General features: G+C 41.4%; 3 protein-coding genes, 1 long non-coding RNA gene and 2 pseudogenes across 9 annotated transcripts; 3 read left to right on the top strand and 3 right to left on the bottom strand.

The window, feature by feature from the left end:
* Positions 1–14733: 14733 nt before the first annotated feature.
* WIF1 (WNT inhibitory factor 1) lies at positions 14734–77350 on the bottom strand. Its single transcript, XM_061637821.1, has 10 exons — positions 77014–77350; positions 75222–75361; positions 36955–37063; positions 29675–29815; positions 28159–28254; positions 23437–23532; positions 21052–21147; positions 18603–18698; positions 18403–18498; positions 14734–15451 (listed from the first exon to the last, which is right to left on the bottom strand). Exons 1-10 carry the CDS (start codon positions 77150–77152, stop codon positions 15330–15332), a joined length of 1131 nt encoding a protein of 376 aa, XP_061493805.1. The 5' UTR covers positions 77153–77350; the 3' UTR covers positions 14734–15329.
* On the bottom strand, positions 72005–72117 carry LOC133363502 (5S ribosomal RNA; annotated as a pseudogene).
* Positions 77351–107361: 30011 nt separating the features above from the next.
* On the bottom strand, positions 107362–111574 carry LOC133390706 (uncharacterized). The gene is made up of 3 exons (XR_009764459.1): positions 110265–111574; positions 109444–109599; positions 107362–108091 (listed from the first exon to the last, which is right to left on the bottom strand). It is a non-coding gene; the product is annotated as an uncharacterized LOC133390706 (long non-coding RNA).
* Positions 110323–136760, top strand: LEMD3 (LEM domain containing 3). Its single transcript, XM_061639824.1, has 13 exons — positions 110323–111929; positions 122059–122093; positions 123752–123815; positions 125359–125426; positions 128870–128949; positions 129352–129500; positions 130172–130273; positions 131281–131383; positions 131548–131726; positions 132182–132263; positions 134233–134338; positions 134420–134498; positions 134671–136760. Exons 1-13 carry the CDS (start codon positions 110408–110410, stop codon positions 134832–134834), a joined length of 2733 nt encoding a protein of 910 aa, XP_061495808.1. The 5' UTR covers positions 110323–110407; the 3' UTR covers positions 134835–136760.
* Positions 136761–138790: 2030 nt separating this feature from the next.
* MSRB3 (methionine sulfoxide reductase B3) lies at positions 138791–263153 on the top strand. 6 transcript variants are annotated; one of them, XM_061639818.1, is made up of 8 exons: positions 139004–139065; positions 139795–139917; positions 178931–179074; positions 197680–197788; positions 199475–199552; positions 214835–214863; positions 251106–251203; positions 260786–263153. In XM_061639818.1, exons 3-8 carry the CDS (start codon positions 178963–178965, stop codon positions 260948–260950), a joined length of 591 nt encoding a protein of 196 aa, XP_061495802.1. In that variant the 5' UTR covers positions 139004–139065; positions 139795–139917; positions 178931–178962; the 3' UTR covers positions 260951–263153. The 6 variants fall into 6 exon arrangements, with proteins under 6 accessions (XP_061495801.1, XP_061495804.1, XP_061495807.1 ...); XM_061639817.1 differs by lacking the exon at positions 139795–139917 and having other exon boundaries at positions 138791–139065; XM_061639820.1 differs by lacking the exons at positions 139795–139917; positions 178931–179074 and adding an exon at positions 181362–181488 and having other exon boundaries at positions 138792–139065.
* On the top strand, positions 140746–140864 carry LOC133363570 (5S ribosomal RNA; annotated as a pseudogene).
* Positions 263154–288358: the final 25205 nt, after the last annotated feature.

The following is a 288358-nucleotide window of genomic DNA, read 5'->3' as shown; positions in this document are numbered from 1 at the left end:
CACAATCCAGGAGCCAGGTGAGACTAAAAACCAGGGGAGCAAATACAGTACCAGCCCAAGAAACGTTGATGCCTGATGTGGAGCCCAAATGACACCTTCCCCCTGCTAGAGCCAACACTGTGGCCCTCCAGATATCAATGGACTCCAAAGCATCCGGTGGTCACCTTGCATGGCCAGCACGGCAAATGTTCTGGGGTAATAGTAGTTGGTGGAGCGGGGTGGCGTTGCTCACCAGGTTTCCCAGTGTGGAGGGTATTGCTGCTAACCAAGAGGGGGTGGGTCAAGGAGATGGGAAGGCTGGCACAGTGTGGTCACAGCAGTGGAGCCAATCTAACTCTCCCACTGCTCTCCTCACATGACACCAACCTCTCTTCCCCTACCAGTTATTGGCAAGAATATATTACTAATTGTAAAGCAAGATAATAAATCTGAGTTTATAAAAATAATTGATGACATCAGTGACACTAAAAATATAATGCTATAGCCACAACTTACCTGGGAGTAAGCTACATTGAGCTCAGCAGGACTTACTTCTGAGTAGACATACATAGGTGTGCACTGTAAACCAGTTTATTATTTGTGTAGGTGAGGGGTCCAGATGGTATTGGAGTTCGCTGATTCATAGGGTCACCATAAGTCGAAATCAACTTGAAGGTACATAACAACAAAGGTGAGGGCACAATAATATGGTGGCCCACAGTAAGGCAGAAAAAGGCTTAGTGGCTGGAGAAAATCCAAAGGTGGAAACAGGAAGATGTCTTATACCAGGTTGGATCATTGGTATTGTCTGCATGGCCCAGCAGAGGCTCTCCACTGGTTAGACAGGAGCATTTTCCAGCCCTACTTGGAGATGCAAGGACTGAACATGAAACTTTTTGCATTCAAGCATGTGCTCTACCACTGAGCTATATGGGCCTTCGTATAAAGAGGTGTTCCTCCTACTTAAGTCTTAGCAAGGTTTGGTGGTAGGCATTCTAGTAGAGTGGCTAATATTTTTTACTAGCTGTGGTCCTGCGCTTTCAACAGCAACTGGGCTCACAAATGTTGGCTGGTGATACTTTCTCTGACACTATGTTTCCCATGACAGTCAAAGCTTCACCTGCTAATTTCAGTCATAGTTGGCTCCTATTTAAAAGGCACAGAAGCAGAGTCAAGTTTTAAATAGTGGCAACCCTAGATTCAAACCTTTGGGCAGCAGAAGCAAAAGTTATGCATGTAGCATCCATTGGGAAGATCCACACTATTAAACCCAAAGATGTCTGGTTTGGTAACCGATATGCTACAGTACAATAAGCTTTCTATCATAAGCAAAATAATTCTGGGTTTATGGGAAACGCTGCATTATCTAAAAACGTCAGAATAACTAAAAGCATTTTTCTCTCCTGATTAGCAAGAGGTTTTTCTGAGTATATGTGCTGCCAATTCTTATGTTTCGTATAATTCAGGCAGTTCAGAACATAATTGTTTTTCAGTAAAATTCTCCATCCAAAACATTCTTAATGGATAGATCACAAAAGGGGCTGGAGAAAACTTTGTTCTGTTCTCCTTCTTGCACACACACACACACACACCACACACCCCTGCCATAACATTCCTCCCCAGGCAGAATAAATCCTTCAGCAGCATTCTTTATCCATATCTGTTTGATGTAGTTCCAGGAACTTCAAACACAAGAACCATCCAGACTGCTTAAAGTCAAAATGGCTGAGATTCCACTGTCAAGGGAACCAGCAGTTGTGACAATGCACCCTGCCTGACTGTCATGAGTAAGGCCGGAAAGGAAATGCTTCCAGCACAAACTGGCTATACAGCCTCCTTCCTTGGCCCTTCTGCTTTTCAGTGGGACTTGATTCATCTTTTGTAAATCTGTTACCAACTAAACAAGAGAGAGAGAGAGAGAGCCTTGAATAGCCTTACTGCTGTGTGAAAAGCAACGTAATAAGGAGCTCGATGCAAGACCCACAAGGAACCTTCAGGGAGGGTCTGAATGGGTGGCTGAAAGCAACAGTACAGATATATGGAGGGGGGTTGGCTATGCGTAAGGATTTCACAGCCCTCATTTTCAGTGCTGGAACTGCCTTGCAGTTTCCATATCTCTGAAGGTCCAGCTAATTCCTGAAGAAAACTTAAAGACTGATTGCTTAGGCAATTTAGAGGCAGATCACATTGTAAAGGCTCCGTAGGCCCGACTGCAAGATGAGCAGCATTCATCTCTACATTGCCTGCCTCCTGCAACAACCAGAGGGTGGTATTCCATACTAGTCCTACTCAGAGTAGACCCATTGAAGTTAAGAGACATGACTAACTTAGGTCCATCAGTTTCAATGGGTCTACTCTGAGTAGTAGGGTTACCAGGTCAGAAGCATCCCAAACCCTTAGATTTCATGGGTGGGCCCTAGTGATGTCATTAAGCATGTAAGCATCAACCACTCTTGGAGCACATCACTCAAAACAAAAATCTCTGACTGGAAATTAAGACAAAAATTTTAGCTAAATGAAGGTGTTCCCAGGTCCAGCTGAAGTGATGGGATCATTCCTTCTCACCTGCTTAGGGAGTCTGGGTAGGGAACATTTAATCTAGCCTACCTGCTTCTGGCAAGAAAGGTTTAAGTGCCCTCAGGCCAGCCCAGTCACTAGAAGGCCATGGCAGGAAGAAGGGAGCCTATTGTTGTGGAGATGTTAGATGGGAGCCCTCGAGTAAAGATGGATGCCCCAGGTTGCAGTTCTAAACACACTTACTAAGGGATTAATCCCCATAGGACTCAACAGGAACTTCACATGAATCACACCACAGAATCATGGGAACTGTAATTTGTTAAGGGTAGTGGGAGTCTGGAGAGATCAAGGACTGAACTTGGGGTCTTTTCATCCTCAACTCCACATCTGTACATAGGATACTAATACTGGCATACCTTATGCCAGAAGTAGGGAACCTCAGGTCCAGGGGAGGCAGTATGGCTGTCTAGGCCTCTCTCTCTGATCCTAAGGTCACACCCCCTCTCCCCAGACCACATCTCTAACCAATTAAGGGGAATTCCTTCCCCTTAAATATTAGGCAGGCGCCATCTCTGTTATCTTTTCCAAAACCTAAAATGGCTGAAAGTTCTATTGCTTTACACTGGGAGGAAAAGAGTAGGAGAAGAAGACAGAATCTTTTAGGCAAGATGGGTGGCAAGAATTGTGCACATGCCTGGAGTAGCACATGCATCTGACACCAAATCCTCACCACCACCTCCTCCTTTTCCTCCTCCTCCTAGAATGGCCATCTAGTAGCAGCCCATGATAGTGCAAACATCCTAAAAGACATATCTTCCTAACAAAACCGTGTGAGGTCTAGAGTTATCAACATTATGATAGAAAATAAAATTAGTGATGTGCTTCATGGAATATTTTGCTGGTCCAACTCAAACAATTGTGAAATGTGGTAATTGTGCATAGGATGCTCAAGGATCCTATGCATTGTAGTTGCAAGGTCCATAAGATTTATCGTTACAGGTAATTCACAACTCATGATTATTGCACAGTTCTATTTATGTAACTGTTATGATATATTAATGGTATAATATGTTTTATGTTTTAAAAACAGTGTGGCCAGTTAGACCCCACATGCCATAGGTATCATATACTTTACATTGTGAGGCATTATTTCCTCAATGACCTCTTTGCAATTAGATTGTTTTGCTGAAAAATGAAAGATCTTCATCAAATCATTATTTTTTGAAACTTGCAAATGGTGTCATGCTTAATACCATTTCCCAGGTGTTTCATTTTTATGACTTTCTTGGAGTACATTTGACCCCCAAACCAAAGGTTTGGTACAGTAAATTTTTCTATTGACAAAGACTAAGGTGCTACAAAACATCTGATGTTACCAGGCAGTTATCAGGCTACCAGAGCTGGATCAGAACTCCTTCAATGGAAGTAGCACTAATGGCACTGATGGGCAATGATGGGGAATTGTAATTCCTGTTACTCTGCACCTTTTATGGTCTGTACTTAATCTCAGACAAGAGAGTCAAGCTATTCTATCTAGGACAGGGCAAACCTCTTTAAGGTCACTGGCCAATCTGACCTGAGGAAAATAATTTCTGAGCATTCAGTAAGGTTACCAGTTAGGCCAGAGATGAGGAACCGGTGGCCCTTCAGATTTTTTTTTTGGACTCCAACTCCCATCAGCCCCAGTCAGCATGGCCAACTGTGAGGGATGATGGGAGTTGTAGTCAGACAGCAACTGGAGGGCCACAGGGGCTCCCCATCTTTGAGTTAGACCTTACACATAGGCAGAGTAAATCCCATCTACTGAGTTTCCTCAGTGACATTTCATTTGACAGTCTGGTCTTGAATGCTTTCCCCTGATATGCTCACTGATAGCATATACCCTAGGGGCAGGTACAGAAATTACACACTTAACGGGGCTTAGATAATAGGTGAGGTAATTCAAACAGCACATGATCTTTAGAGAGAAGAACAGCAGGTTAGTGGTGATGTAGGTTTAGGAGAACTAATGAGACTGCTCCTCTCCTCGTGTCCCAATTCATTTCTATATGGCATTCTGCTGTTGCCTAGAATTGGGCAACAAGATGCTCACAGCATCTCTTTTTGGTTACATCCATGTCTTTGACTTTAATTATTTACCTCTGTCTTCACTAATTAAAAAGAACCCCAGAGGGCCACATAAGGAACAAATAACATTTTGTTACAAAAGCAAGGGTAATCAAAAACAAATGGCATGATGAGCTCTGATTAAAGTTTCCAATAGGATAGTGTGCCTTCCATTTGCTTTTCTATTTTCAAATATTCCTGTAAAAAACAACCAACTTTTTGAAATAAGTAGGCAGAATTCAGAGCTAAAATTTCAGTATCTTCCTTGTGTTAAATGAGGATGTTTTGTAGCCATTTATCAAGTGAACATTTGTCTAAATATCTAATAAGTCACATGCTCTGTCCTTTATTGTCTCTGCTTAATGCACATCCTTTGATTTAGCTGTTTGTTTTTTCATTTGCTGCCAGAGGAAATTGATTGGTCCTTCTCAAGCAAAACAGAGCTGTTTTGAGTGATCAAAAGGAGTTTCAGTCTAAATACAAGGAAATAAACTTTTTCTTATTGTTCCTCAAATCCTCAAGATACTGTACAGGCTTAGCATAACTCATCTCTTTTGGACTGTGGGTGGTCTCAGAATGCTTTAACAGGTTTTGGTGGAAAGGAAAGACATAATCAGGGGAAGCACAGAGCAAAAGAATTTGTTACTCCAGTATTGAATGCTTTGCCTCACTGAGCTGCCAACTCTTGGACTGACTCCCTCCCACTCCAATAGACAGAAAAGCATCCTCCGTGTCTGTTATTTAAGCTGTTCATGCACCGACCTATGCTATCAGCAACTTGTCATTTCCATAAGATTTTTATTATATTAACAGTAGATTGTATGATATATAATACACATACTTTAAAAAGCAAACAAAACTGAACATTTATTCCAAAGTGTCCAATCTCTGAAGTAAAGAAGTAACATTCAACCACCATCATTTTAAAGTGTGTTTTTTAACATTGTTTTGTTTTAATGTATTTTAAGGTCTTTTTATGATGTTTTAAAGTGTTTTTAGTGTTTCTGTTTGCTGCCCTGGGCTGCTGCTGGAAGGAAGGGCGGGGTATAAATTAGATAGATAGATAGATAGATAGATAGATAGATAGATAGATAGATAGATAGATAGATAGATAGATAGATAGATAGATAGATAGATAGATAGATAGATAGATAGATCATTATATGTCATGCACTTTACTTTACAATACGGATGGAGAACTCCTGTAGCCCTCCACATGTCGGACTACAGCTCCCTTCATTCCTGACAATTGGCCATGCTGGCTGGAGTTGATGGGAGTTGGAGTCCAGCAACATCTGGAGGGACTCTTCCTGTTTTAAAATGTGACTGCAGCTGCTATTCTGTACACATTTACCTGGGAGTAAGTCTCGTTGAACTTAATAGGATTTACTTCAGAGTAGGCATGGACAGAATTGTGCTGTTACGTAATCATATACTCACTGCCCTGAGAGTAGGTCCCATTGAACTCAGTGATGCTTACTTCTGGGTAGGCATTTAGAATTTGCACTTGTAGTATCCAGCACGACAGTATTCAGATTGGAGGCTGAACTGCAAACTATTGACATGCCTAGTGACAGAGCATATATACTGTGTATACATATTATCGCCAAATATGGTTGGAAAAGATGAACCAGGGATGGAGAACCTCAGGCCTGAATGTGGTGTGGCCTCCAGGTCTCTCTCTTGGCCCCTTGGGACTCTCCTCAGGCCACATCCCCCTTCCCCTGGCAGCACCCTCTACTGGTCCTGCTTTGCACCCTCCTTGAGTGTTTTTCCCTGGCTAAAATGTAACCTTGAACCCTGATGATGCTTCTTACTTGCTTGGATGGAGGTTAGAGAGGAATGTGCCAATGTGTGTAGAAACAAGCCACCTGTACAAAGGTAAAATGAACATCCATTGCTCCACCCACTTTTGCTTCTGCCCCCCCATCACTGTGACCCCCTCCATGCTGGAAAAGTTAAACTAAGGCTGTAATACTATACTATATTTCCTCTTCTTTCTAGATCTTAAGGGAATGATACATGAGGATCAAGATATACTGTATATGATAAATCTTTCCCCACTCCCCATCTGAGAGTGAGAGGGGTGGTGGTGGCGATGATGATGATGATGGGGTGTGTGTGTGTGTGTGTGTGAGAGAGAGAGAGAGAGACTTCTATGTACCTGCATGTGTGGTGGGTGTTGCATGTGTGGTCTGTATGTATGCATGCTGCATGTGTAGTGAGTGTGTGGTCTGTATGTATGGTGTATCTGTGCATGTATGCATGTGCATAAGTGTGCCTGAGCCACACCTACCACTGACATGCAGCTCTCTGAGGAATGGCTGACTGGCAGTGTGGCTCTTGGTTCAAAAAAGTTTAGCCAGCCCTGCTATACACACTTAACAGAGTCTCACTGAACTCAGTGGGGCTTACTTCTGGGAAGACATGTATAGGAACGTGCTGTTCATAACTCTTTTATGTGTGGGACTCATTCCAATGTATGGCTGCATTGAATTGCAACTTTGTGTCTTTCCTTTGTAAATATAGGGTGATATTGAATGCTGCCATTCTACTTGCAGAATGGCTTGTGATCTAGCAGAGGTATCCACTAATGTAAGACAGGGAGGTGGGTTTTGCCAATCCCCTGATCCTGCTGTAGCCCCTGCACCTTCCCCCAAATCTGTTCCATAGGTTTGGGGGACCTGCCAGAAAAGTGTAGACAGGGGCACAAGGGGCTGCAGTGGGAAGGGGGAATTGGCATGCATAAAATCAGATGTTTCATATGATTTGACAGATTTTGAGAAACTTGCAAATCATAACGTAAGAATTTAAATATGTGTAATTAAATTCTTTGTGTTGTGCAAAGCCTCTCCATAGTCTGCTACACTTCCACTACTGTGGACATAGATTTTTTTGAAAGGTTTGATGACTACACCTGGTTCAACAATAATTCCCCACCAGTGGTTAAGATCCCAGCAATGACTCATGGGAGCTTTATGGGTAGATTACTCAACTGCCAGTGTTAGGTGGTGTGCATAATGGCTCATAGGAATGAGGAAGCTTTTAGATTAAAATGATAGGACTGACTCATTGCCTCAAAGAACCTAACAATTTGAGTGCTCATAGTAAAACAGTTTGAAAACCATTGACATCATCCATCAACAATGTTTATTCCAAAGTATTCTGCTGAAGTGCTGTCAGAACAGATTGTGGCTGGCTGCAGAATTCACTTTAATGGTTGAATTTTCTGGTAGTGCAAGTTAACATATTGAGCTTGATAATATGTTTTAGTGTGAAGTCATATACTGCACGGTCTTTCAACAATGGACCATGGGGCACTCCCCCCTCCACTATTCTATGATGTATTTTTTGCTGCATGAGTAGCCATTCTTATTTGTGTCCTCAGTTACTGTAACTACTGACACATGGTCTCAGCTATTGACAAATAGAGCAAACTATCTAGAACAGGGATGGTGAACCTTCCCCCGCCCAAGAAAACAATATTGGACTCCAGCTCCCATCAGCTCTACCCTAGGTGCTGGTCCTGATTACCCAGCATGACCGATGGTCAGACATGATGAGAGCTTTTGCACTGGGTGCTTGAGTAGCAATTATCCAGCATGGCCACTCCCATTAGAGAAATAATCAGAGATCATGAGATATTGGACTACAACTCCCAACAACTGAAGGGCCACAGGTTCCCAATCCCTGCTGTAGGGGTCTATAGAATGGTTGTCCTTGAAGATTTCCATTTGCTACTGGGCCAAGTTCAATGTTCTAGTTTTGGTATACAAAGCCCTATACAGCTTGGGACCAGGATACCTGAAAGACCATTTTATCCCTTATATACCAAGTTGATCACTGTGCTCTGCAGGTGACGGCCTCCTGCATATACCATCTTATCAGGAGGTCCGTTCTGCACAACATAGGAAATGGACCTTTAGTGTGGTGGCACCTACCCTGTGGAGCTCCCCACCCTTAAATATTGGACAGGCGCCATCTCTGTTATCTTTTTGGCGCCTATTGAAGACCTTCTTCTTTCAACAAGCCTTTTAAGTTGAGACCTTATCCCAGTCTGCTTCTGTTTTGGAATTGCTTTTTAATATGCCTTTAACCCTTTTTTTAAAAAGCAATATGTTTTTTAACCTTTTTTTTACATAAAATGTCTTCAAAGTTTTTAAAAAAATGTTTTTAAAGTTTTGTTTTAATGTATTTTAATGTCTGTTTTTATGATGTTTTAAAGTGTTTTTAGTGCTTTTGTTTGATGCCCTGTGCTCCTGCTGGGAGGAAGGGCAGGATATAAATCAAATAATAAATAAATAAATAAATTTCCAAAGAAAATTAGGACAGTTAGGAAAATTAGGACAAGTCTAGTGTGACTGCTTTAGGCATAGGATGTTCTGCTTCAAGGCTGAAGATGGAACAAGGTCCTCCATGGTGTTTTTTCTAACTTTACAGTTTTATGATCCTGTTAATTATATATTTGAGAAATGTTTTGGGTTAGATTCAGTTTAAAGTGGACATACACATCCAGGTGGCAATAGCGGCTGATGGATATAGATATACATGGAAAAGGAGCTGTCTGGGAAACACACGATGAATGCGAACAAGACACATAGACACAAGCACTCAAACCATGTGCAGGGGCACACACACAAGCCCCACCCTCAATGTCTTTGCACTTGTTGCCCCACACAGCTGTCTCCAGCCATCCTCATGAGCCGGAAAAGTTTGCAAGCGGCTTCTGTTCATGACTGCTTGAACTGTACACAGCTAGAACCTCCATACAGTTGAGGACCCTGATAAATCAGAGTCCCCATTTGTGCAAAGCATTCTACCTGCATTTAAGAAAATGTGAACAGAACTCCGCTGCAGGCTTCCTTACACAGTATGGGGAAGACTGGGGACTAAGTATGCATGTAATGAGCATACCCTGCTCTGCTCCTGTATACAGTTTGAATGTTCACATGCTCAGGTAAATGCCTGAACATGCCTTAGGAGAGTTGAAAAGTAGGGGTTCTATTGTAATAATACTCTGGCCCGTCATTCGTGACTAACTTGTTCCATTGGTTTCAGTAGGCTATGTGACCCTATGCTGTGCATGTGTACTTGGAAATATGTCCTAGTGAGTTCAATGGGACTTTTTTCCTTGTAAGGCTGGAAACCTGTGCATAGGATTGTAGCCTTACTCAATGCTCACTGGTAGCAGGAACCACCAACTGAACATATAGAAACAGGAGACATGTTTTCATTGCACAGGTGTAAATACCGTTAACATAATTTTAAAAACATAAGCCTTAACAAGGAAAATTTTCCCTTATGGGATCTGTTAGATGCTAAGCCTGGCAGCTCATCAGTTACAAAAGAGAACAAGACATTAAAATAAACAGAAAAAGAACTGCTGGAATCATGACTTGGAACAAACCAGAGCACAAAATCACTCATACAGTAGCCAAGATTGCTCCATAAAATGTGGCAGCCAACTCTCTGGGAATGCGAAGAAACACCAAGTTTAAGCTTCTTCAGTGCCAAGTGTTAAGTAGGCATGTAAGAACCACCATGTCAGAATGTATAACACCAGATGCAAAGCAGTTAAGTCTGTGGTAAAAGCAATGCTCACCCACTTAGTCTTGGTTCAAATATATACAGACAGGTCTAGCACCAGATTTGAGGATTCCTCAGCAAAGTACCTTCGGTTTGGCCTTCTCCTAGTTCAGTGGGCAGCCCTGGTGAGTCTTATTGAAATGATAGATCATTCAGAGACCCAATGCAAAAAAAAAAATTGACAGGAGCCTAGGTGTGTATCAGTGATAGGGCCAAGGCACTAGCTAGGACCCTACCTGTTGTGCAACGATGCTGTCTGCTGATGCCAGGCCTGTATACATATTCACAGTCCAACCCTCTATTTCTTTGAAATCCATTCAGCATCTCACCATAGTCATGAGTTCACAAGGTGGTCTTAGGGGAGTCATTGTCTCTCAAGTCCTTTCTTCCAATACTGTCTGTTACAGATGAATAAAAATGCTAACTGGTCTTGACAACAACAAAATCATGCATGTGAAGTTCTTTCAATGCTCTTATGTAAGCTTCTCTCTCTCTCTGCATGAATATATATGTAAAACCTGCTCACTATGAAGTTGTTCCACATTACCCATTTCTGATCAAAATGAAAAGCAGCACACCTGTGAATCTTCATATATTTATAACATGTGCTATCTTCACAGGCTTTCTTCTTACAAAACTCTACATTTTAGAGCTTTACAGTGTAAAGCTTCCATACTTCCAAAAACGAAATAGCATTTTTTGTGGATGAATATATTCAATTCACAGCAATTCAGAGCAGAGCTTTCAGTGTGGCTTTGTTTTGTGGAGCAGCATCCCTGCTGAGATACAAAAGGTGCCCACTATCTGTACTTTCTGGAAACAATTGAAGACCTTTTTGTTTCGACAAGCTGTTCAAGCTAGCTTGGGAAAAAATTAGGCCTCTGCCTTGTGTTTTTATTTGTATTGTTTTTAAACCTACCTTAGGTGCTTTTTGTATTTTTTTAAAATATTAGTTGTTTTTATTGTAAATTGTAAATTGCCTTGAAATTTATATGAAAGGCAATCCATATGTGATGATGATGATAATATTATCAATGGGTCTTAAATTGAATGGTCTTCTTGACTAACTGTTCATATTAATTTCAGTGTGGCCTAAGGGCAGCTAACCACATCTAGATTAGACATTGTTAGTTTAGTGGTAGAGCGTTTGCTTTGCATGCAGAAGGTTCCAGTTTCAATCCCCGGCATCTCCCAGCAGCGGTGGGAGAAACCCCTGTTGGAAACCACAGAGAGCTCTGCCAGTCAGTGAAGTCAATACTGAACTGGATGGATCAATGAGTCGGAGTCAGTATAAGGTAGCTTCCTATGTTCTCAGAAGTAAGCCCTGCTGAATTCAATACATTGCAGCCTAAATCTGGATCCAAACCAATATTTTCATCATGTTTATCTAAAGTTTATGTAAATAAACTACAAAATACACCATCATGGGGTTCAAACATGACTTGAAATTAATAAATGCAATAAAGTACCGTAATTCTTTAAATATTAGGACGCACTATCAAGTGAATAGTCAAAGAATTAGAGAAGACCCAGGGAGGCTAAATGTGACCACATTTGAAGCTTCTGGCCCAGATTATATTCATATACAGCAACTATAGCCAAAGGCTGCTAGAATGAGTGGAACACATAATATGCCTCCAAACTGCTAACATAATCACAGATTGCAGAAGATTTTGTGTGTATCTGCAAATATGGCAAGCACACTACTGAAGTGTTATGCCTGCACAGTAAGATTTGTGCATTTGTCTGATGATTTGTTCCTGTTAAGAACTATCTGGGCAAGGATTAAAATAATCCTTGTAACAGGCCATAGTTTATGGATGGGCACAAGTAATAGCCTATAAAGAAATGTACTTTAAACTTTAATGTCTTGTTTTTAGAGGAGGAGAGTTACACCTGTCTGAAAGTTACCAGGGTATGTAATAAATCAGTTCAAGACCTCTGATAAAACACATGCACAACCATCTATGCTTCTAAAAACACACACAACAAAACCATTTACTGTGCAATCCTGTACACATCGATTTGGAAGTAGCTCTTCCATGGGACTTCCTTCCAACTAGTTTTGCAGCCTTATTCATTGCCAAATAAAACAGCTTCAAACAGAGTGTTTACGGTTTTATCTAAAATGGCACCCAAACTTCAGACAGATTCATCTTACAAATTGGTGATAAGGGTGAATAAAAATGGGCAAATTGGTAATGAACCTGGAAGCCTACAGACTGAGGTACAATACAGAGCAACAATACTTTCACCATTTTGTGGGCATTATGCTAGTTATATTGTTTATTTATTTATTTATTGTACTTATATACCGCCCCATAGCTGAAGCTCTCTGGGCAGTTTACAGTAACTCTATATTTATAAATCTAACCAACAATTTGCAGGCGACACACATATATATTACTTTTTAGGGTCTGCAGGGATTTGCATTAGAAAGTTGCAACACCTCAGGATCATATTTGTTTCACAGATGTATTGAATTTTCATATATCATCAAGGGTTACTATAGATTTTGATTATCAAGGTTAACTGCTATGTTGTCACAGAGGCCAGGAGACCAGAAAAAACAGTTCTTTCTCTATTGGCTGAGATCTCATAGGATAAGTTTGTGTGGGGGGGTACATGTTACTGAATAGAATATGTGAATGATAGTGGATGCAGGGAAGGTGTTATAAACAAAAAACACTTTAAAAAAAACCATTCATACCACTGTAATCATACTGACTGACCTGAAATAAGGATTTTATTTAATTCAGAATAGGGGCCTTATGGTAAATATAAAATATGTTGGCTATTCATTTCAAAGGTTTAGATAGATAGACAGATAGACAGACAGATAGAGAGATTTGATGAGTATTCCATTGTGCTATGTGATTATATTATTTTCCTTGGTATATGGAGACATGTTATATGGAGAGTTCTCATTTGTTTCTAATTAAATATAAATCTGCTTCTCCATGTATGGCAGATAAATAGTACTTCCCAACAAATGAATTGTAATTAAATTTTGTATGAGAAATTTTGTGTGCTTTTGTTTCTAAAACGTCTCTTGGCAAATTGGCAGTATGGTACTATAATATAGAAGAAAACACATTTTTGAGACATTCCATTAAATTACATGGAAATGTAATTTTTAAAAAGAAAATAACCACTTTTATTTATATAATTGATCTATTATGATCATTCTGCTATGCCTATCAGTAAATATGAGATAATAGTTTATATGTGATTGCTTTGGCAAAGAACCACACTGGGGAAACAGATCCTTCTTATTACTCTTTAGAACTAAAAATCATACAAAGGGCTTTATCAATCTTCCTGGGTTTGCTCATCCAAAGCCAGTTAGTTACCCTGAGATCCCATTAAAATTAATGGGGTTTACTTTAGCCCTGGCTAATTTGCTGGTACATCCTTGCACTAGACCCAAGCAATCAAAACTGATCAAATGACCCTTTCTATGCCACTGAGGGATGGGTTAGTCCTCCAACTTCTTTTATGTCAATAAAGACTCTTGATGATGTACTTCTAGTCTTGCAGGTACAAAGAAGGAGCAAGCAAATGAATGGTTAATAGTATTGTTCAGGACATGGATCAGCAGATGGCCAGGTTAGGCACTGACTGAGGGCCATAAGGGGCTGAGAAAGGGGCTGCCATCACCACCGTTCCTGCTGGCCCTTGGTGCTATTCAGTGCTGGTTGGGCAGATCCGTTGCTTTTGAATGGATACCAAGCTCATCTCTCATCTGATGCTGCCCACCATGTTTAATTACAAAAAAGGACTCCCGTGGCCTAATCCTACTGGGACTGTAAATCTATAAAATCTACAAAGCAAGATATACACTTTATAGCCTTTAGGGCTGCTGGGACCTTACCTCTATAAAATCTATAGGATGTTTTTTTAGATGTATAGGTCAGGGCAGTGCATTTTGGTTAATTAAAAATGGCAGGTGGCCACCACAGATGGGACCTGAGCTTGGCTCTCTTTCAAAAGCAGCAGCACTGCCTGCCCAGTGCTGGAATGGTGGGGAAGGTAGGAAGGGACAGCCTGGGAGAAGTGGAAGTGGTAGTGTTGCTTTCCCTGTGCACAACAGTGAGCGGGACAGGTGTCCTATGCTAGTTGGGAGGGGGGATTGGGAGTGGAGCAGCCAGGGAGAGGGGGGATGTTGCAACCCTCATGTGTGATGGCAGGCAGGGGACCTGCCCTATTTGGGTGGGGATTCCATCAGTGGCACTAGGCTGTGGGCCTCCTGAAGTTTGGCTCCAACCTTGATATTGTTGTCCCAACATATGAGGTGGTGTTGAATCCCTCCACTGGGACAAGATGTCCCCTTGCAGCATGCCTCAAGCTCAGCACAGGGAAGCATAATGTCATAGAATCATAGAATGAGAAGAGCCTTCTGGGCCATCTAATCCAAGTCCCTTCTTGATGCAGGAAATCCAGAGCCAGAGCTTCCCCAACAGATGGCTGCTGAGCCATAAAATCACGCCATCTGCTTCTTCAGATACCGTGTCATGCGTCGTCACCACATCTCTACACACAAAAGCTAAAGCAGCATCTTTATTTCATACATCACAATCAGTATAAAAATGTTTATTACATAAGAGCTGTTTTGTGTACAATATATTATATTGCTATAAGCCAACTGCTATGCACCAATAAGCCATTTTGTTTCCAATATATTATATTGTTTCAGTGCCACAACTACATTGTATTTAATACAGAGCATCCTGCAGAAATGGGAATTGGTTTTAAACTGTACCATGCCAAAAAAAAAAAAGTTTATGTACACAATCCAGGAAAAACTGGGTTGCAGGCCAGCATTTTCAAAATCTTCCCTTTCTAGATTGTCAATTAGTTCTAAGGAATTTCTTACAGGAAAAAAAATTAAGTCAATAAAGAATTGAAACAGAGTACAAAAGAAACCAGCCCAAAGCACTGAAAACAAGACTACATAACTGTGCTAGAGAAGTAAAACTTAAAAGGAATAGTAAATATCAGCTCAGTGGTTTATAACGAAGCTAGTAAAATGTAGGCCAATAATCCTAAAATGTAATGAACAGCATTTTAACATTCAACACATGAAAGGTTAATGAAGGCTATGAACTTTGTGTAACATAAAACGTTTCAGATGTTGGAGTTCACCAGATATAATTAGATTCAGGGGGCACTTGCCTCTCCTCGGCCCTTTTAGGCGAAGGTGTGTGCTGCCTGTGCTTGGTGCCTGTTGGCCTCAGGGCATTCATAAGGTTGGCTCCGTACCCTGAAAAATGATCCAGTTCAAGAGTAAAGAAACTACAAATGCAGGCTTGCTGTTTTCACTGTTAAAATTTCACGTGGAAGCTTCTTGCATTTGAAAGCAGCAAGGTTCAATATGTACCACACAGGGCTTCACGCCAACAAATGCAGTGCCAGGTGACAAACATTTAATTCTGAAAGATCATTTTCTCATCATATTTATGGTTCTACCTTGCCATGTGTTTTCTGCAGTACTCAATCACGAATCTACAGACATGGAGTCAAGAGCCAATTCACATGATCACTCTCTATAAGGGACAGCCAATGCAGTGCCCTTCAGATGTTGTTGGACACAACCCTCATCATCCATGATGACTGGCCTTGCTGGGCAAGGGCTGATGGGAAATGGAGTCCAACAACAATATCCCTGCTCTGTATGATACCAATGCAAGCTGACTTTCTGGATGGATTCAGGTAAAGCAAATAACGAACCTATCCTAAAGTTGGCTTTGGTTGGCCAAGGTCACACCCTTGAGGCTCTTTAGCATGCCACAGTTATTGTTGACTTCCAACATGTAAAAAACCACAATAAAACACCAATGAATTGCTCTTAATGGTTGATCTCATGAGACTAATGCTTAAACGGTAATTTATTTATTAATTATGTGTTTATCTTGTCACATTTTATCCTCAAAACAACCTATGAGATAGGTTAGGCTGAGAGAGAAAGAGAGATACCCCCTAAACGTCATGGATAAAGTGGGATTTGAACCACAATCTCCCCAGTCTAAGTCCAACACTATGAAGATGTTAGTCTGCCCCATTCCAAAGGCTTTTGTTGTGTGGCAATAAATTAGGCTGCGTACAGCAATGACATTTCATAAACGTTTGGGGACATACTGACGAGCCATCATAGTCTGTGCTACATATCAGTTTTGAGGATCCTACCCATAATGCCTGGTCAAGCTGGTTTTGCAGGTGCTTTTTTGTTGTCGTAGTGCTTTATATTGAACCCAAAAAGCTGAAACTCATCCCAGCAACTGGAACCACTGAGTACAAGAGGTTATATCCAGTGTTGTTTTGACTTTGTAGAAAGTGTTTCCATTTGTGCAAGCCAATCCCTCCTTCCCATTTAAGCCTTTTGTCCACCCTGAAAAGCTGCTCTTGAGAGTTGGGGGACTCTCTGGAACAGAATGGGATATGACACAAAGGGATGTAGGAGTCAGGAAGAATGGGCAAAAATCATGTGCCCTGATTTGTACGGAGGGATGGACAAATCTGTCATTTTATGTTTGTTTCAGTTTCTCGTTTTTCCAATCTTAAATTCAGCTCTCCACATTTCTGCAGCAATTCACTATTTGAAAATTTATCAGCATTTTAGTGTGAATTTCTCATAATAAACACATTTTATGTTATTTTCCAGTAATGCACTGCATTTTTGTATGTTATTTTCATGAATATATGCATTTTTGTACACATTATTTGGAGAGCTGCATCATAAAATTCAGATAAGTGTGAATTGTGAAGGATAGTGATGTTTCGGTTTACAAAGTGCGAATTAGATAGTTTTACATTAGATGCAAACAAAATTGTATTTCTCCACCATCCTTACTTGTGTGAGCAGAATAACTTTCTATTAAATCAAAGCCATGATCGGATATAGCCCACACTCACCCCACCCAAGCCTGGAAAATTTGGGGGGGTTAGTTTTAAACTTTTAAAAAATATTTTATGTGAAAGGATGGATGCTTAACTGCATATATATGTGAATACTTATGAGATCGTAAAAATAGTTGAAAGTTATCCCCGCAGAGAGAGTGAGAGAGAGTGAGAGAGAGAGAGAGTCAGTGAGTGAGAGAGAGAGAGAGAGAGACAGACAGACAGACAGACAGAGTGAGCAGGTTCTGTTCCTCATATCAGACTCTTTTCCTTCACTACATTTCTAAGTTTGGAAGTTTAAAAAGCTACTGAAATAGCAATATGGCTAGATCCACCATAGCAGAAAAGTCAAAATCAGTCCCATTGCTCTGCAGAAGCAATCATCTGTTCAGAGCGTCTTTAGGTACATTTCAGTCCCATTGAAATTACTGCTTAATTTTTGTTGACTTGTTGGACCAGGTTATCAACAAAACTGTGGAATGTTACTAGCACTATAATTTGAATTGGGGCACCTATATTGCACATCTCCGATGGTCCATGTTGCCATAGCAGCAGCAGCAGTCACTGTTTCCTTATGCAGCATAGTCCCATTGCTCAAAAGCATTGCTTGCTGCATAACTGGTTGGAGAGGGAGACTAAAGCTGCAATCCCAACCCCACTTACCTGGGAGGAGTTCTCATGAAATCAATACTATTTACTTCTGAGTAGACATGATTAGGATTATGCTATGAGTAGTGGTGTGGTGTAGTGGTTACGGTGTTGGACTATGACCTGGGAGACCAGGGTTTGAATCCCCACACAGCCATGAAGTTCACTGGGTGACCTTGGGCCAGTCATTGCCTCTCAGCCTCATAGGAAGGCAGTGGTAAACCCCCTCTGAATACCGCTTACCATGAAAACCCTATTCATAGGGTTGCCATAAGTCGGAATCAACTTGAAGGCAGTCCATGGATGAGTAGTGGAGACTGATGACTCCAAGGTCAGTGGGGCAGTGAATCTGCTCCAGGTTATAGTCTGAACTTTCAAGGAGCTGTCCTAGGTGCTGCAAGACCAGACTAATACCTGGAGTGGATTCACTGCTCCACTGACATGGGACCCATCAGTCTCCACTGGCTGTGAGTGAGGGCCTCTTCTAAGTAGGAGTATTCTCAATGGAATCTGCTAAATAATCTTGGACCTGTGTGCCAAATGCTTACAAGTAACCCTTTATGATGGGTCTGGTGGGAAAGAACGTCTATGAACCTATATCACCTCAAGCCATCACAGCAATTTCATATTTATACAGTAGAAGAGTCAGATGTTGTCAGTACCACTTACTTTTATTGCAATGCCTTCCATGCCAGCCTTCTTGACACTGGCATGTGTTAGGTTCAATGCAGATCCCATATAATCCACAACCAGGTTCACAGACAGCTGTAATAAGAGACCAAGTGGTTTTCCATTGAAGGGTCTTCCGCATTTGAACATTAAAGCATATCCACTACTTGGACTCCACAATTTTGGCATGAATAACTTACGCTTTGAACAGAGATCTCCCTGGTAGCCTTTGGAGCACTTGCATTTATTTTTACCAGTACATTTACCTCCATTTCGGCATGGCTGATGGCATTTGCCTAGAAATAAAAAAAATGACAGCACTGCTTTTAATGCCTTAAGTTAAATCCAGTTCAGTATCACTACAGTTGGAGTTGTTACAGATTCAACAGCAGTCATTACAACCTATGAGACACAAATGGGGCCACTGCTATGATAAAAACCCCTGACTTCCCACATTCAGTAGAATGCGTACCTAGATACAGGCCTGGTTTACATGTCACGCTAGGTCAAATCATGGCTTTGCTGAAAATAAAGCACCAATGCATGTAGCAAGCAACCCGGACCAGTGGGTGGTGATAGATAGTAAGGCAATCTATTCTTTCTTCTCCTGATTCCTCCTCTAAAGTGTTTGTTGTCTTTTCAGGCTTTGCTCTTCCCCTTCCTCCCTTCTCTTCCTGTCCCTGTTCTCAGTTAGTAATGGCTCCCTGACTGCAGGTCCACACGGCTGCTTCAGCATGTATGACTTTACCTCTTTGTAGTAATAAATCCCATGTTTCTTTGTTCTTTCAACTACCGGTCTTAGCAGACCAGTTATTTCTGCACTCTGTTACAATATATATACTAACCATGAGCAGTAGCCCAGGTTTCTTCTATGGGTCACGGCTCCTAGTTTGTGTGGGAGAGCTAATCTATGAGCCCAGGTTCCGATGATACACTAAGTGCAGCAGCAGAATGACCGGGGTGGGTGGAGAGGAAAGTCTCTTCTCTGGGAGCCTGGTTTGGCTTTGCATGACATGTGGACCATAGTCAGCTGGCCTGGGGCAGGCAATTTAGTACGAAATCCAACTGAGCAGCGTTCCAGACTGCATGGAATGGCACCTACAGGAAAGGCTGCTACTGAAAGAGATACAGTACACTTTCAAACCCCACTGGACACATAAAAGCCTTTGCGGCATTCCTAGAATAGCAGTTTGGATCACAGCCAAAGACTCTTGGGAACTAACTACACATATTATAGGCAACATAGACATGTGCAAAAACCCCTCTGGTGCTAGATGTTTGTTTTTAAAGAAAAGGTGCTTTAGGATGGGGGAATCCTTTCCCCGCTCATCACTTCTCCAAAAGTAGTTTTCTTTAGGTAAAAAAGGGACACTTTTATGTGTTTGCTTTATAATACATAGTTAGCTTCCAAGGATGCTATCCTATACCCACTAAACTCTTTACTTCTGAGGAAAACTGTATAGGGTTGCACGGTTAGAGAACTACATCTTTTTGCTTCTATGGAGTAGGATGGCTATTTTTCTCAAAATGGTTGACTCAATTATTTCTTGCCTAACTGACACCTACAGAATAGTGTGCCTTCATTCCCCTTTGCATATATGTTAAGGGGGATGTAAGTTGAGTGGTTAATGTGCACGTTCATCAGGCCTCATGGAGAATTTGCATATTGCCCTTCAGTGAAGAGGGTATTGTGCATATTTCCTGGTCAATATGCATCGTCCCCAACAATTGTGGGAGGGAAAGGGAAGGTTCAAAACTCTCCCTGCAACCCCTTTGCACTGCTCAGCTGACTGAGAAACAGGTGTGAATGGCAAAAAGAGCACTGAACTACAGGGGAAACAAAGTTAAATATTTTTCTGGAGCCCCACACCTTCTTTCCACTGATCAGTGGGAGGGTATGTTGTAGGCCATGCAAATTAGGCAGAGGGCCAAAAGCAGCCCACAGGATGCAGATTGCACACTTCTGAGCAAGAGACAGAAAAAAAGGCCTGTTTCTTGGCGACTATGCATACTGACTGGAGAATGTGCATATTGCCCAGAGAATGTACAAAATGCAGTTGAGATATGTACCTTCCCAAAGTTTGTTGGAGATTATGCATAATGGCTAAAGAATGTACACAATTCAGTCAATATATGTACATTCCCCAAATCCTGTTGGGGATTTTGTATTATGGCCAGAGAATCTACAAAATTCTACTGAGATATGCACATTTCCCAAATCCTGTTGGAGATTATGTCTATTGACCAGGAAATGTGCACAAATCCCTCTTCATGGAAGGTTAATGTGCACATTCTCCATGAGGCCCGGTGAATGTGCGCAATGGCCAGTTATTATGCACATTAACTGCTCAACTTACATTTCTTTTTATATATATACCCGATAATCTAAATCAAATGGGCAAATTACAAATGCTTGCCTAGACAGGATTCCTCACAGATGGCATCTGTTTGCCCTCTTGCCCCATGACTTCTGTATCATTAGTGAATACACACGCACAGATACGCATAGACACATGAACAAATATCAGCCTCTTGTCAGCCCTGTGCTGTGATACCTAAGGATCATTTTGGCTACCTGCTTTGGGGGATTTTAAGAATCTTAAGTGGAATATTTTGATTTAGTGAAAATGACATAAAATTAGGACTTACTAATTTCACACTGATCACCCTCAAGTCCTGCAGGACAAATACATTTTCCTGGATAAAAACATGTTTCTCCATTGAAGCAGGTGGCTGTGCAGTTTACTGGGGGAGATAAAGCAAAAGTATGAGACTGAATATGTAGCTTTTTAATAACAACAACAACAACAACAACAATAATAATGTATAGCTTTAGTAAGGGGCAACAAAGTTTGGAGTCTTTTCAAAAGCCTATTAAGCCAAAGATCTGACTAAGGGTAATATTCTGATCTAATGTTCCCTCCAGACTCAAATGTATATTTAGAGGTTCAGCGTCTGTTTTGCATGCAACAAAACTGCCATTTACACCACTGAAAGAACAGAGAACAGCTGAACTTTTATTGTTTCCAAATCTAAAAATGAAAACATTGCTCTGTTTGATGAGTGGGGAGGGGCCTGAAAGGTGGTCTTGTTTAGAGAGTAAAAGGGGACTCCGGATTGGAGGGAAGGGGCAGTGCCATTGAACATACTTTGTGTGTTCATCAGGGCCATAGCAGTGAAAACAGGTAAAAATAATTCTTGGGGTTGACTTATGTATTGCTTGGGAATGCTGTTGAGCCTTTGCTAATGGCTCTCTTCCTAAAGGGCAAACTCAAAGCAAACTGGAACTGCCCCAGAATCCGTGGGACACATTCTAATTAAAATGTTGCTGAGACTCAGGTAGGATGGGCGAATCTGTCCATTTTGGTTTCTCTCCTTTTCTCATTTTCCCAGTCTTCATTCACTTCTCCACATTAGTTTGTGATTTTTTTTAAAGTCCTCATGAAAATTCATTGGCATTTTATTGTGAATGTCTCCTAATATACACACTGTGTCCAGTTTTACCAAATATACACATTTTTGAAAGCGTATTTTTCATAATATTTATATTTTTCCTAATATAACACATTTTTGGATGTTATTTTCACAAATGCATGCATTTTTGTGCACACTTTACCTTAGTATATGCATTTTTCTACACATTATTTGGCTGGAGAGCTGCATTGCAAAATTTGGAAAAGTGCAAATGTTGAAAGATGGATGTGTTTCAGTTCACATATTCTTTTGGAAAGTGCAAAGTAAGTAGATTTGACCTTAAATGTGAATGGAATAAATTTTTCCATCTCTACTCAGCTAGACTGCCTGTCTTTATTTCACTTTCCCTGCACAACAGATTGCTCAAAAGATTGCATACAGAGGGTGCAGGATTGCAACGTACAATCCCATTCAAATTCTGGGCTAAAGTAGATGTGATGAGAAACAAACACACCTTTATTTCCATGTGTCCACTCTGTATAAAGCAGGGCAAATAATAAACAGAACATATGGACAGGGCTGGCACCAAAGGGTGGCCAGGTTGGGCCCTGGCTGAGGGCCCCTGCGGCCCAGAGAGGCCCCTGAAGGGCCCCTCCTTAGGGTATGGGGGTAGCACTCCCCTCACACGATCCTTAGCAGGGTCAACTCCCAACCCTGCCACAGATCGTAGAGACGAAACTATGCGCCCGCCCACTGCACCGACCTCTCCTCCCTTTCAGTGAATGCTCTGCGCGCACAGCTGCCATCAACCAAGATGGCAGCAGAGGATTCCTTAAGGGGCTAATGCCCCTAGCACCATCTTGATTGATGGTAGGCATGTGAGGACACTTTTCTCCCCTTTTCTCCCTACAGGGCTAACACAGGTTAGGCCGGAGCAGAAGGCAAAATGCTGAGGCACAAGAACTAGGTCCTAGAGTCAGGCTCTGGGGTCATATGGGAGGTGGTGTGGAAAGGAAGAGAGCAAACCCACGTGTGTGTGTGCGTGCAGAGCAACCTGATAGATGTTTCCCTTCAGTGTTTGATGAGGGTATAACTAGGTCAATATGTACTGTAAATGTTACCTGCTCATTGTTAGCAGGGAAGGCCGCCTTTAGCATTTTGTTGTTTCATCAGTTTGTATACCTAGAATATCTATTCTTCATCACAGTAACATGCCACAGTTAAAATGACTTCGAAAATGTACACATCCACTCAGTGCTGTAGAAGGAAGATCAGGTTTCCTAAGGACGTTTTACTATTTCAGCTGCTGTGGTTGCTTTTGGTAGAAAGAAAACCATAGCAGTTTTGTGCTCAAAATGCAACGTATTTGTTAGCTGTGGGTAGAAACTGGAAGGAACTAGCAAGTTTCTTTTTCATCAAATCTGATAAGAGGCCGATCTGTGCTGCCTGCACAATGCTGAGGCTTTCGAGGGCCTTTAGATTTGGCTTCTTCCCAGTTCTCCCAATTAACTGGAGGAGCTATTATTAATTTATTTATCTGCAATTAAAGCTTTTGTGGCTTAGCCTACTGAGTGAATGCGTTAAAGCTCTCAGGTCTCATCGTAACCCTTTTCAGCATACCTTTATCACAGCTGATGCCATAGAAACCAGGTGGACAAATACACAATCCAGGCATGACACAGAGCCCACCGTTCATGCAGTGCGGGGTACACAGAGCTGAGTGAAGGGGAATCAACATGAAAGTGAGTAGTTGGTACTAATGCAGATGAGAGGGAAAGCCTTAAAAGCATAAAGCACATCTTATCTCACAACTCATATGACTCCTCAAGACAAGTCTTAACTGTCCCTTCTGCAAGCAAAATGGTTGATTCAGTGGTAGACAGTGCCCCAAAATCTAATGGTATGAACAAGCCCTCAAGCCTTGATTTTCACACAAGTCTCTCTGGAAATAGTGTTTTAGGTATCATACTGAAGCAGAAGGAAACTATAAGTTTGCTCCTCCTTGTGTCTAAACAGAACCACACCCAGGCATTCACAACATGCATGAGAGTGGAGGGGGATTGCATGGCCCTAATGTTAATGCACCCTCTGGCCATGCTCTCTGGCAGCCATGTGTAAAGTATTGCTGAGACCACATCCACACCATATATTTAAAGCAGTATTATGCCATTGTTAACAGTCAGGGCTTCTCCCAAAGAATCCTGGGAACTGTAGTTTGTTAAGAGTGCAGAGAGTTATTAGGAAACCCTTCTTCCCCTCACAGAGCTACAATTCCCCAAGTTCCTTGGGAAGAAGGATTGATTGTTAAACCACTCTGGGAATTGTAGCTCTGTAACAATCCACCCCATAATTGGGAACCCCTGTGAAATCAGGTTTCCCAACCAAAAAGTCCATCTGTGTTAAGTGTGAAAAGTTAGGAAAGGAAGGGGCAGCGAGCACAGGGACCCTGGAAGAGGGGGTTACAGGCATGACCCCCTACCCAGTTTGAGTCCTCATGCATGTCTTGGAATGCTCGGAGAGGACATATAAACTGTATGGATAGATAGCAACCCATGGCATGGTATACAAAATAAGGAACTGGAAGAGTCCTGCAGTTCCTGTTCCTTAGGATGCACGCATATTATTTATTTATTTATTTATTATAATAATTATACTTGTATACCACCCCATAGCCAAAACTCTCTGGGCGGTTTACAGTAACTAAAAACATTAAAACAAATACAATTTAAAACAGATCTTATAAAAACAATTTAAAAACACAATTAAAAAATTTCAACAGTATAAAACACATGCTAAGATGTGCTTGTAACATCTCTATTCTCATACCAAGAACCAGCCTGTCCAGCCCCCACAGAAGCCTCTTATCCTCCTGCTGCATTTATTTTTTACATGGCCATACCCTGCAGCATGTAAAATGGCAGGCTCTGCACTACGTTGTAGCTTAGGACCAAACTAGGCATGATGCATGGAATCCATGATCAGGATTCTTCCTTCTGCTTTTTTAAATAAACAAATAAATGAAGCAGCTTCCTGTGGGGGATCGCAGTGCTGGAGGATTTAACCATTTCTCCAATTTAAAACAGCCCTCCACTGCAAAAAGAAAGACAGAAAAGAAAAGATGCAAGACACACACATGGTTATTCACCTAGTGGGGAAAAGCATACAGGTATCCATAAGTTGGGGAAATGGTGCAGAGGGAAAGGGTTGACCCAGCCCTCCTCCATTGCCATGCCCCTAAAATATGATTTCCCCCTTCCTCACTGGATTGTTTAGCTTTTACAGAAACCACAAGAGATCCTGATCATGGGCCTCAGCAGCACATTGTGGGCATTCACATACGTACACTCAAGACCAAATTAGTTAACTGGATGTATGTTTTTGTTATGCTGACATCAGCTGTTGGGAAGTCTGAGCACCTGAATTCTCTTTGAAGTTGCTATTTCTATTTTAAGGGAAGCTCCTATTGCATTTCCATTTGTATTTCCAGGAAAGCTGGGGGCTGGGGATGGTCAGGGAAAGAGATGATCGTTGTCAGGAGGACTATGGCAGGGATATTGCTCTCCCCAACATCCAAGGTCCAGATGCTCATGCAGTTTGGCCTTTACATGCATGTGCACTGTTAATCATTTTTTATTTATATTATTTCATTTAAATATTTATACACCACTTTTTGAGGAACGTCTGCAACAAAGCAGCTTATAGTCTCAAATAAAAATCAGTTCCGTTTCCAGTAATGACTAAAGAATAATTCTAGTGCGGACTTCCGGGAAGGGTGACTTAGCCTGTGCCTGCTTTTGAGACGGGCTCCTGCCTCAAAAGAAGCTTATTCAGATATATCAGTCAGTTTTTTCTTTTTTTTTTGACTGATTAAACTTCTCCCGGGTAGGGAGAAACGAAGAGATTAACCTCAAAGCCTATTTTTGTTGGGACGACCAGATCTCATTAATTTATGGGACGAGGTCCAGCCGACGAAGGTGGGACGGATTTTCAACAGCAAGCTCTATCTGTTAAAGCGAACGTTCACCTTATCTTCTAAGAGAGAACGCACTAACAGGCAAGCACCCTTCTTTCTATATTTTTCTTTTACTTGACTTAAATTGTTGCTGTTTAAAAGAGATTTGCCAGATTGATCGGTTTTTGACATCTCACTGGGGAGCCGTAACTTCTCTCTGCTACGCACTAATTAATAGCTTATCTCTGTTTTTGTTGCAAAAAGCTGTCCTGGATTTGCATTCTAAAGATACACACAGAAGAGGGATTTCTATTCCAGATTTTTATTTTGAAAAATATTATACTGTTTTGAGACTACTCTCTTTTTGGTCTATTTTATTTTGACGAATCTGTTTCTTGACGATTGCCATTAATTGCTTCGATCCTGGGAACTGCATTTTGTTTACTTAACTATTGGAGAGATAAGGCTGTCTGCTCTGTTTATACTGTGATGTCACCAAGTTTGGAGTATTAACCCAATTGTTGCTGAAATAAGAAGTGGTTTTCCTATATTTTTCTTTTAAAATGGCAATTAAGAAAGTGGCTGAGAATCTGGAAATAACTATGTTTCAGAGAATAATGAATGAGATTGAGATAACGAAAATTGAATTGAGTAAAATGAAGCAGGAGATTAAAGATATAAGGGTCCCTGTGAGAGAGGTGACCCTGGAAGGGGTCCCTGTGAGAGAGGAGACCCCGGAGATTGGAATAGGGGTCCCTGTGAGAGAGGAGACCCTGGAGACTGGAATAGGGGTCCCTGTGAGAGAGGAGATCCCGGAGATTGGAACAAACGTGGAACAGGAACAAGATTTGGAGTCTATGGACTTTAGAAATAAAATCTATTGTTTGGAACTCAATGTTATCTCTGAAGAAATTAATGAAGATTCTAGAGATAAAGTTATCAATGGCATGGATTATCTTCTGGACTGGAATGATGTGATGGAGCCCAATATAGAGAAAATCTATGGAATTAACTGCAGCCATGTGACAATGGAAAAACTTTTAAGAGATGACCCAGTGTATTTTGAAAAAAAGAACAGAGATATGATTTTACAGCAGTATTTCAGCAACTTATTCAGAATGGATGGCAAGAAAATATTTGGGATAGAGGTAATTCCCATCAGACTCTTATTATATGACTATGGCTTTGACAGCAAGATTATTATGGAATACTGATAATGGAAGATTGGATATTGAAATTACTGGACTTAACAAGACTACTAAAGATGGAAGATGGAAAATGGAACTAATAGAGATAATAGAACAATGGCTACTGAAATTACTGAACCTAACAGATTCTGATGTGATGGATTAATTGAAATGTTTATTTTGACTATGGTTATGACAATAAGATTATCATAATTAGTAATGAGATGGATTAATCGATATGCTTATCTGGAAAAAAAAATTGATAGATATATTTCTTAAAGAATTGAAACCTCTCTTTGACTTTTTGTGGAAAGAATAAAGTAATGTTTATGAGATTTGATGATTAAGTAAGATAACTACTGGAGGAAAGTGATTTTATAATATGACTTAAGAGACAGGATTGCTATATATTATAGACTTATAACTGATTTGATCTTTGACAAATGGGAAGTCAATATTTTACTCTTTATTTTTTATTTTTGTTTTTTTTTTTTCTTCTTTTCTTTTTTTCTTTTTGTTTAACTATTTTTGATTTTGTTTTTTGTCTTTGAATGTTTTATGATTTTGTCTTGTATGTTTTATGAAAATCTGAATAAAAATTATTGAAAAAAAAAAAATAAAGAATAATTCTAGTGCATGAGTGCATCACCTAATAACATTTTAAAAAGAGATTCCCTAAAAGACTTGCCTAAAGCAAAATAGGCACAAATTATAGGCAGTGATTTAGAAGTGATCCTGGTAAATAGGGCCCACTGGAGTGAATGCAATGATATCGTTCATTTTCTCCTATGCAGACTGTGCCTCTGCACAGATGCAGACTTGCTTTTATGATCAAAATGCAATATTCTCTTCAGAAACAATAGCTGAGTAAAATCACTGTGGTACGTTTGCAACTAGTGTTCATTAGCAACAGCCTTTTACTTAATGTTTTGCCAGATGGACTCTCATTCAGTTGTTGGTCAGTTCTGTTCCATCTTTTAAACCCTTCAGTGGAGACTTCTTTATCTTTTGTATAAACAATCTATGTTTTCTTAGAACCCACAGCTCATAAAATATTTTTCTTATGTGTTTAGATTTAATTTTTGGAAACAGCCTAGCCACATCTGAAAACCTTTGCAAAACAATATTTTGAAAAGCAGCGACTGCTTGGCTGTGCTTGCAGTGCAAATAAAGTGCAGAAAATAATTGAAACCTTTTGATTACCTTTTTCACAGTGAGGACCATAAAATCCATCTGGACATTCGCAGACATGCCTTTCATTGCAAATCCCCCAATTTCTGCATCCTCCAGGACATTCAGCTTCAAAGAAGATAATAATACAGACTGAATTAATTGCATGTGTTGTGGATAATTTGGTTATTGTTTGAAGAACAGCATCATATTCTACTGATGATACAACAGTGATGAGATCCTCAGGAATCTAATTCCAGTGTCCTAATGCTTGACATTTTGGGTGTATGCTGATGGAGATGTTCAAATAAAATGTATAAGAAAACTAGATATTCACTGACTTCAATCATAAAATAAATTAGCTTAGACTGCAATCCTAAAGGTAGGGGAGAGAACCAAAGGCAGATGAACTGCCACATCCAAACCCTGCTGGGCTCTTTGGCAAGGTGGAAGTAAAAGTAGAATGGTGCACTCCTCTACCCCTTTGCCAAGGTTTTTATTTTTCTCTTAACGCTTTCCCTTCCGCTGGGATGCCCCAATCCACCCCCTTTTTATTTCTACAGATGTTGGAGCTCAGACAATGGTGAAGCTACAACTGGAAAAGTTTCCATGGCAGTGGGGACAGGACCTATAAAATCAGGTGAGCCTTGGAGAGGGAGATCTGCTCTGCCCTTTGGGTCCTGAGATGCCCTCCCAGGGACCACAAGACTGCAGAGTTAAGGACATTCACTGAAGGAAAGTTTCTCATGACCTCCTCCCCCCAAGCCACCTACAACTCCCCAAAAGCCTCTCCTCATCCTCTGCCTTCATAGTAGCTTTTAGAAAAGCTACTATGCACACCATACATTTAAAACACACCCAACTCACACTTAAAGCACATGACTTCCCCGAAGGAATCCTGGGAATTGTAATTTTCCCCTCAAAATCCCAGTATCTTTAATGAATGACAGTTCCCATGATTCTTCGGAGGAAGTCATGTGCTTTAAATGTGCATTGGATGTATTAAATGTATGGTGTGGAGATGTCTAAACTTGTTTCTGATCTGGCAAATACAATCTGCTGCTGATATTCCCCAGATGTCTGAGGACTAGGGATGGGTGAGAAATTTGATCAGTTCACATTTAAACTTGAATTTATCAAATCCACACTTTCCAAAACAATATGAGAACCAAAACACAGCCATCCTTTGAAATTTGCACTTACTTTGTAGTGCAGTTCTCCAACTAAGCAATATTTTTTTAAAAATGCACATATTGGGGAAAGGTGTGCATAAATATATCTCGTGAAAATAACATACAAAGATGCATTATACTGGGAGAAGTTGCTTACAAAATGTTCATGTTAGTGTAAAATGTGTTTATTAGGAGAAATTCACACTAAAATGCTGAAGAATTTCATGAGGTTTTCTTTAAAAAAAATTGCAAATTGCTGTGAAACTGAATTTAAGATTGGAAGAATGAGAAACTGAGAGACCCAAAACTGACAGATCTTTCCATCCCTAGAGAGTACTATGACAAGACAAACCTCCCTTCAGGTTGCTTCTAGTTACCTTGTTGACATGTTTTAAAGAAAATGGCATTCTGCGGTGTTTGGAGTATTATATTTCCTTCTGAATTCAAGATAATTACTGTCACTTCGAATGCTGCCACTCCATCTTGTTTCCCAAGGCAAGGAAATCCAACCTGAACAACTAACAAAAGGGGGGGGGCTATTAGAAAGTCAAAGGCATCTTACTAATTATCTGCAAAACCTAGAAACGAAAAAAGAGAGTCCACACCAATTATAAACTACTGATAATCTACTGATGAGTGTATTGGAATTGTTTTGTATTTTTATTTATGATTATCGATTACCTTAAGTTTGTTCCTCTTTATTCTTTCTGTATTGTGAAAAATTTAAATGAAAATTTCTTTTTTTAAAAAATACCATGTATAAACAGCTGATTATATGACAAAGTGCTACATTTGTTCACATAGGTAATGCCTCATTTTTTAAAAACTAAACTGTAATGATTAAATAATCTTGTCCAATGCTGTGCTACCGTGGTGGTTTTAAGGTCAAAGAAAATGGGACACTATTTCTGCATCTACACAGAGCTCTGCACAGGAATAAAACCATCTGGAAGAGCCCTTCCTAAGGCTTATTCCAGTGTGAAGTTTGTGTGACTTTCTTTTTTTGGTTGGGATTGTGGTTGTGGGTTAACCTTCTCCCAATGAAAACCTTTTGTCATACATCCACGCAGGGCCAGCTCCAGGCATGCCGGGGCCCTTGGGCATCAGCCTACCCCGGGCCCCTGCACTCCTCTTCCGCAATCCACAGCAGGAGCCGCGCCACGGATCGCAGGACAGGAGCTTCTGAGATACCCGCCAGCCCCCTGCTTCACCTATCTTTCTCTGCTGTTTTTTGCAGCTGTCCACACTGCGTGCGCAGGGTTGCCATAAATCAAGATGGCGGCCGAGGTTTCTGTAAGGGGCTGAAGCCTCTGCCACCATCTTGGTTGATGGCACGCAGCACGCGCATTGCTGCCATCAACCAAGATGGTGGCAGAGGCTTCAGCCCCTTACAAAAACCTCAGCCGCCATCTTGATTTATGGCAACCCTGTGCTCACTGCAATAAACAGCAGAGAGAAAAGTAGGTAAAGCGGTGGAGATGGTGGGCGGCTTGGAAGCTCCTCCTGTCTTACAACCTGCGGCTCCATGTGAAATGGAAATGGACTGCCTTCAAGTCAATTCCGGCTTATGGAGACCCTATGAAAAGGGTTTTCATGGTACGCAGTATTCAGAGGGGGTTTAACCATTGTCTTCCTCTGAGGCTGAGAGGCCCAAGGTCACCCAGTGAGTTTCATGGCTATGCGGGGATTCGAACCCTGGTCTTCCACGTCGTAGTCCAACACTTTAACTACTACACCACACTGGCTCTCTTGGCATATATATATATAAACTTTTTATTTTTTACTGAAAAAGAAAGATGTACATTGACTCCAGAAAAATATAGAGCAATCACAACAACAAAAGGAGATATTCCACAGGATATACTACTTATGCGTAATGGAGTATAGCTGGCATATATTTTGTTGACATGAAAATTCCTCCCATTTTTTTTAAAAAAAAACATGCAGTTGCTGCATTTAGTGTCACATGGAGTTGGCCCTAAATGCTATTGGCACTAGTGCACAAGACATTCTTAAGACTAAGGGAACATGCTGGATCACATCCAAGGTCTATCTGGCCCAGCAGCCTGTTTCCAACAGAGGCCAGCCAGGAAGTGGTCAAGCAGAACATGAAGGCAATAGCAACCCTCCTCCTATTGTTTGTTCCCAGCATCTGCGATTCAGCAATACACTACCTCTAAACATGGAGGTTATCAAACCTAAGACTATGGACAGACCTAGCATCTATTAATTTTCCTAATACATGGCCAAACTAGATGAGATGCTGGGAGGGCCATGGTCTTGTGTGTGTGCATGTGTGTGGTGTTGTTTTTTTAAAAAAGTTAAAAGCAGCTATGCAGAGGCGGGGCCATTGACAGGGGGGGTACAAGGGATACCAGGCCCTGAGAGATTATTTTTTTTAATAAAAGCAAATTGATCAGATGTTTCTAAAGAAAGTTAGAAAGCAAAAAGTAGAGTCTTCAGCACTTGGCAGGTAGCACCATTGCTAAGGATGCTTAATCACTGGCTCTAAGCGATCACAGGAAAGAATGCTTAACAACCCCACCTGGGACTCAGGAGAGGGGCCTTCCAGAGCAGAAGAAAAACCAGGAGAAGCTCCTTGTTGTTGCTGGCAGCCTGATGTTGGATGGAGGAGGATATTGGGATATGTTTAAGTACTCCCTAGTGTCCAAATTATTTCATTAACTCCCCCAGTGTGCTGCTGTTACAGAGTAAAACACAATTGGCTGGCTTTGGTATATTTTACTTGGAACGCTCTTGAAATATATGATGTTTCCTTCCTATTGAAAAAAAATGGTGATATTATAGTCTCCTCTCCCCCATTTTCCACATCCCCCCCACAACCACTACTGGTCTGTTTACCATCAGTGAGCTCTTATTTATTAATATACAGTAACCATAATCTTCTGAAACCTCATCTAGCTGTGCCCACAGATGTCAATTACAAAAAAGGGATGGAGGGAGGAGGGCTATTGCCTTTGTGCGCTGCTTGTGTACTGCTTATGCATTTCTCCAGGCATGTGCCTGACCACTGTTGGAAACAGGATTCTGCACTCAGTGGAACATCATTCTGATCAAGGGGAGCTTTTCTTTTGTTCTTATGACTGTCATGTGCTCCAATATCACCACACCCTGTAAAATAAAATCAATAGGTTAACACTACATAGATTGGATTGTTGTAATCAATCATGAAATTCTGAGTGCATATTCCCATTCTTAAAATAAAGAATGGGACCAGTCAAGTTCCCTTTTTTTAAAAAAAACATTCTTGATGTCACTGACAAAAATGCTTCAAACTCAGCATTCACTGAGCGAATGATCTTTCCGTGCCAGGACATCTCCACCTTGTCTGCAGCAGGGAGGTGTTGTTGCTTATTTTGGGGTGGAATTGACAGATAATTTCCCTTCATTGTAAGGGACGCTAACAATTGCCAGGGCTGCAACATAGATTCCTCTTGTATTCCTAGACAATCAGACTGGTCTATCACATATGGATATGGATACTCTTTTAATGCATAGTCCTATACATATCTAGTACCAGCAGCATACAGGTATTTTTACTTGAACTCATAGCTTTTCGCAAAAACTGACTATGGTAAGCGATAGCACTATCACAAGTCACAAGTTTAGCTAAATGTGTTAAGTGTTCTAAGTGCCACAAATAGATAGCTATTTTAAATACAAACTTTCTTTTAACTACAAAGAGGCTGTGGACGGCAGTAGATCAGGAGTATTTTAATGAGGAGAAAGGCTTGGTAACCCTGCATCTTTGGAATGCTGTTCTGTGGTTATTTCATTTGAACACTGTTTGAGGTTAACAGTGACGTTTATCTGCTTTCTTTATGACCAGCTTCTCACTGATGCTTTTTAGAACAGCATCTATTGTTTTTTTCCTCTGATTGCACATTTTGAGATCTTACTGCAAAATACTCTGTTAATAATGATACTCTGCAAATAAGCACCAAGGGAGGTTGAATCCATTTCTGCAAACAAATACATAATCATAAACATACACAATAATATCATTGGAGAAAATATAACCATTCTTCATTACAGATGCCTTTTTGTATCAATTCTATAGCATAGTTTTCTTGGGCTCAAGTTGGCAAGGGGCAAAGTGATCATAACTGTCAAATTCTTGTTTTTCTCTCTCACTTCTGTTCCTACTCACAGGCAAGAGAAACTGCTATTCACTTAGCTGCATTATTTCAGAATAGCCAATTCCACTGAGACTTAAATTACTAATGTGTAAATATGTTTATTGACCCAGGGACCATTACAAAATTACTGGTATGTCATTTTGCTGCACAGACATACATTTCAAACTAGCTTACTGAATACTACTGCATCTCATATGTATTAACTTAGTGTGTGCTTATTATACACTGTATGTCTGCACATGCTCACCATATGGAAACAAAGTCTACATCTCTGTCATGGCCCCGTCAGAGGACTCATCAGACGAGGATGACTCGGGAGTAACAGCAGCAGACCCAGAAGGAGAAATGGAGGAAACTCCTGAGAACCCAGCTCCTTCTCCCCCTCAGCTGCAGAGCACCCCAGACACAGCTGAAGCCCTTCAGCCAGACGCAGCCAGTGAACAGGATACTCCCCCCTCACCTGCAGAACGTAGACAACAGAAGGTCAGGCAGAAGAGGGGCAGGCCTGGCCACTTAAGGCCAAAACACTGATGGCTCACACCTGCTGACAAACCTGCTCCTTAAAAGTCAAACCTTGGGTTCAGCTTGTTGCTGACTACAATGTCAAGCATGACCACTGTGTGTCTTCCTATCCCCTGAACCTTGACTTGGACTGATCTCTCGGCAAACTAGACCCGGACCTTCACTGATGTCTCTTCTGGATTTCTGGCTTGGCACGTAAGCTTTGAACGGCCTCTGCCCTTATCTTGCTTCCTCCTTGCTAGCCTGGCAGATTTATAGACAAGCTGCTGTCTGTGGATTTACGGCCTGGCAATTACCAAGGAATCTCCAGCCCTGCCTGCACCCCCACCGACACTGCTGTCTCAGTGAAGAGCTGACAATCTCCATAGCAGTCTTGGAATTGAGTCACCAGAGCTACAATTACAGTGAGCCTACCCTTATTCCACTCAGACCTCCCAAAAAGGATAGTTAGCAGAGTTCTTTGAAACAAGAAGCCTCCTCCTGGGGTCTGGATCAGGAAGGTAGTTGAGACTGAGCACTGGGCTTCAGCATTCCAAAATGGCCAGTTGTTGAAGCACCTTCAGATTGCTGACTGACTTCAGAATGCACAAATCTTTCCACAAGTCTTGCCTGATTTGTACGGGAAATTGTGTTTCACAGCACAGTAATTTTGCTGATGCAGTACCGAAGTTTGCTTTTTCTCCTTTCATTCTTTTCAGATGCGGAATATAAGATAACTTGGACAATGAAAGTTCAAAAGCTTTCGCGGTTCCTGAGTTATCAGATAATCTGACACAAATAAGCTTGCCAGGCAGCCATAGCAACAACAAATGCAAATGACCTTTTCTGTGCATCTTTCGGACTTACGATTTGAAAAACATGCAGTTTACAAAAGTTATTTATTTATTTAATTTATTATTTGATTTATATCCCGCCTTTCCTCCCAGCAGGTGCCCAGGGCGGCAAACAGAAGTGCTGAAAACACTTTTAAACATCATAAAAACAGATATTAAAATACATTAAAACAAAACTTTTTTTTTTTAAAAAGCTTTAAAAACATATTTTAAAAAGGGTTAAAAACACTTTTTATCTGGACAGAGAGAACCTCGCTTCAGTTGTTCATGCTCTGGTAACCTCTAAATTAGATTACTGCAATGCGCTCTACGTGGGGCTGCCTTTGAAGACGGTTCGGAAACTGCAGCTCATGCAAAATGCAGCGGCCAGATTGATAACAGGGACCCGGCGGTCCGAATATATAACACCGATTCTGGCCCGCTTGCATTGGCTGCCTATATGTTTCCGGGCCCGGTTCAAAGTGCTGGTGTTAACCTATAAAGCCTTATACGGCTCGGGACCACAATACCTGATGGAACGCCTCTCCCGATATGAACCTACCCGTACACTACGCTCAACATCGAAGACCCTCCTCCGGGTGCCCACTCATAGGGAAGCTCGGAGGGTATCAACAAGAAAAAGGGCCTTTTCAGTGGTGGCCCCCGAATTATGGAACAATCTTCCTGATGAGGTACGCCTGGCACCAACATTATTATCTTTTCGGCACCAGGTTAAAACTCTCCTCTTCTCCCAGGCATTTTAGTATGTGTTAAAAATTGTTTTTTACCTTTTTTAAGAATTTAAAATTTTTTAAAGTTGTTTTAAATTGTCTATAGATGTGGTTTATTGTATTTGATGTATGACTGTTGTGAACCGCCCAGAGAGCTTCGGCTATGGGGCGGTATATAAATTTAATTAAATCAATCAATCAATACATAAATTATTAAAAAACATTAACAAGCAATTCTAACACAGACGCAGACTGGGATAAGTCTCAACTTAAAAGGCTTGTTGAAAGAGGAAAGTCTTCAAAAGATGCCAAAAAGATAGCAGAGATGGTGCCTTCCTAATATTCAAGGGGAGGGAGTTCCACAGGGTAGGTGCCGCCACACTAAAGGTCCGTTTCCTATAATGCAGAACAAACTTCCTGATAAGATGGTATCTGCAGGAGGCCCTTACATGCAGAGCGCAGTGATCGACTGGGTATATAAGGGGTAAGACGGTGTTTCAGGTATCCTGGTCCCAAGTTGTATAGGGCTTTGTACACCAAAACTAGAACCTTGAACTTGGCCCGGTAGCAAATGGACAGCCAGTGCAATTCTTTCAGCAGCGGGGAGACATGTTGGCGTTATCCTGCTCCAGTGAGCAGTCTCACCACTGCATTTTGCATCAGCTGCAGCTTCCGGACCAATCTCAAGGACAGCCCCACATAGAGCGCATTACAGTAATCCAGCCTGGAGGTTACCAGTGCGTGGACAACAGTGGTCAGGCTATCCCAGTCCAGAAACGGCCACAGGTGTCTTACCAGCCGAAGCTAGTAAAATGCACTCCTAGCCACGGAGGTCACCTGGAGCTCTAGCGACAAAGATGGATCCAGGAGCACCCCAGACTACGGACCTGCTCTTTCAGAGGGGGTATGACCCCATCCAAAGCAGGCAACTGACCAATTATCTGAACTTGGGAACCACCAACCCACAGTGCCTCCATCTTGCTAGGATTCAGACTCAGTTTATTGGCCCTTATCCAGCCCACCACCGACTCCAGGCAGCAGTTCAGGGCTTGCACAGCCTCTCCCGATTCAGATGTTACGGAGAAGTAGAGCTGGGTATCAACAGCACACTGCTGACACCTTGTCCCAAAGCTCCTGATGACCACTCCCAAGGGCTTCATATAGATGTTAAACAGCATGGGGGACAAGATGGTACCCTGCGGCACCCCACAGCACAACTGCCAGGGGGCCAAAAGACAATCACCCAATGCTATTCTCTGAAAATGATACTGGAGATAGGTTTGGAACCATTGTGAAACAGTGCCTCCAATACCCATCTCACCAAGTCGGCCCAGAAGGATACCATGGTCAATGGTATCAAAAGCCACTGAGAGGTCAAGTGAGAATAACTGGGTCGCAAAATACATATTTAAACACATACAGATCCACAAACCTGATGCTTGATGAGGTACTGTTCCAAGCAGAGGGATGTTTACAGTTGGGTCAGCCATAATACTTTTATCCAATGAGCGCAAAGACAGGAATTCATAGAAGTATTCAGCCTATAAGAAAATTAGAAAGAAAAGATATGTTTATTTTAATTTTAATCACATTGGGCTATCTGTTCTTCATGTTCATCCAATGAGAACACTATAACTAAGGCTGCAATCCACTGCGTTTAGGAGTAAGCTGCTCTGAATATAAGATGACTTGAAGTTGTTTCTGAGTAAATACGCAAAGAACTGGGCTGCGCGAAAGAGAATAACACATTATTTTTAGATTTCTGACTATTTACAGGCATTGTAAATTATTTTCATTTCTATTGTGTTCTTTGCAGAAATGAAACATATTTGAGAAAAATATCTGCCCAAATCCCCAGTGTTGCCATTCATATCTTGAATATAACACTTTGCAATTACCTTCCTCAAAATTCACCTTTTAATTTATACTTATTAGCATCTCTTCGTTGTTGTGACTGTGGCAGGGGTCAAGTAAGAAATCTTAGAAGCTTTCAACTGCCAAAGACTAAGGCTGCAATCTAAACCTCCTTTGTGCTGGGCTGGGGGGATTGGATCTGCCCTGCCGACCTCCACTCGTCAAGTGACACAGAGCTTCCTATTCCATCTGTCAAATGTTTGGCAATTGGAAGTGCTGCCGGTGGGATTCCTACCACTGGAGGTCTGTGGAAAGCACTGAAATGTGGAATTCTGAGGGTGGAAATTAGCCCAGGATCTTCTGGATCCCAGGTTGGCCCCACTGCTGTCACTTGATGGCATCGGGCCCAGCTCTAGGCTGGTGCAGTGGTGAACCTGTCCCCGCCTTTTGCCGCAGCTGGTGTAAGTGACAGGGCTACAGATGGGGTGGTGGCCCCACCACCCTGTTAAACCCTACAGCTGCCTGGCTGGGGTTCAGATTGCGCCATAAATACCATTACATGCAAACAATTACTGTCACATTTTAACTGGTAGATATTAAATATTAGGCGATATCTAACTCAGGCATGCTCATAATTATTGAAGTCCACTGATTTTAATGAGTCTATTCTGAGTATGACTAACGTTGGATATCACTCATTGAGATTCTGCATATCTGGATGTCAAATACTAGATATTCAATATTTGATGAATATTTGGCAAACAAGCTACAGAGAAATTTGAAATACCACACAGAATAAATGACATATATCAAATGGAAAAAGAAAAAGAAAAAATAAAACCTGAAGGGAGCATTCCTCTCAGCTGTCCCTCACTACAGCTATCATAGGAATTTAGGAAGATGCCTTATACTGACTCAGACCATTGGTCCATTTAGCTCAGTATTGCCTACACTGACTGGCAGTGGCTCTCCCAGCTCTCTTGGAGATGCCAGGGATTGAATCTGGGATTTTCTGATAGATGCTCTTCCACTGAGCTACAACCCTTTCCCTTTTTCCACCTATCTGTAGCTCTAAAGTCCTTCAACCTGTCAATATTTTGTAAGGACACGAAATTTTGCCCAATGGAGATAGAATGTTCCTCTCTGTAAAGGATATTTTAAAGAAATAGAATGCCAAAGAGGAAGGCAGCAAAATAAGAGATAAGAGGTGAAGACTATAGCTCTGTCTAAAGGTTTTGTTGTTGTTGTATGCCATCAAGTCGATTACGACTTATGGCGCCAGTATTTTTCTATGCAATATAGAATAAGCAATGTATCAAAATGGTCCATACAGCTTCATTTATGAACCCTTCTTTTGAAAAAAAATAAGAAAAGTAATTGTTTTGCTTCCTGTAGATCCCTACCAAGCCATGGCATCAGAGCTACTACTATACTGTCTATTTCTTATTCTTTAGCTTTGATGTTTTAATTATATCCAAAACCAGGTTATAACAGGTTTTGTGGTTAAAACAATGTGTTCTTTGTAGAATGAAAACAACAACTGGTGAGTCAATCAAACAGCTCTGCACTTGTCTTTCCATCATAGTGGTGCAGTCCACTGTGTAATTCTACCTTAGCACTTTGGACGGTAGCTGGAATTCCTAACAAAGAATGTGTGAGGATCCAGGCTTAGTCACTCTTTGGGTAGCAGCATAGAAATCAACAGGAGTTATGTTAAGTCATCCAGTTAATTTTCATAACAACCCAGTGAGGTAGGTTAGACTGAGAGACAGGGACTGGCTAACTGACTGGGTGATGAGCATCAGGGCTGAATGGGGATTTGAACTCAGTTCTCACCAATCCTAGTAGAGCAGAGGTGGGCAACCTGCAGCCCTAGGGTTGCATATGGCCCCTTGGCCTAATTTCATCTGATTGTCAAAGAAGGGGGAAGGGATTGGTAGAAAAAGATGAGGAGAGCGAGAGAGAGCGAGAGAGAGAGAGAGAGAGAGAGAGAGAGAGAGCGAGAGCGAGAGAGCGAGAGAGAGAGAGCGAGAGAGAGAGAGAGAGAGAGAGAGAGCTCTGGCCCTATCTATTTTTGGCTCTGACACACACGCCCTCTCTGTTTTTGGTTCTGACACTCCCTCTACCATTATGCAGTCCCAATAGATTACCCTCAAGGGAATGCAGCCCTCAGAGGATAAAAGATTGTCCATGTTGTTTGGTTCAGGATGCATCTCAGCAGTTGCTTAATCCCTAGCTTGTAGCTGGTGCCTCTCAGCCATAAGATGTATGGCACAAGGAAGGGGTGAGTCATCTTCCTACTCCAGAGTATGGGCAATGGATGCTTTCAATCTGAGAAACACATACTGCAAATCTGGGAAGATAGCTTTCTGATATTCTCACTGTCACTTGTGGGTCCTTGAAGGCCGATTAGGACTTCACACACTATTGTTGTTGTTGTGTTAAGTGCCTTCAAGTCAATGATGACTTATGGCGACCCTATGAATCAGCGACTTTCAATAGCATCTTTTGTAAACCACCCTGTTCAGATCTTGTAAGGTCAGGTCTGTGGCTTCCTTTATGGAATCAATCCATCTCATTTGGTCTTCCTTTTTTTCTACTCCCTTCTGTTTTTCCCAGCATTATTGTCTTTTCTAGTGAATCATGTCTTCTCATGATGTGTCCAAAGTATGATAACCTCATCATTTTAGCTTCTAATAATAGTTCTGGTTTAATTGGTTCGAACACCCAATTATTTGTCTTTTTTGCAGTACATGGTATCTGCAAAGCTTTCCTCCAACACCACATTTCAAATGAGTTTATTTTTCTCTTATCCGCCTTTTTCACTGTCCAACTTTCACATCCATACAGAGATCGGGAATACCATGGTCTGAATGATCCTGACTTTAGTGTTCAGTGATACATCTTTGCATTTGAGGACCTTTTCTAGTTCTCTCATAGCTGCCCTCCCCAGTCCTAGCCTTCTTCTGATTTCTTGACTATTGTCTCCAGTTTGGTTAATGACTGTGCCCAGGTATTGATAATTCCTGACAAGTTCAATGTCCTTATTGTCACCTTTAAAGTTACATAAATCTTCTGTTGTCATTACTTTAGTCTTCTTAACGTTCAGCTGTAGTCCTGCTTTTGTGCTTTCCTCTTTAACTTTCATCAGCATTTGTTTCAAACAATTACTGGTTTCTCCCTTCAATTTTTCACACCTCCTTCATTTTGGTCCAGTTCCGCTTTCCATATATAGATGTATACAAAGAGGTTTGAGATGTCATTGGGAATTAGTGTAATGATGGCTACTGATATTACACAAGCATTGAAGGCTTCCTGCTCAGACTGCCTTGCAGAATTTTCCTCATACACAATTTTTAAGGTGGAGGAGCATTTGAGGAACAGAGGAAGCTGCATCATACCAAGTTAACTTGGTATTGTCTTCACTGGCAGGCAGCATCTCTCCAAGGTTTTCAGCAGGGACTTTCTCCAGTCCTACCTGGAGTTGTTGGGCCTTGATTCTGAGACCTTCTGCTTGCCAAGCATGTGCTCTGCCACTGAACTATGGCCCTTTTGCATAAAGGAGATGTGAAGTGCTGTTTCCTATGTGAAAGTTTGCAGGTTTCTCACACACAATTCAACTAGTTCTTCTTTTGCACCTGCAAAGTAGTACAAGAGGAAAAGGACAGAAAGACTCATAGAGAGGGATGTAAGAAGGCATCATTTTCCATTCTGCCCTGCATTCATCGCATGCAGTACTGTTTCTGTTCTGCTACAGTTTGTCTTCCACCCAAAATGACGTTATTCATCTCGCTTTCCCCTGTGGCAAAATTATGTAATTAATTCTAATAACTAATTATATTTTTATTATGTACATTACATAAGTTCCATTGTCACTATGTTATTTCACCTCATTCATGTCAATGCAAAGGAAACACAACAGTGAATACTGATCGTATTTGTTGGAGTGATTTCCATCCTGGATGTGAGATAAATAAGTGAACACCAGCAATTTCCACTCCCATTTTTTACCTCGAACATCCCTACAAACAGATGTGTAGAACATTTTTCTGGTAGGATACAAAACTGCAATTTTATTTTGGAGGAGAAAATATACACAGAGAAAAAGATGTTACTTTGAATGTGGTGGGAGAGGATATTTGGGGATTATAGCCATGAGGAAATAAATTACTGAGCAATCACATACATGCCTACTCAGATGTAATCCCCATTGAGTTCCACAGGGTTTACTCCCAGGAAAATATGTATAAGACTGTGGCCTTAAGGTAGCAATGTTACTTTAAGAAGATTATATACACCATCCAAAATATGGATTTTTACCTATTTATTTATATTTTTTCTCCACTGGAGAAAAACAAATTATGTTGACCCTGCCTCAATTTTCCTTCCATTTGCAAGATTAAAGGAAATGGACCTTGGGGCAAAAATAAATAAATTCATCTTTAGAACTGTGGATTAAATACATGTTCCCAAGTGGCATCCCTGTAAATTAAAAAGATATATATTTAAAGATTTTCATCTGTCAGTGATAGAAGTTTACTTGATGTGATGAGAAGAGTTCACAGGCGAGGGATAGGAGAACCGACCTCTTTGGATAGTAGGAAGCATGAAAAGAACATGCAAGGTCACTCTGGCCATGCTTCAAACTAGCAAGCCTTTGTTCTTAAAGCGCAGAAGACAGCTTTGAAGTCTGGGATAAAACTCCTCTAACACACCATTACCAAAGAACAACCTTTTGATTATGATCTCATGAAAGTATAATCAATAACTTACATAAGTGAAAAGTGTGGCTAGAAGCAAAGGTTTTGTAATTGGACCTTTATTGGTTCCACATGTTTCTCTACTGGCTTCAGCTTGGGTCTTGTATAATAAATTATATTTTCCATTAAATTTAAGCTCTCTTTAAAACGATGGAACTTCACCAACTACTGTCATCCAAGAACAGTATTCAGGCCACAAAAGAGGTATGCATGGCATCTTTTAGACATGAAGTACACTTGTTTAACCTAGAATCAACCATTAACAGAAAACTTAGCAATACACACACATGCGCACACACAGGGTGTGTGTGGGAGTACAGCAGCTAATCCTTAAGAAACAAAAAGTAGGAGAATGAATGTTTTGCCACCTACAGTTTGTAAAGTTAATGTTGCTATTAGCAGCATATAAAAATACTTAAGCGAAAAGTCCACACTTAAGTTGTTCTAATTTTGTAGTAAATAACAAAATGTGGGCATTTCTTTCTAAACATTGACCATGTATTATGCAATTTAAGTGGTTGCCCTTGCTAAAGATATAAGAGCCTTATTTAAAAAAAAAAACACCAAAAGGAATTTTATGATAGATATTTTGACCATGATCCAATGTGGGTACAGCACCCATGCACAGAGAATTCCACACCGTCCCTTCCACTCCCCCACCTACAGGCATATATAGGATGCACACAGACAGTATGAAGGGACATTAGTGTGATGGGAGGTCTGTGTGTTCCTACCATCTCCCCATCCAAGCTTTCCCTTACATTCTATGCAAGGTGCTCATACATTGGAGTGGCCTACTACCTCCTCATGCTGCTTGTACATGTGCCTATGAGTGGGTACGGTGGGCAAAGGGAGTGGGAAAGTCTTTTATTGAACTTTTGGGTATTCTCTCTGCATGGACACTGTGCTCACCGTGGACTGGATTATGCCATATGTGAGAAGATTGTGAAGTCTCTAAATCTGATTGGCTGAGCTCATGAGATAGCTGTTGGTGTGTGTGGAATTGCGTGTCCGGCACTGTACAGGTGAACAGCGAGACGTTCAAGAAATCCAAGCGCAGACAGAGAACTTGTTTAAGAGTCCTTTACTTTGGACATTAAGGCAGCAAAACAGCATACACGATTACGACACCTTCCTAGCAAGAACTTCTTGGCTGGCAGAGCTGTCCAGCCTTTATCTCCCTTGGTTGCCTTGGCAGCACCAGGTGCTGGCCTTGACAGCCTCGCCAAGGCTCTGCAAGGCTCTGCAAGCAGCTTAACCCCTGCTCTGCTCTTCTTTGCTTTAGTCTTAATGGAAACACAGGGCAGTCATGCCTATGGGTCAACAATAGCATGGAATGTTCATGAACATTTTAACTTCTCAAGGAACAAAGCTGACTGTGAGGGATGGGAAGCTGTTATGTGGGATGAAGTTGTGGGGCAGATCTCTGGGGAAAGCCCCAGGAACTAAGGAAGAAATGACAGGTAGTTCAGAGGAAAAGTGGTGGAAAGAGAACTGCAATGTACAAAATGGACTCAGAAACAAGACCAGGGGTGAAGGGCAGGTGAAGGAGGGTTAAAGAAAAGAACACAGAAAACAGGGAACTGAAGTAAGATGGACTGGGGAGGGGAGGGGAGGGGGGGCTGAAGAAACCAAAACTTGAAGTCCAGTGGGCTGCATGCTATTGTGCAGCTCAATTTCCAACCTGTATCTAAATCAAGGAGACTGCATATTAGAATATTGGAGCAGTTAAGCAGCTGTAGCTCTCACTGTTTGGGGGAGTTAATTTCTTTCTGTTTTGATGCCTTTTCTTGTTTGTGCTCTCTTGAATGTTCTTTTTCTTACAATTGCCATCACTGACTTGGACAGCACTGATTCATAGATACTAAACCAAAACCAACAGATGTGTGGAGATACAAGCTTTGCACCCATCCATATTCACATGTCTAAGGGACAAGTCACACAGTCAGTTAAGGTGAGAGCTACTTTTGCTTTACTTGTGGAGGTCACTGATTCATAGGGTCACCATAAGTTGTAATCGACTTGAAGGCACATAACAACAACAACAAAACAGTGATAACCATCTCACTTGATAAGTTTGATGTACTCCATTAAAATTTAGTACACTGAAAACTAATAAGAACTAACCATTTCACATCCAAGCAACACCCTGAACTCACCCCGCAATATTGTGAATCTATCGAGTCACATCCTGAGCCAGGTAGAACAGTCCTTTCTTTCACCAATTCTGGGGTGACGTAGTGGATTTTCCCCATTGTCTATGACACATGGAATATTTTTAGCATGATATTGACCAATGCATCAGCACACAATCACTGTCTTCCCAGCATACCATTGTAGATTGCATGGATACACAACAAACATCTCAGTGCCACAGAAAAAAAAAATTCTGGACTCCTTCAGATTGTTGGGATTAAATGTTTACATAGAGAGCTTTGCTTCTGCCCCCACACCAAAGTTTATGTAATCAGCAAACAGCATCATTTACCACATAATCTCAGCCATGCTGAACATGATGCCGTCTATAGCCTCAGAAACAACACTGACAGCATAATTAAAGAGGCCAGCAAAGAGCTGTCATCATCAGGAACAAATCAGACTACATATACAGGAGGGGCAACTCTTCAACACCACATTTTACAGGGTCATATCCTCAGATCCCACTGAAGAATAACAGAAGGAACTACACAACCCGATGAAAGAATTTCCTAATGATGAACAGGGCCAAATTAATATCAGGACCAGACTGATTAGGTATCTTCCATTTGCTACCCAAAATATACAAAGCATGTTGACCTGGGTGATCCACAGTTCAGGACATTGGTACTATCACATTTGGGGTGTCTGGATATATGGACTCCACTTCAGACCATATACCACAAGTACTGCAAGGATACAGAATACTACTGACTTTCTGAGGAAACTACAATCAACTGATTATTTATCAGAGAACAGAATATTAGTGTTATGTCTACTCTTGAGCTGGTGCCAGACACTCTCGGAGTGGACCAGACACTCCACAGTCCAAGGACCCTGGGGAGCAGGCAGGATGTCCTGCAACCAGTGCTGAGGATCCGCTTGAGGGCCCCTCTATTGGGAAACCTGCTGAAGAACCCTTGGAGCTGTCAGAGGAGGAGGCAGAGCCACCCCTCAGTACTTGAGAACACCAGCACAAAAAGTCTCAGACTGAAAAGCAACATGTGTCTATGCAGCTCATGAGTAAGGGGTGCATTTATTTATTATTTATTTTCATTATTTGGTTTATATCCTGCCCTTCCTCCCAGCAGGAGCCCAGGGCGGCAATGAGTAAGCAAACCCTGGAACTCATTTAGTACCAGCAGCTGGGGTCTAGAAGGCCACAGTATATAAGATCTTGAGCCTACCAAATGGTAGAGGAAACAGTACAGGTCTCTGGCTCCTTGTATTGGGGGCCAGGTCCACTGGCTTACTGAACTACCTGTGATATTGACCTTGGACTCTTTCCTGACTTGCTTCTGGATTATGTTTTGGACCTAGGCTGATTCTCAGTGCTAGACCTTGGCTTGTTGAGGCTATGCTGCACCTTGAAGCCTGCACTCTTGGATAAGTGTTTTGGTAAAAGCCATTTACATCCTTGGACTGAGAACCTAGTCCCTGAGGGCACTGGGAGGGCACTCCTTTGGAACATGACAATTAGCTGCCATAGATGTTGAGGCCCTTAACACCAACTGCCCCCCAAAGATGGGCTCTAAGCTATCAAGAATATCATCTGTATTAGGACTACAACACATCTAGCCACTAAAACCTGGTACTTTGTCTTTGACCACGATTACTTCAGTTTGGGGAGAACATGCAATTTCAAATCAATGGTGCAGCCATGAGCACTTGCATGGCTCCAACATATGCCGACATCTTCATGACTGACTTAACACATGTTTTCTCAACTCCTGCCACCAAAAGCCTCCCCTCTATCTGTGATACATTGATAGCATCTTTGTTGTCTGGCCTCATGAATAGAAGGCTAGGGCAGTTTCCCTGCTGTCAACCTGAGACTAGATCAGTCCATGCAAGAGGTTCACTTTCTGTACTCTACTGTGTGACTACTTAATAAACATATAAGCACAACCTTATATAGGAAACTGATTGCTACACATACTTGTGTGCTTCCAGCTTTCATACGGGACACACCACATAATCCACTGCCTACAACCAAGCCCTGTGATACAACCACATCTGTTCAGACTCACTGGACAGAGAGCTGTATCTGAAGAATTGGCACCAGGCATTGCTTAAACTACAGTTCCAGCCCAATGAAATGAAAACACAGATCAACAAGATCAGATTGGTACCCAGAAGCAATCTACTACAAGACAGACCAAGAACAGTAAACAACAGAATGCCACATAGTTCCTAGCTGAAACCACTCAAACATATCCTCAATGATCTACAGCCTGTCCTGGGCAATGCTACTTCCCTCTCACATGCCTCTGTTTCATTGCAGACAGCCCCTGACCAGCCTGAAACAGCTACTCACCAGCAACAACAGGCTGCATAACAGACATACAGATAAAGGGACCGGCCTCTGTGACAGACCCAGATGCTGAGTCTGTCCTCAAAGTCTGCTCTGGCAACACTATTGTATCCTCTAGCATTGTTATCCACAACATCATTCATGTACCTGTTTATCTTCCAGCGTGATGTATGCCATCAATGTCCTTTTGCATTCTACATAGGACAAATATAGGTCACTCTATGCAAAAGAATAAATGAACACAAAAATGTCACCAGAAATGACAATATTTGAAAGTCAGCAGGGGGAGGGACATTTCAACCTCCCAGAATACTCTGTAAGTGGCCTCCCCGGAGCCATAGACTTTCAAAGGGAGGCTGCAAGATGAAACCACTGAATTACAATACATCAAGAGGTGCAATGCTACCTCTAGTGGACAGAACTGAGACAATGGATGTTTAGCACATTATATATGTTAACTGACTTATCAGTGACAGGATGGCTGTGTCATCAAGAACTGTTTTGTAAACTACCACTGTTAAGTTTGTAATTATCACTGTCTATACTTTTTTGTACTATGGAATTTCCCTCTGACTCATTACTCACCCTTATCACTCACCCTTCACCCAAAGATCCCAGGGAGGGTTACATCATTTTAAAATGCATCATTAAAAACAATTAAAAACAACCTAAAATCACAACATCACAAGAAGTAAGGTGGGTCCTAAAAATATACGTCTCAAGTGTCAAAGGCCAGGGTAAAGAGATATACATTTAGCATTTGCCGAAAACTGTACAGTGAAGTTGCCAGACACACTTCTTTTGGAGAGGGAGTTCCACAACTTAGGAGCTGCCACAGAGAGTGCCTTCTCCCAGTTCACCCCCTGAACTTCTGAGGGTGGTGGAACTACCAAAAGGGCCCCCTCTGCTGATCTCAACAGAAGGAGGCAGTCTTTCAGTTGTTTGGGACCTAAGTCATTTATGGCTTTAAATACTAGCACGAGCGCTTTGAATTGGGACTGGAAACAAACTGGCAACCAATGCAGATGTTTGAAAACAGGGGTTATACAAGTTCTAAAGGTAACTTCAGCCAGTAATCTGGTTGCTGTATTTTGGACCAGTTGAAGTTTCTGAATCATCTTCAAGGGCAGCCCCATTTAAAGCACATTGCATGAAATGGCTCAACAACAGGGATGGGGGACCTGTGGCCCTCCAGATGTTGTTGGATTTCAACTCCAATCAGCTTCAGAAAAGTTTGGCTAACAATCAGGAATTAGGGCCATTGTAATCCACTAACATCTGGAAGGCCACATGTGCCCCATTCCTGGAAATGATCGCATAAGTCAGCCTTCCCTCACAGGCTAAAGTTAAAAGTTAAATCAAGCAACAAGCTGTGCTTCAGCAAATGATCTCAAAGATGGAAAAAGCCTGCCTCAAGGTGAAAGCTCCAGACATGGAGGAATGAATGTGCATTTGGAAGGAAGACCATTTATTTGGTGCCAAAAATTAACTTTTTAAATATGCCAACTAGTACGGATACTGCATGTTCCTGTCTGCTTGTGAGGAGAAGAACACTGAGGAACTGTTGCAGTGATGCAAAGTTATTGAAGTTCTTCAACGTTTGTGAGACTTTAGACAGCTTCTGACATTGCTAGAAGACTGAGACGATCTGGGACGGAATATGCATTGAGGAGAGCTCCTTTTCAAGGCTGGGTAGCTGGAACCTTACCTGTTTCCAGGATGCTCCATTACATTCTCCTCCTCCTTGGTTTTATGTTATTCCCAACATTCTTTCAGCATTCCATGACCACTGGGCATGCTCAGTCCTTACTGAGGTTTGGGGCTTCCATCCCTAAGGCTTTTTTTCTTTTTTAAAAGAAATACTTTTGCAGTTTTCGGGGTTCTTCCAAGCCGGTTGATGCCTCCTCTCTCTTGTGTATTGATGGTGCCATTTACCACAGAAGAACTGTTAGTATATATTAGGGTTAGACAACATGGTTACCTCTGAATGTTGTTGGACTGCAACTCCCATCAGCCACAAGCCAGCATAGTGAATCATCAGGGTTGATGATGGTTGTAGTCCAACAACTCCTGGAGAGGGCACATTGGCTACCCCTGTATGTATGGTATTCATTCACAACCACATGATATAAGTATTTTCCAAGTGGTAGCCATGTTAGTGTGTTGCAGCAAAAACAAAAAGTCTTCTGACACCTTAAATACTAAATTTATTTTGGAATAAGCTTCTGTGGACTAGAAGCCACTTCATCAGATGCAGCAAGTGTTATCTTTAACTGGCAGCTCTCTCTCTCTCTCTCTCTCGTGTGTGTGTAAATGAAATATGGTTTTATTGCATTTTAATGTTGTTCCTCACTCTAGAATTCTGAGAATGAAAATAGAAATGGACTGCCTTCAAGTCGATCCTGACTTATGGCTACCCTATGAATAGGGTTTTCTTGGTAAGCGGTATTCAGAGGGGGTTTATCATTGCCTCCCTCTGAGGCTAGTCCTCCCCACCTGGCTAGGGCCTGCTCAGCTTGCCACAGCTGTACAAGCCAGCTGCTTCCTTGTCCGCAACTGCCAGCTAGGGGGCAACTGGGCTCCTTGGGACTATGCAGCTTGCCCACGGCTGCACAGGTGGCAGGGCACATAACCCCTGAGCCACTCATTGTGGGGGTGATCTTTAGCTGGTCCTTTACACCCAGGAGAGGAGACACAGGTGGGGATTTGAACTCACAGACTCTGGACTCCCAGCCAGGCTCTCCTGCCCACTGTGCTATACCAGCTGTTGCCTCTGAGAATGAAGACTGCTATAATATGTGTGTGTAACCAGTAGGTGTTCCAATTATTGCTGTTGTGAATGCTCTCTGTACTTGGCTTGTATGCATTTATGCTTTGCATAGAATTGCCACTGATAGTACTTTTTGCATTTCATGACCATTTGGCACCTATGTGTATATTTTCAATCAGCCCTAAATCATGAGTCGTGGTAGTTTAATATTTTATATATATAATGTATAATTAACTATTCCACAGCATTGAATTGAGACTGGAAGCAAACTGGTAACCAGTAAAGCTGAAAGAGGATCAGTGTAGGGTGGTCAATAATTTTATTATGAAAATTGGGGACTTTTTAGTTTAGAGAAAAGGCGGGTCAGAGGAGACATGATAGAAGTGTATAAAATTATGAATGGCATTGAGAAAGTGAATAGAGAAAAGTTCTTCTCCCTCTCTCATAATGCTAGAACTCATGAACATTCAAAGAAGCTGAATGTTGGAAGATTCAGGACAGGCAAAAGGAAGTACTTCTTTACTCAGCGCATAGTTAAACTATGGAATTTGCTTCCACAAGACGCAGTAATGGTCACCAGCTTGGATGGCTTTAAAAGAAGATTAGACAAATTCATGGAGGACAGGGCTATCAATGGCTACTAGCCATGATGGCTGTGCTCTGCCACCCTAGTCAGAGGCAGCATGCTTCTGAAAACCAGTTGCCGGAAGCCTCAGGAGGGGAGACTGTTCTTGCACTCAGGTCCTGCTTGCGGGCTTCCCCCAGGCACCTGGTTGGCCACTGTGAGAACAGGATGCTGGACTAGATGGGCCACTGGCCTGATCCAGCAGGCTCTTCTTATGTTCTTATGTTTATGTTCTTATGGCATATGATGTAGAGATGTCCCTAGGAAAGTAACTTTTAAAATTTCAGAGGGATAGATGTAGGGCAGGGGTGAGATGCCTTTTTGGCCTGGTGGGCCATATCTTTCTCTTCTCTCATCATGTTCACAAGGGCCAGATTTGACAGGTGGATTGTTCCCACAGATCTGGGAGATCACAGAGCTGAGAGAATACCTAATCCTTGATGTCTACAGATGCTAGCAAGGAAACATTTTTGAGAGCAAGGGATAGAGGAAGCCCGCTTTCTTGTCAGCCATGTGCCCCCATCAGCAGTCTGGCCTCTGTATTCTGCACCAGCTGGAGCATCAGAACCAGGCCTAACATAGAGCGTGTTGCAGTAATCTAGCCTCGAGGTTACCAGCACATGGACTACAAAGGTCAGGCTATCCCTGCCCTGGAATGGCTGTACCTGGTGAACCAGAGCTGGTAAAAGGCACTCCGAGCCACAGAGGACTCTTCGGCCTCTAGTGGCAGAGATGTATCCAGGAGTACCCACATACTACACACCTGCTCCTTCAGAGGTAGTGGAGCCCCAGCTAGAACCAGTAATTTACCTATCTGCAATACACTAGAACCACTCACTCAAAGAGCCCTGTTTTCCCAGGATTTAAGCATAGTTTATGGTCCCTCATCCAGTCCACCACTACATGCAAACACTGATCCAGAGCTTTCACAGCTCTCCTGATTCAGATGTTATGGAGAGATAGAGCTGTGTGTCATTTTCATACTGATGACACCTTGCTCCAGACGTCCTAATGGCTGCTCACAAAGGCTTCATACAGATGTTAAATAGCACTGGGGAAAGGATAGTACCCTGTGGAATCCCATAGCACAAGTGCCAGGGAGCCAAGGAGTACTGACCCAGTGCTACACTCTGAACATGGCCCTGAAGGTAAGAATGGCACCATCGTAATATGATTGTTGTTTTGTTGTCACCTTAGTAGCAGCGGCCTCTCTCCTCCTGACTTACATTTTTTTGTTTTGCGGTTACTTTAGCAGCGACAGCAGCAATGAAGTCCTCTCTCTGCCTACCTCCCACCCTTGATGTAGGAGGGAAGACATGGAGAGCCTCTCCAGGTGGGCAGGAGATGGCAGGGCCAGCCAGGCAACTGGGTTGCCAATTGTGGCTGGTGGTGCCAGATGTAGTCCCCCTCAAAATGTGAGGCCCATGGTAGCAGCTGCTATACCACCCCCCAGGATGGCCCTGCCAAGAAAGGAAGCTGTAATTATGGAGAGCTTTATTTTTTTTTTAAATAAAATCACATAATAACTATGCCATGGGAAAATAACAAAAGCATTGAAGACAGTCTTAAAAGCTACTTTATTGTTGTTATCTAAACTATAGATATTTGAACAGAAAAAGCTCTTGTGGGGTTCTCATTCTTGTAAACATCTAAATAGCTAGCAACCTATATCAAAAACCACAAGTATGTGTTTTTTAAAACAACTAATTATCTTATCTGGACAGAAACTATAAACATAAATAGTGGTGGTTGTCTGGTGGTGACTCCGGCTTGGAATTTTTGATGAACTTACTTTAATCCAGGTGGAATAAATTATGTTGATGAAATGTAAAAGAGATCAAACTCCATGATCGCAGCCCATGACTAGGAGAAGGCAGGGGATGAATTGTCAAGAATATTGAACAATAAACTGTAAATTATCCCCATACTGAACCCATAGCTCGATTCAAGGTGCTGGTATTGACCTATAAAGCCTTACATGGCTTGGGACCACAATACCTGATGGAACGCCTCTCCCGATATGAACCCAACCGTACACTATGTTCAAGATCAAAGGCCCTCCTCTGGGTGCCTACTCCAAGGGAAGCCCCCAAATTATGGAATGATGTTTGTGACGAGGTGCGCCTGGCGCCAACACTGTTATCTTTTTGATGCCAGGTCAAGACTTTCCTCTTCTCCCAGGCATTTTAGCATGTGTTCTATATTGTTTTAAATTTTTAAATTGTGTTTTAAATTGTTTTTAAAAGATGTATTTTAAATTGTATTTTTTTTTTTGTTATTGTAAACCGCCCAGAGAGCTTCAGCTATGGGGCAGTATACAAGTTTAATAAATAGATAGATAGATAGATAGATAGATAGATAGATAGATAGATAGATAGATAGATAGATAGATAGATAGATAGATAGATAGATAGATAGATAGATAGATAGATAGATAGACAGACAGACAGACAGACAGACAGACAGACAGACAGACAGACAGACAGACAGACAGACAGACAGACAGACAGACAGACAGACAGACAGACAGACAGACAGATAGATAGATAGATAGATAGATAGATAGATAGATAGATAGATAGATAGATAGATAGATAGATAGATAGATAGATAGATAGATAGATAGCATAGGGACTGGATTTTGAAATGACAACAAAACTGGCCCTCCATCAGTTTTAGTATCGAAGCTTCAGAACGCTTTTGATGAAACTAAGACAGTGATCCTTAGTACATATTTGGAAGGAAATTCAGCAGAGACTTATTTCCAAGTAAATATGTTTAGGATTAATGTGCTGGTCTGCAAATTATAGCATGCATTTTATGTGGTTCACACTGTTTTTTTCTGATTAGTTTTTGCACTAAGTGCTCATCTACACTGTGGTTTACTCTGTGTTTGGTGCTACTCACATCTCCTTTTAATTCACATGGTTCACATGACATTACCAATGAAGCTATCATGCAGTTTTCCCCCTGTAAATCCGTACTAACCCAATCTGCTGATAATACAAAAAGTGAAGAAAAAACCATCTCCACTGCACTGTGTTCCTCCTTGCAGATGTTTTGCTCCGATGCTTTTAGGTGGGTGTGTCAATCGTTCCCCTTTCCACACCCACTATCTCCTTCTCCCTTCTTTCATTTCATTTCCTGTGGACTGCTTTCCTCCATTCTGCTGGCCTTTTTTATGTTGCTGTAAATGGCGCCATTATTATTCTTTTCCCTTCAACTTGTGTGCAAAAGCATAACACTGCTCAAACAAAGATTTGTGATTCAGCTGTATCGTACCAGTGAAAATTCAAATAATAGCACTTATGATTTTTTTAAAAATGGAACCTACTGCAGCTGGTAGAACAAACTGAGCATGCTTAGTTGCCAAGCAACCAGAGGGAGTGGAAATGTTAAATTAGAGGGTGTGGTCATTAGGAAACTGCATAATTGATCCTTCCCCTCAGTGTGAATAGAAAACAATATGTTTGCAGATGGCATCAAGCCCTTTCTGGGGATGGTACAAATAGAAAACAGAGGTAAAAACAGCTTATTTAGTATGAAGTAATGCTCCCATGTGGATAAGCACTAAATGTGTGGGGTTGACTATCAGCTTTCATTGTCCTACCCATACCATTCATTTTCCACTGCATTAACATCCACACACCTGCTATCAAATGAAGTGCTGTTACAGCAAAGTACAAATCTACAGAATGCAATCTACTTAGTTATACACTGCCAAAAAAAATCATTTTAATACTGAATGGATTTTTAAAAAAACTTTATTTTCAGCTTTTGACCAATGGGGGGGCACAGAGAAAAGCTACAAAAACCCCCACTTCTCAGTGAAAAACAAACAAGCCACCAAGTCCACGAGAAACAAAGAAAATGCAACACAGGGCACCAGACAGATGCATGCCAGTTGCTGATTACTAAGGAGGACAATTAATACTTTCCTAACTTGGGCCTGATATGGTTATTAACTATAGAAGGTTTATAACTCTTTAGGCTAAAAAAACTGAACTTCTTTGCAAGTAGGTATCCATAATCAAAATTAATTTGCCATGAGAAATCTCCTGGAAGAATAGGTAATTTAACACAACCATCTTGAGATAAGCAGACTATAAGCTACTCTAGGGAGCAGATTCATTGCTGAAGTGGGTATCCTCAAGACAACGAGTTCTCCAATTTCCACAGTTCTGCATGTTAGGCTTACCTTGAGATAGTTGCTTGTCATTACAATATATACTGGATTACCAGTAGCTGGCATTACGTGGCCTTCCCTCTTCCCCAACTATCCAGGAGTATTATTAATTATTAGATTTATTCATTAGATTTATATACTGCTCATTAATAAAGTTCTCCAGGCAGCCTACAGTCTGAGAAATAGCTACATAAAAAGAAAGATGAAACCACAACATCTAAATACAAGATAAAAATGAGCTTCAAAACATATATAACAAACACAAAGCAGCATCAAAAGTTACAGAACTTAACTCCAAGAATGTCAACAGATCTGTAGATCATTACAAAGATGATAAAGAGATGTTTTAAAGTCTGGGAAATTAAAAACCAGATGCTGAACAAGAAAAAGCAAAAGAGGTGCCAGGCAAGCCTCTTTGGGGATTGTGTTCCTTAACTGTAATGTCACCATTGAAAAGATCAGCCCCCTAACAGCTACCCACGGCACCTCTAATTGCAGGGGAACCCAGAGAAGAGACTCCAAAGAAGATCTTACAGTCTAGGTTGCTACATGTGGAAGGAGGCAATGCTCTTAGGTAAGCTGGCCTCAAGCTGTTTGGTGCTTTAAGGTTCAAAATCAGTCTTTTCTAATTTCTTTTGTTCCATTATAATAATCATTAGGTGCTACACTGGCATATCCCATTTTAAAGGAGGGTGTAATGCCACCGGCCCTCAAGGAGGCAATTATAAAATCCATTCTAAAAAAGTCCTCCTTGGATCCCCAAGTTTTGAACAACTTTCGCCCCATTTCAAATTTGCCATTTTTGGGCAAGGTCATTGAGCGAGTGGTGGCTAACCAGTTGTCAGCACACTTGGATGATCCATACCAATCGGGTTTCAGGACTGGACATGGTACTGAAACAGCCTTGGTCGCTCTGGTAGATGATATGAGGAGGGCACTAGACAGGGGAGAATTCACCTTTCTTGTCCTCCTGGATCTCTCAGCGGCTTTTGATACCATCGACCATGGTATCCTGTTAGATCGCCTGGAGGGATTGGGAATAGGAGGCACTGTTTTACAGTGGTTCTGTTCCTTTCTCTCTGACAGGCATCAACAGGTAGCATTGGGAGATGAGGTTTCAGACCCTTGGCCCCTCACTTGTGGAGTGCCACAGCGTTCTATCCTCTCTCCCATGCTATTTAACATCTATGTAAAACCGCTGGGAGTTATCATCAGGAGTTTTGGGCTGCGGTGTCACCAATATGCTGATGACATGCAGCTCTATCTCTCCTTTAAATCTTCACCAGAGTTGGCTGCAGAGTCCTTGTCCAAGTGCCTGGAATCCATGAGTGGGTGGATGGGAAGAAACAGGCTGAAGCTCAATCCTGATAAGACCGAGGTGCTACTTGTGGGTGACAGGGGAAAGTTGGGTGTTGCTGACCTGATTCTTAATGGGGTAAGATTACCCCTGAGGGATCAGGTCCGCAGCGTCGGGGTTGTTCTTGATTCCAAGCTGTCCATGGAGGCTCAGATTTCGGCAGTGAGCCGGGCAGCTTGGTATCAACTACACCTCATACGGAGGTTGCAACCCTACCTCCCTATTCATCAGCTCCCACTGGTGGTACATGCCCTGGTCACCTCTCGATTAGACTACTGCAATGCGCTCTACGTGGGGTTACCCTTGAAAACGGTCCGGAAACTACAACTGGTGCAGAATGTGGCGGCACGCCTGCTTACAAACAGCCGCCGCCGTGATCACATCACGCCGGTGTTAATTCATCTACATTGGCTTCCAGTTGTTTTCCGGGCCCAATTCAAGGTGCTGGTCTTAACCTTTAAATCCCTATACGGTCTCGGCCCAGTTTACCTGAAGGAGCACCTCCAGTACCACCAACTAAGCCGCCCGACCAGATCAGCCACACAGGGCCTTCTCTCCGTCCCACCAACGAAAACAGCTAGGTTGGTGGGGACTAGAGAGAGGGCATTCTCAGTGGCGGCCCCCACTCTCTGGAACTCCCTCCCGTTCGATCTTCGCCATGCCCCTTCCCTAGATACATTTCGCCGAGCCTTGAAAACATGGCTCTTTGGACAGGCCTTTGGGATCCCTGGGGTGGGCTAATTTCTTTATATTGTTTTAAAACTGTCTATTGATGGCCCTAAACTGTTCTGTACTGCTGCTTTTAAAATGATTATTGTTGACTGCACTGTATTTTATTATGTATTTATATTGTATTTGAACTTTAATGTTGTACGTCGCCTAGAGTGGTTTCGGCCAGATAGGCGACACAAAAATTAAATTAATTATTTATTATTATTATTAAGTTCTACAAAGTAAGCATAATCCTTGGCAAACAACCTGCCATCTGGTTAAAAGGAAGCCTGAACAATTAACCTGAGTATATGGGTGATGCCAACGATACACCATGCCATTATTTTGTCAAAAAGTAGTGAAGTTTGCTAGCATTGATTTATTCACAAACTGAACCATTCCAGTTTAAGTCATTTTACCTGAATTGTGGGCCATTACTATAGGCTGTTGCATGGGTAAAGTCAGGCACAGATTTGGCACCAGGCCTCTGGAATGGTGCAATTTGTACAGGTGTTGAGATCTGACACCTGCAGTGCTAGGACTAGGGATGACTCCAAGGGGTAGTGGCCCTTTACCTAAAAATTTCCCTGCTACCCCATTCACTCCCCCAGCTTTCACTCATAATGCAACACAGCCCTACTGAGCACAGATTAAATCCTTGCTCACCTAATGACTATTTAACTGGATTAGTTTTTCTGGAATCTAGGGATAGAGAAGATTGTTTGGTCTGCTTTTTTAAGTGAACTAACTTAATTTGCACCTCCCAGACTAATACACAGATTGGAATGTTGTGATACATTTTCTCAGCTCAAAAATATACCAAAATGCAGAGCTTGGAAAAGTTACTTTTTTGAACTACAACTCCCATCAGGCCAATCCAGTGGCCATGCTGGGTGTGGCTGATGGGAGTTGTAGTTCAAAAAAGTAACTTTTCCAAGCTCTGCCAAAATGCTTTTTAAAGCATATTTTAGGATAAGATAGATTTAAAAATAAGTCAATTGAGGTAAAATGAAATACCATTTAAACACATATTTTAGGATAAAAGACAAAAAAATGGATTATTTTTTTTAAAATCACAGGTTAGTTAGAAATGAGTCAGAATGGATTTATGAATCACCACATATGAAACTGACACAGATCAGAAATAGACTGATCTATCCATCCCTACTGGAGCCACTCCTGGTTGGCCTGGCAGCTGCCAGGAGCTGCCCTCCAGAAGGTCACACAATACAAGCAATCACCTGAGCTGCACACAGGACCAGAGCTTGGAAAAGTTACTTTTTAAACTACAACTCCCATCAGCCCCAGCCAGCATGGCCACTGGATTGGGCTGATGGGAGTTGTAGTTCAAAAAAGTAACTTTTCCAAGCTCTGCACAGGACCACCTGTTACTGTTGAACAGGAAGAGTATAAGTCAGTCTCTCAAAAAGGTATCCTAATGGCCTTTTGTATTTTGGGGAGCTACACATACTAATGCAATGGTGCACCTTGCTCTGCAATTGGTAAGTATTAAGAGAGTCTGAGAGAGTTGCACGTGCAAGGATTACACTCTTGCAAGGCACAGGATTCTGTGGTCAGCGTGGCAGCCACCACACAACCTATCACTTCCATTGGTGTGGCTACGGTGCCTCATTCCATTCCATTCACTCCCATGGCTGTAAGTCCTGAAAGCCAAATGTTTCCAAAATAGGACAAGCAACTTTAACTATGATTATTTGTATTATTATAGCACTTTCCCCCTTTGGAAATGTGCCTACAGAAAAGCCTAAATCCCACTGAAGCCTTTATCTGCCAAATGTTTATGCTGCTGTGAAGAAAAGGGGAATTGCGTAGTTTACATATATTCCATGTAAATGACTGTGCAAACCAGATGTAGCTTGCAAGGTACCTTATAACTCATCTCTGCTGAGCAATAAAGCTGTTCTGGCAAAAGTATGAGAAATTTACCACTGTTTTCTGTCAGTGGCTACAACAGATGGCTGGCACATGCCTGCCTTGCTAAATGAAGTGGGATCTCTGCAGCATGATTCTTTGATCTCTGGTGGCAGGTCCACAACACCAAGATGCAAAATACTACAGCAGAAGCAGAATCTAAATATTAGACGTTCAGAGCTTTGCTTTTGATACAAAGATCCCCGTTTCTTTCCTTTCCTTTTCCATTCTGCCCATAAGCATGTTCACATTACACATTGCAACTGAAGTATGGAAGTCAGAAAAGGTATTTATCCTGTTCGGTGATAGAAATGCACACTAAATGTACCGTTCAGGGTACTGGGTCAGGCACAACTGCCTCTGCCATAACCAGCTATGTATCTATGGCTATGTAAAGTCATCTACTGCAGCTATTGGCTAAATGGTGGGATAAAAAGATAAGACGTAAGAGGTATTGATGAAAAGGTGAATCGCTGTAAGTGTTATGAAAGGCGGCTTCAAAAAGAAGAGCACCATGTCAAATACATCCAAATAGGAGGGTGGCTTATGTACACTCACAAGTTGACAACTAGGGTCCTCCACTATGCTTTTGTTTAAATGTTAACAGCACCTTTGGATAAAATAACAAAAGGAGGGGAACAACAGTCTCTTAAGCCATTGGTGTACTGTAACAAATAATGTATTTACCTCTGAAAGGGAGTCTAGGATAACAGTGGTCAACCGTAGCACAGTCAAAATTCCCTTCTCCCCAAACCAATTTCTGGACTACATAATGCCTGTGTCAATCCAAAGGAGCTCAAGTCATGTTGTTGGAAGACCTGGGTATGTTTAGCCTGGATAAAAGAAAATGAAGGGCCCTCATGCAGAAGATGGTGCAGACGTCTTCTCTGTTGCTCCAGAGGGCAGAACTAGAACCACTGGGTGGAAACTGTGGGGAAGCAGATTTCAGCCAACCATTAGAAGAATGTCCTACTGGTAAGAGGTGTGGAACAATGGAATCAGCTGCATCGGGAGGTGGTGGACTCTCCTTTGGAAGAGATATTTACACAGAGGCTGGACAGCCATCTGTCAAGGATGTTGCAGTTGCATTCTGTATGAGCAGGAGGCTGGACTACATGGCCCTTAAGAGACCTTCCAACTATGATCCTATAGTAAACTATCTGCCACTCTGCTCTGTGTTTGTCACTCTTTGAATTAGGGTTTGCCAGGTTCTTGGCCTGAGACTAATCCTGTATCTTTAGGAGAAGAGAAAGTCAGCCAAGTGCAGGTGTTCTTGCAACCCTGTAATGAGAAATACCACAAGGCAGAATTGTTCCTTCCCCCTGCACAACTTTTATTTATTTATTTATTTTATTATCATTATTTTTACCCCGCCCTTTTTCCAAAACTGGAACTCACGGCGGCTTCCAGATAAAAGCACACATATAATTAAAAACATACAAAGTCTAGATTAAAATCGAATTAAACTATTTACAGTATTAAAACCATTCATACATACAGTTAAAATAATTCAAACTCAGTTTAAAATAATACAATTAGACAATAGCAATGCAGCACCCTTCAAATCCTGTCCTTAACAGCTTTCAGTTCCAAAGGCTTGTTGAAATAAAAAAGTCTTTGCTTGCCGACGGAAGGACTGCAAGGAGGGGGCCATTCTTACTTCCCTAGGAAGGGAGTTCCAAAGCCTTGGGGCAGCCACCAAAAAGGCCCTATCTCGCGTCCCCACTAGTCGTGCTTGTGAGGACGTAGGTATTGAGAGAAGGGCCTCTCCTGAGGATCTCAGGGCCCGGGCAGGCTCATATAGGGAGATACGGTCTGACAGATAGCCTGGGCCTAAGCCATATAGGGCTTTATAGGTCATCACCAGCACTTTGAATTGTGTCCGGAAACAGAGTGGCAACCAGTGGAGCTTTTGTAACATGGGAGTCGTATGGTCCCTGTAACCAGAACCAGTTAACATTCTGGCTGCAGCACGTTGCACCAACGGAAGTTTCCGAACAGTCTTCAGAGGCAGCCCCACGTAGAGTGCGTTACAGTAATCTAAATGGGATGTAACTTAGGCATGTGTCACCGTGGCCAGATCAGACAGCTCAAGGAACAGGCGCAGTTGGCGCACTAATCTTAATTGTGCGAAAGCACTCCTGGCCACTGCAGAAACCTGGGCCTCCAAATTTAAAGCTGAGTCCAGGAGCACACCCAAACTGTGAACCTGCGTCTTCAGGGGGAGTGTAACCCCATCCAGCACAGGCTGAATCCCTATTCCCTGATTTTCCTTTCGACTGACCAGGAGCACCTCTGTCTTGTCTGGATTAAGCTTCAATTTGTTCGCCCTCATCCAGTCCACCATTGATGACAGACACCGGTTTAAAACCAAGACAGCTTCCTTGGAGTTAGGTGGAAAGGAGAAGTAGAGTTGGGTGTCATCAGCATACTGATGGCACCGAACCCCAAACCCCTGGACAACCTCTCCCAGTGATTTCATGTAGATGTTAAATAGCATGGGGGACAAAATTGAGCCCTGAGGGCCCCCACAGGCCAAAGGCCAAGAAGTCGAACAGGAATCCCCCAGCACCACTTTCTGGGTTCGTCCCTCCAGGAAGGAACGGAGCCACTGTAAAACAGTGCCCCCAAGTCCCATCCCAGCAAGGCGGCCCAGAAGGATACCATGGTCAATGGTATCGAAAGCCGCTGAGAGGTCCAGCAGAACCAACAGGGACACACTCCCCCTGTCCAGTTCTCTGCGTAGGTTGTCTACCAAGGCGACCAAAGCTGTCTCCATCCCATAACCAGGCCTGAAACCAGACTGAAATGGATCTAGATACTCTGTTTCATCCAGGAATCCCTGGAGCTGGGCAGCCACCACATGCTCTATTACCTTGCCCAAAAATGGGATATTGGACACTGGCCAATAGTTATCCATTATGGACGGATCCAGGGAGGGCTTTTTCAACAAAGGCCTTACAACTGCCTCATTTAGGCACACTGGAACTCTGCCTTGTTGTAAGGAGGCATTGATCACTCCCTTCACCCACTCAGCCAGTCCCTCTCTGGCGCTTTTAATGAGCCAGGAAGGGCAGGGGTCTAGAAGACATGTGGTGGCTCTCACCTCTCCAAGGATCCTGTCCACATCCTTGGGCTGTACAAATTGAAAAGAATCCATTATTATTGGACAGGCAGGAGCCAAAGTTACATCCACTGAGACTGTATCAACTATAGCATCCAAGTCGGAACGAATCTGGGTGATTTTATCTGCAAAGTGCCATGCAAATTCTTGGCAGCAGTCTGTTGAATGGTCTATATTATCCCTACGGGGGCCAAGATGTAAAAGACCTCTGACCACTCAAAACAGCTCCGCTGGACGACTCCCTGCAGAAACAATAGTGGCAGAAAAGAATGCTTTCTTTGCTGCCCATACTGCCATGGAGTAGGCCTTCAAATAGGCTCTAGCCCGTGTTCGATCAGACTCGCTCCGAGTCTTCCACCAATGTCGCTCTAGTCTCCGTCTCATTCGTTTCATCACCGCCAGCTCCTTGGTAAACCGGGGGCTAGGCTGGCTCCACTTCGTGAGAGGGGACGCTCAGGAGTAGGGTTGCCAGGTCGGAGCCATTCAAAAACTGGAGAAAATGGGGGCGGGCCCTAGTGACGTCACAGGGCGGGCTCTAGTGACGTCATGAAACAGGGCAGGAACAGTTCAATTACTGTGCACCCTCCAGTTCCAAAATAGAAACCCCAAACACTCCCTCAACTAGGAACAGGGGCAGAAGAGTGTGGGGCTGCAAGGTCTGGCCAGAGCAACAATTCACTCCTTTTCCTGCATGGAGCTCTAGGTTTGCTAGGTATGGCACAAAAGGGTGCTAAGGGGAAGGTGACAACTCCAAAAGGGTTATATGGGTCTCAGTGATGCTAGTTCATAGAGCTATATGATGGAGGCTATGTAAACCCATCAGGCTTTTAACAATTGCACAACCAGCAGCCATTCAACAGATACACTTTTCCCCATCTTCATGCTGGAGGGGGAACTGCACCTACTGAATTTTTGCCTGTAAAGCAATGTTCTGCCTGCACCTAATTCAAGATGTATAGAAGCCTTCACAAGAAGAAAAAGGTGGCAACCTTACTTGCTTGTCCTTTCTCAGAGCCTCTAGTACAGATATAACCCATCTCCCAGTCCCAGCAGGGCTCCTGTGAGCATTTCAATGGCAGAGCTGCCACTTTTCCAGCATTGCTTCTCCTGTGTCTTTGGGTGCTTCCAGGTGTCTTTATTTATACAAAAGTATTTACATACTACCCTTTTGCAAAACTTCAGGGTGGAATACAGCACCATAAAAACGTTAAAAAACAATCATTAAAATGGCTGGCTTCTCAAAAAACATTCTATATTTAGGTAAATACAGGGGATCAGTACTCCTCATGCGTGCATGCTTTTTACAGTGTCTGTACAATGCTATTGGCATCAAAAACGCTAGCCTACATTCCCCTCCACTTTAATCCAGATTTACCTTTCTGTGGAAAAATCTGTTAAGTTTCTTTTAAAAACATCAGTTGCCAATGACCCATGTGCAATATTAGCTCAGAACTGCCTACACTGACTGGCAGTCGCTCTCCAGGGTTTCAGGTGGGAGTCTCTCCCAGTCCTACCGGGAATTGCCATGAATTAAACCTAGGGCCTCCGCCATGCCAAGCTGGTGCTCTACTACTGAGCAAAGGCCCTTCCCTAGCACAGAAAGAAAGCTCTAGGGAAAGCTTCACTGCCTGAACTTCGGCCTGCCAGGTTGTTCTTAACTGCCACAGAAGCATGGGCTGCAAAATTATAATAACAACGATGATTCCCCAGGCAGAAATTCAACCAGTGTAGCTTCTTCTCTCCTCCCTATTTCCCCCCCCCCGTTGGTACCAAGTTGCCCCTGTTGCTTTTCTGCCTTGCAAGTGGGCAGGCACCATCTGGAGGCCCCCAGATAACCTCGGGGGTGCATTTTTTTATGGGGCGCTAAACCCTCGGAGGCCCTCCTGGCGGCGGATGGGAATCAAGAGGGAGGATCCCCTCCGACTCCGAGGCTCTTTCGAGCAGGGCTCCGCCGGCCTCGGGGGTCAACGCCGCGGTCTTCCCGGCCTTCCCCTGAGCTGACGAGGCCGGCTGAGAGGATAGCTGGGGAGGGGGACGGCAGCCCCGCACAACCCTCACCTCTTCTGGCGGCGGCGGCTGCTGAGAGGCCGGGCAGCGAGAACACGAGCCTCGGGGTAGCAGTGATGCCGCCGCCACCAGGCGCGGCCCCCGGCCCAGATCCAGAGTGGCAGCATGTCGGTCTCTGAGGGCAGCAAGCGCGGCAGCCGCGGCTCCTCCTTCCCCTGCTCTTTCTCCGCCCTCTAGAGGCCCAAAAGCCACCAGCGGCGCCCAGCCACAGCATGAGGAGGAGTGAAGCGGGCGTCCTTTCCGGAGGAGGGGAACCGGCTCCGGGGCTAAGAAGGAGCCGGCCCAGTCCGGCCTCCACTGCCACCGCCTCTTCACGCCTGCTGCTGAGGCTGCTAGGCCGCTCGGATGCGGTTGCTAGAAGATGGCGTCTGTGAGCAGCCTGAAGAGGCGGTGGCAGTGGAGGCCAGGCCAGGCCGGGCCGGCTCCTTCTTGGCCCCGGAGCCTGTTCCCCTGCTCCGGAAAGGATGCCTGCTTCACCCCTCATGCTGTGGGTGCTGCTGGGCGGGAGCGGCCGCGATGGGGCTCAGCAGTGGCGGTGGCAGCCGCAGCGTCTCTGCCTGGGGGGCCTCTGTCTTCTTGAGGCAACTTCCTCCTCCTGCGCCTGCGCCTCTCTGGGAAAAGGCAGGCGGGTGGGCGGGAAGACGCTGCTTCCTCCTCCTGCACCTGCACCTGCCTGGGAAAAGGCGGGTGGCCAGAAAGAGCCTTCAGCAGCATACGCATGCATGAATCACGCATGCGTGACTGAGGGGGCCACTGAAAAGCCGGAGATCCACCAGTTTAAATAAAGTCTAGCCGGAGGCCGGAGACGGCCCCCTTTTGCCAGAGACTCCGGCAGAAAACCGGAGACCTGGCAATCCTACTCAGGAGCGATCGTGTCCACCGACCTGGCCATTTCCCCATTCCAGAGGTCAACCAGAGCTTCGACAGAATCGCCTGCCGAGGTGACAGGAAAATCCCCAAGACCCCTCAGGAAACCATCCTGGTTGCCAGGCCCAGCCTCCAAGAGGTCTTCTGTATCTTAAAAGTTGTTCAGGGGGAAGGGAGAATTCCACCTTGTGTTTTTTTCTCATTACAGGGTTGCAAGAACACCTGCACTTGGCTGACCTTCTCTTCTCCTAAAGATACAGGATGAGTCTCAGGCCAGGAACCTGGCAAACCCTACTTTGGATTTATTTATTTATTTATTTGTTTGTTTGTTTGTTTGTTTGTTTGTTTGTTTGTTTGTTTGTTTATTTATTTATTTATTTAATTATTTGATTTATATCCTGCCCTTCCTCCCAGCAGGAGCCCAGGGCGGCAAACAGAAATGCTAAAAACACTTTAAAACATCATAAAATCAGAACTTAAAATACATTAAAACAAAACGACATTAAAAACTTTTTTTAAAAGCTTTAAAAACATCTTTTAAAAAAGGGTTAAACTTATTATTTAAAAACATATTAACAAGCAAAAAACACATATTAGCAAGCAATTCTAACACAGAATTAAAATGTTCATCATAGAGTTGGATGGCAAATGTCAAAAGCTACAGCAATGCATATTCTACAAGCATTCTTATAGAGAGGCATCTCTTCTGTATCCCTTATAATTCCCTATATATTTACTTTCCACCAATTAATGGAGATAGCCAGCCTTTTTATATGACCTTGCTGCTATCAACACACATTTCTTATTCCTACTACTTTAAATATGCCTGGACTGAAAGCTGTCACTCTGTGCTTCATTATCTTGCTTGGATGAGAAAGAGACAGGTGCACTGCAACAAAAAGTACCCTGTCCCCATGCTCTTAACCCAAGGACAGGGAGCTCCCCAGTGCTGGGGGGGGGTCTTCTGTAAATATGATGGTGGGTGTAGAAACCATCTAGCAGACCTGGATGGCTGCTGGGTCTGGGATTTGCTCTTCTCCTATCAGTTTGGCTAGGCACAAGGCTTCAAGATTGCTCAAGCCTGAGTCATGGCACCCAAGAGACAATTGTGGCTGGATACTCAGACCAGCTCCTCATGTATAGTCACGAGAGAGGGGAGATATCCTACTCACCCCTCACACATACTTATCTCACTTGATCAGTTAATGCACAGATGGGGAACTTCAGGCCTGGAGACCTCACTAGTAACTCTCTCTAGGCCATGCCCCCTCAGCTGGTGACTCTCCTTGCTGGTCCATATCTTCATCCTCTTCAGCCCACCCAACAAGAACACCTCAAGTACTAGAACCCAGTGACTGGGAGGGAAGCTAGAGACCACTTAGGCACACATCAGGGAGGTAACATCATTGCCTCTACAATGAGAACTTAATATCATATTTCCAAAGATATTTAATAGAATTCTTTGAAATAAATGTCATCCCTGAAGTAACTTGTTTGAATATCTGACACTAGGGCCTCTGCTAACGCCTCCCCCAGGTCACCAAGGCACCTCCCCCTCCCCTTCTCCCAGCTCACCAAGGTATCCCCTCCCCCAATTGCCAAGGCACCTCCCAACCTCACTCTACTCTCCACCTGGTGTCGCTTGTACTCCTTCCTTCCCCCCACTACACTGCCTGAAGGAAAGACCTCATGGCCTCCTATGAAATGGCTCTGTGGGTCACTCAGGCCACCAGCCACCACCTCTCATTCATTTGTCTTCCTTCTCCCCTGGCCTTAAGCCCAGCATGGCTGGACCACCACTCACCACCACCCACTCACTCTCCTTCCTTCCCCCAGTCTTGAGTCTAGTGTGGGTGGGCTGCCACCTGCTCACCTTCCTTCCCCCCCCACCTTGAGCCTCGTGCGGCTGGGTGACACTGCAGTTTGCAGCACCAACTTCTGTGACCAAGCAAACTCAGTGTGATGTGTTAAGGGCTTACAAAAATATTATATAGTTAGTTAGATAGATAAGCATATATGAAAGAAATTATAATCAAAAAGCTTCAGAACTCTAAGAAAAAGCAAGCGGAATTACAGCTAGTAAAAATATAACAGAACTTAAGTGCCTCCACAAATGGGATCAAACAGTATATGGCCATCTTATGCTACTAAGAAGCCAATATGAATACTAGTAAAGTTGTAAGCCTGAAAACCATACAAATGCTATCAAACATCAAAAGATGGCCTGAACATGTAACAGACGTCTAAACTTTTATCTAAGATCTTAAAGGAGGAACAAAAGAAGAAACAAAACACACAATATCATCAAAAACAGCACAAGAAATAGAACAACAGTATCAGTGATGCTGATTTTCTCATCATTAAATCATTCTGAAGCAGTAATGAGTCTTTTGCTACAGTGTAGCTACTAAAATTTAACATCACCAGATTAACAATTGTAGAAGCTCCATTTACAGAACAAAATGTAATTACAACTATTAAAAGCAAAGCACCAAGACCTGATCACTGCAGGATATTTTTAAAAAAATACATAGCAGAAAGATAACAACTAGAATAAATGAATCACTTAAACTTAAAATCTTGCCAAAATCCTGGACAGAAGCACAGGTGGTAGTACCTAACCCTGTCAGACTTGGCATTGCCACAGTCTAATATCACTTCTCAACTAGGACTTTAAAATATGGATGACAATAATCACTTAAAGACTTAACAACTTAATAATCTCACATGGACTAAAAACAAACATGCTTTATTAAAAACAGAAAGATAGAAAACCAATATCAAGAGACTTATGAACCATACAGAGATATTCCATTTGCCTTATGAGCAACCAACATTTATCTTTTTGGGTGTCAAAAAAAGCCTTTGATTGAGTCAAATGGAGTTTTCTGTACAGAACCTTGGAAGAATTTAATCTGGGTGGCAGGCACTTCAAAACATGGGTCTCACTAATGTATGAAAACTCTATAGCAAGTGACTATGTTAGTAACTCCATGCCCTCTCAGCTTGTATTGCAAAGAGGGATAGCAAGAAAGTTCATTCTCCCATCTTTTATTGCCCTTTCTCTGAAACCACTTGCAATATCAATCAGAAGCAATAAAGGAATATTTTGAATTCATTCTGAACAGTAGTGTAGTGGCAAATTCAGAAATGCAGAATCCCTTCATGAGTCACAGCCATGCCACGCCCTCCATCTTTGCTGCTGAGTTGAGAATGCAATCCTTGTTAATGCCTTCACCCACAACAACAGACGTCCCTAGGAGCCAATAAGCATGAAAGGGAATAGTGTTAGCTACTGAAAAGAGTCTTCTCAGTGGCTGACTCATCCCCTTTCACTCTGATTGGCTCCAATCATCAGGAAAGGATAAGGAAGCATGTTAGAAGACACTTTTAAATGGCTAACATACTCCCCTTTCATGCTGATTGGCTCATAGGATGCTGGAGATGTAGCGACCCTGCTAAGACTCTGCTCTCAAAAGGTATGTGGTCTAAGACACCCCCCCCAAGACCCTGGACAACTACACCCCTGATTCTGAACATGCACATTTAAAATGTCTATGCATGCAGATGATATGATGTAACATGGACCAAACTGATAAGCGTTTAACAAAACACTTTTATCTTTATTCAATGAAGCATCCAGTAAACCTAGAAAAGTCTGGTGGGAATCATTTACACAGTTAACATGCCATTTGAAACAGGAAAGCAATTGACTATGCTCAATGATTTATACTGGAAGACAAACCATTTAGGTATCTGGATAAGCCATGAGCTCCAATCACTTCCAGAATATAATCATAATAAATTAATCACCAACGTTGAAAAAAAATAAAAAAGTTGCCAACATATAATCTATCATGGCTCAGTACAATAGCTACAGTTAAAATGAACATTGTACCACAAATATTGTTCTTATTCATTAATATTCCACTAAGGCTCAATCACTCAATTACATAATACTATACAGTTGGCAAAAGATGGTAACAAAATTTATATAGCAGAACAGCCCTTCTAGGGTAGCCAATAAGGTATTCTTTAGGGGTGGCATCAAAGAGGGGGCAAGGGAGACAAGCCCCCCAAACAAAGACCTTGCCTCCCACCTAATATATTTTGCCCACCTTGAAATATACTTTGCCCCTTCTGTGCCCCCCCATTTTTTTTCTGGTGTTTGCCCCCCTTTTTTTTCCTGGTGCCATTTCTGGTATTCTATCAGAGTATCAATAAAGGAGGTGTTGGAATACCAAATATTATACTTTATTACTATGCTGTAAACCAAACTTTATGAAGGATTGGTATCTACCAGGTAACATACTTATAGTGGGGGGGAAATATTTTTTACTTATTTTTTAATTTATTTAATTACAATAGAATAATGATCAAAAACACTTTCATATCACACAAAGAAAAGAGAAACAGAAGACAAATGTTTGCTGCATATCTTAATTATAAAACTATATAAATCACATTAATCAGTTAATTAATTATTTAATTCCAATTAGGGTTTAGGCCCAGTTTTGACATGAAAACAGCTTTGATCGCCCTACATGACGCCAACAGAGTGGCAGAGGGAGTGTGTCCCTGTTAATTCTTAATCTCTCAGCGGCTTTGAATACTATCAACCATGGCATTCTTCTGGAGTGGTTGTCTGATTTGGGAGTGGGTGGCACCGCTCTGAGGTGGTTCCAATCCTACTTGGATGATCATTTTCAGAAGATGGTGCCTGGGAAGTATTGTTTAGTCCCATGGAATCTTCAGTGTGGGGTTCCATAGGTTTGATTTTATCCCCCATGCTTAACATCTACATTAAACCACTGAGTGGGATCACCTTGAGCTTTGGAATGTGTTATTATCAATATGCTGATGACACACCACTCTCCTCTATGATATGCCCCTTACCCACGGGTATGGGACAGAGCCAACAAACTGAAGTTTAATCCAGATATTGGATTCATCTAGATATTGAGGAGTGTTTGATTTCCTGCTTTTGTAATAATTGATAATTAAATCTTAATAATGAAAGATAATTTGCCCTTCATAAGGTATTCATTTGATCTATTTTTTTGGTTATGTTGATATTAAAATTCTCTCCCCCTCCCCCAATACCATAAAAAGTTCATTACCGATGTTTTAGCCATTTCCTGCTTCCATCTTGTTATTTTATCTGGTAGAATCCAGTTTTGAAGCACAACAGTATCAAGTTACATCTCGCAAGGCCACTTCTTTCTGAGATTTGGTCCTCATTCAAGCTTTTTTTTTGAGAGCCAGTGTAGCATAGTGGTTAGAGTGTTGGACTACAACCTGGGAGACCAGGGTTCAAATCCCCACACAGCCATGAAGCTCACTGGGTGACCTTGGGCCAGTCACTGCCTCTCAGCCTCAGAGGAAGGCAATGGTAAACCACCTCTGAATACCGCTTACCATGAAAACCCTATTCATAGGGGTGCCGAAAGTCAGAGTTGACTTGAAGGCAGTCCATTTTCAATACCTTTTTAGCTACCTGGGGTGGGGGTGTTGGCATCCCAGACAAACTTCATAATAATCTGCTGCCATTTTGAAAATATACAAATGCCATGCTTTAAAGGTGATTTCCAAAAAGGAAAGAAATCAAAGTCTGGTTAAAACCTGCATTTTGAGCATGGCTATTTTCCCCGAACATGACAAAGAGGGCAAAGACCATTTTTCCAAGCCTTTAACCACTTCCCTCAGCAGTCTTTCATGATTATCTTGAACTCTTGATGAAAGATTAGTTTGTAGATATTCCCAGTTGTCTAAAACAAATGTGTTTATGTTTAATTCCATATTTGTTATGATAAGAAATGACTGTAAATTGAAACTCAACCAATCTGATTTATAAAGATTTTATAGATTTATTTTAAAGATGCTTAAAGTTTCATTTTAAACTAGAAATTGAAGTAAAGTTAGTTAGGATTTGAAACAGCTTAGAAATTGATTCTTAAGGATGTATTAGTGGCAAAATTGAAACTCCTGTGTGCATAGTCTAGCCCCTTTAATTTTGTTACCTATCCTGATTGCAATTGTGGATTCTACTCTGATTGCAAGGAGTATTGACAGAGATAATAATTCTGGCATTTTCCCATTAACTATAGTCTTTGTTGAAAGGTCACTATAAATCGTATGAATCCAATTCAAAAACTGGCTCTCTATTCTGCATGCCTCCAAAGTTTTCCATACATAGGACCACTCAACCCTGCTGAATGATTGTAAGAACAATAATGCCCCTTGTTTAAAATATTTCAAATATTCGTTAATAATTACCAGACATCTTACATTAGTATGGATTGTACACCCTGGAATAAATCCCGTTTGACATTTGAAAGGTAAATATAGATATAGGTATATAATTTTACCTATATTGATCAATATAACAGACCAAAATTTAAAGTCTTGATTGAACAACAATATTTGTCTGTAAGATGTTGCTAACATGGTATCTTTACCTGATTTGGCTATTAATATAGTTAGTACTGTATATGCTTCTTCCCAAGACTTAGGTGTTTTCCTGAACTCATGCAGTTATTCATAGTCCTCAATAGTGGTTTAAGGAATTGGTCTTGAAGTGGTGTATAATATACTAAAATAACCTATACTATATTGTAATGTTCTATACTAAAAAACTGGTCAAGAAAATATATGATTTTCTCTCTGACAAACAAGAACTGGACCACAATCAATTTTGCTTAAGGGAAAAGGGGGGACCCAAGGAGCTTAAATTTATCTGTGCAAGAACAAGAATGGGATTGATGGCTCAAGAATGTCCATTCAGCATTAATGAATACCAACCAAAAGAAAGTTTTAAAATCAGTGGCACCTTGCCCTATATAAACTGAACAAAATATATCACTTTGAGATTTATGCTGGCAATGTCGATCATCAATGGCAGATCACATGCATATTTTTTGGATGTGCCCACATATGCATATTTTTGGACTGAATTTTTTTACTGTTATACAACAGATTACAGGTTACCATCCTACCCCAGAATCTCAAAGTGGTTCTTCTGTGCTATTTAAAATCCAAAATTTGTACAATTAGCGTCAAGTTTATTATTAACAGCCAGACTGTGTATTGGACAATATTGGAAAGTATCACAGAACTGTTAAGGAAAGTTTGGGAAATTGCTTTATTAACAAAACTTACATACTTCTCCATAGCTAAGCTAAACATACAAAATTCACAAGACAAGAAGTTTACTGAGAAATGGTCTTTATTGTAAATTACTGGAATAACAAATTGCAGGGCAATATACAGTTATTTCTCTTTTTTTCCTATTCTTTGAAGACCCTATCCCTGTTCATATTTCTATAGGCTAGGATCAGTCTTAATAATAGCAAATTTACATACTCTTGACTTTTTCACGTTATTTTCTATTGATTATTATTACCAAACTCTTACTTTATAAGTTACTGTATTCACATATATGAATACATTTTCTGTTTCTACTGCTTACACTCTGAAATCCTGCACTAGAGAGAGAGGGGGAGAGAGAGAAGTAGGAGTCCCTCCCAAAAGACTCCTAAGGGTCCTCAGCAGACTGAGGAAATAAGCAGAAAAATACTCATTAATAGAAACTTTAGAATAATTGTTATATGCCTTCAAGTTGATTATGACTTATGGGGACCTTAGGAAACTTTTGGGATATATTCATAGGGTTTTCATGGTAAGAGGTATTCAGAGGTGGTTTACCATTGCCTTCCTCTAAGCCTACGGCACCCGGAAGGTGGTCTCCCATCCAAGTACTAACCAGGCCTGACCCTGCTTAGCTTTCGAGATCAGACGAGATTGGGCGTGTTCAGGGTAGTATGGCCATAGGCCCTTTTAGAATAAGAACCACAAAATTACATAATCCTGAAAAAGCAAGTTTATACAAAGATGAGGGGAGGGGCCATAACTCAGTGGTAGAGCCTCTATTTTGTATGGAGACGGTCCAAATTCAATTCTTGGCATCTCCAGATAGGCTAGGAGAGACTCCTGCCTGAAACCCTGGAGAGCTTCTGCTGGTCAGTGTGGACACTCCTAAGCTAGATAGACCAATGCTCTGACTCAGTCTAAGGCAGCTTTCTTATGACAGATGCTGAATGGAATCAAAAGTGAAGCAAAGACTCAATGAAAGAATTGAGAATTATTTATTTGTTTATTTTGTTAGTTGCCTCATACCTAGTAGTCTCTAGGCGACTTACAACACATTTTAAAACATACAAAATGATGATGATGTTTAGATTAATGGTGTGCTGAATTTTGCTGCTGTGTTCATGGGTGGCAAAACTGGGGGCAATTTCAGTGATTTGGCCAATTCAGTGGGAAGCAAATTTGGGGGTGGAGAGGCAAAGCAGTTCTGGTGACCAGGAGCCACCATTCAACACACATGCCTCAAAGGGATGCTGCATGATGACTTTCCCATGTTGCACTTCTGGGGGAAAACTGCAGCCACCAGTGGAAGGCTGCCCTTTTCTCCCAGGGGCTCCAGTCACTGTGATGCTTCCTCTTCATGTAATGTTGCTCCCAAGGCTTTGGAGGCAGAAAATGGCAACTGACAGTCAGCAACAGTAGTCATCAGTTTTGGTGACCTGCAAGTTCCTCTCCCATCTTCAGAATCTGCTGGGAAATTTTGGCCCTCTCCACCCCACTGCAGCCCAAATTCAAGCCATAGAGATTCTCCTCTATGGAGAACTTTTGGCTCATCATTAGTTATAGACAGATAGTTGATAATAAAAGTGAATGGTTTTTCGGTAGAATAATGGAAACAATGGGAGTTTGATTAGGATCAAAATGAGAAAAAAAATATAAAAAGTGTGCAAGCATAGCCTACTCCAAGCGGCAGGCTGTGAGGTGACTGGGTGAGCAGGCGAGGAAGAGAAAGATCAGAGGACTTTCTCAAGAGAGGAGTAACCACAGTCTACTCAATCTAAGAGGAAAACCGACATGAAAGAAAGATTAAGGCTCCACTGAACTTTCACATTGTTTCAGTGCTGTTCAGTGGCCTTTGGTTCTTCTGGCTGTTTCTTCAACTCAGCACCATTTCCCTTCTTCTCCTTTTCCCTCAGCATAGTCCAGCTACTTTTCTCACTGCCATGGAACACATAAACATAGGAAGCTGCTTCATACTGAGTCAGGCCATTGGTCCATCTACCTCAGTATCGTCTACACCGACTGGCGGCAGCTCACCAGGATGTCAGATGAGGGTCGTTTTTCCAATCCCTACCTAGAGATGTCAGGGGCTGAACCTGGGACCTTCTCTAATGAAAAGCAGATGCTCTGCTACTGAGCTATGGGCCTTTCCCATCATTTTGTCATATTGGCTCAGCTGACCTACATGATTTTGTTTACATGTGTTTGGGACATCATCATATCCGATTACCGTGGTGACATCACAGGGATTGCCATTGTCTGTTAGATGGAATAGCACTGTGGGTAAAAGACAGTACTCCAATTTGCGCATTCTGGCTCTCATGAGAAGCAGCATGGAGGTGAGGCTGTGCTAAATACCCTGACACTATATATGGCTGGGGACCCTCTCCTGACATCTCTAGGGAAGCAGCCCTTGCATGTACAGCTACGCATGCATAGGCCCCTTTCCTGCAGACGTTCATGCTGTGTGTGTGGATGCCAGGAGACTGGCTCCTCAGAATACCACTCAACCCAGTACTGCTCCCATGCGGCTCCAGTGGGAGAGGGTGAGTGAAAGCAAAGAAAAACGAAGATGGTGCCCAGAAGAACAAACTTGGTTGCAATGAGCATCTAAAATTGCTAGAAATGAGAAGTGCTTTTCAACACTCACAAAAATGAACAAGAAATGAAGCAGCCCCAAAACAAATGTGCTTTTCCTCAACCTAGCTAGTCTTTATCTAACATTCTTGTGTCAAAGCTCATTGACTTGTGAATCCACTGAATTAACTTGATGGGCATGGAGTTCACATGAGAAAGTGGCCTGAGATCAGAACTCTCTAAAAGAGCTATGAAAATTCTGGCAAACCCTACCAAAAGGGAATGCAATATCAGAATGCATAAATGATGTCTAGCGAGAGTTGTATATTTGCTTCATACAAGTCGCAAAAGGAAGGAAATCAATGCATTTCTTCACAAAGAAGAAAAAGTTCAGACAATCTTACATGGGTTGCTTTTAAATAACTTCCTACTTATTGAAGCTCACTTTCCTGTGAGCAATCCCCATGAACACAATGGGACTTGCTTTTGAGAAATATGCATAGGTAGGTTTGGGCAGTAAAAGATCGACCGACGAAACAGGAAAGGCTTCAAAGCTTCTCTCTGTCACTAGGTAGCCTTTAAGCCAGCCACTCTTCCTCAGCTCCAAGCCCAGATCTGTAACAGGGATAGTAACAGGCTTCATCAGAAGCGGCCTGATCCCAAATCAGATCATTTTTCCATCTAGCACAATACTGTCTACACTACCTGGCGCTGGCTCTTCAGGGTTTCATACAAGAGTCTTTCCCATGCATACCTGGAAATGCTAAAGACTGAACATAGGACCTTCTGCATGCAAACCATGTGTTGTACCACTGAGCTATGACCCTTCCCCATACTGACTTACCTTACAGGGTTGTAATTTACTTTTCTTCTTCCTGTGTGTATATTGTATTTTCAGCACCTTTCTATATACACCTGATGATGATTTCTGAACGAGATTGTGAACTATTTGCCATTTTATGAACAGTGTTTCATTGAAGATTGAGAGGCAGAACCTTGTATACTTTTGCCTGCCATAGACTTGATTTATTAGTATTTCTTATGACAGGCGCTTCAAGGAGCCACTTTGTTGTGACTTTTTGGCACACCTTTGAAATACTTTCCACAAATATTTTCATAAACTAAATATTTGCTCCAGTTAAACATATTGCTTTTCTCTCATCTGCTGCCCCACGTTGTGCCAATCTTTTCCAATCTGAGACTCTCTACCTACCCTTCCTGTTGCTTGCCAGGTGAAATTCATAGAGTGAATATTGACTGGGATCGCTGGCATCCTTTGCTGGGCTTTTCTGAAATCGTGAGTGAATGGGGCCATTTTCCCCTCCGAAACAATCAGAATATCCTCTTCAAAGCCTGCAAAACAAAATGCATTCACTCAAAACAGGTGGGAGGTTAATCCTAACGCAGGATGAAAAGCAAACATCTCTACGCTGAAGAGTTTTCCAAGCAGACAAACATGCAGAGCTTCCCTCAGGGAGCTGCTTAAGCTTCCTAAACAGAAGACTTCTGTGGAGGCGAAAGTGTGCAACCCACGTGTAGATCATCATATGTGACAACTGTGCATGCACATCTTCATCTTTGTGTACCACTGGCAAGGAAGCTGCAAAGCAATTGGCTGCAGTGCACGGACACTTGGTAACAGACCTATGTGAGTGGATCATCACTCACGACAATGCTGACATGTGGCTTTGATCGCAAAAGCATGGGAATGCTTTCAGTACAGGAAGAAAGAACCACTTGTGGAATCACCACATTTGATCTACTTGCATGTTTCTTCTTGAGCTGCACAGTAGCGTTGGTTGTGTATTAAATGTGGCACTTATAAAGATGCCCTGAGATTTCTTCCTCTTGCTCTCCCTCTCCTTCATTTTCTCCAAGTCACATGTAAGAATCCCAACATGAAAAGAACTCAGCACAAGTTCACATGCTTCTTTCTGCAAGTGCTTATACACAACAAATGCTAACCCATTCAGCCTGAAGGGCACAATCCTATGCACATCTATGGAGGAAGCAAATCCCAATGAATACAGTGGGGCAGAATCAGTGCTAGAATTAAAGGAGAGATGGGGGACTTAGCCCCTTTACCTATTGTGATGGCAGCCTTTGGTATGTTTCCAAAATTTTGTGCAGAAAAGCCAGATTTCGCTAAAATTGGGAGTAGTTATGCGGGGTTTCAAATCCCCACATAGCCATGAAGCTCACTGGGTGACCTTGGGCCAGTCACTGCCTCTCTGCCTCAGAGGGAGGCAATGGTAAACCCCCTCTGAATATCGCTCACCATGAAAACCCTATTCATAGGGTCTCCGTAAGTCGGGATGGACTTGAAGACAGTTCATTTCCATTTTCATGTGGAGGATTGTGGATTTCATTAAGCCCCCCTTTCCAAGTAAACGTGCATAGGATTGCTCTGTAAGTATACTTGAAAGATAAGGTTTACTGGATAGAGCTCTGTCTAGTTTTAGTGTTAATTTGAATGAAGTGATATTGACGAAATTTGAATGAAGTGACATCTGATGAAATGGCCCTGGGCCTTTCTAAGGGTGCTTCCAGACCGGCGTTTACTGCAGGATCGACGCTCCTCGTGAATGCAACTTTTTCACACTTTCCACATCAGGCCCTTGGCATCATAATGCCAGCCCGTATCCCCCTCCCCCTGCTCATGCTTTAATCCGGATCTACCCTTTCCAATGAAAATCTTGGGAGTTAACAACAACAACAAACCCTGTTGCCAATGTCCCGCGTGCGAGACTTGAACGACCCGTTTCCAGACTGAAGCCCCGGCCTGAAAGCACCCGACAGTCTTTCAGGTGCCACAATACCCTTCTGGAAAAAGTGGGATCAAGTATCCCGAGAGGGAGGATCCGCCGGGGAAGTCCTACGGGAGAGCGGGCTGCCCGGCAAGAGAATAGGCGCTGACGAAGCGCTCGCTCGCCGCCTGCCTGCTCCGCTCCGTCCCCCCCTCCACCCCGCTCTCCCGCAAGCAGCCGCGCCGGCGAGCGTCTTACCTATCAACACGCGGGCTTGGTGAGCGTCAATCCACATGTAGAGGGTGTCCTCTTGCTGCTGCGCCGCGCTGCCAAGGCACAGGACGCCGCAGAGCCAGAGCGCGGAGCACAAGGCGCTGCTGCTGCTTCCACCGGCCATGCCGCTCTCTTGGACTTCTTCTCCGGCTTCTTCCCACAGGAGGTGGGGTGGAAAAGGTCTTCCCTCGGCTGAGGGCCGGCGTCCCAACTCTGGACGCTCCGGGCAGGCGGGGGAGCCGGGTTGGTTGCTTCGCCTGCCGCCTCCGGTGCGTTTGCCTCTTGGCAGCTCCAGCCAGTTGTGAGCGGGATTACGAGAGGGGGACGTGCCCTTAGAGAGGGACGGGAGCAAGCGCTCCCGCTTAGCTCCGCGAGGTGGCGCAGCGGCACCTAGGACTTAGGCAGGGCTCCGTCGGAAGTGGGGAAGCGAGTCTGGCGGCGGCGCCCGTGAACGTTGTGCGCGCGAGGTTGCGGTGGGGTGAGGAATCTCCACATGATTTTATGGGGCTGTTCTACATAAATGAATTCTTCCCCCCCCATGCGCTTTTAATTTTAATTACACTATGAGTTTACTATTCCTTAATCTCTGTTATCATTTGTGAGTTTTCTTATCTCCTCAAACTACAACATAAAGAGAGACACAATGTTTCACCCTCCTCCCCAATAGTGTACAAATATTTGTGCTTTAAATTGGATTCCTGCACTGAGCAGGGGACAGGACTCGACGGCCTTATAGGCCCCTTCCAACTCTATTCTATGATTCTATGATATCCATACATGTGTATATATTTATCCAACTAAGTCATTCTCAGATTAGACCTATGGAAATCAAAGAACTTCAGTTAAATCTGAGTATGACTAACATTCCATATCACTCATAATCTTTCACCCCAACACAAGCTTTATGTAAAATATCAAGACAGTCAGTGGTGGTTGGTGCCCATTGGGACCAGTGGGGTGGAATACAGGGAGCCCCAATAGTAGGTGGGGCCACAGCCAATGACAGGCAGAGCCAACTAATTCTAGTTAATTCCTGTCCTTGTCCCTGCTGAGTTCTACAAAGGCAACACTGAGGCTCAGGATGAGGGCAAAGCTGACAGGCAGTGCCACGCCCTGGACTGGCTGTAAGGAAGAAGGCAAGCAAGTGAGGCTGGGTGAGGGCAGAAAGAGGTTGGTGGGGCAGTGCCCCACCAGCCCCAATGGACCATCCTCCACTGAAGGCATCATATAACAATATATACAGATACAATGAAACAAAACAAAAAATCAAAATAATCATTAACATGACAGGCTAGTCTTAAGAAAATGTAACCAAAATAGGCCTGTCAACATAAAAAGGTCTTCAAGAGACACCTGAAAGTTTACAGCAATGATTACATTGTGTGATTTTGTACTTTTCTACTTTTTTAAAAAATTAAAAGATGGGAGGAGAAAAATTCTCACAGAAATAGTTTGTACTTGATAGTGCAGGTGACTTTTCAACTGCCAATAGATCAAACTCAGATCTCTATGCTGTTTCATGAAATGGTTTTATGTGTGAAGAATGATTGCTAGCAAAATTATGCGTGTGTGTATATTTCATCAGGTTGGTGTACATTTCAAATGGTGCTGAAATATTTTGGAGTGCTTTTGTTCTTGGGTTTTTTTTGGTGTGTGTGGGGGTGAAGATAAGCATTTAAGTCAAAATTAATAAAAATGTTTCCAGTGTTTGGAAAGTCTTGAAGATAGGAATGCATAACATTGACAGCTCAAGGTGTATCTGGGATCATCAGTGCAAGGGGACTTCAAAGAGACAAAGGCCATGAATTATTTATACTGGTGCCTGCTGATCTTGTGAGAGTTCACATATTTGTGTGTTTGCTTCACAAATTTATGTGCCACCTTTCAGGGCAAAGCCCTCCGAAAGTGGCTTATAAGCATATGAGTTGAATCCAATGAAGTCATTATGCTCACATAATGGAACTTCTCCCCCTGTGCTCCCCTGCACCCCATCTACTCTGGAGGGTTGGGAGCACGCAGGGGGTGGAAAGGGAGTGTAAGTTCGGCTTCATTGGATACAACCCATAATTAAAATGATACAAAACAAAATTTAAAATACATACAGAAAACACATACAAAACTAAAACCATCAGCAGTTGGCAATCCCAGCCCAACACGTTTAGTAAAATGCAGGCTGAAACAAAATATTTGTTAAGCTGTCAAAGACAAGGCCATCTTCCAGGAAAGAGTTCAAGAGATATGGGCTACCACCAAAAAGGCCTTGACTTTACTTGGCAGTCTGATGGACCTTGATGGAAGGCCTGTGAGTGAGGCCACTGAGGCCAATGATAAGACCCAGGCAAGTTCATATAATACGGTGCAGATGGCTGTTCAACTAACCTGGTCCCCAAGTGTTTAGGACTTCAAACATAAATATAATAATTGTGATCTTATACATGTCTATTCAGAAGTAAGTTCGACTGAGTTCAATGGGACTTACTTCCAAGCACGTAGGTATAGGAATGCAGCCTAAAATGAGTGTTTCTGGCTCCATACAAACTAGCAGCAATGGAGCACTTGCATGTGCTGAAATAAGTTTGCAAGCCAAATCCTTTATGTGGCAGCAAGTGCACATAATGACTACTCACCATGGGCTGAAAGCCAACATGTACAGTCTATTGAAGCATTTCCCTTGTTTCCATGGTCTGGTGGACATGTTAAATGCCCCCAAGACTTCTTTATTTGGGCTGGCTTTTGAGAGCTGGAGGGTTTTAATATCTCTTTTTACTATTTAAAATGGATTTCAACTGGATTTGGGGAAATATTTTATCCTTGCTTCTTAATTTGTTGCTATCCTTGAGTGACTGCTGTGCGCACAGTTACTAGATTTGGAAATAAGTTAATAATTAACCTAAAACATTGTGATATTACCGGCACTGCAATGTTTATTTGTTTTGAAAAGCCATTATTTTTGGGGGGAAAAGAATTTGTTTTAAAAACTAGCACAGAAGATAATATTACACTGTCATTTTAAGTCAATTTTAATGTAAATTGATTTCATTAATTTCATTAAAATTAACTGTGACATTTGTTCTTTTATTACTGCTGTTGTATTATTTTATTATGAAATTGTTTTTGTAATTGTTGTTTGCTTTTGTTGTAAGCCACTTCGAGCACAATTTTGTTTTGTAAGTCGCTTTGAGTTCCATTTTGGAAAAAAAGCGACTGATAAATATAATAAATAAATAAATAAATAAAATAATTAAAAATTGAAATAAACAGAAATGTCAGCTCAAATCATAAAAACTTGAAAAAGTGTCTAGAGTAAGAAAACAAAACAAATGCAAGATAAGGCATACTCAATGTGTCACACTCAGCTCCTGTTCTTTTAGAGCACTTGCAGCAGAGTTGTATGCATGTTTACTTGGAAGTAAATCCCTTTTGAGGCCAAGTAAGTGTTAAGGGAATCAAAACCTTAGAATAATTGCCAGTGAGCTCGAATGTCACTTAATCTAGACATCATAACTAGTGGCAAATTTGTCCATTGGACAGTATCATTCATATCATTAATCAGTCATTTTGTATTTACCTGGTGCTGAGATCAGCAGATGGGGCTCTTTTGGTAGTCCTGCCACCCTCAGAAGCTCTGTGGGGGCAGGAGATGGCATTCTCTGTGGCAGTCCCTAAGTTGTGGAACTCCCTCCTCACAGAGGTCCATCTAGCACCATCACTATACAATTTTTGGTGAATGATGAAGACACTTTTTTACCCTGGCCTTTGATACCTGGGGTGTATATTTTTAGGACCCACTCTATTTTTTTGTAATGTGATTTTGGTGTTTTTTCCCCCATTGTTCTTAATTATGTATTTTAAAAATGATTGTGATCCTTGGGACCTTTGGGCGAAGGATGGGCAACTAATAATAATAATAATAATAATAATAATAATAATAATAATAATAATAATAATAATAAAATATCTGTTGATGCTGTTAGTTTAACAGATGCATGTGTAATCCCTTTTAGTGTAATGTTGCCCTCTAGTGGCTGATCTTCTTAATACCACATTGTGAACAATTATTTTTTGATAATCTTAGAGGCACCTTGAATCTCAAATCACAATAAAATAAACCTGTTTCATTATGATGTTATTCATCAGGAGAGATTTTGTATGCTTCTTTCTCCCCTTAAGAATGCTGCAAACGTTTAAACATCTAACCATGGGTATTCTTTTTTTGCATATAATGCTGGTCTAGATTAAAAATCACTCCCATTTTTTGTTTTAGCTGTTTAAAAACCTTTTTATTCTGGTTTAGAAGAGTGCATTTATGTGTCCCCCAAGCCTAGTGCAAATTTAATTATTTGAAGTGTGGAATTGTTCACAAACTCTCAATTACTGGGATCCATGTCACATAGTAAGCATTACAAACAGATTTAGGGTGGTATATGATTAAAGCTGCAAGCCCATTTACTTGGGAGAAAGCCCCACTGATTCATTAGGACTCGTTTCTGAGTAGACATGATTAAGATTGCACTGTTAATCCTATTCAGAGAAGACTATACTAACTTGTCCACTGACGGTCCCTCAGATAACCTGGTCAGTCATACTCACTTGTTTGTATTGGACTGGTTAGAAATGGACTAGTTGCCATGCCAGTGAAGGTAACATGGGGATACAGCCTGCAAAGGAAGAAACCTGCTCCGCTAGTCAGACTAGTCTCCTTTGTTAATCTAATAGAGTGGCTAATATGTCTGTCAAGTCCCCCATTAACAAGTGTAAAAATCTGCCAGAGAGGCAATGTGGGTCATTTATAATTCTTTCAGGAAAGAGGCCCTCCTCCCCTCATCACATGGCTGGAGCCCCCCCTTCCTGGAGCCAAGGAGAAGTTTGTGTGTTTTTAGTCTAGTCTGAAGAAGTGTGATACTAGGGAGACACAGAGAGGCTTGCTCTCTGCACCATGGCTTTGGGGTGCCTCCCTACAAGCCTGATGAAAAAGCAAGATCTATTGAACTGCTAATGCTGTGAACCCCACCATTTTAAGCTCAGGTTGTGAATATGTGTAAATAAAAACACATATCCTATAAGACACCATAGTTTCTGCTGACCTTTCTACAGAAACCAAACCTGGGTAAGCGCAGGAACCCCTGGAAGTCTCACACTGTTCAGAGATTGTGGTGGTGTGCAACACTGGTGTCAGAGTGGGATTGAGTTTCCTGGCGGAAGTACTGGGAGCAAGCTGTGCCTGAGTCAAAATGGAGGAAGAACTAACAGCACTCCTGGACCAGATGAAACTGTGGCACCAGGAAGACCAGCAGCAAAGGCAGTGAGACCGCCAGGAGGACCAGTAGCAAAAGAGGAATACCAGGAGCACCGGCAACAAATGGGGAAGCACCTTTGAAGAGAAAAAGGAGACCCCATGCGAGGAGGTGAGAGCCCTGCCTGATCAGCTGCTTCAAGGAGTTGAGAATGACCTGGGAGCCCAGAGTACCCAGACAGGGGTAGCTAAAGACATCCTGGGCAGCTGAAGGGCTTGGCCTGTGTGGAGTTGCAGTCAATGGTGGGGGAAGAAGAGGCCTTGATTGTCCAGGAGCCTGCCAGCGGGGAAGATGCCAGAAAGATGGAGGTGAAGCCCCAAGAACTGGAGGAGGACAGGCTGGAAAAGGAAGGGGAAGGTGCCTCAGATGAAAATGGAGTACAGGTTGGAGAAGAGATGCTGCTGTTCATAGATTTCTTCGCTCCATGCGTGCCTGCTGTTGAAGAAGTGGTACAGGAGGAGTCATGTGTGCATGTGGAGAAGCTGCCAGTGCCTGGAGAAATGGCTGTGCAAGAGAAAATGCAGAAGGAAAAGTTGGAGGTATGTCAAAGAGGAGCTGCCAGCACCTGGAGGAATGGGTGATCTAAAATCCTCAAGTGACTTTGCCCCTTGTGTGCCCTGAGATGCCTAACAGGGTAGGATCTGGCTCCTATGGTGGGTGCAGCCCTTAATCAAGCTCCAGGAAGAAGAGTTACTAAGGGTCCTGTGAGCTTTGAGGGCAAGAAATACTGGGAGGGTTGCCTATCTTTGTTTGGGACCATGATTTTCTCTGGAGATGGCAAAGGTGAACAAAGAGGAAGATTTCTTTCTGCCAGCCTAGGTGGATTAGGCCAGCTGGTTCTGAAGAAGAAGCCCCCAGATAAAGACCTATGGCAGGACTTTGATCTGGAGTCCTGGGCAGGGGATGAAGTGGACTGGGCCAAGGACATTTTTCAGGCCAGCGAGTGGAAGATGGATGCAGCATGCAGTATGCCAGTGAGAGAGCAGATGTGTTCCTGGAGAGGTGTCCCAAGATCCTTCATGCAGCCACAGGGATCAGCTTGGCCTGGGAGCTTCATGGAGCCCCCAGGCAAAGGGCTATACAGCCAACTGCACGGTTTGGGGATTGGGAGTTGTGCCTATGGGACTGTATACTGGTTTGCTGTAGGAATTCTTCCTGAGAGTTTTGGTACAGTAGGGCCCCATTCACACGATGGGTTACATTCCAGACCCCCACCTAAAAGCGAAACCTGCCAAAAAGCAGAACTCCGTCAATAAAATGGTGCCCGATGCCTGAAAAATGCTGTAAAAGCGGAACAAGCACCACATGAGTGGGGCCTTACTCTAATTGAAAGCCGCCGTATTAGCGGTTGAAAAGCAGGCTGCCGAAAAGCAGGGCCTTACTGTATTACCTTTTGAAATGCTTTTGATGTGCTCTTTGCATGTTAGTGGTTATAGGAAATGTTTAATGACTTTTTAGGAATTATGCTGATCGCTTTTTGCAGTAAGGGTTTGATGTTTAAGATTTGCTGTAGCATGTTAGACTTTTTGTGTGTGCGCACCTGTTTAGGAGAGCAAAGGAAAAATGTGGTGTTTTAGGGCTGCTTTGCTGCTGTGGCACAAGGCAAGACACAGGAGCTCTTTGAAGAGGATCTGAGGCTGTAATCTGGCTTAAACATGTCGGGAACTCACTATTTTGGACATGCAAAGTATGAGGACTGTGTAAGCTGCATGGGTACATGGATACAGAACTGTGGTGCCCATGCATTTTTACCCCATATGACAGTCGAAAAGGCTTCCGGAGCACCTTACAATGGGGTTGTCAATGTTTTGGGTCCTGTGGTCACATTTGGAAGTTTGAAAGTGTACCATGGACATCATTCCTCTGGTTGTTGCTCTCTCCCCTCCTCTGAGCCAGTGATCCTTTCCCCAGATAAGCATAAAGAAAGCACATACACACCTTACTTTTCCATGGGGTGGGATCTGAGTAAAAGTTGGATCCAGTAGAATTAAAATCAATCCTCTTGAATTTGCATAATTTTACATAGGGTCCCCCAAAAGTCACAATCAAATTAAAGTTTACACTGGGGGACTACACAGTAAAAATCAGAGAACTGGTGCTTACCAGCACTACTAGAACACTGAACCAAAGAATGGATCTTCTTGGATCTTCATGTTTTTTTCCATAGGATGTCAACAAAACCACCAACAAATCACAATATATCTGTGGACAGTGGACGCAGAAGTGACTTCAGATTTGATGGTGGTTTTTAGGCAGAGCTTGGAAAAGTTACTTTTTTGAACTACAACTCCCATCAGCCCTAGGCAACATGGCCACTGGATTAGGCTGATGGGAGCTGTAGTTCAAAAAAGTAACTTTTCCAAGCTCTGTTTTTAGGGGTGCCATGTAAAGACTGTAAGAATCCCTTAGGATGCATGACTAGATTCCATGTTTATGCACTAAGCACTAGAAAGCACCAGATCCATGATTTCTACAGTTTCGTCAATGGAGAAGAGACGTGATATTTCATGATCAGCTCAGGTGTCCATCTGAGCTGTGAAAAACACATAGAGCTGAAAGTCCTGTATGGGGAAAAAATCACTTTTCCACCGTTTATTCCTTTAGCTATATGTACTTCTGAATGTGGGGTGGTGGTGGTGGTGGAGGCAATAGCTACCCTTACTATCTCAAGATAAATGGGGCAGCTTGGGTGAGATCAGAGGCTTTGCAGGCACCAAGGGAAGTCCTTGAGGGTGTCACTGCAGCTACAGGCACCACCTTGGTGACACTCTCTTCTATTCACTCACCTAGTTACTTCTTCAAAGTCTTTTTGATGCCATCTACAGATAAAACAATTTGTTCATGCTTTGAACAGGGCTTAATTCTACTTGATTATATTTCATAGAATCATAGAGTTGGAAGGGGCCTTGTAGGCCATCGAGTCCAACCCCCTGCTCACAGCAGGAAATCCACAGCTAGAGCATCTCCCGCAGATAACTGTCCAGCCTCTGCTTGAAGACATCCAGCGAAGGGGATCCCACCACCTCCCTAGGCAGTCGGTTCCATTGCCGAACTGCCCTTACTGTCAAGAAGTTCCTTTTAATGTCCAATCTGAATCTACGCTCCTGCAACTTAAAACCATTAGACCTAGTCCTACCCTCTGGGGCAGCAGTGAAGAAATCTGTACCCTCCTCTATGTGACAGCCCTTCAGGTACTTAAAGAGTGCAATCATGTCGCCCCTCAGCCTTCTCTTCACCAGACTGAACATGCCAAGTTCCTTCAACCTTTCCTCATAAGACTTGTTCTCCATACCGGCTATCATCCTCGTCGCCCTCTTCTGAACCCACTCTAACTTGTCTATATCTTTCTTAAAATGAGGCGCCCAGAACTGAATGCAGTATTCCAGATGAGGCCTGACCAATGCAGAATATAGTGGGACTATTACTTCCCTCGACCTGGAAACTATAGCTCTGTTTTTGCAGCCCAAAACCGTGTTTGCCTTTTTTGCCGCAGCATCACACTGCTGGGTCATGTTCAACTTGCGATCCACTACAATTCCAAGGTCCTTCTCACACGCACTACTGCTAAGCCGGGTATTTCCCATCCTGTACCCGTGCATTTTGTTTTTGTGGCCTAAATGCAGAATCTTGCATTTGTCTTTATTGAATTTCATTTTATTAATTTCAGCCCAATTTTGTAGTCTATCCAGGTCCCTTTGGATTTTATTCCTGTCTTCCATTGTGTTAGCTATCCCTCCCAGTTTCGTATCATCCGCAAACTTCATAAGGCTTCCCTCCACCCCATCATTTAAGTAATTGATAAAAATGTTGAAGAGTATTGGCCCCAGGACAGAACCCTGTAGCACTCCACTTGAAACCTCCTTCCAGTCTGAAGCAGAGCCACCGACGACCACTCTTTGAGTACGGTTTTCCAACCAGTTGTGAATCCACCTGACAGTATTTCCCTCTAGTCCACATTTGACCAGTTTGCTAATCAAAAGGTCGTGGGGGACTTTGTCAAACGCTTTGCTGAAATCTAGATAGATGACATTTCTTGCTGCTGCCTTTTAAAGCTCGTTTTAAATGAAATTTTAAACCTGTTTCAGTCTGTATTTTTGCTTCTCAAAACCAAACAGCAGAAGCAACCAAAGGGGGGGGAGGAAAGAAAAGTGTGTTTGTGTGTTGCTTTAATTATGTTGCCAGCCACTTGGAAATGGAGACTGAGAGTCGGGGTATGCCATCGTTACAGTAAAATAAAAATATCCTCTCCATTTCACTTGTAACAAATGCTCATAGGTTGCTACTGCACTTGCGCTTTCTGTGCATATGACTCAGTTTCTATAAGCAGCTGCCTGTGAGGATCACAGCTGCAGTCCAGATGTGGGTGTCACTTTAGTGTTTCCCCCATCGGTAGTTGCCAGTGTCATCCAGTGGACTCTCTTGCACAGAGAAGGCTTGGGCTTAAATCCCTGCTGAGCCATGAAGCTCACTTTGGGGGGGGGGGGCTTGAGCCAGCCAAATAGGAGAAGCCTACATAGTTTACCCAGAACCCTTTAGTGAAAGAGTTAGATGCAAATCTGATAAAAAAAATATTTTCCCTATCCCTGCCCCAACTGTTACTAAATCAGCTGCTTCTTCCCCTGCGTTGTCCTCCTAACCCTGCTTTGCCTCTTAGCTGGCTTCTGTTTGTTGTGTGACTAACTCTGCCATGATTTACATCTCATCATAAAGGAGCCTCTGGAAAACATATCTTAAGGCAATATCCAGCTTACTCAGAGTACACCCACTGAAACCAATGGACTACTCTTGAGTGTAACTCAGTTGGATATCACGCTTAGAGCACAACTTTCTATCCCTGCAGTTTGCAGAGATAGGAGCACTGTGAAAATATAAGCCTTTCTCTGGAGCCGTAGATCAGTGGGAGTAGAGCACATGTGGAACGCCTCTCCCGCTATGAACCTACCCATTCACTTCATTCAGTATCTAAGGCCCTCCTCCGGGTACCATCTCACCAGGATGCCCAGAGGATTGTTACCAGATCTAGGGCCTTTTCTGTAGTGGCCCCCGAATTGTGGAACAGCTTACCTGAAGAGATACGCCTGGCGCCTACGGTGCTTTCTTTTAGGCGCCAGGTTAAGACCTGGCTGTACTCCCAGGCTTTTTAATGTTTTAGTTAATGTTTATGTTTACGCTTTATTTTAATATTGTTGTTGATATATGTGATTGATTTTATTATAATATTGTATTTTTAATCTGTTTTGTACACCGCCCAGAGAGCTACTAGCTATGGGCGGTCTAAAAATGAAACAAATAAAATAAATAAAAAATAAATGCTCAGCCTTCAAAAGGTCCCTGTTCAATCCCTAACAGCTCCAGTAAGGGCTGGGAAATACTTCTTCCTCAAACTCTGGAAAGCTGCTGCCAGCCACTTAGACACTAACAGGAACAGATGGGCCATTGGTCTGCTTTGGTGAAAGGCAGGTGTTCCATACATTGCTAGGAGTCCCCGCTTATGTAAAGTATCTTATCAAAACAGGGCGCACCTCATGCCTCCACAAGGCGTCCAGATTTGTTGGCGTTCCAGTGTGCCAAGACCATTACAGTAAACCTATCCACATGCAGAACTCCCGGTTTTTAACTCTGGAAGTTCCACTTTCTTGCCCATGTAGGGATCTTTCCAGATGAGTTGCTCCATCCAAATGTTGAGATGTGTTTGATAAAGCCAGGGAAGTCAAGGTGTATCTTAACAAACCTCTAGGGGGAATTCGGCCGGCTGTGCTCCAGGTTACCAGACCTCCTCTCTAAGTGGCATTTCATATGCTTGGCCCCAAGTGGCCCTTGGCTTAGATTAAGAAAAGAAGGAGCTCTTGTGGAATTAGACCAAAGGTTCATCTGATCCAGCATCCTGTTTCCTACAGTGATTCCAACCAGATGTCTCCAGGAAAGCAATAACAATCTCCTATTGCTGTTGCTCTCCAGCAGTTGGTATCTAATGCCACGCTCTCTGAACATTTAGCCATCATACCTAATAGCCATTGACAAATAATCTCCTCCATGAATTTGTCTAATCCCCTTTTAAAGCCTTCTAACTTTGTGGCCATCACTGCATCTTGTGGCAGCAAGAGTGATAAAATGATGTGTTTGTTGCATGAAGAAGGATTTCCTTTGGCCTGTCCTAAATTCTGCTTCTGACCCTAGTGCTATTAATGCATTCAAAGAACGCACAGAGTTATAAGTATGGAAGGGGATGTGGGCACAAGTGTGCCAACCCCACTGCCATTCTTATCCCTACCTGCTCCATCTCTGATGTGGGAAGGGCTGAAGGAGAATTGTGTGTTCGGCTGAACATGCTCAGAATCCTCCCTGCAACTGGGAACTATAGGCAGGGAGCTGAATGTACAAAGACCTCTCTTCTTCAGACCTCCTTGTTCAATGTGAGGTCAGGGGTAGAGTTGGCAGGGACACTGGAGGTGAAGTTGGCACTTACAACTAGGTGGCTCCTTTGACTTGTGTGGGCATAATATGCAGGACCACATGAATATGGCTCCTGAGGAGGGACAGGCAAAACTTTCAGTTTTGGTTTCTCTGTTTCTCCCTTATCCATTCTTATGTTCAGTTCTCCACATTTCCACTTCACTTTGCAATTTGTTTTTTAAAAAGTCCTCATGAAATTCCAGCTTTCTAGTGCAAATTACTCCTAATATACACATTTATATATGCATTTTTGCCAAACATAAATAATGTTTCCAAAACAATTTCCCCTAACATAATGCATTTCTTTCTGTTCTGTTCACTAATTTTGCATTTTAGGCACCGTTTATCCTAGTATATGATTTTTTGTATATACTACTTGGCTGGAAAGCTGCATGGCAAAATTTGGAGAAGTGGAAATTTCGAAGGATGGCTGTGTTTCAATTCGTATTGTTGCAGAAAGTCTGGATTTTGTAGGTTTGCCTTTACATGTAAACTGAACTGAATTTTTCCTCCACCCCTACAACTGACTCAGTCCCATTAATATCTGTAAGGAAGAAAAAAGTGTCATTTTCTCACCCCCTGCATTATATTTTGCTCTTCCTGACTCTTCTTCTTGCAAGCCAGGAAAACATTCTTGGTGCCAACCCCACATCTGCAAACAGGATTGTTCAACACGATCATCCCTCTCCCTGGAGCAGGGATGGGGAACTTGATCCAGCTGGTGATTGGGGCTCTGGAAGCACAGATAATTAGCAGGTTGTTGGGGCTTCCAAAGAGTCGTGCACGGCACTATGCCCAGGGCTCTGCAGGTGCTGCTGACTGCAAACCCCTTTTTGGCCCAGCTATGTCTTTACTTGCCCAACCTGTAGGGCAGATGGGTATGGCTTAACCAAAATGGCTTCACAGGCCAAATTGGGGAGGGGATGGTCGGCCTAATTGGGCCAGAGGTCCCCACCACTTCCCTGGAGCAACCAAAGAGGACCGGAGGAAATATGCCACCTCTCAAGTAAGAACAGGAAAAAAGTGTGGGAGGGAGAGTGAATTTGGTTTCTTGGCTCAATGGTTTTTATTGTCCTTTAAAACCTTTTTTTAGACTTTGCCTATGTCTCTAAGACCAATTAGAAGAGGGTGGAGAAATGATTGACATTGTTGTGGGCATTTCTTAGATTGGGCCAGATATTTCTGTTTGCTTACTATGTTGATTTTTATGGGTACATGCAAACAACGAAGGATTTCTAAGGGTAGAGACACACTCAAGTGTTCTGCCAGTTCCAGTGCGTCTCCACCTCTTTCCTGAATCTGGGGGTACACAATGCTAGTAAAATACTCTTTTCATTTTAAAACCCGGTGGGATCAGCTTGAGTGCATTTCTTTTTAATATCTTCAAAAAGATTTCTCAACTTATTGGCTGATCAACACATTGCCCCTCCAGGTGTGGCCAATTGAAATGCTTTGCTGTAGGCGACTAGTATCCTCACAGCCTAGATTCAGAGCCAAATTAACAGCACCAATTGTGACATGGGCTTGCACTCCTTGTATACAATAAGGTGGTACTCTGGCGCCCTCTAGTGATGCAATGGCTAAACTGACTAAATGTGATGGACAATCTACATTAATCTGCTGCAGCAGTAACAGCAAAGAATGTCATGGCATATTGAAAGTGGAAATGGACTGCCTTCAAGTCGATCCCGACTTATGGTGACCCTATGAATAGGGTTTTCATGGTAAGCAATATTCAGAGGGGTTTTACCATTGCCTCCCTCTGAGGCTGAGAGGCAGTCACTGGCCCAAGGTCACCCAGTGAGCTTCATGGCTATGTGGGGATTGAACCCTGGTCTCCCAGGTCATAGTCCACCACCTTAACCACTACACCACACTGACTCTCCCCATGGCATATTAAAGACTCACAAATTTAGCATGTGGCATAAGCTTTGTGGGCTACTTGTCCACTTCATCAATACACACAGTGTTATCTTCAGATGGCAGATGGCATGCTAACAAAAGTCTGTGACAAATACATGCAAACTCAAATGTATGCACAATCACCATCCACAAAAGCAGACACTGATGGTAATGCAACACCCTAGCATAGGTAAGTTAATGAATGGGACAAGAAACCATGATCATGATTCCAGCCACAAATGTTAGAACTGAACTGGATAACTGAGTTTCAATTTCAGATTTTGATGCTAGAGTTTCCATTTGAAGGTCTTTTGTTCGGGTACAGCCTTCTGTTTCTGAAGTAGGGTTTGGGATCGGATTATCATTCAGTCGAAAGTCCCAAAATCCTAGAATCACAGAATCATAGACTAGTAGAGTTGGATGGGGGCTATAAGGCCGAGTCCAATCGTCTTGGAATCTCCAAATAACAACATGGCAGGCTGCTGTGAAGACAACAGAGCTGGCTGTGGTGGATCTAGGAGGCTTCTCTCAATAGATTTGGGGGTGAGGGGGATTTCTGGAGTGTATTTTGTAATACCTGATACTTTTCTTTTCAGGGTGTCAGGAATTACAGTTACCTGTAGGACTAGATTCAAAGGAACAAGTAGACCTGGCTGAGGTAGGATTTGTGGCTGTTTCTAAGAAAAGTACATGGAGAAAAGCATATACAGTAAGCAGAAACTTAAAGGCTACTTTCACACATGGGGCTTATAGTGCTAGTTTAACAGGTTAAAAATCTAGTGCTTCGTTCCGGATTTCAAAAATCCCTTTCACACTGCAGTACCAATTTACCGGCATTTTGTGCAATGGTCTTTCACATAGCACTCTCACCTACCATGGCCATTAGAAGACTGCTTCTTTTCCCGCCTTTTCTGTTCAAAAGCTCTGCTTGTTCCTTCTGCGTGGGGGGGTTGAAAGAGGCGCGATTGCGATCAGCTGAGAGGCGCGGTAGCGCAGCAGCAGAGGCTCTGGTTGAGCACAAGCAGCAGCAGCACAGGCTGCTCTCAGGAGCAGCTGGGATCGGCTGGGAGGCGCGGCGGTGGCAGCGCAGCAGTGCGCAAAGGCTGCATGCTGGGACGGCTGTTGGTAAGGGCAGGAATGCACTGCATGCTGGGATGGCTGTCACATGAGCAGTGGCAGCTAGTTCAAAACTCCTGCAATCTTCCGGGTTCCCAGCCTGCTATCGGAATTTTTGTGGTACCATTTATTGCGGAAATTAGCACTAAACTTCCACTACATTCCACCAGAATTCCAGAGCTACCCGTTATGTCGTGTGAAAGCTCAAATTTTATGCACAATTTAACATAAAATAAATCGTCAGAATAACGGAATAAAGTGCAGTGTGAAAGCACCCAAGGTTAGGGTCATATTCTAGATAGGGTTATCAACAGACACTATGATGGCTAAATGGAATGGGGCTTCCACATTTAGGAGCTGTGTATCTGACATAATATCAGTTGCAGGACAGCAAACAATGAAGGAGGGCTGTTGCTTGCTTGTGGGCTTCCCAGACATATCTGGCTGGCTACTGCGGGATGCAATATTCTTCACTACAGCAGATTCTTAACTTGTCCATTCAGGAGGTCTGTGAACCAGATACACACACACACACAAATCAATTTTCAATGCAATAAAGTAAATTGTATTTATTTATGTGGGTCCAGAGCTTTCCTCAGATATGATGAAAGGAGTTCATGACCCAAACTAAACGTTTAGGAACACTGGGCTACAGGGGCATTTGGTCTGATCCATCAAGGCTCTTCTGATATTTTTATCCTCTGCCACAGCCTCTTTTGTGGTGCCTCTCTCACTGCCTCCCAAAAGGGACCTTCCCCTTCACTCACTCACCCTACACATCCCCATCAGTGATGCACCAGCAAACAGGAGGGAAGCAAATGATTGTGAGAATGTTCCTGATGGGGAAGGGTCCTCGAGGCATTGCATCTCAGATTGCCCGTACTACTGTTGCAGTGTCCCTGCTTCATAGGGATGTTTCAACTGCTGCAAGAGGATGAGTGAGTGCCCCACAGATTTTCCCCCACATGGATGCTGTGCTAATGATTTGTAGGGGTGGGTTCTGGGGCCTCAGACATTGTCAGACTACAACTCCCATCAACTCCAGCCAACTCAGCTAATGGTCAGGGCTGATGGAAGATGTAATCTAACATCTAGAGACCGAGGGTTGGAGAAGACCACTCTGTGCAATAACTGCTGGATTGGTACCCAGTAGTGGGTTGCCCTCTGACCTAGGGTGGGTTAGAACAGCAGCATGATAACCACTATAGAAGTATATTATAAACAGAAGAAGAAAAGGGTCCCCAAATGTATGTTTGGGCTAAAGGTGGGTCACAGCAGGTATGAAAAGGCTGGAGACTATTGCTTTAGCCATTGTCTTTGCGTGGTGGTGACTCATGACAAGGATTGCCTACCAACCACCAACCAGGCAAGGAGGAAAAAGACATACATATATGCGCACACACGTGCGTGTGGCTAGTTCCAAAAATGCTTTTGTGTAAAGCCAAAGTTTATTCTGAATAAAAGTCAGCAGCTGCATTTTCTCATAATGTGAACCACATCATCAAAAAACCCCTGGTAAATTGTTTTTAGAAATGGAACCTGCAACAAAATGCCAGTGTGCTGTGCTTCTGTTCAGGCCATTTCGTTCTATTCCTCTCTCCTGATTTTCTATTTTCCTTCCAACAGTGACTCAGCATTCCATGCCTGCTGAGCCTGATCAGTCCTCATTAGGCTGTTTTGGAGATCCCCCCCCAAGTTTATTTATTTATTTATTTATTTATTTTTGCATTGCAGCAAACCTTGCAGTTTCCTGGAGCCTACTGATACCACTCTCTTGTGTATGGGGGTCATGTCATTTTGGCTACATAAGCCAAACTCCTACAACTGAGATCATGATTGGTCTATACAATGCAAGAACTTTCCAGAATTGTAGGTGACAGCCCCCCCACCCAAGAAAAGGCATTTCTCCTCTCTCACACATACACAAACACTCAAGGAAATTCTTCTATGTGACATATGACTACATCATCTAAAAACAAATACGCTTTCTTTCCTTCAGATGCATTGCTTTATTCATATGCAAACCTGTGGATTGAACTGATGGATGCATCAATTAATGAACAAAAGATCCTATGATGACTTAAGATTTCTGCAATCATAAGGCTGCCCCAAACTGTATTATTAGCATTTTCTTGCATTATATTTTTATCCTACATTTCTTCTGTCATGAAACCCAAAGTGACATACAGGTGGTCACCCTTCCAGGCACTGACCAAACCCAGACCTGCTTTGCTTCAGCCTCATGTACCTGCAGACCAGGGAGCTAGTAGCTAATGTAGATGTATATGCAGTGCATCCCTGTGGTCATTCCTTCTTGGGGATGCTCACTTTTTCACTGTAGACTGACAGATCAGGAAAGCAGAAGGCTTTGCAGACATGGGCTGCATACACACCATACATTTAAAGCACATTTAAAGTACATGACTTTCCCCCAAAGAATGCTGTAAACTGTAGTTTACCTCTCACAGACCTACAGTTCCCAGCACCCTAACAAACTACAGTTCCCACCATTCTTTGGGGGAAGTCATGGGGTTTAAATGTATGGTGTGTATGACAGCCTTCCCTCATTGCATAAGAGAGGACTGTTCATGACTGCCAGGTAGCAATAGCAGTGTGGACCTGGATGACTTGCTTCCTGAGAGGGTGAGGATTCCTGGGTGCTGTGCATAATCTGAGCTAGGAAATAAATTTAAAAATTGGATTGGGGGGGATTTGGTGATTCCTCCATGTGATCTAAAATAAATGCTTAGCATAATTAAATTCTTCTCCAGCTAATCATGGGTAGAGGCAAAGAGCCAAATTTAGCCCCCAACCTTTTATTTATTTATTATTTGATTTACATCCTGCCCTTCCTCCCAGCAGGCACCCAGGGTGGCAAACAGAAGCGCTAAAAACACTTTAAAACATCTTAAAAACAGACCTTAAAATACATTAAAATAAAACAATGTTAAAAACATTTTTTTAAAGCTTTAAAAACATCTTTTAAAAAAGGGTTAAAAACATTATTAAAAAAACATATTAAGCAATTCTAACACAGATGCAGACTGGGATAGGTCTCAACTTAAAAGGCTTGTTGAAAGAGGAAAGTCTTCAAAAGGTGCCGAAAAGATAGCAGAGATGGAGCCTGCCTAATATTCAAGGCCCTTCTCCTCTTGTTCTCAAGCCTGGAAATGCTGTTTTCCCAAATGCAACAACCTCATTGAAAACTAAAAAGATTTAGAAGCAGGATCAGCTATGGAAGCAAAAACGACGACAGATTGTGAGCCTTCAGGACGAGGCATTTAAACTAAATTGCAAGATTTGCTCTGAGTGCAGTATTTCTCTTCACTGGATGAAAACATCAACTTTTTGTTGTTAAAAAAGGATCTTGGGGTCTGCATCATTCTACTAAGCTTGGTCTCTATGGTTACAACCACACAATACATGGCTTTTCCCAAAGAAACCTGGGAACTGCAGTTTGTTAAGGGTGCTGGGAACTGTAGCTCTGCAGGAGTAAACTACAGTTTCCAGTATTCTTTGCAGGAAGCCACATGCTTTAAATGCCCTTTATATGTATCATGTCAATGTGACCTATGTTGGAGCTAGTGTGTTGGACTAGGACTGGAGTGACCCAGGTTAAAATCTCCACTCATCCGTGAAGTTCAGTGGGTGACTTGGATCGGTTACTGTCTCTCAGACTAGCCTACATTGCAGGATTGTTATGAGGATAAAACGTGAGGGAAGAGAAACAAATAAAACACAGCTCTGGTTGGTCTTCTGCAATCTTGTCATATTCAGTGTGTATGAGGAGAATGTGGCTTGCAAACAGTAATCCAGAAGATCATCACTCTGCCATATTCTATTTTTTTAAAAATGCTCAGCTTCACTGATGGGAAGAGTGACTAACACGGGTAATTTGATCCACAGTAGTTTTATCTTGGCAGCAATTTTTCTCAGCAAAGGAAACCTTTTGTGAATGAATCAGATTCCAAAAATTGCCATGATTTGCATTTGATTTGAAAACTAAAATATCCTGAATGTCCACAATCTCCAGCAACATTTCTTCTATTCAAGCCTGAAGTAGTTCCCTGATTAATGCTATAGTTTCTGTGAAGTCAGCTGGGCCAAATGGGATAACAATAAATGACACTGCTTGTTCAATGTCTGCAAACTATTAAAATCAGGAATTGAATCCCCACCCCAGTGTTGCAAGGTGGCCTACAAATGGTGTGCTGTTGAAATCACTCTCACCAACAACTTGCTTCACTGAAGGGAAGTGAAAAGGTGATTTCCTCTGTAAATGTGACTTTTTCAACCTTAGTTAGCCTTTGAAGGAAATGACTGAGAAGTGATCATCCCAGAAATGTCCATATCTTTCCCCTGAAGCTTAAGGTTCAAGCTGCTTCGTTTTTTTACATCAAGTCAGAAAGAAAAGCTACATCCACCTACCAAAGCCTACCTTCAAGTTGTTCAACATGTTGTTGGTTGTTTTTTTACTTTAAGATATTCTTGATTTCTTCATGTAGGTTTAAAAATCTTGCCAGAACCTTTCCTTTACTCAGCCATCTCACTTCTAAGTGCAAAATGAGATATCTGTACTCCGCATCAACACCCTCCAGAAGTGCCTTAAAAAGCCTTTGTTGTAAAGGAGATAGCCTGGGCAGAGTTTATTATTTTTGTAACTACATTCTTGTTGTGTTTAAAGTACAGTACTTCAGCCCACAGTGTTTCTTGGTGGATGATGCAGAGATTAAGACAGAAAAATTCTAAAAGCTTCATCTTTAATGCAGAGGGCAACAAACCCATTAATGCAGTCCACCACTGGTGGTACCCCATAAGTGGTCACGGATAATAGTTTGTGAAGAGGCATAGTTTGTTTCTGTGGTATAGCCCTTGAAAGCCTGAAATACATTCTCACCTCTTCTTTCTTTCATTCAGTGGCAGTAGTTTCAGGAGCTCTTCTTTCACAGAAAAATCACTAAAAACCATGCACACAATAACTGCTAGTTGTGAGGTAAATGCTATGTCTATAGATTCATTGAACTAAAGGGCAAAAAGCAGACGGTGTGGTACATCATATTTCAACTGATGTTCCAGGTCAGCTGAAATGGCTTCAATTCATCTGGCCACTGTGGGTCCAGACATTTAAAACATTTGCATTGATATAATTAGATCCTTTCAAAAGAGAAACTATCAAAAAGTATCTTAACCACGGCTGGCAACAGCTAGGGGCCAGGTGGGGCACTGAGTCAGGAGTCCACAGTGCCTTGAATCTCAGCACTGAATCTCAGCTTCCTGAAAAAAAAGTAAGCTTTGAAAGTCAGCTATGATTGGACCTCAGGAAATAAGGGTCCTAAAGAGCTGCTGCTTCCAGCTTTCTATCCTGCCTCTTGTCTTTTACCTCCCTTTCCCCATAACAACTAGAATGCATCTGAGACACTCTTCCCTAGAATTTATTTTGTGCAAATACTACTACAGAGTGTGTAGGTGGATATTAAAGCCACCCCCCCACCCCCATGGCAAAAGCAGAGCTCAGGTAAAGTCAAAGCACTCATTAAAAAGTGCTGTATAGTTAAAGTACAATGTATACATGTCTACTCAGAAGTAAGTCTATATTTAATAGGGCTTACTCCCAGGTAAATCAAATTTGGTATAAGATTGCAGTAATCAGGCTAAATTAAAAATGGCTGAAGCCTTGAAGCTATCCTCATTTGCAGGGTGGGGGGCATGGTCCTTTAGTTTCCTTTGCTATCTCCCCCCCCCTCGCTCTATCACCGCTATTGTGCCTTCAGTAGAAATCCATCAGGTGAACCTTCCCCAATGCTATGTCTGTTTACTCAGGTCTTACTGTATTCAATGAATAACATGTATAGGATTGGTGGAGGGGGTTCACCTGCTAAGTTTCTGTTTGTTATGTAACCATTTATGTAAGCTTTTAGCTGTGTAGTGCTGCTGTTGTATTACGATTAAATTTGGTTTCATTCTTGGCTTCTTCTTATTATTATTTATATAGCAACCAGTTCTGTATTTACATAGCATTAGGGGTGGATGGCAACAGACGTGTAGTGGCAAATTCAGAAATGCAGGGTCCGTTCATGATACTCACACAATGCCCCCTCACAGCCATGCCCATTTTCCACTTTCTTTCATCTCCCTTGGTCTGTGTCATCTGAATCCACACTCCACTACAACAGATGTTCCTAGGAGCCAATCAGCACAAAAGGGGAGGCTCTGTGTTAGCTACTGAGAAGAGTCTTCTCAATGGCTAGCTCACTTCCTTTCACTCTGATTGGCTCCAATCAGCATGAAAGGGCAAAGACTCTTCTCAGTTGCTAACATGCTCCCCTTTCACACTGATTGGCTCATACATAAGGACCTGGCTGGGACCCTGCTCCCAAAAAACAGGTCTATGACCCCTCACAAACATGGATGACTACACCCCTGGATTTCAGTTTTGAACAATGGCTGTCAACTGCAAAAGGATATAATAGGACATTTGTTATTGCATAAAATAATTTTGAAAACAGTGGGGAGGAGTGGGAGGGGAGAATGTGGCTCCTCACCAGTGGATCCGGCAAGGGGAGATTCAAAGGTGACTTTAAAAAAACATACAAGGATTAAAATAATTTTCTCCCTGCCTATTAAAGTCCTACTGGTGTGGCTTTTAAGTAGCAAGATCGTGGTATTATAAGGTCAATCTTCTTCCCTTTTTTTTTTATTTTCCAGTCCATTGAAATTATTTTGCAAAACTACCTTAAGCATAGTGTCTCTTCCCCTGCCCCCTCCTGTCACCTTCCCTTTGCACAGTTCGAAACCACGTCCAGGCTTTTAGTCTGGCAATCTCTTTCCCTTTGCACATTTTCCTTTCCGATTCCAAACGCAGCCTCCTACACTATGAAGACAGATCTTCTGAAGTTCAAAATTGGGGGCAGGCAGGCTCAAGATAGACTACTTTTTAAAAAAAATGCCATTTATACCCACGTTTCCTCCAAGGAGCTCAGGGTGGCAATCTTGGTTCTCTTCTTCCCCATTTTATCGCCACAACAATTCTGTGAGGTACCTTAAGCTGAGAGACAGGGACTGGCCCAAGGTCACCCTGCAAGCTTCGCAGCTGACTCGAAGTGGGGATTTGAACCCTGGTCTCCCAGGTCCACTTCATATCCTTCCATCCTACTCCACATTCTTGAAACGATGTAGAAGTGGACAAACTGGGGTGGGTGGGTGAGGAGATATACTCTTTCCCCCTAGGGTTGGAAGCTTATTCGACCCCTTGTGACCTGTCAGTGTAGCAACTTTAAGACTAAACAATTTAGGCTGCAATCCTATACATGCTTACCAGAGTCATAGACTAAGCCCCAAGGAATTGAGTGGTAGTTACTTCTGAGTAGACTCTATGTGGGAGTATACAGTTATTGTGGCATAAACCCAGTATAGTAGTATGGAGTGCCTTCAAGTCAATCCCTGACTTATGACAACCCTATGAATAGGGTTTTCATGGTAAGTGGTATTCAGAGGGGATTTATCATTGCCTTCCTCTGAGGCTGAGAGGCAGTCACTGGCCCAAGGTCACCCAGTAAGCTTCATGGCTGTGTGGGGATTCGAACCCTGGTCTCCCAGGTCGTAGTCCAGCACCTTAACCACTGCATCACAGTGGCTCTCTGGCATAAACCCACTCCTGCCCATATAAGGTTATGTCACCCTAAATATGTTCGTTAGTTGTTAGTGTAGCCTTAATGGACAGGAGTGCATCCCCTGAAATATATTCTGCAGGAATGCAATACTATACAAATCTACTCAGAATTAAGCCTCATTGAGTTAAATGGGCGAGTGCATAGGATTGCAGATTAAGGTCTACCTCTGACAGGAATGCACTGCCAGACATAAAACTTAAGAGACATAGACCATTCTGGACATGTTGAAACAATGGAGGAGGTGAGGGAATTATATATTAATATATCTTTTTTGTTGCAACTTGCAACACATTTCCACCTACAGACATTTCCAGTTATAGGAGATGGGGACTAAAATTTATTCTGGTTTATTTTTGATACGTGCATTTTCTGTTTTCCTCCAAATTATATGTCTCTTAAGTTCTGCCTCTGACAGTGCAATCCCATATGCATGTATAGGCTACTCAGAAGTAAGCCCCAATGAGTTCAGTGGGACTTGCAGGTATGTATAGACTATAAAAACAAAGAGGCATCCAGTGAAATACTGATGCTTGCATTTTTCTTTAACAATAGGGGGTTGCCATATTGGTCAGATTTTGTTTTAAAGGGATGAGGCCAAGAGAGAGGGGTGTGAAAGGAAAGGGAAGAAACCTGGAGTTTGCCCTGATCTTAACAGTAATTAACAATGCCTCATTTACCAGATCCCTGTCTTCAAAAGTCCCCCCCTCTTGGCAATTAAGCTAGTGATTTCATAGGGTAGCCATAAGTCGGGATCAACTTGAAGGCAGTCCATTTCCATTTTTTAAAAAGAGGTAACCATAGTACTCTTCCTCTGAACCACAGGTCTGGTGAACTGTGACTGTTGTGTTGCTGGTTTAGATTTGAGCTTGTTGACCTTATTCCAAAGCTGAAAATCAAGTGGAAAGTTCTTGGTAAAAGTGCTGTACAATGCCTCAAAATATCTCTTAATGTTTCTTCTTTGTGATTGCAAGGGTTGCAGAGCAGATTTAGCGCACACATTTACCTTTCAAATCCATGAAATAATACTTATGTTCCCAGTCTTCACTGAAAATGTAGATCTTTGGTCTTTAACAGGCTGGCTCACTCATTTTGATTCTTCAGACCACTCAGCAACAAAACTTCAATTCAACTTCTACTCACAAGTATTGCCAAACTATCTACAAATCCACGCAAAGCCCAACGTCTACTTCTATAAGCAAAAACCAAATACATGCCCAGATGGCAAAATCTGACACCATTTTTACTTTATTAATCTTTCTTTAATACATAACAACCAAAACCAAAACTCATACAAAAAGTACAGATTCCAAGCTACATGTATGCAAAAAAATCAAGAGTACAAACATTAAAGAGAGATGTCCAAAAATATCAGTGAAATCCTGACACCAAATTAATTGCTGAGGGGTATGTGTGTGTGGGAGGAAGACCCCACTTAGTTCTGGAGTGAACTGGGGACTAGAACCTTGGCCCAGTCACACACACACACATTTCTCCTAAATCACACTTAACTTCTCAGAAATGATATGCATTTAACACTCAACAACAGGAATCAGCAGTCAGTCACCAGTGCCAAAACACCACTACATAAAAATGCCACCACCAAATTAACTGCAGTCTAGGGGAAGAAAAGTTCAAGCTCATATTTAACCATGGATTTTATTTGGCATCTTCACCTAGTCACTCTTGCTATCCCATCTCCCTCTCTCTCACACACGGATCCTTTTGAACTGGTGTAAAATGGCGATCGTGATGGACGTTAAACTGTCGAGCTCTCCTGACCTTTTCTGCTAATTGGTAAAATTTTATAATTATATCCTTTTCTGCTGTGAGTTACGGCCTTTCCCTTGGCACTATACAGTGCTGGTTGCCTTGGATTAAAAGAAAAAAGAAATATTACTCCACTCTGATAAAATTCTACTTTACGCTTTGTCAGAAGAAGTCGAGCGGCGGAGCTTCAGCTGCTTCATAATTAATGGCCCATTAACAGCTTTAATGCTGAGTAGCTGAGGCTTCAAGGTTGAGAAGCAAAACAGAACTTGCACTTGCCTTACTACATATTTATCAGTTCTTATCTAAGGAAAATAACTTTAAACATATTCTAGTAAAGTAAATAGTTATGGTGCTTACGAGGAACGCCTGTAAGACGCTGGGCATTTTTCTTCCGTCTCAATTGCCGACAGCTGACACTCGGAAGTTACGATGTAAACACAAACAGTTGGAAATTACCCAATTCTACAAAGCAGAGTTTAAAAGGAGTGAAGGAAAGAAATTCAACGACTCACTAACTAGTTCTACACCCTCCCTGGAACATGTTAAAATTGATCTTGATGTCTCTTTAACAAGCCTAGAAAGGAGGGAGGACTTACATGGCCCAAGCCTAGAAGGAAAACCAATGATTCCTGACCAGCAGGAGGTTCCCATCTCCCCTATTTTGCAATCTCCTTATACGGATTTGGGGGCTTCTAAGATTAATCCTTCTATCTCAACACCTTTGACTGATGATATCGAAAAGGCTGATCCTATCCACGGTAATACCTCACCACCTCTTGACGATTCGTCTGAGCCTTTAAAATCGGAAACAGATTCAAAAGACTTACTCCAAAAGCTGATAACTAAAAATCTCATGGAGCTACCATCTAACCTGCTAACTGACTGCGATTTACATAAACTATTTCACTCAGTAAGGAACAGCTTCGATTCTATAAAGGGGGTTCCGCTTCCCGATTTGATGGATAAAATCGATGATACTACTAACAAGCTGAATGACCCTTCCTTCTCATCAGAAATCAGTCCAATGGTCTTGGGCTGGTTATTTATGCTGGTGAATGATCTTGTCTCTATCAAGTCGTCAATGATTGAACTTAATAGCATATTAGCTAAACTAGTCAACATATCTTTTGGCAAAGACCCCAATCAACCTCATTCACAACCTTTCCAAGGAATACAATGAAATCCTAGACCCGGTGTAAAAACAGTTCCAAAAATAAAAACAAAAAAAACAAAATCAACTACAAACGTAATATCATACAACTTTCCAGAGGGAAGAAGACATCCTCCCAGGAAAATTTTAAGCAACCTATTAAGGGAAGAAGGAACTTTAAGAAACCTTTTGCGCTTATGGATCAAGCTGGCTCAACAGTAAAATCGTCTGAGCCACCTAGTCCTCCTAAGCCGCCAGTCAGTGATAACAAAGATAAGTGGAACTCTACACACAGTCTTGTAAACAATTTACCTCTAAGTCAAGAAAACAATCCCCGATCTGCTCATCAACTTCATTCTCAGCTGGAGACCTACCATTTGCCATCCAACTTTCTACCAATTTCGCTTCCTGGCAGTTCTAAGGCATATCTGCACACAGTCCCTTTACAAGATCCTTGGGAGGAAGTCTTACAAAGACCAGCTATTCCCCCCCCCACTGGCCTCTAAGCAATGGAATTTAGTCTTGGATCCTCTACAACTTATTTTTGCAAACTTCCCGAAACCTTCGGGTCTTTTATCCCAGACTGAACGTATCAATCACTTTTGCACTCTTTTTAATTGTGAACTAGCGCCTCTTCCATCAGAAGTATCCCAAGTCCAATACTTTTATTTTAATGGATACACAGCTCGGGCCCTGGTCCGATTTCATTCTTTATCTACAGTACGCAATATACTATCTGATAGGTCAAATATAGTTAAACAAGGAATGTCTATTCATAGACACTTTGTCAATAGAGCTCCCCCTAAACCCCTTTTAACTACTGATATCCATGCTAAAGCAATTTCTCAATTACAGCCGATTTTAACATTGCCAGATGAAACTTTAATTGACCTGTCCTTAACTACTCCGTGTCCAGGGACGACTGTTAAAACTGATGTTCCGCTCAAAACAGTCCCGCAAATACAAGTTCCCTCTAATCCTTTTACTTCAGAAGAACTTTCACTTATTGGTACTTTTTGCTCTCTACCTGAGGTAAATCAGAATGAGATTTTGGACAGATTAGATCGCCTAAAAACTCACCTCATTTCTCTTATAACACGAAATCTCCCTCATCTTCCAAAAGAATGTTCTGAACATCATGTCTCTTTAGAGCCAATAATACAGATTTTAAAACCAAATCTGACAGTTAATCAAAGGAGTTATTGGGATAATGACAAGGATCCCATAGATAAAGTTCTCCCTTCCTCTTTGGTGGAAGATTCCACCTCGGATAAAACTTCTACATATGAGCTTGCAAAAAAAGCAAAAATCACTTCTCCAGGTTATTGGCATAAGATGCGTCACTTGTCATCGGAGGAAAGGGGTCCCGTTAAGGCTCCTCATGTAACTAACCATTGCCCTCAATCGAATCTTAAGGCCTTCCAGTCCATCACAAATATAGCAGATCCTCCAATAGTAACCTCTTCAATAACTCCATCTTGAAATGGGTGCATTGCCCCCTCTCGTCTTTTTGATGAGATTCATTATACATGACCACTTACCATCTTATCCTGGAACATTAATGGCTGGGTGAATAAAAGTCAGGACAAAGACTTTATTGAATTTCTAAATTCCTTTACAATTGTTTGCTTGCAGGAAACATGGGTGTTGTTTCCGTTAACTACGAATTTGCAGGGCTATTTGTCCTTTTGCACCCCGGCAAAAAAATCCTCGGTAAAGGGTCGTCCTAGTGGGGGCCTCATAACCTTCATCTCAAAGTCATGGAACCTACTGATTGATACACTTCCTTCACCTCTCCCTAATAATATTTTAGTGCTTAGGATAAAGGGTCTATGGAATGAGCCTTTGATATGTATTAATGCTTATTTCCCACCTAGCTCTAACTCTGCTGTTGATGTTTCTAATCTGTGGGATAAGATGGAAGAAGCCTTATCTCATTTGGAGACTACGTTTCCAAATGATAGAATTCTCCTGTGTGGGGACCTGAATGCCAGAATAGGTAACCTCTGGCCTTATAACTCAATTTCTTCCAATCACGATCCATTAACACGGGACATTTACCAGTATAAAGGCATGCAAGATATAAAGTCAAATACCCAGGGATTACAGCTAATTGAATTAGCTGCGTTACATTCTTTAGAAATCCTAAATGGTTCCCAATTTGACTCCTCTATTGGCTCTTTTACCTATTGGACAGTTCACGGAGCTAGCCTTATTGATTATATATTAGTGTCCCATAAGATTTTAGAAGATATTATCGACTTTACAGTAGAACCTCGAATCGAGAGTGACCATTTCCCTCTCCTTCTAAGATTGAAGTCCCGTACTAACCAAAATACGCTTTCCCTCTCCCCACACGTTACTCAAATAGTTGAGAAAAGAGTTCCATGGACAGAGCAGACCAGTACTATCTGTGACTCTCTGTTCAAGTGTAATATATTCCAAACATTACGCCAGTCAGTTATTGACGATACCCAAGACCCTATAACAGCCTTCCAATCCATTCTCTTTAATCTTAGATCTCACTTAATTTGACAGAATAAGGGCCCGTTCAGTAAGACCAATACACACTCGTGGTTCGACCAGGACTGTAGAGCTGCGAAAAGGAACCTTAAATCCTCATTTTCGCTCTTTTTGAAGTTTTCCTCACAACAAACTTATTTCGCCTATAAAACAAACAAGACATCCTATAGAAGCCTTAAAAAAAAAAAAAGCAGAGTATATAGAACATTCATGGCAGCGCTTACTTAAAGCACTTTCCGAAAACCAAGACCGCCTATTTTGGCAGCTAGTTAAATCGGGATCCTCCTCCTTCAACCATTCCCATGCAACGCAGATTCTGCTAACCGTTTGGCATTCACATTTTACTAAACTCTACTCCTCAACTGCAATTTATAATACCACCCCTTATAATCTGATTAATAAGAACCTATTACCTTGGCCTCCAGTCACAGTGAAAGAAGTAAAAACTTTAATTGACTCGTTAAAAAACGGAAAAGCTCCAGGGGAAGACTTTCTTCCGCCAGAAATTTTTAAACATTATTCTGGTTGGTGGGCCCCAATCCTGGCACGTCTTTTCACCAAAATTAACGATTCTGGGGTAATTCCAGAAGGGTGGGTGAACAACATTATTATACCCATATACAAGAAAGGTGATCCCTGTGTTCCATCCAATTATAGACCAATCAGTCTATTGAATGTAGCTTCTAAGTTATATAGTAAATTTCTCCTTAACAAGTTAAATGATTGGGTTGAATCTCGACAGATACTCTACCCTGAACAAATTGGCTTTCGAAAAGGGTCTTCACCAATAACCACTGTCTGACTCTTAATTTCTTAGCGAGACAGAGCATTGTCGGCCCTACAAAACATTTATATGCGGCTTTTGTAGACCTAGCCGCAGCTTTTGACTCGGTCAATAGGAACCTTCTATGGTCTAAGCTGAATGAATGGAACATCGACCCATGCCTACTTCACCTCATTAGAGCTCTCCACACTAACACCCATGCCTATGTGAGAGATGGCCGCTCAGGAGCTCTATCAGATTCAATAACGATAGAGAAGGGAGTTAAGCAAGGCTGTCTATTAGCCCCCCTTCTCTTTAATCTATTTTTGAATAATGCCATTCCTGCTCTATCCGGTCCGCAATTCTATCCACCATCAATTGGACGTAGAAAAGTATCAATTCTACTCTATGCAGATGATATGGTTCTTCTCTCCCTAGTCCCTCTCGGCCTTCGGAGGTTTTTAAGTAGCTTACAATCATACTGCTTGAAAGAAAATTTAAAAATAAACTATGAGAAAACAAACATCCTGGTTTTCGGTAAGAAATACAAAGGCCATCGTTGGCAGATGGCAGGTTCTCAGCTCGTTCAGACCCGCGCCTATAAATATCTGGGAATTTACTTCTCAGATACCTTGTCATGGAATCGTCATCTACAATATATTAAATCCTTAGTTGCTAAAACAGTTGTAGCGATTTTAAAATTCTATCGCACCTCTGGTGGTAATCAGATTTTGCCAGTCCTGAAAATCTTTAAAGCCAAAGTGGTCCCGCAGATTTCATTCGGTGCAATGTTATGGGGATGGGATAATAAGAACATAAAGCTTTTAGAAACCATACAAAATGACTTTCTCAGGCGTATACTGTGCCTGCCTAAAGGAACATCAGCAGCTATGCTACGATCTGAGACTGGTTTCCCTCCGCTGTCTGCTCGCATTCATATGAAGTTTTTGAAATCTTTAGAGGATCCCCATGATAAAATACTTTTAAAACTCTGTAGCGAACTTCCTTTGGCCACTAAATTATGGAAATGCAATCTAGCAGATCTGATTCACAATTACCATATTTCGCAAGGGGACTTCAAACTACTTGCTAGTAATAACCGCCTTCGAGAAGTAATAGTTCTCCTTTCTCTTAAAGTTGATAGATTATCTTTCATCAATTCAAAGGTTGCTCCTTGGTACTGGAGATTTAAGTTAGATTACCATTGTTCATTCTACCTTACATCCCCCCTTCCACTGGCCCTGAGACATGCCTTCACTGCATTGCGCTTTTTTTCTTTGCCTAACGCCGACAGAGAGGGTCGGCTCTCCGGCGTTCCCAAAGATCAAAGGCAATGCATCTGTGGCTCCCTTGTGCAGGAAGACCTTCCCCATATATTGTTTTATTGTCCAATTTATAATCATCCTCGTCATAGATTTCTTAGGAACTGGCTCGATAATTATCGGCTGAATTCAACTGAGGATAAAATAAAAATTTTAATGTCTGATTCTATTCCTGACGTAACCTACAACGTTTCGCTGTTTACCATAGCTGCTCGTAACTTAAGAGTTAATTTCAAAAGAGTTCAATCGCCCGATATATTTTTAGACAGTAATTGAGTTATTTTATAATTAATTTTAACTTATTTTCTCCTGGATCTTAATGATTTAAATGATCTAAATGATTGTAATAATCTGATTATGCAGTTGTAAATATTTTTTGTATGTCTCCTGTTTTATTTTTAATGCTGATGGCCTTCGGCCCTGCAATTTAATAAATACAAATACAATACAATACACTACATTCCCAACAAACCACGGATCACATGTTTCAATGGGCTTAACTGTTAATAATCACAGATCTGTCATATCCTGTGCTGGGAAAACATGGGTTTCAGGCACAGATTGATTATTATTTTACAGGGATCTGCCCCAAACGACAATCAAATCACAATCGTTTTTTAATGGATTTAAATGCTTTCATGTGATGTTACAAAGAACATTAGAAATATATTTCTAGGGATGCATGTAGATAAGCCACTTGCTTGCTCTTGAAGAAGTATACAATCTCCTTTCCTCTTGTCCTGCACAGATGGGGACGCTGGCATCAAATCAAAACTGAATAGTGATGAAAGGGGGCATACTCTGCCTAGGAGGGGCCCAGCAAGAACAGATTTTGTGTATGCATTAGCTCAATAAATACAATAACAAGTAAGAAAGTCTCTCCATGCCTACAGACTAACAATATAAAAACTTGGCAAAAAAGGAAATAGGAAGACATAAACAAGCAAACTCAGGCACTGGTTCTTAAAGTTACAATGCACTTACAATGACAAGCTTTAATAGAAACAGTACAAGGAGAGGAAGAGCCAATAGAGCTGGTCCCTCAAGTAGGGTCTGCTGTCTCAATCAATTCATGCTGGCATCTGCTTCCCAGAAATATCCTTGAAAAAAACATAAACACATAACAAAACAAACACAACAGAAAAAAGCATAAAACTTATCAATTTCAAACATTTAAAGATAATCCCAACATAATAAAACCCCACTTAAATCATAAAACTGCAGAATGTATTTTGCAACTTTTGAATGAAGAAAGCCTTCCTAGAGAGGGCAGTTTTTATTCACTTTTAAAAAGAAAACAGCGCAGTGGCCTCCATTTGCAAGAAGTTCTGTAATGGCCAGTCCTCATTGGACTGTTTTGGGTGAACTAGGGCAGCTTGATTATATCATTTTGCCAAGCCCCAAGGAATATTTTATCACACATAAGAAACATATGTGTGGTGATGGGCATCAGGATGGGCTCAGTAAGCTTACCAAGTAGTTAGAGGCACATTATAGCAATCTGCTGTTCTGTAAATGGCTGGCAGTATCAGAAATTGATTGCTACATTTGTGATGGTGAGATTAACTGCTAAATTCAATCCCGCAACAGAACTAAATTCATGACATCTAAACAGGCAAAATCCCCTGGTCACAAACGTCTTCAAACAAAATAATTTGAAGAGAAGTTTTGGAGCTAGCTGGATTGTATACAGGAGCATTATAGTAATATTCAAAAAGTTTTGTGTTGAACAGTCAACGCAAAAGCTATACAATGATATAAAGTTACTAAACGCGTTTATGCCTGTTCCTTCATAAAACACAGTGAGAACTCTAGTTCAGAACATTAAAATTCTCTAGACTTGTAGGGTAGCCCCAACTCAGCTTCACAGCACCTCTTCGTTTGAACTTACGATAAATAAAAAGTTTGTGCTGCCCTTTCTGTAGGGCGGGGAGTGTTCGTCTATAAGGCTACTACTCCACCCATATTAAAATGTCCAAAATAAAGAAGATCGAAACTGATCCGTGCCCTTCACCGATCTGCCTTGTCTTTAATATATATACAATTAAAGGCGTCCCTTATTTTTGTACTTTTGGGTTATGATGGGAGCTTGCAATATTTTTCAGAAACACAGAGCAACCTGACGTGTGCGAACTCGATTTTAGCTAACCCACTCAACCCTCCCTCCCCAGCGGGCGGAGCGTCGCTGTTAGGGCGACGGGCGGGTCTAGACCATAGTCTAGTGCGCACGCGTCAGTTCCGGCAGGAGGGAACCAAAGAGATAAAATAAAAACTCTGAAGTTCATGCAGCCATCACTTTCTGTTCTGATTAGGCTCCCCCTCCCTAAGCGAGGCAAGTGTGGACTGGAGTCTATGTGAGCAGAGCCTTTAAAAGACTTCCATTGCAGTCCTGTACCATATATGTCTACTGGTGCAATATCCAATACCAGGTACTAAGCTTAACGGGACTTACTTTTAAGGATGCACAGGATTTCGCTCCCAGGATCCATGTTTGCTTTTGCAGTCCATCAGAACTTGTAGCAATGCTTTTATACGAGGGTGAAACTAAAAGGCCCAGTGAGAGTTCATTGGTTGACGTCCACACTGATTATACAAATATAATGTTGGGCTACAGAAGGGAGCAGAAAAAGAGGAAAGCCAAACAAGAGATGGATTGATTCCAAAAGGAAGCCACAGACCTGAATTTACAAGATCTGAACAGGGTGTTCATGACAGATGCTATTGGAGGTCGCTGATTCATAGGTTGGCCAAAAGTCGTAATCGACTTGAAGGCACATAACAACAACAAAAAACCAGAAAGCCTCCCATGCCTTTCATAGTTGAGCATCAGGCAGAAATTCAACAGGTGCGGTCTTTCCCGCCACTGTACTTCCATAAACATTGCAGCTGTTGAATTTCTGTCATACTCACATCCTTTAAACTTTAAAGTAAAGGGACCAGATAGGATTTCTTTTTTTAAAAAAGAAAACTTTCCTGCTGGGGGGAGGGGCAGAAAAGGACCACACTTGGGAGGTCCTCTAAGCTTAGATGTCAAGCAGAAATTCTGCAAATGAAGCATTTCTTATCACTACATCTATTGAATTTCTGCTTGGTTGGGAGATATTTAAAGCACAAGTGTCCTCTATAAAGGGATCAAAAAAGTGTGAATCCTGTCAGCAATAAAAATATCACCCTGGTCTAGGTTTGTTTTTGGGGGAGCGATTGTAAAAGAAACACGGGTAATGGTTACTTCCAAGCCCTGCATTTCTATGTATTTGCAGCCGTTACTCTTACCACGCACATGGGAGGATTCGACCAACTGCAATCAGGGAACCGGAACTCTCGTCAGAGAATCAAATAAGACTGTAACCCCTGGGCGGGGACCGGAGCTCGGTGCGTGGGTAGGAAGCGGCCGCGGCAGCTGTTGAGGGAGGAAAATGGCGGCCGCCGCCGCCGCCGCCGCCGCCGCCGCGCAGCTCACTGATGAGGAGCTTTTCTCCGAGCTGAGGCGACTCGGCTTCTCCCCGGGACCGGTGACGGAGAGCACCCGACCAGTCTACCTGAAGAAGCTCAAGAAGCTCCGAGAGGAAGAACGGGTTGGCGGGGCCCGCGCCGCCAACAAGACCCGGAACAGTAACAACAATAACCCGGGGGCAGGCGGCGGCGGCGGGACTAGGCTGGCCAACGCCGACCTTTCCTCCCTGTCTGGGGCGGCTGGCGGCGGGAGCGGACGGGTTCGCGGAGCTCCCCTCAGTGGCGGCGGCGGCGGCGGCGGCAAAGTCCTACTAGGCTTTAGCTCTGACGAATCGGATGTGGAGGCCAGTCCCAGGGGTCAGGCTGGCGCCGCTGGCAACCGGAGGGAACGGGGTTCAGCCTCACGCCGGGACGCGAGGCCTGCAGCCGTTTTGGACGCTTCCTGCCTCAATAACAGCACCTTGGTGGAGGTGCCGGCTCGGAGGAAGCCCAATGCCTGGTGGGGAGCAACTGCTAGACGGGCGACGGTCGCGGCTGGGACTGAGGAGCAGACTGAGGGAGGAAGAGAGTTCGGGGACGGTGGTGAAGAGAACGACGAGGAGGAGGAGGAGGAGGAGGCCGAAGAAGAGCCGCAGCAGGAACGCTGTAAGAACCGGGCAGTGAACGGGAACAGGTTCGTTTCCTACAGCGGCGCCAGTAGGAGGGACAAGTATTCGGACTCGGAAGAGGAAGAGCCGGCGGCGGCAGAGACAGGGGATAGGCGGCCGGTATTGAGAGAGGAGTCGCATGCCCGTCACTACCTGGCCAGAAGGAGCCTTAGTAAGTTCGTTCCCCCATTCTTGGCTCATGCATGTCCTGCAGCCGGTGATGGCTTGATTGAGACTGGCCCCGGTGGCCTTTCAGTGAATGTCAGGGTGGTGGCCCCTACTGCTGGGAACAGTGACAGGGGGAGAAGTCGGGAGGAGGAGGAAGCAGCTGTGACAAAAAGTGGTGAATACTTTGACTCAAGTCCACTCATCCCCAGATACCGCAGCAGCTCTGCTAAAAAAGCCCACCAGCTGTTTCTTCCCCCACTGCTCACTGACTTGGACAGTAGCAAAATGACTGATTCTTTGGGTGGTAACAGGAAACCAGCCAACAATCATATCCTCAGTGGTGGCTACAATGCTGAACCTAGGATATATACTGCTACCAACAGCCTCTCTCCAGGTGCTACCACTTCCTCCTCCACTAGAATTAATCACTCCAACCACACAGGTTCAAACCATACTTATCCAAAGAACACCTACAAACAAAAGCTTTCAGAGCCTGAGGAGGATCTTCTGCAGCAGTTTAAGAGAGAAGAAATATCCGCTACTGGAGGTTTCAGTGCTCATTACCTGTCTATGTTCCTCTTAACTGCTGCATGCTTGTTCTTTCTGATACTGGGGCTCACGTACCTAAGAATGAGAGGTTCGGAAATAACTGAGGATGTAGGAGTTGACAGTAAGTATTAGGAAATGGGGCAGAAGTCTTTTGCCATGATTTATGACATATAAGTAAATGAGTGAAGCATGCCAAGGTGGTAAAAGAACCTGGAAGTCATGAGTTGCTGCTTCATGGACCTCTCTGTTCCCTAACTTAATAGCTTTTATATCAGCTTTGTTTTCAATAATTCCTAACCATTAATTTCATTAGAACACTTCAGTTTTTTTATTGTATATCTTTAAACACTGATGAGGGTTTTGGCCAGGATTTAGTGCAATTGATTATACTGCAGGAAGTTGTGTGTCTTGTTTCTCAGAATGGTTACTGTTGTGCCAGATTTAAAAATGGAACCTTGATTTAAAGCTTGTGATCTTTAGGTCTAGTGATGCTCTGGTGGGGTAAATCAAATTGTAAATTATGTTTGAAGCACTCAAATGCTCATCCCAACTAATATTTGTTTTATAGGAGACAGCCCTGTGCATTACAAAATGACCACATGGCAGATACTTCTCTTTAAGAATGAAGGAATTGTATAGTGTAAACTTATTATAACAGCTTCGTTCTGATGTACACATTGCATGTTAATTCCTTAATGGAAATCACATGTAGGTATTTGTAACATGTGAAGTGACCTAAAAACTATTTTTAAATTGTGAATTTACTCTTCTGAGGATTCTGGTATTGAAATGACAATGAAAAAAACCACATTAACTTTAATTGCCAGTGACTCAAAGTTGGCTTAATTGTAGGAAGTTCTGACAGTTGGAGGGAATAGTGGCAGGAAGAAGCATGTGCTTGAGTTCATTTGAGGGGGAGTTTGGTAGCAGGAGTTTTTGAGAAGGAAAAAATAATCATTAGTCAAAAATAGTTCGAGCAAGATGGTGTGTCTTGTTTAAGGTGTCATCACCTTGGATTTCAGTATGCTCTACCTAAAAAGGGGGAACATTAGGGTTCCCTGAAACTCTGACATACACACACCCATTGCTAGGTAAGGAGGCACTATTAATTGATCTCTTGCCACTTGCAGTTCAGTGACACTTATGGTCTCAGCAGGCCTAGATTTTGAAAATCTCTCCATTTGATGGGTGGTTTTTTCTTGATTGTTATTATTTTCACAATAACTTGGTTCACCATCACACTAAGCCAAGCCAGGACAGAGGCTTGTGGCCATTTTGATCTTCCCTGGTCGTTCTGCTGCTGCTGCGCTAAACCATGGCTTGGCATATTCTCTAAACCTGAGTTTGTGGCTTAGCTCTTTCCAGACTAACCACAATCTGTAACCAAGGTTTATGGCTCATGGAAGAGCTAACCCATGAGCCTGGATTTGGACTGTACACTAAGCCAAGCTGTAGCTTAGCACAACACAGCAGCAGAATGACCAGGGAGGAGCAGTGTGGCCATGCTCTTCTCTCTGGGAGGCTGCACATTCATGCATTCGCACCATGCTATGGTTTAGCTTGGGATGACATGGAAACCAGGCCAGTCTCTTCCTACTGGTGAAGAGAGAAAAATAGAACATGGTGGTACCTCTGCTGTTGCATATAGTTAATATTTTTGTAACTTATGATAACATCCTTATTACTAGGAAAGCATAGTTGAAAGACTATTTGGAATCCGCAGCCTTATATGCCTTGCAAGTCTAATGTTTACCCAGGAGTGGTTCTTAGATGCATCAGAATATATAGCTGTCCTTTTAGCTAATGTGTATTTGCTTTTTTATTAATCCATAATTGCCTGAATAAATAATTTTGGGGTCTAAAAATTTTGATAGATTTTAAAAATTGGATTTTTAAAAATAAACATATCCACATCTGCCATCAAAATCTTGAAATTGTGCTTTGATGTATGATGAGATTCAAAAGCAAAAAGTGTGTGCTATCATTCTTGCAGGCCTGACTTAGAATTGCTTCACTCACTATGTAGATAACATGTGAAGCAGCACTCAAGACTTGGAATGCTTAGAACTGGCATCCATATAAAGAGGAGGAAATTAGTGCCAAATCATAACATTTCCACAGAATTCTTGTGGTTGTCCTTGAGCTATATTCTTTGTAGTTTGGTATGTGTATTAGCATCTGATTCTTATAATACATTTGGTTTTTGAATTTTAAACCTCCAAATTGCACTCGTATACCTTGTAGTTTTAGCAAACGGGGGAAGTAGCCTTTTTCCTTACCAACATGATATATATCTGCTAATTATAATTTTGCTTCTTATATAAATTTGTCTCTGGGTGTTAAGGTCTCGTAAGAGTGACCCAAGTATATGATAGATCGCATTGATGTCAAAGAAGGAAATTTGAAGGGGGGTGGCCTGATATTGGTGCCTTCCTCTCTACTGCTGGCTTCAATGCCCTGGATGAACTAATGTCAGAGCTCTGTCATCAATAGGCCCCAAAGCTTGTGTGTCTGGGGTGTTCTGTGAAGCAGCTTGGATCTGGAGGATACAAAGCTGCCCCAATCCCCCAACACATACCCCACACCAGCGAGAAATTTAGACATGCATCTGAGCATGTCTAGTAAAGTGAAATATTTTTAAAAGAGAAGCTGAAATTTCTGTAATTCCAGAAAGTCTCTGGGGGAGCAAAGAAATGAGTCTCGTCACCAGTTTCAAAACGTGTTTCGATTGAGAGGTTTATATGTGGTAGCATCTGACTGTATGGTCATTGAGTATTGAAATTTGTCTCAAAAATGCACCCTCTTCAAGTGGACAGGTATGTTTAGTCTATTTCTAGAACTGGGGAGTAATCAACAGAATTGGAAGGGGCTGCAGCTCAGTGGTTGAGCACATCCTTTTGTGTGCAGAAGGTCCCAGGTTCAATCCTTGGTATCTCCAGTTAAGGTTGGGAAAGGCCTATGTAAAATCCTGGATACGTGCTGCAGATGGACCAAGGGTTTGACCCAGTCAAAGCAGCTTCTTGGACTCCTCTCATCCCTGGATATGCTGACTGGAACTGTTAGGAACAGGAGTCCAGCAGCATCTGGAGCACCTTGAGTTAGCCACTGCTACACTACAACTTTGGCTATTAAGAGGGGAAAATGCTCAGCATAGTGTCAGGATGTGGGGTAAACCTACCCTGCATATTACAGCACACTCATTCTCTGTGAGAATCTACACAGGGCTAATGTTCTGGGAAATATCGTGGGGTCTTAACAATGGCTATATTGAGATACACTAGTTCCAATCACAGATAGGCAATGTGGGGTCCTCCAGATGTTGTTGGACTACAACTCCCATCAGCCCCAGCCAGCATAACTAATGGTCAGGGATGATAGGAGTTGTAATCCAGCACCATTATCTGGAGGCCATCATGTTGGCTACTCCTGCTCCTAATCATGATTTTCTGTTATGTCAGTTGATCCTGACTTGCAGTTCTGGTTTGGAGGACTCATTCAAAACATAGTTTGTCATTATATCCGAACTAGCAAACTATGATTTGACTAAACCAGGAAGTTATCCATTAATACTACATGCAAGAAGGATCTTGGAATTGTTGATCACAAGCTCAGTATGAGCCAACAGTGAAATGTGGCTACAAAAAAGGCAAATGCTATTTTAGGCTATGTTAACAGAAGTATAATTTCCAATCATGTGAAGTACTAGTTCCCCTCTATTCAGCACTGGTTAGTTCTCAACTTGAATACTGCACCCAGTTCTAGACACCACACTTTAAGAATGATACAAACAAACTGGAACAGATTCAGAGGAGAGCAACAAGAACGTTCAGGGGACTGGAAACCCAGCCCTATGAGGAGAGACTGAAGGCACTGGGCAGGCTTGAGAAGAGAAGACTGAGGGGAGATATGATAGCACTCTTCAACGACTTGAAAGTTTGTCACACAGAGGAGGGCCAGGATCTCTTCTCGATCATCCCAGAGTGCAGGACATGGAATATTGGGCTTAAGCTTGAATCTATTGAGGTACCTAGATCACGGTCTTGTCCTCAATTATTGGATGAGTTTCAGTCGGTGCAGCTTGAGGAAGTTGACAAGATGCTTGGACTAGTGTGTGCAACCACGTTGGTACTGGACCCTTGCCCCTCTTGGCTAGTTAAAGCTAGCCGGGCTGGAACTGCCGGCTGGGCCAAGGAAGTGATCAATGCCTCCTTGAGAGAGGGAGTTGTCCCTAGTTGTCTCAAGGAGGCTGTAGTGAGACCTCTCTTGAAGAGGTCGTCCTTGGACCCAGATAATTTGAACAACTATCGACCGGTAGCGAATGTTCCATTTCTGGGCAAGGTCTTGGAACGGGTGGTTGCCAGCCAGCTCCAGGCGCTCTTGGATGAAACCGATTATCTAGATCCGTTTCAATCCGGTTTTAGGCCCGGTTTTGGCACAGAAACATCCTTGGTCGCCCTGTACGATGACCTTTGTCGGGAGAGGGACAGGGGGAGTGTAACTCTGTTGATTCTCCTAGCTGCTTTTGATACCATCGACCATGGTATCCTTCTGGAGGGACTCGCGGAGTTGGGAGTTGGGGGTACTGCTTGGCAGTGGCTTCGCTCCTACTTGGCAGATCGTCGCCAGAAGGTAGTGCTTGGGGAGCATTGCTCGACACCCTGGACTCTCCATTGTGGAGTCCCTCAGGGATCGGTTCTGTCCCCCATGCTTTTTAACATCTACATGAAGCCTCTGGGTGCGGTCATTCGGAGTTTTGGAGTGCGTTGCCATCAATATGCTGATGACACGCAGCTCTATTACTCCTTTTCATCTTCTTCAGCTGAGGCTGTTGATGTGCTGAACTGTTGCCTGACCACGATAATGGACTGGATGGGAGCTAATAAACTGAAACTCAATCCAGACAAAACTGAGACGCTGTTGGTGAGTGCCTTTTCCGCACAGATGGAGGATGTTCACCCTGTTCTGGATGGGGTTACACTCCCCCTGAAGGAACAGGTTCATAGTTTGGGGGTTCTTTTCGATCCTTCCTTGTCACTCGAGGCTCAGGTAGCCTCGGTGGCTCGGAATGCGTCCTACCATCTTCGTTTGGTATTCCAACTACGCCCCTATCTTGGCAGTGATGACCTCGCCTCAGTTGTTCATGCTCTAGTGACCTCTAGATTGGATTACTGTAATGCACTCTATGTGGGGCTGCCCTTGAAGACGGTTCGGAAGCTGCAGCTAGTGCAAAACGCAGCAGCCAGACTATTAACGAGGACCCATCGGTCCTCACATATTACACCTGTTCTGGCCCGTTTGCACTGGTTGCCGATTTGTTTCCGGGCCAGATTCAAGGTGCTGGTATTGACCTATAAAGCCTTACATGGTGTGGGCCCGCAATACCTGTTGGAACGCCTCTCCCGCTATGAACCTACCCGTACACTTCGTTCGACATCTAAGGCCCTCCTCCGAGTACAGAGTCATCGAGAAGCTCGGAGGGTAATGACAAGATCCAGGGCCTTTTCTGTGGTGGCCCCCGAATTGTGGAACAGTCTCCCCGAGAAGGTACGCCTGGCGCCTACGTTGTTATCTTTTTGGCGCCAGGCTAAAACCTTCCTATTCTCCCAGGCATTTTAAACCCATTTTAATACATTTTAATATACTGTTATGTATTTTAATGTCTTAATGCTTTAGTTATCTTAAATATTGTTGTGTTATTATGTATCTGTATTCTATATTTGTTGATCTTTGTTGACTTATTGTATTATAATGTATGTTGTACACCGCCCAGGGAGCCATTGGCTATGGGCGGTTTATAAATGAAATCAAATAAATAAATAAATAAATAAGCTATAGGAAACCAGATTTCAGTTGTACATCAGAAAAAACTTCCTAACTTAGAGCAGTACAACAATGGAAACAATTGGGCTCTCCAACACTGGAGGCATTCAAGAGGCAGGTGGACAGCCACCTGTTGAGTATCCTTTAATTTTGATTTCTGCATTGAGCAGGGGATTGGACTCGATAGCTTTGTAGGCCTCTTCCAACTCTACTATTCTATGATTCTAAGCCGAAATGCCTAACGGGAAGGAGGAGCCGAGAGCACAAGCACAGGACCTGTTTCTCTTCCATAGTTAAGAGGTTTGGAAATGCTGCTCTTGACTGCGCCCAGTATGTGGTCCTGCCTTAAATCCTATTGTCATCAATGGGTTTAATACGTACCATGTTTATCCCAGAGTATGTATTTGGCAGAGTATTGCTCCTTTTTGCATTAGATATATATCTTGCACTTATTCTTTATTAGATTTTTCATCTGTCCTTCCCCAAAGAATTTGCCTACAGTTAGGAGATGATCTGATTAATTATTTCCCCCAACCCTCTGAAAGTCAAATGATTTTCGTTTCCTTCCTATGAATATCCCTGAAGTCGCATCCCTTCAAAAAGCTGGGGCAAAAAGTCTAACAAAGGTAGTAGTGGGGAATAGAGTCTTTTGTTCAGCTTTACTTAAAACCTGGGCAGGCTTGTATGGGATAATGAGGGCTTTCAGATAACCTGGTCATATAACAGTAGGTCATAATCAGTAGTTTAAGTTGTGTCCAGAAATGGACTGGTAGCCAGTAAAGTTAATATACTGGCTCAAAAGCTCCCTCTAACAGGGTTGATTTTGATTTAAAATTGATTTAAATCATGATTTAAATTGCTTTTCTGAAGGAATCAATTTTAATGATTTAAATCAGTTTAAATCACTAGTGAGGAAGATTGTATTTAATCATCATTTTCTAGAAAAGTACATTATTGTTTAATGTACCTTAATATTCAGAGATGTAGGTTTTGTTAGAAGGTAGGTACACACTAAGTAATTATTCTGAATTGTTTCAAGATTAATTTTCATCAAAAAACAGGATGATAATTTGGTCATTTTAGTACTAAAGCAGAATGAACTTGTGAAGTCATTCGGGAGATGAACCAGCTCCAGCTCTTCAATTAATCATGATATTTTTGTCATGATGTGCCAGAATCACCACTGCCAAAAAGGCTTTTAAATTGTACTAATAAGATTGTTTATTATTCCGGAGAATATACGGAAAATATATTCTGGAGAGTATATGGAGAAACTGGTTCCCATTTGGAAAGGGTGTGAGATGGAGGTATATTTTCTCACCCTGTTTGTTTAATCTACATGCAGAACATATCATACGGAAAGTGGGATAGGACCAAGATGAAGGAGGTGTGAAAATTGGAGGGAGAAATATCAATTTAAGATATACAGATGATACCATACTGCTAGCAGAAACCAGTAATAGATACCACGATAGCAGAAACTAGCAGTAATGATTTGAAACGAATGCTGTTGAAAGGAAAGCACAAAAGCAGGACTACAGCTGAACATTAAGAAGACTAAAGTAATGACAACAGAATATTTACGTAACTTTAAAGTTGACAGTGAGGACATTGAACTTGTCAAAGATTATCAATACCTTAGCACAGTCATTAACCAAAATGGAGACAATAGTCAAGAAATTAGAAGGCGGCTAGGGCTGGGGAGGGCAGCTAGGAGAGAACTAGAAAAGATCCTCAAATGCAAAGATATATCACTGAACACTAAAGTCAGGATCATTCAGACCATGGTATTTCTGATCTCTATGTATGGATGTGAAAGTTGGACAGTGAAAAAAGAGGATAAGAGAAAAATCAACTCATTTGAAATGTGTTGGCGAGCTTTGCAGATACCATGGACTGCGAAAAAGACAAATAATTGGGTCTTCAAGCAAATTAAACCACAACTATCATTAGAAACTAAAACAATGAAACTGAGGTTATCATACTTTGGACACATAATGAGAAGATAGGATTCATTAGAAAAGACAGTAATGCTGGGAAAAAATAGAAGGGAGTAGAAACAGAGGAAGGCCAAACAAGAGATGGATTGATTCCATAATCAACTGAAGCCATAGACCTGAACTTGCAAGATCTGAACAGGGTGGTTTATAACAGATGCTACTGGAGGCCACTGATTCTTAGGGTCGCCATAAGTCATAATCAGTTTGAAGGCACATAACAACAACAGACAATTCTTCTGGTTAGTTTTCTTCTTCAACAAACAACGATGTTAAAGCATGCACATGGATTTTTGAATGATGAACTGTTTCATTTAAGATAAACATAAACTTAGGCAATTTCGACTAAGAAAATGAGAAACTTAAAATATTGGGTGGTACAGTTAACTCAGTCTTCTTTATCTTTGTCTTACTTTGTCTGGAAAAGAAATACAAGCTTTCCTGCTTTTTCAGTTCCTAACTTATTTCTCAATTTAGAATGAATTAGTTCAAAGGAAGAAAAACTGCACTTTACACCTGCAGAAGAGGCTACTGCTGTTACGAGCTGGATCACTGCAGTGGTCTCCTTGTTCAGATCTACTCCATCTCCCCAAATTCTCTATTCATTGACCTCTTTGCACTTAAAGAGAGGACAGAGAGAGAGAGAGCATGTACTTTATGTTCACCATCTGCAGAATAGGACTGATCAGGTTACCTCCCATCTCCATGAACTTCTGTTAACATATTCATAGAATATTATTAGAAGTTGTATAGTATTCATGATGACATCTTTTACCTAGGCTCTTTTGTACCAATTGTTTTAAGAAAATTTTGAAATCTGATTTAAATTTTTAAAATTTGGTTTTTTTACTTTTTTTTTTTTTAAAAAAGATGATTTTTATCAACCCTGCCCTCTAACTGACATGAGTCAATAGCCTGGTTGTCACATTCTGCTCCAGCTGAAGCTCATGTACATGGATTCTTCATCTCCTATTTTATCCTCAACAATCTTGTGAAATAGGTTAGGTGAGAAGAATGACTAGCCCAGTGAGCTTGTGGGGATTTTAACCTGGAGTGGGGTTTTTAACCTGGATCTCCAAGGTCCTAGATTGACACTAAAACCAGTCCATGGCACACTTAAAACATCTTATATGTATACCTAAAAATAATGTTGGAAAAGACTTTCTGTACATGCTGAACTTTGTGAGCACTATGGGTGTAGTTAATAAGAACAGTGTCAAGTTCTTCTTTTGACAAAACTTGGATATCTTCAATTACTGGTTGAGGATGTCAGACAAATTTGGTTAGACATTTGAGTTGTGCTTAGTATATTTCCATGCCTTGGAATGGGGATGGCAAGATATTTTTGTCAATTCCTCATTTTCCCTGCAGCTACCTATGCATTCTGAAAATCTGCTCCAGCAGGTTGGGGAGCCCTTTGGAACAGCATGAGAGGTGGCTGTGTGTGTGGGGGGGTTATCAGTGAATATTGCCTCCTTACTCCTTTCCCTCAGCAGTAAGCCTCTGCTGGATCTCAGTGCTTTCCACAAACAGATGTATTGCTTCCATTCACAGAACAGCCACTCTGTATCCAAATCATGTTTCAAATTTAGTAAGTTAGTAATAGCCTCATCAAACTTCATGATGTTTGGGAGTAAGCTTTTGCTTTTATCGCTAGTGCAACAGTGACATGCTGTGCAAGGCAAGCAAGTTAAGGTGGCCAGCTCTGTCCCACTTGCTTCTAAATGTAATAGTACACTAATATACAAAACAATATAGTACATGACTTGCATGAGATTGTGCTTAATGCTAGTTGTGAGATTTAGGATTACACTGTAACATGTTACTGAATTTCTTTGGAATATCTTCTGTATATCTAAATACAAATGTCAGTGTCATGCTGCATTTTGCAGTGCCACAGATAGGGGGCACTGTGAACTGTAGCATGAACACTTTCCCTGCCTCCACCTGTACAGCACTTGCAGCAACCACCACTGCCTGCCTCAGCAAGTAGGCAAGGCGGAAACCTGGCTGGGTGGGGGTGGCTGGCTGTGCTGCACAGTGACAGTGTTTGTCTAAGGGAGGCAGGGCAGTTGCAGCCGTGTGGGTGATCTGCAGCCTCGCTGCCCTGCAGTACTGTTTGTCTGGGTAGGTGGCAGTAGACGAACAGGTGAGGCAAGCAGGTTGGCAAGGGGAGTGGGGGGGGCTAACGGAGTAGGGATTTGCAAGAGGAGTGGAGTGGGGTTGCCTGAGGGGTGGCAGGAGGAGTTGGGGTAGGGGGTCGGTGAGTGGAATGAGCAGAGGAGCAGAGCCTGCCCAGTCTTATAAAATATGTATAGTAATGCAAACCATAAACTCTATACTTAACCTAGTAGTTTGATTTTTATAACATTTTATTTGAATTAATCTTGGCATTGAAATACTGTTAATTGAATTTCTTGTTTTCTTTAATAGATAAAAATCTGTTCACTGGGAAGCTTAATATAAACGTGAGTATATTCTTAGTATCAATGTTAAAGGTCTGTCTCTTGGCCTCTGACTATCATACCTTGATATTTTGTTTAAATGAGTTCTTGGGCAGTCTTAATCTTATATGATCTTAATGTAAGTTTTGCATTTGCCTGCTGGATATCAATTACATTAAGAATTTATAACCTCCGTAAATTGTTGCTGGCTTGGAGACATCCTGTTTGTAGGCCTCTTGATTATATTATAAGGCTGAGTTTGAATCACTTATACACAAACCTAGCATGATACACTGTGGAAGAAAATAGGTTAATTAGGGAAAATCCTGTTTTGCTACCCTAAGCAAACCATTTACTCACGAGGCCTTACCAGTTTCAACCGCTGACCTAGAAGTAGCCAGGGATACTCAATTCCTTGTGCTGCTTGACTTTCAATATCAAGTAGTGTCAGTTTTGGCATTCCATCTACAAGTTTCCATTAGTGAAGCATCACAATCTTTGGCAAGGTAGATTAGGCTCTATATGATGGACACTCCATCATCCAAATATAATTCAATATTTCACATACTTTATGACTACTGTAATCTTCTTTGAGCCTGTCTTGGAACAGTGGCAGCTGAGAGAGACTCATGCAAAAGCAAGTAATCTATTCCTTTTAATTAGAATAGAGCATTGTGTGCCTCTCTCCCCCTTCCCTCCCATGTCTCCTTGCCATTGTATGGTGCTTCTGAAAAGTTAAGATGCTATACTTTTAAATCTGGGGCACTAAAGATGTGAAAGCCCAGGGGGGAAAAACCTGTTTTTCTCCCATCTTTTTTCTGAAGTCTGTCTTCAATTTTTGCAAACAGTGAAGAAAACACATCATCTGTGAAATATTTTCTCTTTTAGAATTAGTAAAAACTTTCTCAGTCAAAATGTATAATGTCAATATAATGTCAATGTATAATGTTTTCCTCATGTATATGCTTTACTCACTCAAAATATGTAGTGTGAAGATTTCTATGTAAGGCATTCTTCAGCTTTAGAAAGCGATAATTCCTGTGTATGAGAACATAGAATACAACATTCTGATCCAAGATGCATTTGTGACCTTTAGCAGGCTGTCATCTTCATGAGGAAAAGCATAGATTTCTTTTGTTTCCTACAAAATTTGTGGCTTCTGTTCTCAACTTTTTAATTTTTTCTTACTTTCAGAGGCAAAAACTAAGAAAATGTGTTTAGGTTGCACAGGATGAAACAGTTTGCAGCACTCTTGCTAGTGTTGGGTATAATTACCATTTTGCTTGTACAAAATGATGACATTTTACTTTTGAGGCTGCAATCATATGTGTGCTTCCCTGGGAAGTAAGTTTACTAAACAGAAAGAGTCTGTCTTCTGAATAATCATGTGTACGATTGCTCTATAAATTTCATGAGTATGCCAACTAGTAGCATTTTATATACTAAGCTATACAATATGTTTATTTTTTAAAAGCAGTAAACTAAGTTTTGGTATGATAACACTGTATATATTGCATATATTTCCATTTTCCCCAAAATGGAAAAAAACTTTCCCCATAACTTCAAAAATGTTTTGGAAACTGTACATGTCTGTGTGGTGCAAACTAGGGCATATGTTAAATCATACATTGTGAACATTTTCAATATTTCAGATTTTGTAATAGTGCTTCTTAAATTTCTAGGCAAATGAAACAACTCTAATGAGTAGCTTATATAAACTTCATGATAAACTGGCACAAATAGCAGGTGAGCCTTTAAAGCTTCAAAAGTATGCATGTGTAACAATGAGAATTTTATAGCAATAGACAAATTCTTAAGGTTCTTTCTCATTACAGGAATAAGGACAATTATTTCGTTTGTATTGATATATTTATTTTATTGAAGTAATAAAACAGCTTTAATACTGCCATATTAAGTAGTTATTCTGCTGAATATGTCAAAAAAGCATATGCAGCTGTGTTGGTCCATTAGGACAAAATAATGGGTAGCACCTTTTTTGGGCCAACTAATAAAATAGTGAGCTAGCTTTCAAGTTCTCCAGAACTCTTCATGAGGTAGGATGTTAAAACACAATTTGGAGGGGAGGGGCAAGACAAACTAGGGAGTGGTGTACTTCCTGAAATCAGCAATTTATAACAAACTTGAGCTGGAATGCAGGAGTTTCAGATTAGCCTCTTAAGGTGTAAGACAGATGATGTATTATGCATTCAGCATTATTGGGACCAAAAAGACAATATTAAGGTTTCCCTTGTTTTTGAAAACAAAAAAACACCTAGCAGTTACCCAGTTCTGTATCGAGCTCTAGTTGGAACACACAATTCCCTTATAAGGCAGAGAACAGAAAAAATGAAGCAATATGGTAGTCTTTATATCAGCACACCCTGAGATTAACGATTAGGTTGTACACAAGGTAAAAAGTTAATAGGAGCCAAATTGGATAGCATTATCTAATAGTTGGAGGGCATGTCACTCCCCAAAGTGAAGCGCATTCTTCAGGTGGTAGAAAATTAGCTTTGAGAGGCTACTTCATTTAAATCTGGCTTGCATACTGTTTTGAGTTCTCATAAATATAAATTAAGTTAATGTATTTATTGTTATTGGATTTTTTATTTACCCTTCATCATGAGGTCCCAGGGTGACTTAAAACAATTTAAAAATACACTTTGTAAATGTTTTTAATATTGTATTAAATGTAAAGTTTAAAAAACATGTTCTGAATCATTAAGCTCAATGATAATAGATAGATAGATAGTTTATTACGACCATATGGTCAGCAAATCAATGATAATAGATTTTATTCAATACCTGAATAAAGTTTATGACACTAATGTTGTAGTCCAGTATACACTTACCTGGGAGTAAGCCTCATTAAATCCAATGGAGTTTAGTCCTGAGTAGACCATGTATTTGATTGCAGTCTAAAACTAATTCTATACTCATCTGTAAATAAGCTGCAGTGAACAAAATGGGTATTTTTGTGCAGACATGTGCACTGTCAACTGATGATAGCGGCACTGATGATAGCGGCACTGATGATAGCGGCACTGATGATAGCGGCACTGATGATAGCGGCACTGATGATAGGAGTGCACTGTCAACTGATGATAGCGGGATCCAGGGATTTACATAATATTTTCCTTAAAATATTTATAGGATACTTTTCTGTTAAAACAATGTTCAAAATAGCTTACAGATTTTTTTCTTCTGTAATAATATAGCCAAAGTTTATATTCTCTAGTTGCTTGAAAGTCTGATAAATCCATAAAAATAATAAATTTAATTATACTAGGTGATCATGAATGCGGCAACTCTATCAAGAAAGGTCTTTCTCTTCAGGAGGCGGCTATATATTTGAAAGTAAGTAAACAGTTATAATTTTAAGATTGGAATTAAGTTTGTGTAAATGTTACATTGACTACTTATGTTTTAAGTTACTCTTAAAACATAATTATGTTAGCAAAACAAAAGTTTGATAGTATATTAAGATACATATAATATTGAAAGAACCAATGGTGTTTTTTTTAGTATGTCAAATTCAATAGCAAAACTTGAGTGGAAAAAATGTGGGTATCTTTTTTTTTAAATGATTATTCTGTTGGTCAGATTACTTGTTGGTGGTTTTTTATATTTTACAAAAGTTATATACCTCTTGATTGTAGTAAAACCTCAAAGAAGTTTACAATAAATGTATAACCTATATTGTGTTAAATTAATAGGCCAGCCTAATTCTACAATATTTATTAATATATTTCCTTACCTGTTCCTCTAGGATCAGCTCTGTAAGAGTAGGAGAACTCACTAGAAGGGTCATAGGAGAACATAAGTGTCAAATCAAACTGTCTACAATGTCTCAGAGTAGGCTATGTGCTTGTTTTTAATTGCAAAGCATGTGATCAAACTATGTGATTCTTTAGGGCCATAGGAAAAGAGGAACCGTGAGTCCAAAGCACCATGGTTTCTTTGTAAACCCTGGTTAGATGATGAATACACTTTTTAACAGGCTGTTGTATCTCTGCCTTGGGTGGGGTGTGGGGGGGATGGAAGTATAGTGGTTCAACTGACACATGTGAACCTTAACTGAGTGTGATACAAGATGTGTGGCCAGAAGAAAGTCTGCTCAGTTGTTACTGATTAGTCCAAGATCTTGAGCATCAAACTCTGCCTTTCTGGGGAAAGGCTGATGTAGGTAGAACACTTGAATATAGGATTTTATAGGCTACTGGAGGGTAGTGATGAGTTTCATATGGAGCTCACAGACTTCTAAATATGAAGTAGGTCTTTTGTGGTGGGGATTCTTCAATCTCGCTTCCTCCGTCTACTTACTCTGTTTATCATATCCTTTTTTCTTTTTGCCCATCTATACCTTCCTCCATCCTGAGGAAAGCCCCTTAAGAGTTTGCCAATCTAAATATCATACAAAGGATATTTTTTGTAGTTGAAAAGCATGATATTTTGTCTTTTTAAATTCTTGACAGTTTGAAGGCTTCAGACCTAATCTGATACATATGTATGCGGCATTGCTTCTATTGGAAATGTACATGTTGAATTTTATTGCCATGTTCATAAGTATTTGAATACCTTATTCTGTAATATAAATATTTGGCCCTTGTATTCAGTAGGCTGAGAGGAATGTTGCTGTTGTATAGGGAGACTGACAACCATCCATGTCCCCCCCCCAATTAACTTCATAAAAACTGGTTCTGGAAGATTTTCATCCAAATTCCTGCATAGCTACTTATTAACGAAATGTTTCTGCTCTTCAGTACAGGGATTTGCACTGTTGATTATCAGTTTATTGCAATAACATAGCAATATCTCAGTTCTGGGTTGCCTTATTAGAATTTATTAGCAAACAAGAATTGTTTTAAGCTGCGTTCTTTGGCCCTGCAAGGGTGATATGATACATTTTCCATTTAAATATGCTCAGTGACAGTATTGGTTGGTGTATTATATGAACAGCATAATGCAAGTCTGAATTATGTAATCTTTAGGAGAACTCCAGCTTTAGGGAACATTAAGTCTCTTCTGTTCAAAACAACATGCTTCTGTGTGAATCAAGAAAGCCCTGGCCAGGGAGCACATACCACCAGCTCCATCAGTGGCCTGAGAGAACTGTTGGGCCAGCCCCTCCTCCATCTTCCCTGCGGCTGTTTAAGACCTGTGTGTGCTGAGGGAAGGCAGAAGCAAGGAAGCCCAGCCCAGGCAGCTTGTGCCATCAGCTGCTGAAGAGACCATCAGTTGTCCTGAGAAGTCTCTGTTGCTCTATATTTTATTCTACTTACTTGTTTTAGTATCTTAAAATTGTAAACTGCCTTGGGTGCCATGGCAAAAATACAGTATATTAGTGTAGGTGAATGAATAAATAAAAAATGACATGGCTTTACTGACAAAGCTATACATTCTATGTAGTAGTCCCACTTTTTACAGGAAAGGGGCAATACTGATTTCCATTCATGGAAGTATAAGGGGTGTAAGCAATTAAACCAGGACAGAGATAGGGAGTAGGCTGGAGAAAATTGACAAAGTACGGCCAATTTCTTTTGAACAGTTAAAGCACAGAATTTGAAGTTTGTGTTCTAACATGCTTAAAAATGTGTTTAAAACTTTGAAGATTAAAAGTATGTAAATGCACAGTCATTCCAGTATACTGCATTACTTTCAATGGGATGTACATATGGATACGCACTCAGCACATCCCAGTCCAAATAGCCCGATTGCTTTGGGAACCAGGATAAGTTCCCTGTTTTCTCCTCAAGCAGCAGCAGATTGGGGAAACACTGGCTGCAGCCAGGCACAATTAAGTGTGCAAAAGAGTGAAGGGTTTTTAAAGAGTATTTTGCATTCACCAGAAAATAACTTTTATAGCAAAAAAAACAAAAAACAACACCACAAACTTAGCACTAGTATTCCTTTCAAAATGCATATATTAGTGAAAAATGACTGAGGACTAATCTGTTACTGTTACTGACACAGGCTGTTACTGACTATTGCATTTTATTATGCTATTAGTTTTCTTTTTCTGTGATACACATAGCTGCTGTCATTTATGTTTGCTGTGTTGATTCATTTAAATAGTTTGATGGAAAGTTTGGGATGTGGTTGCATTTAATTGTGAAGCAATTTGTTAGCATTAAAAATGTTACTAGGTGCTGAACACAGAATCAAAATAGACAGCCTCCTGTCAGAATGGCTTACAGTTGAATTGATATGACCCAGGGGAATAGGAGGAGGAGGAAAACAAGCATGTTCAGAGTTAAAGTATAATCATTTGACAAATGTCTAGGTAGAATAGCTACCTACAGAAGCTGTTCAAAAGTGAGGAGTTCAGACGACAGAGGGCATGGTTGTGTTTCCAGCCCTATCAGGTAGTTTCCAGAAGAAATGATTATACAAACAATTGCATTGAATGCTCTTGCTAGAGTTTGAAAGTCTTGTAAATCAATATTTTGTTTAATTTCCCTGCATTTAATAGAGAAATCCTGACTGTAATCAGCAGAATTTGGTATTGAATAAACAAAGCTGATCTTCTTAAATGTGGTTGGTTTTGTTTGTTCCTATATGTTGAGGGAGGAATTGGTGGTTGAGGAAGAATTTATATAAAAATGTAAATTAAATAAATTAATAAAAATGTGGTGCGTGGGAGCATTGACTTTTTGTTATATTAAAAGTTTTGGATGACATTGTCTCATTTTATAGCATTTATTTTGGAATTTCGCTTATTACAACTCCCACTGAACCATTGGGAAATCATAGGGAGAACTGTCAGTCACTTTCACTTAGTTTACTTCATTTCTCTTTAGAGTTTAGGTCCAGAATACGAAAATGTATTTAACGAATCCCTGCAATGGATTCTAAATAGTGGAGAAGACGTTGGCATTAAGTAAGTTATTTTATTTTATAGTCCGTTTTCACACATAAGCTCAGTTCACATAATCTTTCAAATAATGATTTAGAGGATTGTGCAGGATCCATACTATCTCTCCACTCCTCCTTCCTCATGGCTTTCCTTTCAATTTCTTGTAGTTTGCTGCAACATCAAAATTGGTGCTCTTGCTCTCCAAACCAGAATTAGAAACCTACTTCAAAATAGGTTTTCTGATTGGTTTGGAAGGAGAATGATAAGCATAGGTTGTTTTGGTTGTCACACCAAAGTATAGTTAATGTTAAACAGGAAATAGATGGGAAGCCACAGAAGAGGGGGCAAATGAATGTGTGAGTCTGCAGCTCATTCATGTCTTAGCCACAGCTGTCATAACATCAGTTGGAATATCTTTTTAAATAGGTTTGTTGACAAGAGTTCAGATGAGGATTCCATAACCAACACAGCTGATCTAAAATACCTGGTATCAACTAGGCCACAGATGTCTTTTACATGTCGTTTTCGTCGTGCATTTATTACTGTAACATGTAAATCATTAATTCTGCTTTTAGGTGAGTGTTTCTTCCAGTCAAAGTTTATTTTAATACTTGTATGTCTCTAGAGAAACTGTGATGTTGACAGACGTGCTTAAGACTTCATAATCAACTCCAGGGTAGATTCCTCTATGTGAAAGAGGAGGAAATATGCAACTCCTAAAAAGTGGGATAGGCAGGACATGCAATGATGTCATCAAAATTCTATAGTGCAAGAAACAGTCTTTATCTTTCCTTCACTTACAAGGAGATCTCAGCGAAGTCTCCATCCAGTGCTCAATAAAAAGATGCTGAAAACTCCGCAGACATTCTCAGCTTGTTTAAGTAATTGTTACTGCCTCCATAGTTCAGTAAAAATAATTCATCAACATTTGGTATGAAATAGGGGAGGGGAACCTGCAGCTCTCTGGATGTTGCTTTACTACAAGTTCCACCATTGTTGGCTGGGGGTGATGGGAGGTGTACTCCAGCAACATCTGGAGAGTTACACGTTCTCCACCTCAGTATAAAATATTCTTCCCTAAAGGTATGAAGTAAGAGATGTATTCAAATGAGAGATTTTCCTCCTGAAATATGTTTAGCACATGTTTGTTTTTGGACAGAAAATATATTTACTGCCTAAGGACAGCCAGTGATCTTCATAAAAGTTGGATTGTTCCGCTAACTAAATCTCTTTCTGTTTGGCACAGGCGTGGGAATGGCTTGGGGAGTTTTAAGGTATATGAAATATCGGTGGTCTAAGGAAGAGGAGGAGACTAGACAGATGTATGATATGGTTGTAAAAATTATAGGTAAGTTTTAGCTAAATGCTAAAATGGGCTGACTCAGACAAAATGATAAAGTATGGTTCACTGTTATGTGTGTGAGCCTTGGACTCCCCCCTCGTCTCCCCTTTTCCAGTGCACCTTCAAGCAGATTAGAAGCTTTTGCTTTCATTTTCAATAAACTGCAGTTATTTTTTTAATTCTGAACCCTAAACAGTAGTTAGCTTTACTATGATTTTGAGAGACAAGCCACCTTCATTAAAAATGGCTTGAAGCTGGCTTTTTTCAGTAGACCATAGTGAAGCTAACTAAGCTAATAATTTGTCTGGGTACAGACATACTGGTAAAGTGCAGTTAGTTAAAAATAGAAGTGAACACTTCTGAACTTCTCCTTGAGGTGGAGGAGAGGGAAGGGGGAGCTGATGACCCTCAGGCTTGTGTACATAATGCTGGTGTTACATGTGAACAAGGCCACTGTCTTGTCAACATGACCCAATCAAGCGAATTTACATAGTTTTGTGTGCTGAGAAAATAAGTACTATTCAAGCATAGAAAATTGAGACTATTTCCTACTGTAGGCAGATATTTGAATAGCTTATTCTGCAGACTTCTGAAATAGCTTAAATATAAGTGGGGGACTATCCTAAAACTGCAATAGGGCTATGATGGCGCTCATGGGACTGGGGAGGAAGACAAGCCTTCTCAAAACTGCCTGGCCTGTGCAGCTGCTTTTAGCTTGGATCAAGGGAAGCTGCATGTATGCAGTTGATTGGTCCTGAGGATCCTTGGCTCTTAGCTGCTATTCCAGTTCCTTTTTCTCCTGGGTGACAGTCTCCTCTTCATCTCCTACATAGAACAACTGTGCCCTCCAGTACCTTGGGTTATCAGGAGCGTATTTTCTCCACTCCTTGACTTAAAGTCACAGGAAATGTTATTAGCGTTGCATTTTTCTTGGAAGTATTTAAATTAAATTCCTACATGTGATTGATTCCTGTTTGATTTACAGTGTCATTAACTCATTGCAATGATTTCAGATGTTTTAAGAAGCCACAATGAAGCATGCCAGGAAAACAGAGACTTGCAGCCATACATGCCTATTCCACATGTACGAGATTCTTTGATTCCACCTCAGAACAGGTACATACAAATAGTTGCATATAGTTGTTACATGAGTTTATGCTGATGACCTCAAAGATGCAGCTTTTGATTTCCTGCCTTCTATACAGGAAGTGCAACACTTACCCCATTCAGCTAATTAATTTTGCTTTAATAAATTTGAAAAATGTTTTTTTTTAAATTAGGAGAAAAATGAAGCAAGTGTGGGATAGAGCTGTTGATTTCCTTGCTGCTAATGAATCTAGAGTTCGCACAGAAACACGAAGAATAGGTGGCACTGACTTCCTGGTTTGGAGGTGGATACAGCCATCAGCATCATGTGATAAAATGTTAGTCATACCATCTAAAGTATGGCAGGGGCAAGGTATGCAAATGTTTGTTTAGAGTTTGTGAAACTCTTTCCCACAATCTGCATTTAACATTAACTGAGGTGTATGTGTCATTTTAAGACTAAGTTTAATAAAACTTTATTATAGTTGGAAAACTGTTACTCAAATAACGTGTTTATAATTCCCTGTCAATGTTTCTTGAAATATATAGAGTTATATTGTTTTCTGTAACAACAATTTCTTCTACAGTTATAAAAAGTGAACTCTTTTCCATCTTATTAGGTGGCCAGGGCATATTCCTTGACTTTTGAAGCCTGCCTGTTTCAGTGTTCTCTAATACCTACTGGCTGGCTCCACCCTTGTGCACACATATGCATGTTTCTATAGTTTGTGTCACCTACAGGAAGCAGAGTAATATTTATTTAAAATATTTTGACAAATATCCAATCCTATTTGGTAATTGAACATTCTGGTATTTTTTTCTTGGTAGCATTTCATTTAGATAGAAGAAATTCACCACCGAATAGTTTGACACCATGCTTAAAGATTCGCAATATGTTTGATCCAGTTATGTAAGTCCTTTTTCTTCACTGAAGTAGAAAACATTGGGTTATATATTGTCTTGATGCTATAGAAGCAAAGGAATTACAAATTTATGTTCTATTTTTCAGCATAACATTGGGAGCTAGGGAATGAGGGATGGAACAGAATTGCCTCAATACTTTGTCTTCATTTTTAATTTCATGTGACTGCCCATGTCACTAGGGGTTGGAACCCAGATTTTACTCTGATTCTTCCACCTCTAGTGTTTGCCAGAAACCAGACCACTGCAGTCGAAGCATAAGGGATGGAGCAGGGGCTTGAATGGAATAAACACTGCAGGCTGACTTCCTGATATGTGTCTTCTTGCCTGAGAAAGAAACAGGCTCCTCCATGGTGTTAAGGGAGAAGCCTGAAAGGCATATCTGTGTTTGGGTTGAGAAACAGGTGGGCCTTTGCTATACATCTTGTAGGCAGATAGCCCAGTGGTGCTTGTCCCTGCAAACCTTGCCTAGTTCTCAGTCTACCCTGTTTGGTTTTGTATTCCAAAGCTTGACAGTGGAGAGGTGTGTGCTGTGCATCTGCCTATCCTGAATGTCAGTGACGTGAAACAATGGAATTTTGCTAGTGGTATAATCTCTCTTCAAATGCTTATGGTCTCTTGAAGCTCCTCTGTACTAAGTGAGACCATTGATCCCTCTTGCCCGGTATTATCTGCTTTGACTGGCAGTGGCTTTCCATTGTCACAGAGCTCTTTCCCAGTGCTGCTGTTTGAATTCCTGTTCACTGGAGGTGGCATGGATTAAACCTGAGACCTCTGGTATGCATGTGATCTACATCCCTTTCCCAGCCTTTAGTGTATTATTATTATTATTATTATTATTATTATTATTATTATTATTATTATTATTATTAAATTTGTATACCGCCCCATAGCTGAAGCTCTCTGGGCAGTTTACAACAATTAAAAACATTAGAAACAAATATACAAATTTAAAAACACATTTTTAAAAACAGTTTGAAAACACATGCTAAAATTCCTGGTGTAAGGGGACCTACTTTTCAGCCATAAATATCACTCCACTTTAGAGTCACTGCCCAAACCAAGAGAGAAGCTGCTTAATGCAGGGATAAAACTTTCTTTGTTAGAAAGCAGAAGAAACCCTTCCATGTAAGGAAATGCAGAGGTCAGTTTTGTGATGTCTGAAGGATTTGCCTCTGTAGTGAAGAAAAATAGTGACCACTGGAAATTGATAGCTTTTGGTATGTAATGTCAAAGAAAACTGATATTCTGTTGGTCTAACTGCTGAGCTGTTCAAGTTACCAACTTAGGCTGCAGTCCAATACACACTTTCCTGGGAATAAGTCCTATTGAACCCAATGGAGCTTATGTCTGAGTAGACATGTATTGGATTGCAGCTTTAGTTTAAGTGAACATTGTAATTTAGGATGTAGCTTTTTTGTAAGTTAGAATGCGTGTAGATTTGTAGTGTTCCTGGGAGATGGTATTCTGCAGTATAAGACATAAAAAGCCCCCTTTTGAGACCCTTAAGAGTTGCAGATTTTTCACTGGCTTGACACAGATTGAACTCTATAATTATCCTCAAATATGTTAATGCATACTCATTTTAGAGAAGTTGTGTTGCAAGGAGGTTAGTACTTGTAGTCTCATAGACCATGTTTATATAATGCTTAACCAGAACCTTTTGGCTCTCCAGATGATGTTGGACTACACCGTCCATAATCCCTGAACATCGGCAATACTGGCTAGGGCTGGTGGGAGCTGGAGTCCAACAACATCTGAAGAGCCACAGGTTGGCTCCCACCCTGATCTAGAGAAATTGCTCATTTTTGTGGTGTTTCCTAACATACTACTTTAACATGTTTTTTTATTGTAATACTTTGTTTTACAAAGAAAAAAATAAATATTTATTTGTAATACTACTTTAACATTTTTAACAAATGATGATATGCAAGTTTTGTTTTATGTGTGTATTTTAGGGAAATAGGTGATCATTGGCATTTGGCAATTCAAGAAGCAATTTTGGAAAAATGCAGCGATAATGAGGGAATTGTTCACATAGCAGTGGACAAAAATTCACGTGAGGTAAAAATTGATTTACAATAGATAATTCATATACTCAGTTTCTCTATTTGATATGAATCAGAGCTTTATTTCTCTCCTCAGGGTTGTGTGTATGTCAAGTGTTTGTCTCCAGAATATGCTGGAAAAGCTTTTAAAGCATTACATGGATCTTGGTTTGATGGTAAGAAGTTCTGATTTACAACTAATTCATGAGCTTGGCACAGTATCAGTGTGGTTAACTTCTAGACAAAAATAATGCATCTCAAAAGTGTTTTAATTTTGATTATATGTATAAATCTATGCATAGGGTAGTGGTTTTTTTTAATCTTACCATTGGATTTTCTTTACTGTAGGAAAACTGGTAACTGTAAAATATTTACGGCTAGATCGATATCATCATCGTTTTCCCCAGGCTATTACTTGCAATGCTCCATTGAAGCCATCAAATACACGCATGAACTCAATGTCACATCTTCGCCTCCGGACAGGCGCAACTAACTCTCAGGGAAACTCCTGAGACACCTTACTGCTACTAGAACTGTTGACTTGCAGCAGGAAGCAATCCTGTCTGGTCCTGTCTTCCACTTTTAGTACTTTTTGTATGTAACATTTTCATTCATCAATGTTCCAGACGTCTCATTTTTCAGGATGTCTGAGCCATGAGGCAGTAATATTGAATTATAAGAACTATTGTTCAATTAAGTGTTTTGGAGCTCAAGCGAATGAACACATTATGTTTTGCATGACAAATGTTGAATTTATTAAACATTCTCAGATGTGGCTGTATTTTTGCACCAACAAGTGTTTGATGACAGTCTAAAAGCATGGAGATGTACTGTATTTCCATAGTTCCTGTGAAATAATCTTGTGGGTATTTTGTAACACAACCACCTACAGTTTCTGATGGCAAGTAAGTAGAAGTGTTAGTTTTTGTCTGGTTTTTTGTTTCTGTTGCTGTAAAAGCTTCATCTTTGTCAGCCTAGGAATGGGAAATAAATCTTGTCTTGGTCAATGCAGAGGAAAAACCAACTGAATGCAGGTGTACTGATTTTGTATATAAATATAGATGCTGGTGGTGGCGGCAGCAAAAGTAATCTTGTTTTGTGAGGATGTTTGCATTAAAGCAGTGAATAAGCTTCCTATTTTATTCATAATCTAATGTTTTATACGTTTTGGCTGTACCATTACATAAAGGCCAAACACCTCAAAGTATTAGATACAAGTTAAATATCTTTTATAGGTTTTATATTAAAATATACGGTTATGATTTTTGTGTGAATGGTCTGATGTTGTAACTGTGATAATGGATTCAAAATTATGTGAGCAATAAAGATGCAATTGGCAGGTACTCAAATGCTTTGTGAAAAGCTGTTATTTATTATCTGGCAACGTACCACTGGGGAATATACTTTCCTATATGGTTTTGCTACCTAGACATGTGTAAAACTAAAAAAGATGCACATGGGAAGCAAAATCTTGATTGACAGAGCTTAGAAGTGCAGTACATTTACAGGAAGAGTTTATGTTCAGTATTAAATGTGTGCATTGTTTACACCTAAAACTGCAAAATTGTTGATGTTTAGTTGAAAATAGAAAATAATTGGATATAGCAATTCCTGTAGAAGCTGCATAATTTGTCTGTCCACCTAGATATTGCATAGGTGAAGAGATGGGAAACCAGCCAGTTTAAAATACATTTATTAAAGCCCAGTTTTTATTGTAGATACAGGTCTGCAGCATGAACTTGCACAAATGCACGTTTTCTTATGGTTAAGTGAACATGATGCACACTTCTGTAACAAAAAATCCTATTGTGCCTTACCTTTGTGCTTTTTTGTGGGCAACAAGTTTAATAATGAACGGTTTCTTATCTTGGGGGGGGGGGCTTGTTTTATGTCCTAGATGCTAATGAACAAGTGTATGTAATATAATGAGCCATGCAAAATTCTACTCACCAAGAACAAGTACATATTTTTGACCAGCGAGTAGATTTTGTCAGGTCTGGTAGATTTCTCATATTTACTATATACATATACAAATATGTACAATATATATGTATATGTATTATATGTATATAATCAGATTTTGCTGTATTTGTGCATCATAGTGATTTATTGAGCTGAGTAACCATCTTGTGACCTGTTGCAAGTGTGAATGTAAAATTTAGTTGTGGCCGTTTAAAAGGTTGCCTTTTGATGCAGATGCATCTTTCTTGCTTCTAAACTATTTGTAAACACACTGTACATTTATTATAGTAATCTGTATTATTATGCAGCTTATTTTACCTTTAAAATGTTGACCAATATTCCTCCCTGCAAGACAGATGGGAATGTGTATAATACCTTGGACATTTGAGAAAAACCAGAAGTTTGTAATTTGTCATTTGTCCTGTAAAAACACAAAAGCAAAACAAAACTAATTAAAAATTTATTAGGGCTTTTTACACATGTGTCAGTTTATTAGATCTATGACAATGTAGGTGTTATGGCACTTCTTGTATATGTCTTTTTTTGGGAGGGAGGTGGAAGAAAGTATGGAAGAGGGTTTAATGAAGACTGCAGCACAAAAAGCTACACTATAGCAGAATTCACAAATATGTGTTTTTCATGTTGTCAGCTTCTCAGGCTCTGTACTTTGCCATTAAACAGCTCTGAAAAATGGCTTGACACCAAACTCCATGCAGATACCATTTGTACACCAACAATGGCTTGCCATCAGGTTTCAGTAAAGATGTGCATTTACAGAAAGTGGCTATAACACTAACATATGCAAAAGGATAATTGCAATAGAGCCCACAGCCATTCATTTCCTTAAACTTTCTTTGTACAGAATAGTGGAAAAGACATCTTTACAAGATTCTCTATTCCCCAGAGTTGGTTAAGTGTACAATACCACAAAGGCCACTCACTTCCAAACCATCTTCATGTGATTACCCAAAGCTACCTGCTTCTATAATTGTTTTGTTTTTGTTTACTGGCATGGGCTCCTTTGGGAGGACAGGTGTGATGTAAATTTAATGAATAACCAATCTCAGAAAGTTGGTGTTAGGTGAACTGAGGAAACAGTACTGCCTACAGCTATTCAGAGAACTTTACGTACTACTATGGCTGTTCATAAGGAACTGATGTACTAATGGCCTCTTGGTGTCTTAAGTTAAAAAGTAGTAGTTTTAAGTCATCTTTTCTTTTTAAGAGTATGAGCTTTTGTAGGATACAGTTTACTTTGCAAGATGCTGGAAAGACTTGAACAGTAGCAAGCATTCTGATTTTAAAAAAAACATTTTAAAGTAGTACTGTTTTATTTCTTCCATCAATGTTTTATAATGAGAAGGGGGAAAGCATAGGGTTGTATTCAACTAAGCCTTACTCAGAGTGAAATGGACTGCCTTCAAGTCGATCCTGACTTATGGCGACCCTATGAATAGGGTTTTCATGGTAAGTGGTATTCAGAGGTGGTTTACCATTGCCTTCCTCTGAGGCTGAGAGGTAGCGACTGGCCCATGGTCACCCAGTGAGCTTCATGGCTGTGTGGGGATTCGGACCCTTGTCTCCCAGCTCATAGTCCAACACTAACCACTAAACCACACTGGCTCCATACTCAGAGTAGACCCATTGGAATTAATGGGCCTAATTTAGTAATGTCTATGAACTTCAATGGGACTACTCTGAGTAGTGGTAGTATTGAAAACCACCCATTGGTTTGGATCAGTGTTTAGGTATTGCTGTTTAAGGTTGCAATCCATGTCTACTCAGAAGTAAGTTCCACTGAGTTCGATGGGACTTGCTCCTAGGTCATTGTGTATTGGGCTGCAGCTGTAGTCATTTCAGCATCTGTTGAAGTGCACTTAGTCTACAGAATCATGTTCCTCAAGGAAGATGGCCAAGGACCCAGTGTTTCCTAATTTAATAAACAGCCATCAACTAATCCGTTATGCCCTTACAACATTTTCTTCTTAGGAATTTTTCCTCAAAGGGACAGGGGCTGAACTTTTGTTGTAGAGCACATGCTTTGCATGCAAAAGGTTCCAAGTGTGTCGAGGTAGACACTGCCAAACCCTTGTTTAAAACTCTGGAGAGCCACTGCCTGGCAGTGTAGACAATATAAGGGGGACCAATCATCTAAATTGCTGTAAGGCAACCTCCTGTGTACCTAAATACTTATGATTATTCCTACTCCCTCTGTGTGTATACACACGTTTGAATTTAAGGGCAGGGTAGAACAGAACATCAGTCAGTGGAGGTAGATTAGAATTTGTCCCCTGACCTACATGGACCACGGCTTCATAGAGCAAGGAATTGGGAGTTTGTCTCTCCGGGGGGGGGGGGAGACAAAGCGTACGTTTCTCCAGAGTTGCCTTTCTAGAAAGTCTAGTAAGCACGAGCCAGAACCCGTACCCCTCCGGCCCTGTTTTGGGAATGGTTTCGTCTACGCAGGCAAGCTGCCTATAAGCAGGGCTGGAGAGGAGGTGGTTGACCCGACTTTCGCTGCTGTTCGCTCCCTATGCTCATATTTGGAGTTGCCTGGGCAGCTAGTGCCCAGGAATTTCCCGTCATGCCTCTTTGAGAGGCTGCTAGGCCTGTCATTGCGCTGGGCCGTGGGGGCGGCCGGGGAAGCTGACGGGGGAGTTGGCGCTTTCTGCCAGAGGCGGCTTCTTCGCTCTCCTGCTTTACTTGCCGCCTTCATGCTCGCTGAGCTTCCCGCGCTGCTGAACTTCTCTCGGTTTGTGGCGGCTGCGGCGCTGGTGGCAGGTAAGGGAGCCGGTCCCCGGCATGCAGACCAGGTAACGGGCTGCTTGTCTCCGTTAGCGTTTCTAGAGCTTTCTTTCCGGCCCACCTTTCTCCCCCCCCCTTCGAATCAAAAGGGAGGTGCGGAGGAGGAGGTGCCGTTGTATGAAAAGAGCAGGGTTGGAGCTTGGAGGAGTTGCTTCTGTTAGGGAGTGACTCCAGATTCTAGTTACAGACTGTTTAGTCCCTTAACAATCTCAAGTGTGTGCAAGATTGCAGCTCAAAGCACTTTGTCATACTCCTAAATTGTAGCCCATTTGTTTGGAAGCGAGTGCCATAGAAATCAATGGGACTTGCTTCTGAGTAAACAGGTAACTACAACGTCTGAGCCATTTTGTTGTCTGTCAGTGGAAACCTTGAGAAGCCTGACTTTATGGGGATTGGAATGTAATCAAAGTAATTGTGGCTATTAAACCAGATGTTAGTAATTATTTCTGAGCTGAAAATGGAGCAGGAATATATAGTTGTTTTGCTGGAGGATCACACTGAGGTCTTTCCAGTATTATGTTTCCAATGGTAGCTAGACAGATCATGCTTCTGGAAGCTCATAAGAAACAGCATGACATACAAATGTTTGTTGCATATGTGCTGTTCGGTAATTTTAGACTCTGGGCTTAATAGGCTTATGGCGGGGCCCTCTTTAGATGGTATTGTGCATTACAAAATGTGGTACACCTGCTCTGCTCCACTTAGGGGCTCTCCTGCTCATTTTGTTGAATGAGGCCCTGCACTTCTGCCCTTTCAAAGGCCTGCTCTGACTGCCTCTCTGCATATGTGGCAACAACATCCAAAGTACTTGCTTTTGGCATCTTCGGGGTAAGGCAAAATAAAAACCCTTGACTGTGTCTACAGACTTTCCTCTATATTCTCTTTTTCTGTACTGGAGGTATTTGCATTTGTTTTCTCCTTTGGGTGGGCAGGGGGATGATGTAACCATTTCTAAAGCAAATAGTATTATAAAGGGTAATTATTTAATGGTACAAAGTGTGAGTAGAAATAAGGCAGTTGACAACTTGTCAGAGTTTTGAGAATGTTGATGGTAGATCTAACTGGCCATGGAATGTTGGGATGCTAAATCTAAATAATCCTATTGTGGATTTGCAGAATAATTACTGTTTATTTTTATGCTCTGGAACCATGATGCGGAAGTGAAAGTTTTCTTGTTTACTTTTGCAACTTTTTGTTCTCTGTACATAAGATGTAAAATATATACAGGGGAGTAAAAATAACTCTTTTTTTAGATTTCATAAATGAGTATATGTCCACCAAGAGATTTTCTGTTAAAACTTTACACCCTGAACTGTGAAGATAAACAGGGAAGCGAATCCCTGCAACAAACTTTTATAAGCTAATTATGTTGAAGGTTGTGAGTCTTCAAGCTGTAAAAACTATTATAACCTTGTCCTCTTCCCATTCAATTCCCATTCTAGTTATGTGCTGATATTGAATCCTCATATTGATAGCATGCTATAGAACAAAAAGAGGAAGATTAAGATGCATTATAGACATTTTTCTAATGTTTATTATAAGATAGAAGCAAAGATGTAAATTAGTGTTATATTGCAAGAAATTGTTCTGTTTTGGAATACAATAAGAAAGATGCTTCATTCTACATTCAGATATAAATAGCTGTAAGGTAGTCCAGCCTATGGCCATACTACCCTGAACATGCCCGATCGTGTCTGATCTTGGAAGCTAAGCAGGGTCAGGCCTGGTTAGTACTTGGATGGGAGACGGCGTGGGAATACTCGGTGCCGTAGGCTTAGAGGAAGGCAATGGCAAACCACTTCTGAACACATCTTACCATGAAAACCCTATGAATATATCCAAAAAGATTCATAGGGTCGCCATAAGTCGTAGTCAACTTGAAGGCATATAACAAGGTAGCCGATATTGCCTCCTAGTGTCCTGCCTTCATCTTTGCCTACCTAGTTAGTTGGAATTCAGGGACAGGACTGTTCTTTCTGGGTAGCATTGATACTTCAGGGATTCCCTCATGCCTATCAGCTAAGCTATGTCAAGGAAACCCAATTCCTGCTCCACGTGCTAGAGGGAGCCCCAGCTGACAAAGCGTCAAGGCGAGTTAAGCAGCAGAGCGAAAAGAGGGTAAGTAGCTCCAATTTATTCCATTATTTAATTGAAGTAAAACAGCTCAGAGCAATAAGTAATAAGGGCAGCCCAAGGTCACCCTGAGCTAGGAGCCAAATCCTGAAAGAACCTATATCTTAGGAGACAGATCCTAGGAGAAGGAAGCCTATAGAAAGCTAGTTTTCAACACCACCCTAGCAGGAGAGCTTCAGGGGACACTGTAAACAAGGCTAAATTCCAGTCGGAGAGAAGGGGAAAAAGGAAACCACCGATACATACAGGGAGAGAGTCAGCTCAGTCCTTGCTAAAAAGGGCAGCTTTAGCCTTCCTGAAACACAACCACAAACTCTGTTTCCCTAGGTTAAAGAAAGGTCAGGCTGTTCTAGGTGGGAAAACAACAAACAAAAAAGACTTGCCTGGAAGTCGCAGCCCCTTGCTTAGATTAAAAGCAGCCAAAAGCTTAAACAGCCCCGCCCCTCGCTCAGGAAGGAAGCCTGCCTTCCTGCCTTCAAAGGAATACAACAATGCTAATATGAAATCAAGATGGCGACGGAGGTGGATGCTTAGCAGGGAGCTCCGCGTTTTCATCTTAAAATTATCTTAATACTTGATATTCACGCCATCAAATACCATCATTACCATCTGCCTGCCTGCCTGATTGCCTATGGACTGGTTGCTGCTGCATACCTGGACCGTGAGATTGTCACCCGCTGTTGTTTGTTGTTGTGTGGGTTGTTGCGCTGCTGCTGCTTCCGCCGGTTTGCCTCTGGTGCTTGTGCTGCTGGTGCCGCCGCTGGAGTTCTGGCAGCCGAGCCTGTTGCTTTTTTGCTGCTGTTGCCGGGGGCCTCGTAGGTGAGTGTCGGCTGCCGTCAGTGGTGGGAGCGCTGGCGGGGCGCGCAGAGCTTGGGATGTCGTGGCGAGCCTGGACTCTGTGATGGTGGGAGCATCCTGGAGGGGACCGGGCTCACGACGTTGGAGGACGCTGTGTGGAGTGGCACGGGAGGCGAGGAGAGACTCGGCTTGGGGCGTGGAGGACGCCGTGTGGAGTGACTCAGAGAACAACGCCCAGGGGCCGTGTAGCAGCCCGCCAGTGGTGAGAGCACTGACAAGGCTGGTTAGGCTCTGGGCGTGGCCCGAGGCGGCTTGGCGTGGAGTGGCGGCGGCGAGAAAGCGCCGCACGAAGCGGCTGAGTGTGGGGTCCTGCCGGAGACATCCTGGCCTGGCAGTGGTGAGAGCACCGCTGGAGGAAACATCTTGGCCTGGTCTGGCGGTGGTGAGAGCATCGCTGGAGGAGACCAGGCTGTCATTGCGGCCTGGCTGGCAGCGACGGCGGCTGCAGGAGAACGTTGTGAACGACGGCACCTTCTGCAGACGAGGCTTGCTATGGAGGAGGGTTTTTAATGTTGGTTGTTATTGTTGTTGTGTGATTGCATTTTAAATTGTTGTTGTCTGTTTGCTTGTTGTTTGCTTGTTGTTGCCTGTTGTTGCCTGTTGTTGTTTGAATGAGATTGAGTGGATGTGTGTGTGTATTTTTGTGTTTTGTGTTGTTTAGGTTTGTTGTGTTGATTTATTTTAAGATGTGCCTGGGAAAACATACTTTGGACCTGGTACGGGGATTTTCGGGGGCCCCAATTAACGTAGTGACGGGTAATGGGAGGTATGGTGTTGCGAGGAGAACGTGCCAGGTAAGGGGAACTCGTCCCAGACAAGTTGTGTCTGTGCCTTGTTCCGGTTCTCCTCATATCCACAGGACTGTTGGTTGTACTGTCAGCCAGCTCTCGGATCTCCAGGTGCTGCTTTTAAATGCTAGGTTGGTTGCTAATAAAACCCCCCTTCTCCATGATTTGATTGTGGAAAGGGGCGCCGATCTTGCGTGTATTACCGAGACCTGGGTGGGTGAGCAGGGAGGAGTTGCTCTTTCCCAGCTGTGTCCACCTGGGTATTCGATGCAGCACTGTGGTAGATCTGAGGGCCGGGGAGGTGGGGTTGCTGTGGTCTATAGGAGTTCTTTCTCTCTCACCAAGCACCCTGTCCAGATGGCGACTGGTCTGGAATGTCTTCATATTGTGCTGGGCCAAGGAGACAGACTGGGAATACTGTTGGTGTACTGCCCACCTTGCTGCCCAACGGCTTCCCTAGCTGAGCTGACAGAGATAGTCTCGGAGGTATTGTTGAGGTCCCCCAGACTTGTGGTACTGGGGGATTTCAACATTCATGCCGAGACTGTCTTGTTTGGGGCGGCTTAGGACTTCATGGCCTCCATGACAACCATGGGGCTGTCTCAAATTGTTACTGGCCCGACGCATGTATCAGGACATACTCTTGATTTGATCTTCGCCACTGGTCATGGAGATGGTGATCTGAGGGTGGGGTATTTTTCATCTACTCCATTGTCATGGACAGATCACCGCTTGTTGAGTTTTAGACTCACAACAGCCCTTTCCCTCCGCAGAGGTGGGGGACCTATTAAGTTGGTCCGCTCCTGGAGGCTTATGGATCCTGTAGTTTTCCAGAGGGCTCTGGGGGTTTTTCCGGCTGATAGTACTGGCGCGCCTGTCGAGGCCCTGGTCGATCTGTGGAATACGGAGATGACTCGGGCCATTGACATGATCGCTCCCGCGCGCCCCCTTTGGTGTAGAACTCATACAGCACCGTGGTATACCCCGGAGCTGAGAGTGATGAAGCAAGAGAGAAGGAGGCTAGAGTGCAGGTGGAGGCGTACTCCTGACGGATGTAGTCATTCTTTGGTAAGTGCTTCCACTAAGTTGTATGTAAAAGTGGTCAGGGCGGCGAAAAAGTCTTATTTTGCTGCCACTATTAGATCATCTCTTTGCCGCCCAGCGGAGCTATTTAAGGTGGTACGAGGGCTTTTACATTCTGGCCCTCCTGATACTAAGGAAACATCGGAAGCCTGTTGCAACGAATTTGCGGAGCACTTCCAAGAAAAGATTGTATGCATCTGTCGGGACTTGGACTCTGATATTATGACAGTTGAATCCATTGAGGTGTCCAGAGCGCGGCCTTGTCCTTTATTATTGGATGAGTTTCAGTTGGTGCAGCTCGAGGAAGTGGACAAGGTACTTGGAATGGTGCAGGCGACCACGTCTGCTCTGGACCCTTGCCCATCTTGGGTGGTGAAGGCTGGCAGGGCTGTAACCACCAGCTGGGCCAAAGAGGTGATAAATGCCTCCTTGAGAGAGGGAGTAGTCCCTGGTAGTCTCAAGGAGGCAGTAGTGAGACCTCTTTTAAAGAAACCTTCTTTGGACCCAGATGTTTTGAACAACTATAGACCGGTGGCGAATGTCCCTTTTTTGGGCAAGGTTTTGGAGCGGGTCGTCGCCACCCAGCTCCAGGCGCTTTTGGATGAAACCGATTATCTGGATCCGTTTCAATCCGGTTTTAGGCCTGGTTTTGGCACTGAAACAGCCTTGGTTGCCCTGTATGATGACCTTTGTCGGGAGAGGGACAGGGAGAGTGTGACCCTGTTGATTCTCCTTGATCTCTCAGCAGCGTTTGATACCATCGACCATGGTATCCTTCTGGGGAGGCTCGCGGAGTTGGGAGTTGGGGGCACTGCTTGGTAGTGGCTCTGCTCTTACTTAGCGGATCGTCGCCAGAAGGTAGTTCTTGGGGAACATAGCTCGATACCTTGGACTCTCCATTGTGGAGTCCCTCAGGGATCGGTTTTGTCCCCCATGCTTTTTAACATCTACATGCAGCCTCTGGGTGCGGTCATCAGGAGTTTTGGAGTGCGTTGCCATCAGTACGCTGATGACACGCAGCTCTACTTCTCCTTTTCACCTTCTTCAGGTGAGGCTGTCGATGTACTAAACCGTTGCCTGACCGCGATAATGGACTGGATGAGAGCTAATAAACTGAAGCTCAATCCAGACAAGACCGAGACGCTGTTGGTGAACTCCTTTTCTGCCCAGATGGTGGATGCCCAACCTGTTCTAGATGGGGTTACACTCCCCTTGAAGGAACAGGTTCGTAGCTTGGGTGTCCTTTTTGACCCTTCCTTCTCACTTGAGGCTCAAGTGGCCTCGGTGGCACGGAATGCGTTTTACCATCTTCGCTTAGTCGCCCAACTACGCCCCTATCTGGACAGTGACGATTTCGCCTCAGTTGTTCACACTCTGGTAACCTCTAGATTGGATTACTGTAATGCGCTCTACGTAGGGCTGCCCTTGAAGACAGTTCGGAAACTACAGCTAGTGCAAAACGCGGCAGCCAGGCTGCTGACGAGGACCAATCGGTTCGCGCATATAACACCTGTCCTGGCCCGTTTGCACTGTCTACCTATTTGTTTCCGAGCCAGATTCAAGGTGTTGGTTTTGACCTATAAAGCCTTACACGGTGTGGGACCGCAGTACCTTGTGGAACGCCTCTCCTGCTATGAACCTACCCGTCCACTTCGTTCAGTATCTAAGGCCCTCCTCCGGGTACCAACTCATCAAGATGCCCGGAGGATTACTACTAGATCTAGGGCCTTTTCTGTGGTGGCCGCCGAATTGTGGAACAGCTTACCAGAGGAGATACGCCTGGCGCCTACGGTATTTTCTTTTAGGCGCCAGGTTAAGACCTAGCTCTACTCCCAGGCATTTTAATGTTTAATGTTAATGTTTAATGTTTAATTGTTCATCTTAATGTTTTAAATTTTCTTGTTATTTGAAATGGATTTTATTGTAACATTGTATTTTAACTCTGTTTTGTACACCGCCCAGAGAGCTACTTGCTATGGGCGGTTTAAAAATGAAATGAAATAAAAATAAAAATAAATAAAAGGAAGGAAGCCTGAGATAATCCTAAAGAGTTAAGCCCAATCTGATAGTTGAGCCATCAGCCTCAAGTAACACATCATTGGCTGGCAGCAGTAGCTGGGAGGAACCAGTGACTTCAACTACCCGGACATAGACTGGCTGCATGTGTTCCAGTCATGACAAAGAAGCAAAGTTTCTAGATATTCTAAATGACTATTCCCTAGACCAGTTGGTCATGGAACCGACCAGAGGGACGGCAACCCTGGACTTAATCCTCTGTGGGGACCGGGACCTGGTGCGAGATGTAAGTGTTGTTGAACCGATTGGGAGCAGTGACCACAGTGCTATTAAATTAAACATACATGTAAATGGCCAATTGCCAAGAAAATCCAACACGGTCACATTTGACTTCAAAAGAGGAAACTTCACAAAAATGAAGGGATTGGTAAAAAGAAAGCTGAAAAACAAAGTCCAGAGGGTCACATCACTCGAAAATGCTTGGAAGTTGTTTAAAAACACTATATTAGAAGCTCAACTGGAGTGCATACCGCAGATCAGAAAAGGTACCGCCAGGGCCAAGAAGATCCCAGCATGGTTAACGAGCAAAGTCAAGGAAGCTCTTAGAGGCAAAAAGTCTTCCTTCAGAAAATGGAAGTCTTGTCCGAATGAAGAAAATAAAAAGGAATACAAACTCTGGCAAAAGAAATGCAAGAAGACAATAAGGGATGCTAAAAAAGAATTTGAGGAGCACATTGCTAAGAACATAAAAACCAACAACAAAAAATTCTATAAATACATTCAAAGCAGGAGACCATCTAGGGAGACAGTTGGACCCTTGGATGATAAGGGAGTCAAAGGTGTGCTAAAGAACGATAAGGAGATTGCAGAGAAGCTAAATGAATTCTTTGCATCTGTCTTCACAGTGGAAGATATAGGGCAGATCCCTGAACCTGAACTAACATTTGCAGGAAGGGATTCTGAGGAACTGAGACAAATAGTGGTAACGAGAGAGGAAGTTCTAGGCTTAATAGACAATATAAAAACTGACAAATCACCGGGCCCGGATGGCATCCACCCGAGAGTTCTCAAAGAACTCAAATGTGAAATTGCTGATCTGCTAACTAAAATATGTAACTTGTCCCTCGGGTCCCCCTCCGTGCCTGAGGACTGGACAGTGGCAAATGTAACGCCAATCTTCAAAAAGGGATCCATGGGGGATCCCGGAAATTACAGGCCAGTTAGCTTAACTTCTGTCCCTGGAAAACTGGTAGAAAGTATTATTAATGCTAGATTAACTAAGCACATAGAAGAACAAGCCTTGCTGAAGCAGAGCCAGCATGGCTTCTGCAAGGGAAAGTCCTGTCTCAGTAACCTATTAGAATTCTTTGAGAGTGTCAACAAGCATATAGATAGAGGTGATCCAGTGGACATAGTGTACTTAGACTTTCAAAAAGCGTTTGACAAGGTACCTCACCAAAGACTTCTGAGGAAGCTTAGCAGTCATGGAATAAGAGGAGAGGTCCTCTTGTGGATAAGGAATTGGTTGAGAAGCAGAAAGCATAGAGTAGGAATCAACGGACAGTTCTCCCAATGGAGGGCTGTAGAAAGTGGAGTCCCTCAAGGATCGGTATTGGGACCTGTACTTTTCAACTTGTTCATTAATGACCTAGAATTAGGAGTGAGCAGTGAAGTGGCCAAGTTTGCTGATGACACTAAATTGTTAAAACAAAAAGGGATTGCGAAGAGCTCCAAAAAGACCTCTCCAAACTGAGTGAATGGGTGGAAAAATGGCAAATGCAATATAAACAAGTGTAAAATTATGCATATTGGAGCAAAAAATCTGAATTTCACATATACGCTCATGGGGTCTGAACTGGCGGTGACTGACCAGGAGAGAGACCTCGGGGTTGTAGTGGACAGCACGATGAAAATGTCGACCCAGTGTGCGGCAGCTGTGAAAAAGGCAAATTCCATGCTAGCGATAATTAGGAAAGGTATTGAAAATAAAACAGTCGATATCATAATGCCGTTGTATAAATCTATGGTGCGGCCGCATTTGGAATACTGTGTACAGTTCTGGTCGCCTCATCTCAAAAAGGATATTCTAGAGTTGGAAAAGGTTCAGAAGAGGGCAACCAGAATGATCAAGGGGATGGAGCGACTCCCTTACGAGGAAAGGTTGCAGCATTTGGGGCTTCTTAGTTTAGAGAAAAAGCGGGTCAGAGGAGACATGATAGAAGTGTATAAAATTATGCATGGCATTGAGAAAGTGGATAGAGAAAAGTTCTTCTCCCTCTCTCATAATACTAGAACTCGTGGACATTCAAAGAAGCTGAATGTTGGAAGATTCAGGACAGACAAAAGGAAGTACTTCTTTACTCAGCGCATAGTTAAACTATGGAATTTGCTCCCACAAGATGCAGTAATGGCCACCAGCTTGGACGGCTTTAAAAGAAGATTAGACAAATTCATGGAGGACAGGGCTATCAATGGCTACTAGCCGTGATGGCTGTGCTGTGCCACCCTAGTCAGAGGCAGCATGCTTCTGAAAACCAGTTGCCGAAAGCCTCAGGAGGGGAGAGTGTTCTTGCACTCAGGTCCTGCTTGCGGGCTTCCCCCAGGCACCTGGTTGGCCACTGTGAGAACAGGATGCTGGACTAGATGGGCCACTGGCCTGATCCAGCAGGCTCTTCTTATGTTCTTATGTTCCTTGGGGTGCTGTCACTGCAAACAGTTTCCTGTTTATGAAATACCCTCCCTGATGAGGTGTGTCCGGCTCACTCATTATCAACTTTCAGAAGGAATGTAAAAGCATTCCTGTTCATCCAGACATTTGATGGCAGAAATATACTGTTCCTGGCAACCTTGAAATTACTGGCTGTGAGGATATGTGATTTTTAATTTTTTAAACAAGTTTTTCTTTTTTATTAAATGTTTGCCGTTTTATTGTTTGCCACCCAAGGCTCCTTTGGGAGGAAAGGCAGGATAGAAATTTAATAATAATAATAATGGCCAAGAAATAGAAGAATCAGGCATGTGTCAGTCACTTTCGGCACATGCAGTCTGACATCACTGCTGTTGATTATCAGTAATTTCTGGATTATAGCATGAAAACATTGCTGTAAAGCAAATCACATTCTTAAGTTACCATTCCTATTCAGCTATTGAACGCTGAGTTCTTATTTGAGAACTGTTATTAAATATAATCTTGTGTCCCTCCAGGAAAAATTGGAACTAGTAGAATATTGCTAACAATAGATAGAATTATGCCTTTCCCATATTCTAGCTTCCCTGATGGATGCATGCTCACAAATCCCCTGGCAAAAATAGCCTTATATTTGTAAGGTGGCAGACCATTGACATAGATGAGGGGTGGGAAATGTTGCACCCTCCAGATGTTGTGGGACTACAACTCCCATCATCCTTACCATTGGCCATACTGGCTGGACCTTGTAGGAAGGAACTGGAGTTCAACATCATCAGGAAGATAGGGGGGTTGCCAACGACTGTGAGAAAGAGAACCCTTTGAGGTTTGATATCCAACAATATTTCCATTAAACCTAATCAAACATTTGTTCATATGTCATTTGAAGATTTACTGCTCTTGAACTTATAATGTTTAGTATAATATTTATTAATACACAATATAAATGTGTCTGATGTCTGTGTCCTAAAAGACAGCCTATAAAAAACAGAAAAACATAATTAGAGATCCGAAACATTTTGCTGAAGTAGACTCTGTGGCATAAAAGCTTGTGCCATAATTAATTTGTTAGTATTTATGCTGCCACATGACTTATTGTTATCATATGTCTCTCCTACTACATCTTAACTATTAGTTGCCCCATGATAATAGTATCTATCTACTTATATAAGAGGAAAAGTGCTGGGTAAGGCTTTTCACTCTGAACTAACAAAAGACCTCAAATACTTTTGTTGATATTTCCCTTTAGGAGTGAATTTCTTGAGTTAAAGGCTAAAAAGATGCTGAATTGAAACAGACAGTTGCAATAGCTGTTGTTTTGGTATTTGTTGTAGCATATTAATGCCTAAATAGCAAAAGTAAGTTCGTATGGCCAACAGTGTCACCAAATGCAGTGTTTTAATTTTTCTTGTAAAAGCTAATGGCAACTATTCACTTTTGGAGAAAATAAAAATGTAAATGTACTACCTTCAAGTCGATTCCTACTTATGGCCACCCTATGAATAGGGTTTTCATGAGGATGAGAGGCAGTGACTGGCCCAAGGTCACCCAGTGAGCTTCATGGCTATGTGGGGATTCGAACCCTGGTCTCCCAGGTCATAGTCCAACACCTTAACCACTACACCACATGAGAGCATTTGGGGACTCCATTGGTGCAGAGACTGTCTACTGTGGGTGATTTAAGCAACTGAGAATCAAGCCTGTTTATATCACCATATCCCTAACTTTGACTCTGTTTTATATATATATATATATATATATATATATTCTGGAGAGGGAGAACCTCGCCACAGTTATCCATGCTCTGGTAACCTCTAGATTGGACTACTGTAATGCACTCTACGTAGGGTTACCTCTGAAGACGGTTCAGAAACTTCAGCTGGTGCAGAATGCTGCGGCCAGAGTCCTTACTGGGACTAAAAAATTTGATCATATAACACCTGTTCTGGCCCAGCTGCACTAGCTACCAATATGTTTCTGGGCCAGATTCAAAATGTTGGTTCTTACCTATAAAGCCCTTAACGGCATCGGACCGCAATACCTGGCGGAACGCCTCTCCCGCTATGTACCTACCCGGTCGCTGCGCTCGACGTCGAAGGCCCTTCTCCGTGTTCCAACGCATAAGGAGGCATGGAGAACGACAATTAGAGCTAGGGCCTTCTCGGTGGTGGCCCCCGAACTATCTGTTATCTTTTCGGCGCCAGGTAAAGACCTACCTCTTTGCCCAGGCATTTTAAAAATTAAAAAAAAATTTTTAAATTGAATTTAAATTTGGAAATTTTAATTGTTTTATTGTGTACTGTATTGTATTTACATCCGCATGTATTTTAATCTGTTTTATAATGCTGTTCACCGCCCTGGGAGCTTATTGCTCTAGGGCGGTCTAAAAATGTAATAAAATAAATAAATAAATAAATAAATAATATATATATATATATATATATATATATATATATACTGTCCATCTACAATATTTCAAAGGTGAAATAATGCTTTGCTAGTATTCTAGCTATCTATCAGTTTCCACTGTTGTTTATAGTTACATAAGTTGCATAAATTGGGCTGGTTAAACTTAAAAAGTAGACTTAGCTGAATTAGGGGAAATTGATTTGTGTGAGAGCATTTAAATCAGCTTTTCTAATCTTGCCTAAAATGGCAAGGAAAGGAATTAGATTAAACTAAACCAATTAAGGTGATTTTAAAGGGAAAGAGGTGTCTCCATAACCGGTTTTTCACCTACTTAATTAGATAAAATTTCAAAAAGATTTTAGTTTTATCTAGGCTATAATAATTCCTTTAGACAAAGCATTGGTTCATGCCTTTTTATCCGACTTACAGAGCAGCAGAAAAAAGATCTTGCTTGGCAATGTAGCAGCCTCCTATCATAGCATGTAGGGAGTTTTCCAAGTCACTGGATTAAGCCACTCCATCCAAAAATTCTCAGTTGGACAAATATCTGTATTATTCTTCGTGATATGGATCATCCAATAAATTGGTCCTGTTGGCTGGCATCTTTACCATCAGTCAGACCCTGGATCTATTAACAGTTCTTTCTGTCCTCTCCCACTGGTCTATAAACCAGGTTTGTAAACACCAGTTTTCAGGGACCAGAAGAGACTTCCATAATTATCTCCATGTATCCTTAATATATTGTATATTTTTCTCAGTTGCTTTCCATTTATATTCCATTGTCTGTTAGAGGAGTGGGGAACATTTTTAAGTCTGAGGGCCATATTCCCTCATGGGCAGCCTTCTGGGGGCCATATGCCAGTGGTGGGCAGAGGCAAAAGCTGGGTGGAATAATGAATGCCACTGTTATCTTTGCACAGGAGGTTACATTCCAGCTACCCAAAAGTTTCTCCTCCGCCGCCACAACATCTCTCTACCTGAGCAAGCAAGAGGCACTTTATCACAGTTCAAAATCTCATTCCAGCCCGACAAAAGCACTTGAGAGTGCAGAGCAAGGGCATTGAGGGGTATGGCCTGGAGAGAGTCCAAGGTCAAGATTATCATCTTCATCATCACCATCACCATATTATTAAATATTCATTTATATCCTGCGTTTCCCCCAGAACTGGAATAGAGGTGCATGGAGTTGGCCCACATGCCTGTTGTTCCCAATATCTTTCTACACTAAATCCCACGGACCCAAATACCGTATCAACAGGATGCCTATAGTATTAAGACTTCGTACATTGCCTAACCTGATTTTATGAGTCATCTGAGCCCTGCCTTGATCTTCTAGTCTTCATTACCCTTTGTATACTACAACTCTGGTACCTGTATTCATCTTCCATACTGACTACTAGATGAATTAGGGCTTTTTATATACTCTGCCAAGAGTATGGAATGTGCCTCTTTTTCAACCAACCAGAGCTTATAGATGAGAATAGTTTCACTATTCTCTTGTTATTTACACAATGTTGAATCAAGGGGATTCCCCAGGACGGTTTCAAGAGTTTTAAATTGGTGGGGTTTTCCCCTCCCCCTTTTGTTATGTGCCTCCAAGTCAACCATGACTTATGGCGACCCTATGAATCAGCGACCTCCAAGAGCATCTGTCATGAACTACCCTGTTCAGATCCTGTAAGTTCAGGTCTGTGGCTCCCTTTATGGAATCAATCCATCTCTTCTTTAGCCTTCCTCTTTTTCTACTCCCTTCTGTTTTTCCCAGCATTGTTGTCTTTTCTTGTGAATCCTGTCTTCTCATGATGTGTCCAAAGTATGATAACCTTAGTTTCATCAGTTTAGCTTCTCGTGATAGTTCTGGTTTAATTTGTTCTAACACCCAATTATTTGTCTTTTTCGCAGTCCATGATATCTGCAAAGCGCTCCTCCAACATCACATTTCAAATGAGTTGATTTTTCTCTTATCTGCTTTTTTCACTGTCCAACTTTCACATCCATACATTGAGATCGGAAATACCATGGTCTGAATGATCCTGACTTTCTTGTTCAGTGATATATCCTTGCATTTGAGGACCTTTTCTAGTTCTCTCACAGCTGCCCTCCCCAGTCCTAGCCTTCTTCTGATTTCTTGACTATTGTCTCCATTTTGGTTAATGACTATGCCAAGGTATTGATAATCTTTGACAACTTCAACGTCCTCATTGTCAACTGTAAAGTTATGTAAATCTGTTGTCATTTAATCTTGATGTTCAGCTGTAGTCCTGCTTTTGTGCTTTCCTCTTTAACTTTCATCAGCATTCGTTTCAAATCATTACTGGTTTCTGCTGGTAGTATGGTATTGTTGGCATATCTTAAATTATTGATATTTCTCCCTCCAATTTTCACATCTCCTTCATCTTGGTCCAATCCTGCTTTCCGTATGATATGTTCTGCATATAGATTAAATAATTAGGGTGATAAAATACACCCGTCTCACACCCTTTACGATTGGGAACCAATAGGTTTCTCCATACAGTAGGGCCCCGCTTATACAGCAGGTTAGAGACCAGACTCCTGCCATAAAGCAAAAATTGCCGGAAAGTGGAACATCGATCAGCTGTAGTGTGGGGAACTCCAGCTGACAGTGCTTGGCCCCTGAAGCTCCCCATGCAACAGCTGATCGATGTTCTGCTTTTCCGTGCATTGCCCTCTCCCCCCCCGGCTCGCTGTCCTTATGGTGGGGGAGTAGTGCCAAGTGGCTGGAAAAAGCAGCCACTAAACCAAATCCAGCTGTGGGGGAGTGGCAACAGACAACCACCCCCACAGACACTGCCGCCAGGAGTGAAAGGAAGGGAGCCACCTCCGCAAGCTCCGGAGAGATAGCCGCCGTGTAGCCGGCGAGCTCCAATGGCCGCAGTAGTGAGCCACGGAGGAAGGAGCCGCCGCCGCGTGCCCGGTGGGGGGAGATCAGAAGCAGCACAGCGTAAAGTGGGTGTCAGACAGAGTTGCCGCTGCAAGCTTCAGATTCACCACTTCAACCAGATAAGGATGGGGGGGGCACTGCCGCTAAAGCAAAGGCGGCTGTAGTAGCCTCCTCCGACCCCAAAAACGTGGAGGGGAGGCAAGGAAACAGCCTCCGCTATTCGCAGAGGCGGCAGTAGCTGCCTCTGCTGTCCCCAAAAAGGAGGAGGACAGGCAGGGAAACAGCCGGGTAGAAGGGGAAAAAAAAGGGAAACATCAACTGAAAAGAACCACCCCCAAAAACAACCCAACCCCAAAAACAACCCAACCCCAAAAACAACCCAACCCAAAATCAGAAAACACTAAAGATGAAAGAGGAGGGAGGGGAAGATAAAGAAGCTGTGTACTGTACACTGTAAAATGGCACCTGACACTTTTCTCGGACTCATTGGAAATGTTCCTTGCTTCAACTATATATATCCCATCAGCCCAACTGTAGGAGGAACGTTTCCAAGCTCTGACAACGCGCTCAGAGCGTCGGGTGCCATCAATTGCGTCATACCACAAAATCGGAAAATTGCTGCAAGAACGGAACAAGCACTGCACATATGGGACAGGGACATAATTCAAAACCGCCGCATTAGCGAAGCGCTGTAAAGCGAATCGCCATAAAGCGGGGCCCTACTGTATTCCGTCCTTACAGTAGCCTCTTGTGCAGAGTATAGGTTGCGCATCAGGACATTTAGATGCTGTGGCACCCCCATTTATTTTAAAGCATTCCATAGTTTTTCATGATCTACACAGTCAAAGGTTTTGCTGTAATCTATAAAACACAGGGTGATTTTCTGCTGAAACTCCTTGGTCCGTTCCATTATCCAACGTATATTTATGTTATGATCTCTGGTGCCTCTTCCCTTTGTAAATCCAGCTTGGACGTCTGGCATTTCTCGCTCCATATATGGTAAGAACCTTTGTTGTAGAATCTTGAGCATTACTTTACTTGCGTGGGATATTAAGGCAATAGTTCGATGATTACTGCATTCCCTGGTGGGATCCCCTTTCTTTGGAATTGGGATGTATATGGAACGCTTCCAGTCTGTAGGCCATTGTTTAGTTTTCCATATTTCTTGACAGATTTTAGTCAAAATTTGGACAGATTCAGTCTCAGTAGCTTGTAGCAACTCTATTGGTATGCCATCTATTCCTGGTGATTTGTTTCTTCCAAGTATTTTAAGAGCAGCTTTCATCTCGCATTCTAAAATTTCTGGTTCTTCATCATATGGTTCCTCCGTGAATGAATCTATCATCCTGGCATCTCTTTTATAGAGTTCTTCATTGTATTGCTTTCATCTTCCTTTTATTTCATCTTGGTCAGTCAGTGTGTTCCCCTATTGATTATTCAACATCCCTACTCTTGGTTTAAATTTCCCTTTCATTTCTCTAACCTTTTGGAACAGGGCTCTTGGTCTACCCTTTTTGTTGTCCTCTTCTATTTCTATACGGTAACTATTGTAATAGTTCTCTTTGTCCCTATGTACTAGTCGCTGTATTGTTGCATTTAGGGTTCTGACTGTGTTTCTATCTCCTTTTGCTTTGGCTTTCCTTCTCTCTTTAACCATTTTAAGAGTTTCTTCAGTCATCCATTGAGGTCTTTATCTCTTTTTAATGAGAGGTATTTTTTTTTGCATTCTTCCCTGATAACGTCTCTGACTTCATTCCATAGTTCTTCTGGTTCTCTGTCAACTAAGTTGAAAGCCTCAAACCTGTTCCTTATTTAATCTTTATATGCTTCTGGGATGTTATTTAAATTGTATTTTGGCATTACGCTTGCTTTGTTGTTCTTCTTTATCTTTACTCTGATTTTCGATATGACCAGTTCATGATCTATACCACAGTCTGCTCCTGGTCTTGTTTTCGTAGAAACTATGGAACTTCTCTATCTTCTGCTACCAATTATATAATCAATTTGATTCCTATATTGACCATTTGGTGATGTCCACGTGTACAGTTGTCTTTTCGGCTGCTCAAAAATTGTGTTTGCAAGAAACAAATTGACTTCACAGAATTCAATAAGTCTTTCTCCTGCTTCATTGTTGTCTCCTAGGCCCCATTTCCCCACAATTCCTAATTCTTCTGTTCCCTACTTTTGTATTCCAATCCCCCATGATTATCAACACATCTTGCTTTGGTGTGTGATCAATTTCTTCCTGTACTTCTGCGTAAAATCTCTCCAATTCCTCTTCTTCTGTGTTTGCCGTTGGAGCACAGACTTAGATGATGGTTATGTTGATAGGTTTCCCGTTTAATCTCATTGATACCACTCGCTCAGACCTTGCGTTGTAGCTCCTAATTGCTTTTGCTACATCACTTCTTACTATTAAAGCAACCCCATTTCTTCTTAATTTTTCATTTCCTGCATAAAATGCTTTGTGGTTGCCTGATTGGAAATGTCCCATTCCCTTCCATTTTAGTTCACTCACACCAAGTATTGTAATGTTGATGCATTCCATTTCTTGCTTGACAATTTCTAACTTTCCCTGGCTCATGCTTGTCACATTCCATGTTCCTATTTTGTGCGTTGTACAACTCTGGACTCTTTCGCATCTGTGCGCATCAGCCTCTGGGCTTCCTTTTGGCTTTGACCCAGCTGCGTCATTAGTCACAGCGCTACTCGTACTTGTCCTTTGTTCTTCCCCAGTAGCTTGATGAGTGCCATCTGCCCTGGGGGTCTCATGTTGCAGCACTATCTCAGGTTGCATTTTGGATAGTCTGTTCATAGGGTTTTCGTGGTAAGAGATATTCAGAGGTGGTTTACCATTGCCTTCCTCTAAGTTTGGATGCATCTTAGTCTGGTGTTTCAGCTTTGACCATTCCACCTTGGGTGCCCCTGCTAGGAGTCTAGCCTTTTGGTCTAGACTCCTGACAGCATTGCTCTTAGCTTCTCCAACACTCTCAAACGCCCTCACCATGTTAAGGTGTGCTGTGCATCCTAGAGGGGGACCCCCCCTTTTACTTAGAGTTAATATGCTCATCTTCTTGCAAGGAAAACTACTATTAGAGCTATGTTAAAGCCTCAGCAATAGCTCTGCAAATGTGCATGGTCATTTGTCTGTTCTACTGACATCCCTTGGACTTCTGAGATGAGTACCTTAACAAAGCAAAATTTATTGTTTTATCTTTGTAATCAGTGTGGCCCTTTTAAAAACCCAGCATCTCAAATAAGAGGGAAAACCACTAAGCCACCCCCCAGTTCCATAATCATGACAATCCTACAAACATCATTAGAAATCTAGCATTTAAAGCTGGCATGGCTAAGTCTTAGTAGTTGTATCAAGTATTGGCAGATCTAATAATAATAGATGAATAATTCTAATAAATACTTGGTTGACTTTTGGAGATGGGGAGGAGATTTACATTCCTTTTCTGTTGGGAGTGATGTCATAAGGAATTATCCTCTTCCTCATCTGGAATCACTAAGGAAAAGGACATGTCATGATGTGTTATGTTTGCTAGTCCTTGGGCCAGGATACAAAACTGAGAAAATGGGATACATTATCTAATCCATGGTGCTGTAGTGTCCATACCCGTAAGGGAAAGATGGTTTGTACCTCCATCACAAATGGAAAGCCTGAATATTCATGGAAAGCAGGAAAAGAGGTTTAAAAGAAGACCCAATAAACCACTTCTCCAATAAAATTTAATTTAATCTGGAGTTTAAGTTTTGAGTACTAGTTTCTGATCCCAATCTTTCATTTTAATGCACAGTTATGTTGCTTTCTCTCTTTTTTTCTAACTTCAGACTTGGCTGGAATTCATTCATTACCTAGGACAAGGGAGGGTATGAAATCAATAATTCAGCTTTAAAAATAGCCTACAGAAACTTCCATGACATAAGTATATGAAGAGCTTTTCTCTCTTATGGTCGCAGGCTTCGCTTTTGTGATGCATAGCGAAAAGCCATTAAGGGGTAAAGTAAGTAAATAGTGTTTCTTGTATTTGAGTTCAGTATGCAGTTGAAATCTCACTGTGGCATTTAATGTATAAAATGTATAAAATTGTATACATTACTAAAGAAAATGAGATAAGACAGTGGCTGCTATCAAAGAACTTTTATAATGTATTGGCTTAATTCTGTGAATCGTGTGAGACCAAATTCTTGGTTCAAATATCAATGTAGCCATGAATTTACTCTATGCCCTCAGGGAATTGGTCTGCCAGGCTCAGCAGTATGGGGGAATTTTGCTGATTACCTGTAAGAGGTAGGGTTGTTGTAAGGATTACTAAAATCACATGTACATAAAATGCTTTGAATAAACTCTATAAAGTGCTATATAAATGCTAAGTGTTAGCATCAACCGGGTTTTTTTTACTCATTAATTTTTTTTATTCAAAGTTTCAAAAAACAAAACAAAACAAAACAAAAACAAATTAATAACTAATACAATAAAATAAAATATTGACTTCTGATTTGTCGCAGATCAGTTATAGGTCTATAATATATAACAAACCTGTCTCTTAATATATTACAAAATCACTTTCCTCCAGTAGTTATCTTAATTAATCATCAAATCTCATTAACATCACTTTATTCTTTCCGCAAAAAGTCAGAGAGGTTTCCAGTCCTTGAGAAATATATCCATCGATTTTTCTCCAAATAAACATGTCGATTAATCCATCTCATCAAGTCTGCTAGGTCCAGTAATTTCAATAGCCATTCTTCCATTATCAGTGTTAATTCCATCTTCCATCCTTGCATCCATAATAATCTTGCTGTCATAGTCATATAATAAGAGTCTGATGGGAATTTCCTTCCTCACAAATATTTCCTTGCCATCAATTCTGAATGTGTTACTGAAATGTTGTTGTAAAGTCATATCTCTGTTCCTCTTTTTTACAAAATGCACTGGCACATCTCTTGAGAGTTTTTCCATTGTCACATATCTGTAATTAATTCTATAAATTTTATCTATTTCAAGCTCCATCACATCATTCCAGTCCAGAAATTTTTTCAAAACATTGATAGCTTTATCTCTGATATCTTCATCAATTTCTTCAGGGACAACGCTGAATTCCAAACAGTAATCTTTATCTCTAAGGTCCATAAACTCCAAATCTTTTTCCAGTTCCACATTTGATATATCTGTTCCAATCTCCAGGACTTGCATCTTCCCTTTAATTTTTCTTTCTTTTTCTATTGCTTGTCTAGTTATATCTCTGATCTCATCAACCTCCTCTCTCATAAAATCCCCTATTTCTTTCAGCTCCTGCTTCATTTTGCCAAATTCAATTTTCATCTCTTGTTTGCCATATCTAAGTTCTTGTTTCGTTATCTCAATCTCATCCATTATTTTCTGAAACATATTTATTTCCAGGGTCTCAGCCCCTTTCTTAATTGTCATTTTTAAAACCAAGAAGAAGAAAACAACCCTTCAATTTCCAATATAGCACTATTCCCAAGCAAAGAGCAATTTATTTCTTTTTCCAGCAACAAAGGAGTTAATATTCCAAACCTGATGACATCATAATGTAGACAGCACAAACTGCCTTATCTCTTATGTGTCCAAGAATGCAAAACAAATTTAGTTCACAGCTTCCAAATAGTTAGTGGCATAAAGAACAAGCAGATTCGTCAAAATGAAGTAGACCAGAAAAAATAGTCCCAGACATATAATACTCAAAAGTTCATATAAATCAAAATTTTTCTCCTCAGATTAGATATCTCTCATCCGTTTGTATCTTTATAATTCTCAATTCCAGGCCAGCTTTTTGCAATAAAAACAAAGATAAGCTATTTCGATTTCCTTCCGCCTTAATTCCGTGTATAAAAGAGAAAAGTTATAACTCACCCAGGGATTCTTTACTGCTGATTCTTTTAACAAATCTCTTTACTGCAACAATTTAAGCCAAATGATAAGGATAGAAAGAAGAATGCTTGCCTGTTAGAATCTGTTTTTCTTTGAAGAAAAGAAAAACGTCTCGCTTAATCAGTTTGAGCTTGCTTGAAATTCCTTGGCTCCGTCCAATGTTGCTGGCTGGTCCTTCGTTCATAGGCAATCCTAATGAATTCAAGTCCCCCAACAAACACAACGAGCTTGTGGATGATCTCTTCGTTTCTCCCTTGCCTGGGAGAAAGTTTTTACCAGTCAAAAAAAAACTTTTGGCTGGTTTTAAAACTGAAAAAGCTTCCTCTGAGACGAGGGCTCGTCTCAGAGGCAGGCACAAGCGAAGCAATCCTTCCCGGAAGTTCAGCATCAACCGGGTTTTTAATGCAATCATTTAACATAGATGTGTCTGTCACATATATATGTATATAATATATTTCCTGTATATAATGGGTATTTTATGGGCTACTGTCTCCTATTATGTTGCATCAGCAGTTTCATTAACATTAAAATTTTACTGTAGCTTTTGAGTGACTGTCAGTTATCTACTGTGCTAATGGCTTTTTAAGAATGACATCTAATGACACAGAACTCAACATAAGCTATTTCTGTTCTAAGAAGCAGTTATGTATGCTGACATAGCGTATGCTCTAGAAACATCCGTTTTTGTTCCAGCTATCTGTGTGTGTCTACGTATAACTAGTAGATGTGCAGGTAGACTTAATAGCACATTACTAAGAGAAAAAACGTCTTGGAAACTTATTTTTTCACACTTAATTAAGCCACATACTTTAAAGCATCTTCTCTAGTGTTAACCCTTTTATCCATTTAGTGACAAAATGCATAAACGATGTGTGACATGATGGGGTGAGCAAAAACTATCGGGTTTTTTTTACTGCAAATTGAGTTTTTTCCCTGTCATTGCAGACATCCCAGTGCCATCTCTCAACATTCTGTAACATCATTTAGGCACAATCCAACTCACCTTTCCGCTGGGCTGGGGTGAGTTGATGCCGTGGATCCCTGGCTGCACTGGGCTTCACCGGCAGCAGCCCTATCTGTGGCTGAGTTGTGGTGCTGCCAGCAGCCTGCCAACGGCACTGGGGTTCTGCCAGGGATGGCCAGCCTGGTGGACAGAGGGCTGCCAGAAGCCCCCCAAATTGGGCATTCTGGGGGCATGGTGGGGGAGGTGCCACACGTGGGGGGCATACGCAAGATCCTCCTCACATTCAGAGCCCTCCCCTGGGTCCTGCTACACCCAGAAACTCTACCAGCCAAAAGGCCGGTGCAGTAAAATAATGCTCATTATGGCCAGGGAGTTTACTCCCTGAGAGGCCTGTTCATGGGAGCCGGCGCTTCCCGTGTAGCTTGTGCGTGCTGCTCCCAATGAAGCTGTGGCATTCAGCCGGGCCAGCAGTTCCTGAGTGGGAGGAGAATCCTACAGAGCTTTCCACTGGCTCCGCCTGTGCTGGCCCCCTTCTGACCCCCCTTATCATTTGGATTGCTGTTACAGTAGGACCCCACTCATATGGTGGGTTATGTTCCAGACCCCCGCCTAAAAGTGAAACCCGTTGAAAAGTGGAACTCCGTCAATAGAATGGCGCCTGACACCTGAAAAACGCCATAAAAGCAGAACAAGTGCCATATGAGTGGGGTCATACTCTAATTGAAAACCGCCGTATTAGCAGAACGCCGAAAAGCGGGCTTCCGAAAAGCAAGGCCCTACTATATATGCTAATAATGATTTGAGTCTTTCTCTGCTTGTGCTAATGTATCCAAAACCATACAGCCTACACACAGGAGAGATGGATCATCAGACGTATGCACAAGTGCAGAAAACAAACAAAAACCTGTTGAAAAAAAACAAAGGAAGGCACAGAATGCTGAGTTAGCTAGAAAAATCACTGGCAACTGGGAGGAATGGGATGGAATAGAATGGAGGTTCTGTTATAAGCCTTAAAATTCTATACTTTTATAAAAAATAGTATCTTTTGAGCTAATAACTTGAAATGTGGCATGCATGATCTACTGGATGAGGTTTACAGGTGTGCCAAATTTCAAACTAATCCAATGAAAACTGCTACAAGTGCAGCAAGTTAAAAAGTGATGAAAATTGACACATTTACTCTTTTTATTGAATTTTTTATACCAGCATGTCCTGCGTTTCTCCAGTTTTGATGTACTTTATTCAGACTTCTCAAGGAAATGTATTCTTCATTGTTTGGGTGAAGTCCTGAGCAACGGTTCAAAAATTAAGGTTTTCTTGCCCGATAAAGTCTGTAGTAGCAACTACTTGCAAAATAAGGTGGTGCATGCATAGTATGAATTTTGAAGCAAGAATTTTGCAGAGGGAGCCACATAGTGCATGCCATGTGCCATGCTTATTCTTTTAGTTACGTAATATAACATGTCATGCAGAGCTTAGAGAAGGAGTTGCCAGTTAGAGCCTGTGGGCGCATTTGGAATCTTGAGAACTTTCATGGGCACTGCAGCCACACAACTGGACATAGCCACACATACATGCAGCATGCATCCAGGCACATGCATACACAAAGGAACCAAGGAAAGTGCTTTAAACAAGTCAGGTCATTGGTCCATGTAGCTCAGTATTGTCAATACTGTCTGGCAATGATTCTCCAGCATTTCAGACGGGACATTCTCAGTCCTACTTAGAGACACTAGGGATTGAACCTGGGACTCTTTGCATGGAAAATATGTGTTGTACAATAGGGCCCCGCTTTTTGGCATTCTGCTAATACGGTGGCTTTCAATTAGAGTAAGGCCCCACTCATATGGTGCCTGTTCCGCTTTTATGGTGTTTTTTGGGCATTGGGCACCATTTTATTGACGGAGTTCCGCTTTTTGGCGGGTTTCACTTTTAGGCAGAGGTCTGGAACATAACCCGCCGTATGAGTGGGGCCCTACTGTACTACTGAACTGCAGCCCTCCCCCATGCATCCTACAATCAGGCAGACTCTAGACTAGTTGTGTCTTTGGTTTTCTACATGGGATTGTGTGTGTGTGCTCACAGAACAGCCCTATTCAGGCATTCTTGCTCTCATGTTCATCAACATAGGAGCATGGACATGCCACATAACCCGACCACATAACCACATCATTTATTCAATTTGTATCTCTCCCAAAGGAGCCCAGGGTGGCACAGCATGACTGTCTGTAATGACAGAAGTTTTGCAAGTAGAGCTCTACGTACAAAGGCTCCACATAGGAACAAAAGTGTCTGAATAGGGTTGACATTGTCATGCAGTTCTTCATGTCTAGTCTGAAGTTGTATAATATAGAAGCAGAGTTGTTTTATCATGACCTGTTTATTTAGCAAGCAAGCCCTCAACTTGGGGCCTACTGTGTTCATATCTAAAAGGATTCAGCCAAACTAGAGATGATGTTATTCACACAATTAGCAATTGTATGTTTGTTTTTTTAAAGTAAATAGCAGCTATTTATTATTTATTTATTTTATTATTTGATTTATATCCCGCCCTTCCTCCCAGTAGGAGCCCAGGGAATTAGATCTAGACTGTGGTGTGGAGGAAGAAGTGTCTCAAATCAGGGCCCACCATGGCTGCTGTTTGCATTGGGAGGAAAACATCACACATCTGAAGTGCTTTGAACATTATTATATGCAAGTTCAGCTATGCAAGGTGTGGAAGAGGACTAGCGTATGGGGGAGAGGTGCTGGGAGAATATGGGCATCAGCTCCCTTAGTTTGCCCCCTCATAGAATGGGAATATAATATAATAGGGCCTGTCATTGTGGATGCTAAACCTAGTGACGTGCATAGTATTTTACATCCTTTTGTGTGATTCTGGGGTATAGGTAGGCTTGAGGCTTAGAGTTCTAAGGGAATTGTTGTTTCAGCAGTATAGCAGCGAAGACTGAGTTGCTTATAGGAGATTCCAACCCTTCCTAGTTGTGAGCCAGGTCTTGATTCAGGCAGGTGCTTATATGTGCTTCTCCCCCCTTCTGAGTTACCTTGTGTATAGCTAGCTGGATGCTTTATCAGTGATCTTGAAGCTCCTACTTCTTTTGCCATTTCCTCTGCTCCTGTGGCCCCAAAAGTGATGAAGGGAGAATTAAGAGCTGGCCAGGGCCCCAGGCAACTGGTGTAGAGACCTCCAGCCTTAGAGATGTCTTGATCTGTGAACTCCTCAGGGTTACTAGCAGTGCAGAGATCTGCTATGGGGTCCTTTTCTCCCTTTTCTTCCTCTGAGGAGACCTCACATTATAGGATCCTGATGTCCCCAAAACAAGGAGGTGCTTAGTGCATCATCTTGATCGTTTGCTTGGATAGAGAGAATTTCCCACCCTTTCTCATAATAGAATTTGGGTCATCTAATGAAGCTGAACAGTGCATAGTTAAACTATGAAATTCACTACCACAAGAGGTGGTGATGGCCACCAATTTATATGATTTTAAAAGCAGATTAGGCAAATTCGTGGAGGATAAGACTGATCAAAGGCTAATCATCATGATGGCTATTTGCTGCCTCCAGAGACCACAGAGCCTTTTCTTTGGCAATTCTGCCCAATCAAACAATTCTTCTCAGGAGTTAATGCATTTGACCAGTAATGATCAAGTATTTTTAAATCACGAGTTCTCTGAGAACAACAGAGAAAATAATTATCAATAATTATACTGATTACAGAAAACACATTAGATATAGGTGACTGTGGAATGACAGCATTTTTTTTAATGAAATGAGTTATCTTATTTCATCTTTATTCTGGCCTTCCCAGAAGAAACTGTGTGGTGTACATAGTTCTTTCCCATTTCATACTCTCAACAACTCGGTAGGGTAGACAGAGTGTGTTACTGACCTTATTATGTAGCCACAAGAGTGGCTGTATACCATAGCCAGCATGGATTTTTCACATTCCACTATTTTAAATTGAAAATAATCTCCATGCCATTCTGCTGCTTCCCATAAGCTCATTTCAAAATAAAATCATACAAAAGTTACAGTTCTGAACTCAGAAATGCTTGCTTAACAACCCTGTAAGTTTTCATGATGATAACACAAAACACTCTGAGAGAATCTAGAGTTCAAAGTCTAAAACAAGAGAAAAATATCCTTACCCCTGTTGGACTTTTTTCTGTCGAAATTAATTAAAAACCAGCCATGTTCACAGAGTACCAGTAATCCTATTACTGACCTTGCCCCATACTCTGACCCTATGCTCAGAAGCACATGTTATCAAATTCTTCCAAGGTACACAGGAAGTGGATTGGACTGTGATAGACCAACCCAAATTGTGTTTGCATTTTTACAAATTTGTATGGCAGTACAATATCTCAGACAGGAGGTCAGGTCTCCTGCTTCCCTGGTGCATTCACTATAGCTGCCCAGTTTCCCTGCTTTTTAATGTTTGATAGAAATATATGTTGGCTATAGATAGGTTCTTAAGCTTATTAGTGAATCTAACCTAATGAATTCCGTAAAGTAAGAATTTGAACCTGGGTGTCCCTCGTTCAACCCTCTCTCACCTGCACCCTTCTTTCTTCCCAGGATTCCTCCTGTCTCAAAATGTCCCTTTCAATATTTCACCTGAAGAACTTGTAAAAGCAGCCAGTCCTATTCTCCCAAAGAGCTCTTGCCAGCTCCCCACTAATAGCAGAAGGGTATGCTCCCATGTGAGCCTGCCCACCTACTGGGTCTCTTATCTGAGACCATGCTTACAGCTCAGTGTCCCATTGCCATCAGAAATATGGTTGACTAAGACATCAGGCAGACCTTTTTTGTCACTGCACCGAATTGTGGAATAGTCTCCCCGAGGAGGTATGCCTGGCGCCGACACTATTATCTTTTCGGCGCCAGGTTAAAACCTTTCTCTTCTCTGAGGCATTTTAATCTAAGTTATTTATGTAAATGTTGTAATTTTTATTTTAGATGATGTACTTTTATATTTGTTATATTGATCTTGTAATTTTATTATTGTATATGTTTCTATGTTTGCCGCCCAGAGAGCTGTTTGCTAGTCGGGCGGGATATAAGCTGAATAAAATAAATAAAATAAAATAAATTGTGGAATTTCCTACCTTGGGAGGCTCAGTTGGCCCCCTCTCGCTGGCTTTTTGAAATTCTGTTACAGCCTTTCTTTTTTGCCATTCCCCACCTTTCTATCCTGCTGATCTGTTATGTTTTAGTTGCTCCTGTTTTTTTAGCTTTCTCTTTCTTATGATTATGTTTTGATCGCACTATGTTTTTAGCTTTGATTGTGACTTGCCTTAGGGAGTCCACATGGAGCCCCATGTGGATATATGATTTTATCTTCCATGCACCTGCCTGTCAATTTTACCCTTTACTCAAGGGAAATCATGACAATAATAGATGCTTTCATCACTGTAAACACTCTGTTATGCAGCTGTGACACATGACAAGATAGCTAGCCATCTGTCTTTCATCCGCCGCCTTAAATATTAGGCGATTAATGCTTTATTCTTAGTCTAACACATCATTCACTGTTTGATGCCTCAGTATTTGTGTATTTTTGTCAAGGGTATTTTAAACTTGTGCTATTTCTCACTCCCCCACCACCACGGCCACTCTGTGTTTGATCAAAAGTTCTTCCATATGACTGGCCAAAAAACTCCTTTTTTATTTATTGTTAAGATGTATGCCCTGCCTTTCAATCAAATTATCGGTGAATTATAATTTATATATATATTTAAAATACAATAAAATCCTATACTGCAACCTTATTCCTACCATCACTGGTATTGCTTGCAATGCAGAATAATTAGAATTTTCACAAGAGGAATTTTTTACAGGTGTCTCGCCAATGTCTGGTCTATTTTCTAGAAATGTTTTGGAGTCCCCCTCAGTTGGTCTAACAGTTACTCCTCTTTATACATTTATAAATTGTAGCTGGTCATTTGCACATAGAACCTGTGCTGTGCTTATGCTCTGTCGATGCGGCAGGCTTTTAAAAACAACCAAAAATCTCTCAATTTTGTCCTGGTCTTCCCGTGCAGCAGAATTAGGTGATAGGGCCCTGAGGTGGCAGAATAAATTGTACCACTGCAGGTGGAGGATCGCATTATTAATGCCTCACTATGAAACAAGAACATGCTTGAAAATAGAAAGTAGCATAGCAGGGAGTGGGTTGGGTGGGAACCTTTCTCCCTGATGTGCTCCCTGGGAGGCAGATTTTCTTGCTATGTATGCCTGTTAACTTTGTTCTGATGAGGTGCAGTGTTCACAGCATTGGAATACTTCGTCAGCACTTTCCTCTTTGCACTTTCAACATGCTCCCCAATGGTTTTTAAGCTGGTGTCCCTATTCACGTCCTGCTTGAATTCTTTCGCTTCACACAAGCCTAACACAGGGAGAGATGTTACTGTTGTATCCAGCGCTCTCTCTACTGGTGACTCAGTAAACACACAATTTTTAGTCTGCTCTGCATTTTCAGGCTCAGTTTGAGTTTTTACATTGTTGTCCAGGCTCTGAATCTTTGACTCTGCCTCAATAGCTCTGCCCTTTTGACTTCTGGTGACTATATAAATGTTTTCACCTGCACCCATTATGTCCTGATCCGAATTCAATCCCATATTCAAAATGCCCGCTTTTCCTCCCTGTGGAATTTTTACCTTGGCCAATAGAATCTCATTTGGATCCCCCCCTTTTATTTTAATAGTTTCATGAGGAACTGTATCTGTGCCATCTATGATATCCTCTCTTTCTAGGGTGAGCTCATCCCCTGTATCCAGTACCACCCAGTACTTGGTACCATTTACAAGAACATCCTCCATTAGTCCAGTATCAAATCATGGCCTTTTCCCAATCTCACTTTGCAATAGTGAACCTTCTGTGAGGATTCTGAGGAGGAATCCATGGTTTTCAATGTTTTTATTGAAACTGGGGTACTAGATGTCATTGAGGTCTCTCCACAGGCATGCTGTAGGTGACCAGGCTTTCCACACCTGAAACAATTAAACATAGGGCTGAACTATCCTACATGCACACTTGCTTTAGGCTGAGAACTGTTCTTTGGATTTTAGCTGTTCTTTCTTTAGTCCCATATTGTGCTATGGTCAGTTATAAAATAACTGTTTTCCCTGAGCACTCTGCCTGACCTTTCCCCTCTGTTCATGGCTAATTGTTCTTATAACTCAGCAGCTTCCTGAACATTCTGAGGATCTCAGCTGATAGAGGAACTGATCTAAAATCATCACATTCCTTAAACCTTCTTTTGAGTCAGCATTAGCACTGTGCACCCATTTGTTACACAGATCAGTAAGTTTGGGACTCAGGTCTACGTGTGCAGAGGCCAGAGCTTGGAAGATTACTTTTAAAAAGTAATAAATTACAGTTACAATTACTTGGCCCAAAAAGTAGTAATTACCGTTACAATTACAATTGCTCTGAAAGTAACTGATTACTTTACTTTTTCTCAAAAGTAATCACTACAATTACATTTCAGTTACTTTTTTAAAAAAACTCCTACAAGGTTCTGGCCTTGGCTGCTGCACATCTAAGAAGCCTAAAACAATATTAAAAATAAACACACACACACACAGGGGGTAGTAGAATAAAAAAAATTATCCGTAAGATTAACATAATGGCATAACAGAATCTCACATCCCCCCAAACAATGAAGATACCCCAACTCTTGAAATCAAATTTTACACTTGAAATGCTTTTATAATATGTTTCTGTTATGTCTCAAAAGAACAAGATGCTCAAAGAGCATGTCAGACAAGGAATGTCTTTTCACAGTCATTACGTTGCCACCAGTACTGAACAGGCGTTCTACTGCGGCGCTTGAAGGCATGCCTGTGTTGTGCTGCAAAAAACACCGCAGCACACGTGGAAAGCCATGGAGTGATGACACTTCCCTGCTGGGAGACCTCAGGTACCTCACCAGTTCCTCCTCAGCAGTGTCCACTGCTGACTTCTTGCCCTGGGGCAGAAAGTTAAAGAAGTCATCTTCTAAGTCATCTCCTTCCTGGTCTTTATCTGAAGACTGATCACTGTCCTCATTAAGTACACCCATCTTTATTTCAGCTTTCAGCAAGGCTTCCATTGTGTATCTAAGAAATAGAGAGGATATGTTAACACATATATGTTAGGAAACCATCATCTGCTCTTCATTTCCTGATGCTTGTCATGTCCCCTGGTTCAGGGTCCAGCCTGAGCCTGTGGATGATGACATGGAAGGTAGGAAGGTGACCAAGTCACCACACTCATGGGGCAGCACAGCAGACCCTTAAGGATTACCTGCAGCAACCCAAGGTTGTGATGAGGAGCCCCAGGAAGAAAAGGCCCAGCCCCTGCCTACCACCTTAAGCCCTCTGATGCCTCCCTTGAGACAACATTTCCCTTGGAGTAATCCACCCAAAGGGCTTCCCTAATGTTCTTACTTGTTGGTATGGGTGGTGGCCTGACACAATTCCAGCCAATCTAGTTTGAAGCAAGGGTGTAGGCAGGCTGCCAGAAGAAGCCTCTTGTCCTCCCAGATAGCTGCAAACCGCTTTCTTAGGGCTTCGCGCACACCTCTCAGCAGCTGAAAACAGTATGTGTACCTCTCAGGTTTGTTTTCCAGTCCTTCTAACTTGCGGTCCAGATTGCAGAGCGTTGGTAGCAAATACCCCATGAACATGCCGTTCTCCCGTTGCAGGATATCTAGGGACTGGGCTAGTGGCTCCATAATCTCTGTGTATTCCTGTACCACTTCAATCTCAGCAGCTGTGATCCTGGACAAGGAGCAGCGGTCCATTATGGCATGCATTTTTAGTGGCACAGTTGACAGGAGCTCATGTAGTTGCTTCAACGCATCAAGGGTGGAATTCCACCTGGTCTTATTCGGTACCTTCAGATACACACCACATTGCGCACAGATATACTCAGCAATTTGGGCTGACTGGTTCTGCTTGGACCACAACTTGCTGCACTTTCCCATCAAGGAACGAAACTGTTTCTTGAAAGGACCAAGAAGACTACTTTTGGAGGAGTCAGAAAGCATGGCCTCTATGTCTTGTGTTGCCACAAGGTTGAGGGTGTGGCTAGCACATCTCTGGTGTGGTGGTAAAACAAAATCCTCTCCTGAGTCTGCAGCTTCTTCCTCTGCCTCAGGTCCTGTGTCCAGGATCTCACAGATAGGCACAAACTCCACCTCAGCCTCCTCCTCCTCTTGGTTATCGCCATCATTGTCACTGGTGCCTGCAGCTTCCACTGGTTCTTTGGCCATGAAAACTCTGAACGCTTTCACAAAGTTGGAGCCATTGTCTGTAGTAGTGCACATAACTTTGTTGTGGATCCTGTACTGCACATGTACATCATGCAGTGCTTTTGAAAGGACATCGTATGTATGGCGCCCCTTCAGACGCTTACAAGCCAAGGCCCCGACCTCACGTTTCAGGGTAGTTGGGTTGATCCAGTGGGCTGTTACCCCAAAGTAACTCTTCTTGCCATTGGTCCAACAATCTGCAGTGGTTGCTATATATGCCACAGCACCCATTCGGTTTGCAAGAGTTTCTCTCATGTGGCATGCTCTCTTCTCAATTCTGTCTCTCAGAGTCTTGGCACATATGATGGTGAGATCTTTGGAGAGTCCAATGCGAACCAGATTAATTAATGATGGTTTGTCCACAGTCTGAAGTGGTAATGTCTCCTCTACAATGAAATCAATGATTCTCCTGTCGAGATTGCTCTGGGTGACAGGCTCCCTGCCAGATCCCCACCTCTCAAGGGTTGTCTGCTGCTGCTTCAGCATTTTGGGAGGAGGGGTGTCATGCATTGGTTCAGGAAGGCCACGTCTCCTTGCCTTTATTGCTTCTTCAATTGCTCTCAGCTTCTCAGGGTGTGCCCTCTGAGGAAGAACAAAGCATGAATCCAAGAAAAAATGGAAGAGGAACTTCACAATTTAAACATAAATAGACAATGGACACTCTTTGAGGACCAGCATGACAAAGGCTTACCTCAAAATGTTTCTTCACATTGGATGAGGAGGAAACAGCTGATCTCAGATTTTTGATCCTTGGAAGGCAGTAATTGCATCGTACAACATTTTTCCCACTCTGGCTCACAAATGTACAAGCTTTCTCAAAGCCAAACCATGGTACTTGCTGTTCTGCAGATGTGGCTGTGGGCAACTGGCACTGCTTCACGCCCTCCTTCTCCTCATGCACAGGGCCTCCTTTCTGAACCTCACTTTCTAGTTTTGCCTCCTCAGGATCAACAAGCTGTGACTCAAGTGGCCGCACTAACTGACTGCTGCTCTCAGCAGCAAAACCTGCAACAGGCGTCTCTGTAATAAACAAGAGATAATGCTCCTATATGGGTGAACTTCAGCTGTGATGTGCCCCCATCTCTTCCCCATGCTGCAAGATGCCCCAGTCAGAGTGGAAGTAAGCAGGTCGATAGCACAATTAAAAGAGATCCTATTTGCATCATTTTTGCTCACTGAATAACCCTGCCTGGGCCAGTCTAACCTACTATCTCACAGGGTTGTTGTGAGAACAAAATGAGACTAGGGTTCAAATCCCCACATAGCCATGAAGCTCACTGGGTGACCTTGGGCCAGTCACTGCCTCTCAGCCTCATGAAAACCCTATTCATAGGGTCACCATAAGTTGGAATCAACTTGAAGGCGGTACATATATTTTTTATTTTGAATATGATGATTATGATAATAAATATGCAGCATTTCAAATTAATTCTGTATGAGAAGCATTCCATGCCAAGCTTGGAAAACCAAGGATGAGGTATAAAATGTAGACAAAAATACTTTTGACAAAATGCCGTTTATCTTTTATATCTATATCTATAATTAGCAATACAGCTGAATGATGTATGTAAAGTATTTTTTCTTTCCCTTTTCTTTTTTATTAATATTTTAGTACTGCTGCTAAAGTTCTGATGAAAGAATAAAGCATTCATTAGCCAAATTCAAATGATTAGAACACATCACATAAATTCCACTGAAGTTGGAGTTTTTGCCATAGAAAATGAAAAAAACATATAACCTATGATAGCCCAATAGACAATCAGAACTAATATAAAACCTTATTGCTTCTCATTTGCAAATCTTGCAAGATCTAAGGTAACTCTAGATCATGTGAGTTCAGGTGATGCATGTTATGTACATTTGTATAGATATTAGCAGAGATTGTCAACAGTCTATCTCTCTCTGGGACTGGGAATCTCTCTCTCACAGAACATGAGTTTGAGAGCTGGGGGACTGAGAGGAGGAGCTGCAAGGATCCTACTTCTCACCTCATCTCTGCCAAGAACAAAAAAATCAGCCTTAAGCCATTTATTATACGCCTAATGATTTATTATTATTATTATTACTGAGACAGTTTTTGTCCCACATACAATTCAGTCTTGTGATTAAACAGGACAAAAATACAAATAAAAAGAAAGATGGAGTTCAAATAAATATACAATAAAAAGCTAGCCGGCATTTTAAAAGACAGGAGTGCTCTGTCTGGATAAATACAGCACACAGGTATGCATGGGAACAAGGGGGAGAGTTCAAAAAGGGGGGGAAGGAAGAGAAGTAGGCCAGAGCTTGGAAAAGTTACTTTTTTGAACTACAGCTCCCATCAGCCTAATCCAGTGGCCATGTTGCCTAGGGCTGATGGGAGTTGTAGTTCAAAAAAGTAACTTTCCAAGCTCTGGCCTACTTCTCTTCCTTCCCCCCCTTTTTGAACTCTCCCCCTTGTTCCCATGCATACCTAGGCAAGGAGAGGCAGTGGGGGGGCAGAACGGGGGGTGGGGGGGCAAAAATGCCACGGGGGCGGAAGGGGCCGTGGGGGGTGCATGCGCACGCACGCACGCACGCACACACACACACACAAATCATCGTCACTCACCTCCACAGCTCTTCGCCATTCTGCTGCTGCCTTCTCCTCCGTTGTCCTTGCCCTGGCTTTTTCCTCCAGCGTCCATTTTTTCCTCTCAGACGCTAGCAGGCCCTGCCTATTCACCTCTTCCCTCGTGCATCCTAACACAGATCACAAGGGAAGAGAGAGTCTGCGCAGAGGTCCAATCAGTGTGAGGCACTCATGTCTTGTGTTAACCAATCACAGCCAGGAGCTGACTTCCCCTTGTTCCCGCCCCCAAGTAACGTCCAACCTAACGTGGAAACGTTAAAGTTGCAGCTGAAAAGTAGGGAAATTACTAGTCGTTCCGTTACTTGCCAAATGTAATGGAATTACCCACTCGTTATTTAAAATTGTAACTAATTACAAGTAACTCGTTAAAAATAACGAGTTACTTCCAAGCTCTGGCAGAGGCCTACTGGGATAATTGGCTCAGATAGGTTTTGTTGGTGGGCTCCTGTTGGGTTCATATCAGGTGTTTAGGAAGAATCTTAGTAAGGAGGGACATGGGTGATGCCACCCCAATTTCAGTGATCATGGGTAGAGGGAAGTATAGATATGGGGGGATGGTGAATTACCATAGAAGATGAGGGCAAAGCTATCTGTGACTTGTTCCTCCCTCCCACTCCTCTCATGGATGGGTTCTTCATTGCGCATATGCTGTGCCCACTGGCCTGTGTGTGTCATTGTTGAATGCCAGATTGGTAAACAATAAGGCCATACTTGTCCATGATTTGATTGTGCATAAAGGTGCCGATTTGGTGTGCATTACTGAGACCTGGGTGGGTGAGCTGGGACAAGTTGATCTGACCCAGCTTTGCCTACCTGGATACTCAGTGCAACACCAGCACAGGCTGCAGGGACGGGGAGGAGGAGTTGCTGTGGTCTACAGAACTTCCACCTCTGTCACCAGGAAACCACTCTGTCTTGGAGGTGGCTGTGAGGGCCTGTACCTGGTGTCGGGCCAGGGAGACAGTAAACTAGGGTTGCTGCTGGTGTACCGTCCACCCTGCTGCCCAGCAGCTTCTCTGCCCGAGCTGCCGGAGGCCATATTGGCTGTGGTATTGGAGGAGCCCAGAACGATGGTGCTGGGTGATTTCAATGTCCATACTTAGGCTGCCTCTAGTGTTCTGGCTTGGGATGTCATGGCCTCCATGACGATCATGGGGCTATCTCAAGTTGTTACCAGCCTGACGCATAGGGCAGGGCACATCCTCTACTTCGTTTTTGCTCCAGATGGAGGAAGGGGTGGTCTGAAGATAAGGGGATGGATGTCACCCTGTTGTCATTGTCAGAGCACTTCCTGGTGAAGTTTAGAATTGTAGTTCCCATCCTTCCTTGTACGGGTGGTAGACAGATTAAGATGGTCCGCCCCCGGAGACTAATGGAATCCACTGGATTCTTGAATGCCCTGGGGGAGTTCACAGTAGATAGAGCAGGTGACCCTGTTGAAGCCCTTGACACACTGTAGAACAGTGAGGCACGTCGGGCTCTTGACACAGTTGCCACAGAGTGTCCTATCCAGCATTGTGGAGCCTGGTTTGCACCTTGGTACACCTGTGAGCTAAGGGCAATGAAACAGGCTGGACGATGGCTAGAGTGCAAGTGGCAAAAGACATGTTGTGAGGCTGATTGGGCACAAGTAAAACATCATAACCATACCTACTGTGTGGTGGTGAGGGCAGTGAAAAAGCCCCACTTCTCTGCCTCCATCGCATCCTCAAGCAGCCGTCTGGTGGAGCTTTTCCATAATGTCAGGGATCTGTTGACATCAACTCGAGGAAATGGAGCTTTAGACCCTTCGGAGGCCCACTGTAAATTGTTTGCAAGGCACTTTGAGGGTAAAGTTGCTCACCTCCGTAGCAGTCCTGATGCCCCATCCACATCTACTGTAGTCCCCAATGAGGTGTCCAGTGCAATATCTGCTGCAACTTCTTGGGAACGGTTTCAGTTGATGCAGCCTGATGATGTAGACAAGGTGCTTGTGATGATGCGGCCACCAACATGTCCTCTAGAATCTAGATCCTTGCCCTTCTTGGCTTATTAAAGCTTGCGAGGGGGTTTGACTGAGTGGATCCAGGATGTGATCAATGCATCATTGCGGGAGGGAGTGGTTCCAGCCTCCCTGAAAGAGTCGGTGATCTGACCGCTCCTGAAAAAATCCACCCTGGACCCATGGGTCTGGGACAATTACCGACCAGTCGCAAATACCTCCTTTTTAGGGAAGGTGATTGAGAGGGTTGTGGCGCAGCAGTTGCAAGTACTCTTGGATGAAACAGATTATCTTGACCCATTCCAATCTGGGTTCAGGCCTGGTTATGGAACTGTATTGGCCTTGGTCACCCTGATGGATGACCTTTATCGGGAGAAGGACGTGGGGAGTGCGACCCTGTTACTCTTACTTGATCTCTCTGTGGCTTTTGATACCATTGACCATGGTATCCTTCTGGGCTGACTTCATGAGATAGGCATTAGAGGCACTGTTTTACACTGGTTCTGATTCTATCTCCAGTGTCGTTTTTAGATAATAGCATTGGGTAACTGTCTTTTGGCCCCCTGGCAGTTGTGCTGTGGGGTGCCGCAGGGTACCATCTTGTCCCCCATGCTGTTTAACATCTATGAAGCCCTTGGGAGCAGTCATCAGGAGATTTGGGGCAAGGTGTCAGCAGTACACTTATAATACGCATCTCTATTTCTCTGCAACATCTGAATCAGGAGAGGCCATGCAAGCTCTTGACTGGTGGTAGGCTGGATGAGGGCCAATAAACTGAGTGTGAATCCTAGCAAGACGGAGGCGCTGTAGGTTGGTGGTTCCCGAGTTCGGATAATTGGTCAGTTGCCTGCTTTGGATGGGGTTGTACTCCCTCTGAAAGAGCAGGTCCATAGTCTGGGGGTGCTCCTAGATCCATCTTTGTCACTAGAGGCCCAGGTGACCTCAGTGGCTAAGAGTGCTTTTTACCAGCTTCAGCTGGTAAGACAGCTGCAGCTGTTTCTGGACTGGGATAGCCTGACCACTGTTGTCCACGCACTGATAACCTCTAGGCTGGATTACTGTAATGCACTCTATGTGCGGCTGCCCTTGAGGTTGGGCTGGAAGCTGCAGTTGGTGCAGAATGCGGCTTCGAGACTGCTCACTGGGGCTGGGTATTGCCAACATGTCACCCCACTGCTGAAAGAATTTCACTGGCTGCCCATTTGCTACCAGGCCAAGTTCAAGGTTCTAGTTTTGGAGTACAAAGCCCTATACAACTTGGGACCAGGATACGTGAAGGACCGTCTTATCCCTTATATACCCAGTCAATCACTGCGCTCTGCAGGTAAGGGCCTCCTGCAGATACCATCTTATCAGGAGGTCCGTTCTACACAACATAGGAAACGGACCTTTAGTGTGGCGGCACCTACCCTGTGGAACTCCCTACCTTTAAATATTTGAGAGGCTCCATCTCTGTTGTCTTTTTGGCGCCTATTGAAGACCTTCCTCTTTCAACAAGTCTTTTAAGTTAAGACCTTATCCCAGTCTGCTTCTGTGTTGAGATTGCTTTTTAATATGTTTTTAAACCTTTTTTTAAAAACCAACATGTTTTTTAACCTTTTTTAAAAAAAGTCTTCAAAGCTTTTTTTAAAAATGTTTTTAAAGTTGTTTTGTTTTAATGTATTTTCTGTTTTTATGATGTTTTAAAGTGTTTTTAGTTGCCTTTGTTTGCCTCCCTGGGCTCCTGCTGGGAGGAAGGGCGGGATATCAATCAATCAGTCAATCAATATGATATGTCAGTGTGCAGATATTGTCAAAATTGTTTTCTGAAATGGTCTGGTTCCAGTCTCAACCTTTTGTAAACAGCCTCTTTAAATAGGTCATACAGTGCCTTGCAAAAGTAATGAGACCCCTGACCAATGCTCTCATATTACTGAATTACAAGTGGTACATGTCACAGACTTTGGCCTTGAATCACACACTTTGGCCCACCACGTATGCCACTGCCTGTCGCACATTTACCTCTCTGTTCACCCACCACCTCCTCCTCCTTGTCTGTACTAACAGATGAGGGGGCACATTATTTATTTCTCCCCCAAATAAACTTTGTTATAGCAATGCTGCTTTATTTCCTTGGCCCTTGCTATATCCACAAGGTTTACAGGCAAGACTCACCCTCCTGTGCCTCTTTGTATGCTTTCTTAAGATCACAGCTTACTATACTCTGATGTAATTTCATTGCCACTGTTTGATACTGTTTCACAACCCTTGTTTATTTTTATATGAATCCTTATATGTTTTATAGTAGCTGGCCAAATAACCAGGCGTGTTTTGAACCAAAGTGATTTATTAAATACAGATCTGAATATGAAGAACTCTTTGTGTTCAGGTTCTTAAGTATCTGGTTATGAATAAATATTCTTTACTTCTGAATGAAATACACTAATTAAATTGCTCAATTAACACCAATAACGTCCTGCCTATCTACCCATACTACAACCCTCTTCCTTCCAAGTCAAATACAGTAGGGCCCTACTCATACGGCAAGTTAGGTTCCAGACCCCAGCCAAAAAGCGAAAACCGCTGAAAAGTGGATACTACAGCTGATCTTCTCCTCCTCTGGCATGATCAGCTCGAGCGGGGGAGTCTGATTGCTCCAGAAGAGGACGCTAGAGCTGATCTGCCCTGGTGTGATCAGCTGGAGTGCAGGGAGCTCCAGCCCCCCTCCAGCTGATCGCCCTGCTGGTGCCGTATCAGCAGAACGCCGAAAAGCGGGGCACCAAGAAGCGGGGCCTTACTTATACCTATCTGCCTTTCAACTGCCAAACACTCAAATACAAAATTCTCAACCCCCATTCACTCAGCCAATCACAAACTAACCTGCACCAACATTCTATCTCACTCATTTCCCCCTTCCAACACTCACCACTTACTTTAATCATTCTAATAAAACCCACTTACCATAAATAGCATAATGCAAGCACATGCAACATTTTAACATAAAAGTGTGGGCTCTGGCAACCCGTGGGGAAGGGAGAAAGGGGAGCGATCTGGTGACCCATGGGAGGAGAAGAGGGTGGACTCTGGCGACCAGTGGGGTAGAGGGAAGGGGGTGGATTCTGGCAACCCATATGGGGAAGGAAAGGAAGTGGGCTCTGGTGACCTGTGAGCGGGAGTACTGTGGCAAGCCATGGGGGGAGTTTTGGTGACAGTAGGTTGGGTTGGCAAGTGAAGTGAGTAGAGGCGGCAGCTCCCTGGTTTTTTTTAAAGGAATTATTCAAAATAATTTCATCCTCCTGCAGTCATCAAAATATGACTAAATCCTTTTGTTGCTGCCACTAATTGTCCCTTCTCTTGCTATATAGGATGCCAGTCAATGTGTTACATTATGGTTTATTTCTAGGCTGCCTTTTGGCCAAAAAGGCCCCCAAGGCGGCTTACACACAAATAGAAAAACACAATACAAATAAAAACACAATTTACCAAAATTCAAGCCAACAAAAGCAACAACAGCTACAAACCAAAAGCACTCACCTTCATAATAAAGGACAGTCCCCAGAAAAAAGTCACTAAGAGAAGGGGTGAGGGGGCAAAGCAGGTGGAAAAGCTTGCCCCTTGATGGCCCCAGCACAGTCTCACCCCTGTAGCAAAGCAAAAAAAATTAAAGGTACTTTATGTTTAATTGAAGGATGGTACAGAATTGATAAAAATAAATGAAAAGGGAATGGATGTATTGTGAGAAGTTTACATACACTTTTTTCTAAGCATCTGTGGACCTTTCCCCTTTAACCTCTTATTAGATGGATGATAGCAAGGCCAGATCTCTGAGATGAGGCAATACTCCTAAATTTCCAGGCAAATCCCACTAGCTTATGTTCACTACATGTAACATTACAAAAAACAGATTGACTTAATTAGTCTAGAGCATTTAGTTGTTTCTTGAGGGCTATCCAACCAACACTTTTTTTATTGGTATGAATCTTTTTAACTTTAAAAAGTTTATTATCTAGCTTAGCAACGCAATTTATTTCTTTTGCTTACACCTTTTGCCGTGCTAACCACTAGGTGGTGCCCTGCTACTTATCTAGTGGAAAGAATAGTATTAACCATAAATCACTAAGCAAAAGCATGCTAGACTGGGGCACCCAGCCTTTTAATAGTAGAATACATCTTTGTTCTTTGCCTGACCTGAAGAATGACATCACTGCCTTTCTTCCTGTTGCACTGTAGCTGCTTGACTCACAGACTTTGACACAAGCCAGATGGCTGCGATTGGTAGTCGCACAGGCTGCTTGGTACTACAATTGATGAAAAAGAATAGGAAGACGTTTTATGATCAGCTGCGGGAGCACAATAAGACTGCAGCTTTGCTAGGTAATTACGTTTTCATTGTACACTGTTATTCCTTATGGTGAAGGCTGCAGGGGGGAATTACGTTTTTATTTGTGTATTTTGATTGCATAGACCTTTGATCTTTTATTAATCAGTAGTCTGCTACAGAGTTTTATTAATCAGTAGTCTCCAATGTTGGGTTGGTTGGGTATTTTTTTTAAAAGGAAACAAAAAAGCAGTTCTGCAGTCACTTGCAAAAATGACATGCTAATGTATGTTTATTGGTTCTCTGAGGATATTCGTTGTGATTCTTACGTTCTCTCTCTTCCAACCAACCTCCACCTTTAGAACTCCCAAATGTGTGGGTTCTGTAGCTTGAAGTCAGAGTTCAGCCATGTTAATTCAAGCAGTTGTTTCGTTGAACATACTTCTGACTGATTCAGTAAAACATGTATTGATAATTTTTATGTGGTGTTCTTCAGAGGACTAGAAGAGGCAATGTGCAACTTCCCCTGTGCTTGAGATGTAGTAAACGGAAACAATCATAATATTTGTGTACATTTAGGGTCGCTGTGTGCCAGACTTTAGAGGCCAGTCCTGTGTTTGAAGTGGTCTCTAATCCAAGTCCAATTTTAAGGATGAAAGACCGTAAGAAGAGCCAAGAAAGGGGCTTTTAAGCTGTCCATCAACAGTTAGCACCAGAGAGCAGACTGAGCAGTCATCACAGGGAGGTCACCTGGTCACAGTCTTTCCTGCTATAATGAGATTTATTCCATTTAAGTTAGTAATTGTTTCTAACTTTGTATTTATACATATAAATTAGCATAGAAACTTTTTTGCAGACATGTATGTTCTTTTATCCACTTGTTTGATGATGTGTAACTAGCTAGCCTATATACCGTTGAGTGTCTTTACTCTGCATAACTAATGCGTGCATGCTCACACAATTTAAATACGAAGGATTGGATACAACGGTTGCATGAGCAGAGGGCCACTCAATGCAACAAATCTTTCCCATTTTCTCATCCCAACCTTGTGCTCCCTGAAAAGCATCCTTGAAGTGTAGACTGTGGCATGGAGTCAGGGGCTGGAGAAGGGGGAAAGGAGAATCACTGATAATTGGGCAGAGGTGCTTTGCATGAGAGTAGTTCTGCTTTCACAAGGTGCCTCCGCTTGCCTAACTTTGAGAACTATCCTATCTCATGTTTTTCAGAAGTTAAATATGAGCAAAGAAGACTTCACTATTGCCCACTGGGGCCTTCCTCCTATTTTGTTGATGCTTACAGGCAGAATTGTTAGCACACACTGATTCGGTATACCCATGATGCCCATAAGCCAAATGGGGAATGTGTCAGTTCTGTTTGATCCTGTTTGGCCAGATGACACACCAGGAAATTAGCAAGGCATAGATGACACTTTCCAAATAAGAAATTGTCCCGGTTCTGGTAGCTCTTTCTACTGCTTCTTGCCACTCTGGTTTAACTTCACATTGTGTAACCAGTGGTGGATGAAGCTGTCAGGATAAAAAATTAGTGAACCTAATAAAATGTTTGCTATCAACTGTCCAATCTATTGGAAACGTCTGGATATTAAAATGAATGGGAATAGGAGAAGAAAATGAACATAGTCTTGCACAACATATGTTTTATTGTGCTTTAACAACTAGAAGTTTCTGATGGATTTTAATCTCTTTAGGCTGCATTGCAGAAACTTATGAAAAGAGTCTGAGTTATTACTTCATAGGGCAGCTGCATTTTGTCTACTGCGTTAACTTTCCCGTCTCCTCAGATCACTTTTCTCTTTGCATCTCTCTCACTCTTTGACTAAGGGCCTCAGTGCAGTGTACATAGGATTATGCCAAATGCATATGAAGACAGGGATGTTGTTTAAGTATTCAACAGTTTTAAGGTGCCTGTTATTTGTGTAACACTACATGCCCTGTTATTTTGAAAGGATCTGGAACATCCATGCAATCTTTTATTATAATAAATGAAAAAAGGCAAGTCCTGTGTTTTACTTTATTAATTTTTCATGTGATCATTTCCAGTCATCTTTGAATTGGCATTTTTGTTGTCTTGTTTTTAGCAGGGTGCTTCATTGCCTGGTATAGTCAGTGTTTGCTTACTGTGTTATAAATTATGTTGTGCTATTGTAATCAAACATAAGGCTGACAGCAAGAAATGAGATAAAATCATTTATAAATGTGTATTTGGGATATTAGTCTTGTATTTTCCTTTCATTAAAAAATCATAACCATCAGTTTTGCTGTGAACGTATCTAACATTTTTGATGTTTTAATTTTATTTTCATCTTTTTTTCCTTTACTCAGCTCTTGCCCCTGTTGTTTGCCTCTGGTTGTGTTGGTGAGGATATTACAGTGATGTCTGCATTCAACCTACTGCATTTGGTGACAAAGAGCCAGCCAGTGGCCCTGCGAGCCTGTGGGCTTCCCTCAGGTTGAATGGGTGCTACTTGTTGTGGTCATGCATATGGAGGCCCCTCTTAGTGAACTGGGTGTCTCTGCTACAGTAAATTCACACGCTTTGCTTTATCTAAAATGTTTGAAGCTCAAAGTATTTGTTTAAATATATACCATGCTTCATAACTCTGTTTAAAAACATTTGAGAAAGTTATTTAGCTTCTTGGAGCCCCATATCATGATGCAATTTCTTTAGACTTGGCAATATCTTTCAATTTACAAAGAAACAAAGAACAAAACACCAGTGTAATCCTGTAAATAATAGTTGCCTTAAATATTCCCCTAGCAATAGTTAAGCAATATTTTAAAAGGACATCCGTCAATGGGGACGAAGATAATTTTCTGTGATTTCCCCCCTCCGCATTGCAGCCCTCCATCTCTGTCCAGTATCTATTCTGGGGGTGGGGTGGAGGTTGGAGGACCCTCCAGAGCAGAGGAGGAACATAGAGCCCTGTTGGATCAGGTCTTTCTAGTCCACCATCCTGTTTCATACAGTGGCGGGTCATATGTCTCTGCACAACCCACAAACGGTATGAGGGCAAAAAAAGCCCTTGCCCACTGTTCCTAAAAGATAAGTGCAAGTTGTCAAAAATAGGTGAAACTAGGCAAAAAGACACTAGCATCTACTTTCGAGTCTAGAAGCCCTTTTCGTTCATGGCTGAAACAGGAGTTACAAGTGTCCATTAATGAGAGAGAATGGAATGAATAAATATGGTATACCATAAGAAGTCACTATTCTGTATTAAAAAATTGAAACTGGCCTTTTCCTCCAGTTTAACAATATATGTACATTTGAAGATAGTTATGAAAGTGTTCATATGCTATCTGTGCACCTACATTTCTTTCTGGAGGAACTATTAGGGTTATTTATAAGTGCATTTTAATGTTTCTTTAATTTTAATTTAATCTAGGGTTTATTAAACAGAAAAGGTTTTATTTAGAAATGAATTTATTTTAAATTGATACATGGTCTGTAGAGATTTTGGTCTAAAATACTCCCAATTTCCAGTAGATGGCACTAATTAAGTATTCTTTTGCATCTGCTAAATACAATTCTAACCTACCAAACTAGAAATCTGTTGCATACAAAGAAACTGATAATTTAGCTAAGTACTTACACAGTCTTGTTTTGAAAAGCAAATTTATTCTTTAAATCAATAGTGTTCTAAATGACACCTATATAGTCCCTTTAAAATAATTTCCAGCTATACTTTGTAGACTCATTACAGTCTTGTGTCCCTATTTTTTGGTAGGAATTTATGGATGAATTTTAATTATTAGAATTTTAGGTAAATTTAGATCAAATCAAATCTTCCTTCATTTGAATTTCACCTCTCCAGGAAATATCAAATGCAGACTGTATTTTTACTGAATCTTGACACTTATTTTCTGTAGCAGAGCACCACATTTATATAGGGGGAAAGCTCACTTTGCTTGTTGTGAGTTTGCATTATATTAGCTCGTTCACCTCTGAGATATGTTCTTTTTATTTCCTTTTACACTTTATGTTGCTTGCATCACTTTTTGCATGCAATAGAAAGCTTTTTCTTCCTGCTCTTATAAGTCTAGAAAAATAGAATTGCATATGTAATTTTAATTAAATTAATTGTTAAAATGTTCTGAAAGACATGGGTGCTCCTTAATACTAAAGTATTATGTTTTCCCAATAAAGTTTTAGATAAGATACTGTGCAGTGTTTAATTATTAGAATATTTAAATGTCATTTATAAAACATTTTCTAAGTTCACAGTGGAAATCATTACAGGTATTGGGCATATCATGTTAATTATTTTTGTGTGTATTTAATGTTGCATTTTAGTTTTATTTTAGTTGACAATAATTAGGCAGTTTTAATGTGAAAATGAACTTTTTTTACATTCAGATATATAAAGTTGTAAAATCCTTGTTGAGCCTCCTTTAATAAAATGGGAAAATAAAAAACCATCCTGATTAGTAGAATATTAAATGTGTTTTAAGTATAACACCTATCCAAAAGGGGGATATAAAAATGTTCAAATCTTGAATTCACAAAAAAAATCCTTCCACCAACAGTTAAAAATGTCTTCTAGTTAGATGTATAGTGTTCCTGTTTGCCTCAACTTGGGTGCCACAGTTTTAAACACATCAGAGTTCAAAATGTTGAAGGTTTAATCTTAGATCAATTTCATTTTTTTTGCTAAGAAGTTGTTATTTAAATTTATATCCCACCTCCCAGAAGGAGCCCAGGATGGCAAACGTGATAAAACACTGAAAACATCTTTAAACAAAACTTCTTTTAAAAAATTTCAACAGACAAGCAGACTAGGATAATGTCTCTGCCTAAAAGGCTTGTTGAAAGAGGAAGGTCTTCAGTAGGTGCTGAAGAGACAACAGAGAGGGCACCTATTAAAGGGAGTGAATTCTAAAGCGTAGGTGCTATAACATTAAAGGTCCGCTTCCTATGTTGTATGGAATGGACCTCCTGATAAGGTGGTATCTGCAGGAGCGCCTCTTCAGAGCGCAGTGATCAAATGCGTACATAGTGATATTCTGCCCCGGTGAGCAGTTGTGCTGCTGCATTTTGCAACAGCTGCAGCTTCTGGACCAACTTCAAGGGCAGCCCCATACAGAGTGCATTATAGTAATCCAGCCTGAAGGTTACTATTGCATGGACAACAGTGCACTGTTAGATAGCTGTGTTTGTGGGGCATGCGTATTGTGCTGTTCCCCAAGGGTCAGGAACAATGACAAGCCAAACATATATGTGGGTTAAAACAAGCCACCAGTTTATTGATTACAGCAAGGTAAGCAGGGTTGACAAAGGCACTGAGGTAGGATCAGTACCTATTCAAACAGCATGCCTATTATTTGATACCCATCCCAGTAGGAACTTGTGCCTGACTTAGTTACTTAAAGTTGTTTTACATTTTTAAAAGAATTTTAGCCACTTTTTCCTATTAAAAAAAAAAATCCAAATTAGCTAACACAGGATAAGAATAAGAAGATCCAGTTGGGAGATGCAGGGCCTTTTACTGTCTGAAGTCATTGATGATGCCTCATTCAGAGAGGATAGAATGTTGTACAGTCTCAAATCTGTAAATCTAAAAACCTAAGCTGGATGTTAATTTCATGGCAACCTGACACCTCCTTCTAATTTTTCCTTCTTGCAGATAGTCTTTGAGTGACCCATAGCCCAGGTCCAGGAATATATGGTTAACGTTAATTTTCTAGAACTGTACCAATCTAACTTTTGGTCAGGAAAGAGCACTATGTCTCTGCTTATGACCATGATTGATTGTCTTCTGGTGTCTGACCATGATTGGAGGCTGGATGTGGTGCATCAACTGCAATTAAATCTAGACATTACAGAAGTAGTACTGATTGACTAGCCTGGCAACATGGAGCATATTGGCATTCACATCATTGCGGGGGTGTTAGCAGTACACATCCTCTGATCACTTAGCTTTGCAGTCTTAGCGTACTCCTGGATTTTTCGTTAAGCCCAGATATTTAGGTTGCAGTGGATGGTCATGTACTATATATATAATTACTGTATAATTTCTAGAATTAAAAGATTATATAGTAAGGCAACATTGCCATGTCTTTAACTTGTTTTAAACTATTTTTAATATATATTTTATATTGTTGTGACGTATTCTGGGACCTTCTGGTGAAGGGTAGGTAGTACATTTGATGATGACAATGATGGCCTGTGGGTTTTTAACACTGGTGCCCAAACAGTTTGATACAATGTTGCATACATTACCAATGTAGATTCTTCTTTTGCTTTTAGGTAAACGTCTGAAAGACATATGCAACAAAACAGCAGAACCTGTGAATATAAACCTCCATCACTTGACTTCTTAAAATAATCAACAGAACGTTATAAAGCACAAACTTCACTCTCAGTTTGGAAACTGTATTTAAGGTTAAGAAGTCAGGATATAGAAAAATCTTGCTAATTTGTACAGTGACGTTCAGGTGCATGAAAACCAAATAATTTGTTGCTGATGAAATGGGACATTCCTTTGAAATTGGGCGAATATTCCTTTAGTGATTCTTTTAAGACAACGAAATCTGGAATAAAGTCTTTATCCTCCTCCCAAATAAGATTTAAACCGACAAGGGGGGTAGAAAAGTAGCCTTTCAAAACCTCTCATTAAAATGAGATCTCTGCAGCAGTTTGTGACAGAGCTCACAGTAGAAAACTGATAAAAAATATTTTCTAACCTGTGAATATTTTTTCCCAATACCTTACATTTAATAGCTACAATTTCAGTGTCTATACTATTTACTTAAAGTCAAATATTTTTAGATTTTATTATGTCTATCTGCAAAAGCCTATCAGGGATAGTAGTGACTAGCAGTGTGTAATGTTTTTTAATAAAAAGATAGAAATGGAATAAAGGGGAGGAAAAAAAGAAACATCTTTGCTTAAATTATTTGAAAGCGTCGGTTTTTTAAGCTACTTTTTATGAACACTTCTCAGTAATGACTGAAGGTAAAAAAGCAGAAAATCATCAAATGTTAGGAAATTGCAATCCAATACCATGTAATTTAAACCTGCCGTTTCTTTCCTTGTACTAAATGACATACAGATGGATAACTCTGGTCATTCCACTTTGAGAACACAACTGCTTTCTTTATGAGTATATATGTCTGTTGCTAACAAACTTTTGTCAAGACTGTTCATTTCTAAGCAAGCATTACTCCTTCAGTAATTAGAAACTCATTTTGAAAAAATTAGTTTCTCAGACCAATCTAAGAGTAGATTTGATATTCTTAGAACACCTGTATGGCCTGTTAATATAATTTTAAATATATATATTTCTAGTTTAACTTCAGTAGTACATAGTAAAAGCTAATATTTCAGAGGCTATTTATTTTTAAAAACCTCTCTATGCACCAATCTGGTTATTTAAAAAGGTATTTGTGGCCTTTTTGGCTTGCCAAACAAACCCATCTTCACTCTGTTAAGTGATCAATGTCCAAAAGAGAGAAATACCTGTTAGGTAATTAAATATATTAAGGAGCAGAAAATTTGCTCATATACTAGATGATTGCTGAATGTATGCTTCATTCCTGTTTTAGCCATGTGCAAAGACAATAGTGTGGCCACTTTAAAAAACATAAAATCGAAGAGGAGCAGGCCTTTTGAAGAAGAAAATTATTTCTAAACCAATGAAAATTTTAAACAATTTAAATTTGCAGAAGCATATTTCAAGTAAGGCATAGTGGGTACAATATGAATTACTTCCAAGTACATGAGCACAGAATTAAAGTCTTGTTTTTTCTGGAATCCCACTCCCTAGGAGTACTAAGTAGGTTCCACTATATTGACCAAGTCTTTCACTTTACCTGCCTTTGGGATCAGATGGATGCACATGTTTCCAATACTGTCACAGAACTTTCCCCTTTCAGGGTTTCCTTGAGAAGTGTGGGCAGGCATGTGTTTCCCATCAGCACTGAAACCCCCATAGATGCAGTCCCCCTCCCAGTTTCACCTCCTGATGAAGGTGGCCTCCAGACACGTGTCAATTAATTTTGTGGTCCAGAAGAGTATTGGAAAGCAGAAAGCAGGTCTACATGCAAGCCCCAGCAGCTCAATCACAGAATAAGGGGGTGACAATGTCTTTCTCTTTGATAATGTTGTGGTGTGCAATGAAGATAAGAGAAAGAATAGGGGCACTGAGCAGGGCCGGCCCCAGGCATGCCGGGGCCCTTGGGTACCAGCCTGTCCTTCTGCGATCTGTGGAACTTAAGCATCCGCATACCACAAGACAGAAGCTTCCATGCCGCCCGTCATCCCCTCGCTAGCCACACGCTTCACCTACCTTTTTGTTGTTTTTTGTGGCGCGCGCAGGTTTGCCATCAATCAAGATGGCAGTCGAGGTTTCCCTAAGGGGCTGAAGCCTCTGCTGCCATCTTTGTTGATGGCAGCAATGCGTGTGTGTAGCACGGGGCAGACCCTAGTGATGTCACAGGGCGGGCCCTAGTGATGTCATTAAGCATCAATAGTTGCTTGGAGCATACAATTAAAAAAATTCTCTGATTGGAAATTAAGATAGATATCTTGACAGGGAATTTAGGGGTCTGCTGGAACGGGGGTCCTGAAGAAATTGAGGACACAGGCTTGTAGCAAAAAGGTAGGCCTTTATTTAGTAAGGAAATGTACAGGAAGTCAGTTTCCCATGATGTTCGATGGAGCTCTCCTACATGGCAGTGATGTCTACATTTTTATACGCTCCAAGACAAAGAAATTAGCATCTTCTAATCCAAAAGTTACACATAAGTATTACCTAGACATTATGCTGCTTACATTAAAATCTAGCCAACCAGATTATAGTCAGAAATTGTAATACCAGCCCATCACTTCTATGACCTAATACATTCCAAAGCTGATCTTTCCTGACCCTTTGGAGACATTGAGACTGCTGTACCAAGGTCTTACTCCCTTTATCTTAACTTCTGGACCTTGCTGTCCCAGCATACTGAACATTCCAAGAAGGGACCCCCCAAAAAAACAGCATCAAGCAGAGAAAGAGCGATTTTCAGCTTTGGTTTACCTATTAAGATAATTACCTATTATTTCTAAAAATATATAGTTTATTAGTTTATTATAAGAATTCCATATGAACTTTAGCTAAAAGATGGAGCCTGGGTAGGGAACATTTAATTTAGCCTACTTGCTTTCGGCAAGAGATTTAAGTTTCCTCAGGCCAGGACAGTCACCAGAACGCCATTGTAGGAAGAAAGGAGCCTAGTGTTGTGGACATGTTAGATGGGATCATTTGGGAGTAAAGATGGATGCCCCTGAAGGCTGCAATTCTAAACACGCTAAGGGACTAAGCCCAATAGAACTCAACAGGACTTACTTCTGAGTAGATATAGTTTGGATTCTCTGTTGGTAAAGCTTGACTAGGAATCCTCTGCAAAGATATCCATATCCAAGCAGGGTTGGCGACCCCCTACCTGGAATGCCCTGCCCTTATCTTTTAATATGGCTGCTCCAAACTTCTTGTCCTGCCCAGAGTGCGAGACACGGGACAGAGGTGAGACTGGAATTAATTCCTGTTTTATTAGAGTAATGGTTACATCAAAGGCAGTGCGTTTCATAGTATAGCTATGCTAACTCACTACAGTCCCTAACTAAGCTACCTCGGCGTACTCTGCAGCGTGTGAAGAAGGTTGACTCAGCAACCAAGACGGGGGCGCCGCCTTAAGTAGGAAAGGTCTTCGCTTGTAATCTCTGACTCCTGTGAAGTCCCACCTTCTCGCTGACCTGCTTCTTGTGGCGTCTCGTGCGGAGCGAAGGGGAGCGAGTCTCCGCCGGCTCCTCTGACAATGCAGGCTCGATAGGTGCTGGCTTGGCTTCAGGAGGCGGGGAAGCGTTTGAAGTGCCAGGCGGGGAGTCCTGGGGGTGGTGGAGCTGGCATGCGTGCACCAAGTCATCCCCCAACATCTTTGTTGGGGCATCTGTAGGTGGAGCGAGGTCTGCTTTGGCGGGAGAACTGTCCATGGGAACTGGCAGACTGTCAACTACACCCCCTCCCCCATTGTCCTTGAAAGCATCATCTACCTGTGATTCCTCCCCCTGCTCTATCTTGGGAAGCTGGAGCTCGACCGACTCTCCTCCCTGATCCTCCTGGGAGAGCTGGGGCTCAACACTTCTTTACAGATTTAACCCTTCACTGCAGAAAGAAGTCTGAGAAATGAGTAAGAGTAAGAAGATTTTTTATCCTTTCTGTCTACCCTGTGGGCTGCTATAAACTCACTTTGACAGCCAACCCAATTCCAGTGAATAATATTTGACAGATGGTTTGGTCTGCCTTCACAGGCTGCAACTTGAGAACAACAATTGCAGCTTCCAAATATGTGAATTCTCTTTACCACTATTGGACAAGAAACAAACTGCCATGTGTCGGAAGGCAGAGCTGGGGTCCCAATCCCGGGGAGCTGGATCCCGGAGAGTTGGGAGAAGAGTATTCGGATGGATGGCAGAGGGAAGGGGGAGGAACTTCCCCCCTTTGGAGCGAAGACGAAACAGAGGAACTGCCAGTGATAAGGTCGCTTAGCAACGGGGAGCCTGAGCCCTCCCTGGACATTCTCACGCCTCCCCCTCTTTCAGGCTCAGAGCAAGAGGGGGAAGAGGGAGGGCTGCTCACAGCCGAAAAGCGGGGAGGCAGTTTACCATCAGCCCCTCCCCTATCCCCCATCCTGGAATCGGAAACTTCAGAAGAGGAGGGGGTGATGCTTCCCCCCTCACCGTGCACACGCAGACAGCTGAAAAGACAGGAGAGAAGGGGGGGAAGGCGGGCAGTACCTGAGGGGCAGTTAAGGAGGAGCGAAAGATTGCGCGCCCGTTTGGCCCCTTCTTAAAGAACAGGCGGGAAGAAGTCCCTTGCTCTGTCAACTTTCTCCCAATGCCGCAGGACCTGTATCCCTGTATTGCTTCATGAGAAAACGCAGTCTTTGTTTGGACATTACCCTAATAAAACACGAATTAACTACAATCGTTGGTCTGGTTCCTGAGTCACATCCTGGGCCTGACACCATGCAACCATTGCTGGCATGAGTGAGATCCTATCAGCACATAATACCTGTGCTCTGAAATCTACATTGGTTGCTGATTTGCTACCAGGTCAAGGTCAAGCTGTGCTTTCCATGTTATGGGTGCCACATGGCACTTGTTCTGCTCTTGTAAGAAATCAGTCCTGTAAAGTGGCAGCACCTTCGCTTTGGAACTCCTTGCCTATTGACATTAGGCAGACGCCTCTTTTCAGCACCTGCTAAAATCAGTTTTCTTGAGGCAAGCCTTTCCAGGCATGTGGAAGCTATTGTGTTTTTAAATCTGTTTTTAACTCATTGTTGGTTTTATTATTTTGACTGTTTTTAACTGTTTTTGCCAATAATTTTATTGCTTTAATTCTTTCTGTAAACTGCTTTGTGATTTTTTACAATAAAGCCGTATATAAATGTTGTAAATAAGATACATAATACATTTTGGAGTCACTGTGGCCACTGAGTCTCTTCCCACTTTTAGGAACAAAGGAATCTGCCTTATACTGACTAAGGCCATTTGGTACCATGTAGGTCAGTACTGATGACATGGTCTAGCATTGGCTGTCCAGGATTCCAGGCAATAGTCTTTTCCAGAAATTGAATTCTGGACCTTTGCATGCAAAGCATACGCCCTACCAATGAGCTACAACCTTTCTCTGTTTTAAAAAAGTATCTTTTAAAATTGTTCTTTTCAATCCACTCTTGAATGCACATCATACCTAGGGCAGATCCACACCATTCATTTTAAAGCACATTCAACACCCATCTGAAGTACATGAATTCCACCACAGAATCATGGGAACTATAGTTTAAGGGTGGTGGGAACTATAACTGTGAGGGGGAAACTACACTTCCCAGGATTCTTTAAGGAAAGTCATGAGCTTTAAATGCGAGTTGGATATTTTTTATTTATTTATTTTATTAGATTTTTAAACCGCCCTATGCTTTAAATGTATTGTGTGGATCTACTTAATAAACTTTGCCTGCACGTAAATGGTTTTAATTAATTTTTCAAAATGGAAATGAGCAATAAAGTGTAGTGGGTGACCATGGGCCACTCACCATCTCTCAGCCTATCTGCCCCTCAGGATGAAAACAACGGAGAACCATGACCACCCCAAGGAAGAAGGGCACACTTAAAATGTAGAGGAAAAAATAATCTACAACCATAGTGTAAAATCAAATACTTATTGGGACACAGTATGAAGAAATATTTATATAAGCATAACTATCAAATATGTTTATTATTTACATGACCTCTAAAGATATTTATAGTGCAATCCTATGTTTGTTTACTCAGAAGCAAGTCCCAATGTATTTAATGGGGCTTACTCAACCAGGGAAATGTCCAGAGAACTGCAACCTCAAGTGATAAGGAACTTGTTCTTTTAACAAGCCTTTTAAGTTGAGACCTTATCCTAGTCTGTGTCTGTGTTGGAATTGCTTTTGAAGATGTTTTTAAACCTTTTCTTTTTAAAAAATATGTTTTTTAAAGCTTTTTTAGAAAAGTTTTTAAATAAATTTTGTTTTAATATATTTTAAAGTCTTTTTATGATGTTTTAAAGTGTTTTTAGTGCTTTTGTTTGCTGCCCTGGGCTCCTATTGAGAGGAAGGGCAGGATATAAATCAAATAATAAATAAATAATAAATAACTAAACTACATTCACCCAACCCAAAATTCAGAATCATGCCACTTTAAGGCGTTTTGCTACTGTTTATACTTGTTTTATGGTTATTGGATTTTAAAGGGATTTATTTCTTACTGTGGGCTGCCTTGGTTTCCAATCACCAACCCTACCTCACAGGGTTGTTGGAAAGACACACACAGACACACACACACACACACACACCCCAGATGTAAAAAAAATACATACACCCCATATAATAGTGTCAAACCAGTTGGTCATTGCAGAACATTTTTTAAAAAATCGTATTAGTTTCCTATGTAATAAAAAACTGTGATACCTAAGTAAGCCCTGCCTAATTGCTTTAAAAATAGAATTGGAAGGGGAGAGAAAAATTTACAACACAAACACAATTCTTTGCTACATTCACTCAAAAGTCCCATTAATTTACAGCACAATCCTAACCATGTTGACTCAAATGTAAATCCTATTGAATTCAATGGGGTTTACTCCAGGTATGTGGGATTAGCATTGCTTTACTCCCAGAAAAGCAAGTATTGGATTAAAGCTTTTATATTGGGATGGTTTCAAAGCACTGCCCTCTTCAACAGCCCAGGGTTTGACTCTTGCACCCAAGAGAAAAAAACCCTGAAAGCTATATACTTACCCAATTTATGAGATTTTCAGATAAATGGGAAAAAAACACCACTTTCTGTCATTGCAATGAGGTTTAGGCACAGCCTGGATGTCAACAAATCACCACCCTGGCTTCACTTATTGGCTACAATCCTAAAAGAGTAGGGTTAGAGTTACGAGCTGCTATAGCAGATCTGTTAAACAGATTTTACTGTCGTGGGGAGCTGCTGACGTTTCTGTGTATATATCTTGGGAACCAGACCACCTAGAAACTTAATTTTTTTTAAAAAAGAAGCTGAGAGTCTAGAGATTAAGGTGAGTCACCCGGAGACCCAGAGAGGACCCCCAAAAGGCAAAGTATCTGGCCGAAAACAGGACACCTGGTAACCCTAGTCTAGCTCTAGCTGAAGAAAAAATATTTCTCATGTTTTTGAGTGAGTTTAATTGTGAGAAAGAATCCAAAAACATTCTGAAATTACTTTTCATCTCTTAATAGTATTCAGCATGTTTACACTACATATCTAAATTCAGTTTTATTTTTTATCATATTTTAAGACTTTCTTAAAACCCAGAGTGTAGACAACACTAGAACTGTTATTATACAGCCACGAGAGTGGCTGTATACTATAGCCAGTGTGGATTTTTCACATTCCGCAATGTTAAATTGAAAATACCCCCATGCCCTTCTGATGCTTCTCATAAGCTCATTTCAAAACAAAACCTTACAAAACTTATCCTGAACTCAGAAATGCTTGCTTAACAACCCTCTCAATTTTCATGGTGATAAACAAAACAGTCAGGAGAATAGAGAGTTCAAAGTCTAAAGAGAGAGAGAAAAAACCTGGACCTCTTTTGGACTTTTTTCTCTGAGAGTTCTCATAATCTTTTGAAATTCATTAAAATCAGCCATGTTCACAGAGGACCTGTAACCCTGTTACTGACCTTGCCCCATACTCTCACCATCTTCTGCAGTTTAAAAGTTAAAAAAAAAACGCCTGGCTGATTTTTAATTAAGAAATTTTGCATTGAATGAATGATAATGTTTGGTATGCTCAGTAAGAACCAACTGTCAATGTTCTAAAAGCCAGACTCACAACTGCTGGGCTTGCCTAATCAGTGGGCAACATCCACACAAGACTTTGATTTCACATGAGACAGTCATGGCTTCCCTCAGAGAATCCTGGGAAGTGTAGTTTGTGAAGGGTACTGAGAGGAGACTGCTATTCTCCTGACAGAGGTCCAGTGGCCAGAGCGGTTTAACAGTCAGCCACTCTGATTGAAGGTCTGTGAGGGGAACAGGGCGTCTCTTTGCAACTCTCAGCGCCTTTCACTAACTACACTTCCCAGGATTCTTTGGGAGAAGCCATGACTGTCTAAAGTGAAATAAAGGTGGGGATGTGGCCAGGGACAGCTTTGTTTTAAATTTGGGTGGGAGGCTACATGTGCCTGCTGTAGAATAAAAAAGTGGGGGAAACCCTGAGAAGCAATGATACTGTTCACAATGTTTTCCTTTTGGAAAGGAAAAGGGCTTCCCCTCTGCCCAGTACCCACCAATCTCCTCCCCTCCCTCCCCCAGGTCAGTGTTGGACTATGACCTTGTAGACCAGGGTTCGAATCCCCACACAGCCACCAAGCTCACTAGGTGACCTTGGGCCAGTCACTGCCTCTCAGCCTCAGAGGAAGGCAATGGTAAAACCACCACTGAATACCGTTTACCATCAAAACCCTATTCATAGGGTCACCATACGTCGGGATCGACTTGAAGGCAGTTCATTTCCATGTTCAAACATGATTGCACAGAAATAAATCCCATTGAACTCAAAAAGTATGCAACTGATCAAACCCACCCTTTCTTCTCCTCCCTCCTAACCCCTCCCTCTTGCCCCTTCCCCTCTCCATGGTCAGTTTTACCTATCGTAACAATGATTACACAGGAGTAAATCCCATTGAAATCAATAAGCATGCAAATGATCAGACCTGCCTTTCTCCTCGTTCCCCTCTCCTCTCCCTCCTCCCCTCCCCTCTTCCTCCTTCCCTGCCCACTCCAGCCATCCCTCCCCCCCGGTCAGTTTTACCTATCCTAATCATGATTGCATGGGAGTAAATATAAATCACCATATGCTCAGAGACACGTTACCAAATTCTTCCAAGCTACACAGGAAGTGGATTGGACTGTGAAAGACCAACCCCTATTATGTTTGCATTTTGACAACTTTGTAGGGCAGTCCAATATCTCAGAGAGGAGGTCAGGTCTCCTGCTCCCCTGGTGCATTCACTATAGCTGCCCAATTCCCTGTTTAAAAAAGTTTGATAGAAATATCTGTTGGCTATAGGTTCATTCTTAAACCGCAATGTTTTTTGCCTATTAGTGAATTTTCTTGTTCTAGTTCTTTAACTAATTTCTTCGTTTAACTCTGTAGATTATCCAGTATCCACTTATCTTTGTATTTCAGGCATACTCAAGCAATTTTCCTCCATTTATTCAATGCACTTTAGCTTTAAATATGTATGTAAAGATAATTAAATCTTTCAAATTTTTCCTAAGTCTTTAATAAATCTACTGATGCCAGTATTTGGATCCCTTTACATTACTAATACAATTTTTCTAAAGATGCTCTTTATTTGTTCTCCTCTTGCACTAAAAACTATTTCAGGAACTTGTTTGCATATCTTGATAGTGTTTTGTAACTGGAACCTATTTCAGGTGACCCATCAAATCTGTCCCAGCTAAGGATACAAATAATTCTTTCAAGAAGGACAAGAATTTGCCTCCTTCTGCTTTTTATTGTATTAAAAAAAATCTCATCCTCATCTCTGTATGCTTGTTCATTGTTTCCCATTTTTCCTTAACTAATCCTCCCATCGTCCTTACTGACCTGTTTTGTGACTCTGTTTCAAATTGTTCTCTGTGACAATGATTCATTTTTCACTTCGGCAATCCTAGAATCGTTTAAAGTAGTTTTTCTCCTGTAGCAACGATAATATAATATTCTGTAAGTTGGGGGTCATCAGCGTGGCATTCGTGAACCCAATAACATCCTTCAGGTCTCTCCTCTGACATCTGTGAAGCTCCTGAGCTGTCCTCATGAATTCACTGTTGTCCATATGACATTGCAAGCTAGTACAGATTTTTGTGTTCACAAATTTGCATTAGAAATACCACCGAAAAAATAATATGCTTTCCTAAACTGATAATCACATTAACGTCTGTGGGCTCGGATGCAATGTCGTGGACTTTTCTGCAATAGCCAGTTCATGGACGTTCCGTCATATGCCAAGCCCCTTATCTTCTTCTCACCCAACAGCACATCCACAAACCTGCACATGTGTGGGAATTTTAAAAAAAAGATATATGTTTCTGAGCTTTTCAGAAAAAGTGCAAGAAAAGCAACGACCATTATGGACCAATCACTGAAAAAGGGTGGACTTAGGGGAGTGGCCAATGCTAAAGCAATTTAGACCAAAAAAGCCCACAGCTGTGGATGCTTGATAAGTGTTACCTACTGCTGAGTTAAAGAACTCTTGCACTTATAATTATTGTATTAATCTGTGAATTATTGTTGCATAAACTAGCATGGGTGCTAATTGATTGTTGGCTCTCTCTATAGTATTAGAAAGTATAATCTGCTACTTAAAAAGACAAAGATACTTTATATCAGTACATTGGCTGAAAAATATTGTTGTCACAAATGTTAGAAGCTCTTGTTTGAGTTTTATATGAACTGATTTATTTATTTAAGATTTTTGCATCTAACAATGCAGGAACAACTATTATAAAGACAAAAAGAATCCCTATTAAGTATTGTTAATATTAGTAAATGAAAAACTGCTGTTAGCATGGAGAGGGATGTTTTTATTAGTGGAAAATTATTACTCCCCTCTTTTCACTTTTGTTGTCAAGTAATTAGCTTGAAGAGGATTTACAGGAGGGATTACCAACCCTTTTAGTCCCATGGGCACATTTGGATTTTTGAATGAGTGCTGTGGGTGCCACTCCCTCTGGTCACTTCTCCCTGCCCTCCATCTCTCTCTCTCTCTCTCTGGGCCCGTCTGTACCTAACCACAAAATCCACATTTTCCATATTCGGTTGGTGACCTCAAGATCCATATAGGTCCTGTTTGTGGTCAGATTTTTGTGAAAAACCCAATTTCCAATGCTGTTTGGATGCTCCTAAGACACAAGGGACATTAGTCAATTAGCAACCTCCAGATAAAGTATTTTGGCTTGCAACAGATTTTACCAAAATCAAATTGATAATGCAATAAGATTTATCTGCTTCTTAGCAGCAGTAGCAGTCAATCCTTTAAAATATCATTCACTTATATCTAAAATGCAAATTACAGCTTTCAACTAAAGTGCTGGAATGCATTAATGATAGGAGTTAGAGGCCCTTAACAACTGTGTACTTTTAGAGCTTTTTTAAAAAAAATCAAATTGTCCCAGGAAAAATGAAGAGCAGTTTATATCACAAACAGATTCAGACACAGGTTTCAATAAAAATCATTTATCTTTACAGTAGTCGTTAATTCTTTAAAGTTGTTGACTTTTCAGAAAACAAATCTAAACAGCTGGTGTTGAGGACTTGTTATCTGGTTCAAAATATTATAGCAAGGCATAATAGAAAAAGGCATATTCTCATCCTTGTTAAACAGACCTCCCTGCTCCAGGTGTCTCCTGAAGTCTCACCAAAGAGTGCTCTGGTGACACCCTCTCACATGTTCCTGTGGCACCACAGTCTTTGGCCAAAGTCACTACTATTTTGAAAATTGAAAGCATTTCCTGATGCCTCAGGAAATACTGGGAGGAGGAGGTGGGAAAAAATCCTCTGCTGTATCACAGCACAATGGTCTTCACAAGAATACTATAGTTGATGGCATTATTGGCAGCTATACTTTTTGATGCAAGGTAAAATTTTAACAAAGGAGCAATTGTTTCTAAATTAACATTAACCAATTAAAAGATTTTCAGGTTACACTGAACTGTGGTTAAACATCATATGCCCATTACCTTTATATCTGCAATATCTTTTAAATAAGAAGGCTGCACTCCTAGGCATATTTACTGGTAAATTGTTATGTTTCATCTCAGGATGTCACCTTCTTGTGAATGAATGGTTGTGATTTTTCTGCATAGAGAAGGCTTTGGCTGTGTCACATTATTGCTGTTCCAGTGGAGTCAGCCTGCCTTGTGAGCAGCAGACTTCTTTAAAAGTTGGATTTGAAGAAACAACCAGCTGTGGCACTCTATTAGAATCTGATCTGGTCACTGGAAAAGTGAATGCAGAAGCTGCGCTTTGGGCAACAGTCAAAGCAGTTATTTACAATTTAAACTAAAAAGAGTTCTCCTGTATCATCTCCCTTTGCAGGGTCATGTAGGGATAAAAAGAACTGTAAGGTGGTATTTTCCCAGCAGGAACTGCAGAAGCGGCTGACACCCTTGCAGTACCATGTTACTCAGGAAAAAGGGACTGAAAGGTAAGGCATGATGAGAGCAATGTGGTCAATAAGAAATAGAGGTCATTCCTCCTTCAGTCTACTGCTGTTTTCTCCTCATCTAACAATTTTGAGGCATTTTGCACATGTTTACAAACCTATACAAATTATACCAGACAGGAATTTGTAGCAGGGAGGGCAAAGGTCACAGTCATTTTACAAATATAAAATGTGTGTTATCCTGTCTCTTAGCTTCTCTTTGGGGTCAATTTTCAGTTTAATACAAAATATAAGTATAGGCAGCCGAAAGTCTCTTTGTGTTTTTTGGGGAGACACCATTCTAAGCAGAACCATAAGGGAAATAAGGCTGAAATTCTGAAGGTGGCCATTGTAAATATTGACAATTTGGCTGCAGGTCAGGGAAAGTAAGAAAGTAGCATAATTTCATTCCTTTTCTTTCCACTCCACTTTCTTTTTTGAAGCACATGTGGGGAAAGTATTTATTGGCTCATTTGCGGCTAGAATGTCAAATATTTTCAATAAATGCCCTCACATGGCTTTAGACTTTGAAAGCAAGCCCTAAATCCTTGAGAAGGGTGGAAAAAAGACAAAAGAGATAATTCCCAAGACTCTTAACAGTGAATATCATTTCTCTTGACTGATTTTAACATGAAGAGTAAGCACTTTGACCCAGTCTAACTATATTGGTGCCTTTATTTCTACCATGGAATCTAAAATCTGGCCTTAGACTGCTTCTGGTCCAGTAGCATTGAAGATGCCATCTTTTTTTCATACCTCATTCCACATTTGGGGTCGTATTTAATGGGCAACACTCTTCCTTTCAGAGTGTGCTTTTTACTAGACTTGATGAATTGGGATCATTGGCATTAAGCTGTTTGTATCCCTGCAACAAACTGGTGGTGGTGCTTTCTCCAGCTCGGGAGACCTTTCAGGCAAGTCATTTACTGTTGTGTACAAGATTAGCAAAGCAATTTAGTGCACACAAACTACCAGAATTTAGGTCATTTTAAAAAACCCTGTTTATATTTAAAAAAATGGACCCCCATAAAAAGGGTGAAAAGATAATAAAAACAAGCTGCAGAGCACATAGACTTTTTGTTGGAGTAGCACAGCTGAATTGTATTAGATGAATGACCTCCTAGCCTTTAAGGATGTTAACTTAGAAAAATATTCCCTTAAAGCAGTAATGTTCCTTTTCATATAAAAATGTATCGCTCACACAGCTTGAAATGACAGTCCAGTTTTTTTCTTCTCCTTTTCAGTTTAATTCTTTTGGTAGTCCTGTCCTATCTCCCACAAGGATCTTGCACTACTGCTTTATGTACAGTTTAATTAAGAGATCAGCACTAAGAACTAAGGTATAGAGATATTGATAAGATGCTTAGGATTGAAATGTATTTCAAAATTGCCTTTATGTTCAGGTGCAAAAAAAAAAAAGGCTGGATTGAAAACATCTAGTTACTTGAAAGCAATTCTGTGCTTTGACATTTGAACAAAAGATTATTTTCATATGCAGGAGACATTTGTGTTGCTGTTTAGATTTTAATATGTATGTTTTTTATTTTTCATATTTTGAATAAAGAACAATGATTAATAAAATTATGAAGTGCTGGTTATTTTGAATATAAGTAGTTGCACATGAACATTTCAGTATTAACGCAATCAAAGTTCTCTGTTAAAAAGTGCTTTATTGCTATTTTGTTCCAGTGCCTTTGAAGGAGAATACACACATCACAAAGCTCATGGAATATACAAGTGTGTTGTTTGTGGAACTCCTTTGTTCAAGTGAGTAGATTAAATGCAGTTATAAAATAATGGTGGCTTTTGTTTTTTGAGTGTTGCATATGTCCTATCTAGACGAATGTTAAGGTAAAAATAATCTCATACCTCATATTGTGCTGCCTAGGGCTGATGGGAGTTGTAGTCCAAATCATCTGGAAAGCATTGTGGAAGGCTGCTTTAAACAGAAGCAGTTTAATTTTATTTATTTATTTATTATTAAATTTATATCCCACACTTCCTTCCAGAAGGAGCCCAGGACAGCAAACAAAAACACTAACAGTGCTCTAAAACATATTAAAACTCAACATCTTAAAAACATCTTTGTTTTTAAAAAACAGCTTTAAAAACATCTTAAAAACCAATTCAAACAGACGCGGATTGGGATAAGAGCTCTATTTAAAAGGCTTGTTGAAAGAGGAAGTTCTTCAGTAGGCATTGAAAAGATAGCAGAGATGGTGTCTGTCTAATATTTAAGGGGAGGGAATTCCAACACTAAAGGTCCATGTGGAACAGACCTCCTGATAAGATGGTATCTGAAGGAGACCCTCACCTGCAGAGCTCAGCAATTGACTGGGGGTATAAGGGGTAAGACAATCTTTCAGGTATCCTGGTCCCAAGGTGCATAGAGCTTTCTACATCAAAACCAGAACCTTGAGCTTGGCTGGGTATAATTGAACTCCTTGTTGACCAGGGTATCTCAAGAACTACATCAAAAGTAAAATGTAGCCATTGCAAAGAAGGTGCTCCTTAAATTCATATTGAATCAGGATTCATATATTGGCAGCAGTGTGGATGCACAATAATGGAAACAAAGATACTGAGCATTTGGGAGCAGAAAGTAAAGGATGATAGCATCAGTCCAGTAGTTCTCCCACTCCTTACCATCATGAGCAAGAAGCAAAACTGAAAATTTAAGTTCAGGGTCTAGCATTCAACACATTTCTCCACACAAAGTCAGGGTCACCAATATACCCACTGAAATCCTAGAAGAACAATCATAATTGTAAAATTGCGGTAACAGTGTTTGGTTTCCTTCGCATCCCCTAAAATCCATGTTTCTGTTAGCTGCCGTCTGATAATTTTTTCTTCTTTGCATCATTGTTGTCTTTAGCTATGTAATCATAACATGTGAGGCAATTATTTTTCCAGGAAAGGGGAGAATGGTTCTTCAACACAAAGATTAACAAACGTCACCTTTTAACAGATCTTATTTATGCTGCTTCATTACCATGTGACATGTAAGGTTAAGGAACACATGAATTTTGCTTTGCAAATGAAAGACCTGAGGATTTTTGGTACACATTTAAAATAGAATTCTATCTTTATTGGTAAGAAACCAGTGAAACCCAATATCCCTCTTCATTTAATGTGCTCATACCAGCAACTTGAAAAACTACAAGGTCTTTGTTCCCCTACGTCTTTTCCATGATGAAATGTATCATAGCATTAAAATTCTTGCTCAGATCCAGCTTTTCCACCAATATATACTCAGGTTTATATTGCTTAGAAAATTTCCCCACATCTGATCATCTGCAGAAAAAAGATGTTAGCAAGGAGATTATGATACTAGTTCCATCCAGTGGCTTTCCCTGTAATCTTCCTGCAGGTAGCCACTGTTATGTTAGGTGTGTCTCTTACATTCCTTAGTAGTTTTTTTCTAATTAATTCTTCGTGTTTTATAGTAACTTGCTTGAAGTAAGGGCCCTTTGTCCAAGCTGTGAATCTTGCTCAGTGAGGTAAATTTCCAGGGCCTAAGGAGTGCCTGCAGAGTGGATCAGGTCAGCAGAGCAGGTGACATGTCCCTGCCTGTTTGGGCAGAAAAAGGCAGAAGCTGGCTTTGTAAACCATCCATGACCTAAGGATTAAGTAGTGGGGGGTTTCTTGTGTGCTTCATTTGATTAGTCAGTGCAGGACATGTTTTTCCCCTTCGTCAGGGCAATGAGGTATGGTTGATTTCCAATTTAGTTAATTTGACTTTTGTTTTGTCACAGCTTAGCAGCTGGACTGATGGTGGAGGAAGAGCCAGTTAGATGTAAGATAGAGGGAATATAACATCAAGATATGTTGTTGTTATGTGCCTTCAAGTCAATTACGACTTATAGCAACCCTATGAATCAGTGACCTCCAAAAGCATCTGTCATGAACCACCCTGTTCAGATCTTGTAAGTTCAGGTCTGTGGCTTCCTTGATGCAATTGATCCACCTCTTGTTTGGCCTTCCTCTTTTTCTACTCCATTCTGTTTTTCCCAGCATTATGGTCTTTTCTAGTGAATCCTGTCTTCTCATGATGTGTCCAAAGTATGATAACCTCAGTTTCATCATTTTAGCTTCTAGTGACCATTCTGGTTTAATTTGTTCTAACACCCAATTATTTGTCTTTTTCACAGTCCATGGTATGCGCAAAGCTCTCCTCCAACATCACATTTCAAATGAGTTGATTTTTCTCTTATCCGCTTTTCTCACTGTCCAACTTTCACATCCATACATAGAGATTGGGAATACCATGGTCTGAATGATCCTGACTTTCGTGTTCAGTGATACATCTTTGCATTTGAGGACCTTTTCTAGTTCTCTCATAGCTGCACTCCCCAGTCCCAGCCTTCTTGACTTCTTGATTTCTTGACTATTGTCTCCATTTTGGTTAATGACTGTGCCGAGGTATTGATAATCCTTGACAAGTTCAATGTCCTCACTGTCAGCTTTAAAGTTATATAAATCATTACTTTCGTCTTTTTGACATTCAGCTATAGTCCTGCTTTGTGCTTTCCTCTTTAACTTTCATCAGCATTTGTTTCAAATCATTACTGGTTTCTGCTATTAGTATGGTATCGTCTGCATATCTTAAATTATTGATATTTCTCCCTCCAATTTTCACACCTCCTTCATCTTGGTCCAATCCTGCTTTCCATATGATATGTTCTGCATATAGGTTAAACAAATAGGGTGATAAAATACACCTCTGTCTCACACCCTTTCCTATTGGGAACCAATCGGTTTCTCCATATTCTGTCCTTTCAGTAGATTTAGGTAAGAAATATTAGGATAGCTAGGAGAGTCAAGCATTGCTTTAGTGTCCTGGGAGGTGTCAGCTAAATGGCAGTGTCCAGGCAGCAGCTGTCTGGCTGAGTCCTCCCTTGTACTAAAGAGGGAAGGCTTGCCAGATCAGTGCTGAGCTGGCCCCTGGGGTTAATCAGCAAGACCGTCATGCCAGGTTACAGGGCCATCTGTGGATTTCCTAATCACTGGTCTAGTTCGTCTGCAATTTTGCAAGATTTCACATTTATGTTTTTAATAACGTTGTGACCCACTTTCATCCAATTGAGGCATCTGTCTCTTCATTGCCCTTACAAATATCCATCTTTTGTGATTACTGGGCTTACAGTGGAGGCAGACTTATAGCTTGAAAAAAAATAATGTTAAATTTGTGCACAGCCATATGAACCTGCATATTCCTTAACATCATGTTCTTAGGCCTTGCTCTAGATGGTCCTACCTTCAGAGGTAAGGGGAGTGATGACTGGCGTGGTGCCCAGAAATATTCGTTGGCACCACCCTTACCATTTTTCAGGCTCCATGTGAAAATGTGTTCTGCCTTGCATATGCTACAGATGGTGTACAGTCTGTTTTATTTTAATGGGATTTTAATTAAAAATTAGATTTTTTCTTGGATTTTGTTTTGAATTATTTTAATGTCTCTAAGCCACCTTGAAGGCTTATCAGTGGAAAGGTGGGATATAAATGTTTTAAATACATAAATATGATTCTCTCTGGACACTGCTGATTTGGGGATGTGCACAATTTTTAACAGGGGGAGGCTCAAGATATCATTTATGGAATTGTAAAATAGCTTGCTGGGTACAAAGACAGAAAATGCACTCAGAAAGAGGTGACTATCAGTAAAGAAAAGATTCAGTGAATGGTTCATGTATGCAGATTAAGAAATCTTTGTAACAGAAGATGAAGATAGCTCTATAGTGGCTGAAATGAGCAGACCTCCAAAATACTTTGTCTGAACATCTGTGGTTAAGATTATTATTAATTAATTGAACTAACAATCTGATATACATGTATGTATACCTAAAACAAATAACCAAGTGTAAAAACTAATGTTAAACTTCTGTTACATAATTGGACAGGGCATGCAGACATTATAAAGGTCCTAGTGATGTTTATGGGTCTGCATTATCTTGTACCTCATTATACCAATAAATAATGAAAACTCTCTATTTCTCCACAAAAAGATTATCAGATTGTCTCCCTTCTTTGACTCTTACCATATTGCTTCCTGCAAACTTGGCAAAAAAAATCACACTAACTGTCTTTGGGATATATTTGTACCCCAATGAGATTCCAGTGGAAGGGTGGGGTAACTTTATCCCACAGAGACCATTTTTTCCTGTATTGTCAGCACAAGTATGCTTGACAATATAAAAGTGCCTTGAGCCAAAAAACAGTTATACAAAGGAAGTAAGTTTTTTCTGAGCTAGCCCTTTCCCTATGCATATTGAGTAAACAACACAATTTGCCTCAAGTGCTTTTTGCTGGAGTATGTTTGGACCCCAGTGATTTTTTGTTTCCAGAAGGAAAACAGTAACTGGCTAAAATTTGGGGATGTTGTGCAGGTGATAGTTTGTGACACTGTCCTAGAAGGACACCCCTGTAGGTCTACTCATGTATAAATTACACAATAAAAGTACACCTGAGGCAGACATTTGCCCCTGGATCTGCTGGGGTATATTTGGACCAAGTAGTTTTTTGTTTCCAGAAGGAAAACCAAGTAGTAGCTGGCTAAATTTTTGAGACATTGTGTGAGTGACAGTTTGTGACAATGTCCTAGAAAGGACATCCTTATAGGTCTACTTATGTGTAAATTACATAATGAAAAGTGCACCTGAGGTCAACATAGCGCAAAAGTCAGCATGAGCATGCAAACAGTATCTGATATCTTAATAATCCATTCTTCCAAAGTTGGTGTTCTCATTTTTTTCCATTTATGACAACTAACTATTCTGACAGCAATTAGTGAATGTTGAACTAATAGTCTACCTGCTGCTAACACTATACCTTTAACGTAACCAAATAATGTAATTAAAGGGTTCACCAGCAGTCTGTACATTGTGATTATTAAATTTCACTTGTTTATTTATATATTAATAAATATATTTGTATACTGCTATTTCGTTTAAAAACATCAAAGCAGTTTTCAAGTTAAAACAACAACTGTACAATAAAAACATTAAAAATACAATAAAAAGCTATTGCAAAAAGAGATCTTAATTGCCTGCATAAGCCTGGTGGAACATAAAGGTTTTCAGCAGGCATTTAAATGTGAAAACAGAAGGTGCCTGCTGTATTGTATTGACTAATGTCTAAATCTTGGGAAATGCCCCCAAAATATGATGCATCCCAACATTAGTCACTTTTCATCTCTAGCATAAGTTACTAATGGTACTATAAATATGGCTGAGACACAGCAGTGTTAAATATCAGTGGAACAGGAACATATAAAAGCTTTCCTTGATGCTCACATTAGTTTGCTGGGGATATTCTGCCATAACTATTTCCATTGATCTGATGAGATTTCCTGTCCCAGATCTCTCTCCCAGCAGTTTTGATAGGTATTGATTGTTAAAACTATATTCAAGATAACTTAGGGATTTTGTAGTATTTCCCTTTTAAAAGTCTCAAATTCTATCAATTCCTGTGGATATCCATCACTTGTGACTTAAAGTATAAGCTATATTCCTTGATAAAATGGTGGTCGTGCTTGTCCCATTTCATTGATGATCTTAGAATACATTTTAATCATACCTTCTTTGAATAGCTTCCATACTTCTATAAGATCATGTCATTTCTGTAAATTAAATTAATCTTTCCTAGGAAATTCCCACCTTGTATTTTTTCATTATAAGAAAGTGCTGTGAGGGGTGAAAGTCGTGGACTCGGTTGTGTTTATGTTTACTCCAGACCATCAACATAATTTTGGTGCAACTATTTGTTTTAATAATGTCCTTATCAAATTGTGAACAATACTGTCGAGTGTTTTTTTAAAAAAACTCTGTTGATACATTGATTTGCTCTAACATGGTTAGCCTGTCTGGATGACACCATGATGCTAAATTTGTTAACATGGCTGTCTCATAATATCTAATAATAGAGGGGAAGGCCAATCCCCTAGTTTTAATTGTGTTTGTTAAACAGACAATCTAGGTTGTTTTCTTTCCCAGATATACTTCATTAATAACTTTTGCCAGGAGATAATGATTTTGAGTCTACTCCTAGTGGAAGATTTAAGAAAAACAATTGCATTTTTGGAAATAATATCATTTTCACTGCTGCCATTTTACCTATCCACGAGATGTTCATGTGAGCCCAATGATCTAATTCGATTTAGCCTGTCATTAATTTATCATGACTGTATTTAACTATCTTTCCAAAATCTTGCATTATATATATGCCTATGTTTCTTATTGCAGAGTTTTTCTAAGGTAATTTGTAATGGGTCATTATTTGATCCTTAATCTGCTTATTAATGTTCATTAATATTAATGTCATGCTTATTAATGCATTACTTGGTTACATTAATACTATAGCCCAATACCATGCTGAATCCATTAATTAGATTTAACATATTCCCAAATGTTTTTTCAGGATTTTTTACAAATAATGTCATGTGATCTCCATAATGATTATCCTGTCTCCCTATTATAACCTCATTGATGGTTCCCTCAGAACTGATAGCTAATGCACAGGGTTTGATAAAGAGCACAAATAACAAAGGAGATAAAGAGCATCCTTGTCTGGTGCCTGTGTTCAATCTGAATGGTCGTGAGCTTGTCCCATTGACTGAAACATAGGGATTTGGGCTGGAGTATATTAACTTGATCCAAGCTATAAATTTCCCATTCTAAAATATTGAAGGCTTTTTCTGGCATCTAGGATTATAGAATAGTAGAGCTGGAAGGGGCCTATAAGGCCATCGCATCCAACTCCCTGCTCGGCGCAGGAATCCAAATTAAAGCAAAGTAGATAAGGTAATACTTTATTGCTCATGACCAAAGGCCGCCTCAATGATATACAAATACAAATAACAAAATAGAATACAAATATTAATAATAAATATGAAAGGGATTAAAAGGATTAAAATTTTACACTAAAAACCAATATTCATACAGTCCTGTACAATCAAGGATACTAAAACAGGTATGAAGAGGTGGAGACCGACCAAATGAAACATTTGTACACTAACAACCACTGTTCAGGACCCTACATTCTTTTGAAACTTGGCTCTAATTTTCCCAGCTGCAAAAGCGAAGTTTGCCACTTGTCTAGTTATAAAAATATCCGTGCCCGCTAAAAGGACACAGACTTGTTCCAAAGTAGGCCTGTTATCAATCAGATGGGTGATGGGGCAAAGAACTCAGCCCTCAAATCTTTGTAAAGAGGGCAGTTCAACAAATAGTGGACAATATCCTCCACTTCGCCTGAGTTACATATACAGCAGCGGAGGTAAATAGGGATGTTATCATATCTCCCTGTGAGGAGTGCTGTGGGCATTGTTTGGAAGCATAAAGCAGTAAAGGCTCTCCTCAGCCATGGCGCATCTAGGAAGAAAAAATATGGTTCCATAATAAAAGAAGATTTATACATGGGGAACCAATAAGAAAAAGACGACTGCGTAGAAGCATGAAGATCCCATCTTTTAGAGTAGAGAAATATTCTGTCCTTCAATAACAATTTAGCACGAGTGGAAACATGGGAAGGGGGGGACTCTATACTTATCCCATAGAAAGCCAGGGTCGATTTAGTCCTGTTTAGCCAATTATTTTGCAAGGGGTTTTGTAGTTGTTCAAGCAGGCATTTTTTTGGTAACCGAGAGTCATCCATGGAGACTAGTCTTAGCCAAAAAAAGGCCAGAGCTGCATGAGCCAAAGCTTCTAACGGATACAAACCTGTCTCTAACCTCAAGAGAGAGACAGGCATGCCTTTTGGGGTTGCCAATACCGTGCGAAGGAAAGCATTTTGAACTTTCTCTGATGTGTTCATATTGGTATAGCCCCAGATCTCTGCACCATAAAGCAACATAGGTATTATTTTCCTTTGGAACATTTCCAGTACGGGTGGTACCAAACTGCCTCCCTTGAATTTAAAAAAGCACAGTAGCAAATGAATGGAATGGGAGGCCCTCAATTTGGAAAACTCAGCTTGTGGTTTCCATGAGAGGGTGGAAGTAAAGGTAAGACCTAAATACTTAAAGGTGCGTTGTTGTTGTATAAGTTTTTCATTTAATTTCCATATGTGACTTAATTTTCCTGCCAAAGACTACCACTTTAGTCTTGGAGTAGTTTATTTCTAAGTGTTCCTTCATACAGAAGGCGCCCAAGCTTCTTAATAGCCTCCTCATGCCTATTTGCATGATGGAAATCAGGGCTAAATCGTCAGCATAAAGCAGCACCAAGAGCTTTGAATCTAAAATCGAAGGCGGGAAAAAGGCAGGGCCAGTAAGTTCATTGACAGTATTATTAATATAAAAATTGAAGAGGAACGGGGCCAGGAGGCAACCCTGGCGTACTCCTCTCTTTGTTGGGACCGCATCAGAAAGCAAACCATTTGCACCTAACCTAACCCTAAGAAACGTGTTGGTATGAAGTATTTGTAACAGGCAAAGGAGTCGTCGATCGATGTTTGTTAGGCCTCATCTTGAGTACTCCATCCAGTTCTGGACACCACACTTTAAGAAAGATGCAGATGAACTAGAACAGGTTCAGAGCAGGGTAATGAGGATGATCAGTGACTGGAAACAAAGTCCTATGAGGAGAGACTGAAAGAACTGGGCATGTGTAGCTTCAAAAAGAGAAGACTAAGGGGAGATATGATAGCACTGTTCAAGTACCTGAAAGGTTGTCACACAGAGGAGGGCCAGGATCTCTTCTCGATCATCCCAGAGTGCAGGATGTGGAATAATGGGCTCAAGTTACAGAAAGCCAGATTTGAACTGAACATCAGGCAAAACATCTTAACTGTTAGAGCGGTATGACAGTGGAACTATTTACCTAGGGAGGTTTTGGCCTTTCCAACACTGGAGTCCTTCAAGAGGCAGCTGGACAGCCACCTGTCAAGTATGCTTTAATTTGGATTCCTGCATTGCGCAGGGGGTTGAACTTGATGGCCTTATATGCCCCTTCCAGCTCTGTGATACTATGAACCAAAAGTTCATTCAGGATTATTAATCACCAATAAATTAGGTCATTCTAAAAGTTAGTTTATTTAGAGTTGATTGTAGTTGATGATTGAGTAAAATCGTATATCAAAGTGAGGTACTTTCTTAATGATGTTTTAATGGATTGATGTTCATTGTGGGTGCTTTGTGTGACCTTCACCAATTTGCTGGAATTCAACTTGGCTTTTAATCTTTCCTCTGCTGCTTCTCCAAGCTGGGAATATGGAGGTTACAACAGGTCTCTTCTCTGGCTCCTTCAGCAGTGCCTACGTGTGCACTCAGCGTTGCACTCTGCACATTGGTGAGGCACACACTGAGGTGCTAGCCTTAGCTGTCACTCTTTTCTTGACAAAAACAAACAAACAAAAGACACCAACAACTAACATGCACGTGCTACCTAATGAATAGGTATTAGATTCTTCAGGACAACAGAGTAGGTCACAGCCCAATAGTTACAGCAGGGATGTGTAGGAACCAGACTGTACTCTGGTAAGAAAGTACTCTCCTCCAAATACAAACACTCTATTTGGGGAATTCCAGATCTGATGCCTGGCATTCCCCATCTCTATGCTGGGAAGCATTCACCTGTGGAATTTCTGCTACACGCTCTGCTGTTAAGGCACAAGATTTGTTCTAGGAAAAAATCTACTTATAAGCAGAGGTGTGGAGGGGAATTTTATAGATATATAAATAGATATCAATTTAAATGCTATTATTAATGCAAATATGTTACCAAGAGTCATTTTTAAAATATCAACAAATGAATCAATAAACACCTTGGGTTGGACCCAAAAGCTACCCTTCCTCCAGTAGGAATGGACCCTTTGGAACCAGCCCATTGCATTAAAGGGTGTTTTTCTGTATAAAGAATGGAGCAGCATATGGATGAGGGAGGACTCTTATGTATTGTATTATTACATTTATATCCCACCTTTCCTTCAAGGAGCTCAAGGTACTGTACATCGTTCTCACCGTCTCCATTTTATCCTTACATCAGTGCCATGAGGTAAGTTAGGCTGAGAGAGACGGTGGCTAGCCTAAGGTCACCAAGTGAGCTTAATGACCGAGTCAGAATTTGAACATTCTAGGCCCTAGTCCAGCACTCTGACCACTACACCAAACTGAGTCACCAAACTGATATGTCCATAATTTCTCAAATGTGTCACTTACCGGTGCAATCCTATTCACTAATATGCAGAAAACCTTGTGCTTTAAGAATATACCTATAGCTAACAGATATTTCTATCAAACTTTAAAAAACAGGGAAATTGGGCAGCTATAGTGAGTGCACCAGGTAAGCAGGAGACCTGACCTCTCTGAGATATTGTACTCCCCTACAAATTTGTCAAAATGCAAACACAGTTGGGGTTGGTCTTTCACAGTCCAATTCACTTCCTGTGTAGCTTGGAAGAATTTGGTAACATGTGCCTCTGAGCATATGGTGAGTGGTAGCAACACCTGCCATCTCCAAAGCTGGAGAATTACATTTTTTGTATGTTTGTTGGTGTTCTTCTTACTTTGCTTCTTTTCTGTGTTACTACTGTTTCTGCAGAGAATCTAACCTAGAAAATTATATTTCCCTCATTATTCATCCTAGAAATCTGTGTCAAATTTATTTTTATTAATTTCAAAGCCTTTTTTTTGGTCGATGCCATATGATAGTGAAGACAGCCTTTTGTGTTTCAAACTGGAGGTTATGCTCTATTTCTATTTTGGGCGCCTTAACAGTTGTATCTGAAACTGCAGTTTGATGTAAAATCAGATGGATTACAATATGTTGTTACTTAAGCAATGACTCTAACTGTTGGAAAAAACAAACGTGGCTTGCCCAAGATGCATGTTTTCAGCCTGCTATGCTAAAACTACTCCAGTTAAGGAAAGGTGGGCATGGTCAATTAAAAGCATAGAGCACACCTAGAATTTTGTTAGAATATATTTCACCTCCCACTGTTTTATCTTGAGCAAACTGAGACACTCCTCATGTCCATTGGAAACTATTCTGCAGAACAATCAGTGCCATTATTCTACAGTTGGTTTTTGGAGCTTCTTTTTTAGTGTTGCAAAGTGTTGCTGTACTTCACATATTCACAGAAACAGAAGTAAAATAAAATGATTTACTATAGGAAACTTCACTAAAATTTCAAAGTAAATCAGACATATTTAAAGTGACTATCTGAACTATATCTACTGTTTTAATATTGTTGTTTCCTCCCTGCTAAAACAAGATCAGCACAGCACATGTCTTGCTTCTGTTCTTTGGGCTGATTGCAGGTGTTGCCACCACTCACCATATGCTCAGAGGCACATGTTACCAAATTCTTCCAAGCTACACAGGACGTGGATCGGACTGTGAAAGACCAACCTCAATTGTGTTTGCATTTTGACAAATTTGTAGGGGAGTACAATATCTCAGAGAGGAGGTCAGGTCTCTTGCTCCCCTGGTGTATTCACTATAGCTGCCCAATTTCTCTGCTTTTAAAAGTTTGATAGAAATATCTGTTGGCTGAAGGTACGTTCTTAAACTGCAAGTTTTTTTTGCCTATTAGTGAATTTCTCTGCTTTTTAATCCGGGAGGTAAGAAATGGGATTGTGTGCAAGTTTGCTGAGAATGGATTGATCATTTGCTTGCTTATTGAGTTCAGTGGGATTTACTCCCCTGCAATCATGCTTAGGATAGGTGAAACTGACTACAGGGGAGGGGGAGATGGGAGCAGGCAGGAGGGGAGGAGGAGGGCAGGATTGATCATCTACATGTTTATTGACTTCAGTGGGATTTACTCCTGTGCAGTCATGGCTAGGATAGGTAACACTGACCATGGGGGAGGAGAAGGGGGAGGGGAGAGTAGAGGTAAGGAGGAAGGGGGAAAAGGGGAGCAGAAGGAGGGGGAGGGGGAAGGAGAGGATTGGAAGGGGAGGCAGAGGGGTGAAGGAAGGGGCAAAAGGAAGGTGATGGGAGGGGGAGGCAGAGAGGGCAGATTTGATAATTTGCATGCTTATTGAGTTCAGTGGGATTTACTCCCATGCAAACACGTTTAGATTCGGGTTATAGGGTTGTTAAGCAAGCGTTTCTGAGTTCAGGAGTATTAAGTTTTGTAAGGTTTCATTTTGAAATTAGCTTACGGGAAGCATCAGAATGGCATGGAGGGTATTTTCAATTTAACATTGCAGAATGCGAAAAATCCATGCTGACTATAGTATACAGCCACTCTTGTGGCTGTATACATGTCTAGTCAGAATTTAGTCCCACAGAGATCAGTGCACCTCTGTGGTATTAACTTCCTTAATATTCTTTCTGAGGCCCTTATAAATATGGCATGATATGTCATGCACTGCATTTATTATGATGCTCTTTTACTGGGAGGAAAGGCTGGATAAAAATCAAATAAATAAATAAATAAATAATATCAGGGACTAGTAGGGACTAGCAAGACTTCATCAAAAGTGCTACAAATCCAGCCCTGGCACCAGGGACATCATCCTGTCAAGACTTCAGAAAAATAGTAATATTTAGTACATAGCAAGATAGAAGTCTATTATTTGATTTAGAGATGGTGTTGTGTAGTGGTTAGAGTGTCAGACTGGGACCTAGGAGACCAGGGTTCAAATCTCAGCTCAGCTTGTTCGTGACCTTGGGCCAGTAACTGTTCCTCAGCCTAGCCTACCTCACAGGATTTTTGTGACAATAAAAGTCGGGAGAGGGAGAACCATGTTTGTACGCCACCTTGAGCTCCTTGGAGGAAAGGTGGAATATAAATGTAGCAATAATAATAATAATAAAAAATTAATCCTGCCTCTAAATAGAAAAAACACTTCTTGTTTGTAATTCCCAGTTACTATCCGCATGCAACTTAACTTTGGTAATATTTTTATCACATAAGTAATGCACCATCCACAATTTTTTAATTTTTAATTTTACATATGTATTTGAGAAGTTGTCTTATGAGTTCTTCCTACCACCTGCCCCATGTACAGGAGTTTCTTGACACCAACTGCTCATGCCACACAGAGCCATGCCACACAGAGCCGTCCCACAGGGTCGTGTCCTAAAACGCTCAATGTACATCCTTCTATGTACTATAAAGGCTCTATTAAGTTGTCAGTCATCATGTTTTGATCATTGCAGCATTATTGTATGCTACTTGTTTTAGGAAATATCTGATGGACAAATGGGAAATGATACAGCTTAATTTAAATCAAATTACCCTGCTTGTGGAAGACATTACAAAACTGGAGCTCTGTGAAGCTTGTGCAGGAAATGTCCTGTGGATTGTGCCCAAAAGAAATAAAAGTTGGCAGTTAGATTGGTGTCAGGATCTTTAAACACACACAGACACCCCCACCCCACATACACATACCAATGCACTGTTTGTACCCTCAGGGGAATGTGTGAAATTGCTGGCCATATAACAGCTTTACTGAGCTCTGTATACCCACCCCCACCAATATGCGGCTTTGAGGAGGCGGTGCACTCTTTGGTGCAAGGGTGTTCATTAGTTGTAGAGATTAATGCTTTGATCCATGCTACTGGTACACTGTTTAGACTATTAGAATATGTTTTTGGCCCAAAACGTTTGCTTCTGTTCCCACCCAGCCCACATCCTACCTCTGATCATAGTGAAGATTCTTTTTTTAAAAAAGAAAAAGTGCAGAACAAAGGGGCCATTTTCCATATATACTCCCCTCCCTCCCCCATGTTCTTGGCTTTCTGATTCTTTTCACAGCCAGCTAATGATCTCTTCCGGTTAACTTGAAGTTATAGATTCTTTATAAATTTATAGTGCTTTGCACTAATTTATTTTGATGTTTATTTTTATGTTTAACACAGCAGTTTGCAGTTATTGCAGTAAAAGACCTGTGTAACTTCCCAGAATACACCTATGTTTTTTCATGGATTAAAAAAAGCTGATATTTCTGACTTGACTTGGATGCATTTTCTTAGATTTTTTTAGGGCAGGGGTGGGGGACCTGTGGCTTTCCATAAGTTGCTGGGCTCCTATCAGCCCCAGCCAGCATGACAAGTGGCCAAGGAAGGTAGGAGTTGTAGCTCAACATCTGGAGGGCTAAATATTCCATATCCCTGCCTTAGAAAATATCTCTGCAGAAATAACACCTTTTATGAGGATTCCTTGTATCTTGTATTCCTTGTATCAGCTCTTGTATCTTGTTGTGGTTGTGTGTGTCTCTGTATGACTCTGTGTGTCTGTATATGTGTATAAACACACACATCACTGATACCTAATTTTTGATATAATTGTGGCTGGAACATGCCCACTAATTGGTTTGAGAGTTAGATCCAGACAATGCTTCTTATAGCTGTTTGTTCAGATAGGACTGGTCATAGGGTTAATTCTGCATGACAGCACTTCAGCAGCATCTTGAAAGCAATTACCCAACTTATGTTTTCCCACAGCTCATCTTAGAGCTTCAAAGGCTTCTGAGTTTAGAGCTATCATTAAGCTATATCTGAAATGTGATGGTCCCACAAAGGCTGATCCCCCCCCTTTCACCCCTCTCCCTCATTATTAAGTGTACAACCTACTGAGTTCTTTGGCGATACATGAAGATACCATGGAATAACCAGCCGAAAATTGGTAGTGTAGAATGAATATGATAATGGTATATTTTGTGTGTACTATTTTCTTCACTGAGAATTCATAAAGAAACTAAATTTCCAAACTTCTCTGTTCTTCAGGGAAACAAGCATTTATTTCTTGAGACGAAATATTAACATATATTGATGCAACCATTTTATGATGCTGTCCAGAAAAACAGATCTCACAAGTATGATGATAAAGAGTTAATCATGTGATGTTTATAATTCTGCCATTGTATTTCTATTTTTAACTTTTTCAGAGAATTTTGCTGCTGATTTGATTCTGTTATTATTAATTAAAGTTGCTAGTGTGAAAATACATTCAAAATATGTTTAGGAACAAATTTGTTTTGTGGACAAGGTACTTTAATATAGAGACATACATTTGCTATTTGTACTGTGGTCATGGGTTTCCCATGACATAAAAAGTTCCTTATAATTAAAGCATACCTCCCTTCTCTCTTTATTTTAGATCAGAAACCAAGTTTGACTCCAATTCAGGTATGTTTAAGTTTACAATCTTATGTTCAATATGCTGTTTTCATGTTATTCTCAAAAGAGTAATTTATCAGTTCAAGTACAGTCTTAACTTTAAACAGTCTGGAACAAGCCAATATTTAAAACAATCTCAGGTTTCAGAGTGCCTTAAACAGTGCTGCTATTGTGAATGGCAGTGCTTTTATTCGTTCCATAGATTCAAGTGTTTCATTTCACTCATGTTAAGATGATTGCAAGGAAACCATGTCGGTTCTGCATTAGGTTTTGAATGTTGGGGGGGGGGGCGCTGAGGGAAGTGGATTTCAGGAATATTGGCTGTTTTAAAAGGATATTTTTCTTCCTGGAGGACAAAGTTGTTTCACGGGCATGAAGTCTGAGCAGCCGATACATCAGGAAACAGGTTATTTGTCATCAAATTTTCATGACATGTCCATGTATACATGCTTGCCAGACAAGGCTGTAGATTTCTCTCTAGGTGGTTCATTTAAATGTCTGTTTCTTTTAGATGTATAAGAAATATTGATGTCATAAGGGTCTTAAAAGCAGAGCATTCTAAAAGTTAATTTAAACTGAACAGTTTAAACTAACTACATTATAGCAAGCAGGGTAGGTTTTTTAAATTGAGAATGGCGGGGGTAGTAATGGAAGAATCTGAATTGATTTTGTTTTAGCCACATAGGCTTTCACGCTCAGTACAGATGTATTATTGTTGTTGTTGTTGTTGTTGTTGTTATTATTATTATTATTAATTCAATTTATATCCCGCCCTTCCTCCCGAACATGACACAGCATGCTTTCAAATGGTAAATAACAGGTTCTGTTGAAAAATGGACATGATTTCCTTATTATTAGAGTTCTCTGAGTTCTTTGATAGAGACTGGCCATTTATATTTTCCAGTAATGATGTTCTGCCTTATCATTTGAACAATTGGGAAGTATTCTGATACAGTTTGCTAGTATATACATTAATTCAGAACTGAGAACAAGCTCTGTACTACATACTGTATATGATATTTAGTACAAACCTTGCCCTGGTAAAGTTATAAATCCTTGTAATACTGCTCTAAAGACATGATGGCTTGTGCCAAGAGGGAGAGTTGGGCCTGCATGTGGGTATAACAAGCATTAATTATGGGGAAAAATTAGGAGTTTGGGAAGATGTGGGATTTTTATGCACATTTTGACCTTCTGCTATTAAAAAATGTGACAGTTTCACAAGAACTCTGGACCAGGCTACAGCCATCCTGATTTTGTTAGATTCCAACTCCCATCAGTCCTAGCCAGTATGGCCAATTGTCAAGGATGATTAGAGTTGTAGTCCAGCAACATCTGGAGGGACACAGTTTCTCCACAGCTACTATAGATGAATGCCAGGCTTTATAATGCCAGACTTTAGTGTATATGAATGCGTCTGGTTCGGGTTGACACCTGAAACATAAGTATGTATCATTACCTGTCCCCACACACACCCTTCTTCTGTTTATACCCTTCTAGTCATAGCTGCTACAGCACAGCTGCATAGTGGCTTCCTCCCACATGCCCTGTGACTGTTCATGCTACCCTAGCAGCCCATATAGCAGCTTGCTACAGTTGCTTCTGTGCCTCCATGGTGTTAAATAGATAGACTATGACAATGCTATGAATGTGTTTTACTATTTTCTTGGTCTATTATAATTTCTAGCTCAAACAGGCTGGTTTCTTGAATACTGTTTTTGTTGCTCTGCTTCACTGGTCTAGAATACACATTTTCTCCTTCCTTGGACAATCCCCTCTGTTTGCTGGAGATGAAATGTACTTGGAAAAACCATTTATAAGGGACAAATACCATCCTCTGCGGAGAGCTTGATAATTTCTGTGCGTTTTTGTGAGAATAACATGAAGAATTGCACAGATTTATTTCCTTGTAATAAAAGCAGAGTCTGGAATGCAGTTAGTTATGAAAGGTCCAATTTAGTAATTTTTAACTACAAAATCTGGAAACATCATACGGGGCTGAAAGACTAAGAAAAAAATTGTCCATGCAACATGAATTTGAACCTGAACATTTAACTTCAAAGTGAAACAAAAAATTAAATTGATGTTCAGTATTCATCATGCAAATGGCTATAACATCTGTACAGAAATACACATTCTTCACTGATGACTAGAAATTTATTTACTTTAGTAACAATGACATCTTTTGCTGAAAGAAATTCTCCACTCACTGTAGATGCTTCTGCTCCAGACAGTAATTACAGTTTCTGTTTTTGAACCTTAGGGTCATAGAATAAAATGACGTTGTTGCATTCATACTTTTAACTTTAAAAAGGTTGTGGTTAGGGATGGAAAAATAGTTTTGGTTCTCTCAGTTTCTCACTTTTCCAATCTTAAATTCAGTTCTCCACATTTCTGCAGCAATTTGCGAAAATCCTCATGAAAATTCTCCAGCATTTTAGTGCAAATTTCTCCTAATAAAACATTTTAGGCAATTTTGACTAAATTATACATTTTTAAAGCATTTTCTCCTCATCTACTGCATTTTGTATGTTAGTTTTATTCCTATATTCATTTTTATTCACACTTTCCCCTAAATCTTTTGTAAATATTGGTTGGCGAATTGCATAGCAAAATTCGAATGTCCGAATTTTGAAGGATGGCTGTGTTTTGAAAAGTGTGAATTTGATAGATTTGGCTTGAAATGTGAACTGAATAGAATTTCTTGCCCATCCCTATTTATGGTAAGAAACTGGAGTAAATTGGCATTTCATAAACAGCTGACTTTAGGGAAAAAGATACTTCCATGGAAGTCCAGCACAAGTTGTAGGGGGAAAATTGAATGAAGAGTGGCTGAATGAAGAGTGAGCAGGAATTGCACTAATACCCTCTTGTTAAAAGGACTGGGTTGGATACATTTTGTGCATGTTATATTAAGATTTTATTATTTCTTCCAATAGCAACTTCTGTTAAATATTCTGCAGCTATATAGGTTGGCTTCATATGTGCAGTTTGGGGTTTATTTCCTTGTGGGTGGTGTGACAGTCATCTGTTTTCAGTAGTACTATCTATCTTTAGTAATGGGCCCCACCTTACAGAGCCAGTTGGCAAAACACATTGCTTCAAAGAGACCACAGTGGAGAAACAAGATTAGCTATGCTTATTGCACAGTCCTGTACATGTTTATTTGGAAGAACTAGGGATGGGGGAGAAATTTGATTCAATTTGCATTTAAAAGTGAATATATCAAATTTGCACCTTCCGAAACAATATGAGAACTGAAATACAGTCCTTTGAAATTTGCACAAAGAATGTTTTCAAAAATATTAAGGTGAAGTGTGCATAAAAATGAATACATTAGTAATAATAATAAATAAAATTTTATTTTTAGGCCACCTATCTGGCCGAATGAATGGCCACTCTAGGCGGCGTACATAAAATTAAGTACACATATAAATACAATTATACAATTATAACAATCTGTAACATCTATACACTATAAACTAAAATTACCCCAAAATCCTATATGCCCGTTGGAACAGCCACGTTTTCAATCTTTGGTGGAAAATTACCAGGGAGGGGGTATGCCGAAGATCATATGGCAGAGAGTTCCAGAGGGTGGGAGCCACAATCGAAAATGCCCTCTCTCTGGTCCGCACCAGCCTAGCTGTTCTAACTGGTGGGACCGAGAGAAGGTCTTGTGAGGTTGATCTTGTCAGGCGGCCTATTTGGTGATGCTGGAGGCGTTCCATTAGATAAACTGGACCGAAACCGTGTAAGGCTTTAAAGGTTAACACCAACACCTTGAATTGGGCTCGGTAAACAACTGGTAACCAGTGCAGATCTTGTAGCACTGGGGTGATATGGTCACGGCGGCGGCTGTTCTTAAGCAACCATGCCGCCGCATTCTGTACCAGCTGTAATTTCCAGACCGTCTTCAAGGGTAGCCCAACGTAGAGCGCATTACAGTAGTCTAAGCGAGAGGAGACCAGGGCATGTACTACTCGTGGGAGTAGATGGACAGGAAGGTAGGGTCGCAGCCTCTGTATCAGATGTAGTTGATACCAAGCTGCCCGGCTCACTGCTGAAACCTGAGCCTCCATGGACAGTTGGGAGTCAAGAATGACCCCGAGGCTGCGGACCTGGTCCTTCAGGGGCAATCTTACCCCTTTCAACACCAGGTCAATATCTCCTAATCTTCTCTTGTCTCCCACAAGCAGTACCTCGGTCTTGTCGGGGTTTAGTTTCAGCCTGTTACCTCCCATCCATCCACTTACGGACTCCAGGCACTTGGAAATAGTATCCACAGCCAACTCCGGTGAGGACTTAAATGAGAGATAGAGCTGAGTGTCATCCGCATATTGGTGGCACTGCAACCCAAATCTCCTGATGATGGCCCCCAGCGGCTTTACATAGATGTTAAATAGCATGAGAGAGAGGATAGAGCCCTGTGGCACCCCACAATTAAGGGGCCAAGGGTCTGAAACCTCATCTCCCAATGCTACCCGTTGGTGGCTGTCAGAGAGATAGGAACGGAAGCACCGTAGAACAGTGCCCCCAATTCCCATTCCCTCCAGGCGATCCAAGAGGATACCGTGGTCAACAGTATCGAAAGGCGCTGAGAGATCCAGGAGGACGAGGAATGAGTGTTCTCCCCTATCCAACGTCCTCCTCAAATCATCCACCAGAGCGACCAAGGCTGTTTCAGTTCCATGTCCAGTCCTGAAGCCCGATTGGAAAGGATCTAAATAATCTGCTTCCTCCAAGTGTGTCTGTAACTGTTTGGCCACCACTCGTTCGATCACCTTGCCCAAAAACGGTAAATTGGAGACTGGGCGAAAGTTGTTCAGTTCTTGGGGATCCAAGGAGGACTTTTTCAAGATGGGCTTTATTATCGCCTCCTTGAGGGCAGATGGCAGTGCACCCTCTTCCAAGGAAGCATTTACCACCGCCTTGATCCCTTCGTTCAGTCTCTCTTTGCAGCCCAGAATGAGCCACGTAGGGCAAGGATCAAACAAACAGGTGGTTGGTCTTACAATAGAGAGCACCTTGTCCACTTCCTCAGAGGGAAGAGGCTGAAACCGATTCCACCGGACCGGAATGCAACTGGCCGTCTCTGGCCCACTTCCTGTATCCACGGCGTACGGGATCGTGCTCCTCAAGCGATCGATTTTATCGGCAAAGTGTTTTGCAAATGCGTCACAGGAGGCTGCGCAACTGGACCGACCAGGCTTCGGACAACTTGGAACAATCTCCTGGGACAACACTCTGCGGATGCAATAGAGGCAGCAAAGAAATCCCTCTTTGCTGCCTTTGTTGCCACTTGGTAGGCCGCTATTGCTACTCTAACCAGTGTCTGATCGTTTTCGGAGCGAGATTTCCCCCACCGGCGTTCTAGTCGTCTCACCTCCTGCCTCAGACCTCGCAGACGTGGTGTATACCAAGATGCGATCTGAGTTCTATTCAGGGGGAGAGGACGCTTCGGAGCCACCCGGTCTATTGCCCCGGTAATCCCCCTATTCCACTCTGTTACCAGGGCTTCGACCGGGCGACCTTCAGACAGCTCCAAATCTCCCAGCGTATTCAGGAATCCTTTTGGCTCCATCAGGCGTCTGGGGCGGACCATTCTAATAGGTCCCTGTCCCCTGCGGAGGGTGTGTGGCAATGAGAGATCCACATTCACCAGATAGTGATCTGACCATGACACGGGGTGAAAATAACATATAAAAATGGTTTATATTAGGAGACATTGCTTGCAAACATGTACATTGGGCAAAGCTGCGTACAAAAAACGCTGAAGAATTTTCATGATTTTTATTTTTAATAAATCACACATTGCTGCAGAAATGTGTAGAACTGAATTTAAGATTTTTTAGTACGGTGCAAATCTGAAAGTAAGCCTGTTTCCCCTTATCTGTCAAAGGCCATCCTAAGGGTCAGATTGAGTTTGAGAAGCATGTAGACTCAAGCATGAAGCCATGACAATGACTAAATGGGGCACAAGAAGTGATGAGGTTTTTCTGGGAAAGTTTGAAGTAGGAATTTTCCTATGCAGATTGGGGTAATTTGCATCAGATAGGTTTCTATTTGCGTTGATCCTAGAGAGTGATCTAATTTAGCAAGTTTGTTTTACTTGGTATTTAGTATACAAAGTTAGAAACATTGAAGCTAAGGTGGCCTGATAGTTATTGGCATCCATTCATTGTTACTAATAAACTCATGAAACAGAAAACCTCGCACAGAAAAATAAAGAAAAATAAAAAAAATTCGCTCCCCGTCACCAGGCACAAGGAAAGCCCACTCTCCTTTCCTCATTTGATGGGCCTTCAGGAAATCATGCTGTTTTGAAACTCAAGAGTTTGTACCATGCTCTGTGAAACAGAATTCTCCCCCCTTACTCCAGTTTTATGTTAGATGGAAATGTCTGCTTTAATTTCTGCTTAATCTATTTCACTAGCTGAAATGTTGCCTCCTCTTAGAACTTTGGTTTAATGGATTGTGTGGACTTTTTTATTAATGGTTTTTATTCTAGACTGTGTAGACTTATGAACCAGTCTTGATTTATGTGGCTTATCTAAGAATTGACAGGGAAAATAATTTTCAAAAATGTCATCAGAAGAGCCTTTGATTAAAATGTGCTGCAAATGAAGTGTTACTTCTTAAATGATCATTACCTATTTTCATACATTTTGTAAAATTAACAGTGTGTTCAAGAACATAAGGAGCATGGTTTAAATTTATTTTTAAAGTTCATAAACATTAATGTTGGACAGTTATTCATTGTCTGCTTCAATACAAGGGAAAATTATCTGTACTATACAGATGCTCTATCTTTAATTCAGACTCTTTTACAAAAACTTCTCTCCCTTTATCATATTGTTGTCATATCACAGCTTATTTACATAGGCCTAATGAAATCTTAATGGATGGTGGAAGATTAGATAGAAATAAACAGTGGTAGTCCACATACTAAACAGTATTTGATAAAAATGCAGTATAGCAAGCTTATGGTGTCCTATAGTCAATGTTGGATATTTCTCCCCCTTGGATTTTTTCTTCTGGTGAGCTTGGAATTAGTCATTATGAAAAAAAATTAAAGAATAAAAAGGAAAAATCCCAATATAAGGGAGAAAATGTAGCACAGTAGGAACAAGGAAATTGCTCACAATTTATATATTGTAAGAGATTTTTTTCAAACTGTAATGATGGTGAAATTTTAATTGATAACATATAAAACATCATGGTCAGACTATCAAATTAAACCTGTTTGGGTTTTTTAGTTTTTGATAATTGTATCTCTACATGGATCAGAATTGCATTGTGTTAATGATGATATGTGCAGGATGTGTAAAAAAAAATGCTTATTTGGTTTATGGTTAGATCATGGTAACCTGCGAAATCAAACTTCAAGTCTTGGGCCCACTGATTATCTTTAGGAGGTCTGCAGGTGCATTCTTAGGAGGATTTCTTCAACATAGGTCATTTAGCACATCTGATCCCTGCAAACTATGCTTGTGCTGACATGGTACTTTACAAAAGAAAGGGGGTCGTAGTGGGGCCAGTGCAAGTAGCACAATTTTTACAACTGTGTGGTGATAGCACAGAGACTTCTGTGCTACCATTTTCCCCCCTGGAGATTTCACCTTGACTTTCAGCTTGGTGCTGAAGCACTGATCTTGGAATGAGAGAAATTCCTTTGCAGATGAGCCTTTTCCGTATTTCAACTGATGTTAAGTTTTTAGACCAAGTGCACAAGTATAATATGGTTTAGAAGTACCAGGTTTGACCCATTTTGCTGCCTGATGTGGAAAAAAAATGGTGCCCTCCCTTCCCCCTCCCAGTTGAGGCTTTCTGACTTTTTTGGGCACCTGAGGCAGAAAATCACACAAGTTGGATGATGATGATGATGATGATTAATTACATTTGTATCCCACCTCATAGCTGAAGCTCTCTGGGCGGTTTACAACAATTAAAAATGTTAAAAACAAATATACAAATTTAAAAACACTTTTTAAATAAACAATTTAAAAACACATGCTAAAATGCCTGGGAGAAGAGGAAAGTCTTGACCTGGCACCGAAAAGATAAGAGTGTTGGCGCCAGGCACACCTCATCATGGAAATCATTCCATAATTTGGAGGCTATCACTGAGAAACCTCTCTCCCTTGTTGCCATCCTCCAAGCTTCCCTCGGAGTAGGCACCCAGAGGAGGAGCTTTGATGTTGAGCGTAGTGTACAGGTGGGTTTGTGTCGGGAGAGGCATTCCATCAGGTACTGTGGTCCCAAGCTGTGTAAGGCTTTATAGGTTAAAACCAGCACTTTGAATCGAGCTCAGAAACATACAGGCAGCCAATGCAAGCAGGCCAGAATCGGTTTTATATGTTTGAATCGTCTGGTCCCTGTTACCAATCTGGCCGCTGCATTTTGCACAAGCTGCAGTTTCCGAACCATCTTCAAAGGCAGCCCCACTTAGAGTGCATTGCAGTAATCTAACTGGAGGTTACCAGAGCATGGACAACTGAAGCCAGGTTATCCCTGTCCAGATAGGGACGTAGCTGGGCCACCAACTGAAGTTGGTAGAAGGCACTCCGTGCCACTGAGGCTACCTGAGCCTTACGTGACAGAGATGGTTCTAGGAGAACCCCTAAGCCATGAACCTCCTCCTTCAGGGGGAGTGCAACCCCCTCCAGGACAGGTTGAACATCCACCATCCGGTCAGAAGAACCACCCACTAGCAGCATCTCAGTCTTGTCTGGATTGAGCCTCAGCTTATTAGCCCTCATCCAGTCCATTGTCGCAGCCAGGCACTGGTTCAGCACATTGACAGCCTCACCTGAAGAAGATGAAAAGGAGAAATAGAGCTGCGTGTCATCAGCATACTGATGGCAACACACTCCAAAGCTCTGGATGACTGCACCCAACGGTTTCATGTAGATGTTGAACAGCATGGGGGACAGAACTGACCCCTGCGGAACCCCATACTGGAGAGTCCAGGGTGCCGAGCAATGTTCCCTAAGCACCACCTTCTGGAGGCGACCTGCCAAGTAGGAGTGGAACCACCGCAATGCAGTACCTCCCACTCCTAACTCAGCCAGTCTCCCCAGAATTATACCATGGTCTATGGTATCGAAAGCCACTGAGAGATCAAGGAGAATCAACAGAGTCACATTCCCCCTGTCTCTCTCCCGACAGAGGTCATCATACAGGGTGACCAAGGCTGTTTCCTTGCCAAAACCAGGCCTGAAACCCGACTGAAATGGATCCAGATAATCGGTCTCATCCAAGAGTGTCTGGAGCTGGCCTGCCACCACTCATTCCAGGACCTTGCCCAGGAATGGAACATTTGCCACTGGCCTATAATTATTAAGATTTTCTGGGTCCAGGGAGGGTCTCTTCAGGAGTGGTCTCACTACTGCCTCTTTCAGGCAGCCAGGGACCACCCCCTCTCGCAGAGAGGCATTAGTCACTTCCCTGGCCCAGCCGGCTGTTCCATCCCTGCTAGCTTTTATTAGCCAAGAAGGGCAAGGATCCAGCACAGAAGTGGGTGAGACAAAGCTTGTTGGCATTATATTTGGCAAAGATTGCAAGACCTCCAGCAGTGAAAGGTGGATGACAGGCCAAAGGGGAAGTTTGGAGCAAGCGGAGATGGACAGGCAAGGTGAATTGCGGAAAAGGACAGGCTTACAAAGCGTAACCCTCTAAGTCAGCCTTTCCCAACCAGTGTGCCTCCAGATGTTGTTGGACCACAACTCCCATCAGCCTCAGCTAGGATTGCCAATGGTCAGGAAAGTTGGGAATTGTGGTCCAACAACATCTGGAGGCACACTGGTTGGGAAAGGCTGCTCTTAAGTTATGCGTAGCCATGTACTGAGACCTGCCAGCTAGGACTGCCAGGTCAGAAGCATTCCAAACCCTGAGATTTCAGGGGTGGGACCTAGTGATGTCATGGGGGTAGGCTCTAATGATGTCATGGGGTGGGCCCTAGTGATGTCAGGGGCGGGCCCTAGTGATGTCATAGGGGCAGGCCCCATTGATGTCATAGGGGCAGGCCCCATTGATGTCATTAAGCATGATAGATTAAGCATCAACCACAGTTGCTTGGAGCATACCACTCAAACAAACAATTCTCTGACTGGAAATTAAGACAGAAATCTTAGCTAAATGAAGGTGTTTCCAGGTCCAGCTGAAATGATGGGACCATTCCTTCTCACCTGCTTAGAGATCCTGGATAAGGAACATTTAATTTAGCCAACTTGCTTCTGGCAAGAAGGGTTTAAGTGCCCTCAGGCCAGGTCAGTCACCCGAAGGCCATGGAAGGAAGAAGGGAGCCTATTGTTGTGGAGATCATAGAATCATAGAATAGTAGAGTTGGAAGGGGCCTATAAGGCCATCAAGTCCAAACCCATGCTCAATGCAGGAATCCAAATCAAAGCATTCCCGACAGATGGCTGTCCAACTGCCTCTTGAATGCCTTCAGTGTTGGAGAGCCCACTGCCTCTCTAGGTAATTGGTTCCATTGTCGTATGGCTCTAACAGTTAGGAAGTTTTTCCAGATGTCCACTCAAAATCTGGCTTCTTGCAACTTGAGCCCATTATTCCGCGTCCTGCATTCTGGGACTATTGAGAAGAGATCCTGGCCCTCCTGTGTGACAACCTTTCATTTACTTGAAGAGTGCTATCATATCTCCTCTCATTCGTCTCTTCTCCAGGTTAAACATGCCCAGTTCTTTCAGTCTTTCCCCATAGGGCTTTGTTTCCAGTCCCCTGATCATCCTTGTTGCCCTCCTCTGAACCTGTTCCAGTTTGTCTGCATCCTTCTTGAAGTGCAGAGACCAGAACTGGACGCAATACTCAAGATGAGGCCTAACCAGTGATGAATTAGAGGGAACTAATACTTCAGGCAATTTGGAAACTATACTTCTGTTAATGCAGCTCATAATAGCATTTGCCATTTTTGCAGCCACATCACACTTTTGGCTCATATTCAACTTGTGATCAATGACAATTCCAAGCTCCTTCTCACATGTCATATTGCTGAGCCAAGTATCCCCCATGTTATAACTGTGCATTTGGTTTCTTTTTCCTAAGTGTAGAACTTTTCATTTATCCCTGTTGAATTTCATTCTGTTGTTTTCAGCCCCATGCTCCAGCCTATCAAGGTCCCTTTGAATTTTTTTCTGTCTTCCATGGTATTATCTGTGACCCCCAATTTTGTATCATCTGCAAATTTGATAAGCATGCTCTGTACTGCTTCATCCAAGTCATTAATAAAAATGTTGAAGAGCACTGGGCCCAGGACTGAGCCCTGTGAAACCCCATTCGTTACTACAGGATGTTAGATGTTAGATGGAAGCACTCAGGAGTGACGATGGATGCCCCTGAAGGTTACAATTCTAAACACACTTACTCAGGGACTAAGCCCCATAGAACTCAACCAGTACTTACTTCTGAATAGATATTGTTACGATTGTGCTGTTGATAAGGCTTGACTAGGGATTCTCTGCAAAGATTTATCCATATCAAAGCAGGGTTGGCAACCCCCTGCCTGGAATGCCCTGCCTGCCTTTTAACATGGCTGCTCCAAACTTCTTTACAGATTTGATCCTTCACTTCAGAGAGAAATGAATAAGAGTTAAGATTCTCTACTGTTTCCTGCCTACCCTGTGGCAGCCAACCCAGTTCCAGTGAGTAATAATTGAGAGAGAGAAAACACACATGGTTTGGTCTACCTTCACAGGCAGTAGACTGGGAATAATTGCAACTGAAGCCGCACTTCCCAGTGTGAATTCTGTTTTACCTGTATTGGGCAAGAAACAAGCCATCATGCAAATAACAGAGTGCATCATCAGGGGGTTGAGCTGAGCACATGGAACTACTGTTGTTGCTTCTATGGATGTAAGGGAGTAAGGTCAGAGGTAAATGAAATGCAAATAGAAAATGAAAAAGAAAAGACAGTGATGATTTCCTAACTGCAATACCATACCAACCACAACAAGATTCCTATGAGTAAGACAGAAAACCTAGCATCCCACAACCAGTCAGGGTTCCTAACTAAAACTAATAAAATCCTGGCAGCCAGTCAGTCAAGGTCACAGAAATCCCCATGCAGCACAACCTCACTTGCGAGTTGCAGTTAGTGTAGAATGCTGTGGCATGATTGCTGACATGAGTGAGACTGTATCAGCACATAATACCTCTGCTCTGAAATCTGCACTACCTGCTGATTTGCTACCAGGCCAAGTTCAAGGTATGCTTTCCATGTTACAGGTGCCACATAGTACTTGTTCTGCTCTTGTAAGAAATCAATCCTTTAGCGTGGCAGTACCTACACTTTGGAACTCCCTGCCTATTTACATTAGGCAGAAGCTTCATTGTACTCATTTTGGCACTTGCAAAAAACATGTTTGTTTTAGGCAAGCCTAATGAGGCATGTAGATGTGATTGTTTTTTATTTACTTTTAACTCATTGTTGGTTTTATTATGTTGAATGTTTTTAAATACCTGTCTTTAACTGTTTTTGCCAATAATTTTATTGTTTTAATTCCTTCTATAAACCACTTTAAGGTTTTTTACAATAAAGCAGTATATAAATGTTGTAAATAAAACACATAAATAAATTTCAGAGTCACTGTGGTCCTTGGGTCTCTTTCCTCTTTTAGGCACAAAGGAATCTGCCTTACCATTTGATACCATCTAGCTGAGTACTGATGACATGGACTAGCATTGGCTGTCCAAGATTCCAGGCAATAGTCTCTTCCAGAGATTGAATGTTGGACCTTTGCATGCAAAGCATTTGCCCTACCACTGAGCTACAGCCCTGTTTTTAAAAGTATCTTTTAAAATTATTCTTTTCAGTTCACTAATGAATGCACATCATACCTAGGGCAGATCCACACCATTCATTTAAAGCACATTCAACATACATTTGAAGCACATGAATTCTACCACAGAATCATGGGAACTGTAGTTTGTTAAGGGTGGTGGGAACTATAACTGTGAGGGGGAAACTATACTTCCCGGGATTCTTTGGGGGAAGTAATGCACTTTAAATGCGAGTTGGATGTGCTTTAAATGTATTATGTGGATCTGCATTACTTCATAAACTTTGCCTGCATATAAATAATTTTACATTTTAAAGTGGAAATAAGCTACAAAGTTTCCTGAGTAATCATGGGCTACGCAAACATCTCTCAGCTTAATGTGCACCTCAGAGTGAAAACAACAGAGGGGGATCATGACCACCCCAAGGAAGAAGGGCGCACTTAAAATGTAGAGGAAATAATAATTTATAAATAATAATAATACCGCTTACCATGAAAACCCTATTCATAGGGTCGCCCATAAGTCAGGATTGACTTGAAGGCAGTCAATTTCCATTTCCAGCTGTACCTGAAAAAGCAGGATCTTTCTTGTCCCGAGAACTGAAAGCTCAGGGATAAAGGTATATGGATAAAGGCAGTAATATAATAACGCAACATTCTCTTTATTGTTAAAACTGAGTCCCAATAAATTGCCAGATGGGGATGTGTCTTTAAACAAAATATGGCATGGATTGATAGGCTTCTTCAGGTCCCCAGTCCTTTCATGTAGTTTTAGAGGACACAGATGTGTTGCATAAGGTGTGGAAACCTGAATCTGTTTTGATTCTTGCATCTGGACAGGTTTGCAAGATGTTCTGAAGGCCTTCTGTGAGATCTTTGCCTTTCTGGGGTTTGCAAATCGGGCATTCTCTCTGAAACACATTGTCCTGATGGTTCCTCCCCCACCTCACCACCACCCCCTGTAGAGATGTGAACTGTGAGGTATGTCTTCTGTAGTTTTATAGAAGGAATCCTACTGAGCACGCCAGACATGTATAGACAATTACACCAGGGCATGTGCAAAACGTTTGGTATGCTTGAGTTTTTCAAGGGATGGAAGGTGTGAACGGAAGCTTGTGCTTAAGAAATGCAGTCCTTTCCCATGATGGACACATGTGCAACAGAACTGAAGTCCAAGAAGAGAATATTAAAAGATGGTCTTTAAGAAAGGCCTTTTCTGTTAAAAAGAAAAAGGGAAGGGAAGGCTAATTTTAGTCTTGGTGGGAATTTCCTTTTCCAACCACAGTTGATGAGTGCCTTCAGTGTGGTATGTGTGTGCATTCTTCTGGGTGTTAATGGGTGCCAGTGCACTTAGTATAACTTCTGTTTGTGGACTTCATGATGCTTCCTATATGGTTTTCTCCTTGGGTTCCTAGGAAGTCAATCAGTTTGTGTACTGTAACCAGGTAAAGAATAGGATGTGTGTGCATTTATTTAATAAAAGCGTTTATCAACCAGTGTTAAACCAAGCATTTAATATTTTTTTAATCTTTATGCATTCTGGTGGCCCAATGCCTGTTGAATAAAGGGTGGGAACTGCTACCTTTTTCATGTCAGCAGAGGAAAATTAATGGCATGCTTGCAGCCTTCTTGCTTTTCCTGGGCCATCCTGTGCTACCTCACTCATCCAGGCAAAATGGAGACTCTTTGAGACATGATGCTGGAGAAACGTTCAAAATGGCAGAGGAATGTGATCACTTGGCAGCAAAGATGAGCTTGATCTACAAGAAATACAATTTGATGGGTATAACTGAGACTTGATGGGATAACTTCCGTGATTGGAATGTAGCAATTGAATAACTTGTTCAAAAAGAAAAGACACAACCGAAGGGGAGGGGAAATAGCAAGATTTTTTTAAAAAAAGATAGTACTCTGTAAATAAATCCAAGATAGTGAACATGGTAGCCCTGTAGAGGGCACCTGGGTAAAAATAAATAGAGGCAAACAGTATTGTGGTCACAGTCTACTAAAGACAGCCATGACAAGAAGAGGATGTGGATGATGCTTTCATGAAACAAAGTTTACCAATGTTTCAAGGAGGGATCAATTTTCCTTGATGTGATCCGAATCAATAGAGAAGAGTTAGTTAATGAGGTTAAAGTAGTGGGAGCCTTGTAGGAGAAGTAATGATGTAAAGCTGGAATTCTTAATCTTATTGGAAGCATCAAATAAGTAAGTCAAACACATACCCTGAATTTCAGAAAAACTGATTTGAATAAGCTCAGAGAATGTTGACGTGTGTGCGTTGTTGCGTGAAACAGCATACGTTACGTTGGAGTTAAGTTGCTCAAGAAACTTCTCAGATGCATTAGATCAGGTTAAGAGTCTTTTATTAAGACATTATGGCTTAAGGCTTTAAGATCCCCCCCTCTAGGAGAGAAGTACTCAGTTCAAAGACATTACACAGAAGACTCAGCTCAACACAGATAGCTGCTAGAACTCTCCCAGTCTATCTTGATGCTGCCATGACAACGGCCTTGGCTATCCGTTCCCAGACTGGGCAAAGACATAACTTCTCTTAGCTACAGATTTCCACACTTTCAGACTTGATGGAAAAAAACACTCAGTGACAATGTGGTTCAATGGTCAACAGAGAAATGCTAGATAGGATTCCATGGCTAGATAAACTTGGGCCTCATCTGCACTATATATTTGAGGCACTATTGTACCACTTTAAACAGTCAGGGCTTCCCCCAGCGAATCCTGGGAGCCGTAGTTCATTAAGGGTGCTGAGAGATCTCAATACCCTTAACAGAGCTACAATTCCTAGAGTTTCCTGGGAAGAGGGATAGATGGTTAAACCACTCTGGGAAGAACAATAGGGGCCTCCTAACCACTCTCAGGTACAGAATTCTTTGGGGGAAGCCATGCCTGTTTTAAGTGGTATAATAGTGCTTTTAAATATATAGTGCAGATGGGGCTTTAATGGTGAAAGGAGCCCAAAATGGGTGGGGATTCCTGAAGGAGGAGTTTCTAAAGGTGCAATTGTAAACAATTCAAATAAAACAGAAAATGAAAAAGGTTCAAAAATGCCAATGTGGCTGCACAAAAATCTTGTGATGAGATGAAAATTTTGAAAAAGGGGAGTGAAGGAAGAGCCAGTAACCAAGGACGAATACAGTTGAATACCCCAGATTTGTAAGGACAGTGCCAGTAAAACTAGCAGTCAGAAATAGCTGAGGCTGGCACAAGATGGTAAGACCAACAAAAAAGGTTTTTTCAAACTGTGTTTGAAGCAAGACGAAGAAAATAGTAGACCCACTGCTTTTCCTCATTTCAGCATTTCATCAGCACTGATTTTAAGGACTAAAGAGAGAAGAGATTCTTCAGAGAGCATTTCTAATCACATGATTGGCTAGCTTGCATCTACCCCATAGTGCAACATTCCCTTGAAGTCTCCTCAGACCACCCTAGAACAGAGTAATAAATAGGTCACTGATCACTGGGAAGAATGTTCTAATGGGATAAGTTCCTACTTGTAAATTGGGACATTAGTGGGCAGTTGTAAATGTCATCCACTTGTCTCCTTAGGAACTCACTATTAAAAGGGTAGGCTGGAACCATATTTCCGTCCATATAGAGGAGCTGATAATGTCATAGTGCGTCTAAATTAGTTATATACCGAATGCTGGTTTCTGTACTTGAAATCCTTGTCACAAATAGTGTGAAATGCTGATTTATTTCAAGGAAAACATCTTGAGGCAATCAGTACTATTAGTCCCAACCTAATATGAGAACCATTGCCTCAGGAGTTATGAACTAATGCCTTAGGAATTCTGGTTTGCTCTGATGAAAGTGGAGCTGGCCCTTCCAATGTGGCATGGGATTGAAACCTCTCTAAAACTGAGAAGACGACTGTCTCACAGCCACAAGAAACTTACCCCTTTTAAGGCAGGTTACAGGTTAATAAATCCAGAATAAATTGGTTGTTGTGTGTCCTCAATGGGAACTACATGTTAGGATATGGGCTTCCTGATCACTGGGGCATCTGTGTTTGAATGATGTATCCATCACAAGAGAAGAGAATACATTACCCTCCAGCTGAGAAGGGTGGGTGGAACAGATGTAGTGCAAGCACCCTCTGTTTTGACTTTTAAATTCTCGCTGAAAACTATTGCTTTCTGTAATAGTTAGTCATTGATTTTTTATTTTAAATGTTTACATGGTTTTATTTTGTGTGGTGTATGATTGTTGTAAACTGCTTTGATTTTTTATGAATAGCAGTATACAAGCATTTCTATAAATAAATAAATAAATAAGTGAATGACAGAGATAGAACAACAGTGTACAGTTCAGTAAGGCAGAAAAAATAAGAGACCTGAGAGTTTCTAACTGGAATTAGCTGACTGAGGCTACAGTTTTGGGGGGATGCTCTCTGGTGTATCTTTTGCCTTTTAGGAATAGCTGTTTCTCTTCACATATGATCCTCTTCTTTATTTGTAAATAAAACAAATATTACAAAGTTGGCAATGCTGTGCAGCTTCTGGATTCTGAACCAGGGTTTGATGCTGTCTCACTTGTATGCTGTTTATCTTTATATCAGAAAACCTTCTGTAATGACTAAAGGGAAATAATATATGCTGGTGGGCAATATCTAAAGACCTGATGGTAACTGTGGTGTGTTTAACAGAGGTGTGAATTAAACAGCCTTCTTCCAGCTGCTGCTATTCACAATGTTTCTGTCAGCTACTATACATCACACGTTCTCATGCATATTTAATCTAAACATTACTATTTTAAGGAAAGTCCAAAACTGAACCACAATGCAGGCAGCTAGAGAGCAAGCCAAGTAACAGTTTAGCACCACCAAACTTAACATATTTGTTTGCAAGTAAGCTGCATTGATCTCAGTGGAATCTATTCCCAAGTAAACAGGCTTAGAATCTTGGCCACACGTGATATTAACTTCAGTTCTATACTCAGTATAACCTAGTTTTCATTGAGGTGGTCAACCTGTGCTTGGCCTCTACAACTTCAGGCAGCAGATGGGAGATTTCTGTGACTAAATGTTGCTCCGTTAAAAGCAGGCCCTGATAGTCATGAGTCCTCTGAGTCAGAAATGTCTGAACTGAAACGCCCACTGAAGGGTCACTCTGAGCCAGTTTCTCCTGGGGAACTGACCCCCTCAATGCCAAGGGCCTTTTTCTCCATAGTGCTTGCTTGCTTGCCTGCCAGTAAAGGCAGTACACTAAGCAGGAGTTAAGAGGGAGGCTATATATGCTCCTTTAAGGTTCTCCAAGAAGGGGTAGCCAGGCCTGGGAGGGGTAGTCAGGCTCAGAAGTAATATGGAATGATAGAAAGTATCAGCTGGAGCTGAGAACATGTTGGAAATAGTCATGTACTTCATGTGATCTGTCCAGAGTACTGAAGGACTTTTCGCTGACTACTAGTTCCTTTCAGTATTGATCTTGACACAAACTCCCTGACTATTTCTTGCCTGCTTTTGGTTTCAGCTCAAGACCACAAGCTGGACCTACTTCCTACTGGCTCTTCCCAGTCTTGGCAGGCTTGGACACTCCTTAATAGCTAGGTTTTTGTGTTCTGGCAAAGTGTCTGTATAGATGTAACACTCAGTCATGTGAAGCCCTACCCCAGCTGCAGCCAGAGGTAGTCCAGCCAGACGTAGAGGTTTACCACCTGAGTGAGAGCTAACCCTTGTGAAGCAATCAATCCCATTGAACTCAGTGTGACTTATTTCAGAGGAAATGTTCGTACGGTCAGGCTAATAAAGATAGGCTGCAGTTAGTTCACTTTGTTCCCCATATATTTAGTCTCTATTATTATTTTATTATTATTATTTTGGTGGCCCCCAAATTATGGAATGATCTCTCTGATGAGGTGCGCCTGGTGCCAACACTGTTATCTTTTTGGTGCCAGGTCAAGACTTTCCTCTTCTTCCAGGCATTTTAGCATGTGTTTTAAATTGTTTTTATATTGTTTTAAATTTTAAAATTGTTTTTAAAATATGTGTTTTAAATTGTATATTTGTTTTAATGTTTTTGATTGCTGTAAACCTCCCAGAGAGCTTTGGCTATGGGGCGGTATACAAGTGCAATAAATAAATAAATAAATTTTAAACCTGTAAAGCGGGAATGGGCAACCTCCTTCCCACCCACTGAGGGCTGCATTCCCTCAGAGGTAATCATGCTAGCAGTGGGCAGGGCCAGAGCAACTCCACACTCTCTCTTGGTCATCACCACCCCATGCTATTTCTCTCTTGAGAGAGAGAAACTATGTTGGGTAGTGGCAGAGCTTGGCAAAGTTACTTTTTTGAACTACAACTCCCATCAGCCCCAGCCAGCATGGCCACTGGTTTGGGCTGATGGGAGTTGTAGTTCAAAAAAGTAACTTTGCCAAGCTCTGGGTAGTGGCTATCTAAAGAGAGGAGAAAAATCTTTATCATAAACACCTATAATAATCTCTTTTTCCCTCTGCCACCCTCCTTTTGCCTCTATCTGTCCCCTCCACCAGAGGACTTGCCATTGTTCTTCCCTACTTTGGAAAGCTAACCATGGAGCGCAGCAGCTAGCATGTCCTTAGAAGCTGCACCAAGGGGTGGAGAACTTTTTTGGTTCCAGGGACCAGATCTTTACCTAGCCCCACCCCACAGGCCAGCTTTGACAGGTGGGTGGGGCAACCCACCTGCCAAACACATAATGTCACTATTATACCACATGATTGACAGGTGGGTTGCCCCACCTACCTGTCAAAATCCTTGTGCTGACAAAGCTTGCTCAGCCCCCCTCCGTTCAAGCTCTGTAATAAGAGCTTGAAAAGAGGGGGCAGAGAGGCTAGGAAAGTCCACCCTGCACTGATCTCTTCAACCTCCAAAAACAATCAGCACAGAGTGGCCTTTCCAAAGCAAACAAACCTGTTTTTTCCTTCATCGTGTGACGGAGCAGTGCCCATCAGAACCAATGGCTGCTTCCAAGCATCGGCTCTAGCAGGAACTACTCTGTCATGCAACAATGTAGAAACAGGCTCTAGTTTTGCAGTGCTCTTTGAAGCAGACTCCCCCCTTTAAAGATCACTGTAGCAATCTTTGAAAGGGGGGAACTGCTTCAAAGAGCACTTGCTTTAAGAGTGTCCCTGCAACAGCATTTTGCAGTACTGTTTGAAGCAGTCTCCTCCCCCCTTTAAAGATCACTCCAGTGATCTTTAAAGGAAGGAACATAGCTTCCAACAATGCTTGCTCAGATTGCTCTCTCTTGGCATCAGCCGATATGAGGGGTGAGTGGGTGGAATCCTGCTCAGTGCTGAGTTCATGTATGTATGAGACGTCCCAACTGGGAGCCCTCTGGTATACCCAGACCAAGCAGGATCATTCTCCCTTTGCATTGGCTGATGCTTAGCACTGGGTTCCTGCTTTGCACAGAGCTTCAAAGCTCCTGACAACCAGCTGCACAAAGCCCTGCCCTTACCTGTATGGCATCAGGTGTAGGGAAGACAGGCATGGCTTTCCCAAAACGGCCTCACAGGCCAAATGGGGAAGTCTGGCAGGCCAAAATTGACCCATGGGGCAAAGGTTCCCTATCCCTGCTGTAGCTGCTGCACTCCATAGTTGCCTCCAGGCTTCCTGTCTCTCAGTCTTTTCTCTTGTTCTTAGTACAGCAGCAGGGAGTTTGGAGGCCTAACCATGAAGCACAGCAACTACAGTGTCTTTCCAAAGGACACTCTAGCTGCTGTGCTCTGTGGCTGGATCTCATGCATGTACCTGTTTGTCTGTTTGTCATCCCTAACTGAAATATTACATTACATATTATATCTCAATATGTTGTATGACATCTAACAGTTTAAAAAGCCCATAACTGCTGAGGTTATGCCACATTAATAGAATCCATTTGGGCAATCAGGAAATGCAATGCAATCTTGGGCTAAGGCTGAAAATGGCACCCCATAGGGTACTTTCACTTATCTGGTGTTGTGAAGTTGTCATGCTATGCATTTTCCATCTCATGCTTTAAGATGAGAATTCGCAATATGATGCCACAATGCCAGGTTCTTGGCCTGAGACTGATCCTGTATCTTTAGGAGAAGAGAAAGTCAGCCAGGTGCAGTGTTCTTGCAATGCTGTAATGAGAAAAACCACAAGGTGGAATTCTCCCTTCCTGCTGCACAATTTTTAAAGATACAGAAGACCTCTTGGAGGCCAGGCCTAGCAACCAAGAGGTCTTCTGTATCTTTAAAAGTTGTGTAGGGGGAAGAAAGAATTCCACCTTATGGTTTTTCTCATTACAGCGTTGCAAGAACACCTGCACTTGGCTGACTTTCTCTTCTCCTAAAGATACAGGATCAGTCTCAGGCCAAGAACCTGGCAACCCTATGCCACATCATGGGATAAGTGAAACTACACATTTGAAGGAGAAAGGGTAAATGTGGCATTATGGATGGACTGCCTTCAAGTTGGTTCCGACTTATGGCGACCCTATGAATAGGGTTTTCATGGCAAGAGGTATTCAGAGGTGGTTTACCATTGCCTCCCTCTGAGGCTGAGAGGCAGTGACTGGCCCGAGGTCACCCAGTGAGCTTCGTAGCTGTGTGGGAATTCAAACCCTGGTCTCTCAGGTCATAGTCCAACACTCTAACCACTATGCCACACTGGCCCTCAAATGTTGCATAGACGTGCCTTTTTCAGGGAGTTTCAATCTAGCACTTATGGAAAGCCCTTAAATAAGAAGTATGTGTATATGTGGAAGCACCACCTTTAAAATGAAGGTGAAAACATTTTGTTTCACCAGGCCATTAGGGGTTATAGTTTAGGTTCTGCTTTTTGTGAATGTGTGTTTGCGTTTTTTTAAATTTTGACTGGTGCTGTTACTTCATTGTGATTTTGTAGTTTTTAATGGTTATTTTGTTTGAAATGTTATGGTTGTAAGGTGCCTTGTAGACCCAAATTAACTGGAAAAGCAGGATAGAAATATATCATGTCAATAAATAACAGGTAGCAACTAGTTCAGCTGTTTTGCATGGTAACTGCTGGTTTAGATGACAGTGCCACCAACACTCATCCCTGTATAGGATGGAATTAGCATGAAGATCAACACAGTGTGCCTTCCATGTCACTTGTGGCTGGTGTTACTGCTGAAGTAGTGTTCCCAATACATTGTGGGAGGGGGGAAACTTCATTCCATTTGGAAATGTCATTAATGTTTCTGTGTGGGCTCTGAGAATCAGAAAAAGATTGTGACTTGCGGCCTAGTGCCGAAATAAGACACAGACAACAGCTATGGGTTTAAAATAATGGGCCCAAACCAGAATCCAATTAGCATAATGAACCTGCAGAGGGAACATTAAGTGCAGGAGCATCCTGATGATGCTTGCAGCTATAGGACAACCAAACCTTGTGTGAGCCAGGGCCTGCCCTGTGCTAGACCCCAGCTCAGGCCACACCCTGAAGGTGCATAGGGGGTCCAACCCATGTCACTGCCCCTCAGTGCCCTGAAACTAAGCGGATGAGGCACGTTGGCCCCAAAGGTGGCCTGTATTCTGCCCCTGGGCCATATAGCCCTGAGCTGCAGGCCTCCAGAGCCGCCTATCACCCCCAAAGGTGCCTGAAGGTGTCACCTAGCTGCCCTTCCCCTTTTAACCATTTCTTGCACTTCTTTGCCCAAGGGACCATTTAAACAACATTAAAGCCAAATGAACCAATCATCCTATTAACAAAGGGGGCACCCGTGCTAACCCTTGACCATTCTGGCTAACCACAGTGTGGAGTAGGCAAAAGAAACTCACCGGCAAAGCAAGGCAGGCAGGCCAAAAATTCCTAGTCGACCCTGTAGTGACCAAATTAATCACACTGCAGCAGAGGGAGGGTCAGGTGGGCGTGGAGAAATCAAAAGGAGGGCGGGAAGCAGGCGGCGCGGGTTTAAATCCCTTCAGCCACCTCGCCTCCTTGTGGCGTGCCGCATCAGCGTGACAGCGCATCCTGCTCACGCCCCTCCCCAAGATGGCGGCTTGGGTTTCGGCCGCAGCTGCAAAGCTTGCCCCGCTATGCACAAGCTGCTACATGGCTCCCAGGTCATCTGATTCCACCATTTGTATGATTTTTTTGATTGCATAGTTCAATGAGTAGTTTTTCAGGCAGTTTCAACACTCTTAGTCTGCAATCCTAACCCCATTTACCAGGGAGTGAGCCCACTGAATTCAATATGACTTTCTTCTGTGTAGACATGGCTAGGATTCCACTCTTGGTTGCTATATTTTATTGGTTGTTGGGTTTTATTCTTATATTTTTTGTTGTAACCCAGTCTGGGATCATGAACAGATGATACAGGGTGAAACACAAAGTGAAATAATAACAATACTAAATATTTATAGTTAAGTTGAACACAGAACATCTACCCTGTATTTCAGTTATCCTACCTGACATACCTCCCAAATTTAAAAGTTGTCTAGGGTGGAAATTTCCTTGTAAAGGAGATAAAGACCAATGAACATTGGCTCAAGTTGGTCTGGTTTCCTGTTGTATTTCAATTCTTGCTCCCCTATACTAAATTCAATGGACTTCCTTTCCTGGTGATAATAGCTCATTAGATTAGTTGAGTATTCATGGGGACTTTCGTCTTCTGAGTCATACAACTCTTTTGTTCCCTAAATAATTTCCTGTGTCAGACTGGATTGTAATGTCTTTGTAGTTTTAGCTGGGTTTGTTGAAGCAGTTTCCAAATGACTCTGTTTCTGAAATTTTCTTGTAATACCTGGGGAGCTAGGCCACAGATTTACTCCTGTTCCTCAAGAAAAATTATATTTTTTGTTGCCTCTCCCATAGTAATTTTATTCAGATATTCTCTTAATCTTTTTAACTTCTTCCTTTCAGTAACATCTTCACTTGGCTGCCTAGGTGGTTTCCCAGTATCTACATATGCATATTTTAATCTAATTATTTGAATGTACCACAGTCATTTACAATCAGCTTCCAGGCTTTTCCCATCAGGTTTCCATCACACACTCCTTGCCAGGAGTGTAGTCATCCAGGGGCGCAGGGGGTCATAGACCCATTACTTTTTAGGGAGCAGGGTCTCAGCCAGATCCCTATGTATAAGCCAATCAGCATGAAAAGCGGAATATGTTAACCACTGAGAAGAGTCTTTGTCCTTTCATACTAGTTGGAGCCAATCAGAGTGGAAGAAAGTGAGTCAATCACTGAGAAGACTCTTCTTAGTAAATAACATACAGTCCCCTTTCATGCTGATTGGCTCCTAGTAGGGTTACAATCATTTTGTCATTTCAAAAAGAGTACATTTGGCTTTGATAAGTGAAAAGTAAGAGTATGCTGTTGCACCATCTCAAAAAGAGTACATGTACTCTTAAAAGAGTACAGTTGGTAACCCTAGCTCCTAGGGATGTCTGTTGTAGCAGAGTGTGGACTCGCAAGATGACAGGGAGAGTAAGAAAGATGAGGGAAAGTGGAATGGGGGTGTGGCTGCGAGAGGGTGTGGCGTGACTATCATGGAGGGACCCTGTACTTCTAAATTTGCCACTACACTACTGCTTCTTGCATAAGAGAAATACAAAGTTATGGGTCCATTTAGAAATCAATGAAGAATGCCATCGTACCATTTACATACACACTTTCTCTCCTATTTTATTTAAGTGGGGGGGATGGGGAGGAGATAAAATTTAGATAGATTGGAATACCAGAATTTTAATGTGTTTTTCTTTGCAAGGCTGAGTGATTTGAGGCTGATACTTCTTGACATGTGAGTTCTGGAAATGTATAGAGTGATTGTAATGTGAGCAAGGCCATGTTATACAAGCAGTTTTTCATGGATGTTTATCTCTGGGTGTTATTAGCTATTAGTACTTAGCTATTAGTTATCAGTTGTGTGATCTATTTGAACATCCTTGAGTTTGCGGTGATCATGGGTAACAATAGATCCAGATGCATTTTTAACTCTCTGTTGAATGTGTTGATAGATAAAATTACTGTACCAGTCTGGTTCTGGGGTCAAAATATACCCCAAGAAAGCCATTAAAATGGGGGAAGATATCAAGGATGGTGTAAAGTAAAAAATCATGCCTTTGCTGAGAACTTCCCTTTTCCAGTAAAACAATATAGTGCGGGGGGGGGGAAGTCATCGGGGTCAATATTTTACAGTGTAAAGTACAGAAGCCTACAAGAATGGTGTGTGGGGTTTAATTGATCCCACAGTTTTTTTAAAAACACATAAACTTATGCTATTAACATACATATAGCATAACAGTTACAACTTTAGCAGTGCAGTAGTCATGACTTGTAAATGACCCGTAACAAGAAGAATAACAAATCTTACAGACCTAATTGTCATAATTCATAATTGCATGAGTAGGAGATAAAATGGATTATGTGAAGCATATCATTGCAGCCACTTTCTGTCACTGAGTTGACTACAGAGATGCAGGATTGACCCTCGGTGCTGTGTTGCTCACCTGGCTTCCCAATGCATCGCTGCTGATTATTGAGGGAGGGGGCAAGGCCGGCTCAAGGCAGGTACAGTGGCTGAAGCATTGGTTTGGCTTCACTGCTGCACCCATGCTGAGCTCCCTGCTGCCTTGTCCGTCCCGCTTGGTAACCAATAGTGACACACAGCATTGGGAAGCCAGATCCACCAGCTGCTACTGCAGGAATGACACCCTGACTAATTGTATACTGGTGAAAAAGTTATCAGTTATTTTATTCTGTTCAGAACCTTGGAGGCCATTAATACATAATGCAAATGCTGACAATCAGCTGACTGTTGGGGCTTGCAGAGTGCTGTGCAAAATCAGGTCACCTGATAAATAATAATAATAATAAATTTTATTTTTAAGTCGCCTATCTGGCCGCGACAACGGCCACTCTAGGCGACGTCATAAAAGATAAAAGGATAAAAATACAACATTTAACCAGAACAACAGTCAATGAAAATCTAAAACCGCCCATCTATACAGCTAACCCTAGTCCACCCCAGCAATCCTGTATGCCTGCCTGAATAGCCAGGTCTTTAAGGCTTGGCGGAAGCCTACCAGGGAGGGGGCATGGCGAAGATCATAAGGCAGGGAGTTCCAGAGGGTGGGGGGCACAATTGAAAATGCCCTCTCTCTGGTCCGCACCAGCCTAGCTGTTTTAACTGGTGGGACCGAGAGAAGGTCTTGCATGGCTGATCTTGTCAGGTGGCATATTTGGTGATGTTGGAGGCGCTCCTTCAGATAAACTGGTTCGAAACCATAAAGGGCTTTAAAGGTTAACACCAACACCTTGAATTGGGCCCGGTACACAACTGGTAGCCAGTGTAGTTCTGCTAACACCGGAGTGATGTGATCACGGCGACGGCTGTTTTCGATCAAACGTGCCGCCGCATTCTGTACCAGCTGGAGTTTCCGGACCGTTTTCAAGGGTAACCCAACGTAGAGCACATTGCAGTAATCTAAGCGAGAGGAGACCAGGGCATGTACTACCCGTGGGAGTAGATGGACAGGAAGGTAGGGTCGCAGCCTCTGTATTAGCCTCTGTATCATTGTGATGACAGGTACTCAGTCCCACCGACCTGTCAAACTTGGCCTATGGGGGAAGATAAGAATACAGCCTGCTGGCCCCACCACTGTTTAACTTAGATCAGTGTTTCCCAAGTTTTTGTCCCTGCGGACCACTTGAAAATTGCTGAAGGTCTTGATGGCCCTCTTAATAATGTTTCCGCCTGTTGTAGGAATCATGTGGTATGCTAGAAGCTGTATGATCTTTAATTGTATTTTCATCCCTTCTTTTATTTCTTACATTGAACTTTATTATGTTACAATTTGAATTCCATAGAATTGAAACTGTAATACAATAACATACAGTGTAAGAAATAAAAGAAGGAATAAAAATACAATTACAGATCACTATGAATATTTAATGCAGACAACCCATAGACCATCTGAATGAGCTTAAGGACCACAGTTTGGGAGTCCCGCAGATCATTCTGTGCAAAATAAAAGGCAGCGTTTCTCCCCACTCCCATTCTAGCACTGAAGTGGAGAGAAATCCTGCCTTTTACTCAAGAGCAGGCAGAGGGTTTTTTGTATGTGTGATCTTAAAAGATCCCGCCACCTCTCTTTAGAAAATCTCTAAAAAGTAGGCAGAAAAAGTTTGTCTCCCGTTCAGATTGCTTTATCTCCTAAACAAATCGAGAGATAAAGCTGCAGGTACTGGCAGGCTTCTTCCTGCAGCTTTCCAAGCCAAATTCAGCCCTTGCTTTAGCCAACCCTGGCCTAAAGCATTTCTGAAACCTACAGTGTTGTACATGGCTACATTCTGAATAGATCTTTGCAGGAAAATCTAAGAGGTCTGGAGCTAGAAAACTTTATGGAATAACATCTCCCATATGAACCCTAGATATAGTTGTGAGACAGTATCAAAAGGGGTATCCGCCACCAGTTGTAATACAGTAAATTCTTCCACTCCATTCTGTGTAGATCTAGACCTACCCACAGCTAGTGGCAAAGAGGAGCAGAGCATCCTTATGGTGACTACTCCATCCCTCTGAAAAAAAAGAGACCTGTTAAAGAAGACAATGAAAGCTGCATTGTTAGGGCTGGCTGACTGAGGTATTTTACTTAATCTGGAGTATTACATATTGTGCATGTGGCTACTACTGGTTACTTTTGTTTTTAATTGTTACTGTCTAATTTTATGTGTATATGCATGTGTAGTTAGACAGCTTCAATTTCAATTCTTTTATACTGCCTAGATGGATCTGGTTAGGCAGGTTAAGCATTTAAAAAAAAATCTTATGGAATTTTCATTCTTGGATTACATTTTTTTTAACATAGATTCCTCTGTGAGTATCTTCCCATCAGAGACTAATGTTATCTGGATTGGCTACATACAGGTTGAAACATTAGAATCTGGGAACAGTATTGCATGCAAGTGTAGCATTATTTTCTTGTTATTTTTCATGGTTAATTTTTTAAAATTCAACTGAATTTTTTTTAAAAGCTAAAATGAGTTCAGCTGCAACCGATAATAGTGAGTTTAATCAAACTGCAGTTATAGGTTTTACTGGTGAGTTATCTTTCAAAACCTACAACATTCTGGATAAATAGATTTTCTTTCCTTATCAGCAGGTGGAGACAGGAACACAGACAACGAACATCAGTCTTTTTATAGCATGCTTGCTAGCTTTCATTTAGAAATGTAGGCATTTGCCACCAGATGGAAGCAACTCTATGCTAGCTAGAGAGATTTTTCTGAAGTGTATTGGTTTCCAGATTATGCTGCATAAATGGTTCCACTTCTTAAATTCTGCTAAGCCCTTCAGGTGAATACAGGGTGTTAATTTGAATTGGTTCATCATGGGAACTAGAAGCTAGCACTGTATGTGATCATTCGCTTCTGGAGTCCCATGTGTGATGTGATACTGGAGGTTGCTAATACATAACTCAATAGAAACTAATCTGTACATTTTATTTTTCTTCACTTGTTCAGGAGTAAGAACAGAAAGATGGCTAAGATCTTAACCTCATGGTGTTTCATGTTTGATGATGGAAAAGAAGCGGGGGGAGGGAATGTTCCTTCTTGCTTTGGCCTCCAGAAGTAATAGATCTGCCTTAGAGACAGCTATAGGGCCATCTTAAATAGATAGTGCAGAATGTTTCTACAAAGCTGGTTGCCTATTATCATGTGAGATGGCTTTTTCTTAGTCCCCTCATGATAGCTATCTTCTATATCGCAGGTAGCTAGATCTGTCTCAATATTTGTAATTAATGTGGTTAACTTGCAAAATTAATATTGACTGTAGATGTCACCATCTACTGCTCTCGTTTGTTAATTTCTGGGAACTACTTTTGCCAACCAATTTAGCAAAAATGATGAGTGGAAGTCAATACTAGTCCTACTCAAAGCAGACCCATTAAAGCAAATGAACATCACTAACTTGCGTTCATTAATATCAGTGGGTTTACTCTTAAGTAGAACAGTACAGTCAATATATCTTGCTGCACTGCATTAACTGAGAATGGAGATGGGCAATTATTCTTAAGAGTATTGGGGGAGGTATGATTACTAGACAACATTGTCCATAGTGTACACACTCCTTTTGTTTCTCTATCATCTCTAATCGCCACACCTAAGAATTTGTTGGGGAAACTGCTTTGAAATAACTGTTGTTACTCATTTTAGTGTTTCTGTCTCTGATGCTTAGAATTCAGATTAAGGTTGCAATCCTGTACATATTTACTTGGGAACAAGCCCTATTGAACTCAGTGGGCCTGACTTCTGAATAAACATGTATACAAATTGTCTGGAAATGCACAATGGGAAGTCTTCCTAGCAACCACGGGAAGCAGCCTAGACCACGTGCAGCAAGAAAGCAAGTTTAAGTGAGTTTCCTTCTTCAGACGCTTGAAGCTTTGGCTTTTCCTGACCCCAGTGGCAGGGAGAAGCAGAGACAGCCAATTGAAAGGCATCTGCTACTAAGGCTTTGGGAAGAAAAGGTCAGAGGGAGAGAAATAAAACCTCCAGTTGCACTTAGAATAAGTTTCATGTGAGTTTTCTGTTTTCTCTCAGCAAAAACATGTAGTTATGTTATCAACAATTACAGTTGTTTACCTTCACTATCAGTGTGTGTGTGTGCATATATACACATATGGACTTCCTGTTCCGTAAAGAGTGCAAAAAGGAAAATACAGCTGCTTCTTGAAAATCAGGACAACTGGATGAGGGGTTCTTGGGGACTAAGGCTCTAAAACAAATGGTTATCTCCACTGAATTAGGACAGTTGGGGGGTAAAGAACAAAGCACGTAAGGAAGCCATATTTTTAAAATAGAGCATAATCCTGTCCTTTCGAGTTAGATGCATCGCAACTGGTGAGTCACATGTCTGCTAAATTCTTCACCATTGAATCAGTATGACTTAGAAGTGCTTGACTTTGGCTACTGCATACACCTAGCGGCTGTGCAGCATTATTGTAACCGTCTGAAGAAGAAAAGGGTGCACTTATGTTAACATGAATTTTGCTTAGAGAATTAGGTTTGTCACTGATTTGATTTAAATGATGGGATTTGATTTTTCAGTGATGTGGTCAATAGTGTAGTGTAGGCAAAAAAATCACTGCAGAGAGTCCTATAGACAGTGTTTTAATATGGACGGTCTTAACTGTACTAGCTGCAGTTTTATAGCATCCTGGAGCTTGTGAACAATTCTTTAAAAAATAAACACAGGTAGTATGAGAGTTTTTATTTTATTGAACTACTTTTGGGGATAGGACAAAATATTATTCAACACTGAATGAATGTTTTTGGATTGAGGTCACCAGGTCACCCGTAAATTTTTAAAACTGTCTGAAACATTTTTAAATGGCACTTTGAGATTATAGCTTAAGGTTATACTTCTGCACAATGTTATTCAGATCTTTTGATACTGAAGATCTACAGCAGACTTACGTTTTAACATCCATTTGCGAACTCTGTGATTTAAAGTAACACGAGAAATTATGCAGAGGTTGATGAGGGGAAAATAACATATTTGCTGGATTGAAGCAGGTTCAATAGCTTTATTCAGCCTGAGCTATAAAGGTATGTAAGTTAATAGCAGAATCTTAACTGGCAAGATATTTTCCCCCTCCAACCTGATTTGTGCATTTAAATAATAAATAGAATATGTTGAGATAAACACAATCCTATTGGCTGTCCCTAGCACCAATTCTTATACATTTTGAAGATGGCAAATGTGGTAGAGCTTATTCAAAATACTATAATGGTGATAGTTTTGTAAGTATTTGTGTGTTTAATCTCTGAAAAGGATCAACAGAGTATATTTTCATTCTCCAAGGGTGTCCAAGTTGCTCATGTCAATCTCACTTTTCTGAGCAAACCACATGTAAAATCCTACATTTTTAAGGCCCTTTTAAAACAAGTGTTATCCTACTGAAAACAGCTAAAGAAATGAATCCTGACAAACTATTTTTATTAGATCTCTTCGCACATTCATGAGAAAGGGAAGTGAAGAAAGAAACATAATTGCTACCGTTTTTGTTTCCTTATTACAGTACTGAAATGACATAGAAATGGAATTTCCTCAAAATTTGAGATTCAGAAATGTATTATTATTTATAATAATAAATAATAAATTGAGAAATGTAGCTAAAAATTGTGCTGTTTCTTTCCTCCCAAGTATAATTCCCAATGCTGTCTCCTTATGCTGCTTCCATTGCTGTCAGTTCATCTCTAGACATTAACTACCTCCACGCTCTTACATACATAACCACAAAATCTGTTTTCTATATTTGGTTGGTGGCCTTGAGATCCATACATGTCCTGTTTGTGGTCAGGCTATTGTGAAAACCAGATTTTAAAGCGTCCATAGGTGTGGGCTTTTTTTTTCTGTTTCTTTTTTGCTTTAACATTGGCCACTCCCCTGAGTCCACCCCTTTTCAATGACTGGTCCATCATGGTCATTTGCTTTTTGCGTACTTTTTCAGAAGAGTGCAGAAACATATATCTTTTTTTAATTCCTAATGGTTGGGAAGGAGGGTGGGTGCTAATGGGTGGGAAGGAGACAAGGGGCTTGGCATATGATGGAGGAATACCCATGGACTGCTTATTGCAGGAAAGTCTGTGGCATTGTGTCTGAGCCCACAGACGTTAATGCAATTGATTATTGGTTTAGGAAAGCTTATCAATTTTTTGGAGTATTTCTAATCCAGATTTGTGAACGCGAAAATCCATATTAGCTTGCAATGTCATATGGATGACGGTGAAGTAATGAGGACATAAAGCTGTAACATTGCAGGTTATACAGTCGTATGGATGGGCCCTATGTCTGAAACTTCTCAAGGAGGTTACTTTGCAGCACATTTTCCAATGGGGGGTGGCACAGGGGCTAAGGACATCCCTTCTCACCACCACGGGCCTAATTCCCAGGTTGTCCACTTTATCTAATACACAGTCTACAAGAATCTTTTAATTACAATGAAGTGGATGAAAGGGAATGTTTCCAAGATCAATTATTTCCTGTTTACAGTTATAAGATATAAGCAGAGAAATAAGCACTGCATATTGAGTTATAGCAATGCATAAAACCTAGCAAGAAATGTTGAGAATATAAGGAAAAAATGCAAAACAATAATTTTCTATTAAAATAGGAATTTCTAAAGCAAAGGCATTTTCCATTACTCTGCAGGAGGCAATCTCTCAGGTCATCCCTAAGGAGATGATTTGTTCCGTCTCTATGTCTCCTTGGCCAGATTTCAATAAGCCCATACCACTCCAAATAGTTCTGCTGCAAAGCTCTTTGAGGGCATAATGGGGAAGGCTAAATAAGGCATGCAGGCTTATATACTCTCATTTCTGTTTTGATCATGTTTGTTCCATGACTTGGTCACTTACACTCTAGCTGTCATCCAGCCTGCTTCGTCAACAAACCATGGGTTGTCTCACAGATGAACAAACAACCATGATTTGTTTGTTTCTCCAAAGCTTGGTTTGTTTTCAAGTTATTCTTGCCTTGTGCCTTTGTAACTTGACAAAGCGTCTGTGGTGATAAAATAACCCATGGTTAAGCAAAGCTGTTGGGTTCAGACATAGCACCAAACCATAGTTAAAATAAGCTATGGTTCATAAGTCAACAACAAACCATGGCTTTCCATCAAGCTTTATTACCAGAAAACAAATCATGGTTAATCTGCTGGACTTGATTTACACATTAGTACTTTTCTCACTAACAGTACTCTTATCAATGAACAGTAATAGTCCTTTACTGATAATAGAAGTAAAATTATACTGGAAAAGGGATCCACAATCAGATAGCTTGCTTTTATATGATCAGTATCAATTCACTATCTAGATTTCCAAGCTATATTGCAATCTATGCCTTGAAGGACCAGGTGCCTTATTGACAAAGAAATTAGATAAACAATAAAAAGGGAAAGGTTATTTTGGCAGTGGAGCATTTTCTGTTAGATAAAAACCTGTACTGAACTAACTTCACATGCAGAATATAGATGGTGTAATATATATTTTCTTTATGCTTGCAGGGGTGGGGAGCCAAGGAGGATGAGTAATTGATTATTGATATCAAAGCTGGAAAGAAACGCATCCATTCAGTTCTTTTGTGCAGTATATCTTTTTCCATAAGATGGAGATTGCTTCAGCCTTTTCATACTAGCCTTTGAAGTTTGCCTCTTGTTGCATGGTGAAGGGTGTTCTCTTTGAGGATTTCTGCAGCACTGAACAGGTCTTCCTCCCAAAATGTTTGCACAATAAAGGCATTCTTCTTCCAAAGTGCTGTTGTCAGTTTATAGCAATAAAGTACTGGTCCAACCCAGAAGCTATCATTAGGGATACTTTTCTTCTTGTAAGATATGAATGTTTGTGGCAGATTACTTTCTCTGGCTCCTTTCCATTGGTTTGGCAAGTACAGAAGAATCTCTAGTGTTTATATTTCAAGATGTTTTGTGTTGTCCAGTCATTTCGGTCTGCATATTTTTCAGAGAGTTCATATGACCCTGCTCCTCTCATTCTGATGTACTTGGTAGATACTGTTAGGCTATGATCCCAAGTAATTACTTTTACATAGATAGGTTGGAAGCAGGTGTGTTCTTTCCATTAGTTTTACACATGGGTTATACTGACACCTCTCCATGAGATTTTCTGATCTTAGAAAAGTCTGTGCATAGAAGTGGTTGAAAGATTTGAAGCTAAATTTAGAATGTCTGTCTATTCAAGGTATTTTAATTTTTTTTTGTTTAAGAGCCCTTTTAAAATACACTCTTAAACCTCTTCCTTTCATGTTAACTTGGTTTCAGTTATATCTGAAACAGATTGTATTCTCTGTATTTTCATAATTTTCCAACCTTTGCTGAGATCTTTTGATGACTTTTGCACCACCATTTTGATTTAAAATATTATACAAAATTAAATACATACTGCAATACATTTATCTCTGAAAGTACATTTTTTCCATTTTTACTTTTTGTGTGTCATAATTTTATGAAGCCATTAGCAGCATGTTTCCAGGAGATATTGGAGACTTGATAAAATATTTTGATTCACCTAACATTTTCTGTACATGGAATATGATCGGGGACTCTGAAGGGGCATGCTGTTGATTATATCAATCCAGCAAAGTTGCCCCATTCACACAAGGACTTTTGCTTAAACAATGGAGTTTTCCCTCCCATCCATCTTTCTATGTGCCCAACATGTGTTCTGGGGGATTGGGGGAAACCCCAGAACAGTTTGGGAGGCACAAAAGGAGGAGAGGAATTGGGCGTTCCATTGTGCAAGTGGAAGTCCTTGTACAAACGGGACATCCTCATTGGATACAACCTCTTTGTTGCTTTGACAGAATTAAACTACTTTAGAAAGCAAGGAAGGGTTGCTGCCTTCATGCCCTGCTTATAGACTTCCAGGAAGCACCTGGCTGGTTATCCAGTGAACTTTATATGCTGGGACTATTTGGAAATAGTAGGTTCTTGCTTAGTACAACTATGATCTGCTCAAGTTGAATTTGTGTTATTAACCTTTAGTTGCTTTTAGAGCAGGGATAGGGAAACTGTAGTGCTCCTTATCTTGTTGGACACCAGTTCCCATCAGCCCCAGCTAGCATAACTAATGATCAGGGATGATGGGAGTTTGTAGTCCAGCAGCATCTAGAGGGCTGCAGGGTCCACATTCCTGTTTAAAAGCATTAGATGAGGAATCTTACTGTGACACATTTACAGTTAGGGGAGATGGTTGCGGAGTTTCTCCGATACAAGAGAAAGGCAACTGTTCCCAATTTGAGGTAGTGCCAGTCTTAAGGTTTTCACACCAGAAAGCAAATGTCAGAATGGCACACCTTTCTGCCTGCACCTTCCCTCCCTCCCCACCCCCACCAACTGCCACTTTAAACTGGAAATAGATTTTTTCTGGAATTTGCTTGCAACTTTTTGATTTAGCTCCATGATAAAGGGATCTGTTAACTCCCTATTTCATGCTTAGGTTTTTCAAGAGTGATGAAATCCAAAATGGTTCTACTGCAGCCTTCCTCAACCTCCGCATGGGGCTTATTCCCACAGGAGCCTAACTTCATACTAAAGATGCTGCTTTTACAATTGTAATAGATTTTCAAGGTCCACACTTCTTGCTCAATGGTAGCTTCCAATCCACTGTTTTCCATTCACACAAGTAGGATGCAAGTAGGATCCTCTGAGAAGGATGAGTGTCGCTGTTTCCTTGTGGCCCCGTCCTCTAATCTTACATGTTTACTGCCTACGGTTGTTCGGGCTTCAAGGCTGAAGCTGGGAGAGCTCCTCAGCGGGCAGTTGACAAGAAACAATGAAACTGACTAGACCCCCCCTCCCCTTCTCACAATGAAAGCATCCCCAGGAAAAGGCTGGGGGAGAAAGGGGGATTAGATACTCTGGAAACAGCCCATTGCTTGCAAATAATACATTCACTTGATCAAAATAATAACATGGAGACAGGGAGGGAGGTTGTTATTGTTTTTTGAAGTGTTCAAAAGTTCTTTTGAAAACTGTTGAATATTATTATGGAACAAAGTGGCAATGACGTAAATTGTTGATGGGGGAGGGGGAGAGGTGCAGTTGGGTGGGGTTTTTTGCCCACACCTACTCGCTTCTACTGCAACTTCCTATTATGAAATCACCAGGCAAGTCTAGATGAGAAGCCTGGTAGCCTGGGATGGAACCCCACAACAACCTGTTGCTCTCATTCACCTTCCCCAGCCCCTGTGGCTGGGATTGATTTGCAGTCGATCCTTCTGTTTTCTGAGTGATTTAGACTTGATTTTCCCCCCCAGACGTTCTCTCTCCACCACCACCCCTTTCTTGTCCAGGGCTTACTTTGAAAACGGGAGAGAGCAGCGGAAGTTCCTCTTCAGCCCAGAGGATATGAAATGAACAAAGGGAGGAAGAGGGAGTGGGCATGGAGAGGGGAACGATTGAGACATCCACCTAAGAGCACCTGAGCGAAGCTTCTGCAAGCCCTAGAGATATGAAGTGGAGATGTTTTTTCCTTCCCTTTTCAGATTATATCAGGATTGGGTTAATACGGATTTAAAGGGGGAAACTGCGTGATGGCTTCTGCTTGCCTGCAACAACATGTGAACCATGCAAATTAAAAGAGGATGCAAGTAGCACCAGATACAGAGTAAATCACTGTGTGGATAAGCCCTGGGGCTGATAGGAATTGTAGTCTAAGGAATCTGAAAGACATCACTTTGTTCTATTGGATAGGATATGTCAGTACACTGGTATGGGCTTGCACACTTTCAGGTTGCATAGGACTCTCTAGGCATGAAAGAGGAGTATTTTTTACAACAGGAAAACACTGCTTTTCCTTGCCATCCAACAAAGGTTATCATCTGGAACTTTTTAGATCGCTGACATATTTGTGGTTTAAACTTTCAAAATCCTATGTGATGCAGAAATCACAGGGCTTTTTTCCCCTTTGTCATCCTTTTCTTATTCCAGGTTGGCCCTCATTCTATGATGTGATTGCTTCTGACAGAATTACATTCACGGACGACTACTCCTTTGGGATGCACAGGGTTGAGACAAGCTGCAATCAGGTCGGTTTAGAGACAAAAAGGTTGTTCTAATGTTAAAGGTTTTAGAGATTGTTGTAGTAGCTGTAGTTTCTTTACATTTAAAGATCTCCTTAAAGAGATCTACAAACTCTTAGCTATACAATGTACTCATTGGGATTGCATGATGGGCTACAGGCATGACATAGGTGGTCAAAAGGGCTAATGAGAATCTATGTTATCTAGGTTAAACATTTTTTAACAGCATATATAGACTGTAGTCTACAGAAATAGTCTTCTGGGAAGGCATCCCTTCAAGGTTCACCTCTGAACTCTATTCTGTTAAGTTTAAATGCAAATAGTCTAGATGGATGTTGGGAACATTTGAATGTCTATGTATGTGCTGATTCTTGATTCCATCCCAGTGCATTGCTGAGGAACACTATTGACAGAAGTCCAGGGGCAATTCTCAGGGTATCTTTCCAGTCATCTCTGAATCGCATCTGCCACAATAATTCCAGACACTTGTCAGTTTCCCATTATCTTTCTCATTCTAAATCCTTTTATCCTTTGTCATTGCTAGCCTTCTGTAGCCTTAGACTCAGTCCTACCTTATCAGTAAAGAAAGGCTGTTGACCTGGCAGTTAGTAGAAATCCCTGGCTAACATGTAGCTAGTTTCTTCCATTGAGGATGCACCAGCTTTAATCAAACCTTAGGTCTGGTCTTCTGTCTTGTTTAAGACCAGTGGGTGCCTGGGAATGTGGCATAAAATGGGCATATATGAGCTCTCTGAATAAGCAAGTGATCTACATTTTATTTGGCCATTTTCAGTTAAACTTTCCAGGAGGGATCATCGGAATAACGTAATTGTGTTCAGGAGGCCAGTGCCTAACTATATCTAAACTGAAAAGTGCTCTGAGATCAAAGCCATAGTTGTATTTGTATTCAGTGGTATACTTCAGTAAGTATACTTCTAATCATTTTTGCATGCATGACTGTTTGTCATGAATTTTGTCTGTTTCTGGGATTAGTATCTTACCTTTCACTGCCAACAATCTCAAGGCACATCACAAAAATAGCCAACAGTACATTATAATAATTTTTTCTAATCTTATAAAAATATTTTAGTGATTACAGATATTTGTTGAAGTTTTAAGATCTCTGGAATTTCTGGTGGTGTATGTGTTATGTGCCTTCAAGTCAATTACAACTTATGGTGCCCCAAGGAATCAGCGACCTCCAGTAGCATCTGTTGTAAACCGCCTTTTTTCTACTCTCTTCTGTTTTTCCCAGCATTTATACTATAGCCAGCATTGATTTTTCACATTCCGCAATATTTAATTGAAAATACCCCCATGCCATTCTGATGCTTCCCATAAGCTCATTTCAAAACAAAACCTTACAAAATTTATAGGCCTGAACTCAGAAACGTTTGCTTAACAACCCTCTCAATTTTCATGGTGATACACAAAACAGTCAGAGAGAATCGAGAGTTCAAAATCTGAAAAGAGAGGGAAAAAACCCAGAGCCCTTTTGGACCTTTTTCTGACAGAGTTCTCATAATCTGTTGAAATTCATTAAAAATCAGCCATGTTCACAGAGTACCTGTAATCCTAATGCTGACCTTGCCCCATACTCTGACCTTCATCTTCTGCAGTTTAAAAGTTAAAAAAAATGCCTGGCTAATTTTTAATTAATTTAAGAAATTTTGGCTGGCACCCTAGGATAACGCGGGGCATGCTCAGTAAGAAGCAACTGTCAAGAGTTGTAAAAGCCAAACTCACAGGTGTTGGGCTTGCCTAATCAGGGGGCCACACCCACACCAGACTTTGATTTCACTTGAGACAATCATAGCTTCCCTCAGAGAATCCTGGGAAGTGTAGTTTGTGAAGGGTGCTGAGAAGAGACTCCTGTTCCACTGAGAGAGCTCCAGTGGACAGACTGCTTTAACAGTCAGCCACTCTGACAGAAGCTCTGTGAGGGGAACAGGGCATCTCCTAGCAACTCTCAGCACCCTTCACTAACTACACTTCCCAGGATTCTTTGAGAGAAGCCATGACTGTCCAAAGTGAAATAAAGGCCTGGTGTGGATGTGGCCAGGGACAGCTTTGGTTTAAATTTGGGTGGGAGGCTACATGTGCCTGCTGTAGAATAAAAAGGTGGGGGAAACGCTGAAATGCAATGATACTGTTTACAGTGTTTTCCTTTTGGAGAGGAAAGGGGCTTCTCTTCTGCCCAGTGCCCACCCACCCAATCTCCTCCCCCTCCCCTCCCTGCCCCTCCCCCAGGTCAGTGTTGGACTATGACCTGGGAGACTAGGGTTTGAATCCCCACACAGCCACGAAGCTCACTGGGTGACCTTGGGCCAGTCACTGCCTCTCAGCCTCAGAGGAAGGCAATGGTAAACCACCTCTGAATACCGTTTACCATGAAAACCCTATTCATAGGGTCAGCATAAGTCTGGATCAACTTGAAGGCAGTCAATTTCCATTTTCAAACATGATTGCACAGAAATAAATCCCATTGAACTCAAAAAGTATGCAAATGATCAAACCCACCCTCCCTTCTTCTCCTTCCTATCCCCTCCTTCCCCCTTTCATCCCCCTTCCTTTGCCCTTCCCTTCCCTCCCCATTCCCTCCAATACCCTCCTCTACCTTCCCCCTCCTCCCCTTCCTCCTCTCCATGGTCAGTTTTACCTATCTTAAGCATGATTGCACGGAAGTAAATACCATTGAACTCTATAAGCATGCAAATGATCAAACATGCCCTTCCCATTCCTTTGCCGCCCTCCAATATGCTCCTTCCCCTTCCCCCTCTTCCCCATGGTCAGTTTTTCCTATTCTAACCATGATTGCATAGGAGTAAATCCCATTGAACTCAATAAGCATGCAAATGATCAAACCTGCTTTCCCCCTCCTTACCCTCTCCTCTCCCTTCCTCCTCCCCTCTTACTTCTTCCTCCTCCCCTGCCCACTCCAGCCCTCCCTCCCTTCCCCCTAGTCAGTTTTACCTATCATAAGCATGATTCCACGGGAGTAAATCACACTAAATTCAATAAACATACAAATGATCAAACATGTCCTTCTCCTCCTCTCCCCCTCCTGCCTGCTCCCATCCCAGTCCTCCCTTCTGCACTTCCTCCCCTCCCTCCTCCTCCTTCTCCCCTCCCCATCCCCTGTGGTCAGTTTCACCTATCCTAAGCATGATTGCAAGGAAGTAAATCCCACTGAACTCAATAAGCAAGCAAATGATCAATCCATTCTCAGCAAACTTGGACAGGATTCCATTTCTTACCTCCCGGATTAAAAAGCAGGGAAATTCACTAATAGGCAAAAAGCCTTGCGGTTTAAGAACGTACCTATAGCCCACAGATAATTCTATCAAACTTTAAAAAGCAGGGAAATTGGACAGCTATAGTGAATGCACCAGGGGAGCAAGAGACCTGACCTCCTCTCTGAGATATTGGACTGCCCTACAAATTTGTCAAAATGCAAACACAATTGGGGTTGGTCTTTCACAGTCCAATCCACTTCCTGAGTAGCTTGAAAGAATTTGGTAAAACTGCAAGGTTTTTTGCCCATTACTGAATTGTCTTTTCTAGTGAATCATATCTTCTCATTATGTGCCCAAAGTATAATAACCTCAGTTTCATCATTTTAGCTTCTAGTGATAGTTCTAGGTTAATTTGTTCCAGCACCCAATTATTTGTCTTTTTCACTGTCCATGATATGCACAAAACTCTCCTCCAACAACACCAGATTTCAAATGAGTTGATTTTCTCTTACCCGCTTTTTTCAATGTCCAACTTTCACATCCATACATAGAGATTGGGAATACCACGGTCTGAATGATCCTGACTTTAGTGTTGAGTAATACATCTTTGCATTTGAGTTTCTTTTCCAGTTCTCTCATAGCTGCCCTCCCCAGTCCCAGCCTTCTTCTGATTTCTTGACTGTTGTCTCCATTTTGGTTAATGACTACGCCAAGGTATTAATAATCCTTGACAAATTCAATGTCCTCATTATCAACTTTGAAGTTACATGAATCTTCTGTTGTCATTACTTTAGTCTTCTTGACATTCAGCTGTAATGCTACTTTTCTGCTTTCCTCTTTAACTTTTATCAGCATTCATTTCAGATCATTACCGGTTTCTGCTGGTAGTATGTTATCATCTGCATATCTTAAATTATTGATATTTCTCCTTCCAATTTTAACACCTCCTTCATCTTGGTCCAATCACGCTTTCCGTATGATATGTTCTGCGTAAAGATTAAACAAATAGGGTGATAAAATATACCCCTATCTCACCCCCTTTCTGATTGGGAACCAATCAGTTTGTCCATATTCTGTCCTTACAGTAGCCTCTTGTGCAGAGTATAGGTTGCGCATCAGGACAATCAGATGCTGTGGCACCCCCATTTCTTTTAAAGCATTCCATAGTTTTTCGTGTGATCTCCACAATCAAAGGCTTTCCAGTAATCTATAAAACACAGAGTGATTTTCTTCTGAAATTCCTTGGTCCGTTCCATTATCCAACGTATGTTTGCAATATGATCTCTTGTACGTCTTCCCTCTTTAAATCCAGTTTGGACATCTGGCATTTCTCACTCCATATATGGCAAGAGCCTTTGTTGTAGAATCTTGAGCATTATTTTACTTGCATGGGATATTAAGGCAATAGTTCTATAATTATTGCATTCCCTGGGATCCCCTTTCTTTGGAACTGGGATGTATATTGAACCCTTCCAATCTGTGGGCCATTGTTTTCTTTTCCATATTTTTTGTCAAACTTTTGTCAAATTTTGGACAGATTCCATCTCAGTAACTCTATTGGTATGCTGTTTATTCCTGGTTATTTATTTCTTTTTAAGAATAGCTTTCACCCCACATTCTAAAATTTCTGGTTCTTCTTCATACAGTTCCACTGTGAATGAATCTGTCATCTTTGCATCTCTTTTATAGAGTTCTTCAGTGTATTGCTTCCATTTTCATTTTATTTTATCTCACTCAGTCAGTATGTTCCCCTGTTGATTATTCAGCATCCCTACTCTTGGTTTGAATTTCCCTTTCATTTCTCTAATCTTTTGGAATAGGGCTCGTGCTCTACCTTTTTTATTATCCTCTTCTATTTCTGTACAGAAATTATTGTAGTTCTCTTTGTCCCTACGTACTAGTCTCTGTATTATTGCATTTAGCGTTCTAACTGTGTTTCCATCTCCTTTTGCTTTTGCTTTCCTTCTCTCTTTAAACATTTTAAGAGTTTCATCAGTCATCCATTGAGGTCTTTCTCTTTTTCAAATTTAGAGGTATTGTCTTTTTGCATCCTTCTCTGATATTGTCTCTGACCACTAAGTTTAAAGCCTCAAATCTGTTCCTTATTTGATCTTTATATTCTTCTGGGATGTTATTTAAATTGTATTTTGGCATTATGTTTGCTTTCTTGTTCTTCTTTAGCTTTATTCTGATTTTTGATATATTACCAGTTCATGATCTGTACCGCAGTCTGCTCCTGGTCTTGTTTTCGCAAAAAGTATGGAACTTCTCCATCTTCTGCTACCATTTAGATAATCAATTTGATTCCTATATTGACCATTTGGTGATATTCATGTGTACAGTCGTCCTTTCAATTGCTCAAAAAAAGTGTTTGCAAGAAACAAATTATTAACTTCAGAGAATTCAGTAAGTCTCTCTTCTGCTTCATTTCTATCTCCTAAGTCCCATTTCCCCACAATTTCTAGTTCTTCTCTGTTCCCTGCTTTTGCTTTCCAGTCCCCCATGATTATCAGAGCATCCTGTTTTGGTGTGTGATCAATTTCTTCCTGTACGTCTGCCTAAAATCTCTCCATTTCCTCTTCTTCTATGTTTGCCATTGGAGCATAGACTTGGATGGTGGTTATGTTGATAGGTTTCCCATTAAATCTCATTGAAAACACTCGCTCAGACATTGCATTATAGCTCCTAATTGCTTTTGCCACATCACTTCTCGCTATTAGAGCAATCCCATTTCTTCTTAATTTCTCATTTCCTGCATAATATATTTTGTAGTTGTTTGATTGAAAGTATCCCATTCCCATCCATTTTAATTCACTCACACCAAGTATTGTAATTTTGATACATTCCATTTCTTTCTTGACAATTTCTAATTTTCCCTGGTTCATACTTCTCACATTCCATCTTCCTATAGTGTGCATTGTACAGCTCTGGACTCTCCTTTCGCATCTGTGTGCTTCAGCTTCTGGGCTTCCTTTTGGCTTTGACCCAATTGCGTCATTAGTCACAGCGCTACTCATACTTGTCCGCTATTCTTCTTCAGTAATTCAATGAGTGCCATCTGACCTGGGGTCTCATCTTCTAGCACTATCTTGTGTAGTGTTTTGGAGTCTATTCATAGGGTTTTCATGGTAAAAGGTATTCAGAGGTGGTTTACCATTGCCATCCTCTGAGACTGGATGCATCTTAGTCTGGTGTCTGAGCTTTGACCACTCCACCTTGGGTGCCCCAGCTAGGAGTCTAGCCTCTTGGTCTAGACTCCTGACAGCATTGCTCTCAGCTTTTTCAATACTCTCAAATCCCCTCACCACATTAAGGTGTGCATCTGGGAGGTGGGGGGGGTGTTCTACATATGCTATTTTGAATTTACCTTCTGTTGCTGATTATGTGCTCTATTTGATCTTTTTCTCAATCTTATTTGCATATTTGGCTGTAACTTTTATTGTGAGCCACCTAAAGTACTTTTTTTCTTGGTGAGCTAAAATTCTAACTTGTAGATAAATAAAATATAATAGTAAAACAATAATAAACCACAGAGGTAAACCATCTTCTTCCTTTGGGATGGAGAGTGGGATATAAATGTAATAAACCAACCAACAGCAGACCGGTATATAAAAGCAGCAACTAAAATGATTAAATAACATTGGACACTAATTAAAAGCATGAGAGAACAGGGCAAACTTTGCCTGGAATCGAAAGGATATCAAAGAATGGGGTGAGGTGTGCCTTTCTAAGGAGAGAATTACATAATCTGGGTGCTTAGCACAGATGAGTTCTCTCCCTGGCAGCACCCACCAGACTCCCAAAGGCAGGGGCACCTGGAAAAGGGCCTTTGAATAAGTTTGTAATTGATAGGCATGTTCCTGTGGGAGGAAGTAGTCCTTTAGATGCCTGGGCCTCAGACTGTTTAGGAATTTAAAGGTCAAACCAGCACTTTAAATTGGAACACTGGAGTAATGTTCATGGTGGTTTTAGAAACAATTGAAAGTAGTAATAGTAGTAGTAGTAGTACAAAAGTAGTAATACAAAATTACAAGTAATACAAAAGTAGTAGTAGTAATACAAAAAATAGAGTAACCAATTATAGTATTTTAATTTAATTCAAATTTGGCTTTATCGTAAAAGTTGAAGCACCAAATCTCTCTTCAATAATGTTTGGATAAGCTTTGGTTAATTTAAATTTGAGAATGTCAGGTTCAGTAAATAGAGAAAAACTGCAGGCTTGATAAAAATAATTGTCCTTTTTTCTGTCTGAAGAACTCAACCATAAGGGCCCTGTTCCAGTTTGAGTGCAAGCTGATTTCCCTCCCTCCAGGACCTTTTCTGATTATCTAGCATTGCACAGTGTAGCAATGTAGCTGGCAGGCTCTCTTAATGCTCAGAGAGAGTGCAAATCTGTTTATCTTAAGAGAAAATATTTTTAATAAAGAGAGAATGCAAGGAACAGCATAGCAGCAGACTACAACATAAAACAATTTTAAGATTATTCTTTGCTGTAAGAACCTGGAAACAAATGTAGGGGGGGGGAGTTTTCACCTTGTCATGTTTTTATTTTTTCTTCAAAAAATCTTGTTGAGACATTCCTCTCAGTGTAACGGAGTCTTCAGTGAAACATATAGAGTCAAGCACCCTTAATGTTTAGGTTCATACCAATTGTAGCAAATGAACTGTTTGCACCTTTTTTGACCTTCAAAAATGAGCATCTGCTTGTCACCTGTCAAAGTGCTACAAACTAAATCTTAGTTTGAAATAGAGAGATTTCTAGGGGTGCCAGGGAAGCAATGTGTGATTGGGCAACTGAACTTCTGGATCTTTTTCAGTGTCACTAAGAATACTGAATTGTGTGCCAAGCTACATGATGTAAAATTTTCTTTCCACCATCCTCTGGAACATTGCAAGGGATCCTGAGACATACCTCTTAGCTTCCTGGGTACAGCTACTTCAGATAGCCTCTTGAACTGGCCCTACCCATTCAGCAGGACAGGAGTGCTAATAATATTTAGCACACATGCCCCACTCATGTACAGTTGTAGCACTTCCATGCTGCTGCAATATAGGTACAAGTGGGGCCAGTCACACGGGGCTTTTCTACCCAGCAAGGAGAATTATTTTATAAGTAGCCAGAGCATTTTGCATACACTCTTGCAAGAACCCTGTAAATTAGGAAATGATTCTATCTCCAAATTGCAGATGTGAGGTTGGAGCTAAGAGGATGTAGCTTGTCTGAGACCCCCTTATCAGTTCATGGGCTGAGCTGGAGAGAGTTCATAGTCATTTATTGTACTTGTCTCCAGCTCTTCTCACAAGAAGCAGCTTACACATGGTTCTTAGGTAATCTCCTGAGCTTCAGTAATAAAACCATGCTATTTCCCCTTCGGAACGTCTTCTGAGTCACTACCCATCTTAGTAATTGAAATGGTGTCATTCAGAAACTGCTTTCAGTGTTGTATTGCCATTGATTTTGTGGTTTGTGGTCTGTGTCCTCCTCTAAGGCATTATTACATGACAGTAGTATTGGTACATAACATGCTTTGGTGTGTCTAAGCCTGTGGGATCACTTGAAAAAGCCTTTTATTTATTTAATTTATTTATTATTTTATTTATATCCCGCCCTTCCTTCCAGCAGGAGCCCAGGGTGGCAAACAAAAACACTAAAAACACTTTAAAACAGCATAAAAACAGAACCTTTGAGAACTTGTGGACATTCTTCAGAAATGCCATCATGAGAACTGACAGCTCTGTGAAACAGCAAACTTTTAAACCTTAAATAGAGTGATCCTGCATTCGTTGTTCCAATAACTCCATCTGTACCTTTTAATCACCCAATCATATAACGGACAAGATCTCTTACAGAAGTTTTAAGACATTGCTGCATGTGGTAGTCTCAAATAAACCTCCTTTGTTATTGAGGACTGATACATGCTGTGCAGGTTTCAGGTTGCACCAAGGCCTACTGAAACAAGAAGATAGAAATCTATCAGTACAGAGTTGAAATCTAACAGTAGAGAGTTGAAACGAACAAGTGGGATCTGTGCTCAAGCAGACGTCATTTCTGTGTGACACTCAGGAAGAACTGCATACAGATAAGGATATTCTGTTTGTAGATGTTTGGATCAAACTGTCATGTCTGAAGTCCATTTGTACAAACCATTCTCTTGGATGATAGCTTATATTTTCACATTACTAGCATCTAAAGAAGGGCAATGATTGAAGCTCAAAAGCTTTACTCCCTGATTAAAGTTAAAAACAAAGCCCATATCTGTGACTCTCAAAGAACAGCCTATACTCTTACAGGTAAAATGTTTGTTTTCCTTAGACATATTAATGAATGCAAATTAATGCTCTTCTGTTTCAGTGTGGTGCTCACCTTGGTCACATTTTTGACGATGGGCCTCGTCCATCTGGTAAACGATATTGCATAAATTCAGCTTCATTGTCTTTTGAGTCTGCAGACAAGAACCATAATGGAGAAGGAAGCAGTAGTTCTACTTCTGCCCAACCAGACAAGACAGAACTGTAGAAGGAAGATCGTTCTTCACAATGCTTATTTTCCTAGATCTTAAAAAGAATATTATTCTAAATTGCCTTCTATCTTGTATGTTTTTTTAAAAAAAAACCATGTAGATATTCTGCAGTTAGGTTTTTTTGTGTATAAAAATGAGGCCTTATGTGTGCCAATGTATTTTTGTTATATAACCTCACTTAAATAATTGTCAACTTAATGTATGTGCTGTGTGGAATCCCTAACAAAAGAGTGGAACTATGGTGATGATATCCACTTACTGCTTTGTCACAATAAGTTAAAATAATGTCACTCCTTCTTTTTGAAAGGCCAGACTACAGTTCCCCATCATTTGTTGCAGAACTATAGTATATATAACAGCCTCTTGACACCTTAGTACTTCAATCATTTTGGTCTGATTTACATGGCATATGTAGTCAACCATCTCTCCGTATGGCCTTGCACTAGTTAGTGTTTAACTAACATACTCTTCCATAATGCAGGTTGGTTGATGGATCATATCCAGCCTGTCTCTTGGTTGAGATTTCTACAGAATCCCACCTCTATATTTATAGTTAGGAAACTGGTATTTCATAATCACCTACCCCCCCCCAATTGGTGGAGGCAGAGAATAAGCTCACTTGTGTTGGGGCCTGCCAAAGCATATAGCAGGCTTTCATCCTTTTGTAAGTCTATTCCTTCCTTTTGCAACCAAGTTGCAATCAGACTTTCAATGGATGTGGATAGAAATCTGTTTATTTTAAGCAGTAGCAACGAGCACTTTTAGAGATTGGGTCTATCCGCCAGAAGTGGTTGAAGGCTAATAGTAGGTTGCTTGTTTTACTATGTCTCTAATTAGGTTCCTGCAAAAAAAAAAAAATCGAAGAGCCAAAGAGGATTTTCACTTTAGTCTGAGCTAGTTGTTTTGTGGGTCATGCCTTGGAGACTGCAGTAATGTTGCATCCTTGGCAATGTCACTAATTAGTGCTCTTCTTTCTGGTCTTGTCCTGGGAAAGTGAATACCTCAATAGGTATAAACTTTCCTCATTTCCCCTTACTATGTTTGGACAGGCATTACAAGGGATGCTGTTCCTTTTCTTTTATACATAGCTATGGCTAACGTGCTATTACAAGCTCCAAGCTACTGTGACTACTCATGTGAAAATTTACAGTTGGTTGTGTTACTATTTTTCAGCTTCTATGTGCACAGGCACATATACATTTGAGCATATGTACAGCAAATGTACAAAATGGACAACCAAAACAAGAAATGCAGCAAAAGATAGGCATGCCCATAAAGCAATAGAGTAGCATACTGAGGATGCATACTTTACATGTTTTTAAAATGTAAACTCATCTCAAGGTCTTTAGTGAAATCAGATTATATATTTTAAGTCTTGCAAGGAAATTACCATTTACTTTGTGCTGAAACTTCCTTTCTTTTTTACACTTTTGGTTATTTTTCTCTCTCGAAAGGGCTGCTTTGTTGGAAGAGAAATGAGTTTTCTCCTATCACATTTTCTGTTATAAATTTCTAATATGCAACATTTGTAAAAATGTGGGGCGTACATGCATTTTACTTCTCAGATCTCTGTTGTAGTTAAGGGATATTGAGTTTCAGCATATTTCTGTCTTGCATTAAAGAAATATATTACTAAAACTTCAATGAGCAATAATTGTCAGCTGTCCATCGGTAGATTTATAGTTGCAGGATATGGAATGCAATGAACTAAGTCAGCATGGCTAGGTTTATGTGATCTGTAAGAGTGTAACACCGTTAACAGATGAAATCCATTATTCTTTCTTGGTATGGAACACTGAGCAACAGTTTTTGTACTGCTCATGCCAGTAGGGGATACAAACATGACTGGTATTGTAAAACCCAAATGCAGGTCACTTTTTTCATGTCCTTGGCAGAGTATCTCAGAAGATGAGCCCAATAAAGAGGTATCGAGTCTATTGCTAGGACTTTATTCCTTGTATTGTATGGATGTGTACCACTACTGAATGCAAATTATATAAGAACAGAGAACTGTATTTTATAGTATCCTGTCTATATTATATACAGGTTTGCAGAGCTTAATATATATCAAAAGTTACTTAGAGAAAGAGAAAATTATTTTAGCATATACCATTTTTAAAAATTGAACTTTTCCTCAGAATTATTGTTTGCTTTTAAGATATCAGTGTTGGATTTTTCAATGAAGGTATCTTGTAATATATTTGTTGTACGCTGGTATACAATAAATTCAATTTATAAATAAATATCTCTGTTTCAGTTGTTACGATTTTGTGCTGCTTTTGTCGCAGCTGCATTGTGTCCCAATCCCCTCCCATCTCAATCACTAGCAGTTTGTGTTTTGGATACTTTGAGCTCCAGCATCCTCCCTAAGATGAGGAGAAGTAAGAGCAAATTGATAAAAGTATACTCAAATTCCCTGCATGGGGCATGACCCTGGGAAAATATTTTCAAGGATCCAGATATAACTTAGGGGAGGAAACATTTACCAAAGTGCTCAGCGTCCACCTTATCAAAAAAAAAAAAAACCCTCAGGCTTTTGTGCACATTCTTGTGTTCTGTGGAAGACTCTGGACTGTTCCATAAGGATAGCACATTACATATTATAAGAATTCTGCTAGAGAAGTCCTAAACTGAAGCTGAATAATTTGGCTGGAAATGTTTTCTTGTGGATTGGTGTCTAGGGAAACAGGTTGGAATGCTCTATTGTTTAGAGATAAGCTCAGTTTGATAAAACAGCTACACAAAAATTGGGTGAAAAGGGCCCTTTTGTGTTGCCCTAAACCCAGCTGTCATGTTGACATTCCCTGAGAACTGCCAGTGCATCCATTCAGTTGTTAATTGTCAAATATGAGAAGGGCTATCTAGGGGCATTAGTGTGCAGTGGCTGCAGCCAATGATAGGGATACCAGGAGGCAATCTGACTGACTAGCCAGTTATAGGTTAACAAATGAAGGCTTACATTAAATTTTCTATATAATTTTACACTCATTTTTTTATTGTGGTACCACTTCTTAGTAACACCTTGTCGCAAACCCACCCTTCACCAGAGATTATCCCTCCTGACTCCCCACGCTTGGTTCAGGAAATCCCCACCCAGCGGGTTGCTTGCCTCAGCCTGGGTCAGATTTGCTCTCTGCCCCACAAGCTTCAGCCCTTCCACCTTTTGTCCCACCCAAAAGGTGATCACTGGTGTGCCCTGGTAGCACAACAGGATGTAGGTACAGGAACTGAATAGGACCCTGATATGGTAGCACACCTGGTTAAGCAGACACACAGGAATTTAAATGAACAAAATAACTTTATTAAAATACGACATGTTAAATAATATATTGATGTCCCTATCTTCCCAATCTGTCCTACTCTCCTCTAATATGTAGTCAGAGCTTGGAAAAGTTACTTTTTTGAACTACAACTCCCATCAGCCCAATCCAGTGGCCATGCTGGCTGGGGCTGATGGGAGTTGTAGTTCAAAAAAGTAACTTTTCCAAGTTCTGTTGTAGTCCACCCTTTTCCACCCAGTTCACTCCCACAACAGAACCTCCCTCCGTCCACTCCAAATCCCCAAAGCAAAAAACTCCAGCTGTCAAAACCAACTGGCTTTTTCAAACCTCCCTTAGAAGTCTCACTAACACACAGCCTCCTACCTGGCAGTTTTACATTGCTCATATTCCCAGGCATTCCATAGAATCATAGAATAGTAGAGTTGGAAGGGGCCTATAAGGCCATCAAGTCCAACCCCCTGCGCAATGCAGGAATCCAAATCAAAGCATTCCCGACAGATGGCTGTCCATCTGTCCATTTATTTATTTATTTATTTATTGAATTTCTTAGTCACCCATCTGGCTGGCTATCCAGCCACTCTGGGCGACGTACAAAATAGGCATACAAATATAATAGACATTACAGATTTGAAAACAATAACGATAAAATCTAGCCCATGCCAAAAGCCTGCCTGAAGAGCCATTAACTCCTTCAAACCCAAACACATTTAATAATAGTTCCCAACAAGTGGTTTCATTACACACCTCTTGCACATGAGATATTTAAGCATGTAGTTGCCATCTATCAACCAAGAATCTTTATACAACCCTTTGTGGTGTGCACATGCTGTTAGAGCAGGACATATGGGCTCTTCATACTATGAGAAACGTAGCTATGCACAGGACATAGGTTTCCCCCCCAACATACTCAGAGTAGAGCCATTGCAAATAATGGGCTTAAATTAGTCACATCTGTTATTTTCAGTGGGTCTACCCTGAGTACCTACTACCATCAGGTCTGGTGCTATCACTAGGCCAACTAGGCAGCCGCCTAGGGCACAGACCTCAGAGGGGCGCAGTACTGACCTTTGAGGGGCACAGTTTTATACAGATTAGTTTTTTTTAATGGTGCATCAACCCTACTAGAAACAGGTTCAAAAGACTGGAAGAACATTGGAGCAATTCTCTCTTCACATGAGAGGAATACTGACCATTTAGAAAATTATCAGACCTGGAGAGAACTTGAATTGCGCGTATCTAAAGGAAAAACAATTGATGATATTAACCAGCAGAAAATTAGGCAAGAAGAACAATATTAGAGACAAATCTTGGAACGCTTGGTCAGAGTTCTTGGCATACAAAACTTGGCATTCCGTGGTACAACTGAAAAGTTGTACAGTGCTAGCAATGGAAATTTTTTAAAGTTTAGAATATCTAGTCCTTTTTGATCCTATCATGAATGAACATTTGCGCAGAGTTAAAGATCAAGAAAGAATGGTTCACTACCTAGGAAAAGATATCCAAAATGAGCTTATACAGCTTCTAGCAGGTGCTATAAAGCAGAAAATTTTAGCACATGCAAACTCAGCCAAATACCACTCAATTATTCTGGACTGCACACCTGATGTTAGTCATATTGAACAAATGACAATGATTGTACGTTATGTTGATGTAATCAAACCATCAGATAATGAGATGTCTGAGCCTGAGGTTATCATAAGAGAACATTTCTTGGGATTTGTTCCACTAAAGGAGACTACAGGTGCCTTTATGACAGAAACTCTTCTTGGACAGCTTAAGCAAATGGGATTACCAATTGAGAATCTGCGTGGTCAAGGTTATGATAATAGGAGTAACATGAAAGGCAAAGAAAATGGCGTATAAAAGAGAGTCCTGGACATAAACCCACGTGCCTTTTTTGTGCCCTGCAATGCACACTATTTAAACTTGGTAGTCAATGATGCCACTAAGTGTTGTGTGGAAGCAACTAGTTTCTTCAGTTTGGTTCAACAGATCTATAATTATTTCTCTGCATCGACTCAGTGTTGGCAAATTCTAACTAGCCACGTATCAGACTTAGGCATAACTGTTAAGCCATTGAGCGAAACAAGACAGGAGAGTCGGATTGATGCTTTGAAACCACTGAGATAACATCTTGGTAGTATATATGATGCTTTAATAGAGATCTTTGATGACACAAGCCTAAAAGATTTATCTGGAAATACTTCCCGAATTGAAGCTAAGGCCCTTGCTGATTTGTACGTTCAAGTTTGTGGTATCCCTTGTTACATGGTACAACATCCTTTTTGAAGTCAATCTTACAAGCAAGCTACTACAAAATAAGGAAGCTGGTTTAAATTCAGCTACAAGCCAATTGCAAGTGACCAAGAATTACCTTGTGGGCTGCTGGTGTGATGAGGGTTTTCAACAAGTTTTGATAGATGCTACTGAGATTGCAAAGGAGCTAGAAATACTACAAACTTTGAGACAGATCAGGTTAGAAAAAGGAGAAGGAAACTGCAGTTTGAGTATGAGGCCCAAGAAGAGGCACGGCAAGATCCAAAGCAGAAATTCAAAGTAGGTTTCTACTATGCTGTCTTAGACATGGCCATACAATCTGTTGAAGAGAGATTCCAGCAGCTACAACAATATAATTCCCTATTTGGCTTACACTATCAACAAAAAATCTACTGAAGATGTACTTAAGGCCTGCAAGAATTTGGATAAAGCATTGATGCACAACGGAAACAAAGATATTGATGCTGAAGATCTGTGCTGTGAACTTATAGCAATAGCTTGAAGACTTCCAAAAATTATGCCATCACGAGGAGCACTTCTCTTCATACTACAAGAACTCCTGGATAATGTGCCTAATGTTTCTGTTGCTCTAAGGATCCTTCTCACATTTCCAGTGTCAGTGGCAAGTGGTGAACGCAGTTTCTCAAAGCTCAAACTTATAAAAACTTACATACTCTCAACAATGTTGCAAAAGAGACTAGTTGGCTTGACAACTATATCAATTGAACATGCCCAAGCATCAGCACTTGACCTGAAGGAATTGGTGACAAAATTTGCAAAGGAAAAGGCATGCAAAGTGAGATTTTGATGTGCCTGAAACTGAAACTTTTAAGAGACTTAAATTTTAACATCACAATTCACAAGATTATTCAGAATGATTTGTGTGCTAAAACACTTTCTTTTGTATTTGAGAAAGATAATCAAATATTGTTGTATTACTTATTCTTGCAATTGAAAATAAATCTAGCAGTTTCAAGTTTTGTGCTTTTCATTTTTTCTACAAGACATCTGTTTTTGAACAACTGATAAAGGAAGGATATAGTTCTCAATGGTTTGCCTATTTACAATTGTTAGAAAGATATAAAATGGACAAGAAAATGTATGGGTTTGAAATAAGTAAATCTGATTTTGAAATAGGTTTGTGTACAAATGATGAAAATATAATTGCGAAAATGTATAAACTCTTACTGAAAATGGATATGGAAGAAGAACAAGTAAGAGTGTATGGTAAAGTGGGCAAAAAAATTTGGTTATAACATACAAATGGATCAATGGGAGAATATGTGGAAAAAAGGCTTGAGATTTACATTATGCTATAATCTTAAAGAAAATTTCTATAAAATGATGTACCGTTGGTACATGACTCCAGAAAAGTTGTCAAAAATGTATAGTAATGTTTCTAATGTTTGTTGGAAATGTAAACAACAAGAAGGATCATTTTATCATATGTGGTGGCTGTGTAAAAAGGCAAAATCATTTTGGGCACAGATAGGTAGGATGATGCAAAAAATTCTAAAGATAAATATTCAGTCAAAACCAGAATTTTTTTTACTGGGTTTTATGGATAAACAAATAGAAAAGAAATATGGAAGAATAATATTATATATGATTACGGCAGCAAGATTATTATATGCACAAAAGTGGAAAATGGAATCAACACCAACAACGGAAGAATGGCTATTGAAATTAATGGACTTAGTAGAGATGGATAAATTGACATGTCTACTTAGAGAAAAATCAACAGACACATTTCTTAAGGAATGGAAGCCTCTCTTAGGCTTTTTGTTGAAAGATCAAAATAAAATGATGATATTGGGATTTGACGATTAACTAAGATAGCCTATGGAGAAAAGTGATCCTGTATGTATATATTAAGGGACAGGTTTGATGTATATTATATACTTATAGCTGATCTGCGACAAATCGGAAGTCAACTATTTTATTTTTATTTTTTTTGTTGTATTGTTATGTTTTTTGACTTTGTTTTGTTTGTCTTTTGAAAAATTTGAATAAAAATTATTAAAAAAAAAAGACATCTGTTTTTGAAAATTGAAGTTAGCAATTTTTTTTTGAGGGGTGCAAGTAGTTAGCCTTGCCTAGGGCGCAAAATAGCCTGGCACCGGCACTGACTACCATTGGATACAACCCACAGAGTATGCAGCTCCTATTTTTGTGGGAAACAGTTATGCAAATCACTGAATGTATAATCCAAGAATTTTCCCTGGGGATCATAAAAGAGATGAGTTTGAGGTTGATCCATCTCATCAAATCTTTTGCAAATGTCTGAACTTTTGGAGAACATCTTCTGCAAGAAATCTTGATCATTATCTGACTAGTTTTCAGAAACAAGCTTCATATCATGAAATAAAATACCTTTCACTTATTTTCCAAAACACTACTTTTTAATCATGCATTTTTTAAAAAAACAGCCTCAGCCAGCACTCACCTCCTTCACTGGAAATGTATTTATTTGTTTAATAAAGTATGTATATGCCTCCTTCTCACAAAACATCAAGGTGGAGTATAGCAACATAAATAACAATACTATTGTAGTGGTGATACAGTGGAGTTTATTCATATATACTGTTGCAGCAAGATGTACCCTTCTCACTTAAGTCCATCAGAATTCTGTTCCCGGAAGATACATTACAGCTTAAAAGCCCCCTTTAAAAATAGCATTGTTTACCATTACTCAGGTGAGGTTCTTCTAGCCATAAGGTCACAAGATGCCAGACTCTGTTTACATTTTAAAATGATGGCAGAGGGGGTGGCTGTCGTCAGATCACTGCATCCAAACAAACATGACATCCTAAACCAAACAGTGACTTGGCCAAAGGGCAGCCTAGTCCATCCCATGTAATACTGTGGACAAGATAGGGAGCGATTCAAACTCCTGAATGACGTACATGGGAGGTGGAGAATAATTGGTATTTTCAACCAATGACCATAAAGGACCTGTGAGCACCCTGATTTATTTATTCTCAGTTACTGAGAGTGGGGGTGATGTGGGGCAATAGTGTGTATTTGCATGCTGGAGACATTTTACAACTATGGTTGATCATTGAAAGTTAGGCTGCACATAAAAGGGTGATAGCTTTTCCTGCATGTTAAAACTCCAAAGAAAAAAAGTAATACATTATTGTACTATGCCATTAAAAATTGAGTGACTCTGGCTGCAATCTTATACATACATACCTGGGAGCAAATCCTGCTGAACTCAGTGAGGCTTTGTTCTAAGACATGTCTAGGGATACAGTATTTTAAAAAAATAGATTGCTTCCCTGTGCTATTTAGTTTTTGTGTCTATCATTGGAAAATCATTTAGGGCCATTGCAGCTGATCAGTTCACAGCACAACAAATGCTCAGTAACTGCTTCTTTCTGGTGTGAATCCAGATGTCGTCCTCCAAAATGTGCTCCTGCTGTGGGAGGAAAAAAATTGATTTTCTCAGCAAGCTTTCCAAGCATGTGAAACATACAAATGGCGGAAGGCATGGTCATGAGGCCGAGGTAGCTCACACAGCCCCATGGTCTCTCTCAGGGAGGGGGGCCTAGCCACCAAGCATAACTCCATTGTTCTTTAAATGCATGATAGAACTTTATAGGAACCAGCTTTTATAGTTATTTTACGTATCAGAGAAAACCACTGGTACTTATTATCTGTTGTGATTGATACACACTGGCTGCTACACTCTCCCATCCCCCCATTCTTTTTGTGGTAAGATGCAGCTGTACCTCTTGCCTGTGGGGATCTTTGCATTGCTTTTTTAAAAGCTTGTGGTTGGGTTTTATGTTTCCTTTTATTCTTTAGGTCAGGTCGTTTGTTTCTAGGAAAAATGTTAGCAGTCTGGATGAGTACAGATGACCAACTTTCCATGTGGGAAAGGCTACCCATTTCTAAATGTGTGCTCAGTTGTAGCAATACTGGTGGCTGTGCCTAGTATGTGGTTGCTATTATGGTGGCTCTTATGTGGTTGCTATTGCTCTGTAACTAGTTTTGTTTCTAAGGTGTGTAAGACTTTACTTCTACCAAACCCAACATGCATTGCTGTAGTGGGAGGGCAGGGGTGGGAATCTGCACCCCAAGGGCTGCCTGCAGTCCTTGGCCTAATCGTAAGAGTCCAGAGGGAGGGGAGCCCAAATGGATGGTGCAATGGAAGGAGTGGGGGAAGCTTTCTGCAAACAATTAGTTTAGACCTCTGGCACAAGTGATCCTCTGGCAGTGTCCTGGGTGGGCTGGGGTGGGGAGAGAGAGAGAAGGTGTGGCCCCGCCCCACTGCTGTCTCTGGCCTGCAACAGATCCCCCCCCCCAAAGAAAGGCAAGCCTCCTTAGGAAAAAGGTTTCCCACTCCTGCTGTACTTGGTCACATTGTCATGAAAAGTGGAGTTCTAAAAGCACCATAAAATACAGTGTTTTGTTACTACTTACCCTGAACTTTGTTGACAGAAGTAGATAGTTGATCTGTTCTCAGTCCTAGAAGAGTATTCAGATTAATAATGGAGTTGTTCCAAAGAGGTTAATAAAGACATTTTCTGCACACTTTGCAGGGCTGCTCCCTCTGGAAACATTTCTGGGCTTTTACCTGCACAATGGGACATCCTTGCCTCTTCCTCTTCCTGCATGCCCCCCCCCCATACCCTGTAAATCTTCTCTGGTGAGCTGGAAGAACCCTCAGGAAAGATTGATGGCTGATTCACACAGGAGCTAAACTTTGTATTAAAGATGAAGCTTTTCCCATCGCAATAGATTTTCAATATTCACACACTCTTCCAATCTGCTCTTTTCCATTCATATTTAGTATCTCTGTGGGTGGTGGCGAAGCAGTTGCAAGCGCATTTGGAGGAAACAGGTTATCTGGATCCATTCCAGTCAGGCTTCAGGCCTGGACATGGGACTGAAACAGCCTTGGTCGCCTTGGTGGATATGAGGAGAGCGTTGGATGGGGTGAATGCACCTTTCTCATCCTCCTGGATCTCTCAGCGGCTTTTGATACCGTTGACCACGGTATCCTTTTGGACTGCCTGGAGGGATTAGGCATAGGGGGCACTGTACTGCAGTGGTTCTGTTCCTTCCTCTCTGATAGGCACCAAAGAGTAGCATTGAGGGATGAGGTTTTGGATCCTTGGCCTCTCACTTGTGGGGTGCCGCAGGGCTCCATCCTCTCCCCGATGCTATTTAACATCCATATAAAGCCGCTGGGGACTATTATTAGGAGATTTGGGCTGCAGCATCACCAATATGCGGATGACACGCAGCTCTATCTCTCATTTAAATCTTCACCAAGGTTGGCTGTAGAAACCCTGTCCAAGTGCCTGGAGTCGGTGAGTGGCTGGAAGGGAAGGAATAATCTGAAACTGAACCCTGACAAAAGCCGCGGTACTGTTTGTGAGAGACAAGGGAAGGTTAGGGGGTTTGGACCTGGTGCTCAATGGGGTACAATTGCCCCGAAAGACCAGGTCTGCAGCCTCGGGATCATTCTTGACTCCCAACTGTCCATGGAAACTCAAGTCTCGGCTGTGAGCCAGGCGACACTGTATCAACTCCATCTGATACGGAGGCTGCGCCCCTACCTTCCCAATCATCTGCTCCCATCGGTGGTACATGCCCTGGTCTCCTCTCGCCTAGACTACTGTAATGCGCTCTACGTGGGGCTACCCTTGAAAACGGTCCAGCAGCTGCAACTGGTACAGAATGAGGTGGCGCGCCTGATTAAAGGCAGCCACCGGCGAGATCACATAACTCCCGTGCTAAAAGAGTTGCACTAGTTACCAGTTGCTTGCCGGGCCCGATTCAAGGTGTTGGTTTTGACCTTTAAATCCCTATATGGTCTCGTCCCAGTCTATCTGAAGGAGCGCCTCCAGCATCATAATACGGTTTTTCATCATACGGTTCCTCCATGAATGAATCTGCCATCCCGGCATCTCTTTTACAGAGTTCTTCAGTGTATTGCTTCCATCTTCCTTTTATTTCATCTTGGTCAGTCAGTGTGTTCCCTTGTTGATTATTCAACATCCCTACCCTTGGTTTAAATTTCCCTTTGCTTTCTCTAATCTTTTGGAATAGGGTTCTTGATCTACCCTTTCTGTTATCCTCTTCAATTTCTATACAATAACTATTGCAATCGTTCTCTTTGTCCCTATGTACTAGTTGCTGTATAGTTGCATTTAGGGTTCTAATCATGTTTCTATCTCATTTTGCTTCTGCTTTCCTTCTCTCTTTAACCATTTTAAGAGTTTCTTCAGTAATTCATTGAGGTCTTTCTCTCTTTTTAACTAGAGAGTTAACTTTTTAACTTTTGCATTCTTCCCTGATAATGTCTCTGACTTCACTCCATAGTTCTTAGAATCATAGAATCATAGAATAGTAGAGTTGGAAGGGGCCTATAAGGCCATCAAGTCCAACCCCTTGTGCAATGCAGGAATCCAAATCAAAGCATTCCCGACAGATGGCTGTCCAGCTGCCTCTTGAATGCCTCCAGTGTCGGAGAGCCCACTACCTCTCTAGGTAATTGATTCCATTGTCGTATGACTCTATCAGTTAGGAAATTTTTCCTGATGTCCACTCGAAATCTGGCTTCCTGCAACTTGAGCCCATTATTCCATATCCTGCATTCTGGGACAATCGAGAAGAGATCCCGGCCCTCCTCTGTGTGACAACCTTTCATTTACTTGAAGAGTGCTATCGTATCTCCCCTCAATCTTCTCTTCTCCAGGCTAAACATGCCCAGTTCTTTCAGTCTCTCCTCATAGGGCTTTGTTTCCAGTCCCCTGATCATCCTTGTTGCCCTCCTCTGAACTTGTTCCAGTTTGTCTGCATCCTTCTTGAAGTGCGGAGACCAGTACTGGATGCAATATTCAAGATGAGGCCTAACCAGTGCTGAATAGAGGGGAACTAATACTTCACGCGATTTGGAAACTATACTTCTGTTAATGCAGCCTAATATAGCATTTGCCTTTTTTGCAGCCACATCACACACTGTTGGCTCATATTCAGCTTGTGATCAACAACAATTCCAAGCTCCTTCTCACATGTCGTATTGCTGAGCCAAATATCCCCCATGTTATAACTGTGCATTTGGTTTCTTTTTCCTAAGTGTAGAACTTTGCATTTATCCCTGTTGAATTTCATTCTGTTGTTTTCAGCCCCATGCTCCAGCCTATCAAGGTCCCTTTAAATTTTGTTTCTATCTTCCACGGTATTAGCTATGCCCCCCAAGTTTGTATCATCTGCAAATTTGATAAGCATGCTCTGTACCTCCTCATCCAAGTCATTAATAAAAATGTTGAAGAGCACTCGGCCCAGCACTGGTTCTCTGTCAACTAAGTTTAAAGCCTCAAATCTGTTCCTTATTTGATCTTTATATTCTTCTGGGATGTTATTTAAATTGTATTTTGGCATTATGTTTGCTTTGTTGTTCTTCTTTAGCTTTATTCTGATTTTTGATATTACCAGTTCATGATCTGTACCGCAGTCTGCTCCTGGCCTTGTTTTCGCAGAAAGTGTGGAACTTCTTCATCTTCTGCTACCAATTATATAATCAATTTGATTCCTATATTGACCATTTGGTGATGTCCACGTGTACAGTCGTCTTTTCAGTTGCTCAAAAATGTGTTGGCGAGAAACAAATTATTGGCTTCACAGAATTCAGTAAGTCTTTCTCCTGCTTCATTTCTATTTTCTAAGCCCCATTTACCCACAATTCCTAGTTCTTCTGTGTTCCCTGCTTTTGCATTCCAGTCCACCATGATTATCAGCACATCTTGTTTTGGTGTGATCAATTTCTTCCTGTACTTCTGCATAAAATCTTTCCAATTCCTCGTTCTGCATTTGCCGTTGGAGCATAGACTGGATGATGGTTATGTTAATAGGTTTCTCATTAAATCACCTTGATATGATTCGCTCAGACCTTGCGTCATAGCTCCTATTTGCTTTTGCTATCACTTCTCACTATTAAAGCAACCCATTTCTTATTAATTTACCATTAATACAATATTTTGTACAATATTTTGTAGTTGCCTGATTGAAATGTCCCATTCCTATCCATTTTAATTCACTCACGCCAAGTATTGTAATGTTGAAAAGTTCCATTTCTTGCTTGACAATTTTTAACTTTCCCTGGTTCATACTTCTCACATTCCATGTTCTTATTGTGTATATCGTACAACTCTAGACTCTCCTTTCACATCTGCGCACATCAACCTCTGGGCTTCCTTTTGTCTTTGATACAGCTGCGTCATTTGTCACAGAGCTGCTCATACATGTCCTTTGTTCTTCCTCAGTAGCTCGGTGAGTTCCTTCTGACCTGGGGGTCTCATCTTCCAGCACTATCTCATGTTGCATTTTGGATACTCTGTTCATAGGGTTTTCATGGTATGAGGTATTCAGAGGTGGTTTATTCCACCTTCCTCTGAATTTGGATGCATCTTAGTCTGGTGTCTCAGCTTTGACCATTCCGCCTTGGGTGCCCCTGCTAGGAGTCTAGCCTCTTGCTCTAGCCTCCTGACGGCATTGCTCTTAGCATCTTTGACACTCTCAAACCCCCTAACCATGTTAAGGAGGGCATCCTAGAGGGGGAATAATAAACAAACAAATAAATAAAAGCAGGACAGGAAATGATACCTTTCCTTTTAAATCACACGTAGGTCTTCCCGAGACAGTCAAATGGCCAGTTCTTGCATCCCATTAACAAAGAATAAAGATAGATCAGGTCTCCTTAGAGGCAGGGGATAAGCCAATCAGGGTTGGGATTCTTTTAATTCCTCCCCATTGGTCCAACAAGATGCCCAAGGCTCCATCTTGCTTTTGGATTCTGATTCTCTTGAGGCTGTTCACTTTCCTAGCTCTACTGATTTGGCTCTATTCCCAGCTGGATTTTTATAGCAAGACCTCCTCCACGTCCATCTACATTTGTTCAAAGGACACTGGAAGCATCTCGCGGTGACAAAATTCACAAAGGTTAAGGTAAAAGTCTTGTAGTTCTAGTTGTCTTCCTACAAGCATGAATTGTTGACTTATTTGTCCTTTCTCTTTTTTGCATAGTAAGAGTTTGAGCTAATGGCTGTGTACATTTAAAGCACATGACTTCCCCTAAAGAATCCTGGCACCTGTAATTTACTCCTCACAGAGCTACAATTCCAAGCACCTTTAACAAGCTACAGTTCCCATGATTCTTTGGGAAAAGAAACATGTGCTTTAAATGTATGCTGCATATGTAGCCAGCTCAAGGAGTAGCCTTCCTGTTTTTGTCCTGGTTTTTAGGGAAAAGGAAAGGGAGGGTTCCGCTCAGAATTATATGACTTTATCAATTTAATTCATATCCAACCCTTCCTCCCAAGGAGAACCCAGGGTGGCACTGATGAGGTGGCTAGCAACAAATCAAGGGGATTGTGACTCAGATTATTAACAAGCTTGTTATTTCTAAATTGGAGGAATTGTTTCAGAATTTCCCCCATTCCAAAATTAGTCAGCATTGCTGTTGGTGAACCAGTCAATATTGCTTGCTGCAATAATGCGTGTGTGTGTGCATGCATGCCTGTGTGCGTGGATGCGTATGTGTGTGTGTTACACCTTCCTCACTGTGTCATGCTGAAAAATTAAAAGACTTACAATGAAGTCCTGTATATCAGATGTTGCTCTAGCTGGATGAAGTACATGATTATCATATGGTGGCTATTGGGTTGGACATGGTCTTGGTTTCAAGTTCCACTAGCGTGCAGTGCAGATTGCAAGGGAGGATCAGAAGCAGACATCAATAGTACATGAATTTGGATGGCAGGAGTAGCCAGCCTTTTTGGGGGGGTGTCCATAGCCATATTTGCAAATCTGAGAAACTGTTGTGGAGGCCTGCTTAGTCATTAAGGGCAAGCAACTTGCCCAGAAAACTTAATGCAAGACAGAGATTGGATCTGGGTCCCAAATGCTAAACGACATATTAGGCAGTGTGTCCCCCCAACATAGCACAACAAAATACCCATTTTTAAGAAGGAAAATTGAGAAGGCAAACTGATGACACTTGAAGACAAGTCACTTGCCCAAGAAACTAAAGTACAAGGTATTATTATTGTTATTGTTATTATTTGATTTATATCCTGCCCTTCCTCCCGGCAGGAGCCCAGGGCAGCAAACAAAAGCACTAAAAATATTAAAACATCAACATCAAAAAATTTTAAAACACATTAAAACAAAACATCTTCAAAAACGTTACTTAAAGAAAGCTATCAAAACATCTTCTAAGATTAAAAACATTTTTAAAAAGTTTAAGAACATATTAAAAAGCAATTCCGACACAGATGCAGCCTGGGATAGGTCTCAACTTAAAAGGCTTGTTGAAAGAGGAAAGTCTTCAATAGGCGCTGAAAAGATAACAGAGATGGTGCCTTAAGGGGAGGGAATTCCACAGGGTAGGTGCCACCACTCTAAAGGTCCATTTCCTATGTTGTGCAGAATGGACCTCCTGATAAGATGGTATCTACAGGAGGCCCTCACCTGCAGAGCACAGTGATCGACTGGGTATATAAGGGATAAGACGGTCTTTCAGGTATCCTGATCCCAAGCTGTATAGGGCTTTGTACACCAAAACTTGAACCTTGAACTTGGCCTGGTAGCAGATGAACAAAGAACACCAGTACTCAAAAAACCCAGATCAAAGTACACATAGCTCACCCACAATACACAGGCAAAACATAAACACCACACAGATGCAAAAGACAACACACACACCATAAAAACACACAGACAAAACACCACTGGAAAGGAAAGGAAGAGTGTGGCTTGGCTAGAGGTCTGTGCTTTGCTTTCCAATATAACCGGTTGTTCAAGGTTAACACTGTTTTTTTAAAAAAATAAAAAAATAAAAAATTCATGAGAGGTAGCCCCCCAAAACTGTCCAGAAGTGCCATATTGGAACCCCAGTGTGTTAACAGACACATCTAGTTGCATTCAGACTAAGTTGATTGCACTTAGTTCCCATCAAAATCAATGTGAAAAATTAGACATGGCTTTATGTTACATTGATCAGGGCATGTAACTAAGTCTGGATCCAACCCATTTGCTGCTGGTATGGGAAAAGCACAATTTTAAAGGTAAGACCTAGACATTTCTTTCTAAAATGCACATGCTTTTATTCCTATGTAATATATAATCTCAATATGTTTACCATTATGCAGAGAAAAATCTGAACATTACTGCATGCTGCTCAGGAATCAAACAGCTTGTTTTTATCAAGGTTAGTAGAGTCAGGAGCCAACTACAGGAGACTTGTAAAAGAGCAAATCTGGGATTGTTTACAAGGTAATACTTTGAGATCTCCTAGAATCAGCTGAGGAATCACTGCTTTAAAAGGCTAGACATTAGCTAAGAATACTTTTTGAAGAACAGTATAACTTTAGCTTTCATGTTGCCTCCATGTTGCAAAATGTTTTTGAGCCCAATATAGTGTTATTACTTCACAACCTCTCAGGGAAATTACCAGTTTTATTTGAGGATATGCATGAAGAATTGTATTGTGAAATATTTCATATCTGGCTGTTTTTAAAACTAATTCAAAAGAACTAAAATGTCAGCCACAAAGATGTACAACATTTTTTGAGAAGTCTGGACCAATGTGTTCATAAAAAATAGTCTGTCCTTCATAACCACTGTTATTGAAAAGACCTCCCAAAGTTGCATAGAAATACTTGAAATACTTTCTGAAATTCAATCTAATATAATTTCAACATTAGGACTCATTCATAATCTTGTATTAAAAGCCTATGCAATTTTCATGAAATATATCTGCTGTGTAACCATGAATGCTGAATTTTGAACCTCTGTGCTTGTGTGAAATTATTTTTAACACCCTTCCAACTGGTCTTTAAAACCCCTGAGAATAACAGCTCTAAATTTTAAATAAACATTTCTGGAAAAATGCTGTCCTTAAAAAGAGGGTGTAATCTTAATATAGTGCTACTTTGAACATGCCACAGAGACCTTGATTGTGCAAGTGCAATAATAACCATTTGCTTTATGAGGACTGCAGGGACACAGATCCATTCGTAAAGGATCTGTTAAACAGGATCTAAATAGGATTGTTATGTAGACATAAAATAATCTGAACAGGCAACTTGTTTGAAACAGCAGTGAATTATCCTTTACTGAAGTGATTTGAACTTTGAAGGGAAAAGCCAATTTTCTTCAATATTTACAAATGAGGTCTTATTTAACATAATATCAGAGATCATCCTCAACTTAAACATTGTGCAGCACAATTCTTTGCATGTTTACTCAGAAGTTTAATTTCCGTGTAAAGTTTTTGCACCCAAAACTAAAAAGAAGCTGTGAATTCTGACCTGTCTACAGAAGAGCCTCAAAATTTCTAATTGGCCACACAGAGACTGACATCAGAGATGGAGCACATATTACAAACTGGCCAAATAACAATCCATCTCCAATTAAGAGAATGGCTTTTTACTAGTCTCAAATTGACATCAATGGATGAAGTGAAACATCAGTAGTTCATCTCTTTGAAGCAAAGCTGCTTCTCAGAGTCTGTCTTCTATAAGGAACTTTGTACATGCTCTGAAACCCAAGATGCTGTTCAAGCAGGTTAATATGTAAGTATGTCTCTATGTGTACTTGTTGCCTTACATTTTTGTTACTTTCCCCTCCTTTTCTCCAAATAAACTTAGTCTATGCCTGGAAACTGATTTCATTCAGATTCCTAAAAAAGGAATCTCTCACTAAAAATCTCTTCTCGATCAACGCAGAGTACAGGACACGGAATAATGGGCTCAAGTTACAGGAAGCCAGATTTCAGCTGAACATCAGAAAAAAACTTCCTAACCAGGGCCGGTTCTAAAGGGCGGCCAGGTGGGGCACTGGCCCGAAGGCCCCTGGGCCCCTCTGTTCCCCTGCCACGGATCGCACGGCGAGAGCTTTGGAGCGCCTGCCATTCCCTTTCTTAACCTACCTTGTTCTGTGGATGCACACACAGTGCTGCCCTTAAAAAAGATGCTGATGGCACGCATGTGTGGTGTGCGCGCGCATCCCTGCCATGAACCAAGATGGCAACAGAGGCTTCAGCCCCTTAGGGAAACCTCGACCGCCATCTTTGTTAAGGGCAGCGCTGCGTGTGCAAACGCAGAACAAGGTAGGTTAAGCAAGGGAATGGGGGGGCATACAATCTGCGGCAGCAATCCTGCCACGAATCACAGAAGGGGGGCACCGGAGCCTGGGGCAGGCTTGTGCCCAAGGGCCCCAGCATGTCTGGGGCTGGCCCTGTTCCTAACTATAAGAGCAGTACAACAATAGAACCAATTACCTAGTGAGGTGGTAGGCTCTCCAACACTGGGGGCATTCAAGAAGCAGCTGGACAGCCACTTGTCGGGTATGCTTTCATTTGGATTCCTGCATTGAGCAGGGGGTTGGACTTGATGGCCTTGTAGGCCCCATTCAACTCTCCTATTCTATGATTCTGTAATCCCCATGGTCTTCACTGCACAGTTGTGAAGCTACCCCTTGTGTTCCAGGGATATTTCACAAGGTTTTGTTAAGCTCTATGACCTCCCATGGGAAGGGATACGTCTCTTTTAAGAGATGGGCTGGAAGGACAAAGAGGTGTGGTCAGCTGTATGGAGGGAATGGGTCAGAATAGTAGTAGTCAGTGGGGTGACAAAGATGGGGTGGGGTTTTGTTTCTGGCTTCCAGGCGGCAAGTGTCCAGAACTGGATACAGGACTCAAGATAAGGCCTAAGCAGTGCTGAATAAAGAGGAACTAGTACTTCATGCAGTTTGGAAACTATACTTCTGTTAATGCAGCCTAAAATAGCATTTGCCTTTTTTGCAGCCACAATGCACTGTTGGCTCATATTCAGTTTGTGATCAACAACAATTCCTTCTCACATGGAGTATTGCTGAGCCAAGTATCCTCCATTTTACAACTGTGCATTTGGTTTCTTTTTCCTAGGTATAGCACTTTGCTCTTATCCCTGTTAAATTCATTCTGTTGTTTTCAGCCCAATGCTCCAGCTTATAAAGATCACTTTGAATTTTGTTTCTGTCCTCCAGGGTATTAGCTATTCGTCTCAATTTTGTATCATCTGCAGATTTGATAGGCAGCTCCTCATCCAGTTCATTAATAACAATGTTGAAGAGCACTGGGCCCAGGACTGAGACCTGTGGCACCCCACTCATTACCCCCACCCCCAGTTTGAAAAGGAACCATTGATAAGCATACTCTGGGCCTGTTTACATGCCCCCAAAATGTGCATCCGCTGCTTTTTGCAGATCCTTTTAATTTGGACCTTTTACTTGACGTTTCACCCAACGTGCGTGCATACTACTGCTTTTGCCTTTAACTCCAGATTAAATAGATGCGATAAAAACCAGCATTTGCTTTTAAAATACACACCTGCTTCTACCGTGTATTACCTTTTAAGCACCTTTTCTGGCTGTGCAGTTTCTTTGCCATTAGATTCTCTCTTTTCTCCACCCCTTTCACTGTCTCGGGGCGTCATTTTGTTTCCTGCGGTTGACAAAGCAACTTCCAGTTGCTCTCGCCTTCCTTTCTCCCATTTACTCCCGCTTCCCCCAATACATTTCCTCACCTGCTCCTTTAAACAAAATCACATTCCCCACCCCTTTGAGGGTAGCAGGGTCGGTGCTCATAAAATTCCTTCCTCGGAGCTGTGTTTTTGGCGCTGTTGTTTACGTCTAGCGTGTGTGTGTTCGAGAGTGTGAGAAAGTGTGTGTGTAGAGGACCTCTTCTGCCTCGTAGCATCCCTCTGTTCCCCCCAAAGCTGGATCTCTCCTCCCCCCTCGGGCTGATGCATGTGCCCTATTCACAGCCACAGTAAGAGGAGACTGGCGAAGGTGCCGCTGGGGTAAGGGGAAAGGGGAGCTGCCTTGGCAACTCATCCCAGCATCTGCTCCACTCACGGAGAGTGATAATATTAAACGGTCAATGCTTCCTTTAGTAGCTGCTTTTAATGTCTCTCTAAAGATAATTGTTTGGGGTTTTTTTATGTTTCCCAGAACCCATGCTGAGGCTTGTCCTGGGGTGCCAAAGGCACACCAATCTCGCGCAGGGACAGCCTGCCACAGGTGGGAGCGATTCCCTTTCTTTCAAGCGCCTATTCCTCCCTTCGTTTAGGGAAACACCACCCCTTCCCCTCCTCCGCAGTTAACATGCTAATGTGCGGGCGTGGCAACAAGAAACACTGATAGCAATAAACGCACACGCATGTGAATGCTACGAAGAAAAACAGCCAATTTATTCGTAGCGAGGACAGAAGTATGTGAACTGTCAAAATCAATCGCAATGGAAAAAGCAGCATTTTTAACGTGCATCTGGGGTCCCATGTAAATAAGACCTCTGAGTACAATGCTGTATCCAATTGAGGATCCACCTGATAGTTGTTCAATCCAGCACACATTTAGCTAGCTTGCTAATCAGAATATCATGAAGCACTTTGTCAAACGTTTTGCTGAAGTCAAGATATATTATGTCCACAGCATTCTCACAGTGTACCAGGGAGGTTACCAATCAAAAAGTGTGATAAGGTTAGTCTGGCAGGATTTGTTCTTGACAAATATATGTTGGGTTCTAGTAACCACTGCATTGTTTTCAAGGAGTTTACAGACTGATCGCTTTATAATCTGCTCTAGAATGTTCTCAGGGATTGATGTCACACTGACTGGTCTGTAGTTGCCAGGTTCCTCTTTTTTCCCCTTTTTGTTAGGGACAACATTAGCCTTCCTCTGGCACTTATCCAGCACTTCACCCATCCTCCACGATTTTGCAAAGATAATAGACAGCAGTTCTGAGAGTTAGGCTGTGAACGCACTAGTCACCAGAGCAAAGTGTTTCCATTAGCCACACCTGGAGGGGAAACAGGTTGATCCGCAGATCATTTGCAAAATCTCTGTAAAGCTGAATTTTTTAAAAAACACACTCAAGCTGCTCCCACCAGGTTTTACAGGAAAAAGGGGCAGGGTTTGACTAGCATCATGTGCCCCCATTTTCAGAAGAGAGAGTTGGAGATACACTGCAACCAGCAGAACAGTGAATGTGTTTCTACCAATATTCAGTCAGTTCCTTCATTATTCTAGGATGCAGTTCATCAGGCCCTGGAGATCTGAACTCATTCAAAGTAATTAGGTATTCCTTGACTATCTGTCTATCAGTCTCTTTTTTTTATCATTAATTTTTATTCAAATTTTCAAAAACAAAACAAAACAAAACAAAAATAATTAAACAATAAAATAAAATGTTGACTTCCGATTTGTCGCAGATCAGTTATAGGTCTACAATATATAACAAACCTGTCTCTTAAATTATATTACAAAATCACTTCCCTCCAGTAGTTATCTTAATTAATCATCAAATCTCATAAACATTACTTTATTCTTTCCACAAAAAGTCAAAGAGAGGTTTCAATTCCTTGAGAAATATATCTATCAATTTTTCTCCAAATAAACATGTCGATTAATCCATCTCATCAAATCTGTTAGGTCCAATAATTTCAATAGCCATTCTTCCATTATCAATGTTAATTCCATCTTCCATCTTCAATAATCCTGTTAAGTCCAGTAATTTCAGTAGCCATTCTTCCATTATCAATATCCCATAATAATCTTGCTGTCATAGCCATAGTCATATAATAAGAGTCTGATGGGAATTTCCTTTATCACAAATATTTCCTTGCCATCAATTCTGAATGTGTTGCTGAAATATTGTTGTAAAGTCATATCTCTGTTCTTCTTTTTTACGAAATGCACTGGCACATCTCTTGAGAGTTTTTCCATTGTCACATATCTGTAATTAATTCCATAGATTTTTTCTATTTGTCTATCAGTCTCAAGCTGCAATCCTGCCCCTTCACATTTGCCAGGAGGGTCACAGACCCTCTTTTGGGAGAAGATTGAACCAAAGTAGGAATTGAATACTTCTGCCTTTTCTTTGTCATCTGTTATCATTTTGCCATCTTCTTTGAGTAGCTGAACTACTACCATTTCTTTTCTCTATCTTTTACTATGGATGTACCTGAAGAAATATTTTGTTGTTGCTTTCAGCGTCCCTCACTAACCTCAGCTGATTCTCAGCTTTAGCCTTCCTGATGCTGTCCCTGCAATTCTGTGCTACCTGCCTGTGCCCTTCCTTTGTGACCTGGCCTTCCTTCCTGTGTGTATCCTTTTTTGTTTTCAGGTCATCTCTTTTTGGGAAACCACATTGGCTTTTTCTGCTGTCTTCCACCTTTTTTCCTTGTTGGAATTGTTTCCAATTGTGCCTTTAGAATTTCCTTTTTTAGAAACTCCCACCCATCTTGGACTATTTTTCTTATTAGGGCCACTTGCTCTTCTTCTGGTCCTGGAAGTGGATAAATATCAAAATAATTTTAATTTCTTTATACTTCTCTATTATGTATAATGTTAAATCTCAATAATAAAAAGAGAGCCTATATTTTCTCATATCATTAGGACTGAAGCGCAGGTAGCTATACAAAACATTGCAGCCTTATTTTTAAAGAACTGTATCGCATTTCATACTTTAGTCAAAAGGGATGTGTAAAGGTTTCCAGCCCGTAGAGGAAGTGGCCCGGATAAATTATTTAACTGCCCTCTTTTGTTGCCTTCCCCCCCCCCCGTCAACCATTATGCAGTGTTACTGTTGCAAATGTGTCATATTCATAATATTTATAATGGCCTGAGAGAGACCCCATTTGAGTACCTCTAGCATTAATGACACTAAGACTTTGTTCACAGATGTCTGTCTTGCTTGCCCAGTTTATCAACATTCACTGTTCTGCAGCAATTTGTGATTTTTTAAAAAATCCCCATGAAAATTCTTAAGCATTTTAGTGTGATCCCCCCCCCCATCAACACATTTTGGTATGCAGTTTTGACTAATGAACACATTTTGGCAAGCCGTTTATCCAAATATATTGTGGTGTTTTATTTTCACTAATATATTCACTTACTAATGTAAGCATGTTTGGTTGAAGAACTGCATTACAAAATTCAGATAAGTTCAAATTTTGAAGGATGGCTATGTTTTGCTTCTCATATTGTTTTGGAAAGTGCAAATTTGATAGCTTCAGCTTTAAATGTGGACTGAATCGAATCCCTCCCCCCATCCCTAGTGAATGCAGAACCTCTTGTTCGTTTCATCCCTTGAAATGTCCTTTGACAGCGACTGGTCTATATATGAACTTTTCTTGCTTATTGGTTATTTTGGAATACTGGTTTAAAAACAAAACACTAGCCCTGACTATATGCCATTATTTTATTATATTTGAGTCTTTAAAGAGTGCGTTTCAAATGGAAGATTGTTTTATAGTAGGTGGATGTGAGATGTGAACAGTTTGTTAAATGGCCATTTTAATCAATCAATCAATTAATTAAAAACACTTATTAGCATAAAATTGCTGGAACTGCAATATGAATACAACGTGAAGGAAAATGTACACAACTAGGATAGCAGTTATTGTGCAGAAATATTTTAATCCTTTATATTATTTGATTCCATATTGGGGCAATCTACAAATTATTTCATGCTACATTCACGCGTCAAGTGCCGACTTGAAGACAGGAAGAGGGCTTGTTTTTTACTCAAAGGTTGCCATTCATACGACTCTCCTTGTAGACAATTAAATGGAGTAAACTATGTGCAATGTGAGTCCCATATGTATCCTACAGCAGCTGGGAGCTGCTGTAGGAACATATTACTGAGATATTTCCCACTCTCTACAGCTAGTTACAGGAAAGGATTTGGGGAAAGAAGCAACAAGAACACTTTCCCTTTGCATAAGCACTGCTGAGTTTTTCAACTTTATTTTAGGATTCTAACCTTAGGCTTTTATGATGGCTTTGGGTGAATGAATGAATTAGTAGTTAATTCATTAAAATATTTATGTCCCTTATCTTGCACCAAAGGCACGTCAAAGTAGATAACATGAAAACCAAACGCAACTAGGATTGTCAAACTGAAAGCCGCAAAGCATGTACATACTTTAGACCTCCTGTTGCAGTAGAAGACAAGGCAGACTATTCCTTTTGTCTGCCCCCCTTGCTCTGCTTGCTGTGTGGCATATTCAGAGCCCTGATCACTTTGAGTATGGCAGGGATGGGTGACAGTTTGATGACAGGCACGGGGAGGTGGAAGTGGCCAGGGAGGCAGCTTGCTGGAAATGATCAGAGTACTCAGTGGACTGTGCTTGGCATTTTGCTGGGGAGGGAGGCAAGCCAAAGGGATGGGACAGGCTGCCTTGTCCCCAGCTGCAACAAGAAATTTTAAGTATGTAGGTCAAGGATGGGCAAACATTTTGAGCCCAAGGACCACATTCCCTTCTGGGCAGTCTTCCCAGTGGGGGCACATGCCAATGGAGCCAGAGCCAGAAGAGGGTGGAACAATAACTGATGTTTACTTTTGTACAGTAGTTTCTACACACCCGCACACAACCCTCTCTGTCCTCCACCTGGCAAGCAAGTGGCATTAGCAGAGTTCCCCACCCCACCAATAATCCCCCAAACCCTTTCCCCACCCACTTGGGCAGAGCTGCCCATCACAGCATCTATAACAGTACTCTTTTAAAAATCCCCAGAGTCTGACAAGTGCTGGAGAGCCGGGGGGGAGGGATATTTCTCTTTCTTGCCTGCCAGAACATCAAAAGCACCTGCAAGTAAGTGGATAGGACGGGAAAAGTAAATAAAGTTGCTGAAAGATCAGTGGGTAGGTTGGATGGTCAGAGTTTGTGCTGGGTGGGTGAGAGACGGATGTAGGGGAAATACTTCTTCAGCTTAGAAATCCAAGCTGGAGAAGACTTTAGGGTTCATAAAACTCCCCTCTGAGGTGAGCATTTTAACCTCAGAGGCTCATATTTTCTGAGCCTGATAGACTTTAGACTTTGGGAAGTCTGTTAGAAATTTTGGAATATTCCAGGTCAGCATTCACTAACTTTGAGACCTCCAGATGTTTTGGGCTACAATGGCTGTGCTGGCAGGGGAGGATGGGAGTTATAGCCCAAAGTATCTGGAGGGCACCACATTGGCAAAGGCTGTTCCAGGTTGTCAGAGCGTCTTTATTTTCAACACCAACTCTTCTGTTTCCAAGTTGCAGCAGCAGCACTACTCAAAACAAGCTCTGCCATCTAAAACCTAGGTTGAGCTTCCAAAATTCACCTAATAAAAAGTGAGGCCAGGGCAAGTGTTTCAGATTCTATAACTTTACATTTACTCCTCAGATGTCACATATGTTCAAACTTTACTTGCAACCCTGCTAGAGAGTTTGGGAAGGATGGCATTAAGATGCTCACAAATGAAACGTTTTGCATGTTTGGCAGCACCTCAGCTGACTGTTGTGGCCCCATTTTCTTCTGTTGCAAGTGACCATCTAAAGGGAAGACAATGTAAGTCTTAGCCCTTGCACTTTCAAAGATGATAAATAGGTTTGTGTTTATGATGTGACTCAGAATCCTGCTAAGCGAGGCAGGAACTGTTCCTGCACAATCATAGTCTACACTAAACACTAGCTTTATGGCAGAGGTTTTTTGTTTTGTTTTGTTTTTGCTAGGCTACTTCCAATCAAATTCTTTTTGCAGAGGCCAGTCTCAAGCATACCTTGCAGCATGGAACAATGACGCTAGTACACACTTGTGTAGAGTGTTCTGAGCAAGGGATATACATCACCAAATGTCATGTTCATACCTGCATTGCCAGCTTTGTATTTACTTTACACTTTTGGAATCTGGGCTTGATGTTTCCTAAGCAACGACTGGCTTGTGCTAGAGAATCAAAGGACCAAGTCACTTGGGGCAGTGTTGTAACTGTTTTTATCAATGAATAGCTTTACTCCAGCTGGCAGATATTTAAACTGATTCAGGCATGCAGTACATTGCAAAAGAAGGAAAGGGGCTTCTCTCTCATCCGACAGACTTCACTGCAGTTGGGTTTTAAGGGGCTGCCTTATATGGAGTCAAATCATTGTTGCATCTGGCTCGGCACTGTCAAACCTGAATGGCAGCAGAACCCCAAAGTCTCATGCCAAAATATTTTCCAGACCTATCTCGCAAAAATGCTTAGCGTGTCTGGAGATTCCACATAGGGCTTCTATAATGCTGTCAAATCTCTCTCTCTCTCTCTCTCTCTCTCTCTCTCTCTCTCTCTCTCTCTCTCTCTCACTCACTCACTCACTCACTCACTCACTCACTCACTCACTCACTCACACACACACACACACACACAGAGAGAGAGAGAGAGAGAGAGAGAGAGAGAGAGAGAGAGAGAGAGAGAGAGAGAGAGAGAGAGTTCTTTTCCACATAACTGGGTTTTGGGCTCTGGCACAGTTTCACACAGGACAAATTGCATTCCTTCATGTAGAAACTGAAAATAAAGACTTCATTTGTTGCTGCATACATTTATTTTAAAACCGCTTCACCAGGGGCCAACTGCATGGGAACGATTATTACGATCTGCCCTGTCCACACAGTTGCATATTGGCACATTGTCCTTGAGCAGGCATAAGAAACCTTTTTCGGTCCAAGGGCCACATTTCCTTCTGGGTAGGGGTGTAGTCATCCAGGATCGCAGGGAGTCATAGATCCTTTACTTTTTTAAGAGCAGGGTCCCAACAGGGTACTTATGTACAAGCCAATCAGCATGAAAGGAGAGCATGTTAGCCACTGAGAAGAATCTTCTCACTTGGCTAACCACATGCTTCCTTGTCCTTTCATGTTGCTTGGAGCCAATCAGAGTTAAAGTAGGTGAGTCAATCACTGAGAAGACTCTTTTCAATAGCTAATACACATTTCATGCCAATCCCCTTTCATGCCAATTGGCTCTTAGAGTAAGTGAGAAGTGAGCTTCATGGCAAAG

The sequence above is a fragment of the Rhineura floridana genome, chromosome 8 (genome assembly GCF_030035675.1).
Source record: "Rhineura floridana isolate rRhiFlo1 chromosome 8, rRhiFlo1.hap2, whole genome shotgun sequence".
Taxonomy (NCBI): domain Eukaryota; kingdom Metazoa; phylum Chordata; class Lepidosauria; order Squamata; family Rhineuridae; genus Rhineura; species Rhineura floridana.
The sequence above is the reverse complement of the archived record's forward strand: the minus strand, read 5'-3'. Positions and strand labels throughout refer to the sequence as shown.

Bases quoted from the DNA above. Each gene is read 5' to 3' on its own strand.
- WIF1 (XM_061637821.1), bottom strand. From the start codon at position 77,152: ATGGCCGGTGGAAGCAGCAGCAGCGCCTTGTGCTCCGCGCTCTGGCTC. The intron at 28,255-29,674 runs GTAACTAGAAGC...TCTTCTTTGAAG, and splicing joins CTTTAAAACATGTCAACAAG to CTGAATGTCCTGGAGGATGC. The intron at 23,533-28,158 runs GTAATCAAAAGG...CCCTTCACTCAG, and splicing joins TGGTCCTCACTGTGAAAAAG to CTCTGTGTACCCCGCACTGC.
- LEMD3 (XM_061639824.1), top strand. From the start codon at position 110,408: ATGGCGGCCGCCGCCGCCGCCGCCGCCGCCGCCGCGCAGCTCACTGAT. The intron at 130,274-131,280 runs GTAAGTTTTAGC...CAATGATTTCAG, and splicing joins TATGGTTGTAAAAATTATAG to ATGTTTTAAGAAGCCACAAT. The intron at 131,384-131,547 runs GTACATACAAAT...TTTTTAAATTAG, and splicing joins TTGATTCCACCTCAGAACAG to GAGAAAAATGAAGCAAGTGT.
- MSRB3 (XM_061639817.1), top strand. From the start codon at position 178,963: ATGGCTGCGATTGGTAGTCGCACAGGCTGCTTGGTACTACAATTGATG. The intron at 179,075-197,679 runs GTAATTACGTTT...CTCCCTTTGCAG, and splicing joins TAAGACTGCAGCTTTGCTAG to GGTCATGTAGGGATAAAAAG. The intron at 251,204-260,785 runs GTCGGTTTAGAG...CTTCTGTTTCAG, and splicing joins TTGAGACAAGCTGCAATCAG to TGTGGTGCTCACCTTGGTCA.